General features: G+C 41.4%; 1 protein-coding gene across 1 annotated transcript; it reads right to left on the reverse strand.

The window, feature by feature from the left end:
* Window positions 1-5172: 5172 nt before the first annotated feature.
* LOC124556452 (kinesin-like protein KIF3A) lies at window positions 5173-127763 on the reverse strand. The gene is made up of 13 exons (XM_047130403.1): window positions 127667-127763; window positions 119748-119954; window positions 119328-119533; window positions 101278-101468; window positions 98462-98601; window positions 91513-91710; window positions 91013-91202; window positions 75360-75487; window positions 65870-65976; window positions 41580-41760; window positions 33222-33458; window positions 15414-15539; window positions 5173-7547 (listed from the first exon to the last, which is right to left on the reverse strand). The coding sequence occupies exons 1-13, from the start codon at window positions 127670-127672 to the stop codon at window positions 7368-7370; spliced, it is 2097 nt and encodes a 698-aa protein (XP_046986359.1). The 5' UTR covers window positions 127673-127763; the 3' UTR covers window positions 5173-7367.
* Window positions 127764-288358: the final 160595 nt, after the last annotated feature.

The raw sequence follows: 288358 nt of genomic DNA on the forward strand, positions 1-288358 counted from the left end.
AGCTGAAGGCTATGCTAACTAGCGTCTCTGCAAATGAGATCTCTGAAGCTATAACAAGTGAACCATTCCTATTAAAGTTAGCTGTAGAACTTGGCCAGTGCGCTAGCTTGTCTCGTAAGACCAGCCGAGTGGCGACGCTCGGTCTGCTAGCGTCAACAGTGGCGACTCACAGGTCCGATGTGTTCTGACGGACCGCGGCCAATTTGAAGCCTAGCAAGTGTCGTGCCTTGTGCTGACACCACAATTTCCATGTACATTAAAACTCTGCGGCTGTAGTCCAGTACCAACAAATTATTTATCTGCAGTGATATTCTCACAGGGTGCATGAAAGAACTTCTGGTTCTAGTGTTTGAAAATAGACACGAAATATCAGTAAAACTGAAGACCTGAGTCAGTACCAAAGGTGTGCTTGAATGGTCTAAGTCAGGGCCGCACAAACACGGAAAACGGCACGCGTGCAAAGCGAGGTGCAGCGAGTGCCTGCACAGTGCATCGGTTCAACTCGGCATACTTTGCATCAACTCGGCTTGCTAGGTGAGATCGACGCTGTGCGCTGCCGAATGCGCTGCCAGACGGCTTAGTCAACATTGGAATACATAAGCGCAAGACAATTACCGGAATAATGGAACCATCTGCTCTAAAAAAAGGGAAAATTGCCGAAAGTAAATTTAAACCGGAATGGGAACTCTCCTACTTTTTTGTGCGTTGTGACGATAAAGCCAAATGTCTAATCTGCGGTACACTAATTACGTGTGTCAGAAAATCATCTATTGAAAGGCACTACAGCAAATTGCATTCAGAAAAGTATAGTGATATAACTGGGGATGCCAGAGAGGAAGAATTACGGAAGTTGCAAACTCTTGCAGAAGAGAATTCTGTGTCTACAAATGATGTTTGTTGTAAGTACTTTAGCATGTATATTTTGGTTAAAAGGTCATGCGAAACGAAATAACATTTGTTTAGATTCCTTAGTTTTCGTTTTCACATAAATTATTTCTAACATATCTTTTTTTCTCTACTTTAGGGTGAAGAAGATGAGGGGTGTTGCAAAAGGACTCTCAGAGCTAGTTACAAAGTTGCTCTACGTTTAGCAAGAGCTGGGAGGCCATTTATGGATGGGCCATTAATAAAAAACATTATGTTGGACATAGTAGAGACAATGAATCCCACATTAGTTCCGCGTACAGCAGAATACCACTTTCCAGAATGACAATACATCAGAGAATCAACGACATTGCTGAGAATTTGCATGAACAACTGGCAGCCAAAATTGAAAACTTCCCAGCGTACTCCATCGCACTTGATGAGTCCACGGATATTAACGACACGGCTCAGTTAGCAATATTTTTGCGTGGCGTGGACGACGACCTACATGTAACGGAAGAGCTCCTGGATATGATTTCGTTGAAGGACACTGTTACAGGGGCGGATATTTTAGCAGTTGTTGAAATGGCAGGTGAAGGATTACGACTCCCTTGGGAAAAGCTGTTTTCCGTAACCACAGACGGGGCACCAGCAATGTGCGGTAAAGCAAAAGGGTTTATTGGCCTACTGCGGAAAAAACTTAACATGGCGAATTTACCTTCCGTTCATTGTTTTGCACACCAAGTGGCTCTTTGTGCAAAAGTTATCGGTCATCAAGATGTGATGAAGGTAGTGGTGCGTATCGTGAACTACATTCGTTCTCATGGACTCACTCATCGTAAATTCAAAGAATTTTTGATTTCCTTTGAAAAGGAGTATCCAGATATTCCCTACCACGCTGAGGTTCGCTGGCTGAGCAAAGGGAAAGTGCTTTCCTGAATTTTTCGAGCACGCCGCACTGTGGCTCAGTTTTTGGAGAGCAAAGGACGTCCGGAGCCACTTTTTCATGACCCTGAATGGGTAGCTGATTTAGGATTTTTAGCAGACATTATGGCTCTCCTAAATGATTTAAGTCTGAAACTCCAAAAAGAAAACAATGTCATCAATGATATGATCAGCAAAATAAACGCTTTCCAGTATAAACTGAAGCTCCTCAAAAACAACCTTTCAGAGAAAAATACTCAACACTTTCCTGAACTAGGTAAGCGAGATATAAATTGTACCTTTATTAAAACAGCCTGATTTTTATAACCGCTCTAATCAAAACGGTACTACGTTTTTGTTTGACAGCATCTGTGCAGGAAGGAGCGCGCTTTGAAAAATACGTCGAGGTGCTAAAATCCCTTAAAAATGCGTTTAACGACCAATTCCAGGTAATGTGCCGGTATATGACATACAGCTAAATAAAGGAGATTGCGTTACATATGCAAGTGTAACATTACATTAAAACCAATAGTACACATCACATGTTTATTAAAATCGATCGCATTTTAGTACTTCGAAACAACGGCTTACATTACTTTCATTTATTAACATTGGCTTTGTTATTGTTTCAGGAAATTACCTACCTGCAGCCAATTCTCGATTTTTTTGTGAAACCTTTTTCGATGGATATTGAAAGTGCGCCTTCAGATTTACATTTCGAACTAATTGATTTGCAAAGCGATGTTCACCGAAAGGACGTGTTTTACAATACAAAAGGTTTGCTCCAATTCTGCCAGAATTCGGCAAAGGAAGAATTTCCCAAGTTACACGGAGAAGCAGCGAAGATTATTTGTATGTTTGGTTCCACTTGTGTATGTGAAAGGTTTTTTCTGTTTTGTCTTGTACAAAAACTAGATTGCGTGCGAGTATTTCTAATTGTAATTTAAAAAATTCTCTCAGAATTGCTGTCAGCCATTCTCTTGTTCCAGATCTTAGTAGCATAATTGCAAATAAAATAAAGAGCAGATAAGAAGATACATTTGTGTTGAAACCAAATTTAAAATTTATACCATTACAGTTATTATATAAATCTCTTTTGTACCAGTACACCAAACTAAGCTCTCCACCTAGTGTACATTAGTATTTGGCAATGACGAAGACAACAGGGTAAAAGCTTTGAAACAGGTCGAGACAGGCGGCGCGAGCGACACAAGCTAAGGAAGTGAGAGGCAGCGCTGTTGCGCAAAGCCGAGGAGTGGGGGGTCTGCACCGTCGTCAACATAGCGCAGCCGTCTTCTGCACCAGTGCATGCACCTGGTCTAAGTAGTTATGGTAACTGCTCATGGAAGTAAGAGATTTGGGTTTGACTCCATCTGGCACAACTTTTAAACTGTCACAACTGATAAATTTTCTATTCTGTTTGCAAGTATGTATTTAAATAAGTGGGAATATAATTGTATAGCACGTGACTGACAATGCTCCACTAGTGACATCAAAATATAATAGTTTAGGGATGCTATCTCCATCCCTTTCTTTGTCTGACATAAATACAATAGTTCAGGGACCACAGATGGCTGTACCTTAAAGAGAGGCAAGGGATATAAGAAATCAAGAGCTTCCCACAAACTGGGAAAAGTTAATAAATAGCTGGGAACTCCTACAATTCTGAGTAGCTGAAATACATGCAAACAGACCCTGAACAAATGATTACAAGCAGTGATATTCATCACTGGATATTTATATCATCTGCCAAAGGAAAGCACTGGAATGTAAAATATCTAGTTTTTTTTTTTTACAATATATATTTTTAACAGATTACATAAAAATAACAAAACAGACGTGAAAATTTATAAAATATAAAAGGAAAAGTATATACAAAATGCTAATATTAGACAACTAGTTCCAGAAAATTTACTGCCATGTATAAATTAACTAACAAAACAATTTGATCCATATTACAAAATAGTAAACATTAAAACAATATATGTAGATTAAGAGTGACTAGTAAAGTCATATCACATACACCACCACTCCATGTAGTATGAAGCAGTGTTCTGAGTCAATAGTGTAACTTGAAATTAAAGCTACTTTAACATGCTTCTTACTCAGCACCATCTACACAATAACAACAGTAAGCCACACTAATGTAAGTATATTTGCATTTTCAATAAATTAACAAAGATCTATTTTTTACATGTTCTGGCGGTTTCTCATGTATTAAGTCCGTATATTAACAAAAAAATAAAAATTTAACATAAAACCTCAAAGCACTGACTAGCATAATATTGATTATTCACAAATTACTGTTTACAATCTACGTATTTTATAAAGCTTTGGTGGGTAATAGTACATATCAAATGTACATTTAATTTCGCTGTGCTGCTTATGTTGGATTACTTGATAAACATTTTCAAAACATTCATTTTGACAAATATTTAAACTAATGTCACAGGCCACACATTTTTGTTACAATTAAATTTTAATACATGTGAAAAAAAAGGCAAATAGAAAGTCTCACGAATACACTCATCTAATGTTACTGATACCCATTTTCAGGGAGATCTAATGCAATGTTCCATTGATGACAGGAAATGATATGAAAGAAGCCACAAATGGATACTTTAAATTACAAAGGCATTCTAGTACATCAGAGAATCTGTAACACTTTATATTGGCAAACAAGCTTAGTGCAGTTCATGAAAAACAGCGTAAGTAATATATTTAGTCAAGAATGATACCACAAAGATTATAATAATTACATACATGTAGATCATTTCAGAACTTCTGATTCATGAAAAACAAACAGTATTTAGAAAGAAAATATATTCTCCAACAAGTAATAAAGAACAAATGAGAATTCAACTTATTAACTTATTTACCTTTTATGGATTCAGAAAAATACATTTGACAATTTATATAAACATGACAAAAAATTGTATGCAATAAATGAAACACTGGTAAAATAAAGACTGAAAGGTAATAAAGGAGTCTAACACACCCTATTCTTTTTAATACTTAAATTAATGGCATTATCCCAAATTGGAAGTATTTAAAGAAGACATTTTAAACATTGTTAGTTTTTGTAAATGATGATTTTCAGACAATGCCTGGATCATAGTAATGTCATAGTGTATAATAAGATTTTGGTACAAAGTATTTGGGATGGCATGTGAGCCTTGATAGAAATCACCTACCCACACAAGAAAAAACGAAGATCACACCAGGTATGAAAGTAAAATATTTTAAAATTAAGAGCTTTAGGAAAATAAAATGTGCAGAAAAGGGATTTCTGAAAAGAATTGTTCTGCTAATAATCAAGAATAATTTATTAACTATATTTTGCTTTGGTTATCACACTGTTCTGAAACTATTTTTGTGTAAGAAATTCTTAAAGCTGAAAATCATGTGCAATATTAATTTAAATTTATCTGTATTTGGGACTTTATTTTCAGTATTCAAGGATCTTAGACCTCTTTCATTTAGTGTGATATTTATCAACATAAAACACACTGACTGCACAACTGTGAAAGAACAAATCCTGCCAATTAAGGATTAAATACCACAAAACCTGGTATCAACACATATATGAAACATTCCTAAAAGTAGTATTAGCTTATAAGCCAGGTGGTAGAAGGGAAATATAAAAAAAGTAAAGGTGAACAGATAATTTCTAAACACAGAATAAGGTTAAACCCTAATCCATTAAAATCAACAAAATAAGAAGAAATGTGGTCTAGTATACTTCAGAAGGGTTATAAGTCTGATAAATGTGCCATTACTTTTCTCCATATTCTTACTGATGAGTACCACCAGTATGCTGTGTCCATGGTCTAATACGCTGTTACTATTTCAACTATGCCTGCTTGAAATTCTTCAACAAATAGCAACTCAATATCACAATTCAATCAGTTTTTGAGTCAGGCCATGCCACAAATTCATTAGATATATTTATTACAGTTTGTAGTTAAAGAAAGGCACACAAGCATTACACTTTTATGTGAAAAACGTAAATCCCAAAAATATTACTAGTTTTTCTTAATTTATTAAATATTACAAATCAATGGAATGGGAAAAGTGAAAATCTACACATGAAGAGCAGAGAGATTATTCTTTCCTAACAGGTTCCTCTTACTCAAAAAATGCATTATAAAATTATTTCTTGGCTCAAATAATAACAACAGCTGCTTAAGACACCTTCATTTCAAAGGGCAGGACTTTATGTTGGTGTAAGTTACTGTGGCAGTTCAAGAGGAGACTTGGAGTTATTCAAGTAATATGAAAATATATTCCTCAGTGTATAAACATTGTATAAAAAATAACTGCTTGTGTATGGTTGGTCAGTCAAGCGCTGACACAGTATAATAACATTCCTGCGATGGGAGGGTCGAATATGGTGGATTCCTTTTCATCAGCTTGTTTCAAGGTGCTCTAGTCAACACATAACCTATTTATTTTCAAACATTATTGCTGTTCATACAGGATGTATCTTAGAAATACTCATAAAAGGCACAGGGATCATTTTTGTTGTGAGTCACAATAATATTGAAAGAACATTTCTTTACAAAAAGTGTATAAATAAGGAAACACCCAAACTCAACAGCAGCAAGTAATTAGAAAAGAATTGTCTATTACTAACATGGGACGCTACTAAAGTACAGACCAATGAATGTGAATGTCCTGGATTTCTCATGCTAAAGGATAATAAAAAGAATGAGGATGCTTATGTGTTAACACTGAATCCAAAGTGGTTCTCTTATACGAAGCTCAACTACAAAATATGAAAATAATGTCATTGTTCAATAAAAAAGACTACTGCAGCATGCAAATCAGTCTAAGTAAGGTGTTCACACACCAGATTTATCATGATAAAGAAGTATGGAGCAGATGATTTTAGACAAATGCCAGAGATCACTAACCTACACACTTCAGTACATCAGCAGCCACATAAACAATTCTCAGTCTTGGCGTTTTTAATTTAGATTTTTTTAAGTGTCTCATGTAATACTATCTAATTTCATACACATCTATTGCTTTATAAAGCTATTTCAACTTTTTATGTTGATGATTCAAGCATATCATTTCTCTGATTGGAAACATGATTCTAGGGAGGTGTAAGGTTACATCCTGCACCGTCCTCTGAATTCACCAAAGAAAATTCGCATAAACAGAACAGACTGATCTGTATTGGCACTGACACACACTAATAAAATCTGTCAAATTTAAAAAGTTTCCACATTTTATAAAAGCAATGCAAAAAGCTGTAGATATGGTAGTATTCTCACTATTCATATTCACAAATATAGTCAGCAACTTAGAATACTTGAAAACACAGAGCATAAACATTCTTATATTTTTATATTGCTCAGACAGACAAGTATTTCATGATCTGCAGAGTGAACAATGCATAGCTTCAGTCTCAAAATCATGAAAACATCTTCTGTTAATGCCCTACAGCATACAATAACAGCATACAATAAACAACAAATAATACTGAATAAATCAAAAGCATCAGCTATGCTGAAGCTTCAAGTACAATGAATAATAACAAATAATATCAATGGAGGAACTCATTATGAACATCAGAGCTGTGCAGGGCAATCCTGTTGCCTGTAAGATGTGGGCACTGCAGATGATGACTTTTGCTTCCTTTGTAACAAACTTTGTGCTTGTGCATGGCGTGCTGACTTTCCACGTCCGGAAGCTGCCGCAAGTTCTGATGAGTACGACAAGTATACATGTGACAGATCAGGCTGTTGATACTGAAATAAATGCAGACACAATGGCTAGGTTTTAAATCTATGATTTCACTTAACTTTTTATGTGTCCAGAAAGAACTTTTAGAAATCTAATTTTTTACATTAATGACTGGTACAACAAACAACACACTTTTAACATAAAATTCTGAGTGTTGGACAACCACATAAAAAGTAGAGATGACAACTTATTATCTGTAATTGAGCTACTCATGGTTGTACAGGGAAAAATGGAAGAAGAAAGAAAGGAACTAATTGAGATTGGTGAACAAGGAAGGATGGTGGGAAATATACTAAGATTGTGTAGTGTAATAAAACCAAAATTGAGAGGAATCAAATGGGAAACAGAAACAAGGTGAAGGTGCGTTAACATGGGGCTGGAGAAGGCACTGATGGCAGAGGGCATGAGTCACATTGCAATGGTGCCAGTTGAGTCTGTCAGTAGTTCAGGTTTCACTAGGCATGGACTGAACCTCAATAGGTATGGGAAGGGGAGGTTGGCACAGCTTATAGGTGACAGTGTAGAGGGTGGCGGTGGGATCACTCGTGGAAAAATTCCTGTTGTAGTTGGTGTTAGATCTGCACCTTTTTTAGATTGAAGTCAGATGATAGGTATACTGCTTAAAGAAAGTCCCTCTAACTAAGGAATTACCTTCAGAGGTTGTCACATTTCCAAGTAGAGAATGAATTAGCATATTTGATCAAAATATAAGAGGTATTAGAGATAAAGTTAGTGAACTGCTTACAGATGTTAACTCTGAAATTACTGGTATATCAGAGCAGCACTTAAATAATCTGACAATTCAGAGGCTTTCTTTACCGGGATACAGATTAGCTGGCTGTTTTTCAAGGAGTTCCTTGCGGAGTGGGGAAGTGGCCATGTACGTAAAAAACAGTACTCCATTTCAGTCCATCGATGTATCATGGCACTGCACTGAACAGATATTTGAATGTTGTGCAGTGGAAGTTGAATTTAGTGAAACTAAACTTCAAATTTTTGTTTTTTATAGGACCCCTAACTCTGACTTCGGAGCTTTTGTGCTCAAGTTAGAGAGGGTTCTTGATTAACTTTATAGGAAGTACCAGAAATTAGTTATATGTGGTGACTTCGATATTAATTTTGTATACAATTGTGCAAGAAAAAGGATGTTGGTAGATCTCCTAAACTCATATGATCTGATGCAGACTGCGTTTTTTTCCAGTTAGGGTGCAGAGAAACAGCAGCACAGCCACAGACAATATTTTTATTCATTCTTCATTACTAGATGAGCATTCTGTTAGTAAAAGGGTGAATAGCTTTTCAGACCATGATGCATAAAATTTAACACTAAAAGGCTTTCGTACCCAAACAAATGTAACATATAATTACAAACTATGTAGGAAAGTTAATCCAATGACAAGGTTTTTTAAACCTCGCAAGGAAGAAGAGTGGCAGGATGTTTATAGTGCCGATAACATAGATGACAAATATAACGCTTTCCTTCACACTTTTCTCATGCTCTTTGAGAGTTGCTTTCCATTAAAATGTTCTAAATGGGGTACTAACAGTAAAAGACAGCCTGGGTGGCTTATTAGTGGGATAAGGATATCATGTAGAACAAAGTGGGAACTATATCAAAATGTTAGAAGCAGTCACAATCAAGCTACAGTAGCCAATTACAAACAGTATTGTAAGGTGCTTATAAATGTTATTAGAAAGGCAAAGGGTATGTGATACACAAATAGAGTAGCTAATTCACAGGATAAAATTAAATCCCGATTGTCAACTGTGAAGGAAGTGTCTGGTCAGCAGCACACGGTCGACGATATGTCAATTCGTAGTAAAAATATTTCTGTTACTGATTAATCAGATACATGTACAGTATTTAACAATCATTTTCTGAGCATTGCTGGTAAATTAAATAAATTTAGTTTTTACTTGGCAAATGCCTTCTGAGATAGATGTCTGAAATACTCCTTTGTGATACAGGCAAGGGGGAGATTGAGTCAATAATTAAATCACTGAAGACTAAGGACTCCCATGGATGTGATGGGGTGTCTAGCAGAATATTAAAGTGCTGTGCTGCACATGTTAGCCCTGTACTTAACCATATTTGTAATTTTTCCTTTGGAATGGTCAGTTTCCTGAACAATTAAAGTACTCAGTAGTAAAGCTGCTTTATAAAACGGAAGAAAGGGATAATGTAGACAATTTTAGACCTACTTCTATGTCGTCAGTGTTTGCTAAAGTTATTGAAAAGGCTGTGTATGTAAGGATAATTGATCATTTTATATCGCACAATTTGTTATCAAATGTACAGTTCGGATTTAGAAGTCGTTTAACAACTGAAAATGTTATATTCTCTTTTCTCTGTGAGGTACTAGATGGGTTAAACAAAAGGTTTCAAATGCTAGGCATATTTTTTGAATTAACTAAGGCGTTTGATTGTGTTGATCACAATAGTTGGACCACTATGGAATATGGGGAGTAGCTCACAATTGTTTCACCTCTTACTTTAACGACAGACAGTAAAAGGCCATTATTCACAGTGCTGAGAATGTCTGTGATGTGGGGTCTGAGTAGGGTACAGTCAAATGGGGGGGGGGGGGGGGGGGGTGCCCCAGGGATCAGTGTTGGGGCCACTCCTGTTCCTTATTTATATAAATGATAGTATTATGGTTAACGATAGTATGTGTAATGATAGTATTATGGGTAACTCTAAAATGTTTCTGTTTGCTGATGACAATAGCTTGGTAGTAAAGGATGCTGTGTGCAACATTGGCTCAGTTTCAAATAGTGCAGTTCATGACATCAGTCCATGACTTGTAGAAAATAAGCTAACACTAAATCACAGTAAGACTCAATTTTTACAATTTCTAACACACAATTAAACAAAACCCGACATTTTAATTTCACAGAATGAGCATATGATTAGTGAAACTGAACAGTTCAAATTTCTAGCTGTTCAGATAGATAGTAAATTGTCGTGGAAAGCCCACATTCAGGATCTTGTTCAAAGACTTAATGCCGCCATTTTTACTATTCAAACGGTATCTGAAGTAAGTGATTATTCAACACAAAAATTAGTCTACTTTGCTTATTTTCATTCTCTTACGTTGTATGGTATTATATTTGGGTTAACTCTTCCCATTCTAAAAGCATATTTTTGGCTCAGAAATGGGCACTTCAGGCAATAAGTGCTGTAAGTTCGCGAACTTCTCGTCGACCCCTGTTCACTAGTCTGGGTATTCTGTTGTGGAGTTCCATGAAATTTAAGCTGATTCTTAGGTAATAATGTTGACTGCATCTACTTAAACTTATAGCTTGACTTTTTTGGGCTCATAAACATTTTACTTTTATCTGTTATTACTTTTATGTTGTGATTTCATGTACTGACCTGTCCCATGAACTTGGAGATTTGCTACTCAATTTGGTCCTGCGGAACTTCATGTGTAGATAAATAAATTAAAAATAGACAAAAAATTGACATTTAGAGCAAGGCATTGCTGTACTGTACGACACGCTGGATAAGAAGTTCTCACCTACGCAGGTATAAGAAGAGTACTGTGATGCTGTTGTAGCTTGTTCCATTTGCAATCTCCTCTCCCTTCCGTATTTCTTACTAGTTTAGATATCTTTCACTCTTCGTCTCTGCCTTTTTTTTTTTTTTTTTTTTTTTTTTTTTTTTAAATTCTGTCATCCTTATGCCTTTTCCATCCTTGTTCATATTTCTTTAAAAATTTTATTACTAGTTCACTTTTCACTGTTTTAACCACATCTTTTTCACTTTCAGTGACTACATATACAACTTGCCTGTTCCTGGTCCTGTTCCTGCTGTACACAATCTTTTCCCATCTTCTAGTCCCCTCCCGTCATAAATTACAACTGAAGCTCATCAAACTACATCTGTATTCTTTCTGATATGCTGCACGCAATAGGAATCAGGTTCCAAAAGCTTAAGAAAGCAGTTATTATTACTTTTATACAAATATTCTCAGTTCAGAATTTAATCTTAAATTTAAGTGGTAGTCTATCCACTCAATCACTATTAAGAAATAATCAAAATGTATCCAAATAGAAGATGTACAGACATCCACAGTATAAACATTGACTTATCAACCATCAGAATTTTTAAAATTCAGGATTTGTGTGAGCTGCATTGCCACCTCAGAATTTATATTTTACAGGGTTGTACAAATTTTGTCCTAAGGATTGAAGAGTAACAATGGATAAAAATCCTTTTATTCAAAATCAAATCTGCAAGTGTTAGTGTAGTGGTTTCATTGTTACTGTCAACCTTCCTAACAGTGCTGGTAGGCTTAACACAAGATGTCTTTTAGGACATTTGCAGTAAATACATGAGCATTTTCAATACGTTATTCTTAAAGCATTCTTTTACATCAAATTAGGTAAACTGGAGAGAGGGAGCGGAGGTATGCTTGTGCAGCATTCTGTAAATTTTCTTGGCTAGAAAAATCCCTGGCTTTGAGTTCTGATTGATATTGTGTGGCCATCACAAAGATATGGTAAATTTAAGGATGAACATGCACCAAATGCACATGCAATAATAGAATTCCCTCCAAATAAAGAGGAAGCAAGGCTTCAATGTTATTCTAGATTTACTTCTTTAGGTCTCCTGTAGTTGTGAAGATTTTCTCACATTTGTTGGGTAAAAATTTGTGCATGTTCATACTTCCCTCTACAATGCTATGCACAGCTTATTTCAGCCTGCCGTGTCAGTTCAAAAATTTAGTATAGTCACATGGGAAGAAAACCTGAATGCTGATAGTTAAGCTGGTCACTGATGCTCCATGTCCTTACCTCTTTCAATATCACATTGTGTTTATTGGATTGTCTTGATATTTCAAGAACGTAAATTTACGATTTCCTTAGTCTTGAGTAGGAGTAAAAACTAGACTGTTTTTATTGACACAAAGATTTTCCATAACAGCTTTTAGACAACCAACCATTAACACCCTGTATGCACAAACTATGCTTTCTTCTATTATGTAGATTCTTTGTATATGTCTTACATGGTATCATCCCAAACCAACTATGCAGAAGACTTGCACCCAATCTCTCTTCGCTATCAGTTTTGTCTTTCCGTTAACACATGAATGTTAGCGACCATGATAGTTATTCTGTGTTATCACTATTGTATGCACCTACAATTCTACACACATGGTATAAATGTAATCAGGATCCCATGGTTGACATGTGCAAGCACAAGACACATTCCCTAATTCAAGAACCTATTAATGACAGTGATATAGGTCTACAATTATGTGCATGTCTACCATCCGGTCTTGAAAAGGGGAATTATCTGTGCAAATTTCCAAATACTTGGTACCCTCCACTCCTCCAGTGATCTACAATAAACTTCTGCTACAAGAGGGAGCAAGTTCTATCATACAATCTGTGCAGAACCTTGCAGACATCTCATATATCCAGAGGCCTTTTCACTGTTAATTGAGAGTATAATAGAAAATCAATTCAAATCACTAATTTCAATATTTCCCATTTTGGCATTCATGCAACAACTGAAAGGTGGAACTATGCTAAGATCTTCTGCATTGAAACTTGTCCTCCTCTCCCTTATCTTCAATTTCGACGCCAGTATGTTGAATAAGTGACTGACCTTACTTACTGACTGTAGGTAGGACCAAAACTTCTTAGACTTTTTGTTCAGATCAGTTGACGAAATTTTAGTTTTGAATTCACTACATGCTTCTCGCACTTCTCTACTAGTACTCATTTTGGCTCCATTCAGCTTTCGTTTGTCAATTAGGTTTTTACTTTGATTGAATCTGCAATAAAGCTCTCTGCTTTTGTAGCAACTTTTTAACACAACTAGGGAATCACAGTCAGTCTTTCTCATCTTTCAAAACCTTGCAAGGCATGTATAGGTGTAAGGTGTATTATACACTGCTGCTTAATTCTCACCCGCCTGTGATCCACATATTCGTCTCCAGAGCCAAGGAAGAGGAACAAGATGTGGGTTCAGTAGAAACAGATGGAGAGGGGAATGTAACCCCTGCACGAACATGTATATTCAAGCCCAGGGCCCAGCATCCAGGAAGATGACAGTGTCCTTGTTGTATCAATAGCTACAATGCCACAACGTAGGTGCTCTCTGCTAGGTTGGCACTACGACACCGACACCGACGACAGCGCCCTCTAGCCGGTGCTGTGCAGCTCTACGAGCGCCACTCTCGATTCTACCCATCTGATTCCAAGTAGACGACCTAGCAACATCGTTTCTATTTCATAGTGGGCGGGCCACTACAGATTTTGCCTGTGTAACTTCTGTGAGCTTGATACATCCGGCTTCGCACCTACGTGCTCCTCAGTGTAAAGTTATGTATTCATCTTCTTGCTAAAGTAAAGGTGATTTAAATTCACACTGCAGTACTGAGTGTTCTGCCTCACCGGCTCCTCCTAGCTTCCTACCTTCGGCCTACCCTTCAGTTTTCAGGAGCACACCCACGCGCCGCTTTCCAGATGGGATAAAAATTCCTCACTCTTGCTACAGATTTGTGCTTGGTCAAATATTTGCAGCAATTCAAAGACCATGGGAATGTTGTTCTCTGCAGGTGATACAGATTGACAGTTGGTCTCACTGAGTGTTCTCGTGCAGCTGTCATCATCCATCTCCAGTAATAGGGGTCATTTGTGTATTGTGAAGATTTGTGACCAAAATGCGAACACCACATGGGAGAAGGGGCGAGGGGGAGGGAGGGGGAGGGGGGGGGGGAGAGGCTTTACGCTGCAGCAGTATACCATTACTTTTACCTTTTCAGACAATATAAGGCAACATAATGCAAAATAAAGCACCAGTGTACATTTTTATCTTTTGGCTCCCATTGGATATGGTGGAAAAAATGGACACACTGTAGTTCCAGGTTTCGTATGTCTGCAATGTGAGGCTGCAATAGAAAATTGCATTCTAGACCATTTTTAGGCTCTCATGATGAGTAATGGTTACGAGACTGTCACAGAGCTTCTCACAGAAAAGCAGTGTCAGTGAGTGAGTAGAGGTCAACATTTTTATCAGCATAGAGTCATTTTAAATTTTGCTACTTCATGTTACTGCCCTAAATCTGTCCTCAATATGCCACAAAAAAATTTTGTGGTAAGAAAGGACTCATAATCTATTTGGATATGAATTATTTACCTAGTGCAGTATTTCTGACTGTTTCTTTTAAATCTACTTGCTTCTCAGGGTGTGGCCATGGAAGTGAAAATCTTGGGATGTTTTATTCAAAATGAATAATGAAAACGGAAGTCTGTTAAAAGCAAACTAAGTAACCATAAATGGGGTCCTATAGAAAAGCCAGCTCATAAACAAGGTAACCACCCCACTGACCAGATTTCATAAAAAGAAATGACAAAATCAGGTTGTTGCACTGCAATGGCTCAGTCACAAAAAAAGTACTATGAGCAGGCTGCAACATGGGGTCAAATGACCAACTGTGCTGCAATAGGTGGCATAAATTCACACTATTAAAATTATGATACACAAAATACATAAAAGGAAAAAAAATAGCTCTGGTGTCTTTTAGACAGTGCTGAAGGTGATATCACTACTGAGCCATAAACAATCAAAAGTGCAAGCCTCTACACATGTACTAACTCATTAAACACAGGCTATGGAATGTCAGTTCTGATTAGTGTTCTGAAACTGATCCCTATATCTTTACCTTCCATGTCAGCCAGGAAAAAGGATACAATACAGGTCACAGAATTATCACTCAGTTACTCAGGGTAATAGAGAAATACAGAGAGAAAAATCTAAAAATAAAAGTACAAAGAGCTTCTTGTTTGAGAGTGTTGGGGCGCTGATAAATCACACTGAACTACAAATTAATACTACTCATATTGACTTCACATACCTCAGAACCTTGTGCTGCTGTGTTTGCTGGCAACTGTTTCCTCATGTTATTGCCTGTGTATGCAACACACTTTAACTGCCACTCACCAATGTCTTCATTCCAATGAACGTATTGATCTATCATTTCCTGAAATTGCATTAACACTCAAGTATTTAAACACCACAGAAGCTATTACGACAACAATAAATAAGTCGTGAGATTACAACTGATACACATCAAAATGGACGACACAACAGTGTTATCCATATTTTAAACAAACAGGCAAAAATAATCCTCTTAACATATGAAAATACATCATGCATACCAAAGTGTGTCACATACTTTAAAAACATTACTGAGTCATATGGCTGCAAAGAAATGTAGAACATTTTGCAGGAGGTGTGTCTGTACCATGAGCTGGTGGATAGATGCCATTGTAGGGGGAAGTGATATCACCCGCCAGCTGTTACAGCGGAGATGCAGATTCAAAAAGTGGAAATGCAATTCAGTAATATTTTCACATTTGGGGCACAACACATAAACATTAGGAAAGGATCCCAGCATACAGTCTGGTGTAATTAAATTTGATTTGAAAGCTGATTATGGGCCACTCAAATATGAGCTGAACTCAGAAATTAATCCAATTGGTCAGGAAACGATACACCGAAGCAGGATGTTTCTTAGAGCAGAAGTACGGATAAAAATAGGCAACTGGAAAAAACGACCATGACGATGGAGGGTGTAGCTAATCACTGTGACAGTAAAACAGAAAATTTTCCATATATTTCGGCGGGTAAGACGACCTTCAGATAAGACGAAGTATAAATTTCCGTCAAAGAGACATAATTTTACCGTATGCCCATCCTATAAGATGATCCCCAAACTGTCAATGACCCATAAAGTTATTTTAGAACAGTGATCATCTGGATAATAATATACGCACTGATTCAGGTAATGATCTTGAGTATTTATAACAGTGTCGTGCATTATTGTGGCCAAGATAGATACGAAGCCCACACCTACTACAGTAGTACAAGTTTATATGCCAACTGGCTCTGCAGATGACGAAGAAATTGAAGAAATGTATGATGAAATAAAAGAAATTATTCAGATTATGAAGGGAGACAAAAATCTAATAGTCATGGGTGACTGGAATTCGAGTGTAGGAAAAGGGAGAGAGGGAAACATAGTAGGTGAATATGGATTGGGGCTAAGAAATGAAAGAGGAAGCCGCCTGGTAGAATTTTGCACAGATCACAACATAATCATAACTAACACATGGTTTAAGAATCATGAAAGAAGGTTGTATACATGGAAGAAGCCTGGAGATACTAAAAGGTATCAGATAGATTATACAATGGTAAGACAGAGATTTAGGAACCAGGTTTTAAATTGTAAGACATTTCCAGGGGCAGATGTGGACTCTGACCACAATCTATTGGTTTTGACCTGTAGATTAAAACTGAAGAAACTGCAAAAACGTGGGAATTTAAGGAGATGAGACCTGGATAAACTGAAAGAACCAGAGGTTGTACAGAGTTTTAGGGAGAGCATAAGGGAACAATTGACAGGAATGGGGGAAAGAAATACAGTAGAAGAAGAATGGGTAGCTTTGAGGGATGCAATAGTGAAGGCAGCAGAGGATCACATAGGTAAAAAGATGAGGGCTAATAGAAATCCTTAGGTAACAGAAGAAATATTGAATTTAATTGATGAAAGGAGAAAATATAAAAATGCAGTAAATGAAGCGGGCAAAAAGGAATACAAACGTCTCAAAAATGAGATCGACAGGAAGTGCAAAATGGCTAAGCAGGGATGGCTAGAGGATAAATGTAAGGATGTAGAGGCCTATCTCACTAGGGGTAAGATAGATACTGCCTACAGGAAAATTAAAGAGACCTTTGGAGAAAAGAGAACCACTTGTATGAATATCAAGAGCTCAGATGGAAACCCAGTTCTAAGCAAAGAAGGGAAAGCAGAAAGGTGGAAGGAGTATATAGAGGGTCTATACAAGGGCGATGTACTTGAGGACAATATTATGGAAATGGAAGAGGATGTAGATGAAGATGAAATGGGAGATATGATACTGCGTGAAGAGTTTGACAGAGCACTGAAAGACCTGAGTCGAAACAAGGCCCCAGGAGTAGACAACATTCCATTGGAACTACTGACGGCCTTGGGAGAGCCAGTCCTGACAAAACTCTACCATCTGGTGAGCAAGATGTATGAAACAGGCGAAATACCCTCAGACTTCAAGAAGAATATAATAATTCCAATCCCAAAGAAAGCAGGTGTTGACAGATGTGAAAATTACCGAACTATCAGTTTAATAAGTCACAGCTGAAAAATACTAACACGAATTCTCTACAGACGAATGGGAAAACTAGTAGAAGCCAACCTCGGGGAAGACCAGTTTGGATTCCGTAGGAACACTGGAACACGTGAGGCAATACTGACCTTACGACTTATCTTAGAAGAAAGATTAAGGAAAGGCAAACCTACGTTTCTAGCATTTGTAGACTTAGAGAAAGCTTTTGGCAATGTTGACTGGAATACTCTCTTTCAAATTCTAAAGGTGGCAGGGGTAAAATACAGGGAGCGAAAGGGTATTTACAATTTGTACAGAAACCAGATGGCAGTTATAAGAGTCGAGGGACATGAAAGGGAAGCAGTGGTTGGGAAGGGAGTAAGACAGGGTTGTAGCCTCTCCCCGATGTTGTTCAATCTCTATATTGAGCAAGCAGTAAAGGAAACAAAAGAAAAATTCGGAGTACGTATTAAAATTCATGGAGAAGAAATAAAAACTTTGAGGTTCGCCGATGACATTGTAATTCTGTTAGAGACAGCAAAGGACTTGGAAGAACAGTTGAATGGAATGGTCAGTGTCTTGAATGGAGGATATGAGATGAACATCAACAAAAGCAAAACAAGGATAATGGAATGAAGTCTAATTAAGTCGGGTGATGCTGAGGGAATTAGATTAGGAAATGAGGCACTTAAAGTAGTAAAGGAGTTTTGCTATTTGGGGAGCAAAATAACTGATGATGGTCGAAGTAGAGAGGATATAAAATGTAGGCTGGCAATGGCAAGGAAAGCGTTTCTGAAGAAGAGAAATTTGTTAACATCCAGTATTGATTTAAGTGTCAGGAAGTCATTTCTGAAAGTATTCGTATGGAGTGTAGCCATGTATGGAAGTGAAACATGGACGATAAATAGTTTGGACAAGAAGAGAATAGAAGCTTTCGAAATGTGGTGCTACAGAAGAATGCTGAAGATTAGATGGGTAGATCACATAACTAATGAGGAAGTATTGAATAGGATTGGGGAGAAGAGAAGTTTGTGGCACAACTTGACCAGAAGAAGGGATCGGTTGGTAGGACATGTTCTGAGGCATCAAGGGATCACCAATTTAGTATTGGAGGGCAGCGTGGAGGGTAAAAATCGTAGAGGGAGACCAAGAGATGAATACACTAAGCAGATTCAGAAGGATGTAGGTTGCAGTAGGTACTGGGAGATGAAAAAGCTTGCGCAGGATAGAATAGCATGGAGAGCTGCATCAAACCAGTCTCAGGACTGAAGACCACAACAACAACAACAACAACATTAGCTATTCAGTTTTGCAGACATAATTGCTCTTCTACTACACAGCTGGTATGGTTGCACATGTAATAAAGCAAAAGCCTCCTTCAGCACTGTTACAGTTTTGCCTGTAGAAGCATGTGCCGAATAACAAACTCATATGTACAGCTAACAAGTATTGTTGTAAGCTGTGTTGCATGTTCAAACAGTTTGTACTGCATGTGTAATTGGCAGAAAATTTGTGAAGTGTGTGCCTAATGATGGAACCAACAAAAAGGAGGAAGTACAACACAAGAATCAAGTTAAAGCTCATAAAACAGGCTAAAGAATCAAACAACTATACTGCAGCAAGGGTTTTCGATATAACAGAGAAGATGCTGTTAAAAAAGTGCCAATGAAAATTTGTTCTATGAGGAGAGGAATAGCTTGCTGGCCAGATTTAAAAAATAGCATTGCAAAATGGATACAAGAACAGAAGCAGAATTGTTATATTGTCACAAGAAATTACTGAAAGATCTTGACAATAAAGTTACGAGTTTTTTTAAGTTTGTTAATTCTATGAGGCAAAAATACAACTTTTCACTATCTCATATTGTAAATATGGATGAAACCTCAACAAACTTTGATATGATAAACAAAAGAACTGTGGAAACGAAAGGCATAAACACTGTTAAAGTCAAAAGTACAGGCCATGAAAAGACCAGGCTTACAGTAGTACTAACATGCATCGCAGATGGAACAAAGTTAAAAGTTATGGTCATTTTCAAGCGGAAAACTGTTCCTAAAATAAAATTTCCACTAGACATTTTTGTACATTTTCATAAAAAGGGATGAATGGATGAGAATGGTGTAAAATTGTGGATGGAAAACGTGTGGTAGAGGTGATCAGGTGCTCTACAAAATCGACGAAGTTTGTTGGTGTGGGATATGTTTCACAATCACATAACTAAGAATACAAAAAATCACACAGCATGAAGCAATAGTAAGATTGCTGTTATACCGGGTGGTTTGACTTTGATACTACAACCTTTAGATGTCTCTCTGAATAAAACAGTCAAAGAACACATGTATGAACAAAGGAACAATCAGATGAGTGGTAAAAAGTCGTTTACGAAAGGTGGAGCTATGCAGCTGCATCAATTGATGTTTTGTGTGATCATGGGAAAAAGTGATAGTGGAATCAGTGATCAAACTTTCATAAAGTGTGGGATTTCCAACACTCTGGATGGCACTGAGGACGATTTGCTATTGGATACTGATGACAAAGCAGAAATCAATTCACAAGGTGCAGAATACGATGAGCGTCTCAACAATGAAAGTGTGGATGTAACTGAGGAGCTGCTTTCCTTAGATGATGATTGTAAGGATTTTACAGTGTCCTAATTATTAGACGACCCTGATATTTGGTGCCCTTTTTTCATGCTTCATGCTTCTTATCTGCCAAAGTATATGGTACATACACAATGTGATGATACCAGATTTTTTGTGGAGGAAAAATTTGATTAATGTAGATGTAAATAAACAGTCCCAGGAAGCACAATTGCAATGTATTAATACTGAACAATACGTGTAAGAATTTTATAGTAAAACATTATTTTATGCAATCTTAAGAAGCACGTGTACCTTGTTGAATTTTTGATAGATTTCATAATGTGTTAGTTGTATATTGGTTAAATGGAGAAAAAGTCATGTTTTGGTGGTAATATGTACAGATGGGAAGTAAAGATGAAGTTTGTGAATCAATTTCTAGACAGAATACATGCACTTTTTGAATTTTGAGCTAAAGGGAAGTATCAATCCATACCGAGAGACTTTAGCAAAGGAAGAAGAAACACACATCAATGCTACTTACCGGCAATGGCTCAATAAAACTATACAATTTGAAGAAAACATGACCCCCAATATAAATCTCTGCAAGACTTATCTGTCGTTTGCATTTCTCTCCCATCCTGTTCTTCATTCCACATACCAGCTTCTCAAACTCCCCCCCCCCCCCCCCTCCCCCAATTCTAGCTCTCTCTTTGGAACATTCCCCCATATGTTTATGTTTCTCTTCCTCCTATTTGGTACTCTTTAGATCTTTGTTTTTATTTTCTCTCTCTCTTCGCCCCTTCTTGCATCTGTACTGATAATTAGTACAAAAAAATCTGACTTGGAAAGGGAGACTGGGATTTAGATGTTAGATGAACTAGTATACAGATCAGTGACTTAACATTAGCGATTCTGCTGCTTTACATTTCCTGTTCTTTATGAGTGCAGATCTCAAGCTGTAAGACTGATAGTACAGGGAACTGGGTCAATGACTTGTATGCACAAGGTCAACGATCACCACGATTGGAAAGAAAGTCCGAGTTTTCCTTCGCATTTCATTGTCAGCCGGCAACTAAAGCCATTACACAACAGCAGATAACTTAGATTGTGTAGCAATAGCATGTAAGAGGAATGAATTAATTATAAGATTTATATTTTCCTGTATAGTGAAGCACAAGTTAGGGAACTAAGAATCTGAACATATCTAAAGTTTTTCCATTTATTTCAAACAATGGAAAATCTAGGATGGAATATTGCAATATTATGAAAAGAATAGATTGCTGCTCAACATATAGTGGAGATGCTGAGTCACAGACAGGAACAACAAAAAGACTGCTAAATAAGTAAGCTTTCAGCCAAAAGTCCTTCTTCTGAATCAGACAACATACACCACTGTCTCTGACTGCTGAAGCCAGACTGGACACTGGTCATCATGTGTGTGCAAGTTGTGTCTACGTGAATGAATGAGTGTGTGTGTGTGTGTGTGTGTGTGTGTGTGTGTGTGTGTTGTCTAATTCAGAAGGAAGCCCTTTGGCTGAAAGCTACTTGTTTAGCTGTCTTTATGTTGTGTCTGTCTGTGACTCAACATCGCTTATATATGGCGAGTAACTATTTTTTCATTTATATGTTTTTTCAGTTTATATTGGGTGTTTCAAGAAGCTATAACTTTTATAGAACTGGATTTTGCACTGTTCTGTTTTTCATATTTCAGTGTATAAGTGGGAAGGGAGTGAATAAACAGTATCATCTAGACACAAATCTTTGTCTTTCACTGCCTTCAAAATCTCATAGCATACAGCATCATAGAATCGATAACTTTACATTAATATGGAATAACAGTAACCTCTTTATACTTTTGGTGCACAAAAGTCGTGCGTAGAGTGCAATACAATAGGGAGAGCCGAGGTGCACACATGGTCAGCAAATGTTTGGATAAAAGGAGTGATTAAACAGTTTAATTTTTTATTTGTGTTCCTAACAAGTGAAACATGGAAAATTTGTATAAAAAAGTAAAAGCTAATTATGTGTTTGCTTTTTCATTATAATATCAAATGCTGACTATGAAAGTGCAGTGCGGGTGACATGAAAACTACTTTAAATGATCAGAATAAATTATTACTGGACATGAAACAACATTACAGCCCACATGGAGCTTTAAAATAAAGTAAATCATAACTAAATCAGAACACTATGTGTGTGTGTGTGTGTGTGTGTGTGTGTGTGTGTACAGGGAAGAGAAAGAAGGGGGAGGGAATTGCACATTCATGTGATTATACTTCAGAGACAGTATTTGCTATGAGTTTTGAAAAGTAAAAGAAAAATAGTGATGTATGCCAGTCTTCTAGCGTAATTATTTCTAAGATATATTTCATTTAGGAGTGTGTCTAGCAATTGCATACCTGCCAACTTTTGAAAAGGCCTATCAGTAAAACTCGTGTGCAACAAAAAATCTAATGGTTTTCGATAGACCCCCAGCTTGATGAAAATAATAATACTTCTGGGCTACAAAATACAATAATTCGTGCTTTAAACAGGATATTTCCATGAAATCACATCTACTTACATCATAGGCCAATTATTTGTAGATGAACATAGCAATCAAGAAGAAATCCATGTTAAACAGCAGCAGGAGTGGCGAATATTGGTTTGAAGCATACATAACAGGACTTCCTCGATAAATTAAGCAAGATATGTGATAATTGAAAAATTTTTTACACAATAAAACTTGTTTAACATAACACAGGCAAGAAATAATACATGGTGTATCAAAAAGAATCATCCAGTCTTCAAAAATTGTAACTATTATGTTATTTGTGTGTGAACAACAAACTGTTGGAAAAAGCAAACTCTCGAGCTTTACACGGTCCCTGCCAGGTTGCAGCACTGTCCACCCACTTCAGTTCTAGTACATATGGTGTTGAGACAACAGAAAGCATTTTGTGCTCTATGTTTTGCACAGTGCACGTCAGCAATAACGGTTTAGCGTGACTTTCGTACTAGGTATGGTGCGCATCCTCCTACAGCACAGAGCATCAGACGATGGCATGAACAATTCCAAGAAACAGGTTGTTTGTGTAAAGGCCCATTGCTGGGCCATCCCCCAAGTGTATGACACAGGCGTCTAACGCATCTGCCATAGTTTCACAAGAAGTCTGCAGAAATCCATTCGCCACGCAGCTCGACAGCTCAACATGCCCCTGATGTCCATCTGGTGTGTGCTGCATTGATGTTTACACATGAAACCATACAAAATTCAGCTACTGCAAGCTCTCTCGGAAGGTGACAAACAACAATGTGTGGAGTTCTGTAATTTCATTGTAGGCAAATTGGAGGATGACAGTTTTCTTCCACACTTAGTGTTTAGTGACGAGCACATATCTCAATGTGCTTGAGAACCTTCTTTTCCACAGTTGGAGACTGATTTGAATGACTTTATTTAACAACAGGATGGGGCACTGCCGCACTGGCATCTGGAACTGTGAGAATTTTAAAATTAAAGGATTACTGAATGATCGATCGGTCGCACTGTATCAAATGATTCAGCATCACATTACTGGCCTTCAAGGTCACCAGACATGACCGTATATGATTATTTCTGGTGGGGGTTTATAAAAGACTCTGTTTATGTGGCTCCATTACCAGTGACAATGACTGAACTGAGACATTGTATAACAGCAGGTGTGGAAGCTGTAACTCAAGACATACTCGCTGCAGTGTGAGAACAATTTGAATACTGCATTGACATATAGACGTGCCGAATCGGATGATTCTTTTTGCTACACCCTGTATAATACACACTGGAAGTCATACGCTAGTTCTACTTTAAAGTCATAGTGACGGCTTTTTTAGCTGCCTGCAAAAAGTATTGAGAAAAAGTTTTGTCGTAACAGGGATCAGAACTCCTGGTCTTCAAAACAGAAAGACTGCAGAGATTCATTGGACAGGATGATCTGAACTCTCTTCTATTTTTCTTTACAATGTTGAGAACACGTTCACATTCAGCATTGCTATGGTCATAGAATAGAGAGAATTACTCTAGAAATTTGGTTATACTTAAGAAGTTCATCAGTTCTACAAATTCTTGATATTTGTGCCCAACTGGAATCACTTGCAGCATTTTGATTTGCAGCCAGTGTCATCTACCTGAAGAGCTGTGAACTGCCTCTGAATCTTATTCACCACTTCATCTCTAGTTTCATTCTCTTCCTCGCATAACATGACAGGAAACATTTCCTAAAAAAAACGAATGGAAGAAAACTGTGCATCTTCAAGTGTCTAACCTTCAGCATGCCTTAACACATCACTCTTGAGTGGAAACTTGTTGATGATGCAGTCACAGGCAGTATGAAAGTAGTTTCTCACGGATGCAAAGAAAAGGGATTTATCGGTATCCTGGAGATAGTTAATTATGAAGTCTGAGTGCCAGTAACTAACCCATCATCACTTCTTTGATTTTGAGCCAAGTTGTACTCAACTTCAAGCAATGTGGAGCTTTTGACAATTTTGAAATTAACAAACTTGGTGAACATCTTCTTTAGCAAATCCATTAGGAGTTCTAATAAAAAGTAAACTTGTGGGGAAGAAGTCTGAAGGGCAATATTCAATTTGTCAAATACAGGAATTGTCACATGAAGAAAAGTGCAAAATGCCTTGTTCAAGTCTGAGGATAGGAACACAAACAATTTTTCCTCACGTGTTGTAGCAGAAGTCTTACTTTTTAGGGTGGGTTTGTCACATTTGGAAGAATATGCTATTCTTTTAGGGGCATGTGTAGTAGAAGAATCAAGAATTCTCTTCTTCTGATACTCTTTGGATCCACTTTGTTCAACTATAGGTATTCTGAAAGACGTCAAGATTGTGGAAATGTTTTGGGTACATAATATTACTTCCTCCTCGAAGACAAGAGCAGATACCACATCTGCCTAAAGATAACCACCTAGTACATACATGCTTCAGAATTTTCTTTGGCTCTTTACCATATATTTTCTCAAATTTCTGAAGGCATTCTTTTCTTTTGACACTCTTCTGTAAGAAATAAAATATACTGTTGCAGAAGAAGGTGAGTAGCGCCGTAGTGTAGTGGTTATGATACTAAACTGTTGCATGGAGGGTCATGATTTCAGAACTCACCTGGACCGTACAATTTTAATTTCTTCATTAAGTGAAGTTAGTGTTCGTCATTCATCTAATTACACCTTCTTCTACGTGACATTATTCTGGTGGAGATGCTGGGTATTGGAACTTGTGATAGCAACTGTGTGCCATGCCACGAGACATCCCTCCGGGTTCTCTGGTGACAATGGCCACAATCCAAGCAAGTGGCTGAAGGTATATGAGCGTATAGCCAAATTTAACAAATGGGATGACACCGTGTGTTTGGCCAACGTATTTTTCTACTTGGAGGGCACTGGCAAGCAATGGTATGAGAACAACGAGGAGAAGTTCACAAGCTGGGAAGTATTCTAGGCAGAACTGCGCAAATATTTCAGTGACACACAATGACAGAAGTGCAAGGCTGAAGATAAATTAAAGTACAGGGCACAGAGTCCAGGAGAAACTAAAGCATCCTACATTCAAGATGTCTTGGAGCTGTGTAAAATAGTGGATCCCAGAATGAAGGAGGAAGATAAGGTTGCACATCTCATGAAGGGTCTTGCTGAGGACATGTATCAAGCCCTAATCCTGAAGGAGGTTTCGATAGCAGACGACTTCATAAAATGGTGCAAGTATATCGAGACAATGGTTTTTTTTTTTTTTTTTTTTAAAAAAAAAAAGAAGAAGAATTAAATTCAAGTAGTTTGAACGGCTTCCAAACATTGTATCAATGTCTGTCATGGAGGAAGCAACTCATTTCACAAGTGTTCTTCATCACATAGTGACAGGAAGTTCAGAAGGCACTTGGATTGCACAGTGAGCAAAAAACTGAGATGCTTCAAGAGGTCATATCGGAGGAAATGGAACAGACATTGAACCCAATCTCTCATCCTTCATTTCCCTTTAAAACGGTGAAAAAGTTGAGACCCAGGCGGAGTTACGTTCCTACAATGCTGCATGAGGAACTAGTTTTATGTTTCCACTGTGGATGACTGGGACATGTGGTGGGCTACTCTCGAGAAAGGCGTCGGATATTTGACAATACCCGCGCCAGAAGACAGTAGATCGATCTTAGCCAATGGCAACTCCGGGACGACGAAGATGAACAAGAAGATGTGGGTGCAGGATGACGTAGGTCATCATCACCGCAAGCTAGCCGCTGGAGAGGACGCTCCCCAACACGCTGATCGAGGTCTCCATTGCCGTTTAGAAGCTCCAGCCGATCACCTAGATGCCGCAATCTGTAAAACTAAAGGAGGTGAGGCCGCAGAAGAGCAAAATCCTTCGCCATCCATCACTACAAAAATGATAGGAAACTACGTCGACATCGTCATGGATGGCCGGCCAGCCCAAGCTCTTGTGGACTCTGGAGCATCATAATCAGTCGTTTCAGAGAAGTACCATCGCCAGTTGCAGAAAATCGCATTCATTGACAACAAGACATCTCTGCTGAAGGTGGCTAATGGGAAATATGTAAAACCTACAGGAAGATGTGTCATTCTTGTGGGTATAAGTGGCCATACACAGCCCTTAGAATTCATAGTCTTACAAGAGTGTAGTCATGACATCATTCTCGGATGGGACTTTTTGAAAGCTTCTCAGGCAATTATAGATAGTGGTCACTCGAAGATTATGCTAGACGAGATGAGATACTGTGGACAGGAAGACGAACATCTGAGTGTCTGGAGACTGTGTGTGCTGGATGAAGTGATCATTCCTGCGGTCAGTGCTAGAAAGGTAACTGTCATGAGTCATGCCATGTATCAACCCATGGATCTTGTAGTGGAATGTAAGAGAAGCATACCACTGAAGAATAACTTGGTCATCCCAGCCTCTGCCGTCCCGTTTAAGAGTGGATACAGTGAATTGTGGATAGTTAACTGCCGCCAAGAACGGCAGATCCTTCGAAGACACATGTGCGTAGCAAACACTGAGCCATTAACTGAAGAACAGCTGAGGGTCATAGAAACCTCCCATGCCGAGTCTGTGGGCGAAATTAGCGCTACCACTACGAGACAAGATCTTCTAGCTTGACTATCACCAGATCTCACTAAGGAACAACAGAGGAAGCTACTTGTCATTCTACAAGAGTACTCTGAATGCTTCAACCCACAGATGAAGACGAAATTAGACAAATCGACAGTCAAGCCCCGGATTAGCATTGGAGACCATCAACCAATAAGACAGAGAGCATACCGTGTGTCAGCAACGGAATGTAGTGTAATTCACGACAAGGTAGAGAAAATGATGAAGAATGACATAATTCAGCCTTTGCAGAGCCCACGGTTATTACCAGTGGTTCTCGTCAGGAAGAAGGATGGCACTTGGCGCTTTTATGTTGATTACAAGAAGCTTAAAAAGATAACTAAATAGGACATTTATCCTCTTCCACGAATTGACGATACTCTAGATTGTCTAAAGGTGGCTAAGTTTTTCTCAACCGTGGACATGTACTCGGCATACTGGCAAATTGAAGCAGATGAGGCTGATCGTGAGAAAACTGCATTCGTCACCCCTGAGGGCCTGTATGAGTTTAAGGTAATGCCGTTTGGTTTGTGTAATGCATCAGCAAGTTTTGAATAGATGATGGATAATCTTCTAAGTCACCTCAAGTGGACGATGTGTCTTTGTTATGTAGATGACGTTATAGTGTTCTAAGAGACATTTGATGAACATATAAAAAGACTGAGGGCCTTTCTTATGTGTCTCCAACAAGGCTTACTGAAATTTAATCCAAGAAAGTGTCTCTTTGGATCAAAAGAAATATAAATACTTGGACGCCATGTGTCAAACAAAGCTGTTTGGCCAGACCCAGAAAAGGTGAGATCTATAACAGAATTTCCTATTCTAAAAGTATTAGAGATGTGAGAAGCTTCCTCAGATTATGTTCTTATTACCGTCGTTTTATCAAAGACTTTTGTATCAAAGCCAGACCACTCTAAGAGTTGTTAAAAGCTGATGCTACATTTGTCTGGGGTGGTGCTCAACAAGATTCTTTCGATGTGCTGCCAAAAGCTCTGATGACTGACCCTGTACTTGGTCTGTATGATGAGAGAGCACCTACAGAACTACACACAGATGTCAGTGGGTATGGGATCAGTGCTGTTCTGGTGCAAATTTCGGATGGAAAAGAGAAGGTTATAGCCTATGCTTCTAGGACACTTACAAAAGCTGAGAGATACTACTCAACTACTTCTTGTTGTGATCTGAGCCATATGCAAATTTTGACAGTATCTCTATGGAAGGCTATTCACAGTTGTTACAGACCATCATTCACTTTGATGGTTGGCAGGTCTTAAGGATCCAACAGGAAGACTCGCCAGGTGGGCACTACATCTTCAAGAGTATGACATTAGCATAGTGTACAAAAATGGAAGAAAACACCTAGATGCCGACTGTCTCTCAAGAATCCCTGTGCAAGACCATCGAGATTTTGATGAAGATAGTGACTGTCTCGCTGCACTCCAGGATCTCTCTGCTGAGCAGAAGAAGGACGCCACGATATCTCAAATTACGCTTGCCTTAAATCGGTCAGAGGGTGTGAAAGAACAATTTAAGGCAGTTAATGGATTACTTTGCAAGAAAAACTTTGATCCATTTGGAAAGAGGTGGCTATCAGTGATTCCTAAACACATGCGCTTAGATGTTCTACAGAAATTCCATGACACACCTGAGGCCGAACATACAATAGAATCTGCAAGAGATTTTTGTGGCCAGGTTTATTTAGGAGTGTCCGTCACTGTGTGTCGCACTGTGGAGAGTGGCAGAGGAGAAAGGCAGTTCCTCAGAAACCACCTGGCCGACCACCAGCCGAAACACCTTTCCGGCGTGTTGGGATGGACCTCCCTGAACCATTTCGAATGTCTACTAGTGGCAATAGATGGATTATTGTTTGCACTGATTATCTGACACGCTATGCCATTACAAAAGCCATGAAAACAACCGAAGCATCTGAGGTAGCCAAATTCACTGTGAAAGACATTGTATTAAAACACGGTGCCCCAAGGTCGGTAATTACTGATAGAAGGAAAGTTTTTCAATCGAATCTTGTGACAGAGGTGAACCGTAGGTGCAACATTACTCATCACATGACGACTGCCTACCATTTGCAAATTAACGGGCTTACTGAACACCTTAATAACACCTTGGTCAACATGCTATCAATGTTCGTCAATGTTGAGCAGAGCAACTGGGATGAGGTGCTACCTTTAGTGACGTTTGCCTACAACACTGATAAACAAGACAACACAGGATTTACGCCATTTGTCCTCGTGCATGGGAGTGAGCCGACTGCGACGATGGACACTGTGTTCCCGTTACATCCTGATGATGTGGACGACGACTGTATCGGCCAGATGTTAACCAGAGCTGAGGAAGCTCGGCAGTTAGCTCGACTCCGCACGCTGCACGCTCAAGAAAACAATCGCCGAAGGTATGACGTGAGCCACTGCCCTGTTGCCTACCAGCCTGGTGACCTCAGGCACTACTTTGGACCTTATAAGGTTGTAAGACAGTTGTCTGATGTTAGTTATGAAGTTGAAGATTTCGATCCCGACACAAGACAACGAATGATCAGCGATACGGTCCACGTCCTTCGAATGAAGCCCTATAAGGATCCTGCAACTCAGGGTAAATTCAAAGCTCCAGTAAAAGGCAACAAGTGGAAAGGTGATGAAGAGTGTGGCAGCAAAAGAAGTTCTAAGAGAATCACTGCCAGTGCAAGAATCAGTCATCAGGAGTTGAGTATGCAGGACTGATGACTTGTGCCCAGACTAGGAGGACATAACACTGAGACGCTGTTCTCTTAAGGAGGGAGCAATGACACAGACGAAGCTGAGTAGCGCCGTAGTGTAGTGGTTATGATACTAAACTGTTGCATGGAGGGTCGTGACTTCAAAACTCACCTGGACTGTACAATTTTAATTTCTATATTCGGTTCGAGTACATTCTAGAAGTATCCACAAATGTCAAGAATTAATATACTGGAATGTTCTTTAGCCGTACATATACTGTATGTGTTCTGGCCGGAGGCAGTTTGCTCCGCACTCTTGTACGTGCAAGTGCTGAATAAACTTTCGTTAAGTGAAGCCAGCGTTCGTCATTCATCTAATTACACCTTCTTCTACGTGACAATATCAACAAGGATCTCATCCATATTAAGTGGTAATCTTCCAGCACCTTTTTCAGCTGCTGAATTAATCAGGTGGCAAATGCAACCTATGATGGCAATACCTGGTTGAACTTCCTTCAGAATCACTGAAACCCCATTTTTGTGTCCTATCGAAAGCCACACAGTTTTCAATTGGTATGTTATGAGAATTCAGCTGTGATAACATCACGTTACCTATGTTTCACCCTGTTGAGTCCCCAACTAATGCTGGTATGGATAGCACAGTGCTCACTACTTTTTCCCGTGGAATATCATAGACTGTAAAAACAACAGGGCACAACTTGGCATTCGCATCACTGCTTCCATTCATTGCTAAATAACATGGTTCGCTCTGAAGCCACTTAACAACTTCAGATGATGCATTTTTTGCTATCTTATTTACAATGCATGTAGTTTTTGTGTGACCACAGCTATATTTCTCTGCAAATTCTGATGTGGGAAACATCTTTTTAAATAAAGCACCAGCATGATCAGCCACACTTAAGGGCACATTGTGTTCCAACCAGAGGGGAACTAAACAGACCTTGGCCCTAATGAAGTCACTGTAAATGTTTCCAGACTTGGCAAAAAAGGTGTTGATTTCTTGTTATCTTCCTTTGATTTAACATAACTTACGTGTTTACCGCTCTTCACATGATTACTTAAATCATATCTTCCACCATGTGCAAGATTAATATCACATCCACATACTGTGAAAAAGGCATATTTTTCTTCCTTTCTTGATTTTAGTATGCACGGAAAATCAACAGAATATGATTATTTAAATGTCTAGAAGTATTGTTTCTTGTTTATTGTTTCTGCAATAGGAATAGAGCATCTGAAAATGTCTGATAAGGGAACCTCCCCATCGCACCCCCCTCAGATTTAGTTATAAGTTGGCACAGTGGATAGGCCTTGAAAAACTGAATCAAGATCAATCAAGAAAACAGGAAGAAGTTGTGTGGAACTATGAAAAAATAAGCAAAATATACAAACTGAGTAGTCAATGTGCAACATAGGCAACATCAAGGACAACCTGAGCTCTAGAGCGCCGTGGTCCCGTGGTTAGCGTGAGCGGCTGCGGAACGAGAGGTCCTTGGTTCACGCCGTCCATCGACTGAAAAGTTTAATTTTTTATTTTCAGACACTTATTATCTGTCTGTCCGTCCGATGCGAGGTAACTGCGCCGTAGTATGGGGACGCTACACCTAAACAAACATCGAAACACACACTGTCAGTCAACTACAGCGCACGGAAGAGAGAGTATTCCTGCTAACGAGGCTACCTGACTGGCAGTTGACTGTTCACTACTTTGGACGAGAGTGCATTAAATACGTGAGATGTATTCCGTGGGCAATATGAATCCAGCAAATACAGCCCACGACTTCAATAACAATCGCACGGTTTTGCGGGGCGGTCGCAAAACACAGGCGCTAAACTTATTACAGTGAACAGAGACGTCAGTGAACGAACGGACAGATCATAACTTTGCGAAAATAAAGAAGGTAAAATTTTCACTCGAGGGAAGACTTGAACCACGGTCCTCTAGTTCCACAGCAGCTCACGCTAACCACGGGACCACTGCGCTCCATAGCTCACATTGGCCTTGATGTTGGCTATCTTACACATGGACTACTCAGTTTGTATGTTTGGCTTACTTTTTTCATAGTTCCACACAACTTCTTCTTGTTTTCTCGATTGATCTGTGTTCAGTTTTTCAAGGCCATCCTGCGCCAACTTATAACTAAATCTGAGGGGGGTGCGATGGGGAGGTTCCCTTGTGAGAATGAATATCTCGATATGTACTGAAACATCAAAAGGAACTGGATCACTGAACGTCACATAAAATTTTGACACAAACACTCAAGACAGTCAACACTTCATTGGAAACATGCACAAAAAGTCTTAAACCATTAAATGAAAATGGTACCAACCTTGTGAACAAAGAATATGCACATGGTAAAAAAACACACACATATGGAACGAATGTCATTAGTTCACACATGGTCCAAGAATAAGGGTTAAATCACAACAAGTGAATGGAGCGGAACAAAGAATTTGTGGAGCAGACTCTGTTGACATGTAAGATTCGCATAAAAGAACTGTTATTCTGGCTTTAAATCCAATGATGACACAAACATCACACGATTAACAGTATCAATCATATCAAAGAATGAGTTATTGCCTATTGTAGACTTGCTTTTAACACATGCAAACAACTGATTATGCAGATGTGGGGTGATTACTGAATGTTAACATTTCAAATTTTTATCCGCGAAGTCATAAAATGACACCGCACACCCATAAAACCATAAAATTCTACAATTTCCATAAATTTCAGGTAAATCACAAAAGTTGGCAGGTTTGCTATTGAGATATGAAATAATGGGAATTTCAAAATTTACTGAAAAGGACTGCAACTATTATTAGCTTGATATTTCACTAAACAAAATAAATTCAACAGTGATCCAAGTGCTGTTATATTTTTATTTTGAAGCTAAAAATTCTATTTTCTTTTTACATTTCAGTTTGTAATATTGTTTCCAGATAAATTAAAGCTGTAAAGCCATTTGTACAGTATATTAAAAAGTATACCTATGAAGGTAAAGGGAAACCACCTGTGCCATAATTTACACTACTTAAGCTATAAACTAAATAAAAAATAATAATGATCTGTTTACATTCATTCAACTAACCTGATACTGCTTTGGGATGAAAGCATCGATAATAGTTTCTTGAAGCTTCAGCTCCCTGGTCAGGCTAAATACACTGTCCAGAAGTCCTTCCATTTCTCGCTGTTGTTCGTGCCGCAAGTCATTTAGCTCTGCTTTTGCAGCCATCAACATGGCAAACACTTTCTTCAACTTTTTAGTTTTTCCAGCAGCTTCCTCTTGTAAACTCGAATAACGTTCTTCCATGTCAATTAATTCTGCCTGTCGGAAGAAATTTTTGTCACTAACAATATGAATGAACACTCCTAGTGGTTTCACTAAAATAAGTGGAATGTTGTCCTACCAACTAACTGGCAGAAACTTCTACATGGTTTTCAAAGTGTGCATACACACTGAAATTATATCACAATTTTAACAAACAAATAAAAATAATCATGTTTTTATTAGAAGTCAAAGCGAGATTTATTAAACACCCAGAAATTAATAAAAGTATTTGAATTAAGAAATAATGGAACTTGGGAGAAAAGTAAAATTTATCATATGAATTACTCTCAATAATGAGTGAAATGACCATGCAGAGCTACACATACTTATGCACAGATCACTAGATAGCCTCTTTGTGGCAAGAACTACCAAACTGCTTTTCTGGCAATGGGGACCAGGCTCCAGGTAACCAACTTCCACACCAGTTCAGTTGGCAACATTACGGCTGAATGTCGAGGCCAAGGAACATTTGGTATCCCATGTTCCTTGCCTACATCTTAGACAATATAGCATACATAGGGCTGGGTTTATATCATGTCATTCCAGTACCATATAATACCAAATATCCTTAGGGACCCTCAGCAGTTGTAGTTTAACAAGCTAAAATGGACTTTGCAATAAAAGAATCAGATGCCACACAATCAAACCTGTTGTACTTGTGATGGATGGTTGAGTGAATGGGGAAGACTAAGTAGACAACAACAGAAGAGAGAAATGTAAAAAGGAAATAGGTGACAAAAACTAAATACATACTGTAGATAAAGTTCCCTTTTGTGCAGTTCGAATTTTCTATTGTTTGAAGACAAAAACAGCCTACATGGTGAATCACACACCATGGGTCCCCAATATTATGCTGAAACGCATTTTGCAACCAAGTGCTGTGTGTTAACTGTGCAATCTTAACTGAGAGTGCAGTAGTTGCATTACATTTGATATATCCCAGGAGTAATCACAGTAATTTTCATATCAAGACAAAGGCCTCACCAGTGATAGGAAATGCGTATGGTAAATTTGACATTTTCCATTGGAGAGTAAAACGAAAAATTAATTATTTCATTCCTAAGATTAGGAGCTATCCAAAGTTATAATTTCTAGGGCCTACCACCAAGTGAGATTTGTACATTTCAATATGCATCATACATAATTTTTTTTATGATTTAAAATTTCGTTTGAGGGACACACTACCAGACAGAAATCTAAGTTCAGGGAACCACAGAAAACCTAAATCAGAACAAATGGACCAGGATTTTAACTTCATGGTTCAGAGCCCACTATATCAGATGGTATAGTAAGCAACTACCAAAATGTCATCCATTTCTTTTTCCAATTCCAACGCTCAATTACAATTTATAAATTTTATGAAAAATTTGCCATGCCAAAAGCACAGCTCTTTCATCTGGTGCAGACAATTAATCATTAGTGCAATTGAATGCTTTAATAAGCAACTACAAGAATGTAACTCTTCAGGCTCTTCCGGCGAGATCTTGACATGTGGAATAATCGGGTCTACTGCCGGATGTTTGTGTCGCTCTGGCACAATATTTTGGCCACATAACTCGTTGCCTTGCCTTGCCTTGCAACGAGTTACGTGGCCAAAATATTGTGCCATAGTGACACAAACATCTGGCAGTAGACCCGATTATTCCACACGTCAACTACAAGAATCATTAAAGATAAGATTTAGACAAGATTTTATATTACAACCCGGTGTACCAGAATGAAAAATAATTATTTCAGAAAATAACAATACACAGTTGTACTGCTCATGAGAGACAAGATAAAACAGCTGAATTTGCTTGTTCTGAATCAAATCATTATCAAAAATTTACTTGTGTGGCATGCCATTCTGCACCTACATTATGTAGATGTAGTCTACATCTACATGTGCAATTCAAGCTTAACTGCCTGGTGGAGGGTTCATCAAATCACCTTCACAATATTTCCCTACGGTGCTACTTTCGAACAAAAAGTGGGAAAAATGATAACATATATCTTTTCAGGTGATCTCTGAGTTCTCTTATTTTACAATGATGATCATTTTTCCTTTTGTAGATGGATGGATGCCAACAAAATATTTCTGCATGCAGAAGAGAAATTTGCTGACTGAAATTTCATAAAATGATCTCACTATAATGAAAAATGCCTTTGTTTTAATGATTGCCACCCAAACTCTCAGCCGGCCGAAGTGGCCGTGAGGTCAAAGGCGCTGCAGTCTGGAACCGCAAGACCGCTACGGTCGCAGGTTCGAATCCTGCCTCGGGCATGGATGTTTGTGATGTCCTTAGGTTAGTTAGGTTTAACTAGTTCTAAGTTCTAGGGGACTAATGACCTCAGAAGTTGAGTCCCATAGTGCTCAGAACCATTTGAACCAAACTCTCATATCATATCAATGACACACACTATTTTGTGTTGTTGCCTCTTCTAAGTGTTCTGCCAATAAAACATAGTCTTTTGGTTTGTCTTCCCCACACAATTATCTGTCTGATTATTCCAGTTTAAGTTACTTGTAATTGTTATCACTAGGTATTTAGTTGAACTGACAGCCTTTAAATTTGTGTAGTTTATGGTGTAATTGGAATTTAATGGATTTCTTTTAGTACTTTCTTTTAGCACTCATGTGCATGACCTTACACTTTTCATTATTCAGGGTCAACAGCCACTTTTTGCACCATACAGGTACCGTGTCTAAATCAGTTTGCAATTGGTTTTGATCTTCTGATGACTTTACAAGATGGTATATGACAGTGTCATCTGCAAACAAACCAATATGGTTGCTCAGATTGTCTCCTAAATTGTTTATATACATTAAGAACAGCAGAGGATCTGAACCCTTACTTGGAGAATGCCAGCTATCACTTCTGTTTTACTCAATGACTTTCCATTAATTACTACCAACTGTAGCCTTGCTGACGGAAATCAGGAATTTAGTTGCACAAACGAGATGACAGTCCATAGACAAGCAACTTGATTACAAGCTGCTTGTCTGGAATGATGTCAAAAGCGGTGTTTCACAAGAACGATATTTTCTGAATCCACACTATGTGTCAATAGAGCCTTTTTTTTTTTTTTTAAACTGATAGCACACAGACGTTCTGTGATATGAGTCTGTAATCCAGCAGATTACTCCTCTTTCCTTTTTTGAGTATTGGTATGACTTTTGCAACTTTCCAGTTTTTAGGTACGGATCTTTTGTTGAGCGAGCAGTTGTACATGACTGCTAAGTATGGAGTTATTATATTAGTGTGCTCTGAAAGGAATGTAATTGGTATACAATCTGAACCAGAAGACTAGTCCTTATTAAGTGATTTGAGTTGTTTCCCACACCAAGGATATCTACTTCTAAGTTACTCATGTTGGCAGCTGTTCTCACTTTAAATTCTGGAACATGTACTTCATCTTCTTCAGTGAAGGAATTTCGGAAAACCATATTTAGTAACTCTTCTACAGTGTCATCAGTAACATTACAATCGCTATCTCACACTGAAGCTACAGATTGTCTTTTGTTACTGGTGTACTTTACATGCAACCAGAATATTTCTTTGTATTTTCTGCCAGATTTCAAGACACGAGTTTCGTTTTGGAAACTATCTCACATTGAAGTCCACATCAAAATTCAAGCTTCTGTAAATTGCTAATCTTGTGCATTTTATGTTCTTTTATACTTGGCATGCTTTCATCATCACTTCTGTAAAAATGTTCTGGCCTGTTTTATATACCATGGAGGATCAGTTCTGTCTGTTACTAATTTATTTGACATAAATCTCTCAACTCTGTCAATATCATTTCCTAGAATTTAAGCTGCATCTGGTCTACACGTACATAGTTCAGGAGTGGAGACTGTTAGGAATGCATGAAACAAATTTTAATGTGCTTTTTTAAACAGACACATTTTATATATTTTGTGTTTATTTTTTATGTATCTGGAGGTAACTTTATATAGTCTTGCTGCAAACTGCACTAGATAACTTATTTTTCACAATCATTTACACTTTAAGTGGGCTTGTGAACTAATTGCTCAATATAATTTTAGGAGAATGTATTTATCACCAACATATCAAGGGCAGATTGAAGTCACAACCAACTATAACTGTATGAGAGGGGTACCTAACCAATCTGAGATGATCCTCATTGTTCCTTTGAACTTTTCAGCAACTGTATCATCCGAGTCATGGGGTCAGTAAAATGAACCAATTATTAATTTATCCTGGTTTTCATGTATAACCTCTGCTCATACTAACTCCTAAGAACTATCTACATCATTGATTTTGTTACAAGATAAACTACTTCTAACAGCAATAAACATGCCATGAACAACTGTATTTAATTTACCCTTTCTGAACATCGATCCTCTGTAAAAATGTCAACTGAGCTCATCTTTGACATTAGCCAGCTTTCAATACCCATTACAATTTGAGCTTTAGTGCTTTCTATTAGCGCTTAGTACTTTGGTTGTTTTCCAAGACAGCCACAACAATTTACGACTATAATACCTACAGTTCCTTGGTCTACTGTCGTCCTGCATCTGACCTGCAACTTCTAAGACTGAAGCCCTTTTTATTCTTTTCTGAGGACCTCTAACCTAAAAAACTGCCCACTCCACTTCACACAGCCCCAACTACCCATGCAGCTGCCTCCATTGTGTAATGGACACCTGACCCATTAAGCAGAATTCAATACACCACCACCCTATGGCGCAAGTCAAGAAATCTGCAAGCTACACAGTTGCAGAACCCCTGATTCAGACCCTCCACTCAGCTTTGTACCAAAGATCCGCCATCAGTCCTACTGATGATGTTACAGATGATGAGCTCTGCTTCATCTCACAAGTAAGACTGGCAGTCTTTACCTATTCAGGTATATGCCAGAAACCAGACATCTTCTCTTCAGATCCAAAGCGACACACACCACCGACATGGGCCACCACCGACATGGGCCACGACATCTAAATCTACATACATACACCACAACCTACCATATGCTGTGTGGCAGACAGTATCCTGTACCACTATTAATCATTCCCTTTTCTGTTCCACACAGAAATAGAGCAAGGGAAAAACAACTGTCTATAAGACTCTGTACTAGCCCTAATCTCTCTAATCTTATCTTTACGGTCCTTGTGCAAAATATACATTGGCAGCAGTAGAATTGTTCTGCAGTCAGCCTCAAATTCTGGTTCTCTAAATTTTCTCAATAGTGTTCCTAGAAAACACCACCACCTTCCCTCCAGTGATACCCATTTGAGCTCCCAAAACATCTTCGTAATACTTGTGGGTTGTTCGAATCTACCAATAACTGCTTCGATATCTTCCTTTAATCCAGCCTGGTGCCGATCCCAAACACTAGCAGCACTCAAAAATGTGTGGCGCTAGTGTCTTATATGATATTTCCTTCGTAAATGAACTATTCTTTCCTAAAATTATTCCAATAAACCGAAGTCGCACGTTTGCCTTCCCTACTACAATCCTTACATGCCCATTCCTTTTCATACTGCTTTGCGAAATTATGCCTAGATATTCAACTGGCGCAACTGTGTCAAGCAGCACACTACTAATGCTGTATCTAACGTTATAGGTTAGTTTTTCCTACTCATCTGCATTAACTAACAATTTTCTACCTTTATAACTAGCTGTCATTCATCACACCAACTAGAAATTTTGTCTAAGTCATCTTGTATCTGCAGTATTGGCGCCATCCAGTCAGCTGCACTTTCAAATATGAGTGGCGCCAGTTATGCCACCGCATTTCCTACAGCCAACACCGTGGCACGAGAATGCTGCCATGAACGATTATGCTGCTGCCAATGAAATGCATACATGCATCCCCTCGCTGGAGCTTCAGCTGCGGGTGTACTTAAGTTTGACCATTCATGCACTGGCCCCTTTCTCTGTGTTTGCCAGATGAATAACATTTACAGACTTTCATAGTAGCCAGGGCTTGACATATTCTGAATAGATATTGTATTTAAGAGTGACAGATTTATAAATCTTTTGCATCAGTATATATTTCTACATTGCAATCTACTGTTACTAACTGACGCTGCAAATACAGCAACAAAGTAATGTATTATTTTTACTATTTGACATTAGATGTCAAATAAATTAGTATCTGAATTCTCTGTTCATGAACATCATCTGTTCCTCGTTCCTGTATGAACTAAAGAAGCACATGCCATTTATATATTTAATCGTATGGCAAGGGCCGCCCATCGGGAAGGCCGTTTGCCAGGTGCCGGTCTTTCAATTTTACACCACTTCGGCGACCTGCAGTCGATGAGGATGATAGGATGATGATGAGGACAGCACAACACCCAGTCCCTGGGCAGGGAAAATTCCCCGACCCTGCCAGGAATCGAACCCAGGCCAGAGGATTAACAATCTGTCACGCTGACCATTCAGCTACCATGGGCGGACAACACAAACCATGCAAGGAAGACATAACAGTATCTTCCTACAGTCACTCAATGACAATACCTTCCTATACAGCACAGCATCATATGCAAGCAGCTGCAGACTACAGCTTACCCTGTCTGCCAGATAATTTATGTATATCAACAATAACAGATGCCCCTTTCACACTGCCCTGGGGCACTCCTGATGATACCCTTGTCTCTGATGAACACTTGCCATTGAGGACAACATACTGGGTTCTGTTACTTAAGAAGTCTTCGAGCTGCTCACAAACCTGGAAATTTATTCCTTAAGCTTGTACCTTTGTTAACAGTTGGCATTGTGGCACTGCGTCAAATGCTTTTGGGAAATCTAAGAATACCGAATCTGCCTGTTACCCTTCATCCATGGTTCACCGGATCTCATGTGAGAAAAGGCAAGCTGAGTTTCGCACGAGTGACAATTTCTAAAATCGTAATGATTTGTGGACAGAAGTTTTGATCTTGCAAGGAAATTTATTATATTAAAACTGAAAATAAGTTCAAGGATTCTGCAGCAAACTGATGTTAAAGGTATTGGTCTGTAAATTTGTGGGTCCGTTCTTTTAGCCTTCCTATGTACAGGAGTCACGTGCACTTTTTACAGTCGCTTAGTACTTTGTGCTGGGAAAGAGATTTGCAATAAATGGTATCTAAGTAAGGGACTAATGCTGTCGAGTACTCTTCATAAAACTGAATTGGGATTCCATCAGGACTTGTGCCTTATTTGCTTTCAACTCTTTCAGTTCTCTCTCTCTCTCTACACCAGGGATGCTTATTACTGTGTCCTCCACATGGGAGTCTGTGTGATCGTCAAATGATAGTATGCTTATATGATTCTCCTGTGTGAACAATTTCTTAACTGCAAGATTTAAAACTTCGGTTTTACTTTTGCTGTCTCTACTGCCATACCAGACTGGTCAATGAGTGACTTTATAGATGCCTTAGACCCACTTAGCAATTTTATGCAGGCTCAGAATTTTCTCGGATCTCAGCAAGATCTACTGCTAAAGTGTGACAGGGGTAGTTACGTAAGCTTCGCACATCAATCTTTTTACGGACACATGAATTTCTATTAACTTCACCTGTGGAACTACTCAGGTCCCCCCTCCCCCCCCCCCCCTCCCAGTATGCACGCATCGTGCACACTGGACTTCTTCCCCTCCTTGGCAGTCATATCTCTAAGAAGCTCCATTACGTGCCTAACACTGGAGGTCCCAACTACCAATAATCCCACCCTCTGTGACTGCCTGTAACTTGCAGGCCGAGACACTTCCTCCAGAACAGGACACACTGCACCTGGTTCAGACAAACTGGCTAGGCCTTTTCTCAGGAGTTTTTCACTGTCTTCCACACCTCAGAATGACCTCCAACTCGACCACCGGTGATGGGGTGGGCCAATCAGTGGGTACATGGGATGTGCTGGATGTCCCTTGGATCACTACAACTCACGCTCCATAGTGATGCCCATTGGCAACATCCTCAAGCTGTGTGACCGAAACTAGCAACACCTGGAGTTGTGAGCAAAGGGTCACCAACACAGCCTGCACCCGAACATAGCAATCACAGTACCTATACATACTAAAGACAGCCGTACTCTGCACTACACAGTTATTAAAACACACGACTATGATTGATAAATATACAAACACGCAAGAAATTTATGAATTAAATTACTAAGCACGCATACTAACTTCTTTCTGTTGTAATTGCTGTTTCAGATGTTCCTCTTTACGGCGCCTTTCTTCAAGTTCACGTGCTGAAGCTTCTAAAAGTTGCTGCTGAAGTTCAGCCTTTTCCAAGAGATTTTCACCTCCAACAAGTATTTTCTTTTCTAGTTTATACAATTTATCACGTAGGGCTTCATGTTCCTTCCTAATTAAGAACAGAGTAAAAAATTAAACAAAAATACCACAACAATTAAAACAGTGTCCTAATTAAGAATGGAATTAAAAATTAAACAAAAATACTACAACAACTAAAACTGTGTCTCGAAAATTTCCTTCACTTAAATTTTGTCTATGTCTGTTATCTTCATTATCATGAGTAATCTTCGTTACATGAGTAATGCGTAAATAAGTTTTTGGTCTTGGGTAATAGAAGTGACATCAGGCTTAGTTACCAAGAGGGTAAATTACAATACACTGGCCCACTCATGACAAATTCAGTAGATCATGCAAATGTGACCTGTAGCCAGCTACAATTCCCTTGCGTACACTTAAAATAATGGCTGAGCCAGGCAATAGGACATCAACTAACAGAATTCATCAAGAAATATATAAATTTGTGTCTAATGTAATGGTTTGTTGCTGCAAAAAGGAAAGCTGAGAAGCTTATTTAAAAACTCTTCTGTTTTATAATTATAAGATACCGCAGCATTTAAAAAACAAGTTAATTAATTTCAGAATAGGAGTACGGCCAAATGTGGCTGATCGTGAATACAGTTACAGGAAGTAGCTCACTGTGTGTTAGCCAGGTGCAAAATGGCTGAGGATGTGGATCATACATCACCTTCTAAATCTAACAGCAATGTATAATTGTTGCTGTGAGCAGAAAGTGCTATTAAAATTAATTTACTTCAATGAACAAGGTTAAATTTGGTAAAATACATGGATAATCAACAAGATGAATTAAGATATATGGGTGATTCACTTTTAGGCTCTTTCTTGGCACATTCATTGGATGAGCATCCCAAAATGTGCCTTTCAAAATCCCACATGAATGAAAATATGATAGTATATGGGCTGTGACAATAAACTTGTTACATAAGTAGTGTAAGGGTCACAGGCTTGGACGCAGCCACCACGCGAGGGTGCGACTGTGAGCTGATGTTATCATTGAATGCTGGTGAACTGCGGTGTCAGCATACGCTGGCTGCAGAGTACCCCACATGCACAGTAGTCATGTTGTGTTGCTGGTTGCCTGCACGGGCAGAACAGTTTCCAACACATGTGGTTCCGACGTAGAATTATGTCTTTTCCGATTCACAATGGAGTATTGACAAATTCGTATTTGTTCGTGATAGGATGTCAGACACAGTTATGACAGGTCAGTGTAGTGAGCACTTTATTATAAATGTCTTCATAGAAATAAAATGGTGATGGCTAATAACTCATAGTTCACGTATTTCTGTACCTCATGGACCCAATGCCCACAATAATCCTGACAAATACCAAGGGAGACACTCAGCCAAAGATACAAACCTCATACACGCCTTATAGAAGTGGTTTCAGAAGTGGGATCAATTATGGAAATCCTACAGTCCTGATGAGGTGCAGCAATATGTGAACTTCTTCCGGGAATGCCCGAGTTCCTGGCATATATCCATGGCGAATCAACAGCAGCAACATGGACGTCATCCAACAACATGGGGTTATCCAACACTAGAATTCACGTTAGTCTAGTCAAATTTGGCTACAATACAAAAGGCAGTGATGGATTTATAAAACTTTTGCTGTAACAGAGTGATTTTGCTGGTGTATGGCAGAATCTAATTCTGGTGACACGGCCAATCCCCAAAACATTATAAATAATTTGTGAAAAGAGATTGAATGGTTAAAAGCAGACAGAAATGAGTGCAGCCTTTCACATGACTTGTCAAATGATAGCTCTTGCAGTGCTGGCCCAATAAAGAATTTCTCATTATTGCCATGAGTACTAGTGTTTAGCGGTAAACCTGAGGAAGACATAAAAGTATTCTTCCATAAACTTGAAGGAGCTGCCTTGTTGGGTTTGTGAACTGATTCAGATACATTAGCAGTTGCTAAATTAAGAATTCAGGGAGCCGCAGCACAAGATTTCATCAGCGCAGAGCCCACTTGTGTGAAATCAGAAGTTAAAATGAATTCAGAGTGACAGTTGTTCAGATATTCAAATGCAAAAATGCTATCAGATTCTGCAGAGAGCAACTCCATAGTCTGCAGATGCGACGGGATGAATCTACTGAGAAGTTTGCTGACAGAATTTGAAACACTAATGCTCAAACATATGAGCTGCTCAAAGATGAGAATAAGAGGAGGAGGAGGAGATTAGTGTTTAACGTCCCGTCGACAACGAGGTCATTAGAGACGGAGCGCAAGCTCGGGTGAGGGAAGGATGGGGAAGGAAATCGGCCGTGTCCTTTCAAAGGAACCATCCCGGCATTTGCCTGAAGCGATTTAGGGAAATCACGGAAAACCTAAATCAGGATGGCCGGAGATGGGATTGAACCGTCGTCCTCCCGAATGCTAGACCAGTGTGCGATGAGAATAAGAATTGCATTCAGCTGTTCAAAGCCGATCAGAGAGCTTTAGACACATTCATACACGGGTTGTTGGTTGGTTTGTGGGGGTTGAACGGACCAGACTAAAAAGGTCATCAGTCCCTCACAGGTTGTATGGCAACGAAGTAAGCAAAGCAGTCAGATTGGTGCAACGTAAGACCTCTCAGGAAGCAGTAAAAGCAGCTGTTAGCTTCATGGAAGCATTTAAAAGACGGCCGAATGATATATGAAAAGAAGAGCATCGCATATTCAACAGACATGCAGAATGTTGCAGATGTAACAAGTCTGGTCATAAATGTACAGATTGTAAGGAAAAATGACTTTGCTACAACTGTGGGATACAGGGCCACGTATCAAAAGAGTGCCACAATAACAGAAATAGTAATGCGAGGAACAGACAACTTGGCAGATCATTAAATAAGGATGGGGACATATGAGCCACCACATCATCTGCCCCCTGTCTGAGACAGGGCAGACTTTATTCTTGTTAGCTCAACTGAAAATCATATCGACAATGACTTTGTGATAGGTGCCGTATATCGTGGATGACAGATCAAGCTACTTATTGGCACAGGAGCACAGACCTCACTGAGGTGGAGTTACATTGACAAAACGAATAAGTTAAGACTGCCACAGCTAAAGGTCCACATGTTAAATTGCGATAATTTACATAACCAACGAGAGGTTAACATAAAATTATGTTTAAGCTAATAAAAATACGTGGCAAGGGTGCAAGTAGTTACAAATAATGAAACGCACTACGACGGTGTACTTGGATTTGATTTCTTGGCTGCTAACGAGGCAGAAACATTTGTCGCAGATAGAAGAATCAGACAAGGCCGTAGAAACTACAACCTAGGAAATCAGTCTTCAGATTATACTCAAAGAAGCAGCAACACTGACATTGTGGAACTGATCAATCCAATCGACACATCAGTTCAAACCCTCCAAGTCGATGTACAGATTGATCAGCCTCCGCAAATTCAGCAGAGTCAGATAAATGTGAGTTACTGGACAAAATGCATTGTTATGTTGCCAGAAGCGTTGGAGTAGCCACAATGGTGAGACAGAATGTAGCTAGAGTCCCAATAACAGTAACGAACATGAGCAATGAAGATATTGTATTGCCACAAAGAACAAAAGTTGCTGAAGTGTCGAGCATAAGTAAAAGTGATGTTGTACAGATTCCAAATGAAGTTTCAAAAGTTGCAGTTACAAAGACAGATTTTTTCTAGTAGTACTGAAAAATTGCTGTCAGGAGTCGAAATTAATAATGAAATAAAGAGCAAGATTTGGCAAAAGATAGAACATTTGACAGTTGAAGACCACAAGATTTTAGCACCTATTTTATTGGAGTAAGCAGATCTTTTCCGAGAACGTTGATATTTACCTGTCACTCATCTGGTTCAGTATCGTATATATACTAGAAATGCAGCACCGATCACTCAGAGACCTTACAGCATACCATTTAGTCAGAGAGAACTGGTAGAAGAAATAGTTAAAGAACAATTGGAAACCGGAATTATAGGACCAAGAGATCCTGCATATCAACCATGGTGTTCACCAGATGTCACTGTTAAGAAGAAATCTGTTTCTGGAGAACCACATTTCTGTTTTTGTGTGGATTATCTTGCTCTGAATGTAATAACCACCCCTTACCAAATCTGGTAGAAACCCTAGATTACCTGGGCAGATGTCAAATTTTTTTGGTTTGTGATCTAACAAGTGGATACCATCAGCTGACAGTGCATCCAGATGACCCAGTGAGAACTTTTTTGTTTGTTACAACTACAGGAGAGCATAAATACTTGCATATGCCATTTGAGCTTCGCAATGAGCCAGCCACCTTTCAACGTCTGATAGATTCCATTTTACGAGGGCTCACACCAACACAAGCTCTTGCACACTTCAACAAAATAATAATTTTCGGTGAAAACATGAAGCAGCATACTGAGAAACTTCAAGCAGTTTTCAAGGGAATAAGAAGCGCAAATATGTCCTTGTCAATAGATAAATGTCACTTTGCACAAAATCAAGTGAACTACCTTGGACATGTTATAACTAGTGAAGGTGTCTGTCCTGATCCAAAATTAACTGAAGTTGTCACGAATTTTCCAGAACAACTGAACTTAAAGGAATTGCAATCATTCTTGGGATTAGCAAATTTCTATAGGTGTTTCATAGCTGGTTATGCAAATATAGCACATCCAATAACACAGCTACTAAAGAAGGGAATCACATTCAATTAGTCAACACAAAGGCAATGGAAGAACTTAAAACTGCCCTAACCACAGCTCCAGTGTTAGCCTATCCAGGTTACAGCAGGCCCTTCACTCTTTCAACAGATGCTTCAAATTTCACTGCCGATGCTCTTTTGTCTCAAGAAATTGATGGCCATGAACATCCAATGTCATTTGCTTTCCAACAATTAAACAAAGCAGAATGTAATTACACTACAATAGAAAAGGAGCTTTGCGCTTTGGTTTTTGGTATAACACATATGTTTTTTGACAGGCAGAGAATTCACAGTTATTACAGACCATGCCGTGCTTAAATGGCTATTGAGCTTAGGACTAACAAGGTGGGCTTTGAGACAGAGGGAGTTTCAGTTTAAAGTTATTCATTGACCTGGTAAACTACACGTAAATTCTGATGCAACAAGCCAAAAGGTACGTGCCTGTTTCGCAATAAGTCGCAAGGAAGAGTTAAAAGTGGCTCACGAGAAGGACTCACAATGCAAAATATGGAAAAAAGATCAATGTTTTGTTGAAATAGATGCATTGCTGTACAAGATCACTATTAAAGGAAAACACATAGTTATTCCAGAAAGCATGAGAGAGCAAATCATGACAGAACAACATGACTCTTTATTATCTGGACATTATGGTAAGAAAGCAACAAACATTAAAATAGCTGAGATATATTGGTGGTCAACACATACAACTGATGTTTCTGAGTTTGTTTGAAAATGTGATTCCTTCAACAGACGGAATAACTCAGGAAAAATTAAGGCACCATTACAAGAACTGCCACAGATTAGTGAACCATTCAAAAGAGTTGGATTTGATGTTGTTGGACCTTTGCCTAACACTAAAGTTGGGAATAAATACATATTGATCATGTTAGATTACTTCTCCAGACATCTTCTCATGATACCAATACGTGATCAGAGTGCTGAAACTGTGGCTAAGGTTTTTGTAAAATAGGGCATTCTGAAGTTTGGATCACCTTTAAGTATAATCAGTGACCAAGGATCAAATCTCATGGGGAATTGCTTAAACAGACTTGTAATATAATGCAAAAACACAACTAAGAACTACACTAGCACACCCAGAAAAAAATGGATGCGTTGAGTGAGTTCACAGAACAATCATTAAGATGGCTAGCCACTACATAAGTAGCAAGCATGACAATTGGGATGTAAGTCTTCTGTACATCATGAGCGCATACAATGCAAAAATGCACTGGCCTAAGTCCATATGGAATTGTATATGGAAGAAAGATGCATTCCCCCTTGGACTTCGCACAATTGGCCACTAGAATCGGCAATGAATATGAGAAGGAATTAGCACGCAAACTAAAGGAGGCATGGAAGGGAGTGAAACCGTGAAATCATCAATCTTTTCTGCAGCAAGAGAAACAACACGCCCGCCAAGCAGTTGCACCACAGTCGGAGATTCTGTCTACCCGAGCAATGTGGTGTTAAAGAAGACCAGGTCAAAAAGTTTAAGATGTTTTGGAAATGACCATATCTGATCTTGGAGGTGTTGCCACCAGTCACTCTTAAGCTCCAACTGCCTTTTTGTTCGACTGTCATTCATATCAATCGTGTAATGCTATTTCTGGGTATACTTCCTGTAGCATCATGAGACGACGACGAGGACTGGCCTATGGGCCGACCAGCTGTTCCTAAATCAATGACACAAGCAGTGCGAGGTTGCAGTCCAGACTTCGATTCTGAGGTGTCGCTATACATTGAGTGATCCAGTCCCAGACACCACTACAATCTGCGTAGACATGTGCAGTGGGAGTGAGTGTAAAACGTGTTTATTTCTCAGCCATGTGCATATATGAATGTGTTGTGCAAATACAGATTGCAACTATTACCTGAAGTGTGCAAGTGTAACTAAATCTTATTCCACAGGTTACCACAAGAGACACATTTGTATTATATTCACTGTTTAATTCTAGTGTTCAGAAATAATTAACCATGTTTACTATAATTCGAATTTTTACTATGACAATGTGTTTCATTAATGCTACAGTAGTAGTACCACAGACAACAGGTGTTTTGTTTGAACCACAATCAGATATGGTAGTTTCAACAAATTATGCTATGCTTGTATATAAATACAATTTGAGTGAGATTCGACGACAATTCAATTCTGTTAAGAAGCAAATTGATTTGATTCATTCAGTCAAAGATAATGACATAGTTTTGGAAATGGGAACATCTTGGTATAACAATTAGATTGCCGCCAAAATGCAGGCAGAGTCTACATTTGCTAATTATGAAAAAGACACTGATTGTTTCTTAAACCTTTTGTCACACAATATCTTGATTAGGCACAAAGATGCCTGGTTTGATCTTAAACAGTGTTCTGAAGGTATAATTTACTCTTTCAATTCAACTCTCAATATCACATTTAGATGTACAACTTCTGGTGCACTGGATAAACCTTTCACACTCAAATTACACGGTAGTGGATTAATTTTAAATGCCACTCATTGTGATTTATCATGTGACCTGTTTGATATGCCTCCTGTATTGCCAACTACTTTTCATAGAGCTGGAAAGCTTCCAGTAATGAGAATGTTACCAGTTTAACGTATCATACATACTAGCACATGCAAATCATTCCCTGTTCAGTTTTCCCAAGGATAATGATTTAATTATGGATATCCAAGAAGATATGATGACTACTAACAATGAGTTGAATTTCATTCAAGCAGCAAATCGGATTAAGTCTTCTGAATCTTCAAATAATGTTAATCCATACTTAATTGTCAGTATCGTGTTCTTCTTACTTTTATTAATGTGTCTTGTGTCTACAGCGAATATCATGTACCAACTGGTGACGCTGAAAGCCCGCTAGTCAGTACCAATTGTTACTGGGTCTGGAAACGAGATAAACATTGCAATGCTTCTGCTGCAACAACTGGCGATTAAGATTCATGACGCCCAGGTGGTGGTCTTGAGCCACATTCAAAAAACGTGTGTGAAATCTTATGGGACTTAACTGCTAAGGTCATCAGTCCCTAAGCTTACACATTACTTATACTAAATTACCCTAAGGACAAACACACACACACACACCCATGCCCAAGAGAGGACTCGAACCTCTGCCGGGACCAGCCGCACAGTCCATGACTGCAGTGCCTTAGACCGCTCAGCTAATCCCACGCGGCGAGCCACATTCGGTAGCTCATCTTCTTTGGGGGGGGGGGAGTGTAAGGGTCAGAGACTTGGATGCAGCATGCGGGCACAAGTGTGAGCTGGCGTTATCGTGGAATGCTGAAGAACTGCGGTGTCAGTATACACTGACCGCAGAGCACCTCACACACACAGTAGTCACAACACGACGCTGGTCACCTGCATGGGCCGAACAGTTTCCAATGCGTGTGGTTATGATGTGGAACTATGTCCTTTATTGGCTCTCAATGGAGTACTCACAAATCCGTATTTGTTTGTGGTAGGACGTCAGACATGGTTATGGCGGGTCGGCGTAGTGAGCATGTTATTATACATGTCTTCATAGAAATAAATTGGTAGTGGCTAATAACTTTTACTTTGCGTATTTCTGTACCCCACGGACCCAATGCCCACAATAATCCTGACAAATGGCAACGGAGACACTCATCCGAGGATACAAACCTCAGAAATGCCTTATAGAAGCTCAAAACCTCATTACTGCTAACATCTCTGCTGCTGAAAAGGATATAGGCACCTTAGAGCTGGGTGCAACCAATATTATAGAACTGTTGGGCCCTTTTGAGCAGTACATGCCATAACAAGTAAATGTAAACACGTAATATAATTGGATGAACAAAAAACCTAATCATTAAGTGGCAGCAGGAGAAAAAACATACAAAAGTTATGGAAATGTGCAAGCTTTTGGAGCCAATGGATCATTTTTCTGGCTGAAGGGTTGAAGGGAAGGGAAGGGAAGAGGACTGGAGGAAGAGGACTGGTGGGGTTTAGAAAATGGGAAGGTATGGAAAAGTTACCCAGAACCCCAGGTCAGGGGAGACTTGTTGTATGGGTTGAGAAGGAAAGATTGATTATTGGGGACTACACTGAAAGAGTTTGAAAACCTGAGAGCTTAACGGTGGAAGATAGGGTAATAAGCAATACAGAGATTACTGAGAAAACATCATGCAAGAGTGGAAAGCTAAAATACATTATACCTGGTACCCAGGTCGCGCAGGGGGTGGGTCGTCAGAAAGCAAATGATACAGAGAGGTAAAAGTGAGTGAAGAAAAGGAATAGTTACTGAAAAGAAGTACTGAGACGAAAGACATTAACAAAAATTAAGGCCAGGTGGGTGGCAAGAACCAAGCACATGTTGCAATGCCAATTCCAACCCGCAGAGTTCTGAGAAACTGCTGTTAGTGGAAGGACCCAGATGGTATGTGTACTGAAATAGATACTGAAGTCACAACTCTCATGATGTAGAACATGCTCTGGAACAGGATATTGTGTTACTGACAACAATGCCAACATAAATATGGTATGTAACTAATTCAATTTCTCACGGGTGCACAGCCCCACCTTGAACAATTATGTCCACCAACTATTGTGTTTTAAGTGCTTATCATTTCACAAGTTTGTAGTTAGTGGTCCTCTGTGATCAATGGAGCTACTTTTTCAGTATGGAAAACTAACAAAGCACCATATTTACCCGAGTATAAGATGATTCTGAATGTAAGATGACACCCCCCCCCTTTTTTTTAAAGAGGCTCCTTGAGATAAATTTATTTTGTTACATATTATTACTAACCAAAATTACAAACTTTTATTGAGATAAGGTATATGTCTCAAAAGTCACCATTACACCAATTCTAAACTTATGCCATTTATTGGTTTTCTACATTTTGATAATACAAGGAGCACTAAAATAAACAAAAAGAAATTGATGACATTAATTTTTATCTTCACTGTGTCTTTTGTTTAGCCTGTCATCTGTACTACCACTATTTTTCATCTTAATCATCATCATCTTAACAAGGCTGCTGTGGAACTTATATCTTCATTGTTACAAGCATCTGATTGTTTCTCTGAAATATATTGTGTCTTTTTTTTCCCCTTCTCTCTCTCTCTTTTTTTTTTTAAAAAAAAAGGACACAGCGAATTTCGCTTCTACGAGGGTTGACTGAAAAGTAATGCCTCCACCTTCGTAACTCTTCAACAGTTGGCAGCATTGGTATGCGACATGTACTGGCTTGTTCCGTAGCCTTTTCTCTACAGCTCCAGTTGGTGAGAAGCCCTAGCATTTAACGTTTGTGTTGTTACAGTGTATGGAACCCTGCACAGATGGTCGGTCAATGCGATTTAAGGAACATGCAGTCATTGAATTCTTGACAGCAGATGGTGTCACCCCAAAGGAGATTCATCAGAGAATGAAAGCAGTTTATGGTGATTGTGTTGATGTGACTACTGTGCATCGTTGGGCATGTAAGTTTAACGATGTTGAGATGGGAACATCTGACCTCCATGACAAACAAAGAGTGGGATGGTCTGTGACAGCAACCACCGAGTTTTACAAGCAAAACGTTGACAGATTGATTCAGGACAATTGTATTATCACTCGGAGAGAAATTGCAAGCACAATTGGCATTTCACAAGAATGTGTGGGTCACATTATTGCTTTGCTTGGCTATCAGAAGATCTGTGCACGATGGGTACCCTGGATGCTGACTCCTGAAATGAAAGTGCACAGACTTAAAATTTGCCAGGAACTCCTCTCGTGTTATCAGAATGAAGGTGATGCCTTTCTCCATTCAATTGTGACAGCAGACAAAACGTGGGTTCACCATTACGACTCGGAGATGAAATGTCAGTCTATGGAATATTGACACAAAGACCTGCCCCAGAAAAAGAAATTCAAGACGCAGCCTTCAGATGGAAAAATCATGGCCACAGTGTTCTGAGATGCAGATGGTGTTATCCATGTTGATTTCCTTGATCCTGGAACAACAATAATTCCTGCAGCATGACTATGCCAAACCACACACTTCACATGCCACCACGCAGAACTTCAGAGACTGAATCTCACCACCAACGGAATCCTGACTTCCATCTGTTCCCGATAATGAAAGACAATCTGCAGGGACATCCTTATGCTTCTGATGAAGACGTTGAGAGAACTGTGAGACTGGAGACTGTGGTTACGGAAACAGGGTGTCGACTTATTTTCCTGACGGCTCCAGAAAACTTGTTCATCATTGGCAGAAACATACCCAATTGGCTGGTGATTATGTGGAAAAATGAATATTGGTAATTAAAGATCACATTCTAAGGATTATTTATGCATTTCATTTATTAAAATATTCCCATCCAAACCCAATTAATGAAGGTGGAGGCATTACTTTTCATTCAACTCTCGTATAATGATGTGAGAATGTTACAATGTCTTTTGCTACAAAAACATTTCGTCTGCCAACCACTCTCTTGTTGGCTGTGTAGAATCAGCAGCTGACACACACCCTACTGTTTAGGTAATACCTCATGGTGAGTGTAGACATCACTGCTGCATGACACATGTAACTACACCACTGGCCACAGTCTAGACTTCTAGCATCTCCTGCAGAAATGTATTGTTGCGTATTTGGCCAGTTTTAAAGTCAATTCCACTCTAAGTACAAATGGGTTCAGACAAACTACAGTTTATACATTGTAGATGTCTATAAAAAGCCAAAGTACGCAGCACACATTCCCATGGTTGGCAGCAAAATGAAATTTGCTGCCCACTCACCACTCCCCTGCCCCCCCCACACTCTCAGTATAGTTGTCAGCTAGGTCTGTGTCACATTTCCCTCTCCAAGCCTTCCGTAGTGGTGTTCTTAAGCAACAGTGAAACATGGACAGCTATATCTTGTAGGGTGTAGGTCCTATGTAAGAACAGTAACTAATACATGAATGAAAGATCGCAATCATGATTCAGTCCAACTCTCGAACTGTCACTCATCCTGCGAACTAATATCAACTGTTGGTACTATCCCTACAATGGTTCTTTTCACTCTAATTTATTCTTGTGATAACAACTGCAATCAGTTTAATGCAATTTGTTTATTTGTTAGACATTTAATTATAGATTAATTTTCTTTCTCGTTTCATCTGAATGTCACAATCTTCTTCTAAAGCTGATTAAAAGCTGGTATCATTTTTCCCAGTATTATAATACATGATCAGCTACCAAATTTTCATTTGCAATCCACTTCACAATTCATTAGTTTTCATAACCAAATAAAATACTGAATTGGGTTCAGAAACGTGTATTGGTGTTTGAAGGACAAGATCTTTGCCTTTGAATGTTAACTTCACTTAAAAAGCAGCATAAATGTAGGCATACAGTACCCATACACATATGGGAACTTCTATAGCTAACTATTCAAATACAACAAAAGTTAATGGGTTGATAGAATTTAATGCTATTTCCTCCTGTGTTTCACAAAACTGTCAATTTTTTAAGCAGATGATTAGATTGTTGTTGTGCCTAGTTCACAGTTTCTCACATATCCATCTGTTGAACTAGCATCACGAGTTAAATGTCACATGATTGATCGAACAGGATCGATCCTGTATCAAGCACTTTTGCGCATTGGGAAACCTTGAGCCTATTCGAATGAAGATAGTATTTGCTAAGCTCTACACATACGAATTCTTAAAAATAATTTTGTATGGAACCTTAATAGGGAAAGCTTCATCTGTAAATGTAAGACGACCCATACATTAATCTATTAAACAGTGTACAAATGTTTATCTGAGCAGCAATAGTTTACTCTGTGAATATAAGATGACCAAATATTTTTCAAATGACAAGTTTGGGAGAAAATCTCATCTTATAATTGAGTAAATACAGTATTTTCATGTGCAGGCACTGAATTCTACTAAGGCACTTTTCTGTTTCTCTCTGTGAATGTTGTGGATTAATTAGAGTAAACCTGTTTGGTAAAAGAAGCCCTCAGAGCAGAGCAGGGAAACATTGCCATCGGACTTGGCTAGTATTAACTGATACCAATAAATTTCATTTATTTCCATGAAAATTTGAGCTGACTTTGAAATGTGTTCCCATTTTGTTATCATAATTCCTCTTCTTTCTTGTGTTCTTGTGTCTTTGTCCCACATCATCATAGGGTTGGCATTGTTATTAAGGGACTGGGCACGATTAATTTAAAGGATGGCCAGCTTCCTGTGATCACCCTACTACTGCCCCCCCCCCCCCCCTCGCGGGATGGAACATGTGCACCTCCCGACTGTCTGTGTGTAATGTTATTAATGCAGAGTGAGTGGAAGTTTTACAGATGTCTATGAATTGTGTAACTGAGTAAGGACTTGTGTACCAGCTTGGTATTCAGCTAGTGGAATGTAGGAAACTGCCAAAAAACCACATCCAGGCTGGCTGGCACACCAACCCTCATCTTTAATCTGCTGACAACTCCCCATCCTGGAAGCAGCAATTTAACAGACACAGCTATCTGGACCAGTTGTTGTTATGGTAATTATCAACAGTAATTGCAAATAATTAGTTGAATAGGGTTTACAGAACAATTAACGACAAACACATTCCAGTCCAACGGTCAGTTCTCAGAACATTTCCTGAGAGTAGTTCGGTAGCTACAGGGCTCTTAATTATTGACCTTTGAGTTGCAAAATTTAATCCTGTCTTGTGGATCAAAGCAAGGCTGCTGACCCTTGTTTGTACCTCAAGGCTGGTGGCCCTTGTTTGTACCGATTCTGTAGAACACTAGTGCAGACAATTAATAAGAGTTCGCAAATATACATTTCCAATTAAATCCACAGAGCAGTATGTCATTTAATTGAGGGCCGTTTTACAAAACTATACAACTATAAATTTGGCAAAATGCGTTACATAAGTATTCAGGTACTTCTAAATGAGATGAATCCATTGCAATACATGGATTTTATAAAATTTACTATTTGCCTGTCTAATCTTGCAGACAAAACTGTGAAACTTTTCTAAACTCAAGATCTACAAAAAATTAGTTTTGCCGAATGCAAACATCTACTGCTCCTGGTAGACATTTATTGTTAGTTTTCGACAAAAAAGCTCAATACTTCCCGATCTGGGATCACAGTTACATGCCCCCTGATGGGGTATTTGGTACCATTGGAAAGGAACTGAGAAAACTTGAAACCATAACCTTACCATTACACTATCACAAGATTCTCAGCCACAATGGCACCTGTATGGTTCTGGTCAAGGACTGAAATGTGTACAGTTTCAAGACCACTGCTCACAGATTACCAAAAACGAAGCTACCATTTCAAATGTCTGAAGCCAGAGTTCTTAAAAAAAACATCTGCAAACTTGAAACAACACACTTTTCCTCTCCAATCATTGCTGAAGGGAAGAAAACTAAAGTAGATAGTTTCAAGTACATTGATCTATCAGCTGTAATAAAACCTAGAAACCTTGTGTCAACCATCATACAACGGAAAGATTTGGACACATTATCAGAAGTTACCCAAGAGTTCTATGTGAAGGCTCATCAGAAGTTACCCAAGAGTTCTACGAGCAGGCTCTATAGTGTTTCCATGAACATGACAACGGAAATAATCAAATACAGTACCTTGATGAATCAGTTTATCAAATTATTATTTGTTCACTAGTTTAAATTAAAGTAGAACACTACTGCTATAAAATAATCTGTAAACATTCAGTTTTGGAAAAAATTCAATACCTTGATGAACCAATTTATCAAATTATTATTTGTTCAATAGCCTAAATTAAACTAGAACACTAATGCTACAAAATAATTTGTGGACACTGAGTTTTGGAAAAAAATTCATAATTTTTACATTTTTTTAAATTTTCGACTGAAAGCTGATAGAAATCCCCCTCCCCCCCCCCCCCCCCCCCCACCACCACCACCACTATTGTATTGTGTATCTAGCGTTTATTTGTGAAATACAATACAGTAAGACATCATCACCAATATGTACTATTCAAGTAATTCAGAAAAATGTGTTTCTTGTTTGTTGATTTCTGTGAAAATGGTCCTCAGCTGACCTTGTATGTCTCACATTGCCAAGTGTATGTGGATTCAGTATTTGGCCACAAGTGTGAACTTGCGCAATGCCACAGTATCTCTGGACAGACGAAAGGAGCGTTTCAAGTTGTACATGAAAATATTGAGAAGGAAACTAAATATTTCAGTGCACAATGCATTTACTGTTTTTCATGACACCGATAAGACATGAAAGAACACACATATTTCGGACCGTGTCTCTTAAAAAAAACAGCTGAAAACTCATGTGAAGAGACTGGGGATTAAGGATTTTGTTTCAAAGTATTCCGCATTGAAAGTTATTTTTAAGTGCCTGAGTGTATTTAAACATAATAAAGGTCTATTGTTAACAATGCTGAAAATGCCATCAATTTTCAACACATAATTCCTTTACTACAGCAGTTTAAATAAGATGCTGCTTTCCTGTACAAGTTCGCGGTGTAAACTGCCACCAGTAAGCTACACACAGGCATGGAAACAACTGACTTTAAAGATCAAGTTTTACACCATACTTCTGTTTAAGCTTGTGTACATGAGGCAGCCATGTTCATTCAGCATCATACACTAGTTCAACAAAACAGTATATCTTTTCACCTAAAGTAACTCCTTATGTAAACTACAGTCCAGGTGTTGGTGGGCTGGTGGATAGTGGCAGAAGTGAATTAAACATATTTTGGAAGTAGTGAACTAGAAGTCTTGGGTTTTTCTTATGGTGCATTCTGCTAACTCAAGTTCAAAGGCATGTGTTAGAATAAAAAACATCAACATATAAGGTAGATAAGACTGTAGGTTCTGAGGTCTCTATCAGCCTGTGAAATGAAATTAGGGAATGGGTTACATTCAAAACAGAACCTTGTGGGATTCCATTTTCATTTGTATGGGAGAGACTGTGAGAAGCACCTACCTGAAAATGGAAGAAATGACGAGATAATATCTTCTGGATAAATACTGAGAGGGTACCTCTACAGCCCCATCCATGTAGAGCAGTACATATATGACAACGTTATATAGCGTCACAGGTTTTTCATGAGAAAAGAAAACAACAATTCGATGTAGTGGCGGGTGACGGACATTCACTCCAAGTGAACTATGTGGTTGATGTCTGCCCCGATAGCTGAGTGGTCAGTGTGACGGATTGCCGTCCTACGGGCTCAGGTTCGATTCCCGACTGGGTCGGGGATTTTCTCCGCACTCAGGGACTGGGTGTTGTGTTGTCTTCATCATCATTTCATCCCCATCTGGTGCACAGGTCGCCCAATGTGGCGTCGAATGTAATGAGACATGCACCAAGGCGGCCGAACCTGCCCCATAAGGGGCCTCCCGGCCAATGACGCCAAACCCTCATTTCCATTTTCCCATGTGGTTGATGGTAGAGTGGCCCTTCAAAAATCCACACAGAAATTTGGAATGGAGTCCCTTCACCTCTAGAGTCCGAATCAGTCATATGTTCACCATTACTTGCACAAAATATTTGTATGCAAAATGGGGTACTAGCAGGCTACTTGGTGAGATCTGTATCAGTATTATAAACTGTGATGATTATGCTTTTAGTCTGCTACAGCCCACATCATATAGAACGGCACTTCCACGCTTAGAAGCAGAGCAGAAAGGAAGTGTGGGGGGATGAGAAATGTGGACGCATGGCAGCAGAGAACGGACAAACAAAGTCCATGTTGCTGAACTGCATTGCTGCGGCCAACAGTGAGGCTTGTTTGCCTACGATACATCTTATTATACGTTCAAATCTATGAGGGGAATAGCAAATATTAAAACCAATTTCAATCAATCATCATGAGAGAAATATTAATTCATATCTTGATGACAATGTGTCCACTGCTCCACAGATTTACTCTGCATGGCATCGGGAGTTGAGAACAGTTGACACAGCTTTGTGAATACGTGAAGTATAATTTTTCTCCAAATGACAATTGTCTAATGACAAGATCATTGAAACTGTTTGCAATAATTATCATTTATTGTGATTTGAACTGTATTATAAGTAAAAATTTAATTCACAACAAAATTAACTTCAATCAGAAATCAAAATCATTAAATTTGCTTGACAACTGCTCCTACTCAATAAAATTTTTAAAAATGTGTAAGGTTTGTGTGTGTGTGTGTGTGTGTGTGTGTGTGTGTGAGAGAGAGAGAGAGAGAGAGAGAGAGAGAGAGAGAGAGAGAGAGAGACTCTATAGTTAAGTGTAATCACTGCGTGTAAAAAAGAATTAGTGATAGAAAAGACTAATGCAAAAGACTATTGTAAAAATTGTCAGTAAGTTGTCACATTTCTCGCTGTTAATGGGCATTATGAATGTAAACTAACTCGTTCAACTTTACAGTGAGAGACCGTATTTATAATCCATTGAACAAGCAAATAATTAACCATCATCTGTGAATAACTAAAGGGAATGCTGACCGATGACATCAAAAACCACCGATATCTCGGCAAGTAACAGTTACTGCCATTTTAGTGCCTTATCCAATTAATGCCTTGAAAATGACAGGGATTTACATGTGGAAATATCGGACTTCTGAAGAATTTATCCAGCTGCATTCTAGCATGTTATTAGAGCACACAACACGGTGGGAGAAGCTTAACTTCTACTTGGGCAATATGTTGAACATTGTAGTCTGCATAATTCAAAGGATACAAAGTTATCATTATTACGCACAAACACATTTTTTAAAGTACAATTCATTAAAACTAAGAAATATTATTACTTTGTCCCAAAGTCTACATCATAATACCATTGTCACTTCTATCTGAGTCTGTTTCTGAAGAATCTGATTGTAAATTTACGATGATAAGTTCAAGGCTTATATCCACCATCACTTCAGTGTCAAATTCTTCTTTCTGAACCTGCACAGACCGTGTCCACGCTAGATGTGGGATGTTGTCTATTGCCTCATGCACAATCGATTCAGTGTAGATTATCTTTATTGTTTAATTCTTTTCTCCCACATAGCCTTAACACTTTGCCCAAATTAATTCCATGGGGCTACACTGACAGTGACATGTGGATAAACGCAAAGCTGTGTGACCACATTCATGTGCAAGGAAGCCAAGTTTGTATGTTCTGTCACACGACATGTACAAATTAATGAGCTGCAGGAGATCAGCATGAGCCTGGTTTATACTGTGCTTTATATTTTTATTCTGAAGCCAGGGAAAAATTCCATTTTTCTGGTGTTTGTACTTGGTGTTTTCTCTGTAACAGTTGAATTATAACTGGCAGTGACCGACTTCAAAGCAAGGTATGACAAGAATTGTGAATCACATCATGAAACGGACAGCGTTCATTTCTGAATGAAAGTCACTGCCATTTTTCTTACACGTAAATACAAGTTTATTCTCAGAAACAAAACCAGAAGAAGAGTCAGCGTGGAGAGTGATTATTCGAGAACAAATTCCTATGAGAACTTTAAAACTGCCAGTACCATCACTCATTTTCCAGCAGATCTTCCTGGAATGATTCTATCTGACCCATGTTTCACTAAAGTAATACACTATTGAACTACCTCCTTCTCTTGTATCATGAATCTTTATATGGGATGTAGTTTGTGCTGCACCTATGTCACTTCTTTGAACTAAAAACTCTCTTCTTAATGTATCTGGAACCAACGCCTTTTAAAATTCTTTACATTGACGAAATGCTTACCATTGAAGACAATTTTCTCCTGCATAACTGTAACACGTTTCTGTGATGTCGGGCATTCATCATTCACATGGAGCAGTTTAAAACATCATTGTTGAAACCATCCATTTCTGTTACAGGTTCCTCGCGATTTCAATGCTTTCCAGGTGACACGAAACCAACTTTTTCTACAGTTCCTACAGCTCTGACACTTTCATTTACAATTCTCTGCTGCAAGGGTGGGGGTGGGGTGGGGGTGGGGGGGGGGAGGGAGAGAAGGGACAGTTGAATGAATAATTCAGTTGTTGCAAAGGACAGCAACAGTGCAGCATGCAGGAGTGAGATTTTTGCTCTCTAGCTATAAACAGGAAGAAAGTGAAATAAGGAGTTAAACAATATAGCAGATGGGTGTGGCTGGCTGATTGCAAGAATAAAAAAAGGAGGAGCCAGCCACTCTATAATACACTAAAACCTCCAACCCAAAAGCTTAGTACAGTTTCCAGACACGTCAAAAAACTTTAAAACCTTAGTCACATTCATCTTATCATCAGCTAAAATAGAGGGCAGATCCCCATCAATATCTGCTTCTGCCTCTGCACCATAGTATAAAATAGACTCTGCTAAAATATGGCATACTGAGATTTGCACACCACACGCATCACAAAACAGGGCATCCTATCGCTGTGGTAAAAAGCCATGTGTAAGAGGGCAGTGTCCAATTCAAAGACACGTGAGGGGACACTTCATACAGCCTGAGCAACTCGCAAGAGGAATGCCATAGCTGGATAGCTGACTTCACCAACTGCAGTTTATTATCTATTAATACCAGCCATCCCTCATCCCACTACTACATGAACTTCCTGTGTAGTGCAGTAACAACAGTCTACACGGGAACATGACATTGTGCCACATCCTGTCCTCTCAACACCTCCTTGGCAGCCCCATTGGTTTGTTCATTGCCCTGTATCCCTACATGACCTGGCACCCAGCAGAATAACACCTGCTTTCCCTCCCACTGGAGCAAGTATAGTTGGTCAGTTATCAGCTGGGCCAACTCCTCAGCTGGGTACATATTCTGAAACAATTGTAAGGTACTAAGAGAATCTGAGCAGATGAGAAACCGTTTGCCCTGAATATGTCACATCTGCTCCAGTGCCTTTAGGGTCGTATGGAGCTCCACTGAGAAAACAGTATACTCAGCACGAAGGCTAATCCAGGTGACTTGGTCAGGGAACAAGACAGGCGGGAATTCCCTTGTTTGGAGCTGCTACCGTGAAACTGTGATGTGTATCTAAAATGTTAAAACACAGACACTGAAATGTAAAATATGGTGTACTACCTTTCTTAAAATTGGTCAAGTCTAAAATAAGTCTGGACATCCGGAGGAGACAGGGTGGAAATCTTCTCCAACCATGATGTAAAACATTATGTCCAGCCACACCCATCTCTGAAAGGCAATCCTGTGTGTGAATAACATAGGGCCTCATTGTCCATTGCAAAAAAGCCTTACCGTTGGAGGTCGAGCAACACTATGGTATGTGGGTGTGTACAGTACGGACAGTGTTTTATATACCTGGCGTACTGCAAGTAGCCATCACCTGATAGGAAGTGGCGGTTCACCAGCCTCTACACAGAGGCTTGGTATAGGCTTTGTTCTGAATGCCCCAGTGGCCAACCAAATCCCTTCATGGTGCACCATATCCAACATCTTTAAATAAGAGGGTCTTGCAGACTCATACACTGTGCACCCATAATCTAGCCAAGAGCACACAAATGCTGTGAGTCCTGTCTGCTCCCCATGTACTGTGGCTAAGGCATTTTAAAATACTTAGAGACTTATGGGACAAGTTCTTTCAGGTCCTTAAGATGTGGCAAATATGTAAGTTTACAGTCAAATATGAGGCCCAGAAACCTCACTGAATCTTTAAAATTAAGAACAGTGTTCCTCCCATTCATCCAAACCTCGAAGAGTTATTTGCAACTGACACGTTTGTCATTGCAAGGCTTTAAGAAGAGCAAACAAAACACAGAGAAGTCATCCACAAACAAAGAACACTGGACAGGAGTTTTCACTACTGACGTAATGTTATTAACAGCTATGTCAAAATCAGTCACATTTAAAACACTACCTTGAGGAACACAGTTCTCCTGCTCAAAGTGATGAGACAGGATATCACCGACTCGTATCAAAAATACCGTGGCGACAGAAAGGACCAGCAACCACAATATGGCACTGGAAACCTAGATCCTAACTAGTGGTTGAAGTAACTGTGGCAAAACAGGCGACCATCATCTGGGTAATGTCTCACAGGTAGGTCTGGAGAGTGCTGTGCCGTTCCCTACTACAACAGCCATGGGGCACCTCCCTCCTCTCCCAGAAATTTTCCTGATGGTCTCCCACACAACAGAACTCTTCGTGGAACAATTAATGGTGTTCAGGAACTATTGTTGTGACCTCTTCTTGCTCTCTTGAATAATCTGGTGACACTTTGCTCTCACCACCCAAAAGGCTGCAGGATTCCCTACAGTTGGCTGGCGTTTGAACCTATGAAGAGCCACATTCCTAGTTCTGATTGCCGAGTGGCATTCATCACTCCAACAAGGGACGAGCTGCCTCTTCAACTGTCCTGAGGACTGTGGAATGGACGCTGTAGCAGTGCGGTGGATCATTTTGGTAACATGATCCACCCATTCCTCAGCATTGACATGATGTTCAAACTGGGTTGGCCACCTGTAAAGTGTCCAGTCTGCTCTACTGAGCACCCAACACAGTGGTTTCCTTTTGGGTTATACTCTATCTGGCAGGTGAACCCAGATCGGGAAGTGATCACTTCCATGCAAGTCATTGATCACTCCCATTGAGCCGTGGGTGATCGACGGCTGGAGAGCAAAGTACGAGATCGATCGCAGAGAATGGTCCCCAGTTGCAGTGCAGAAGTGCATGCTCTGTTCCGTATTTAGCAAATATGCACACGATGACACGAGGAGCCTCTCAATTGCTATACCCTGAGACAGGTAGTTGCAGAGCTACAAAGCACACTGTGTGCACTAAAATCATCACAGAAGATGAACAGGTGGGGAGCTGAGTAAGAAGGTCAATTATAGCCTCTTCATCGAGCGCATCACGTGGCAGCAGGTAAAGGGAACATATTGTCAACGGATGACGTACGTGCATTGATATGGCAACTGTTTGTAAATTCATTGTCAGGGGGAGAGGCGAGAAGTGGTAGTCGGTACTGATGAAAATACGTACTCCTCCTCCAGCTCTCTCTCCACTCAGGTTGTCCCTTTTGTGAAGTACATAACATTGAAGCTCAGGGGCATACGACTGGTGGAAATTAGTGTCCTGGAGACACAGACACATGGGTCTATCCTGAGACAGTAGAAAAAGTCCTCTACATGCTTCCTGAACCCCTGCAAGTTGTTCCACTGAAATATGGGAGCCAACTATCACCGGGGTAGCACCTCATCCAGTCTCACTGCAGTGGGTGGGGATTCAGTCGTGGGGGAGATGATTGCCCCACACATATCTGACATTCCATCAGTTCTGGGAAAGAGTCAGACGAAGCATCAGATAGAATCACATCGACATGATTGGATGGTTTACCATTTGATTTTACCTGCTGTTGCTGCTTTACAGTAGTTCTTTGTTGCAGCAGTGGAAAAGGAGAGAAGTAAAAGGACTGGAGAATGTTGGTGGAACAGAAGGCTGTGTATTGCTGGAATTGGAACAGGGAAGGGGACAGGTGGTGAAGAACAATGGCTAATGAAGGTTGAGGCCAGGAAGGTTGCGGGACTGTAGGATATGTAGCGAGGAGAGTTCCCACCTGTGCAATTCAGAATGAGTAGTGTTGGCAGGAAGGGCCCAGATGGCACAGGTTGTTGTTCATTTTAATGACTGCTTCACAACCTGGGCCATCTGGATTCTAACTACCAACACCAGCTTTTCTGAATTGTGCCTATTGGGCGCTATCCCTGAAGTATATCATACATTCCTGTAACCCTCCTGGCTTCAATCTTTGTTAGTCGTCGTCCATCAGCCCCCCTGTTCCTACTCCAGCATGACACAGCCCTGTATTCCACCAATGTACCCACAGTCTTTTTACTTATCTCCTTTTATGCTGCCCCCCCCCCCCCTCCCCCAATCGTCTGCACCTATCCTCTCTCAACCTCATCACTGTATGCTCGCTCAAGCACACTTTACTGTCCCCACTGCCTACCCTGCTATCCCTTCCCCTCCCTGCCCCCACCTCCTCCTTGCCCTCACCATCCAGACTGCTTCTCCCATCACATGCAGCTGCTCATAGTCTGGCCTCGGCAGCCAGACAGTGGTAATGTGTGTGTGAATTGCGTTTGCTTGAGTGTGTGTTTGTGTGTTCTGTAATTTGCAAGAAGGCCTCTAAAGTGCATATCTGTGACTCAACATCTCTGCTATTTGGTTAGTAGCCATCTATCCTTTTTATAATACTGTCAAAATTTAAAAAAGAAGAAATACTTGTTCCAGTAGACTGCCTCACTGAGAAATTTTGAAGCTACCCCACAAAGGGTTTTGGACATCAAAATCCTCCAAGATGATGAAGGGGGTAGAGGTAGTCAACACATCAAATCAGTGATCACACGGTGTGTGACATATTCCTCTGGAGGTATAAAAGTATTATAAAGTGTAAAATCAGAGTGTCAGTATATATATGGTAATGCTTCCAGGGGAGTGTAGAGAGGTATCTCTTCAGTAAAATTGGTCTCCTGAACCAGCATACAAACCCTACGCTATTCCATCCCCGAGTAAGCTCAAATTTTGTAGTAGCTTTGGTAATGCCAGAGACTACGAGAGTAGTCAGCTGTAACTCAAGTTTCCTACAGGTCTATACCAACAACTGGCCGGTGTGTTATTAGGCATTAAGTTCAACGAGATGACAAAACTAGCCAATGCAGTTCTTTTGGATAACTTTTGGATAATTGTTGCTTCTGTTTTCAAGAGGGGAATGAAAGCAGATGGGTACTCGACAATATCCACCCCCCCCCCCTACACAAAATGGGGTGTTCACATATATAAATAAGGTGGAATTGCACATCTACTGTGACATGTGCCATATAGGGCGAGAGCAGAATCCTTTGCACTTCCTATGAAATAAATCACTGTAACATCCATTTTGCACTGAACATCTCTTCAGAAGTCATTAGTGGCTTTTAATTTTTTATTTTGTTTTCATGACATGGTGGTGGAATCAATCTAAACAGCGTCCATTCATGAAATATCTCATGAACATCCAGTGCCAACTGAATACCTCATTTGGGTTCTCATTAAAAGTAAAATTATATTTATAATGCTATTTTATTTCCCAAACCAATAGAGGGACCTCTAATTAATATGGGGTCACTTACAGTTCAAGGATATTTATCCAAAGTAACCTCAAAATGTGTGTTTTGCTATACCTGTCAATAGAATACCCTTTAATTGTATACTGTATCAGAATAATTTGAGGCCACTATATCAAGCGGGCACATAGATTTACATAAGTAAAACAAGAGAAAGGCACAAGCATATTTGCTCATAAGTGTCTCTTTTACTTGGTGAATAGTGATTTATTTATTGCACGTAACTGAATCCCATCCTGAATGTTCCATTGATTTCCATCAAACAACGTTGTGTATTAATGAGGTCACAAACATTTTTCATTGCAGCTGGTGTGCATAAAGTACCACTTGTATCAAGTGCCTTCACTTATGAAGATAAAAAATAAACTGCTCAAGACTGTCATTAAGTATTGTAACCAATTTCCCACTGTAACCTAGAGTGAGAGGGAAATGATATGATAAACACATTTTGTTTACTTACTGGGCTTTCTTCAACTCCAGTTCATGTTTTTCTTCCTCCTCGGCCAACTTGTCTCTATCAACATTTCCCACCTCCTCTGGTACATTAACTTCTGTCTCAACACTTGTCTGTAATGATAAAGTACATATGATTCAGAAATGTAATTCAGCATTTACCATTTACTATATATTCAATTATGTTTACAAATAAATTCACATACTGCACCTCAGATACAAGAAAACTTTTTTTGCACTTTTAAAATGCACAAATTGTTCATCACTCACACTCAAACTCACGTGATACCACAGATAGACTATCGCTCGAACGTTTCTGGACATTAGAGATTTTGAGGAAAAAATGCAAACTGGAACCAGAAATGTTAGAAATACTCATAAATCAGATTTGGAATAATCTTTTATTGAAAGTAAATACAGAGCAACACAGAAAAACGGGAACATTTACACAATCCAATAAAACTATAAGTGATGAAGGAAAGAAATTACATTCATAGTAATTGAAATCTTACAACTTTGCCATTTACGAAACACTGATGGCATTTATCATTTTTTAAGAATTACATCCTTTAGATGGCGTCCTCTTGTATGAATACTTTCCTGAAAGCTGCTGTTGAGATTCCTCATTGACCGCTGCAACATCTCAGCTGGGATACTGTGAATTGCATCCTGAATTCTCTGTTTTAACTCATCCAGGGTTCTTGGTTCAGTCATGTAGACTTTGTTTTGAGGTAGCCCCACAAGAAAAAAATCACAAACGGATAAATCTGGTAATCTAGGGGGCCAGGGTATGTAGTAGTAGTAGTAGCTTTATTCATCTGTGGATCTCTTTTTACAGGGATATAGGACATGTCAAAGTATTTACAAGTTTAGACCAATTTAAAATAAGCTAATTCGTGTACACATACATTTACAGACTTTTAGTTAGAGACAATCATTACATTTACTCCTGGTATACAATACTTTTTTTACAAATAACTTATTAAATAATGTAATGCCACACTGTTCACTCATATCTCACTATCAGTCACTGCACACACTATACACACATTATTTCATAACACTTCACTCACCACACACACACACACACACACACACACACACACACACACACACACACACACACACAAAAAGTGGTGATCTCTGGGTCATTTTCTGTACCACGACTACCCATTTGCTATCCTGAAAAACCGAGTCAGCATCCCTCTATAATGAGTGAGATGTTGAGCTCAGAAAGAGGAAGATGTGTTAGTACTGTGCAATGCTTAGCTTGGGGGTAAGTTTTTCTATAAAAGGAAAAAATAAGGAAAAAACACAGTGTGAAGGTGTTATGTGGAATGTTTGATGTTTTATAATCATTATTATTAATTATTTGTATAACTTTTTTTTTACCAAACCCCTACTCTGTTTTATCTAAGCAATCCTTCAAAATATAAAATGTATTGCATAACAAGTACTTTTAGCTGCCTTTTTACATAAGTGTATTTTTGAAATTTCTTTTATCTCTTTTGGTAATTTATTGTACAGTTTTATTCCTTGGTAGACAATGCTGTTTTGAGTTTTATGTTTATTTTTTCTTGGAAAATGTAAGTTGAGTCTAGCTCTTGTTCCATGGTCATGGACATAACTGTTTGTGCAGTAATTATCAATGTTATTTTTGATGCGTACAACTGATTGGTAAATGTATTCACATGGAGCAGTTAAAATCCCCAGTGTTTTAAACAGATCTTTACAATGAGCTTGACTACCATTTTTGGTTATGGCTCTTTTCTGGAGTTTGAAAATTGTGTTCATATTTTGTGCATTTGTTCCCCAAAAAAGAATGCCATAGCTAAGAGCTGAGTGTACATATGAATGGTATGTAACTACAAGACACTGCATGTTACAAACTGATGATAGGATTTGAAAGGCATAACATGCTGATGACATTTTGTTTGCAAGAACTTGTGTGTGTTCACACCACTTCAACTGAGAATCAATATTCATTCCAAGAAATTCTGCATTTGTAACACAGTCTATAGAGGTGCCATCTACATTTAATTTAACATTGTCATTTTCCCTCTTCAAACTGGCATTTATGGCATAAGTTTTCTTTATGTTCAATGTCACTTTATTGCTTATTGACGAATTGTAAACTTCCTTGCGAGCTTCATTTGCTTTCTCTGCAAGGAGTTCTCATGTTTGCTCAGTGACTATAATATTGCTGTCATCAGCGAAGAGAATTTTTTCACCATGAGTAACACTACTGGGAAAGTCATTGATGTATATCAGGAATAGTATTCATCATAATATGCTATGTTGCAGAACCCCTTTGGTTCTAAGTGTTTTACTAAATGTTTAGATCTATTTGCAGTATGTGTTATCTCTATTCTTTGTGCCCTATCTGCTAAGTATGATCGAAGCCAGTCATTAGCTACCCCTCTTATTCCTAATGCTTCTAATTTATTTAATAGAATCTTGTGTTCAACTTATCAAAGGCCTTAGAAAGATCCAAAAATGTGCCTGTGACACACTCATCTTTGTCAAGAGCATCAAGTACAAACTATGTGAATTATACTATGGCTGACCTGTATTTTTGCCACTTCAGAAACCAAACTGTGATTCACTTAAAAGATTGTAATTCATTAATTTGTCTTTCATAATTGCTTCTATTATTTTTGAGAATGGTGACAGCAGGGAAATGGGCTGATAATTTTCTGTGTCTTCTGCATTACCTTTCTCAAGCAAAGGTACAACTCTTGCCTGTTTTAACTGTTCTGGAAATGTCTCTGATGTGAAGGATTCATTTATTACATTTGTTAAGGGGCCTTGTTTAAACACTATTCACTGTTTCAGTACACACATTGGTACTTCATCTAAGCCTACTGACTTCTTATTTTTTAGTCTTTGAACAGTTTTATTGACTTCATTCTCTGTGATTGGAAGTAACATCATTGTATTTAGTGCAACATTATTTACAGGTGTTATATTTCTTTTGGGGAATTTTTGCTGTAACTTCTCTGCAATACTTGAAAAATGCTCGTTTACATTGTTTGCTACGTGTTGTGGATCATTTATTACCTTATCCCCCTCCCTTAGCAGTATGTTATTCTGTGTGCGCCAGATAACAGGAGCCACCGCACTTTGGCAGCCGCTATGACGCAGGAAGCCCGTATGTTTGTACGTGTAAAACATTAAAAGCTCTTACATTATATCACAAAAGAAAAAAGAGGATACTCCAAGGGCACCGGAATTTCGTGAACCATACTAAAATGCATAATTCAGCTTAAAGTGCACATTCGTATGTCCTGATTCCCAATGAAGTAGGCCTTGACCTGATATTGAGCTTTTCAGTTTGGTCTTCGGGATGTAAATTTTCTTGGAGCACCAGTACTGTATTATATCATGTTTGGTTCTTTATTATGGCATAATGCCATATGTGCTAGAAGTTTAAAACGTGCACTTGAAATGCAGTGGGCAGTTGAAATTAGCCAACAGTGTGGAACTAAACACTTTGTTTCAAACACGTTGACTGCCTCAGCATAAAAGATTAATAAAAGCCAAATTTCTTTAGCAAACCGACAAAAAAACTTCATTGTTCTACAAGGCGATTAATGGACAGCTGTCAGAAAAGTTCCTACAAACCATTTTCCGCACTACTTCCAGAATAGAACTTAAGCGGCTGCTAGATGGGGACTGTACAACTGGCCCTTACTAGTGTAGCGATCTGGCCAAAAATTTCATTTTCCTGGATACACCGAGATGATAATACGTAATCTTTCTTACCTGTTATTCCTGTTAGTCATTTATTTCCAGTCTGGTAGTCTGAATCTATGGATTTCCCTAGTAATTATAACAACGCTGATCATTCGCAAACCCAATCAACCACATAAATTGACAGCATTTGGCGTTCACTCGTTCGGCTTTACTCCGCTCAGCTTGTATGGTCCGGTCCCCTTTTGCCTGCAGGAAAGTTTATTTCTAGATGTGACGAGGATTCCCCTGACAGAGACATCATGTACACTATGCACGCATTCAAAAATCAAATTATGATTTTTTTTTTTTTTTTTTTTTATACCGTGGGACCAAACTGCTGATGTCATCGGTCCCTAGGCTTATGCACTACTTAATCTAACTTGCGCTAAGTATAACACATACGCCCATGCCCAAGGGAGGATTCGAACCTCCGACGGGGCGAGCCGCGCAAACCGTGACAAGTCGCCTGAGACCGCACGGCTACCCCGCACAGGTTATGATTCATTCAGAAATCAATTTACAGAGTGTGTTCAAAAACCAACACGGATGCGCATTAAAATCATATGAGTAATCGATAGAACAACGTGCGCTGGATGCTAGGCACTTTGTGAAACTACGTTTTTACTCCTCAAGAATATGAATTTGGCACCCGAGCCACTGCGCATGCTTGAATCTGGCAGCTTGGGCGTGGCAGTAAAATTTTTTCCGGTTGCATCTAGATGGCTACAGAAATGTGACTGCTTACACAGCAGCAGTCACATTTCTGTAGCCAGAAACGGGAGAAGGTACTACCTACACGCCACTCAACTGCGCATGCGCATGAGACCACTCGTAACTGCTAAAATGAATCTAATGTAAACAGTTGTGACGTCACGCTCATCGGAGGCAATTTGTTGTTATGTAGCATTGCATGGTATCCTAAAGCCTTTGACACATTTTGCTAGTTGGCAAATGCTTGTATGAGCACTGTGTTTTGTTGTTGTATATGGCACATTTCCTTTGCAATTTATGTTTTATTTTTGTTTTTTTCCTCGTTCACATTTTATTGTTGCAGTATTATTCTGCAGTAGTGCGATACAGTAATATCCTTTGTTAGAGTATTGATTCTTACTAGTCAAAATTACAAAAATTTAACTGAAAACTAAACAAAAAAATTCCTGCAATTCTAAAAAATTCCCGGGTTTTTCCCGGTTTTCTCCGGATGAAAAAAATCCCGTTTTTTTTCTGGATCTCCCGGCTGTCCCGGGTCGTATACACCCTGTTACAAAACATTTTTATGGCTAACGCATGCTGTTGTCCATTCCACTGGGCCATGATTACTGAAATGGCGGACTGTTTACTCGCTAATTGTCATGAACCCGCAGCGCTGCCACCTGCCCATGGCAGCCAATACCCATTTCAAACATTCCCACCATTCTGTGTCACCCTGTATATGCATCAAATTTTAATCTCCTCAAAGCAGCCTCCTTTGGTTTTAATCACTGCTCTGCTTACGTAAGGCATTCTTGCTGTCAGCTCCATCAGGGTTTCCTCAGTGATATGCTGCCATTCCTCTTTTACTCGGATCCAGAGGTGGTGAACGTTGGTAATAGGCCTTGATTTAACTGCTCTATCCAAGTGATTCCAAAGCAGTCCAATAGCATTAGAGCTGGGGGATTGGGGTGGCCATATCATATTTTTCAGTTCCTCCTTTTTTTCTAAATTTGCCAAATATGCTTTACCCAACTTTGAAGAGTCTTTAGGGTTGTTATATTGCTGTAGAATGAATCCCTTGCCAATCACGTGTCTTCTACAAGGCTTTGCATGATACTTAGAATGAGATGGTAATCCTCTTTCTTCACTGTTCCATTTATTTGTACAAGATCACCAGTCTTACCACCTCCAAAGCATACCAAATCATGAGGGAGATCCGTCCATGCTTAAATGTTGGAGATACACATTGGTGTAACATTCGTTCACTTGGCAAGCGGTGAATAAACTTGTGTCACTTTGTGCAAAAGACCTCAGATTTGGATTCATCAGTGTAGAGTACCTTTTTCACTGATTTACTGCCCAACTTTCATGTTGTCTTGCCCAGTGTAGTCTCTTTTGCCTATTAACAGCTGGCAGTAATGGTGTCTTAGACGCCACATGCCCGTTAAGGTTCACTGCCTGAAGACGTCTTTTCACAGTACTTACACTCACCGGCTTTTCCCTATTATGGTTTAGTTCTGCTGCTAAAACTGGCAGTTTTGAAGCAACCATGTTTACTTGTGACTACTGTATATTTATCATCACTTTTTGATGTGACTTTTGGCCTACCCTTTCGAGGGCGGTCTATATTCTGGCCCGTATTCACACACCTCTGCAAGGTATAATGGACACATCCCCAGGAAACATGTTTTTGATTTGCTATTTGTCACATAGTAAGACCGGCTGGATGTGAAGACACAACTGCAGAATGTTTTCTGTTGAAAGCTCCTTTCTTCATCCCATTATCGACGTTTACACTGAGCACTCACTGAAGTTCACTCCTTGATATCTCGTGCATAACTATATGCCCCTTTATTACCTGTAAACGTGTTTACAGAGTTATTGAGGTTCTATGAATGCCATCTAGTGAGGAAAGATTATATTATGCAAGCATAATACAAAATCAGTGGCATGCAATGCTTGGAACATGAACAGCATAACAACGAAAAGTTATGCTTTGAACGATTTCATTTTTAAAAACTTGGAACACTAGTTTTCAACGTTATACTAAGCATGACACTGGGAAAACAATATGGCTAATTTGTATTTGTATCTGATAACTAGCCTTTTTTTATCTTACTTCCAGGGCGTTCAAAAACTTTTGAGCAATAGTGTAGGTACTCATGTTACATATTCAATCATCAATTTTTGTTTGAGAAACAACATATAACAATGAGGCATTACTAATGAAAGCAAATTCACAGAGTTTTCTGAAACCGCAACACCACTTAAATGATTGCTACTTGTATTCAGTGAGGGAGTGCTAATGGTGGCAAGACAAAAAAACCATAGCAAGGAAACAAGTATGAATATTCCAATCTCAAAGCTATATAAACAACACTTAACATACCTAATATCTTACTATGTGGAATTATGATGCCACTACAGTAATACAGCTACTCTCAGAGATGCAGCAACAAGCAAGCAGAAGCTTGCTGAGATCTGTGAGGCTAATGTGTTCTGGAATGTTCAAGAAATGTGACCACATGTTTGTCATCTGAACATGTCAGTCCTGAGAAGTAACTGCTATCAGTGAAGGGTGACAAATGGTGCAAGATACAAGAGTTGTTTCACAGATTCTGAAAGGATTTGGGTGGTCACTAACAGCACCAAGGGGTAGTCGTGAGAGAAAAGTGTGCAGCTCATGCATAGATGGATAAGTATTGATGACTGTGGAGAACAGAGTACACGCGGAGCACTTTGGAATATAGCATCACTACTGGTTATCAAGGAAGCTAAACGTGTAATCATTTACAACAGACATTACTTAGCTCAACCAGTAATGTGGATCAAGATATTAAAAACCGCTCACATTGGCAAATGCACAATTATTACCATTATAACTATTTTTACATGAGAAACACTACGCAAATTGCATAAGAAATATGTACTGCTGTCTTATGATTGACTTGGCCTAAAATGAGGAATTATTCATTAGCAGCATGTCTGCACTGTTTTCGTCACAATAATATACAATGGAGTGATGAAACTCATTGAATAGCAATATGCATATATACAGATGGTGGTCGTATTGTGTACATGAGGTACAAAAGGGCAGTGCTTGATGGACCTGTCATTTGTACTCAGGTGACGTGTGTGAAAAGGTTTCCACTATGATTATGGCCACACGATGGTTATTAATAGACTTTCAACACACAATGGTTGTTAGAGCTAGACACATGGGACATTCCATTTTGGAAATCATTAGGGAATTCAATATTCTATGATCCAAAGTATCAAGAGCATGCTCAGAATACCACATTTCACAAATTACCTCTCACCACAGACAACACACTAGCCAAGAGACTTCACTTACTGACCGAGGGCAGTGGCGTTTATGTAGTTTTTGGTGCTAACAGACAAGCAACACCATATGAAATAATCACAGAAACCAATGTGGGACACAACAAACGTATCCATTAGGACACTGCGCAAAATTTGTCTTTAATTGGCTACGGCAGCAGATAACCAACACTGGTTGTCTTTGCTAATAGTACATCACCTCAGTGCCTCTCCTGGGTTTGTGACCATATCAGTTGGACCCTAGACTACTGGAAAACTGTGGCCTGGTCAGGTAACTCCCAATTTTAGTTGGTAAGAGCTGATGGTAGGGTTCAAGTGTGGTGCAATCCCCACAAAGCCACGGACCCAGGTGATCAACAAGGCACTGTGGAAGTTGGTGGTGGCTCCATAATGGTGTGGGTTGTGTTTACATGGAATGAACTGGGTTCTCTGGATGTTAGGCTACTTTGAGACCACTTGCAGCCATTCATGGAGATCATGTTCCAAGACTACAATGGCATTTTATGGATGACAGTGCACCATGTCACTGGGCCACATTTGTTTGCGAACAGTTTGAAGAACATCCTAGACAATTCAAGTGAATTGTTTGGCCTCCCATATTGACTGACATGAATCCCATCAAACATTTATGGGGCATAATTGAGAGGCCAGTTCGTGCACAAAATCCTGCACCACAACACTTTAACAATTATGGATGACTATACAGGCAGCATGGTTCAATATTTATGCAGGGAAGTTCCAGCGACTTTCTGAGTCCATGCCATGTCGAGTTGCTGCGCCATGCCACGCAAAAGGAGGTCCAGTGGAAGAGTCATTAATAGCATCATTACACAACAGGAGAAAAAAATATGACAATTTTCTCTCCAAAACTCCACACAGCCAAAGAATCATTTCGGGTGGCATGGAGTTCCACACACATGTTGACCACTGCAATATTGGGGCATCTGAAGTGCAAATATGGAGTTGTACCACATTCACTGCCTCATCAGACATGCACACATCCTTGTCATGTTTAACATCAAAATTCAACGCAACAAAGAACATGACACTCCATGCAGTACACACCCATCCACGTTGTTCCTCTGACCAATGTCTTTGGCATTATGTGGTTGCAATCTTTGTTAAGTCTAACACACTGAGCCTAAGTGTATTAAAGCTAACTTCATGGAGATGGATGCAGAAAATTTGGTTTAATATCCTGCTTTCTGCATCTACTCACAAGGCTGAATTCAGCTGAGTTGTGTTTTGATGCTTATTCTGTCAGTATGTACACAAGAGTTAATTCCTTCAAGTCTTTGAACACCTCATACCACTTCAAAACATTTCTGATATAACACAATGATACACTCTAATAGAAGTTGTTATCTCATATTATTAAAAACTAGCTTCTGTCTTAGAAATGGCTCACCATTCCACAGATTGTTAACTCACATACATACAGACAATACACTATCTTCATGGGTACTGAAATGAATACTGTCACTGAATATTAAAGACCGTGGCATTTGCAAATTAATGAATTTCCTTTATATCAGTGACATGTCCCTTTTATTAGTAGTATATCTGGCTGATGTGTTTAGGTGAGGGGAATTGCCACTTTTCTCTTCCTCTAATAATAATAATAATAATAATAATAATATCTGGTACTCTAAACTGGCCCTGATGCAAAATTCCTAGGACTCATCAGGATACCTTTACTGAGCCTTCTTACAGGACAAACTACTTACGATTTTATCAGCAGCAGGCTCTGTGACTGATATTTGACTTGGTTTCCTTTTGCTGGATCGAGATCTCTTCATCTGTTTCTTCTCACTCTCTTTCTCATTCACTGCACCTGTATTGCCATCTACGTCTCCTGTGGAATTTACAGAATCATTGAAAGTCTGACACTAGAATACCTATGGAGAGAAAAATAAATTTGTAGTGTCCCAAAAAACTCTGCACTATGGGGGGAAAATCTAATACTATCATGATTATCCACTTTATCATAACAACATACGATAACAAAAACAAAGTTACATGCTTTAATTCAACATTGCTTTTACGAGTCTACAAAAAAACAGTATATGTTTTAACAACCTTCTTGTGGATACATACTCCACAGAATGCATTTCCACATTCAGGCTAATTAAATAACTTGTACAGAAGTGTACATTCCCACCATCTGATCATCATAACCACCACACAGCTGAATATCTGTGATGTGTGTTATCTATTTTAGTGAAAATAGCTAACATTTCCATTGCAATAATGGTACATATCTTTTCTAGACCATTAAGTAAGTTTTAGGTTAAGACAATTAATGTATTAATTCTATTTCATAAATAATTACTAAAAAAGAAAAATTCTAAAAAATAAAATTATAGATCATACCAAACAGACAGCAAGAACAGAATAACATGAAAAGTTGGAGGTATTTCTCCACAAAGTTTATCAGAAGGGTCTATATCAGGAGACACAAATGTAGAAAGGGGGGGAGGATGGGGGGGGGGGGGGGAGGAGGACCTGCATACAATATTTTCATAAACACTGGAAGGAAAATATGTACATCAAATGATCAGTGTGGTTAATGGTTTTTGAATTCCTTATTACATGCTCCCACAAGACTTGAGAATCCCTAAAACCATTCAATCACTACACAGATAGTTGTACCACACTGCGTTCCCATAATTACTAACTTACAAATGTGTATCAGCAAAACTGATGAGATAGAAAATGAATCTCCTCACCTTTTGTGAACTGTTGTAAGTTTCTTTAGGACACCCTTACAAATAATAATTACACTGGAGAAGTTACCTCAGAACCAACAAGCTGGGAAACCAAGCATTTGCTAGCATGTACCAGGTGTACCAGTATGAAATGAGCGTTAAGATACAAATGTGTCGATAGGGAACACTTTCTGTGAACGAGCCTTAATTTTTTTTTTTTTTTTTGGTTGGTATGACATCTGTCAAAGATGTTTAGTATACATCAAGTCAAGGAACAAACAACATCATATGTTTTCATCATGTTAACAATGTCGAATTTTGTACCGGAAAGTGATGATTTGCGGAAAGCATTAATTTTTTGTTTTCATTTGAAAAAAAGTGCTGCAGACTCGCATCGAATGCTTGTCGAGGCATATGGTGATCGTGCTCTATCAGAAGCAACACACAAAAGATGGTTTCAATGGTTCAGAAATAATGATTTTGATGCAAGAAATAAGGAACATGGAAGACCACCAAAAAGTTCGGAGACGCCGAATTGCAAGCAATATTGGATGAAGATGATACTTTGAGTCAGAAGCAAATGGCAGCAATGCTAAATGTTGCACAACAAACAATGTCTGACCATTTGAAAGCTATGGGAAAGATCCAAAAGTGTGGAAAATGGGTGTCACATGAATTGAACGAAATACAGATGGAAAACCGAAAAACCATTTGTCAAATTTTGCTTCAAAGACATGAAAGAAAATCAATTTTGCATCGAATTCTTACTGGAGATGAAAAATGGCTCTCTTTTAAGAATCCTAAATGGGAAAAATCATGGGTTAATCCGGGACAACCATCAACATTGACTGCAAAACCAGATCGATTCGGCAAGAAGACAATGCTCTGTGTCTGGTGGGATCAGAAAGGTGTGGTGTATCATGAGCTTCTAAAACCTGGTGAAACTGTGAATACTAATCGCTACAGACAACAAATGATCAATTTGGACTATGCATTGATCGAAAAAAGACCAGAATGGGCCAGAAGACATGGCAAAGTATTTTTTTTTTTAACGGCAATGCACCTGCACACAAAGCAAAACTGGTTCAGGATACAATCAAAACACTTGGCTGGGAGCTGCTACCCCACCCACTGTATTCACCAGACTTGGCCCCTTCCGACTACCATTTGTTTTCATCAATGGGACACGCATTGGCTGAGGAACACTTTGATTCCTAAGAAGAAGTTGAAAATTGTGTGTCTGATTGGCTTGCTTCAAAAGACGAACATTTCTATTGGTGTGGTGTCCACAAATTGCAAGAAAGGTGGTCAAAACGTATAGAAAGCAATGGTCAGTACTTTAAATAAAATGTTTTTACTTTTCAATTCAAAATTAGTGTTTCATTTTCACAAAAAAACGCTCATTTCATACCGGTACACCTGGTAGAAAAGCAATAATACACTTCTGGCCATTAAATTTGCAACACCAGGAAGGGCAGTGAAACAGGAATTTTACTTATGGTGCTCACACTTCCATGGTACATTTCCCTTATCCTCCAAATAATCTGTTTTGCTACTACTCTGTTCTCCAGGGCTTTCAACACTTTGCTTCTATGTACACTATCATACACTTTTTCAATATCCACAAAGGTCATTAGTAGATCTATTCCATATTCATAGTGCTGTTCCTGCAGTTATCTCACAGCAAAACTTAGATCCACTGTGGACCTTCCTGTTTTGAAGCCATGTTGCTCTTCTCTCATTCTTCCTTCTAATTTTGCCCGAATTCGTGCTTCCAAAATTTTCTCAAAAATCTTTGCACAATGACTCATCAATGTTATCCCCCGATAGTTCTTGCACTCTTTTCTGTTTCCCTTCTTAAAGATCAGGACAATTATTCCCTTCTTCCAGTCTTCTGGGATCATCTTCTGTCTCCACACAATTTTTATTACTCGATATAGCCATTGTATCCCCACTTCTCCTGCTGCTATCACCATCTCCGCACTTAGCTCATCCAGACCTGGTGACTTCCCTCCCTTCATCTTGCCCAATGTCTCTTCCACTTCTCCCCATGTAAGGTCTTTTTCTATTTGCTGCTCCTCCTCTTTTTTTTTTCTCTCCTCGGCTTGTTCCTCCTCATCCAGTTCTCCATTTGGGATCAGGAGTCCTTCAAAATACTCCTTCCACATATTCTTGAGTTCCTCCTTATTCTTTACATATTGTCCACTTTTGCTCACCATTCGAGCATAATCTGTCATACCGTTCTTCCCCTTACTTTTAATCATCCCATATAACACCTTTTCACCTTTTTTAACCTTCACTATCCTCCTTCATCATCCTGGTCCACTGTTCCATCCACTTTCTTCTTTCCTCCATCACCACTCTTTTTGCTTCTTTCTTTCTCACCTGATACTCTTCTCTTGTCTCTACTGTTCTCTTCTGGAACCATACCCTAAAGGCTCTATTCGTCTTCTGTACTATATCCTTCGCTTTATCATTCCACCAGGGTGTTTCTTTCCATATCTTTTTATTGCTTGTCCTCCCACATATTGCTTCCACCGCACTTACTAACATTCCCTTGAATCTACCACCATTCCTCTTCTACCGTTTTTGGTTCATCCTTTGGGATACTTTCCTTTACTACTTGTAGGTACTGTAGCCTGCTTTCTTCCTCCTTCAACTTCCATGCCCTTATACGTCTTTCCTGGTTTTCTGTCCCTTTATTATCCTTCGTCCCTCTCATTACCAGCAAACGGTGGTCACTATCCAAGGCCTCTGATGTCAATGATGTTCCTATTCATCTCACTATCATTCAGGAAGTAGTCAACTATTGACTTTCTCTTTAAGTCTTGACTGTACCAGGTAATGTTGTGGCTCTCTCTTTTCCTGAACCAAGAAGGAAGCAAGCTATTTCTTTGACAAAACTCCAACAGTCTTTCACCTTCCTTATTTAGGGAGCTCTGGTTCAAGCACACTTTTGCAGCCTTGTCTTTCTCTTCCAATGTGTGCGTTCAAATCCCCCATTACTATCATATTCTTCCTTCCCATCTGTTTCTGCATTTCCTCTTCAAAATCTTGCTTCTCCTCAGAAGTGCAACCCACCTGCGGTGCTTACACTCGTATCATCTCTATGGTCATCCCCTTGAGTGATGTTTTGGTCATCATCATCCTATCACTTATTCTCTTCACCTCCTCTTTTAATCCATCTCAGAGAGTTAATGAAGGTGAAACCATTACAAGAGGAGATAGAGAAATCAAATCTGAGATGGTATGGACACGTTAAGAGAATGGAGGAGAAGAGGATACTCAGGAGGATACACGAGATGAAACTGAAAGGAATGCGACCAAGAGGAAGACCGAGAGACAGATGGCTGAAAGGAGTAGAGGAATGCGTCCAAAAGAAGGGAGAAGAGTGGACCAAGGTGAAGACGGGGAGTTGGTGGCAAGACAGAAGACAATGGAGAAGCCTGTGTTCCATACAGACCCAGCCAGAGGCTGAAAACTGTCCAAGATGATGATGATGATGATGATGACGATATAGATATTTATCTGGAAGCAAACAAACGCTCCCCCCCCCCCCCCCCCCTCTCTCTCTCTCTCTCTCTCTCTCTCTCTCTCTCTCTCTCTCTCTCTCTCAAAGTATGTGATGTGGCTGTATGATAACCGATCTTCTTGCAAATAGCAACGTTTAATACAAGCATATACACAGAATGTAGATAGTATTGCAGCTGTAGTCATTAGTTATACTTCCAGTTTCCTAACAGACATTTCAATTTTTACATAAGGGATAAAGTCACACTCCATGCTTTTTACATATAGCAAACAAAAATATTTCAAGCACAAGTTGTTAGCAAGGCACTGTTGTTACAAACTTTCTGTTCTGCTCTTCATTTGATGTATAAGGTTTTCTTTAAGTTCAGCAAGATATGACTAACACAGTTTTGGATTTCTACTGACAAAGGATTTTTCACTTGAAGATTTTTTAATTATGACACACTAATCAGAAATTCCACACTCAGAATGATGATTTTGTGACTTAAAACACTTTTGGTGTCTGTACAAGCATTAGTGTTTGTAAAACAAAGAGAACATGATGGCCAAACAGAGTAATATTAGAATTTTCACACTCTGCAGTATCAAATTACAATAATTTTGTAAAGGAATACTCAGCGACAAAATTACCAGCATCCTAATAAAATACCTAGAGATGCGTGTTATTATAAAATCTAAAATTTTTTTGATAGCTATGTAATATCCTTGTTCAAAATGTCACTTGCTGCCCAACACTCACAAACACCTACACACTGAAAACCTGTTACAAAAATTCTAAGGTCATTAATACAATGTTAATAAACAGTATATTACTGAAATAACAGGAAAGGTAATGGAAATATCCTAAACAATTACCATAAGAGTTTAAGGTTGACTGGCTACTAAAAAAATGACAATGAAATGAATGGATGAGCCAATTACACTGACAATCTATTAAAATCTCCAGACAGACTATTCAGTCAGAGATGAAACATCAGTTCATCTGCAAAAAGGATGAAGAAACTCGTCATTGCCTTAATGCAGGGATTGTGAAAGAATTCAGCTAATCTGTCCTAGCAAACCACAGAAAACCTAATAAGCATGACTGAATGATGATTTGAGCTCCACTCCTCCTGAAGACAAGTCATTGCCTTAACTTCTGTGCAACTGCAGTGGACAGGAAGGTCAGGTGAACACAAAGCTAAACCACACCGAGATGAAACTGCCTGACAGATCAAAACTGTGTGTCAGGCAGGGATTCAAACCTGGAACCTTTTCTTTTGTGGGCAATATTCTTACCAACTGAGTTATACAGGCAAGACTCATTACCCACCATCACAGCTTTACTTACTTCTGCCAGACCTATCCTCCGTTTTCCAAATTTCACAGATGTTCTCCTGGATACCTTGCGGGCTGGCAGTCTTAGAATAAAGGAAATCATTTAGGATAGAACTTCGGGAACTGTTTTCAGAATGACTCTACCACTCTGCAGTGGAATGTACACTACTGTGAAACTTCCTGGAAGAATAAAACTATTTTTGATCCGTCACAAAGTTTCACAACAGCACACATCCTGCTGCAGACTGGAAGATTCATTCTACACTGAAATGTTTAAGCAAACTGTCAACAGTGTAGAAAGGCTGCTCATCACATCAGCTCTATGCTTTGCTGATGATTTAGTGAATTTGAAGATGGAAGAGAAGGTGTCAGATCTGCTCAAGATGGAGACAGCTTTGTGTCAATGTATTTCTAAAAGCTGAAAAAGTTGTGTGGTAACTGACACATCATTTTCTATTTAGCAGTGTTCCATAAAGGACAATGGCAATAAGTACAATGACAGACTGAACATCTGGAGCTAATGCCGGACTCAATTTTACAATTGTAATTAAAAAGTACAAAGCCACATCAAAAAATGTAGCTGCTGATACATGATGAGCTGCGAAACAGACCTGTAGCAGTAAATATCTGGGTAGTGTCAATCAATGAGAACACATGATTAAAAGGGGAGTTGTCACCATGCTAGTAAGTTGGACTTTCACTCAACAGAAACATCTTAAGGAGAGACAGAATTCTTTTACAGCTTCTATTTTTCTGAGCTCGTGAAAAGAGCACTTAAGTTGCAGTTTAAAGTACTGGCAATGCAACTTTCTACTTTAAATAGATTTTCCACTCAAGGAATTAAAATGTGAAGCTAATTACCAAGTTGAAAAATGAAGAAACCAGCTTAGTATTTGCCAAGTTTACATGACAGTAAATACCATTACGGATTTACTGACAACATTCACTTTTAATTACTCTAATGCACCAAGTTGATAAGAATAAATAGCAGTTTAAGGGAGTTAAAGGAGGGGGAAGGAGGGAAGACTTCAATTTGGAAACAGCTCCAGGCTGCCACCTTCCCCCTCCCGTCAAGGTCTCCCAACAAGGTCTGATACCTGTGGTAACATGTACATCCTCTGTATCCATCCCAAATAAACATCAATACAGGATATACACAAAGAGCCATCTAAATGGAATAAACATTTATTCTGTCTCAACTGTGGTGAGAAACTTAATGAATGTAGGAGAAATTACATGGGTTATTAACTTAAAAAGTTAAAAATTATATTGGGAAGGTCAGTACTGGGGTGGACCACAGCTGCAGGCCCCTCAGGATATGTTTTCTGGCAAGAAGAGCCCCCTCCATATCCACCCCTAAATCTGCCAAATTGCATACGACAATAAATTTTACTTTCATTCACGAAACTTACAACTTCCTTGGCTGTTCTCTGTCATCTGAGTATCAGGAGGTTGGGAAATGCACAGGATTCATTCTCGCTTCAGTTAAGTGGAAGAGTCACACTCATTGAGAATAGGCGTTACTGTCAGTACCACTCCACTTTTTGCCATAACATGATGTCATGGGTAAGTATGATCTGGCTTATCTATTGGGATACTATGGTGCGTGCATATGTGTATGTGTGTGTGTGTGGTTTTTTTGATAGAAGTCTGCCATGCCGTAGATGACCCCTTGGTTATCTTCAGTTTGTTGGATGTTGTGATAGCTTCCAATTCCATATCCCAAGCTTTCAAATTACTTGGTACGTCAGTTGTGATAATAAGTCACTGTATGGTACTGCAAGTGCAAGTATTACCCCTGTAGTTGCTTCCTTAGCACATATATCAGAAAGATCATTTCACAAACTGCTTAAGGGGTTCAGTGTCCTAGTGAATCTGATGGTTGATCATGAATTGTGGGGGCTGAATAAAAACACTTTGTTGTTAGAGACCAAAATATTCAGGGGAATAACATTGATCTATCACTTGCAGGCAGGACGTGTAGTTGCTGTACACAGGAATTTTTTAGTTGCTGGAGTTCCAAAGTATTGCAATGGTGTAGATCAGGTTGTACCCATGAAGTCCTACTGCACCACATTCTGTTACAAGTGCCAGTCATTTGTCCATCCCTGCCTGCTGGTACTTTGGTGGCATACAGTCACATAGGCTACAGCCCACATCCTTGACTGAACACATCTTTTTGCTTAACCTTGCACATCCCAGCCTGTGGGTGTCTAGCTGCCTTCTAGCTGGGCAAGCTGGAACAACTTGCTGTACATATATAGTCATCAACTCTACATGCTGCAGACATTAGGTTGAAGTTGCTGTTTATAGCATCCAAAAGCTTAACCAACATGGACTTGATGAGCAGCAAATGCCAATAAACGGAAGGGGGGGGGGGGGGGGTGCCTTGACTATGAATCATCTGACTTGGTGCATTTGTGGAGAACTGAACAAACTAGGTGCCAGGAAAGAGTGAAGTCAGAGTTTTCCTTAGAGCCACAGAACAGGTTAGGTTAAATACCAAGGCTGGCTTCCAGTGGCAACTGGACTGGTCTACATGGTCTAGAGAAATTCACATAAAAAGTCTGAACTGTTGGTTGTGGAACAGAATGTAATAACCAAAGCAGTCTGGCATCAGATGAATTCTGAAAACACAGTTGCTGGTCTCTCTCTCTAATAAGCCTAGCACTGATTGTATCACTGATCCATAAGAAGTGAATCCATAGTACAGGTAGGCTAAAATCTATTATAAACTCAGCTCTCAGATGCTCTCTACGAGGTGTTGCTAAGGAATTGGAGGATAATACCGTAATGAATTTTTTCCAATTTTTTTTATTAATAAGAAGCATCCTATAGTGAATGGCATTACATATGCACATATAAAGACAGCTTTTAAAGCTCAAAACAATTAGTTACAAAACTTTGAAGATCACCAGTAACAAAATCTCGAGTATACTTGCGCACTGGACTTTGACTAAAATATCCTGAAACCTGACATCATTTGTTAGTTTCTTTTTCACTGTGAAGTCAAAGCATGCATTTCACAAGTTTCCTGTTACCATAATTCTTGGAGGAGCTGGCTGGAGCACAGTGGGTGTATTTTTCTCACACCACTGCCGAGCACTTGTCACTCAACTGAAGAAATGTCATCACTTTCAGTCTCTGATGAAGTAACATCACATTCTTCTTAACTTTCTGAGCTGCTAAATTCAATGCCAAACTCAGGATCACTGTAGCCATTTTTTTGAAAGCACTGCCTAAATTACAATACAGAAGAGAGTCTGAAAGTGCACATTTTTTGACAAGTATCCAAAGCTGCACACAGTAAAGATGACATCTACTGGCAACCACCTCAACTAAAACACAACCGCCAGACTACGAATTGTCAAATAAAAAAGCCTAAAAAATCAGAATTGTTCAACTACTACAGGTAATTAATTACTTAAATTTAACTATTTGGATACACAGACCTGAGTCTGCTAAAATGCACAAGTTTTCATACGAGAAAATTGATACCCACGGTTCAGGCGTAGTTTTGTACCTTCCACATAACTCCTTGGAGTTGGTGTTTGATGCTACACAAAATGGTGTGGAACTGTAACATAGGCAAAAGGTGTCAAAAAAATACTGATGAAGGGATTGTGAATTCCACAGTGGTCACAATATCATTAATTATGACTGCAAAAAGGTTGTCACTCATAAAACAATCCCTGAGATACTCTGTTCTTCTATATGAGTTCAGTGATGGGAGTCTTACCATTCCAGACCAAAAGTGTTCTGGCGTAAACACAAGCACTGGAATGAAGAAGAAGAATTGAAGACCAGAGAAGGCAGTGAAACGACGTTGGCCAATGGTGCACGGAATAGGACCGCACTACGAAAGGAGTGCCCTTATGACGAAGTGAATATAAGCGCCGCTCCTGGCAGCCTCGGCCGCTCAGATCGGGTTCATATACAGACATCAATGGACAGTTGGAGACCAGCACTCGCATAACAGATTGTAGTGACCCGTATCAAGTGCTTACTTCGACTTTGTCTATAGAGAATATCATTTACTGTTTGCATGTCACCCATCGTTTGCGACACTTGTTCTAAATCCAAAGTTAAGTATTGTAAATTTGATTTATAGAAATAAAACTACTAATGTTATTTGCTTGAATTGTTTTATAGCATTCTGAGAACACAGCATCCTTTAGGCACCCTATAAACAACGAGTGGGCATGATCCAACAACTGGTGACGAGATGTTACAAACAAACTACATGCTGACAGCCACAAAAATTTGTGTGTTTTTTTGTGCTGGCACCTTAATTCTCTCTTGTCTTTACCTTGTAGGGGTGCACATTGCTTTAACAGTTTCTTGTAGTTTTTGCTAATTTGTGTTTTCAGGTGGGCACTGCAGAAAATTTATTTGTACATATTTTTGTCTTTTTGTTGCATTTGTGTCTTCTGACATGCCCACCAATCCTGTCCCACTCCCTGCTCTGGCACCACAGGCGCAAGCGTTAGATGTCACACAGTTAATGTAGATGTTTTAGTTTCAGACACAGCAGATTTCTGCATTACTCAACACGATGCAGCAGCTACTGGCCAACGCACCACGCCTGACAGAAGAAGCACCGCCTACAACAGCTGCTACACCACCTTTTCGACAGTTTAGTGAACGAGACGAGGAATGGCTCGGGTGGTTGTCTCAGTTTGACACCCCCACGTCATCGCCCACAATGTGCCAGGTACTATGAAACTTCGCTACCTATTATCAAAGGCAGGAAGTACAGTGTTCACATTAATTCAAAAACTTTTTCTTAACACCATTCCGAGTGAACTGTCATACGACCAAGTAGTACAGTCCCTAACTAACTATTATGACCAACAATTGACTGTGGTAGCAGCTAGGTATCAATTCTTTAATTGAAAAACCACCAGAACAAACTTATTGCGAATGGATAACAGATTTGCAGGGTATGACAAGGAAATGTAAATTCAAATGCGCTTGCAGTGCTTTATATTCAGACGTTATGTTGCATGATGTGATCATGAACAATGTACCTGTTGTCAAAATCAGAGAACAGGTTTTGGAACAATCCGATCCATCATTTCAGCAGATAGTGCAAGTATTAGATCAGTAGCATTCTGGTGCCTTGTCGGCTCATAAATTTGAGCAGATAGCTATTTGTCGGGTTCAGTCCCTTAGTAACGATCACCCCATTCTGCACCAGCTGTGTACACTAGCCACACTGACAAGGGAACCTCCCCATCGCACCCCCCTCAGATTTAGTTATAAGTTGGCACAGTGGATAGGCCTTGAAAAACTGAACACAGATCAATCGATAAAACAGGAAGAAGTTGTGTGGAACTATGAAAAAAATAAGCAAAATATACAAACTGAGTAGTCCATGTGCAAGATAGGCAACATAAAGGAGAATGTAAGCTCAGGAGTGCCGTGGTCCCGTGGTTAGCGTGAGCTGCTACGGAAAGAGAGATCCTTGGTTCAAGTCTTCCCTCGAGTGGAAAGTTTAATTTTTTATTTTCAGGCAATTATTTTGCGAAGTTGCACACGTACACAGAGCAGTACTGTTCACGTGATCGTGTGTCAATTATCAAAGTTCAGGTGCCCACACATAATCAACTTCACTCTCCAAAATCCCAGGACATGTTCAGATTTGCTTGGACATATGCAGGATTTGACGGTCTACACATGGAAAAATTTGAAAACGCTAAAAACATGTTTTGACAGAGCACAGGGAAAACTGCGACTGTGAAACTGTTGCATTCATTTGTTGCAGTTTATGTTTTCATCTCTTTTTTTGGGAGTGATTATCACATCCACAAGCAAACCTAAATCGGGCAAGGTAGAAGAATCTTTTTACCCATTCGCCAAGTGTACAAGTTAGATGGGTCGACAACATATTCCTGTCATGCGACGCACATGCCGTCACCAGTGTCGTACAGAATATATCAGACGTGTTTTCCTGTGGAGGAATCGGTTGAGCTATGACCTTGCGATCAAATGTTTTAGGTTCCCATTGGAGAGGTACGTCCTTTCGTCTACTAATCACACGGTTTTGCGGTGCGGTCGCAAAACACAGACACTAAACTTATTATAGTGAACAGAGACATCAATGAACGAATGAACAGACCACAACTTTGCGAAAATAAAAAAAGTAAAATTTTCACTCGAGGGAAGACTTGAACCAAGGACCTCGCGCTCTGCAGCTGCTCACGCTAACCACGAGACCGTGGCGCTCCTGATTTCAGAGTAACCTTGATGTTGCCTGTCTTGCGCATGGACTACTCAGTTTGTATATTTTGCTTATTTTTTTCATAGTTCCACACAACTTCTCCCTGTTTTCTCGATTGATCTGTGTTCAGTTTTTCAAGGCCTATCCACTGTGCCAACTTATAACTAAATCTGACTGGGGTGCGGTGGGGAGGTTCCCATGTGAGTAAACAACTTTCCATGCCACGTAAGCAGTTTGGTAAACAGGTGGCTACACAGGCGAACAGAATTAAGTCTTGCCCTGGGTGTTATTCATGGCACAAACGCCAAGACTGCTCCTCCCAACAAGCTCAGTGTTATGCTTGTGGTAGGAAAGGACATGTACAATCCATATGTTTGCAACGGAACAAACATCAGAATTCGGCCCACTCCAAAAATCTCATCAAAAGTCCCATGTCATTAATGCAGTATATTCAAGGCCTGTAACTAGCAAGCAAGCAGTTTCGTAAGTGATACGTCAGTCAAACAAACTTTTTGTACATTTACTTATTTGAGGGGAATGTGTGAAATTTCAGTTGGACACAGGAGCCTCTGTCACACTGCTGAATCGTACCACATATAAACTGTTGGGCTCCCCATGCATGTCTAAAACTAGCGCACAACCGGCAGCTTATAATGGACAAGACATTCCCATTCTCGGAACATTTACTCTGCCTGCTACATATCGCTCACATCCGTGGACAGTGACTTTTACAGCGCTACAATCATGCGAGTGTAAGAACATATTTGGTCTTGATTCTTTTGAAGTGTTTGGCTTGAACATTCAGGACAATGTGTTGTCAGCGTCTGCATTCAATGCAAAAAAACAGTGTAGCTAGCTTGCTAAAAGAATTCCCAGAACTCTTTTCTGAAGGTTTAGGAAAAGGATAACAAGTTATTTGCACATATTACGCTGAAAGACAATGCTGTACCGAAATTTTGCTGGGCCAGAACTGTTCCCATTGCATTACATGTCCAAGTCGCTGCTGAACTTAAAGAAATGCAAGATAACGTAGTTATTGTGCCCATATCAGTTAGTCAATGTGAAAGTCCACTGGGTTTGCTCCCCAAACCTTCAGGTCACATTCGCCTCTGTGTTGATCCACAGTCAACCCACAAACTGTCACTGATACTTATCCATTGCCACGCCCAGAAGATCTCATCCAAATCAGGCACTGGGCACTACTTTTTCAAAAATTGATTTGCATGATGAAGAATCTAAAAAAGTGTGTGTAGTCAATACTCATTTGGGCTTGTTTAAATATTTGCATTTGCCTTTTGGCAGTGCTTCCGCACCTGCCATTTTTCCACGGTATTTGGAACAGCTGACTGCATAAGTGTCAAACTGTTCAAACTATTTGGACAATATTGTAGTAGCAGGTAACACACCTGAAGAACATACTGCCAATTTATGTTCTTTTTTTTCGTGCGTTATCTGATGCAGGACTAAACTGTACATGGTGCAAGTGTGATTTTTTTAAACCTGGGTTGCAGGGTCTTGGTCATGTCATAAAAAGTCAAGGTGTACATCCTCTTCAGTCACATTTGTTAGCCGTACGAGATTTGCCTGTTCCTCGAAACGTCACAGAATTGCAGTTAGTTTTAGGCAAAATGAACTATTATATTCGGTTCACACTGAATGCTCCACAAATTCAGCTCCTTTGCATCCCTTGCATTGCAAGAATGTTCCCTCTGTCTGGACAGATGAGTGCCAAGTAGCTTTTAAAACTTAAAGATGCATTGCTCAGTGATCGATGCCTAGTTCACTTTGATCCTGACAACCCAGTGGTATTGCAAGTTGACGCTTTCTCTTACGGAATCGGTGCAGTGTTTTCACACAGAATTGGTGGTAAAGACAGACCTATTGCTTTTGCATCAAAAGTGTTGTCCAAAGCTCAGCATAACTACTCACAAATTGAAAAAGAGGCATTGGCTATGTGTATGGTGACACCAAATTCCATCACTATTTGTACAGCAGAAAATTCTACTTAGTAACGGATCACAAGCCTTTGCAATCCTTGTTTCATCCGACAAGAACTGCCCAAAAATTGCAAAAAATGGGCTTTGCTGTTGTCTCAATATCAGTACGAGATTGTGTATCATCCGACAGTTCAACACGGTAATGCAGATGCACTTACACGTCTTCTGATTGGCCCTGATACAGACTTTGATGCTTCTGCTGCATCTTGTTGTCACATTGATGCTCAGGGTTCTGAAGTGCTTCAGTCTTTTCTACTGAACTACAAGAAAATTGCACAGGCCACAGAAGCTGATTCTGATTTGAACATTTGGTCCAGTATATTCACACATCTTGGCCTCACTCAACGAATAGCATAAAGAAGTCTGTAGTGCGCCGATACTTTGCACATCGGCATAGTCTTGTCGTACAGAAAGGTGTAATTCATGTTCAAACAGACAGTGGACAGTACAGTGTATTGATCCCTAAAGCTTTGCACAAAGAAGTGTTGCAGTTAATTCACCAAGGACACTGGGGGATTGTTTGTACGAAACAGTTTGTGCATTGACACTGTACTTGGCAGGGTATGGACACCCAAATAGAACAGATGACGTCACAGTGTCACGTATGTGTGGAAAATCAGGCCAAGCAGAGAATTTTTATGACTAAAGTCTGCAGCCTCACTCCTTTGCTGCATGTGAAGTTGTGCTCAACTCCATGCTCTCATGCACTCCCCCTCCCCCTGTTACATTGCAAGTCCATACGCAATAGCATTTATTGCACTACTTTGCCGTATGACTCGTAGCTTTGGTGCTGTTGGGGGTGACAGAAACAGCCACTTGGATTTTAGTGCGACTCATTCGCACCTGTCACTACGCTAGCTGTGGGAAGCGGAATCTGAGTCACTTTGAGCAACTGTATATTCAAACCCCTAAGAATTTGAATAAACTATATTAAATATTATTCAATTTAGTTAAAGTCAATATACTGCCCTTAGTTATTAATAAGAAGATTGTGTAAAAACCTCAGCTTTCTAGCTGACATACTTTCAGATTTAGAGAAAATTACCAAAAACACCCCAAACTGACACTTGTAACATTAAAGTCAGCTAGGATTCATAACAGTTTGTCTGTTAGTATAATTTGGAATCATCACTGAAGTTTACAGAATTTTGTCATTTTTCTAAAGAATTGGAGCAATCGCCCTCCACCCGAAAATTTTGTTATAAGATATTACAGGATAGCTTGCCACCAGAGTTGAAGCAGACTTTGCAAACGTAAGTATTGATGGTGTTTTTCTTCAACGCTGCCTTTAACATGGTCTGAATAGAAACGGGCTGGTGATCTGATGCCGTACTGATGTAGGTGGAACTTTTTTAGTGAACAGTACGTCAAGAGACAGTGAACAAACAAGGACGACGCATTTTCTAACCCACCCTGCCGCCTCCCCCCCACCTCTGCCCCCCCTCCACACCCAGAGGGAGAGAGAGAGAGAGAGAGAGAGAGAGAGAGAGAGAGAGAGAGAGAGACCAAATACATAACACTATCCAATACCCTAAAACATGTAATATATGCAGTACATTGCAACACAGGTAAAAAAGTACAATAAATATGTTAAGTGCACAGACCTGGAATCCCACTGGTTTCTTCAAGCTGCCTACGCAGCTCTTCAATTTCTAGCTGGAACTGTCTTAGAAGAGCATCTTTTGGATCCTCATTGACTCTAGCTCTGTTCTCTATGTTTTTGGCTCTGTTAGCATACCGCAGAGTACTTATTGTTTCATCATAGTTGTAGTCTGCAGGTCCAATATTGGCACACTGAAGCAAACACAAATAAAAATTAAAAAACTGATGTACAGAAAGAGTGCGAGTTGTAATTTTGTGCCCATAAAATAAATCTATCGTATATTGTATAGTTATTTTCTCAGGTACTGTGGTCACATTTTTGAAGTTGTACTGACTTATGAGCTACTGCAATTCAGTGTTTTCTCTACAAATCTCTAGGCCTAAATTTTATTAAGAGTTGAAAAGAAATTAGTGTGAACAATAGAAGGCAGTACTTCCAGAATCAATTTATTTCAATTAGCCTTTTTCATTGACAATAAACACCCTTAAGTTGAAATCATACCATAACAGTCTTTGAATTTCCACCAAGTGAATCTTGAAGCAGTCTTGTAAGTTTTGAGTTGCGGTAGGGAATGTGTGTGCATTTACCATCTACAAGGGCAGATATTACATTTCCAAGTGTTGATAATGAAAGATTTATTTTAGTTGCCTCCTTGAAACGTATGCCAGTTGCTCCAGTTTTACTCTGTCTCTCAGAGCCCTAGAAAGAACAACAAATATTGTACATCTGTCTGCATAGAACAATACAAAATTATCACATATTTACTAGAACAAAAATTACAAATTATTTGTTTACAATTATTTTAACAAAGGTTTCCACAGTTCTAATCATGAGTCAATTTTTGTACCTTATCCCCTCCACAAACAAGTTTGGAAAAATAAGCAGACCTGTCCATTTCAAATTCAAATGAAAAAGAATAAGAAAAACAGGCATTTCAGGACACTAGTATCCAAACCAAATTAAATATTATGACACAATTGTCCTTGAAAGACACGAGGCCTACAGCCTCATTTTATTGGATGGTAGTTCCAGAGGAGAATATGGTCAGCACCCTACTCCCAGCCACTAACATCAGCTCTTGATATGAGACTGAGTGGGCTCTACTCCAGTCCTTGCACCAAGGGCAGTATTGGAGATTTAACCTAGGTCTAATGTGTTGCAGTCAGAAATGCTGCCTACTCAGTTATAAAGACAGGTGCCTTATGGTATCCTCTAATGCACTTTGTGTAAATGACAGTACAATTTCTTCAACAAAGGTATGGTTGATTCTCTTCTCTATCTGTGCCCCACTAACAATAACATTAAAATGTAGCCTTCCTTTCAATGTTGCCAGAAAATTAGAAGTGTTTTGTCTTCAAGCATGAAACAAACATATGGTCTGATCAAAATTAATTACTACTTTCAACATCAACAGGCTGACCTTGCCACTTTGTCATGACGAAGCATCAGTTCACTTGCTGCATTCGAACAGTGTACAGCATCTGACACACTTGGAACAAATCTCATTTAACAACTGGAAAGTTAAGCACTGTCCAGGGTTTGTATAAGTATCTGAAGTTGCAGCAGGCAATAGAATACTCTACCTGTGCAGGCCATCTACTACCTATTTTATTGACCTTACCTGAGAAGCATATGAATGACAGCCATAGTAATAACATTATAATGACAGATGTCAACTTACAAATAACGTTAATGAGACTGTAGTTATGCATCTGTAAAGAAAGCAATTCAATGAAAGGCTTCATCACAAGGGGTCCAAGTAGTCTCTCATGTACATCCACCACTCTTTGCACAACTGCATATGAGGTCTGTTCAAAAAATTCCGGGACATTCGTAATTTTGTTCCAATGGTGTGTTAGAGCATCCCTCTGCATGTCTCTGTTTAATGTGCAACTGTTGGAAGTTTCATTGTTGTATGTCTGTTAGTTATTGTTCAGTGCTGTAATCAGTAGCACATTGTGTTGCATAGTTCACGAATTTCAAGATGGCAGAGTTAGAGGAGCAAGCATCTACATTAAATTTTGCATGAAACTAAAGAAAACGAGATGATGAAGGAAGCCTATGGTAATGAGTGCTTACCCAAACTCAGTGTTATGAGAGGTTCACACGGTTTAAAAATGGCTGGATGGAAGTTAAAGATGTCCCTCATTTAGCACGCCCTTCGAGGTCTACTGACGACGCTCATGTAAGGAATGTCAAAGAAATTGTGTGTGCCAATTGAAGATTGACTGTCCAAGAGATTGCAGAAGAATGTAACATTTCAGCTGGATCATGTCATGAAATCCTGACACAGCATTTTGGAATGCATCATGTTGCCATCAAGTTCATCCCATGGTTCACGAGTCAAGACCAGAAAGACCTTTGCCTCACAATCTGCGAAGAGCTTTTGGATCGCACAAATGAGAATATGATGTTCCTTAAGATAATTATAACTGTAGATGAGACATCGGTTTATAGTTATGGTGTTGAGGCCAAGGTTCAGTCTTCTCAATGGGTCAGAAAATCTTCCTCAAGACCAAAAAAAGCTCGTCAGGTCAGATCAAATGTCAAAGTCATGCTGATAGTTTTCTTAAACTTTGAAGGATTAGTTCATTATGAACTGGTGCCATAGGGACAAATCGATGGTACTATTGGGACATGTTGCGATGCCTACAAGGAAACGGCCTGAAATGTGGCGAAATAATCCATGGCTCTTGGATCATGATAACGCACCTGCACATTCATCCCTGTTGGTGTGTGACAATTGTACAAAAAACTAAATCACTGTGGTGCCTCATCCTCCATACTCTCCAGACCTGGCCTCTGCGGACTTTTTTTACTTTCAAAGTTGAAAACCCCGTTGAAATGATGAAGATTCTCAAGGATAGATGAGAGAAAAGAAAATCTGCAAACAGAATTTCATGTGATCAAGCAAGAGGCACACCAAGACAGCTTCTGCAAGTGGAAACAGTATTGGGAACAGCTTATCAATTGTGAAGGAGAGTATTTCAGACAAGACCACACACAATAAGTAAATGGTAAATGTAGAAAAATTTTGTGGACAAAGTTCCGGAATTTTTTGAACAGACCTCGCACAAGAATATTTCAGGCTGGGTATACGTGGTTGACACTGGGACAGAGCATTCCACACACATGTAATGGGTGGCTGGGTTAACTCCCAGACACAGGCACATTAACATCTCATGGATGCAGTTAGCTTTACAGGTGTAAGCAGTATCGAGATAAAACAAAGTTTCAACATACAGGGTTGTGGAGATTTGTGAATATACTGATATAGTCCAACTGTAAACTGAAGAGTGAGCACCACTTGTGGGAAGAGGGGGACTAAACCTTTCCTAGGATAATGCTGTAAGTGTCATACAGGAATAATAAGAATGACACTGTAGTCACATAAATTCTGTTCGTGTGTGTTTCTTGTGTTAGTTAAATCAGTTACGAATTTTTGTATTCCAATACTGTTAATGCATTTATGAAAAATACACACTCTCCAGGCACTCTGCATTCCCACTGATTTAAAACGCGTACCACAGAAGGGCCAGTATAACTTTTTGAAACAGCCTGTAGGTGTTGTTTGTGACATAGCTGGGTAGAGAGAGTGAGGACTCACCTTCTTGCTCTTCTGTTTGCTAACAGACTCTGCACAATAAAAATAACTTCAATAAATACAAGAATGATGGCAGAAACAACTGTAAGTCTGTTTGGAGGGACAGTATGTTCATCAGTGAGCCAGAATCAGTTGAACCTTGACATTTTTCAGGGAGAAAGCTGGAATCAGAGACTTAAATGTACTACTGTCTTTATGTCCAAAAGCCAACTTCTTTTTCCAAATTGTGTTGTTGTATCAGGTACTAGCCTATAGCCCGTACTCGCTGAAACTGTAACTGATCATTTTTGGTTGGTTGGTTGACTGATTTATTTGAGGGAGGGGACCACACACTGAGGTCATCAGTCCCATCAGTCGGGGAAGGATGTGGAAGAAAGTCAGCCATGCCCTTTTGATGGAACCATCCTGGCATTTGCCTGAAGCAATTTAGAGAAATCACAGAAAACCTAAATCAGGATGGGCGGACACGGGGCCGAACCGTCGTCTCCCCGAATGCTAACCACTGCACAACCTTGCTCGGTTGATGGTTTTGCTGAAACATCACACTGCAGTGGGCAAGCTACATACTTCCTTTGCATCCAGCATTATCTGCTAGTGAACACTGGTAGATAAGATGATTTTCATTGTTTGCAGCTTCTAAGGTGTAGTGTGCATACTGTAAGACCTTCAGTACACACACCATTAGATTATTCGACTTGTCGCTCTAACGAAGTAGGCGAGTGTCAGCACTATGTCTCGTGGTCTTATTGTGGCGTGTTTATCTTCTGCTGTTAGGTCAGACGATAGAAATACCAATTGCACGCTTAGAGTAGCAGATTGACGGTGACCAACTTTAAACAGAACTTGATTAATTTTCACACACATTTATTAAAATAACAACAAGCATAAAAATTACTTAACTTGGTTCTGGATGCTATTGACAATTGACAATCTAAAGTTCCCTTGGTATTGGTATGTTAATCTTATTCTCACACATCTCTGATACTTGACGAAAGTGTCTATACATTTATCTTCATGGCTATGTACAGGAATATGGTAATCTTGTTAGGCGCAGATGGAAACTTGACTACAGACTGGTACAGACAAATGTAGAACTCGTGCAGACTGGTACAGACAAATGCAGACTAATGCAGACTGGTGTAGACAAATGCAGACTGACTAATCGGAGGTCTGTACACTTGTTATAATACCTCGCGCATTCATGTATCACTGCGCGAGTGTGATCCGTGAGGAGAAAAGGTTCTACATTAGCAGCAATCTCATTGGTTGCGTTACATATTAATACGCGGATTGGCGGAAGCAGAATTTGGTCCATCTCTATGGCAGCACCATCTCGTAGTGCGAAGATGGACGAGCGCTGTGCCTGCGCCTGCGCTGTTGTGCTTAGCAGGGCGCACTCTAGTGGGAAAGTTGTGTACGTGCTGACTACGCGGAACTATGTACACAACATAAGGGATAAAACATCACACACCGTTTTAAATCTTATTATATTGGACTGTGCATGGGCAATAAGCGTAGCTATGCAAAACTTCGAACTGCATGTATGTCAGGCCATTTACATGGATCTATAAAGTTACAAGCACTCTCATATGATACTGATAGTTTTATCTTCTTATTTAATAGTATTCTGGTTTGAAGATAGTTCTTTGTGTCTTGTGTATGAATGACAAATAACATTTTACATAAATGACAGTGGTGATTGACTGGGTAGGTAGTATGACAAATTCTGTATGTACTGGGAAAGAGGGAGATGGAATACCCTGCACAAGACAGCAACACATATTTTTAAGTAAAACAGTAATTTGGATAACTAGGCCTATTAGTTTACAGATTCCGCACAAGATCAGCACTGGTCTGAATACAATTTAACAAGCTACTAGTGTAAATAGCTGGGCAATAATATAGTGTAATATGCTGACCTTCACCCAAAAGGAATTTGTACCAACATCCTGTTACTGACAACCTCTTCTCATAATTTGAGACCTCCACCATTTGATCATTAAGGCTCTTAACACATATGTAATGTATTAATTGCAAGTAACAATCTTTTCAGTATTTCTATAAAAATTCTGCCACAACATGGCGTGAGATTGCTGAACACTTTCTTCACCTATTATCCACCAGTATCACAACTGACGACATCTCTCTACAAGTTTAACTAACTTTCCATCAAGTGTTATAAAGGGGTATGGCAAGGAAAGATCTGTTAGAATTTGGGTTATTTTCAACAGCTGTTTCAGCTATAACGTATTGTTTTACACGCGGGTTAAAGGAGCAGGATAGCAGAATATTATGCAAACTTCTTTGAAAAATCATCTTGAGACATCCTGAAACTGGACGACACATCACTGACAAACACTACAGAGTTGATGTGGAATATTACAATCTGATGATACTCACAATCCTACATGGAATTCATATACATATGTTGCGTATAGCAACCTGTCGGCAGCACATGTACATGAAGTAACGCTATGGATTAACATGAAAATAATAAGAGTTCAAACAACATTTCTGGGGGAGAAAACTGTTTTTTGATTTCTTAGCAGTGCAGTACAGATGAAATATTTTCCTTAATTGTGTATTGCTTGTGTAATGAGGCAGAACAGAAACATTAAAAATTGAAGTGCAGTACGTTTTTGTATAAATGGAATTGTCTTATGGTCTGACATTTTGAAACCCTCATCAAGTGCATTAAATAAACTGTGAGGATAAAAGGCTGATCAGAAACCTAGACTAAATAAGAAAAGATTTTTCCTACCCAAAGATACACAAGTGATTATACAATTCACTTATAACAGTAGACAGAGATGTAAGGGGCCACAAACACGTTGTGTGATTATTGAGTGTGACTTCACGCAACCCTGAAACAATAATGATGAAAATATGATTGTTTCAAATACCTCTGCACGCCTATTAGCAGCAGACTCCAGGGTGACTCAAATCCGCTAAAGACTTCTTTATAACTCTTGACTTGCAATGAATTATATCCATTTACATTTTTGAGGGTAATGGGTTGCGAGAGCACTATTTTATTCACAATATAATCTCCTTTTATTTGCATTCTTTTTGCCCTGAACCCACGTGAAACTACATTCACGGACACAACTTTCACTCAACAGTCACCTACTTACATCAATTACATGTAATTTCCTACAAAGGAAGGTTACAAGAAAACCATATGAACTGCATTATTCTCTCACTCAGGACTGTAACATACTATCCATGCATTGTTCCAAAACTGTAAGATGTCACAACAGGAATTAACTTCACTAACACTACTTTTAATAGCTAGCAAACTTACGTGACTACACTGCAAAGTTACTACATCACTTTTTCATACAAGTACCACATTAATATTCTAATTTTAGCTTTCAAATAAATTATAAAATCAATGAGTAATGGAAGAAATAACAACTCACCATACAGATCTCAAGCATTAAGGAGTTGATAAGCACATAAAGAAGACATACAATGTTCTGCTAAACTTTTCAGATCTCACTAGTACATGGCTACAATGTCTCAGCCACCAAGCTCGCGCGCATGCCGCGCCCCCCCCCGCCTCTCTCTCTCTCTCTCTCTCTCACACACACACACACACACACACACACACACACACACACACACACCCGAGAGAGAGAGAGAGAGAGAGAGAGAGAGAGAGAGAGAGAGAGAGAGAGAGAGAAAGAGAGAGAGAGAGAGAGAGCTACATTTTCCAAAAGTCTCGCCTCGCGTAAAAAATGAATTGTTACCTTTACCATTTACATGAAAGATAACGTAAATATTCTTTCATTTATAACACAGTATAATTAACTTAATCTACAACTAATTATTAATGGAACTTACAGCAAGATCTACAAGATGGAGCTTTCCCATTTTTATATGTTGCCTTCCATCTTCCCCCAGATCACCATTCTCTATAGTAATTGTGAAAATAGCATGAGAACGGGAGCTCGCAGAGTTCATCGCTGTCGAACCGATGACGCCTGAAGGTTGAAACCATGACAACAATTTAACAACTTTCAAGCTTGCAACATTGCCTGACAATACCACATAAATATAATAAACAAAATTTTAATATTACAGACATGTTTATCATTATAAATAATCCATCGCAATTTAAGAAGAACAGTGATGTCCATACCTACAACATCAGAGGAAAAAGTGAAATTCATTGCCCAATATTAAAGATGTCAGTGGTTTAGAAAGGAGCTCAATATGCAGTAAAAATTTTTTTTTGATCATTTATCCAATAACATTAAATGTCTGAAGGGTAGCAAAGCAAGTTTTAAATCTAAATCATTTCTTCTGGACAACTCCTTCTATTCCATGGATGAATTTCTATTTAACAACTAACAGCTTTTAAAAACAAACTTGTTTTTAAATGAAGTTGGAGTACGACTAAAAAATAATGTGTTCATTAATGTTAACACTAGTAATATTTACATACCTTCTAAACAGACTTTTTCTACATCATTTCAATAAAAGAATCTTTCAAATTATCTATGGAACATGTAACTAACTATATGTTTCTTTCAAGAAGTCCTCATTACAGCTATATTAATTACACAGATATCAGTATCAACTTCATGTTTTCAAATGATATATACATATGAGATTTGGTGAACAGGGTGGGTGGCAACCTGTGGCTGTTTGCTGACCATTCTGTGGTACACAGGGCAGCTGGCTCTAAACACAGAAAAATTTAAGTTAATGCTCGAGACAGTCATGTTGTTTAAATATCTGGGCATAATAATGCAAAGCAATACGAAATGGAACGAGCATCTGAGGATTGCTGTATGGAAGATGAATGGTGACTTTGGTCGATTGGGAGAATTTTGGGAAAGTGTGGTTCATCTGTAAAGGAGACTGCACATAAAAAACTAGTGTGACTTATTCTTGAGTACTGCTTGAGTGTTTGGGATTCACACCAGCTCAGATTAAAGGAAGACAGCAAAGCAATTCAGAAGATGGATTCAGAAGATGGTTTCAGAACTCTAAGAATCTCTGGAGGGAAGGCGACATTTTTTTGAGGAATACTATTGAGAAAAGTTAGAGAACTGGTATTTGAAGCTGATTCCAGAATGATCCTACTGCCACCAACATATATTTCACGTAAGAACGACAAAGATAACATTTGAGAAATTAGGGCTAATACGGAGGCATATAGGCAGTCGTTTTTGCCCTCAATCTATCTGCGAGTGGAACAGGAAACAACTAGTCTGTGGTGCCCCCTGCCACGCACCACACAGTGGCTTGTGGGGTACAGATTGAGATGAAGAATACCTACTACAAGTATTATAGATCTCAATGAGACAAATACAACCACATTTCACACTCTGAAAACCGATAAGAAGTTTTGAAGTACGTACACTATTTTGAACTTTTGGATTTATCAGTCTTGAACATCAAACCTATAGCTATCTTTAGTATCTGGTAGTGCTATTACTACATACCTGTCAGAGATAGTTACGTTGGTGGCGGTGATTGGGGGGGGGGGGGGGGATGCACCACTCCAGCACTGTTGACTACATCTATTCTGTTTGCCTTTGCTAGCTACCAGACAGGTTCAATGATGAAGAATCTTGCAATGGTACTTTGTTTTTCCTCATGGAATTTGGTTAGTTTACTGGAGCTCATTATGCGGACACCTCTTGGCTACTACACATATCTGGAATTCCTAAAGCTGCGACAATGAGAAATGGACATCCAAGAACACAAAATAAAATGACCGTGACACCTGCAAAAATGATATATGGATGAACGGTGGCTACAGACAGCGACAACTTCGGCAGCAACTAAAGCAGATATGGAATTTCATTATGCAGCACAAAGCATCCTGGACCATATACTTTCTAAGTTCTTCATTCTTAACCATATATAAAAGGATACAAAATCCATAAACATACAAAAATCAAGAATTGGAATTATTTGGCATACACAGGGAGCAGCCACAGGTCAGCCATTTCATCCAGAAAAGCTGCAGTTAACGTGTGACAACAACTATACATGGCTAGTAGGAAGAAAGAAACTATGAAAAAGTGATATTATGGTGATACATAACAAGTGAATACTGTTAAACAGCCTTAGTTTCTGTTATGCTAGATGATCAATAATTAATGCCTTCTGTGAATACATATAAATCATTAACTCAGTATGATATAATGAAGGGAACAGGCCTGTTGCCCTTTTGTTCATTCGTATCTGCAAAATAGGCAGGAATACTAGACTCTGATAATGTGTCACAACTAGTCTTGAAAATCAGGTTTATGTCTAAACATGCAGGTGACAAAACAAACTGTACATAATGCTTTCATATCAACATCCTCTGGAAAATGTAGCCGATTATCTGTCTCAAACTGGAAATGTGTTACAGTAAAATAATTTATCGTACTTCAAGAATGCAAAATTCACACTTTGTTAAACAAGGGAAAGCATTTCTTTCACATGCAACCAACTATCTCAGTCTTTTCTTTATTTATATGCTGGGAAAATGGAAGTCACACAATCAAATTTTCCATTACAACTCACTTTATGAAGATGCAACCTTTGAAAAAACAACTGCAGTGTTCTTTCTGTAGTTACATTAAAAATGATGAGCACTACTCATTAGTTGCACACTAATAAGCCCTTTAAAAAGCGAAAAGTATCAATCAACTTACGATTCTTGTTTCCAAGTTTCATTACACGCTCCATATCATCAGCATTATTCACCACATATCCAGATAAATCTTTGACATATACACCTATATCAGGGCGTTCTTTCACTTCTAAACGTGCTGCCTGGTCCTTTCCCAAAAGGTCACGTATTTCTTCATTGTATATTTCAATATATGAAACTCTTACTAAAAACCTGAAAAAAGAAATAATTGTTCAAGTTCTCATTCATGTCCATGTCTGAATTTCTTTCATAGTGCCAGACCATTTTCGCATAGCTTTTCTTGTGACTTAGTTCTTTCATTGTGGTCTTTGGTTTTCTGAACAGGGCTTATCCAAGTGTTTCTGACAGTAGAACATTACTCTCAGGTTTGCAAAATGGTATACACAAATACTGACGATTTGTGATTTGAAGAACTCTTTGATAGCAGCAGTAGAAATCTCCAGTGACTTGTTGGATTATTCACTAGTTGAAAGGCCATAAAATATTAAGGTATATACACGAGTGTACTAAATGTCGTCATTTTGAATAATGATGTGCGATCTGTTCATTACTAACATTATTACAGTATTTTGACACTTGTCAGCTTCTTTTGTCTATTTATTGCTCACTTTAATGCAGTATATATGGAAAGGAAAGCCCATGAAATTGGCCTTGAAGAGGAAGTGGATTGCCCAATAAAAAATATAAGGCACTGTTAAAAAAAAAATATTTAGGTGGTGAAGATAAATGGTACACCCTGTACATGAATTGAATTAAATGCAAAGAGTATGAAATGATGGACTGTTTGGGGAGAAATAATGAAAATGCAATGATATGAATAACATCTGTGAAAACCATTGAAACATGCTCAATATGTAGCATATATTTGTGCAGAGCTGGAACTCAAATCCAGGTTCCTGCTTTCAGGTATCATTTCATGCAATAGTAGTTCCATTGATTGCATCCCCATTGATTCATTCACTTCATTTTATTGTGTTTAATTAATTTCAAATAATATTTTGTTGAAGCTCTTATGAGGCACAAAATATACTGTCAGTCTAGAGCAATCCATCAGTCCCACACACAGTGTTAATTTACAAAGCTCGTTTAGGCCAGTTGTTAACAAGCTGGGATTTAAAATCCTGACACGAATGTGCAGCTACTCGTTTGTGAGATTTCTGCCCGTCAACAAGAAATAGTTCAAAGAAAAAGCAGCACCAATTCAATGAACACAAGGCTGTGTAACACTTACTGTTGACATTGTTCCACATCGCTTCTTGTTGATAGTCATGGCCTACACCTTCCCATTTTCTCGGCCATTATTAAACTTCATAAAATGAAATAAATTCTCATGCATTTGGTGGTATTATTATTATTATTATTATTATTACTTTGGCATTTCTGAGTTATTTTAGTGACCGATTCTGTAATCATATTTCAATGAAACAAAGGTCTTAAAACATTAAAAATGATAAAAATTAAATGTTCTACATGCAGTCTTTGAATAACTTGTGCTTATGTCCACACTCTTTAATGACTGTCATTTCTAGTTGCATATGCCCTTCCTATTTATGTATACTCCCCTTACAGTAATCACTAAATGGACAAAAGAAGCTGAGAACTGTTAAAATACCCTAATTATGTCAGTTACAGGGACATGTAATGAATACACATCATTATTTAAAATGTTCACATTTAGTACACTCATGCATAATATTTTATGGCCTCTCAACAAGAAAATAATGCAACAAGTTAATGGAGATTTCCACTGCTGATATCAAGGGTACTTCTAATCATCAAGTTTGTGTATCCTTTCTTGTAAACTTTTTTACAGATCTGAGAGAAGTGTTCTGTCAGGAGGTCTTGGTTAACTCCTGTTCAGAAAGACACAGGCCACAATGGAAGAAAAGAATCACAAGGAAAGTTGTGTGTAAATGTTCAAGCAGACACTGTTAAAATCAGTTTTCTTTTTGTTTTGCTTCTGAACAAAAATTATATGAGGTTGTCAAGATAAATGGGACACCCTGTACATCCCTTGTGGCATGGTAAGCAATGGACTTCCTCAGACTCCATTCCTCTGCTGATGCTAATCCCGCATAAACCCATGAGTAAACTTCTGGTAATGAAAATATCTGGTAGTACTGTTTGGAAACATCTGGAACAATGGCAGTTTTAGTCAAGGCTCGGAGAGCTTGATATCTAAAGTGACTGCAGGAAATGTGGATTAAAGTCACAGTCTTATACAAATTTTCTATTGACACTACATATTCCATATACATTTCCAAATTACACCAAGGAATTCACGGCAATGGCCAGTATTGCTTTTGAAACACTTTAAACACTTTTAAAAAAACCACAATTTTGTGCATTTCATTATATTTGTGAGGTTGTGCTATCACGAAGTAACAGAGGAATCAGTCAGCACTAATGGTATACATAATTTTTTTAAAAAAAAGAAAAGATTTATTTCATGTGAACCAATAACACTTCAAGTTGGATTGCAAAAGACAGGTACCTACAAACTTTCAACTGACACTTCTTTATCGAGTGGTATGCAAATTACCTGAGATATGAAGTTGCCACACACTGAAGAAATTTATCGTTACTTAAAACAAGCAGACTTCATAAAGCCACTCTGCAACACAATTCTTATTGTCTTATCATACAAGGAAAGCAGTAATACATGGAGGCTGAAACGCATGCATCATGTTCGGGTAGGTACTATGTACTACAATAATATTAAGGTGAGGAATCAACTGGCCAGTATGAAAATTGAAATGTGGATATGTGTAACAGTAATTTAAACTTGTTGCTGCTAAATTTAGTGATTAATTTTAATTAATTTTGCAGAGGAGAATTACAAGTTAAACACCTACACCTTTCACAACTATCTGAAACACTGATACTATGTTAGTTATCCGCCTGTCAGCAGTGACTAATGTCAGAACAAGCTTGTTTTCACTTTCTTTTTTGAGTTTATGCACATGCGTCACAGAATTCTTCCAGATACTTGGGAAACATCTTGGAGAGGGCAGCCCAACAGCTGCAGTGTGTCAGTTAACTTAAAAATGATGTCTTCCTTTACCATTTTGGCATTGTTAACAGCCCTGAGAAACTGAATGGGGCTGAATCTACATTACAAGTTTGTGGTTACACTTGTTTCAATAGATCTAGCTTCGAAAATTTGTTGCAAGACATGGCATTTGATGGAATCTCAAAGTTATTGGTTTGCAACTATCTAATTATAGAGCCCTCCCTGAATTCCATAGATGGATTTCATGATAATGGAGTTATAGTTGTGCAATGTGGAGCTTGATCTATTACAAAACCAGATGTGTTGAATAATTTATCAATAATGTTCTTGAAACACTTTGTAGTGTTTCATATTCTTTAATGACTCACAATATCAACCAACTTTTTGCTTAATAAAAGTAACATTTTGAACAAACCAGTATCCATATCTGATGTGGTGTATTATAACCCTCTTTTCAGAATCAAAAATTATTTGAAGTCTATTCTTCTCTCCACTTCATTCTTGCACTCTAATCTGTGAGAACTGTGTCCATTCGTTGATGCCTCAGGGCATTCGTTTTTTCTTTTCTTTTCCTTTTTTTATAAAAAGTTTATAAACCAAACTTTTTGGCAAGCACTAAAGCAAAGCGGTTTGGTAAACAGTCCAATATTTCACAAGTAGCTTATTTTTCCATAAGAATTAATCCTTTTTTCAGTATACTCCACTTTTCATAACATTTTGTATATGAAGCTCAATTTGCACGTAACACATCAAAGGCTTGTTCACTAATATTGGGAACATCTTCCAGTTACATTTCCCGATTTTTCAATCTGACTACTACTGTTGGATACTGCATTTCCACATACACAAGTTTTTTTGTCTTAGGACTAAGTGGAAGAATTTGACTAATAAAAATTTCTGTAACTTTTCATAACACTTCTTCTGATGATTCAACCCTCATTGTTCCACAATATATTCTTGAAATTTATTTAACCACATTTCTCACTAATCTGTAAATCATACACTGTCTCACATACACAATCCAAAAACTATATCACAGTGAATGTCGTAATTACTCAATAATGAATTGTAGCACATTTGTTACACGCAATGAGAAATCCATCTCGCCGCCTACAGAATTCAAGGTAATGAGCGGCAGCCTTTTCTCCTTTCCGCCATAGGCGTCCAGACGTACCATGTGACAGTGAAATTATTTCCCTGACGCAACGTAGCAACTCTGTCCTATGAAGAAATTTTGTCTGCATTAGATGCATATTTCAAGGAATCAGTCAATGTCGTTGCAAAACAGTATACGTTCTTTCGTACAAAACGTCCGGCCGGTCAAACTAATCGGGAGTGGGTTGCAACTTTGCAAGGCCTTACCAGGGATTGTGCTTTTGAGTGTGAATGTGGACTCCCTTATTCAGATACTATGGTGTTTGATGCAATTGCACAGAACGTTTCTGATGTTCGTATATGGGAGCAAATTTTGAAGCTAGTCAATCCCTCCCTTTACCAAGTGATAGACATATTGGATAGGCAAGACACACTTGACTTTGCTCAGGAATCATTTGCAACTTCGCCAGCTGTGTGTCACATTAACCGGCCCACCGGGCGAGCTGCACGGAACTGTAAACAGCCCTCGCGCACGTCCGCGCAGCCACGTGTCCCGCGCCAGCATGCAAATGCAGTACTAAAGTCATGCCTGCGGTGTGCTACTAGACATTCGCGTGAGAATTGCCCGTCACGCCAAGCTATTTGCTTTTTCTGTAATAAAAAAGGACATGTTCAAAGTGTTTGCCAGAAAAAGCTCAGATCGGACACTAAAAACCATTCCAGGCCCTTTGCTTCGCGCCGGAATCGAACCAAGAATACTCAGGCTCGTGAACCTTCGCCCATGGACATCCATGTAGTTCATTCCACTCCGCCCAGTGCCACTCTCTCTAACGGTGACTGTGTTCGTCCCGCAAAAAATGTGCGTCGACATCGACGGAAATCACGTCAAGTCGCATGTGATTCTGTACCAGTGTCTGTTCACGTTGCACAAAACAGTCGCTCTTGTCGTCGGCAGGACAATAAACTTTTTGTAGACTTGGACATTAATGGCAACGTGATCCCATTCCAGCTCGATACCGGAGCTGCAGTTTCATTGATTGATCAATAAAGACACGTACAAACAACTGGGCAACCCTCCGTTGCGTGCCGCAAATGTTAAGCTCACTAGTTATTCAGGACAGCATCTCCCTGTGTTAGGACAGTGCAGTCTTCTTGCAACATACAAGAGACAAACAAAACTTGTGTCATTTTACGTCCTTCGTTCTTCTTCTGCAGTGAACTTGTTTGGTTTAGATTTATTTCAGCTGTTTAACTTGTCTATAGTCAATCAGGTCCTATCAGTGAACCAGACTGTGCCTTCAGCCAGTGTTTCTCGTCTATGTTAAGAATTTGCAGACATTTTTGCACCGGGCCTTGGTTGCGCTAAGGACTATGAAGCACATTTGGAACTGAAAGTCAACGCGCAACCAATATTTTTCCGAGCGCGCAATGTTCCCCACGCATTGCGTGATGAGGTCGCAAGAACATTACACGATTTAGAATCACAAGGTGTAATTGAACGTGTGCAGGCTTCTCTCTGGGACTCACCCTTAGTAATTTTGCCAAAACCTTCCGGAAAATTGAGACTTTGTGTGGACTTCAAGGCAACAGTGAATCCACAACTAGTGATTGCCACTTTTCCTTTACCCCGCCCGGAAGATCTTTTTGACAAACTGTGCCCGGGTAAATATTTTTCTAAGTTGGACCTCGCAGATGCGTACTTGCACATACCGGTGGACGAAGAATCCCAGCGCGTATTGGTGGTTAACACGCATCTTGGTTTGTATCGATTCAAAAGACTGCCATTCGGGTGTGCATCCGCCCCTGCATTGTTTCAGCAGTATCTGCAAACTGTTTGTGTGTCGGTCCCTACTGCAGCAAACTATCTGGACGATATTGTGATCTCCGGAAAAACAGAAGAAGAACATTCAGCAAACCTCCGAACATTATTTCAGGTCTTGCGACAACATGGTCTTCGCTTGCGGAAGGACAAATGTGTGTTTTTTGCTCGTGGCTTACCATATTTGGGACATGTAATCAATGCCCAAGGCATACATCCGAGTCCAGGGCACCTCCGTGCCATACAAGACTTGCCTTCGCCGCAGAATTTGAAGCAGCTACAGAGTGTGCTGGGAAAACTTCATTATTATACTATGTGCCGCAAGCCTCTTCCATTTCAGCTCCGCTTCATCGCTTACGCCGTAAATGTGTCCCGTTTGTCTGGACGACGGAATGCGAACGCGCCTTTCGCCAGTTGAAATCGGAGTTGCTTTCAAATCCTTGCCTTACGCCATTCGATCCCCAGAAAACCCTTTTGTTGATGGTAGATGCATCGGATATCGGGATCGGTGCTGTGCTTGCGCACAAAGATGGATCGCATGGTCGCCCTATTTCCTTTGCGTCAAAATTGCTCTCGTCTGCGCAAAGAAATTATTCACAGATCGAGAAGGAAGCTTTGGCTCTCGTATTTGGTGTTACAAAGTTTCATGATTTCTTGTATGGTCGTCACTTTACCATCATCACAGACCACAAGCCTTTGACATCGCATTTTCATCCGTCCAAGCCTGTACCTCCGCGTACAGCGCAGAAATTCATTCGCTGGTCTATTTTCCTCTTGCAGTACCGCTACGATATCTTGTATCGGTCCACTGCTAAGCACGGAAACGCCGATGCGTTGTCCCGTTTGCCTGTTGCTGAGGATAGAGCATTCGATTCTTCCGAACTTGCTTGCATGTTCATTGATGCGGAAACCGATGACGTGGTCGAATCGTTTCCGATTGATTTTCGTCGTGTAGCTACAGCCACAGCTGCTGACCTTGTCCTTGCTACAGTTTTGCGTTTTGTTGCTACGCAATGGCCCTTGTCAAAGTCACGGATCGAGGATCTGTTGGTTCGCAGATTTTTTGCTCACAAGGAGAGACTTTTGGTTCGACGTGGTGTTTTGCTGTTGCATTCTGATAATGATCAGTCCCGAGTCGTGGTCCCACGTTCGTTACAGTCCTCTGTCTTAAGGCTTCTCCACCAAGGACATTGGGGTATAGTGCGCACGAAACAACTTGCTCGTCAGCACTGTACTTGGTTCGGAATCGATGCTGCGATTACGAATATGTGCTCTTCTTGCATGGCGTGTGCCGAACAACAATCCGCACCACCGCGGAAATTCTTTGCATGGCCAAAAGCCACTTCCCCTTGGCAACGTTTGCACATCGATTTTGCTGGTCCATTCTGGAATGCTCGATGGTTGGTTGTTGTCGATTCCTTTAGTAATTTTCCTTTTGTTGTCAGGATGTCTTCCACGACGTTATCTGCCACCATCCAAGCGTTATCCGCTATCTTTTGCATTGAAGGTCTTCCACAGACTATAGTTTCCGACAATGGCCCACAATTTATGTCCGCAGAATTTCAGTCGTTCTGCAAGGCCAATGGTATTCAACATCTGACATCCGCGCCGTTTCGCCTCAGTCAAACGGTGCCGCTGAACGATTGGTCCAGACTTTCACGTCACAGATGTTGCAGTTAGAGTCGCATTCTCGGGAGGATGCGTTATTGCTCTTTTTGTCTTCGTATCGCTCTCAGCCCCGAGATTGTCGCTCGCCGGCTGAGTTGCTCCACGGTCATCCTCATCGAACCTTGATGTCTTTGCTGCATCCACCGCATCAGGTTCCTGTGCAGCGGCAGCCACCTGCTTTTGCTCCAGGCGACGTTGTATACTGTCGCAACTATCGAGGTTCATGGCGTTGGCTCGCGGGGCGCATTCTTCGCTGCCTCGGCCGCGCTACGTATTTGGTTTTGGGGGCCTCTGGTGAAGTGCGTCGGCATCTCAATCAGCTGTGCCTCTGTCGTCGCACGGGTTCTGCCGCTCCCCGTCTGCTTTCAGCGACGGTGCCGTCCGGTCAGCGCCCTGGGGACCCATCTACTGGCTCGCCTCATCCCCAGGTGTTACCGACGCTGCCTTCCATTTTGCCCCATGGCGACGCGCCGCCACCTGTTCTCCCGCCGGCGCCGTCCGCAGTGGACGCTTCGCTGCAGCCGCCAAGCACCTCCCTGGGTCACGCGCCGCCGATCGCTTCCCGTGACCAGCTGTCCTCCGACATGGAACTCTTGCCCGCTCCGGACCATCTGTCGTCTTCGCCAGTCGGGTGCTCCGACTCGATGGAGGTCGACCTGTCGGCCCCTCCTGACTATCTACGGGCGCATACACCGGATGTTGGCGTGCACCCTGGACTAGGTTTTCAGGCGTTTCCTAGCTCCCCTCGGACCGAATGGCCGGGTGCGGGTGGCACAGCCTCGCCTGTTGTTAGGCTCCCCACCTTGTCGCACACGCCAACATGGGGTCCTCCCCACGGCAGGCGGAAGCCTTATAACACCACCGTTCGCCGATTTGCGGGGGAGGAATGTGGTGTCACCGCCAGACACCACACTTGCTAGGTGGTAGCTTTTAAATCGGCTGTGGTCCATTAGTATACGTCGGACCCACGTGTCGCCACTATCAGTGATTGCAGACCGAGCGCCACCACACGGCAGGTCTAGAGAGACTTACTAGCACTCGCCCCAGTTGTACGGACGACTTAGCTAGCGATGCAACACTGACGAAGCCTCGTTTATTTGCAGAGAAGATAGTTAGAATAGCCTTCAGCTAAGTCAATGGCTACGACCTAGCAAGGCGCCATAGCAATTGATACTTATCGTATGAAGCATGTCTCATCAAGAACGATGTATACAAATGATGGATTAAAGTTAAGTATTCCAGCAGCTACGTATTTTTCTTTATAGCATTCATTACGTATCCTGTTTCAGACCTCACGCCATCCTGCGTGAGCTTATAGCGTGCATTTCGGCCTCCTCAAACAACACGGTGTTGGCACTTCTGCCGACATTTCACTCAACTGCAAATTCAATTTAGAATATGATAGGTATTCCATCGGGCCCTGGAGTTTTGTACAATTTTAATGATTTCAGTTGCTTCTCAACACCAATGACACTCATACTGATTTCAGTTATCATTCCAGTGGTACAAAGATTAAATTGGGGCAATTCCCCTGGGTCTTCCTTTCTAAAGGAACATTTGAAAACAGAGTTCAGGATTTCAACTTTGGCTTTGCTATCCTCAATTTTAGTTCCTGTCTCATTCGCTAGGGACTGGACACTAACTTAGGGGCCACTAGCAGCCTTTACATACAACCACAATTCCTCTGGGCTTTGTGAAAGATCCTTTGACGATATTATGCTACAGTAGTCACTGAAACCTGACTGTATACCAGTGAGGGTCCCTCCCATTATGAACTGTTCTACTGAGTACATATTATCCAGGGCATGGTCAGTTATTCTTTGAGCCAGAGTTCCTCTACATGCTCCTACCCTGCGCTAAAGTTTCAAGTTCCCCTATGAGATATGACACTATTGATTTTTTTTTTTTCTGTTAACCTATTCATGATAATGTACATCTACAGAAGAGTAACTATACAGGGCTAAGATGGCACAGCAAGGCCAACTTACCAATCAGTCTTAAGTTGATAAAAATTGAAAATGAAGATCTCAATTACCATTTACTTACTTGTTGTTTATGTACTAACAATGAATAGAGTTACAAAAGGACCAGTTTAATTTCAAAACAATTTAAAAAAATGTCTGGACCTGGATGCTATGGCTCATTAACGAGTTATAGTGTCAGGTTGAATTCCTGTCAGTTGTATCCTGATATCATGCTTGCAAATTCTGAAGCAATTTCTGTAGTTATTCTTCATGTAAATCAGTGTATAATATACTTTTTCGTACATGAAATGGTGACAAATTGTGTCACAACTTCAAATATTACCTCGGATAAATCATATAGTTAAAAAATAAATAAGCTCAAAAATTTTCAGTATTTTGCTCTTCAAAACATTAATTTCAGAGCTATGATTGTGGGTTATTCTAAAAAAGTCTCCTCAGACAGTCAATTCTTAAACTCTGTTAATGTTGACAGAAAAAGGATGTATCACAGTTTCCTCTTCAAATACTGCAACTCCATTTCATTGTAAGTACAGGTTCCATGTATACAAATATGAGACTAGTAATATCATACAGTTTTCAGATCCTTACGTAAGAACTCTCTTATATCATATCTCAGGGGAAAAATAAGATGGCACTTGGAAAGATAGAGTTTAAAATCTCATTGACGACAAGGTCATCAGAGACGAGGCACAAATTGGATTTGGCAATAATGAGGAATGAATTCTCTCCTGATTTTTTTACAGTAACTGTCTTGGAATTTCTTTGAACCCTCTGACTGTGATAAGCTGCCACAGGAGTCAAATTGTGATTATATGTTTGTTATAATTTATGTAGTACCACTGGTGGACTCTTGTGACAGTTTATCCTTTGCTCTAACACCTACAGACAGTGTTTGCAATGTGCAGTACATGGCATTCTTGTCAGTTTGATGCCAGCACTTTTGATGGATTCCTTAAAGGATGTAGATAACAAAAACCCCATTTGACTTACACTTTGGTTTTGCTTCTTAGTCTGTAGCCTTTACAAAATAGAATTATTCTTATTTTTCTTGTGCCATTGTCCCACATCAGCACAGTTATTAACTGATTTGACATGGCTAATTTAAGGGGTGGCCAGAAAGGTATATAAGCATTCATTGGAGGTCAAGGTGGACTTGTGAAATTGGATTCAGCAAAGCTTGTAGGTGGAGGTGACAAAGTTGGTAGAAACTCACTCAATGTGGACGTTATGACAATTGTAAATCCTACGTCTACAAGGAGGATGGCTAGTTGAGACCTATTTCAATGCTGAAGATGATAGCTTTATCAACCACAATGAGGTTGGCGTCATAAAAAAGGGATCTAGGTGAATAAGATGAAGCACAGCTAGGGGTGAGGAATTTATGATTCGTCATTGAAGGATAGTTTCTACCATAAAGACAGTAATTACACCTATCAAGATAGTTCTACAGAGATACATTAATATAGCAGAGGCAATCCCAAACTATCTCTGCTTGCTCTGCACGACACTCCTACACTGTGATATCACATTTTTCCAAGACCTAGCACATTGAAGCCATTATTCTTGAACAACTCGCACATTGCCACATTAAAATACTATTGAACTTTTCATTTTCAGGGAAAGAATATGTTTCAGTCTATAGTCCAATTTATTAATTTTTGTCTACTGGCTACCAGCTTTATATTTGTGCCACAAAAACCCACTCCCCAACAAGACGATAGAAATCTTCCGAGAAAATCCTCCCAAGTCAAACCATCATTGCTCTCACACTGGACACGAACTATCTGTTTCGTATGTCACACTCTCAGAAAGACCATCACTACAACTTGCAGAATAAAACCCAAAGCAGAACCTAAATCCTGCAGAAGTAACAGTTGTTGTAAAACTTGTCACATTTAGGCTTCCAACAATAAAAATTAAAACAGGCTTGACTGATCAGAGAACAGTTTCCCTTAACCAAGTTCCTATGCCAAAAATACTTCTTTATCATTAAGCCTACATGTCCACACAGACGATAGGGACGTTGATAGGGAAGGAGGGAGGGTTATGTTAAAAGATGAAGTCATCAATTGCTATGAAATTTTATACTGGAATAATGAATCTGAATGAGATTATGTTATTGTTTATCACAGGAACGTGCATCTTCTTTGAAACACTGTTCCAGATATGTTTACAATTCATGTTCTTATTCAGATCATAAATTTTAAATGTAAACAGAAAATAAAATGCCACAGCTAAGTATTAATCTTTTTTTAATAAACTTTACCATGTTTTCTTTTTCTGTAAAAAAAAAAAAAAAAAAAAAAAAAAAAAGTAATCATTAATGTACATAACAATGAAACAAGTATAAAGTTTAATGCTTACGGCAAGCAAACATGTGACACCAAATACATGTACTTAGTATTTTACCTTAGTTTTTTCCCAGTAGCGCATTTGCATGTTCTCCACACACCAACTTTCTGCACATTATATTATTTATTATGCCTGTTACAGCTTATCTAATCGAGGAATGTCCTTTCTTTAATTTATTTATTACAGTGGTCTCCAAAACTTAATCATGTCAAAAATTTGATGAAGCTGGAACTCATGTTCTCACTTTATTACATATTTTTAATACAGAGGTTTTCATTTTTATGAAACTTTCGAGGCAAGCACCTCAAACAATGCCAACGGTCTATAGCTATCAGGTGATAAAACAAACAAAAAGGAAGTCTTATGTTCACGTTATATTCTAAAACTGGTTATTTTAATAACACTGTAATATATTAGTGTTCACGTACTACAATAGTATTCACCCTCCTGTCTTTGAAGAACCTAGCTGCTATGCATAAAACTGCTTCAAACATCTGATTACTTTACAAAAGTGTTAAATATTTGCGTTTAAGCATGTAAGTGAAAAAAAAGTTTACAGAATGTTTGAAATTGTGCTTAAAGTTTGTCGGGCATTGTTAAGTGTTCTCATTACGAAACATCAGATGAATATAAACTGGGTAATTAGCACCCCATTTCTGGAAAACTAGTTTTCACACAACTCAATGTTCACGATGTCGTATCTCCTATACTATGTGTTGTACAATGACATAATTTTTCTGGTACATTCAGTGATATAATGTTACAGTCCATCATCTTTTGGGAGTGCACGTGGGATATCCTTAACTGGCGTATCCATTTTTTCGGCTTATAACCTTTCAGCCATTTCTGAGATGGGTCTCTTGCAGAACTTTTAACACAAATGACTCACACTGAGAATGGTTGAAAGGCTGTCAGTCAATATAATGATACTCTAGTTAATAATATCCTACATGCGCTCCTGAAAAAGAGGAAGTATTTGATTTCCCATGAAAACTTCAAGAAACAATAGGTAGATATTGTCTGCAAATAGTGTTCGCACTAAAGAAGTACTAAGTTAAAATGTCATGCCTGCTTTTTTTTTTTTTTTTTTTTTTTTTTTTTTTAATGAATCTAAATGTTTAGACTTCATATCTCCTGAACTGCATGTTGTACAATGACATAATTTTGCATGAAAGTTAAATGGTATATATGGATACTGTCTGTAAACTGTGTTGTGAACAGAGTTAGTAGTAAAGAAATAATAAATCAAAACATCATGTCTGATGCTGAAGTTTTATTTCAAAAACAGCAAAAATACTGCATACGATAAACTTCTTTTCTTCCATCATTTTTGTGGTTGCTACCAGCGAGAAAAAGTTTCGTAAGTGTTTGAAATTACATGTAATCTTTGTCGGAAGTCAACAAGCACTTTCATTCTCAAATACTGGATGAATTTAGTCTGTATATTTGTGCTGTCAGTTACGTTGACTCGAGAGAAATACACAGTTTCTAGCTGTAATACATGTCTTATTGTGTTATCTTTTAATGTAAGAGCATACTTCTAACTGAGCAGAGTATAACAGCATTTTAAATTTTGTCATTAAATACGTGGAGTATTAAAAATCAAACTTTTGTTACCGCTACACCGCAATCAGTAATGGGTTCCAGGATAGCATTTTAGTAATATAGATTGGCCAGTTTGAGGTATATGTTTGTTTGTGTATGAACATTGCAATCTACATAACGTGTTTGTATCAGTAGTTTTTGTATGTACTGACAAGGAGACTACAAGGAAATCAGATTTTTTATAATACTTATATTTATGGTACATGAAGCTCAGAACTCAAATATTAACTCCCCAAAGCATATCCTGCAACTCTGAAAAGCTCTCAAGAAAATTGAGTTTGGAGCTTTTCAAGCGTCTTTAATACCTTACGTACGGGATCAGTTTATTCGACACCCCATGCGGCTCTGTGCAGAATGAACGTCTGCCACACAGGTGAGCACAGTTTGATTCCTAACTGGCGCAAATTTTTAAACGAAGGTGCATATTCCACAAGAATTTTTGTGATACATAAAGTACATAAAGATGAAAAAATTGTACATGTTTAATGTTAACAATCCTTATTACCAAAGTTTTATAAAAAGTAATTAAGAATTTATATTTGCAATGAAACTGTATTTTTGCATGCAATATGTAACTAGAAATAAGATATTCACTTTTCATAAAAATTATAATGACGTATGTGTTAAGTATGCACATAGTTGATGAATTTATATTTAAATGATGTAGATATTCGAAGTGAATGGAAAAAAAAAAGAAAAACGACAATGAACGAAATTAGACTCAAACCAGCTACTACCAATCTTGAGCAGTACCGATTTCTTCCCCATTTTTAAGCATTTTACACATCGAGGAAATACTTGTAGAACACGCACCTTTGTTTAAAAATTTGCATCGGCCAGTAATTGAACCCGTGCTGCCCAAATAACAGGCATGCATTTTACCACAGAACCATGCAACCTGTCAAAAAGTCGACCTGACTTCGGAGTACTTGAGATGCTCGGAAAACTTCAGAGTCATTTTTCTCAAGAATTTTTGGGAGTTGCATGGAACTGCTTTGGCTAACTGATATTTGAGTTCTAAACTTCAAGTACTGTAAGCATAAAAAATGCAAAAATCCAACTGATGTGTGGTCTCTTTGTTAGTTTATACACCTTTATATTTTTAATCCAAATTGATCTTGTATTTACACAAGGGATATGCAAAATAATGTGAACAGTGGTAATAATGGGATGCTTGTGTTTGACAGTCAACAACACAAGTAAGACACGCGTCGTGCATGTTCATTACAGACTAGGCATCAGTGCAGGTTGTTTACAAGTAGTGCACACTTCTTATTTGCACACAGAGGCCAAGGTTTCAAGAGCAACTGTTTCAACAGTCATGACAGCCTACACAAAATATGAAAGACATCATCATGTAAACATAACAGTGGGTGTAAATCAAATCTAAATGGCAGAGATCGTCCTACACTAACATGAATTGTGTCAAAACAACACAAAACTACAGCAGTTTAAGTGACTGCCGAGCTCAATAGCCATCTTCTAGGCCCTGTATCTATCGACACTGTCTGCCGAGAGCTCCATAAAGCTAATATTCATGGACGAGCTGCTATACCGAAACCATTAGTGACAACAACCAACGCAAAGCAGCATAAAACATGGTGTCAGGGGCATAAATCCTGGACAGCTGATCAGTGGAAACATGTCATATGGGCAATGAGTCAACATCAGGCCAGGTTTGCATCTGGAGAATGCAAAAAGAAGCTTACAATCCTGATTGGCTGATTCCAATGGTTAAGCATGGAGGTGGAAGTGTGATGGTGTGGGCAGCTACATCATAGTGTTCTGCTGGTCTCATCATTACTCTCAAAGGCCGTGTTACAGCCAACTATTATGTGAACATTTCAGGTGATCAGGTGCACCCCACAATTCAAATGCTGCCCCCAGCAATGATGTCACATTTCAGGACGATCATGGACCCATTCACACAGCCAGGACAGTATAATCGTGAAATGAGGAGCATGTAACTGAACTGCAGCGTCTTCTGTGGCCAGCACAATGCCCAGACTTGAACATTATCAAACCGTTGTGGGCGGTATTGGAGTGCAGACTCCAAAGCAGATTTCCACCTCCCTCGTCCTACAGGAGTTAGAAGTAGTTCTGATCGAAGAGTGGCACAACATTCCTCTGGAGACTATACATTATTATATGCCGGTATTCCAAGAAGAATCACAGCTGTATTATGGGCAAATGGGGTCCAACCCCTTATTAATAAATCATTCAAAATTAAGTACAAGTGTTCATGTTATTTTGCCTATCCCCTGTGAGTATTCACATATAGAAAGATATCATGTCAATATCTCAATATTTTGTGATGACAACGGCAGTAGTACACCACGACATGGAAGTATCAGTACAGTATCAGAGATAGGAAAATATTCATGCATATGGTCTCTATTCATGCATATGGTCTCTCGCTAAGTCATAAACTCAAATTCTTATTTTCGTATATCAACATCAATAAACAGTGAAAACTGTACATTGAAAAACCTACAAATAAGTAATGTACTTTTGGAGCTTAGCTGCAGTTCCATACAGGCCACCATGAAATGAGAAGCAGCTCCATTGCAAATTCAGTGTATTTTTGCGCACAAATGCAGAGCCATATGGATTACAGCACTGCAGCCATTTTCTTAGATGTACTCTGCCTATTAACCAATGCAAATTATGAAAATGGCACCTTTGATACTGGAGTTCTAGGAACATTGTATAGCTAAATTGTGGATTATCCACTGTTTCACTTGTTTCTCCAATACATTTTCATTTCAACCTAGACCTTCCATTGTTACATTTTCACTTCATAAAGATTTAATATCACTAAACATTAAACAAAGTCCATAACTCATCCGACAAACAATGAGGTCTTTAAAATAATGTCCTCATTTATGTCTCAAACTGTGTACATAGGACAAGCAGATCTCACTGCCACACATCTGTGCATTTGTCATTATAAAATATCAGCCATTATCATTCAATGAAGCCTGCAGGAAAATTGTTCAAATGGTTAGGCTCATAATTCTGAAGTTAAGCAGATCAATGCTAAAGGACATAAAAGAAAATATAAAGAAACCATGTTCTTAATAAGGTCATAACCAGTAGGTGAAACAGAAACAACAGTTGTCTATAAGCTGCACACGCAAAAAAAGTTATTTGATTTAGAAATTAAAATTTGCAAATCTTCCCATAATGTTTACAAAGTCTTTAATACTATTGTTTCCATTATGCTATTTGCCATATTTCTGTGGCCACTGAGAATCAAATCACAGTAGGTTATATTGAAACCAACATTTGACAAGCTGACTAATAATCAAATCTCAGCATCATGCTGTTCAACTAGCCTTTTAAATTTTTTTGTTTTGTTTCAAAACTAAGAATGTATTTCAAATATTTCCTACCAACTGTAACACCATTTTCATTAACACGCCACACAAGTACATTAAGAATCTAAGTGGGTCCATAATAATAGCTTCACTCATCTGTGAACTGATAATAGTTGTCAGAGTTCAGTACCACACTGATGTGTACTTCATGCACTTGTCAAAAAGGAATATCAGAACTGGCAACAGACACACAATATTTTGTAATAGTGAGATCTGACCAATAGTTTAAAACTCAGATCATCAATGTTCAGAACAATTAAAAACAAAATTTATACATATGGTCTGTAACACCAGGAAATGAAAGCACATCTCACACAAAGGAAACAGCATTGCAAATGTCTTATGACATTGGATGCTTGTACTTGTCCTAACACACAATTCTGATAGATACGGCATTATTGAATTTACTGATCTTACAGCATATGATACAAATACCATCATTATTTATTCACAAAAAAATACATTTACAGATGACATAATGGTGAAAATTTTATCATTTCATATTTTGGAATTATGTTACCAAGTACCAGATAGACTAACATTACATCCCTCCCAGCGACAACTGTTTTAACTTTTCTTTTGGTTGCACTGGAGATTGGAGTGTGGTGGACCTTTCAAATTTACATCACTGATTGGTAATCACAGATATTTGAGGGTTTTTTAAACAACAGAAAATCCAGTTTGGAATATCCACAAGATAAGGAAAAGACATATTGTCACTTACTGTAAAAGTAACACATGAAGTTGCAGACCGGCACAATGCAATGAAAAGACACCTACACACCAGCCTTTGAGCACTAGATGCAGAAATGGAAACACACACACACACACACACACACACACACACACACACAAAATCACCACCTCCAGCAACTTGGACTGGAATGCAATGACATTCTGGCCTGAACTGCAGGGATGGTAGTCATGTGAATATTGCATTACCCCTGATCGAAACAGTCCACTCTTTCAATATAGTGTTCTTGTCAGTAATGCGCTAAACACAAAATGTAAATAACTCCCTTGTTTTGCATAATTTCTAAACATACAGTTTAAATAAGAAACACAAATTAGGATCCATTCCTTGAGTATATACAAAAAAGTAGAAAGCTTAAAGTTTCTCTCATTGGAACTTACTTCCTGTCTCCATTTGCTTTCGCAATGTAACCAAATATATGTGCAAAAGAATTTGGAATTATGCCTTTTAGTTCAGGAGCAGAGGAGTTTCCTTCCATTGTATATGTTTTTCCGGTTCCAGTCTGCCCATATGCAAAAATTGTTCCATTATAACCCAACACTACTTTGTCTACTATTGGCCTAGCAGTTTCATTGTAAACATCAAGCTGAAAGACAACCACAACAGGTTTACATAATTTTTACAAAAATATTATTAAATCCTTTAAACAACTATTACTACACTGATAATATTATGACAGTTTGCAAAAAATTAATTGACAAATGTATCAAAGCAACATCCAGGAAATGTAATGCTACACAAAAACAAAAAGCTTTCATTAACTCTCTGCAATAATTAATAACAAAAATATTAATAATTACCTGTGTTGCATCGGTATCAAATACAACATCAAAAGTAAAAATTTTTGGTGGTTCTAGCTCATCCGCTTGAGGATTTACAACAGAAATTGTTGCATTAACAGAATCTACAGTAGTAATTTGTCGATAACCAGAACTTTTCTCTTTCTCATTCATTGGTCGGACTCGCACAACAACTCTAACGTTCTCAACAACTCCATCTTCAGCTTTCTGAAATGAAAACATTTCAATATTGAACATTCATAATTACAGTGTGTTTTTTTTTTTTTATATATATATAATTGCAAAATGTAACCATCAGTGACTGACCACATTCAAAATGGCACTAGCAGTTATTGCACCTCTCTTGCTAACCTTTAAAGTAGGAGCTGCATCAGCCGATAATTGCAATACTACCCATCGGATTTGACATGTGACATAACTGCGTTGTGTGACATCACCGAAGCATGGCATCAATGAAATGGATTGTGTTTGGAGAAAGCAAGTTGGAGGAAGTGATGGCGCACTCTAGTATACAATACTTGTGTACCTAATTTATTTGCAAGTGATGTCAGTGTGTCACTGGACTTTTCGATGTGTAGTACTTGGTGTTTTCAGAGGTGGTGGTGGAGGTATAGGTGGTGGTTGTTGTTGCTATTACTGGCCTGTTAGTGAGGTATGTTAATCCCGGTAGTTACTGGCTACCGATTTATTATCGGATGTGGAGCTGTTGGTTTGTCATCTCAAATTGGTTTGTTCTTTGAATTTAATTTTGTGTGTTTGTCATTTATTATCTCCCATAAGTCCAACCCCTCGTCCAAGTCGTGGGAGATGGGCAACGGCACAAAGTAGGGGATTGCCTTTAGGGGCGATGTACAGCGGGGACTTCGTGTGCCCCAGGACCGCTACGGTAACTGAGAAGGCCCTATGGGAACCCTGAAACGTGACGGCTAACGGGGCTCTGGTGAAGCTGCGATAGGCCTAGCAAGCCAGTAGTGGATAAATCAACTGCTTTCAAAAAGGGAACATGCCTCGGATCACGGAACGGATTTACAGGAAACGGACCAAGCAATGGAAAAGGATTACGAGATGGTTTACGGCTGGGCACCTTAAACGTAAGGACTCTAACTGGGAAGTTAGAAGAAATTGTAGAAATGATGGAAAGGAGGAAATTGGACATCTTGGGACTTGCTGAGACTAGGTGGAGAGGAGTTGGTGAAAAACCACTAAGTAAAGGATGTAAACTGTACTGGATAGGGAATGAGAGGGGAAGAAATGGAGTGGCAATAGTGGTCAGAGAGGGTCTGCAGGAGGAGGTGGAAGGTATCAATGATCGAATGATAAAAGCCAGAGTACGGGTGAAAGGAAAAAGCATTGAAATCATCCAAGCATATGCCCCACAGGTGGGGTGTACAAAAAAGGAGAAGGAGGAATTTGAAGATGACATGCAAAAGCAGCTAAATGGAGGAAATCAGATTATAATAGGGGACCTCAATGCACATGTTGGCACAGACAGGAAAGGATTCGAGGAGATAATGGGACCAGAGGGCTGGGGGAACCGAAATAGAGAAGGAAAATTGTTGCTGGAATTCTGCAAGAGGAATGGGCTGGCGATCGCAAATTCGTGGTACAAGAAGAGGAGTAGTCACAAAATAACTTGGTACAGTGGGGACTGGTCCCAAACTTCAGTAGTAGACTATGTACTAGTGGATAGGCAGATGATGAGCAGCCTCACAGATGTTAAGGTCATACCATCTGAGGCCTTAGACAGCGACCATCGGCTGTTGGTAGCCACCCTAAGAGAGAAAAAAGATAGGAGGGCAACAGATATACAGGAGAAAAGGTTGAAGACATGGATGCTGAAAGAGGATGAACGGAGGACCCAGTACCAGACACTGATCAGGAAGAAGCTGCCAAAGGAAGATCAGAGAACAGTGGAAGAAGAATGGGGCGATTTTAAGAGGGCTCTAGTTGAGGCAGCTGAGACTGTGTGCGGAAGAACTAGCACGAAGAGGAGAAGTAGGGAAACCCCATGGTGGAACAACATATGTAAAGAGGCAGTACTTCGAAAGAACAAAGCCTTCAGAGAATGGTTCCAGACCCGAACAGAGGAAGCTAGGGTAAAATATAAGGAAAGCAAGAAAGCGGCACAGACCATAGTAAGGGCGGAGAAGAAGAAGTGGATGGAAAAATGGACAAGAATGTTAGAAGAGGACAGTGAAGGGAACAAAAAAGTACTTTACACCATGGTAAGAAATAAGAGGAATGATAGAAGCGAGTGCCTGAGGATCATGGATAATAATGGAAGAGTTGTGGAGGAAATGCATGAGCTCAAAAAGATTTGGAAGGAGTACTTTGAAGATCTGTTGAATGCTGCCAAGCAGGTAACTAACAGCGATGGAGAGCCTAAGGCAGCAGACGATTATAATAGTGGGGAAATTGATGATCTAACTTGGAATGAAGTGGAAGAAGCCATAAAGAGGATGAAAGGGGGCAAGGCACCAGGTTGGGACGAAGTAACAGTGGATATGATACGAGCAGCAGGAGAAGTAGGAACCCAGTGGCTATACAGAGTGCTGAGGGTGGTGTGTAAGGAGAACAGAATTCCTGAGGATTGGAAGAAAGGAATTATAGTCCCGATCTTCAAGAAAGGGGATAAAAGGAGATGTGAGAACTACAGAGGAATCACCCTGCTATGCCACTGTGGAAAAATCTATGAAAAGATGCTGGAGAAGAGAATAAGAAGCAGTATTGAAAGTAGACTGCAAGAGGAGCAGTACGGTTTCAGACCGGGAAGATCAACAACGGACCTCATATTTGCGGTAAGGCAACTGCAGGAAAGGCACTATGAGTACGGGAAGGACTTAATCATGGCCTTTTTGGATATTGAGAAGGCGTATGATAGTATCTGTAGGGACAAGCTCTGGGATGTGCTGAACGCAAAAGGGATAGATGAAGAGATTACACGAAAAGTCAGAAAAATGTATGAGGGAAGTGAGAGTTGTGTGAAAGTGGGGAGGGAACGTACTGCATGGTTCAAGCTGGAAAATGGGCTGCGACAGGGAAGTGCACTTTCGCCTTTATTGTTTATTATTGTTATGGATGAAATCCTACAGCAAGTATCAGATGCAATTGGAGATCATAAAATGAAAGCAGTGCTTTTTGCCGATGACCTGATGTTATGGGGAAATTGCGTGAAGGAGGTGCAAGAGCAGTTAGATGCATGGGAGGCAACGGCAGCACAATATGGAATGCATTTCTCTGCAAAGAAAAGTGAAATAATTGTCACAACAAGGAAGAAGAATAGGCTAAATGTGGATATAACTTGTGGAGGGGAAAAACTACAAGTGGTAGAGAACTTCAAGTACCTGGGAAGCGTGATTGAAAGTAAGGGGGGAAACGCAATGGAAATAAATGAAAGATGCAGAAAAGCAGGGCAGTTCTACAAATGCATTAGGGGGCTTATTTGGAGCAAGGAGGTGCCACAGAAATCCAAGGGAATTATATACCGAACCTACTTTGTCCCCATATTGACATACGGAAGTGAGACATGGGTAATGCACAAAAGCAGAATACAGGCTAGTGAAATGAAGTTCCAGAGGAGCAGGTTGGGTGTAACAAGACGAGACAGATTGCGAAATTTGTATGTGAGGGAAAGACTAAAGGAGGAACCAGTACAGGACAGGATAGAAAAATCAAGACTGCAGTGGTATGGACACATGAAGAGAATGGATGAGGGACGAATTCCAAAGAGGATGTTTGATCTGCAACTGGAGGGGAAGAGGCCCAGAGGAAGACCAAGAGATAGATGGGTGAAGGGAGTGAAGGAATGTGTGATGAGAAGAGGAGAGAACTGGACGAAGGTGGAAGAGGGGGAATGGTGGAAAGACAGAACACGGTGGAGAGGCTTGTGTTCCCGACAGACCCAGCCAGTGGCTGGAAACTGTCCAAGATGATGATGATGATGTTTGTCATTTATTGCTAGGTATGGATCTAATGATTAAATTTAACAGTTGTTCATTAGTGTCTGTGATGATCGAGGATATGGTTGCTACTACAAAATTTCTACAGCTACATGGCCTAATCACAAAGTGTGCGAGGTGTCTTCAGTGTGGTGAACTGATGAAGCTGACGAAATTTTCTGCTTCTCGAACCAGGAATCAGTACACATGGTGGTGCCATTGTCATAATATTTGGAGGTCCATTAGGAGGGGTACCTGGTATGAGTAATCTAGGTTGGCCATTCAAGACGTTGCTTTGCTATTGCATCATTGGTGTCATCCTGTGTCAAATTCTTTTGTGCATATGATGCATTTGTAAATGATGGGTGTATTTTTCACACATGTTCTTTTTGCCATGAGATGTGCATGGAGTTAGTACATGGTGTCTTCTGGAAAGGGGAGGTGGGGGTTGTACTTGTACAAATTGATGAGTAGCAATTGGGAAGGCAAGGCATGGAAGGCATGATTGACCTGTGGTTGGGTGTGTGTGTGTGTGTGTGTGTGTGTGGAAGGGTATTATGATTTGGTTTCTATGGTAGAAGGGGCACTAAAGGGGTTTTGTTCATGTCAAAAGAGTAGTGTCTAGCAGGGTGTCCCCTATAGTTTCCAGTTATTTTTCTTCATATAGGAATTTGGGTTCCAGGCCTTTTCATCATTTAATGGTAAATCATAGTGTACAGATTAAAGATAATCAATGGTGGTTTGTAAAACTACAGAGGGTCATTGGGCGGTGATGAATTCTTTTAAGGGAGGGGGAAGAGCATCTCTTCTATTCTACAATCTCATCTTGATGAGTGACTGTAAGGTGTAAGTTCGTTTTTATGTTGTTTCTGGTCACAACTGTAATACTTGCCAGAGATCTGTCTAGTATACAGATTTTCTGCGTATTTTCTTGTAACAAAAAATGTGCTACATATGGAGTGAATATAGCCCTCAAGATCTGGAACACATCAATTTATCAAAATCTTTATTCCTTATTCATATTCACTGGATTCCAACTTGCAATCAACTTGTCAGGTTACATTACACCTGATCAATGGAGAGACGTCTACAGACGTTAAAGTAACCTCTGGCGTGCCACAGGGGAGTGTTATGGGACCATTGCTTTTCACAATATATATAAATGACCTAGTAGATAGTGTCGGAAGTCCCATGCGGCTTTTCGCAGATGATGCTGTAGTATACAGAGAAGTTGCAGCATTAGAAAATTGTAGCGAAATGCAGGAAGATCTGCAGCGGATAGGCACTTGGTGCAGGGAGTGGCAACTGACCCTTAACATAGACAAATGTAATGTATTGCGAATACATAGAAAGAAGGATCCTTTATTGTATGATTATATGATAGCGGAACAAACACTGGTAGCAGTTACTTCTGTAAAATATCTGGGAGTATGCGTGCGGAACGATGTGAAGTGGAATGATCATATAAAATTAATTGTTGGTAAGGCGGGTACCAGGTTGAGATTCATTGGGAGAGTCCTTAGAAAATGTAGTCCATCAACAAAGGAGGTGGCTTACAAAACACTCGTTCGACCTATACTTGAGTATTGCTCATCAGTGTGGGATCCGTACCAGATCGGGTTGACGGAGGAGATAGAGAAGATCCAAAGAGTGGCGAGTTTCGTCACAGGGTTATTTGGTAACCGTGATAGCGTTACGGAGATGTTTAACAAACTCAAGTGGCAGACTCTGCAAGAGAGGCGCTCTGCATCGCGGTGTAGCTTGCTCGCCAGGTTTCGAGAGGGTGCGTTTCTGGATGAGGTATCGAATATATTGCTTCCCCCTACTTATACCTCCCGAGGAGATCACGAATGTAAAATTAGAGAGATTAGAGCACGCACGGAGGCTTTCAGACAGTCGTTCTTCCCGCGAACCATACGCGACTGGAACAGGAAGGGAGGTAATGACAGTGGCACGGAAAGTGCCCTCCGCCACACACCGTTGGGTGGCTTGCGGAGTATAAATGTAGATGTAGATCTCGGGCTATGCTACAGATCTGTCTGCCAATGTTACCAAGATTTCAACAGAAGGATGATATCACACTCAGACCATCATTTTGAAATATATGGGCAGTGAAAACTGTCAGCTGAATGCCTTCCTACCAAATGCAACATGCTAAAACATTCAACAGCTAAGATCACATAAATATTTCTTTATTTAAATCAACTGGTTTTTACAGACTTTGCTGTCATCTTCACATATTAAAAAACTTTTTGTTATGAAATATGTTCACTGGACAAAAATCAGCACATTATAAAAGGTTTCCGCTGAGTTTTATCCACATGACTACTCCACACAAGAGCCAATGTGAAATGAACATGCTTCATCGCAAAAAGATTTTTTAAGGTCTGAAGATAATAGCAAAGTCTGCTGAAACTGATTGTTTTAAATAAAGAAATATTTAAGCAACCTTAACCCAACATTTAAAATTAAAATAATGTCACTGTTAGTATGTCAGGTAATAGTTGAATGGTATAGCAGCTACATATATCAACTTTGAAGTACGGTCAAAAACATAGCATTTAATGGCATGAGAAATGAAAACAAGAAAGTAAATAAGATAGAACCTGTATGCCACATGGTATATACATTGTGTACCAAAATATGCATGCCATAAGCAACATGTGAATCTTCTCACTGAAGTAAAAAACCATGTTTTAGAAGTCACTGCTCTAAGGGTGATAGGTCGAGGCCAGTTTCTTCTGTTTCAATGATTGAAATGAGGAAATCTTTTGACCGAAAGCTCTGTTCATCAACTGCAAGATATTATGTCATGGATGTCGGCACACTATAAGTTGCTACAGTCACTATAAGAGGATATCCATTTCACTGGGTTACTATATTCCCAAATATGCAGTAGACACACACAACCTTCTCTGGCTTTATGCTAACAGGTAGTGCTGTATCATCTGGACCATGCCCTATATGTTCAGGCAACTTCAGGATCTTTACACTGTATACTGTGGATACACTCACAAAGCAAACACAGATTTTTGTTTTGGTCTACAGTTTCGAGAGACGAATCCAAACAATTTGAAATTGTGGCGCTGACAAAAACCACTGGACAACGAGGAAACTGACCATAGACAGAATCATCTAGGTGACAATGCGTGGGAAGACATCTGCAACTGGCCATAAACAGAGCTAGACGGTCAGTTTACAGAACGTTTAAGTCTGCAAGTACCTACACAACGGCCAATAAAATGGATCTCTTAGATACACCAACACGGCACTATCATAGCAGAGAAATGTCAATATACAGAACTCATAAGCTCAATTGTATACACACAATGACGGGAACTACTTACACAAAACCGCTAACCACTGTTAACAACTACGACTTGACACTAAAAACAAATTTCAAATTTTTACACTGAACTCGTGGTATAATCCCGGTCAAAATGGTGAATAAGAAATATGCAAATACTAGACAAAATAATGATCAAGGCGGCATTTAAATACTATCACAAATATAGCCTTTAGCAGTGGATGAAACAAATACATTTTCTCCGGCATCTACTAGAGACCCATAGTAACATTAAAACTTACTGCTAATTCTGAGTTAAACTGCTGTAACAGTATAATAAAAGTAGAAGTATCTTACAGTCGAAAGGGCTTTCGAAATACAATTAAAGTGAAACATGGAAATGCAAAATGCATTAAATCACCTTAAATTTTGAAATGGGTAGCTACATACATTGCTCATTAGTTAGAGCCTGTATTATAATAAGTAAAACAGAGCAGAGAATTTGTCAGTTTTATAAGGATTGCAGTCTTTGTAAGGTTCCTCAAAGAAAACATAACGGCTCAATAAACCGTCGTCACAATTCCATGTTTCACAACAGCTATACAGACACTTTACATAATAAAAATGTTCGGTTATTTGTGAAAAATACAATAATGTCTGTAATAAAGCAGCAATAAACAATAACGATAGCTTACCATCATGACGATAGTCCCTAATACCAAAACACAATGTTCCAACAGTTGACAAGTGATCACTTACTACTTCTAAACAAACGTGTTGCCAACATTTGACAATAAACACAACACAGATTACTTTTGAGAACTCCAGAGATGTTGTTGTACAGATACGTTGTCAGCGAGCCCAATCATCGCCCGCGAAGTATCCTCCCTAGTCCCTACTAGACGGCGATGGCTCAGTATTACACTACTACTGATTTGTCGCTGCTCGCATCCTGGCCCTAGGCAGAATGTTGTTTAAAGGAAGTAACAATTTGAGACGTAAAATTCTTAATATCTCCGCTATTGCCAGAAACAGGTATTAAATTAAAACCAAATCTGGGCAGTCATCAAATAAGTTATGGTTGCTTGATGTGTTTCGGCAGAAAGGTATGGTGATATATATCCCTAATTTTCTCACAAAGGTGTAGGGCGTTATTTGCAACGTATGCCCAGTCAGTTTTGCAAGGTCACAATTGCCTTCAATATTTCCATTTAACTACACAATGTTGTAGTGGCGTATGTTGTGCTAAATGTGTGGGAGCCCAAGATACTTTACAGTGCTCCCATAGCGGAGTGCTCAGATATTTGTGTTGCAATGGAAATCACGCTGCTACTGACTGTTGTTGCCCAATTTACCAGGAGTACATGGGAGGCCAGGCACAACGAAGCCTATGGTGTTACTCACACGATTTGATACTCTTTCACAGTGTCCATCATTTGCACAAGTTACTGCTGATATTCTTCCATCTCGAGTGCTCTCCCCTAGTGACTGGCCTAAAGTATGTGAGCAACCAGAGGATATAAAAATGACAAAAAACCGACTCCACATGGGACCTAAGCACACAGTTATCGGTTCCAGCTCTCAGATCGTACAAAACCGAGACTTTCATTCGCACTTTGCACACGTATGCTTATTTTGATGTGTTTTACAACTGTCAAGGTCCTCAGGGCTGAATACGAAGCACTCCATACCTGCCTGCTCCTCTGGTCACCTTTTAATATTGCAGATCTTTATTTCCCAATGGAATGGACATGGTAACGACACAGGTCCTTACACTGAATGATGGTGGAAACTTCTGCAAATCTGACAATGGTTTTCAAAAAGGTCTCCAGTGTACTGCACAATTTGCTATTTCGAACAGTGAAAGACTTTATAGAGAACTTAGGCAGCAATCATACATCGGTAACTCGTATTTGTGAACCTTGGTTTAAGCCATCCCAGCAAATGTACTTCAAAAGCTATGCAGTTCTTCAACACGACAGAAAGGATGGAAATGGAGGTGTTACCATTTTAATTAGGGATACGATTCACTTTACAAAACTTGATATCATTCTTAGGACGATGGACTGCCATGTAGTGGCTGTTGTAATTTACTCTCCTAATGTAGCATTTACCATTGTCACCACATACAAACCTCAGCAGTGTTAATTAAGAAACCTTGTCCGCCAACTTAGCTGGGTGGTAACGTGGTCACCTCCCATGCAAGTGAGCCCGGGTTCAATTCCTGGCCGGGTTGGAGACCTTCTCCGCTTGGGGACTGGGTGTTGTGTTGTCGTCATCATCATTTCATCATCATCACCTGCGAGCAAGTCGCCCAATGTGGCGTCGATTGAAATAAGAGTTAACCTAATGGGGCCTCCTGGCCAAAGATGCCATACGCTTATTTCATTTTTTTTTTTTTTACGAAATCTTGCTCTGGATCAGATTCTTGGCCGGATTTAAACGCCATTTCTGCTTTGTGCAGTCTTCAACACACACCACTCTCTATGTGGCTGTGAAATAGATGACATAGATGGCAGAGATTTGCTTACACTTCTTAGCAATCTCAGTTTCGTACTTCTCAACAATGACTCACCTGTCATGCTACATGACCCACACAGACAACAGTCAGCGAGTAAGTTGACATTGTGCTATGCTAACTTTCACTGTGTAACAGAGTGGACAGACAAAAAAAAGAGTCTCTTGGCTTGCATCAATTCACTATGGATATTGCGATACGTTCCCCCATAAATACAGTTAATCTTGTATATCCAACCAGCAGCTGTCATATTAAGAAAGCAGACTGGTCATTGTACACTGCTAAAGTCCAGGGGAAGTTTTACAACATTAGGTCCAAAAAATGTGCACCAGCAGTTCCTTTCAGGTACTGAAGAAGCTGCAACAATGTCCATTCCAAGAAAGAAAAGAAATCATCGTTTTGAAGCAATGACGCCTCTTTGGTGGAAACCAGAGTTCTCTAAGGCTGTAGCACAGCTATAACTTGTGCACAGAACCTTTCGGGAAAAACAGACATTAGAAAACTTCCTAGCATACCAGAAAATAGCTTCGAGAGTTCTACAACAGTTGAAAGACATTAAAAAGAACAGCTGGAAAACTTGTTGTGACTCTCTTACTAAGAATGTCAGTTTTGCTGATGTATAGAAAAAATTAAGTTTTTTAAACATAAGAATTCGACTAACTGTCAGCCATTAATGGATGTCTGGCTAGAAGAATTTGTGAACTTAATAGTGCCAGCTTCTGCAGTCAAGCAGCTGTTTCATCTCCCAGAACACAGGGATCACAGTCATCCTCTTGTGGTCCCATTTTCGTAAGAAGAACTAATGAGGAGTATTAAGAGGCCAGTAAATTCCTTACATAGCAAGGACAGTACCTACTAACAAATGACAGAAAATCTCCCTGACATAGCACTCCAAAAACTGTTACAGGTATTTAACCAACCTTGGGAGAACGATGCACTAATAGAAGATTGGATAACTCAAGTAGTGATACCTATACTGAAACCACATAAAGATGATGAGTGGGTGATGTCATATAGATCTATTCCTCTTTCTTCATCCATCAGCAAAACTTTAGAGCATGTGGATGAAAATAACTTGGAATGGTGGTTAGAATCAAATCAAATCCTCCCGTCAAGTCAGTATGGGTTTTGAAAACCAAGAGGACAACTGATAATTTAAATATTTTAAACTCTGACATGTATGAAACAGCTAGACAGAAAGGGAATGCCACAGCTGTCTTTCTTGATGATGTCAGTGCAGATGACAATGTATGCATACCTGTGTTGCTATGGAAGATGGAAGTAGTGGGGCAGAGGGAATGTCAACACGTTTTGTTAGTGCTGGTTGCATACATTCATGGGCAAACTTGACTGATTTATGACCCCTTCTACTCCCCTTAATCAACTGTTCTGCTAAGTGGTTTATGATCCCCTGGGGATTGCTTTATGACCCTCTGTGGATAATCTGTCCTTCTGAGAAACACCCCCAGCTGATCCATACGACACGCAGACTGGAACTCGCACTAATCCCTGAACAAAGCGTTATATGGCGGTAACTCTTTGGGGGTAGTGGCAACAAAACGACTATTCACGTTGGTGTGTAGAATATATGAGTCTGGCGACATACCATCTGACTTTGGGAAAAGCATCATCCACACAATTCCGAAGACGGCAAGAGCTGACAAGTGCGAGAATTATCGCACAATCAGCGTCACAGCTCATGCATCGAAGCTGCTTACAAGAATAATATACAGAAGAATGGAAAAGAAAATTGAGAATGCGCTAGGTGACGATCAGTTTGGCTTTAGGAAAAGCAAAGGGACGAGAGACGCAATTTTGACGTTACGGCTAATTATGGTAGCAAGGCTAAAGAAAAATCAAGACACTTTCATAGGATTTGTCGACCTGGAAAAAGCGTTCGACAATATAAAATGGTGCAAGCTGTTCGAGATTCTGAAAAAAGTAGGGGTGAGCTATAGAGAGAGACGGGTCATATACAATATGTACAACAACCAAGAGGGAATAATAAGAGTGGACGATCAAGAACGAAGTGCTCGTATTAAGAAGGGTGTAAGACAAGGCTGTAGCCTTTCGCCCCTACTCTTCAATCTGTACATCGAGGAAGCAATTATGGAAATAAAAAGAAGGTTCAGGAATAGAACAGTCTAATGAGTACACAGTATGGTTTGAGAGTAAATCGGAGAAAGACGAAGGTAATGAGAAGTAGTAGAAATGAGAACAGAGAGAAACTTAACATCAGGATTGATGGTCACGAAGTCAATGAAGTTAAGGAATTCTGATACCTAGGCAGTAAAATAACCAATGACGGACGGAGCAAGGAGGACATCAAAAGCAGACTCGCTATGGCAAAAAAGGCATTTCTGGCCAAGAGAAGTCTACTAATATCAAATACCGGCCTTAATTTGAGGAAGAAATTTCTGAGGATGTACGTCTGGAGTACAGCATTGTATGGTAGTGAACCGTGGACTGTGGGAAAACTGGAACAGAAGAGAATCGAAGCATTTGAGATGTGGTGCTATAGACGAATGTTGAAAATTAGGTGGACTGATAAGGTAAGGAATGAGGAGGTTCTACGCAGAATCGGAGAGGAAAGGAATATGTGGAAAACACTGATAAGGAGAAGGGACAGGATGACAGGACATCTGCTAAGACATGAGGGAATGACTTCCATGGTACTAGAGGGAGCTATAGAGGGCAGAAACTGTAGAGGAAGACAGAGATTGGAATACGTCAAGCAAATAATTGAGGACGTAGGTTGCAAGTGCTACTCTGAGATGAAGAGGTTAGCACAGGAAAGGAATTCGTGGCGGGCCGCATCAAACCAGTCAGTAGACTGATGAAAAAAAAAAAAAAAAAAAAAAAAAAAAAAAAAAAAAAAAAAAAAAAACTCTTTGATATTGATACCTGAGAAATTTTTGTGAAAATATATGGACTCTCTCTCTCTCTCTATTTCTCTCTCTCAAGTGACCTCAAGTGACCATGTCTTGTTGCTTGTTACTGCTGGATCTGCATGCACCATCGGTCATGTCTGGACCAAATAAAGTAATATTTACCTGGGAAACATCCAAGCCTTCCCTTGTGGAGTACCAGTGCATGCAAGAATCCCTTCCAAGGCAAATGGCTGACAGTGAATCGATCCAGAAATACTGCTGAGGTCAACAATTTGATTGACTAATTAATTTCCACTCACGTGATTTTGATGTAAGGGATATAAGGCAGATGTAGTAGCTCACGGATCTCAGCTGCACTCAGTCTCTGGTAGCAGAAGAAACATGAAGTGTCAACAACAGTAAAGATCCGCATCTCCCTTTCCATTGCAGAAGAAGCGTAAAAGTAAGTACTCATTACATGTCACTGCTACTATTACCACATCTAGCGGTGCATCCTCCTCTTCTGTGTCATGTTCTCTTTCTTTCTTCAACTCCACGTCATTTTCTGTGGATTCTTACTGTTTCTTCTGCTTCTTTGTTCAGCGGCCTCTGGTGGGTCTGGACTGGCAGCAACATCCACATCCAGCATGTCTAGACCAGCAGCAGGTACCATCAGTTTGTTGGGACCTGCAGTAGTTTGTCAGGACCAGCAGTGGTAGCAGCACTGTGGGGTCATTTATCTCACCTGACCACTATGTTGGAGGAGGACAATTAGTTGCTATTATCTTAGCAAGCTCTCAGAAGGACTGTGCTGGGAGCCCTGCATCACATGGTGCAAATCACTACTGTTGATCCATAACATATGCACCATCCCAGAAAATTCTGGTGTTACTGGAAGGACAGAGTGTTGATGTGGTGGATGAGTAGCTACTGATTCCTCCCAGTGCTCAAATGAGTTTCACTTCAACTTATAATTTAACAGCTAGTGGTTCAAAGCGCTTAAACATTGGTATGGAAGCAGTAGTTGACAGTGACTCACATGTTGTGTTAGAGATGGAAAATGCATTGAGAAGTGTTAAAGCGCAGCTTGCAGAATTGGAATGAAATGAACTGTGCTGTGCAGAGCACTACATCAACCAACAGATGACCCACAGTTATTCTCCATCTCCAGACATTTACTGTGCTGGCCTGGCGCTATCTAAAAACATTACTGTACGATGACATGACACTCATGGCGAGATCTGGAGGTTGATCCATTTATCTGCAACACTCCACCATCATAAACCTGTCCAACCTACGGATGGTGCTATCCCTTGTGCTGGAAAGACTGAACCGTGGGCTCTTATGTGTTCAAACTGTGTCTAAAGACATTGTGAACTATCTCTGTACATGTAGATGACTTAGAACAGTGTATTAATACGACATCAAATTAAGAAGCTAAAGTTTGAGTATAATACATGTGGATGTTCCATAAAAACACGGGGGAACTGCCGGATATCAGTAACGCCTGCCACGATATTTCGGCGCAGAGTCTTCTGGCCATCTTCAGATGAGTACCACTGTAGTAGTACTGTCGAGTATGCGCTGAGCTCTGCTGTTTAAAGCCATACTGAGGTGACATTACGCATGCGGTGCTCAGCGTGCGCGTTCATAACAACTCTGTGCGCTGCGCGTCGCGCCCTCCGCAGTAAAAGCTCGGCGTATCGATATCAGTTCGATTTTCATCTTTATGCAGATAACTACGTCGACTACGAAGTTTCTCTATAACAGGATTCCAAGCAGAGTTTAGCCGATAACCGCTATCTCGACTGATAAGAGTCTCGTTGTCAGACAATGTTAGTTCCACAGATTCGTTGATAATTAAGCTCCAAAAGTTTGAATGCATGGGCCAAAATTTTTGTGTCGTTGTAATTCATGGAATGGTCTGTGGAAATACAATGTTCGGCGATTACGGACTTGGTGCGTTGGAGAAGGCGAGTATGCCGTTGGTGTCCCACAATGCGTTCCTGCACAGTTCGTGTTGTTTGCCCTATATATGATTTGCCGCATTCACACGGAATTTTGGAAACACCTGATTTACGCAGGCCCAGGTCGTCTTTAACGGATCCCACCAGTGATGAAATTTTGGAGGGAGGGAAAAAGATGACTCTCACTTGATACTTTTCTGAATATTCTGCTTATCTACCATTTATTGGGAATATTTCTGAAGATGGCCAGAAGACTGCGCCAAAATATCGTGGCAGGAAGTTACTGATATCCGGCAGTTCTCCCGTGCATTTATAGAACAATGGGTACGCCGAGAAAGCTTTAAACATCACAACAATACATGTGGAATTTAGTGCACACAAGAAAAATTTATTTGGAAAATATTGTAAAAAAAGAGATAAGTGGTCTTTGTTGTTGATATAATGCAGTCTATGTACCACATATATGTACACACACATAAAAAAAGTTTTGCATCACTTCGGTTCCAAGGAACCTGTACGGAAAATTGGAATAGAGATCAACATAAACATCATTTCTGCCCTTTTTATTGCTCATGAATACCACACATTGCATGTTGTACCACCATACAGGGAGACCTTCAGAGGTGGTGGTCCAGATTGCTGTACACACCGGTACCTCTAATACCCAGTAGCACGTCTTCTTTGACCGATGCATGTCTCTGTTCGTCGTGGCACACTATCCACAAGTTCATCAAGGCACTGTTGGTACAGATTGTTCCACTCCTCAATGGCGATTTGGTGTAGATCCCTCAGAGTGGTTTGTGGGTCGCGTCGTCCATAAACAGCCCTTTTCAATCTATCCCAGGCATGTTCGATAGACGTTCATGTCTGGAGAACATGCTGGCCACTCTAGTCGAGCGATGTTGCTATCCTGAAGCAAGTCATACACAAGATGTGCAAGATGGGGGCCCGAATTGTCATCCATGAAGACGAATACCTCGCCAATATGCTGTCAATATGGTTGCAATATCAGTCGGAGAATGGCATTCACATATTGTACAGCCACTATGGCGCCTTCGATGACCAAAAGCGGCATACGTCGGCCCCACATAATGCCACCCAAAAAAAAAAAGCAGGGTACCTCCACCTTGCTGCATTCTCTGGACAGTATGTCTAAGGCGTTCAGCCTGACTGGGTTGCCTCCAAACACGTCTCTGACTATTGTCTGGTTGAAGGCATATGCAACACTCATTGGTGAAGATGTGATGCCAATCCTGAGCGGTCTATTCGGCATGTTGTTGGGCCCATCTGTACCGCGCTGCATGGTGTCGTGATTGCAAAGATGGACCTCACCATGGACGTCGGGAGTGAATTTGAGCATCATGCAGCCTATTGCTCATAGTTTTAGTCGTAACACGACCCCCTGAGGCTGTGCAAGGTGAGTTCCATAAGTAATGCGACCAAATTCATAAAAAAAATAATTTTTGAATATATTCGTACATATAATCAGATATTTTCAAAGTAACACCTTCTTGTATCCATACACTTCTGTATACTTCTGGAGGTAGTGTTTCCATACAGGGTGAGTCACCTAACATTACCGCTGGATGTATTTCGACGGGCGCTGATAACCTCGCTGTTGTGCGCCCTAAAACACTAATCATCATCATCATCTGGATATATTTCGTAAACCACATCAAATACTGACGAATCGATTCCACAGACCGAACGTGAAGAGAGGGGCTAGTGTAACTGGTTAATACAAACCATAAAAAAATGCACGGAAGTATGTTTTTTAACACAAACCTACGTTTTTTTAAATGGAACCCCGTTAGTTTTGTTAGCACATCTGAACATATAAACAAATACGTAATCAGTGCCGTTTGTTGCATTGTAAAATGTTAATTACATCCGGAGATATTGTAACCTAAAGTTGACGCTTGAGTACCACTCCTCCGCTGTTCGAACGTGTGTATCGGAGAGCACCGAATTACGTAGGGATCCAAAGGGAACGGTGATGGACCTTAGGTACAGAAGAGACTGGAACAGCACATTACGTCCACATACTAACACCTTTTTATTGGTCTTTTTCACTGACGCACATGTACATTTCCATGAGGGGTGAGGTACACGTACACACGTGGTTTCCGTTTTCAATTACGGAGTGGAATAGAGTGTGTCCCGACATGTCAGGCCAATAGATGTTCAATGTGGTGGCCATCATTTGCTGCACACAATTGCAATCTCTGGCGTAATGAATGTCGTACACGCCGCAGTACATCTGGTGTAATGTCGCCGCAGGCTTCCACAATACGTTGTTTCATATCCTCTGGGGTTTTAGGCACATCACGGTACACATTCTCCTTTAACGTACCCCACAGAAAGAAGTCCAGAGGTGTAAGATCAGGAGAACGGTCGTCATCGTAAACATGTCCCTGCAGATGCTGCTCGCCGACCGTGGCCCGTGTTTGTTACAACACGCAACTGAACGTCGGAGGTTTCAAGCGTCAACTTTAGGTTACAATATCTCCGGATGTAATCAATATTTTACAATGCAACAAACGGCACTGATTACCTATTTGTTTATATGTTCAGATGTGCTAACAAAACTAACGTGGTTCCATTTTAAAAAACGTAGGTTTGTGTTAAAAAACATACTTCCGTTCATTTTTGTATGGTTTGTATTAAACAATTACACTAGCCCCTCTCCTCACGTTCGGTCTGTGGAATCGGTTCGTCAGTGTTTGATGTGGTTTACGAAATACATCCAGCGGTAACGTTAGGTGACTCACCCTGTATATATATATATAACTGCAAATCTTCCTTGTTTTTCTTATTTAATTACCCTGTCATTATGTAATGTAATATGTAGTCATTGTAGTGCAGTCAATAAGATGATTGCGCTACAGTGGCTACTTATATTATAGCGTTCATTTTTCTATAAAAGCCCATTGCACACCAAAACCTGATGTAGTTGGTATCATGGCCAGGTGGGTGAAGCATCATGACCTTTTTTGTAAATGACTAGTACTATGAAGGTGCGTAACAAGACTGGAAGAAGAAGAAGAAGAAGAAGAAGAAGAAGAAGAAGCTGTCTGGGGTCCTGCTACCCAGTAACATAAGAGTGATAATTGTTGGTCCACCCAGCTGTGGCAAGACAAATTATAACGCCACTGGCGGCGCGTGCGTCCTGTTTCCCAACAACCGAACTTCTAGTCCTGTTCCAGGAAAGCCAAGTATAATGCTACTGCGGAATGTATAATGCCAAATACGACCTTAAAATGCAGTAAGCGCTAGCCTCTGGGAGGAATTTTGTTGTTTGACCATGCTTTAACCTAACGGACAGAGGGAATCGAACCTAAATTTCGCAATTGTGACAATTAGCAGAAAGCCTATAATTTAGAAAATAATGAAAGTTGCGACAATTTACGTAAATGAAACAAAAAACTGTCGCCAGCCTTATTAGGCATAATAATGTGCAAACATTATTCTCAATGGATTTATATATACTCTTGAAAAAGGAACTTCCATTAATTCTTTCTTAGTAAAGTGCTATGAGCACCTGTAATGACCAGACGAACTACACATTGGCTAGCAGTAGTTATCAGCAGCATAGATTAGCAATCACAGAAATGTAAAAGAAACCCTAACCCTGTTAACTACAATCACGTCTTCAACTTTTGACTAATTCGGCACAAAAAATTGTTCCCAACACGAGGCTAAGTAGTACCTGACAAGAGTTCAAGTTTAACGAACATAAAAATACACATCACAGATGTAATAATATGACAGTGAAATAACACATTTCATATTCATACCACAGTAGCAATGTTTCATATTCATTTGCAAAACCCAGATTCAAATCGACTTTCCCCTGCTAGTAAAGATTGAAGTGGGGCCTTTAAACTGTCCCTTTCTTTATAAGTAAATATGCTCACCCTTCAGAAACACTTTGCATCACATAAATGCTGAACTGCAACACCACTTAAGATTATATAGCACTCAAATCTTTAAAACAATTTACACTAGCAATATTCTTATTAAGCTTTGAAAATAAATTCAGTTCAAGTTAAGTTTTAAATAATACCAAATTTAAGTGCCTCATAACACCACTAGAGAAGCAAATTATTTCAAGTAACCACATTTATGTTCATTAGTACTAAAACTTGGACACTTTCAAATTAAAGCAGTTCACAGCAAATAAAACTTTTCATCAGTTAAATATTACGTGCCTCTCTTTTTATCTGTGAAACAAATGATTAACTAGCAACTTTTATATGCTTTAAAACTGAACATAGGCACATTTAAATGGAAACAAATTAACATATCTTCATAATTAGGATACTCGATTTTTAGCACTATTAGGATAGGACCCTACTTGGTAACATGAAGAGGGCAGTACAAAGTTTAAACACATATTTTGCAACACTGATTATTATTGCAAAAGCACACACAAGCACACTGGTTCATACTGACATACATATCTGTTCTCTAAAGTTGTTGAAGCAGTTGCGCAATATTGGTGGCAAGCACATGGTGGCTATCAGGTCTCTTTCTGGCGGTTTTAAGCTCTATTTAATTCTTCTTGGCGGTGTAGTCATCATCTTTAGAGCTTTTACAAATACGAGAGCACCCTTTTTACAGCCAGAACCACATGTGAGGCCATTCCATTTCAGATTTGGTTACAAAACGCCTCACTTTGCACCTACGGTGTTGACTATGCGACTGCTGGCCACTGACTGCCTATCATGCTCTCTTTGTTGCTGCCCAGACAGACCGCCACTTCCACTTTTTCTTGCGTGCCAAGCACCTTCCGTAATGGAGAGGGTTCCCTACGCCTTTTAAGTTACATCATATAATTTCCCTAAGTATGAACCACTTTTTTACATACAAATTTGTTTTACAAACATACATAATTTATAAAATTCTATTCTCTAAGTACACTCAGTTAAACAAACTATACACCATCAAGTTCCGTTTCCCTTCAACAATTCAAAGATCTTAACTTCTGCAGAATAAATACTTCATAGTAACATTTAACATTTGCCAAATTTATTAAAGATGATGGCGATGACCGCATCCAAGATGGCGGCCTGTAGACATGGCAACTGTGCATGACATCATCCAAGATGGCGGATTTTGGAAGGAAGTTTGAACTTTGGCAGGAAGATAGGTCAATTGGGCTACCTCCAATAACCTAACCCTCCAGAAAAAAATTGGCGGGAAATTCAAATTTCAGCAGGATAATGCATCACACCACGAAAATGGCAGAAAAATATACCAATTGGGCTATGTCCACAAACCTAACACCAACCCCCTACAAAATGGCGGCAAATTCAAATTCCAACTGGATAATGCACCACACCGCTCTTATCTCTACTAAGCAAGGAAAATCGCATGAGAATAGCTCACTTGGCCTACCTCCACTAAGCTAAGTCACCTGGCCACCACCTCTTCCTAGGAACTAGCACCAAGTTTTAATTTTTGCCGTAAACAAAATTCAGTTCCCATGTCTACTAAGCTAACAAAATGGCCCGAAAGTCACTTTACTAACCTCAGTCGGCAGACTGCCAACACCTTCTAAGGATTCGTGGGAAAAGAACTTAGATATAATACACTCCTGGAAATTGAAATAAGAACACCGTGAATTCCTTGTCCCAGGAAGGGGAAACTTTATTGACACATTCCTGGGGTCAGATACATCACATGATCACACTGACAGAACCACAGGCACATAGACACAGGCAACAGAGCATGCACAATGTCGGCACTAGTACAGTGTATATCCACCTTTCGCAGCAATGCAGGCTGCTATTCTCCCATGGAGACGATCGTAGAGATGCTGGATGTAGTCCTGTGGAACGGCTTGCCATGCCATTTCCACCTGGCGCCTCAGTTGGACCAGCGTTCGTGCTGGACGTGCAGACTGCGTGAGACGACGCTTCATCCAGTCCCAAACATGCTCAATGGGGGACAGATCCGGAGATCTTGCTGGCCAGGGTAGTTGACTTACACCTTCTAGAGCACGTTGGGTGGCACGGGATACATGCGGACGTGCATTGTCCTGTTGGAACAGCAAGTTCCCTTGCCGGTCTAGGAATGGTAGAACGATGGGTTCGATGACGGTTTGGATGTACCGTGCACTATTCAGTGTCCCCTCGACAATCACCAGTGGTGTACGGCCAGTGTAGGAGATCGCTCCCCACACCATGATGCCGGGTGTTGGCCCTGTGTGCCTCGGTCGTATGCAGTCCTGATTGTGGCGCTCACCTGCACGGCGCCAAACACGCATACGACCATCATTGGCACCAAGGCAGAAGCGACTCTCATCGCTGAAGACGACACGTCTCCATTCGTCCCTCCATTCACGCCTGTCGCGACACCACTGGAGGCGGGCTGCACGATGTTGGGGCGTGAGCGGAAGACGGCCTAACGGTGTGCGGGACCGTAGCCCAGCTTCATGGAGACGGTTGCGAATGGTCCTCGCCGATACCCCAGGAGCAACAGTGTCCCTAATTTGCTGGGAAGTGGCGGTGCGGTCCCCTACGGCACTGCGTAGGATCCTACGGTCTTGGCGTGCATCCGTGCGTCGCTGCGGTCCGGTCCCAGGTCGACGGGCACGTGCACCTTCCGCCGACCACTGGCGACAACATCGATGTACTGTGGAGACCTCACGCCCCACGTGTTGAGCAATTCGGCGGTACGTCCACCCGGCCTCCCGCATGCCCACTATACGCCCTCGCTCAAAGTCCGTCAACTGCACATACGGTTCACGTCCACGCTGTCGCGGCATGTTACCAGTGTTAAAGACTGCGATGGAGCTCCGTATGCCACGGCAAACTGGCTGACACTGACGGCGGCGGTGCACAAATGCTGCGCAGCTAGCGCCATTCGACGGCCAACACCGCGGTTCCTGGTGTGTCTGCTGTGCCGTGCGTGTGATCATTGCTTGTACAGCCCTCTCGCAGTGTCCGGAGCAAGTATGGTGGGTCTGACACACCGGTGTCAATGTGTTCTTTTTTCCATTTCCAGGAGTGTACATTATTTAAGCAGTTCCATGCATGTGTGATCACCACAAGGTCAGGACTTCAACTGACTTAATGTACATCGCCACCACCAGAGGACGCTCTCATCGGTGACGTAACCCAAGATGGCGACACCCAGTGTATTCACCGCGAGATCTGGACTCCAACTGACTTAGTACATATCGTCGCCACCAGAGAGCGCCACCATGACGTCATCCAAGATGGCGACCATAACGTCAATCAAGATAGCTGCACCCAGTGTTTCCACCACGTGGTGTAAGAAGCTTCGTATGAGCAGTTGCCAGCGGGCTCGTGGGCATGCGCAGAGCCGAATTCGTGTATGAGCAGTGCCTTCCTCCCGCTTCTGGCTACTTGGAGCGTGGCTGTTTGGTGTATGAGCAGTAGCAGCAAGTAGCCAGAAGCTACCCGGAAAAATTTTCCTGGCGCGCACAAGCTGCCAGATTACCGCATGCGCAGAGCAAGCTGAGTTATAGTGGGGGGTCCTTCCCCACGTGACCCATAGCCGTGTATGTGTTTCGTCTCTTCGTTTACAGCTCCCACGTCAAATGAAAACAAAACAGATTTCTGTGGCCGGTAGCCATCAAGTGAATTAATATACATTGTCATAACCATGAAAGACCAAAATAAGTTAGTAGTTTCAATTTTCTGATTTTATGTTATTTCCACATTATTAGCAATCAACCATTAATGTCTTAATGAAGCTATTTCTGTCTGTTTTATAGAGAAATTTGCTTCAGTTAATTTTTTTTCCGCTGAGGCAGTTAGTTTATTTGAAACGAAATGTTTCATTCCGCGCTATTGGCTACTTTCAACCTCGTTCAGTTTAAAGTGCAAATTTCTGGGACGAATGACGTTATACCATAATAAAGAACCAAACATGAGACTACAGTACGGGACCTCGAAGAAAATTGGTATCACGAGAACCACATGAAAAGCTGAATATCAGGTACTTCAGAGTCCATCTGGACATAGAAATGTGCAATTAGAGCGGAATGAAGCATTTTAGAATGGTTAATGAAATTCCGATGCTGCTGGAGTAGTCTCTGATGTCCTGTTCCTTTTATGACACTGTAAGATCTCTTAATGCTATATACGTACGAACATACGTAAACATTGACTTGAAGCTAAGTAGGCAAATTTGGTCAGTAGTTTTGAACTAAATATTTTGTTTCAAATATAATGACAGCTGTAGCAGAATTTTATACAGTAGATCTGCCTTCTGTGAAAGTGTTTTTCGATCACAAGGCACTTGTCTAGTACTTCTTCTGGGCCTGAAGTTATTTCTTAATTTGTGTTTACGTCTTACATTTATAGAATGCCATTCTATGCTTAATTTTAGACTGGCAGCATACCATGTTTTATCGTTCTAACTCCCCACATGGCTTCATACTTATTCCTAGGGTAGAATATAAACTGTCAGTTGTACAGTTTTTTTGCCTCGCAGACAACGATGTTAATTTTTTCACATTTTGAAATAGTCATGAAATTTATTGTCCTTTATTCCGGTATAAGCTACACAAGAAACTGTCTCTTTTTTTTGTTGCAAGTAACTTGTATTCCATACCAGTAGCTTTTTGCAGTGCTGTGTAGATGTAAACCTGTTGGAAATGCTGCATAACAATATTGGAGAGTACGAATTAAAAAAAAAAAAAATATCTGTCTGTCACCCCTTAGCAAAATTTTATGGTACTTCGAGCTGTGGAGTCTAATTTTGAAATGATATTTTGCCAAGAACTGCTTCCTTATTTGCATCCTTTATCTGTGTGGGATATGATAAAACAATTGCTCTAAGTACAACTCAGTTGTCCTCTCAACAACATGCCACACGGGCGGCACGGCGACACATGGTCACGTGATGCCCCACCAGAAATACGACGAAAAGCGTATGAGCAGAGCAAGCACCAAGCACGGGCTGCCTACGTCATCGTAGCTGCGCATGCACAGTACAGCCTGTTGTCTGGCGCTTTCTGGTAACTGCTCAAACGAACCTAGAGTGTACACTTGGCCTACCTCCACTAACCTAACCCTCTCCCCAAGAAAAATGGCGGGAAGTTCAAATTCCAGCACGATAATGGCGGGAAAATCGGACTTGTCTTTATTATTATTTAAACAATATCATGCAGATGTGTTCACCAAGAGGTCCGAAGCCCAACTAGTTTAGTACGCATAGCCACCAGCAGTGGACGTCATTCAAGATGTCGGATTTTGGCGCGAAGTTTGAATTTTGGTGGGAAGATAGGCCAATTGGAGTATGTCCACTAACCTAACTCTCCATAAAAAAAAATTGGTCAAAAGTTCGAATTCCAACACGATAATCGGTCACACCTACGAAAAAATGGTCTGAAATAGGGCAATTGGGTCACATCCACTAACCTAGGTCCACTTCATCCAACGAATTCTCGCCAAGTTTGAATTTTGGCGGTCATTTATGCTTTCGCTGCTAAGCTATGAAAATTGTATCAAATAAAGTACACTTGTACTAATCTAAGTCACCTCCTGTCGATTAGCGGGGAAAGGACTGAAGTCTTTATTTCAAGCAGTACGGTCATCACTTATGCTCCAACAGATTTAGTATATCTCTAAGAAGAGATGGTGACACCCAATGTGCTCGCCACTAGGTCCAGACTCCAACTGGCTTAGTTCAAATCGTCGCCAGCAGAGGAGGCCACCGGTCAGTGTAGCCTGTGCATACTCCACTGGTCCAGCAGCCGCTCAAGTCACAGCCATTGGTAGGACAGCGCAAAAGTTGTTTGCTGGAGAGTGGAATCTGCCCTGACGTCACACAACCGCCGGTCCACCATGTGGCTTGCTCGACGAACGCCTTCGCTAAGTTAACTGACTCAAGATCGTCTGTTCTCTCTTGCGCGCGCGTTATAATCGGACACGCGCCGCACCGCTGCTCCCCTGGCGTCCGACTACTTACGTCACACACCCTCGGTCACCACTTCCATACACGTGCTGGACATAGTCTTCTGCAAATATGCTACTACCCATAATGCGCATCTAACCTATCAATTACCTAAGTACTTAATTCCATTTCAATTTTAATCATATTAAATAATTCAATTTTCAATTGCATATAGTTATGAAAAGGTGTTCAACTATCTACTTTCAACTACTTTTCAAGGTCCAGACTGCCACCTCTTCGTAGGAACCGTCGTCGAGTTTGAATTCTGGCAGTAAAGAAAGGTCACTTGCGATTTCGCTACCAGCGTAAGAAAATTGCTGCAAACGGAGCTCACCACCACCACCACCACCAAACGTAAGTCGCCAGACTGCCACCTCTTCCTAGGCGCCGGTGGTCATAGGACTCAGCCCACACTAGGCTGATGGATGCTGGAAGGAGTGTACTTTATTTATTTGCGAGCAATTTATTTAGGGATGGAGTATATGTATCACAGAACACACGCTCTGAAATGCCCCACAGCATACAGACCTGCAAACCACTCCTACATAACTCATGTATAAAGTTGTACACACATTCTTGCTAATCGTAAACCGTCAAAAATAACACATTCCACAGCGTACAGACATGCGAACCATTCATAAACAACGCACAGCATTTGCGTCCATATTGTCAAACAACTCCTAAATTGTCAGAATAATAATCCACATAAAAGACTCTGCTTGCTAATTGTCAACTGTCGAAATCATACACCAGCCTTTATTTAAACAATTACAGACAACACCTCCACCAAGTGTATTCGCCACTGAGTCCATAGCCCAACTGACTTAGTTCATATCGATGCCACTAGAGGACACTGTAGTGAAGCAAGTACCGTAATCTAAGGTGGCGCCACCTAGTGTGTTCACCACGAGCTCCAGACCCCAACTGTCTTAGTACATTTCCTCGCCATCAGAGGACACCGCAGTGACAACAGATGATGACGGAAGTACAGTTATCCATGATGGCGGTAAACAGTATGTTCTCCACGAGGTCTACGACACTGTCGTCAAGATCGTGAGGGAAAACGACTCAGCCTGCTCTAGGCTGCTGGAGGAAGGAGGGGGGGGGGGGGTAAAGATGGAGATCACTCTATTTAGTTTCAATCAGGGAGGCTGTCAATTTTTTTTTTCCTATTGAGGCTGCATTATGCTGTGTTTCTATTGAGGTACCAGTGATTCCGGATGCATCAGTCACGTGAAATAGCCTGCGTTCTACTTGTATACAGCTACGTGTTTGGTATGTGTTTTAAAGTGCTGTCTACTTGCGGTCGTTAACGGTAAACCTGTCGGTCATCAGAGGACTTCCATCTCATGAGTGAGGAAACTTGACACTCTCCGCTAAAGGAGCTTTCATTTACGTGATCACCCCTGTCGCATCTTGTGTGTAAAATCGGGACTTCAGTGTCATAACTAACTTAGCGTTAAAAGCTTGTGATGCTGTGCAATCCCTGTGCACACATTTGTCCGGCTGATGCGCTGTTTACAGAGTTAGTGACGGAATGACTTTTAATTTTCACATGTCGGACACTGCTGCTTTGCGTTTATATGTTTCCTTGTTGTATGTACCCGCCACTAGTAACTATCATTCTATGTAGGCCTTATGCAGGCATAGTATAATTTCTGAACCGTGATCGGATGTGAACAGTGGATACTATACGTTTCCGCAAAGCTATATTGCGCTCGTATCATGCAAAGTAAATGTTTTACCATTCGATAAGATAGTTCAGTGTAGAGAAACTGTGAATAAGGATTTATGTCTGATAGGGGGGAAAGGTTTTCTATCTAACATTATAGCCACTTTTTAAGTGCAGAACGTTGTAGTCTTAGGAGAGTGTGTGTTTATTCTCTATCTTACCAATACCTTTCAAGTACCGATCCTAGGCTCTAGAACAATAATTTAGAGTTAATAGCGTCGTTGATTTAGGTAAAAATGTGTCCAACTCAATTCGTCTCGAACTCCATCATGTATAAAAATAAGTCTTTTCTTGTTCTTCTTAACTGTATGCTATTATATTATGGAACTTTGAAATCTGTTACTATACATCGATAAGGAGTGCTAAGCTTCTCGACATGGTAACATCTCGAGAAATCTCGTGCACTTGGATGGGTTGGGACTTGGAGAGCTATATTCATTCACGAGATGTGGAGTGTAGCGCTCTTCTTCTGATCGCTTGGAGATTAATTCTCTAACGGTGCTGCAGGGTGTGTTGGTCAATGACAGTGTGATGTTGGTCTTTTACCCTAAGATGGGGAGAATGCTCTGTGACTCCCATACGCTGAGAGATAGCTCGTAAATTAAACACTATGCTCGAAGTGTTATAAATACGTAGAGCATTGTCTGATGTTTTTTGATCATGTATGTGTTCGAGAATTAACAATGAATGCACATACTGCACAATAATCTACCCACATTCGCAATCATACTCGCAAAGTGATGTAAAAGGAGCGGTTTAGGTGTGATACTGAAATTGGGGGCCATGCTGTCACATCAATGGCCGGTGCTGAACTTAGTGTAAAATTCTTCGCACTATCAAGTCTGTTGCTTAATATTACAGTACATCGAAGGTGTCTTTTCCATCACATCCACACATCGGTTACCACATAATGATTGAGTGACATAGCTTGTTTGACTTGGGGGGGGGGGGGGCGAAGTTTTGTGGGTGGGGGACAACTTCTGGGGTTTGCTAGCAGGTAAACAGCGATCGCGTACATGAGTGCAAAATTACAAATAACTCGAAATGGAACGCAGAGCCATCATCTGCATATGAACTTAAATGTAGAGATAATGAAAGACTTTCGCACAGTAGTTTGGAAACTCTCCACAATGGTGCCAAACTATTCTAGTTTCCTTATATTGTAAGTGTGTTTTATTTAAAAATAATTCAGTGTTACGCTATCGGCGATAAGAATATGATTTACATAGTGTGATGTCTAGTTTTCTGTGAGAGGTCGTGGATCAGAGCGTCTTAATGCCAGTTTAGAATCTGACATACAGGTCGAAGTCGTGGCAGAAAAAGAAATGTTTGGCAGTGTACAAAGCGCGTTAGAAAACAATGTTTCAAACAACTAAACAGGGCCACAGTGGGCGTTTCTCGCGATTTACAGTATAGTACGTGAGGTACGATCATTCTCCTAGAGTAGAGGTGATGAAACTTTAAACTACCCTCTGTAGTGTAACAATAAGTGTGTATTTAATAGGTTTGTTCGACACAGGGAGCAGTAGCAGCAGCAGTTTGAGGGGTAAATTCAGTGAGGGGCGAAGTATGCTGTTAGGAATGCCTGGAGGGCTGCACGCTGTGCTATTCTGGGAAGCATTGCGAAATCTCTCTCTCTCTCTCTCTCTCTCTCTCTCTCTCTCTCTCTCTCTCTGTCTCCGCGCTGGAGCCCCAACGCAGCTTTGCGTCATCGCGCGAGTAATGACGTCTATGCGAGTTCTATATCGGATGAAGTTATTTGAGCTTCTATAGTTGTTAATTTTTGTCTGCTGGGAGGGGAGGGGTAGAGAATAACGATGATAGGATATTGGGCTTATAGATTTGAATGGACGTGGATCTGTAGTACTTGTATGTAGTTTGGGAACGCACCACAATGCGCTCATTTCCGCCGAATGGTCAAAACACGGTCCTGTTGCCGTAACTCAGTTCGCTCTGTTTCTAGACGGACTGCAGAAGGTGGTGGATATGGCTTTGTCCGACTTCTGATCAGTTCCGACTTAAAATGGCATAATCACATTCGCAAAGCTGTAGAAATGGAAGCAGTTGCAAGATGTGTAGGGACTGACTAAGACCATGTTGGACTTTTACTGTAACAGATAGGTTCGAGAAAGGTGACTCGTTTCGAGATATGAGAGTGCATGAATTATGATTGACATGTGGGTGTGAGGCTATGCAAGTATGTGCTTGAATGGAGAGACCTCATTCCAGATGATGAATATTATTTCTAACATCTAGAGATCTGAGAAGATAGTGTACATTTGCCCCCCTTAGTACCTCATCGACACATCATCTACTGCTACTGTTTGTGCTCCTTGTCAATCAGTCATCGTCTATAACATAGTATATATATCGTGGAACGTCTGATATGGTACAGAGACAGAATGCGATGGAAATAGTATAGAATTATACGTTTGAGGGAGCGAAAATACCTCTTACATACTACGTTCCTTAGCGGAATCACTTCCAAAGTTCATTGATTTTATGACGAGGCTGAAACGTTGGGTGATAATCCGTATTCGTACGATCACGCTATTTGCACGGAAAACACCACCTCATTCAGAGGTAATGTCGTACCTCGATTTGTGAAGCGGGTATAGCATTTAACATGGATACTTGTGTGCATCTGTAGAACGAAGACCGCTTGTGATAGTAACGTGCAGTAGCTGTTGGGATAGAGTTTTTTGCTTTAACATCCGGTCGATTACGTCTACGACGTGGTGGTAAGACTCGCAAGAAGAACGTAAGACAGATGCACACGAATAGTTGATTTTGGGTCTGTATTATTTCGTATGGTAGGCAAACACTTATTCAGGAAATATATAATTTTTTCGGGTGCTATATAGGTATAAAAGATAAGTGCACTGTTTCTGTAAAATGTGTATGTTGTGACTTAGCAAGACAGCCAAGTCTCTATGAGGTGAAGCCGAAAGGCACGCGCTTAAGCTCACGCAGGCTGGCTCGAGGCCTGGAACAGTTAAAGGATTTGAGTCTAGCAAATAAAGTACGTAGCTGTTGGAATACTTAACTTTAATCCATAATTGGAGAACATCGCTCTTGATGATACATAATTTATAATCTCAATATAAACTGGTAATGGCGCCTTGCTCGGTCGTAGCAAATGACGTAGCTGAAGGCTATGCTAACTATCGTCTCGGCAAATGAGAGCGTATTTGTCAGTGTAGCATCGCTAGCAAAGTCTGCTGTACAACTGGGGCGAGTGCTAGGAAGTCTCTCTAGACCTGCCGTGTGGCGGCGCTCGGTCTGCAATCACTGACAGTGGCGACACGCGGGTCCGACGTATACTACCGCGGCCGATTTAAAGGCTACCACCTAGCAAGTGTGGTGTCTGGCGGTGACACCACAGTGTATATATTGTATTGCAAAGTTAGTCTGGTATACATTGTTTATGATATCTATATATTGCATTGTAAAATTAATATGGTTTATGCTATGGCCTGACTAGAGAGGATGACTGTGTGTAATATCGTGAAGGATGCATAGATTGAGCACATTGATAAAGACTAAGGTATGAGAGAGAGTTTTTAGGTGGAAAATTATAAGCGCTATAGATAATGAAGCACAGTCGTCAACAGGAGACATTATGTGTACAATGTTCGGTGTCAGACTGTAGCAGAAATGGTGATATTTAATTGTAGTTACATTGCTAAATATATTTCGGGCTTCGAATATTCTTGTCGGTCTGGTATGTATTTGATAAGCTGGAGACAATTTTGCTAGTTTAACTGTCAATGCAATTTTGTGATCTGTGTAAAATAACCGCTGGAAGTCCGAGAAAGAACAGGTGGATGATGCTTCGATACCTGCAGCATAAATAATTCGGCGTGTAAACTCGGTAAGAGCGAATCGGAATGCTCAATTCATTGACATCGTTTGTGCTGTGATATAGGAGTCTCTACATAGCGGTGAGAACATTTGCGTATGTTTAGATCAGGAAGGCTATCACTTTATGTCCAGGAGGAAGACTGGATTCGGCGATATTTTAGTAAGCCGGTTCTGTTAGGGTAAGAATTTTCGTGCATACAAGCTGAGGTATGAAGAAAGCATGCGTTAACCATTTCTGGGACACTATACAGTTCCCGAGAGGTCGACTTGGCTCTTATTTTTTGCAGAGCGATGTGACGTAAGAATGAGATTGGGAAGTTGTTAGATGAGTTTGTAATTATGTGCATGCACTTGGCGGTGTTTGCGTCAGTCACGCTGGGGAGCGGGTACCTGTGGTTGAGCGAGAGTGTCAACACGCACTGTGCCATTTTACCTTCAATGGCAGAAACAATCGGCACCTGGAGATGCCTCGAATATGAGACTGGTGTGAGCGCTGCTTGGAATGCAACTTTCATCGGTGTTCGTTGGCGGCGGCTGGCAGGTGCGACGGAGCGTGCGGGGCCCAAGCTGTGGCTGCCTCACTTCGCGGGTGTTGTGGCATGTTTCTCTGCCTCGTGATGACTGGGTGTTGTGTGATGTCCTTAGGTTAGTTAGGTTTAAGTAGTTCTAAGTTCTAGGGGACTGATGCCCATAGATGTTAAGTCGCATAGTGCTCAGAGCCATTTGAACCATTTTTTTGTTGTAGCACTGTGGTGAAGCATCAGTCAATCATTACTTATGGTCCATCAGAATCGCTAAGGTTGGAAAGCAAGTTCTGCTATTGTGGAATGGAATTGTGAAGCGTCTTCGCCGAACTGCAGTTAGAGTGAGGGAAGCGAGGAACGCCGAAAGTGCGTGGCTCTGCTCGGAGTGCACGCTGTGTAAATAAACGCCCGGTCACTAACAGTACCTACATACAACTTTGGTCTCTGTTCGGCTGCAGCTCACGGTTGTGCTCCCGCCCGATCACGTCAGCACGTGTGAGTAGCTGAAATCGTATCTGGGTAGGAATTTTCTCAGGTGTTACGTATGAATGGGGGTGCCACCACCTCATGCTTGCAGAAGCCGAGCAGGGGCTGTGCGTGGTTTGACATCTGCGGGATGCATGACTTATCGCTACCTCCTGTGGACAGGATGTGGTGGAGGGTGCTTGCGCATATTGAATGCATTATTTCAGGAGTGGGTCTGTAGGACGTGATATGAGCTATTTGGACAGTTTACAAGTACCTAGTATATCTACACATCAATGTGCTGTATTATTGAGGAGCATTTTACATGTCTGCACTGAGATTATTTCTGAAAAATTAGGAGTCGTTTGCATGTTTGCAGACTGTGTATTGTGACCCCAGACATAACATGGCGAGTGTTTTACGCAAGCGTGATAAATATATTTAATCGATAAAGAAAATGTTTGAAACTAAATAGAATGAACTGCTTCCTTACACCCCCCCCCCCCCCCCCCCCCCCCCCCCAGCAGCCCAGAGCAGGCTGAGTCGTTTTCCCTCACGATCTTGATTTACGTCACGAAACGGACGACAGTGTCGTAGACCTTGAGGAGAACATACTGTTTACCGCCATCATAGATAACTGTACTCCTGTCATCATCTGTTGTCACTGCGGCGTCCTCTGATGGTGAGGAAATGTACGAAGACAGTTGGGGTCTGGAGCTCGTGGTGAACACACTAGGTGGCGCCATCTTAGATTACGGTACTTGCGTCACTACAGTGTCCTCTAGTGGCATCGATATGAACTAAGTCAGTTGGGCTATGGACTCAGTGGCGAATACACTTGGTGGAGGTGTTGTCTGTAATTGTTTAAATAAAGGCTGGTGTATGATTTCGACAGTTGACAATTAGCAAGCAGAGTCTTTTATGTGGATTATTATTTTGACAATTTAGGAGTTGTTTGACTATATGGACGCAAATGCTGTGCGTTGTTTACGAATGGTTCGCATGTCTGTACGCTGTGGAATGTGTTATTTTTGACGGTTTACGATTAGCAAGAATGTGCGTACAACTTTATACATGAGTTATGTAGGACTGGTTTGCAGGTCTGTATGCTGTGGGGCATTTCAGAGCGTGTGTTCTGTGATACATATACTCCATCCCTAAATAAATTGCTCGCAAATAAATAAAGTACACTCCTTCCAGCATCCATCAGCCTAGTGTGGGCTGAGTCCTATGACCACCGGCGCCTAGGAAGAGGTGGCAGTCTGGCGACTGACGTTTGGTGGTGGTGGTGGTGGTGAGCTCCGTTTGCAGCAATTTTCTTACGCTGGTAGCGAAAACGCAAGTGACCTTTCTTTACTGCCAGAATTCAAACTCGGCGACGGTTCCTACGAAGAGGTGGCAGTCTGGACCTTGAAAAGTAGTTGAAAGTAGATAGTTGAACACCTTTTCATAACTATATGCAATTGAAAATTGAATTATTTAATATGATTAAAATTGAAATGGAATTAAGTACTTAGGTAATTGATAGGTTAGATGCGCATTATGGGTAGTAGCATATTTGCAGAAGACTATGTCCAGCACGTGTATGGAAGTGGTGACCGAGGGTGTGTGACGTAAGTAGTCGGACTCCAGGGGAGCAGCGGTGCGGCGCGTGTCCGATTATAACGCGCGCGCAAGAGAGAACAGACGATCTTGAGTCAGTTAACTTAGCGAAGGCGTTCGTCGAGCAAGCCACATGGTGGACCGGCGGTTGTGTGACGTCAGGGCAGATTCCACTCTCCAGCAAACAACTTTTGCGCTGTCCTACCAATGGCTGTGACTTGAGCGGCTGCTGGACCAGTGGAGTATGCACAGGTTACCACTGACCGGTGGCCCCAGGGGTAGCCTCCTGTGCTGGCGACGATTTGAACTAAGTCAGTTGGAGTCTGGACCTAGTGGCGAGCGAATTGGGTGTCACCATCTCTAAGATGTATACTAAATCTGTTGGGGCATAAGTGATGACCGTACTGCTTGAAATAAAGACTTCAGTCCTTTTCCCACTAATCGACAGGAGGTGACTTAGATTAGTACAAGTGTACTTTATTTGATACGATTTTCATAGCTTAGCAGCGAAAGCATAAATAGTCCAATTGGCATATCTTCCGGCTAAAATTCAAACTTCGCGCCAAATTCCGACATCTTGAATGGCGTCCTCTGCTGGTGGCTATGTGGACTAAGCCGGTTGGACTTCGGACCTCGTGGTGAACACATCTGCATGATATTGTTTAAATAATAATAAAGACAAGTCCGGCTTTCCCGCCATTATCGTGCTGGAATTTGAGCTTCCTGCCATTTTTCTTGGGTAGGGGGTTAGGTTAGTGGAGGTAGGCCAAGTGTACACTCTTACACGACATGGTGGAAACACTGGGTGCAGCTATCTTGATTGACGTTATGGTCGCCATCTTGGATGACGTCATGGTGGCGCTCTCTGGTGGCGATGATATGTACTAAGTCAGTTGGAGTCCAGACCTCGTGGTGCATACACTGGGTGTTGCCATCTTGGGTTACGTCACAGATGAGAAGGTCCTCTGGTGGTGGCGATGTGTATAAGTTAGCTGGAGTCCTGACTTTGTAGTGAACACACATGCATGGAATTGTTTAAATAAAGTATTATGTCCAAGCCCTTTTCCCACGATTCCTTAGCAGGTGGTGGCAGTCTGACGACTGAGGCTAGTAAAGTGTCTTTTCTTTTGTGCCATTTTGTTAGCTTAGTAGACGTATGGGAGTTGAATTTTGTTTATGGCCAAGTAAGCTACTTTTGTGCGATTTTCTTTGCTTAGTAGAGAGTGGTGTGGTGCATTACCCTGTTGGAATTTGAACTTGCCGCCATTTTCTAGGGGGTTGGGGTTAGGTTAGTGGACATAGCCCAGTTGGTCTATTTTTCTGCCATTATCGTGGTGTGACGCATTATCCTGCTGGAATTTGAATTTTCCGCCAATTTTTTCTGGAGGGTTAGGCTAATGCTGGTAGCCCAATTGACCTATCTTCCCGCCAAAATTCAAACTTCCCGCCAAAATCTGCCATCTTGGATTATGTCATGCGCTGTTGCCAAGTCTACAGGCCGCCATCTTGGATGACGTCATCGTCGCCATCTTGAATAAATTTGGTAACAATGGAATGTGGGGCCGTACATACTCGACTGTAGTACGCAATCGCGATCAATTTCTGTGTCGCATTGTCAGTGTGAGGGTGCGAAAATAATAGAAAACGGGCAATGGTACATCGGTTACAAGCTACTAGAGCCCTGAGGGCGGTATTAGTCTCCTGCAGGTACGTCGGCAGCGAGTGTGTAGTATGCAATTGCGAAGCAATTTCAGTGTCGCATCGTCACTGTGAGAGTGAGAGAGTAATAGTAACATGGCAGTGGTTCATTTGGTTACAAGCTACTGGGGTCCTGAAGACGTTATTTGTCGTTTGGCGATATGGTGGCAGCAAGCCTGTAGTAGGCAATAGCGAAACAATTTCTGTGTCGGATCATCAGGGTCATGATGCGAGATTAACAATACAGGGACAGCAGTTCATCGGTTACAAGCTACTAGCGGAATTCGGGCGGTATTTGTCTCCTGCAGATACGTCGGTTGTGTGCCAATCACGAAGCAATTTCTGTGTCGCATCTTCAGTATGAGGGTGCGAGAATAACAGTAAAAGGGCAGTGGTTCATCGGTTACAAGCTAGTAGAGTCCAGAGGGCGCTACTTGTCTCTTGGAGATACGGCGGCAGCGAGCCTGTAGTTTGCAATCGCGAAAGAATTTCTGTGTCGCATCGTCAGTAGAGGGTGGGAGAATAACAGCAAAGTGGCAGTGGTTCATCGGTTACCATACTACTAGAGTCCTTGGGGCGGTATTAGTCTCTTGGCAAAACGTCGGCAGCGAGCTTGTAATAAGAAATGGCGAATTAATATCAGTGTGACATTGTTACTGTGTGGGTGTGAGAATAACAGTAAAGGGGCAGTGGTGCGCTGGTTACAAGCTTCTAGAGTCTTGAGGGCGGTACTAATCTCTTGAAGATACGTCCGCAGCGAGACTTTAGTTGTTGTTGTTGTTGTGCTCTTCAGTCCTGAGACTGGTTTGATGCAGCTCTCCATGCTACTCTATCCTGTGTAAGCTTCTTCATCTCCCCGTACTTACTGCTACCTACATCCTTCTGAATCTGCTTAATGTATTCATCTCTTGGTCTCCCTATACGATTTTTACCCTCCACGCTGCCCCCCAATGCTAATTTGTGATCCCTTGATGTCTCAGAACATGTCCTACCAACCGATGCCTTCTTCCAGTCAAGTTGTGCCACAAACTCCTCTTCTCCCCTATTCTATTCAATACCTCCTCATTAGTTACGTGATCTACCCACCTTATCTTCAGCATTCTTCTGTAGCACCACATTTCGAAAGCTTCTATTCTCTTCTTGTCCAAACTGGTTATCGTCCATGTTTCACTTCCATACATGGCTACACTCCATACAAATACTTTCAGAAATGACTTCCTGACACTTAAATCTATACTCGATGGTAACAAATTTCTCTTCTTCAGAAACGATTTCCTTGCCATTGCCAGTCTACATTTTATATCCTCTCTACTTCGACTATCATCAGTTATTTTACTCCTTAAATAGCAAAACTCCTTTACTACTTTAAGTGTCTCATTTCCTAGTCTAATCCCCTCAGCATCACCCGATTTAATTTGACTACATTCCATTATCCTCGTTTTGCTTTTGTTGATGTTCATCTTATATCCTCCTTTCAAGACACTGTCCATTCCGTTCAACTGCTCTTCCAAGTCCTTTGCTGTCTCTGACAGAATTACAATGTCATCGGCGAACCTCAAAGTTTTTACTTCTTCTCCATGAATTTTAATACCTACTCCAAATTTTTCTTTTGTTTCCTTTACTGCTTGCTCAATATACAGATTGAATAACATCGGGGAGAGGCTACAACCCTGTCTCACTCCTTTCCCAACCACTGCTTCTCTTTCATGCCCCTCGACTCTTATAAGTGCCATCTGGTTTCTGTACAAATTGTAAATAGCCTTTCGCTCCCTGTATTTTACCCCTGCCACCTTCAGAATTTGAAAGAGAGTACTCCAGTCAACATTGTCAAAAGCTTTCTCTAAGTCTACAAATGCTAGGAACGTAGGTTTGCCTTTCCTTAATCTTTCTTCTAAGATAAGGCGTAAGGTCAGTATTGCCTTACGTGTCCCAGCATTTCTACGGAATGCAAACTGATCTTTCCCGAGGTCGACTTCTACCGGTTTTTCCATTCGTCTATAAAGAATTCATGTAAGTATTTAGCAGCCGTGACTTATTAAATTGATAGTTCGGTAATTTTCGCATCTGTCAACACCTGCTTTCATTGGGATTGGCATTATTATATTCTTCTTGAAATCTGAGGGTATTTCGCCTGTCTCATACATCTTGCTCACCAGATGGTACAGTTTTGTCATGAGTGGCTCTCCCAAGGCCGTCAGTAGTTCTAATGGAATGTTGTCTACTAAAAATGGTTCAAATGGCTCTGAGCACTATGGAACTTAACATCTATGGTCATCAGTCCCCTAGAACTTAGAAATACTTAAACCTAACTAACCTAAGGACATCACACAATACCCAGTCAGCGCGAGGCAGAGAAAATCCCTGACCCCGTCGGGAATCGAACCCGGGAACCCGGGCGTGGGAAGCGCGAACGCTACCCCACGACCGCGAGCTGCGGACTGTGTTGTCTACTGCCGGGGCCTTTTTTCAACTCAGGTTTATTAGCGCTCTGTCAAACTCTTCACGCAGTATCGTATCTCCCATTTCATCTTCATCTACATCCTCTTCCATAATATTGTCCTCAAGTACATCGCCCTTGTATAGACCCTGTATATACTCCTTCCACCTTTCTGCCTTCCCCTCTTTGCTTAGAACTGGGTTTCCATCTGAGCTCTTGATATTCATACAAGTGGTTCTCTTTTCTCCAGAGGTCTCTTTAATTTTCCTGTAGGCAGTATCTATCTGACCCCTAGTGAGATAAGCCTCTACATCCTTACATTTGTCCTCTAGCCATCCCTGCTTAGCAGTTTTGCACTTCCTGTCGATCTCATTTTTGAGACGTTTGTATTCCTTTTGGCCTGCTTCATTTACTGCATTTTTATATTTTCTCCTTTCATCAATCAAATTCAATATTTCTTCTGTTACCCAAGGATTTCTACCAGCCCACGTCTTTTTACCGACTTGATCGTCTGCTGCCTTCACCACTTCATCCCTCAGAGCTATTCATTCTTCTTCTACTGTATTTCTTTCCCCCATTCCTGTCAATAGTTCCCTTATGCTCTCCCTGAAACTCTCTACAACCTCTGGTTTAGTCAGTTTATCCAGGTCCCATCTCCTCAATTTCCCACCTTTTTGCAGTTTCTTCAGTTTTAATCTATAGTTCGTAACCAATAGATTATGGTCAGAGTCCACATCTGCCCCTGGAAATGTCTTACAATTTAAAACCTGGTTCCTAAATCTCTGTCTTACCATTATATAACCTATCTGATACCTTTTAGTATCTCCAGGGTTCTTCAATGTATACAACCTTCTTTCATGATTCTTGAACCAAGTGTTGGCTATGATTAATTTATGCCCTGTGCAAAATTCTACAAGGCGGCTTCCTCTTTCATTTCTTCCCCCCAATCCATATTCATCTACTATGTTTCCTCCTCTCACTTTTCCTACTCTCTAATTCCAGTCACCCATGACTATTAAATTTTCGTCTCCCTTCACTACCTGATTAATTTCTTTTATCTCATCATATATTTCATTAATTTCTTCATCATCTGCAGAGCTAGTTGGCATATAAACTTGTACTACTGTAGTAGGCGTGGGCTTCGTGTCTATCTTGGCTACAATAATACGTTCACTATGCTGTTTCTAGTAGCTTACCCGCACTCCTATTTTTTTTATTCATTGTTAAACCTACTCCTGCATTGCCCCTATTTGATTTTGTATTTATAACCCTGTATTCACCTGACCAAAAATCTTGTTCCTCCTGCCACCGAACTTCACTAATTCCCACTATATCTAACTATAACCTATCCATTTCCCTTTTTAAATTTTCTAACCTACCTGCCCGATTAAGGGATCTGACATTCCACGCTCCAATCCATAGAATGCCAGTTTTCTTTCTCCTGATAACGACGTCCTCCTGAGTAGTCCCCGCCCGGAGATCCGAATGGGGGACAATTTTACCTCCGGAATATTTTACCCAAGAGGACGCCATCATCATTTAACCATACAGTAAAGCTGCATGCCCTCGGGAAAAATTACGGCTGTAGTTTCTCTTTGCTTTCAGCCGTTCGCAGTACCAGCACAGCAAGGCCGTTTTGGTTAGTGTTACAAGGCCAGATCAGTCAATCATCCAGACTGTTGCCCCTGCAACTACTGAAAAGGCTGCTGCCCCTCTTCAGGAACCACACGTTTGTCTGGCCTCTCAACAGATACCCCTCCGTTGTGGTTGCACCTACGGTACGGCCATCTGTATCGCTGAGGCACGCAAGCTTCCCCACCAACGGCCAGGTCCGTGGTTCAGGGGGGGGGGGGGGGGGGGCATTTAGTATGCAGTGCAAAGCAATTTCTCTGTCGCATCGTGAAAGTGAGAGTGCGAGAATAACAGTAAAGCGGCAGTGGTTCATCGGTTACAAGGCAGTAGAATCCTGAGGGCGGCATTAGTTCAAAAAAATGTTCAAATGTGTATGAAATCTTATGGGACCTAACTGCTAAGGTCATCAGTCGCTAAGCTTTCCCATTACTTAACCTAAATTGTCCTAAAGACAAACACACACACCCATGCCCGAGGGAGAACTCGAACCTCCGCCGGGATCAGCCGCACAGTCCATGACTGCAGCGCCTAGGACCGCCCGGCTAAACACGCGCGGCGGCGGCATTAGTCTCATGGAGATACGTCTTCAGCGTGCCTGTAGTATGCAGTTGCGAAGCAATTTCTGTGTCGCAGCGTGAATGTGAGGGTGCGAAAATAACAGTAAAGGGGCAGTGGTTCTCGGTTTAAAGCTAGTGGAGTCCTGGGGGCGGTATTAGTCTTTTGGAATTTCGCCGACAGCGAGTCAGTTGTATGCAATAGCGTTGCAATTCTGTGTCGGGTCGTCAGTGTGAGGATGCGAGAATAACTGTAAAGACGCAGCAGTTCATCGGTTACAAGGTACTGCATTTCTGAGGGTGGTATTTGTCTCTTGGATATACGAGGTGCGGCTAGAAAAAAACCGGACTGATGCTGGAAAAAGCATTTATTTACGATTATTTACAATTTCATGTTTTCTCCTCCAATGTACTCTCCTCCTCGGTCTCTACACCGCTCCATACGAATTTTCCACTGTTCATAGCAATGCTGCAGATCATTTTCGGTAAGTCCATACATTACTTCTGTCGCTTTTTGTTTTACTGCTTCAACAGTCTCAAATCTAGTTCCTTTCAAAGCTGACTTGACTTTAGGGAAAAGAAAAAAGTCACAGTGAGCCAAATCAGGTGAGTAGGGTGGATGATCTAAGATGGGAATGTTGTGTTTTGCCAAAAACGTCTTCGCTGACAACGCACTGTGAGCTGGGGCATTGTCTTCGTGAAGGATCCATGACTTTTTTCTCCACAAATCGTTCCGTTTTCTCCTAACTCGCTCACGTAGGGTAGCCAGGACGCTAATGTAGTAATGCTGATTCACTGTTTGTCCCTCTGGTACCCAATCAATGTGCACAATCCCTTTGATGTCAAAAAAAAAAATCATCATTGCCTTGAATTTCGATTTTGACATTCGTGCTTTTTTTTTTGTCGTGGAGAACCAGGAGTTTTCCAATGCATCGATTGGCGTTTAGTTTCGGGATCGTAAGTAAAAAACAACGATTCATCGCAAGTAATAACATTTTGTAAGAAGGTGGGATCACTTTCAATGTTTTCCAGGATGTCAGAACAAATCATTCTTCGGCGTTCCTTCTGTTCAATTGTGAGACACTTTGGAACCATTTTTGAGCACACTTTGTTCATGTTGAAACTTTCATGAAGAATCTGCCTAACACTTTCCTTGTCAACTCCTGTTAACTCAGACACTGCTCTGATTGTTAAACGGCGATCTTGTCGAACAAGTTTACCGATTTTTTCAATGTTTGCATCAGTTTTTGCTGACAATGGTCTGCCAGTGCGAGTGTCATCACTGGTGTCTTCGCGGCCATCTTTAAATCGTTTAAACCACTCAAACACTTGTGTTCGCGATAAACAATCATCGCCGTACACTTGTTGTAACATTACAAAAGTTTCACGTGCAGATTTTCCTAGTTTGAAACAAAATTTGATGTTAACACGCTGTTCTTTCTGTACACTCAACATTTTCCGACGCACAGACAAAACGTCAACTACTTAAAACAGACGCCACGGGCAGACTGAGTGCAGGAGGCAGATGAAACTCGAGCAGTAGGCGGAGCGAGAGTCACGTGACAGGCCACGCGACTTTCAGCCTTATTGCATTCGTTTTATTGTTTCACCAGTACTAGTCCGGTTTTTTTCTAGCCACACCTCGTACGTTGACAGCGAGCCTGTGGTGAGCAATCGCGAAGCAATTTCAGTGTCGCACCATTAGACTGAGGGCTCGAGAATAACAGTAAAGGGGCAGTGTTTGGCTAAATGGTTCAAATGGCTCTGAGCACTATGGGACTCAACATCTTAGGTCATAAATCCCCTAGAACTTAGAACTACTTAAACCTAACTAACCTAAGGACATCACACACACCCACGCCTGAGGCAGGATTCGAACCTGCGACCGTAGCAGTCCTGCGGTTCCGGACTGCAGCGCCAGAACCGCTAGGGGCAGTGTTTCATCGGTTTCAAGCTACTAGTGCCTTGAGGCCGGAAGTAGTATCTTAGAGAAACGTCGGCAGCGAGCCTGAATTATGCAATCTCGTTACAATGTTTGTGTGTCCCACTGTCAGTGTAATTGTACGAGGATCTCCGTAAAGCGGCTTGGATACAAGCTACTAGAGTACTGACGGGCGATTAGTCTCTTCGAGATAAGTCTGCAGCGATCCTGTAGTACACAACCGCGAAGGAACTTCTGTGTCACATCGTCAGTGCGAGGGTGCGAGAATAACAATAAAGAGGCAGTATTACACCGGTTACAAGCTACTAGCGGCCTGTGGGCGGTATTAGTCTGTGGGAGATATGTCGGCAGCGAGCCTGTAGTATGTAATCTGTGTTTATTGTCAGTGTGAGGGTACGACAGTAACAGTAATGGGGCAGCGGTTCATCGGTTACAAGCTACTAGAGTCCTGAGGGCGATATTTTTCTCTAGGAGACACGTACGAAGGGTGCCTGTAGTACGCAATCGCGAAGAAATTTCTGTGTCGTCCTTTCAGTGTGAAGGTGCCAGGATCACCATAAAGTGGCAGTGGTTCATCGGTTAAAAGCTACTAGAGTCCTGAGGGTGGTATTATTCTCTTGGAGATACGTGGTCAGCGGGACTGTAGGTTGCAATCGCAAAGTATTACCTCTGTCGCTTCATCATTGTTAGGGTGCGAGAGTATTATTATAGGGGAAGTGGTTCATCGGTTACAAGGTACTACAGTTCTGAGGGCGGTATTAGTCTCTTGAAGATACGTCGTATGCGTGCCTATAATGTGCAATCGCAAAGTAAAACCTCTGTCGCTTCATCAGAGTTAGGGTGCAAGAATAACAGTTACGGGGCAGTGGTTCATGGTTACAAGCTACTAGAGTGCGGAGGAAGGTATGAGTCTCTTTTTGATACGATGGCAGCTAACCTGTAGTGGGCAATCGCGAAGGAATTTCAGTGTCACATAGTCAGTGTGAGGGTGAAAATATAACAGCAAAGGAGTAGTGGTCATCGATTATGAGCTACTAGAGCCCAGAGAGCGGTATTAGTGTCTTGGAGAAACAGTATGCGATCGCGAAGTAATTTCGCTGTCGCATTGTAAGTGTGAGGGTGCCAGAATAACAATAAAGGGGCAGTGGTACATTGATTACAAGTTACTAGAGGCCTGAGGGCGGTATTAGTCTCTTGGGAATACGTCGGCAGCGAGAATGTAGTAGGCAATCGCGAAGGAATTTCTGTGTCGCACTGTCAGTGTGTGGGTAAGAGGATCTCCGTAAAGTGGCAGTGGTTCATCGGTGACAAGCTACTAGAGAACACAAGGCGGTATTAGTATCTTGGAGATACATCAGCATAGAGCCAGTAGCATGCAATCGCGAAGCAATTTCTGTCTGGCATCATCAGTCTCAGGGTGCGAGGATAACAGTAATGGGGGCAGTGGTTCATCGGTTACAACAAGCTACTAGAGACCAGAGGGCGGTATTAGTCTCTTGGAGACACGTCGGCAGCGAGTTTTTAGTATTCAGCCGCGAAGCAATTTCTGTGTCGCATAGTCAGTGTGAGGGTAACAGAATAAGCTACAAGCTGCTAGGGCCCTGACGGCGTTATTAGTCTCTTTTTGATACGCCGGCAGCGAGCCTGGAGTATGCTACCGCGAAGCAACTTACGTGTCGCATCGTCAGTGCGAAAGTCCCAGAATAACAATAAAGAGGCAGTAATTCATCGGTTAGAAGCTACTGTAGGCCTGAGGGTCGCATTTTTCAGTTGTAGATACGTTGGCAGCGAGCATGTAGTACGCAATCGCGAAGCAATTTCTGCGTTGCATCGTCAGTGTGAGGGTGCGAGAATAACAGTAATGGAGCAGCGGTTCAACGGTTAAAAGCTACAAGTTTCCCAAGGGCGGTTACTGTCTCTTGGAGATATGCCGGCAGCGAGCCTGTAGTATGAAATCGCGAAGCAAAGTCTGTGTCGCATCATCAGTGTGAGGGTGCGAGAATAACAGTATAAGAGCAGTGGTTCAACGGTTACAAACTACTAGAGTCCTGAGGCGGGTATTACTCTCTTGGAGAAATATCGGCAACGAGCCTGTAGTGTGCGATCGCGAAGCAATTTCGTTGTCGCATTGTCAGTGTGAGGGTGCGAGAATAACAACAAAGGGGCAGTGGTACACGGTTACAAGCAAATAGAGGCCTGAGGGCGGTATTAGTCTCTTGGAGTTACGTCGGCAGCGAGCCTGTAGTATGCAACCGCGAAGCAACTTCTTTGTCGCATCGTCAGTGCGAGGGTGCGAGAATAATAGTAAAGGGGCAGTGGTTCATCTAGGAAGCTAATCCAGAAAGTAAGGTCTCCTATTTTGTTATAAGTACATAGACCTGTTTGTTTCTACAATGGTTTACATCAGTTTACAGCTTGAACATTTAGCTATTTTTTGACATAATCACCATTTCAGTCGATGCACTTTTGTAGACGCTGTGGCAGTTTTTGTATGGCCATGTCATAGCAGCTCGCCTCCATGCTGTTCAGAAAGCTACGAACCTCTTCTTTCACCTCGTCGTCGGAGCTGAATCGCTTTCCGGCCAAATGTTCCTTTAACCTAAGGAACAGGTGATAGTCACTGGGCGCCAAGTCAGGACTATAGGGTGGGTGGGTGGGTGATTATGTTCCACTGAAACTGTTGCAGGAGAACAACGGTTTGCCGAAGGATGTGTGGGCCATCGTTGTCATGGAGAATGTTTACGCCTTTGCTCAACAATCCTCTTCTCCGGTTCTGAGTTGCCCATTTGAGTTTTTTCAGAGTCTCACAGTACCTGTCAGCGGTAATCGTGGTCCCAGTGGGCATAAAGTCGACCAACAATACCCTTTTCCGATCCCAAAAAGCGGTTGTCATGACTTTACCGGCAGAATGTGTTTGTTTGAATTTCCGCGGCTTTGGCGAAGAAGGATGCCGCCACTGGCGTTATTGTTGCTTGGTCTCAGGTGTAAAGTGGTATGCCCAGGTTTTGTCACCCGCAGTGCTTAATTTGTAAACTTTTAGGTGCCGGAACGCGCCCCCATCTACCACTTGCCGAACCCCCCCCCCCCCCCCCCCCCCCTTCCCCGCCGACCCCACAGACAGAGAGAGAGAGACGTGGTAAGACTTACAATGAGAAATCATTTTTTTAGAAAATACTGTTCTAAAATTCAGATATTTAAACCATAATATCTTATAATCAAAAACATAACACCGCAAGGTTCAAATATAAACAACAGCTGCCGCCGCCTGCCGCCGTATCAGTGTCACTTTGCTCCATAGTTCTGCTTCATACGTATTGATGTTTTCAAATGCTGGCCGCCGCAACGTTCGAACAGTTGCTTTGTAGCTGCTTTATGAACGTGTGTTCAGTATTAATCAACAAGGCTACTAGCGGTTAATGACGATGAAGATATTCCTGCTCCATCTGGGTCTCGTACAATTCCGATTTCCCATGTCTTCACGAAACGTTAATTTCTATGACATAAATTACGATACGGAGTAAAATGATTTCGTGAAAGCACATTATACAGACGTTCACATTCAAACACGGCTTACGTCATTTATTTCTCATTGGCACACACAACATGAGACGTCGCCTTGCTACTACATCGCTGAGGTTGTTGGCAGTCGTAAACAAAAGGCGATATGTAGCCATCACAACTCTGGAATGATACTCAACTTATCTTGGGTATACTGCACGTGCGTACACACACACGAAAACACACACATACACACACACAGTACCTCCTGCCAGTCGCATTACGTTGGCGACCCATTGTCACGTTCACTTGTACTGGCGCAGCGGCAAATTATAGTCACGTTGTGATTTAATACACGTGTACTACACGACTGGCCATTAAAACTGCTACACCACGAAGATGACGTGCTACAGACGCGAAATTTAACCGACAGGAAGCAGATGCTGTGATATGCAAATGATTAGCTTTTCAGAGCATTCACACAAGGTTGGCGCCGGTGGCGGCACCTACAACGTGCTGACATGAAAGTTTCCAACCGATTTCTCTTACACAAACAGCAGTTGACCGGCGTTGCCTGGTGAAACGTTGTTGTGATGCCTCGTGTAAGGAGGAGAAATGCGTACCATCACGTTTCCGACTTTGATAAAGGTCGGATTGTAGCCTATCGAGATTGCGGTTTATCGTATCGCGACATTGCTGCTCGAGTTGGTCAGGATCCAATGATAGTTAGCAGAATATGAAATCGGTGGGTTCACGAGGGCAATACGGAACGCCGTGCTGGATCCCAAAGGCCTCGTATCACTAGCAGTCGAGAAGACAGTCATCTTATCCGCATGGCTGTAACGTATCCTGCAGCCACGTTTCGATCTCTGAGTCAACAGATGGGGACGTTTGCAAGACAACAACCATCTGCACGAACAGTTCGACGACGTTTGCAGTAGCATTGACTATCAGCTCGGAGACCATGGCTGTGGTTGTCCTTGACGTTGCAACACAGACAGGCGCGCCTGCGATGGTGTACTCAACGACGAACCTGGGTGCACGAATGGCAAAACGTCATTTTTTCGGATGAATCCAGTTTCTGTTTACAGCATCATGATGGATGCATCCGTGTTTGGCGACATCGCGTGAACGCACATTGGAAGCGTGTATTCGTCATCGCCATACTGGCGTATCACCCGGCGTGATGGTATGGGGTTCCATTGGTTACACGTCTCGGTCACCTCTTCTTCGCACTGACGGCACTTTGAACAGTGGACGTTACATTTCAGATGTGTTACGACCCGTGGCGCTACCCTTCATTCGATCCCTGCGAAACGCTACATTTCAGCAGGATAATGCACGACCGCATGTTGCAGGTCCTGTACGGGCCTTTCTGGGTACAGAAAATGTTCTGCCCTGGCCAGCACATTCTCCAGATCTCTCACCAACTGAAAACGTCTGGTCAATGATGGCCGAGCAACTGGCTCGTCACAATACGCCAGTCACTACTCTTGATGAACTGTGGTATCGTGCTGAAGCTGCATGGGCAGCTGTACGTGTACATACCATCCAAGCTCTGTTTGACTTAATGCCCAGGTGTATCAAGGCCGTTATTACGGCCAGAGGTGGTTGTTCTGGGTACTGATTTCTCAGGAACTATGCACCCAAACTGCGTGAAAATGTAATCACATCTCAGTTCTAGTATAATATATTTGTCCAATGAATACCCGTTTATCATCTGCATTTCTTCTTGGTGTAGAAATTAATCCCTGGTCACCCGTGACAATTGAGTCCAGGAAGTTGTCCTGTTCTGCTGCAAGGCGGTGAAGAAATGCGGGGGAAGAATCAACTCGTTGCCGCATGTGGTCCTCAGTCAGCATGCGTGGCACCCATCTTTTGCACACCTTCCGGTAGTTCAATGTTTCCGACGAAATTCTGTGAGCGGTGCTTCAGGAAACCTCAGGAACCAACGTGCAGAGACCATCCAAGGTGATCCGCCGATCTTCAGGCATGCTTTGCTCAACTGTAAGGGTGCCGTGTCTCCTCAGAAATTGGCGGTCTCCCTCTCCTTTGTTCGTCGTGAATTTCAGTCTGACCAGCTGCAAAGTCTCTACACCACTTAAGAAAATTTTTGACATCCATGCACGGCTCACCATACACGTCCGTCAATTAGCGATGGACTTCAATCGGCGCAGTGCCCTTTGCGTTGAAAAACTGAATAACTGGACGCAATTCGCACTTGGCGGTAACATCCAACGGGAGCTCCATTCTCAACGGCTGCCAAGCGTGTGCATATTAACACCGCGTGAAGCACTGTTCATAAAAGTGTGACCAACTGCCACACAAACTGAGTTCTGTACTTATACAAAATAGAAGACCTTACTTTTGGGATTTCCCTCGTTTTTAAAGCTACTAGGATCCTGAGATTGGTATTAGTCTCTTGGAGATACGTCGGAGCGAGCCTGTAATACACAATCACTAAGCAATTTCTGTGTCGCATCGTAAGTGTGATGGTGGGAAAATAACAGGAAACGAACAGTGGTTCATTAGTTACAAGCTACTAGAGTCCGGAGGCGGTATTTGTGTCTTGGAGATACGTTGGCATTGAGCTTGTTGCATGCAATCGCCAAGTAATTGCTGTGTCGCATGTTCAGTGTGAGAATCGAGAATAACAGTAAAGGGGCAGCAGATCATCGGTTACAAGCTACTAGAAGCCTGAGATCGGCATTAGGCTCTTGGAAAGTCATCGGCTGCGAGTCTGTATGTCTGTAGTATGCAATCACGAAGCAATTTCTATGTCGCATCGTCAAAGTGAGGGTGCGGGAATAGCAGTGAAGATGCAGTGGTTCATCGGTTACAATCTACTAGAGTCCTGAGTTCGGTATTTGTCTTTTGGAGACACGTCGGCAGCAAGCCTGTTGTTTGCAATCGCGAAACAATTTGAGTCACGCATCCCCAACGTGAGAATCGTGAATAACAGTAAAGGGGCAACAGTTCATTGGTTACAAGCTGCTAGAGGCGTGAGGGCGGGATCTATCTCTTAGAGATACGTCGGCAGCGAGTCCTTAGTATGCATTCGCGAAGAAATTTCTGTGTCGCATCGTCAGCATGAGTGTGCGAGAGTAGCAGTTAAGTGGAGGTGGTTCTTCGGTTAGAAACTGGTGGAGTCGTGAGAGCATTATTAGTCTCTTCTAGATACATCGACAGCGGACATGTAATATGCAATCGCGAAGCAATTTCTGTGTCGCAACGTCAGTGTGAGGGTGCGAGATTATCAAGAAAGGGGCAGTGGTTCAAGAGTAACAAGCTGCTAGAGTCCTGATGTAGTATTATTCCCTTGGAGATAGGTCGACAGCGAGCCTGTAGTATGCAATCGCGAAGCAATTTCTGTGTCGCATCGTCAGATTGAGGGTGCGAGATTAACACTTAAGGGTCAATTGTATCTGTCTCTTGGAGATGCGTTGGCAGCGAGTCTGTAGTATGTAATCGGGAAGAAATTTCTGTGTCGCATCGTCAGTGTGAGGGTGCGAGAATAATCATAAATGGGCAGTGGTTCATCGTTTAGAAGCTAGTAGTGTGTGGAGGGCGGTATTTGTCTCTCGGAGATAAGTTGGCAGCGAGCCTGTTGTATGTAATCGCCAAGTAATTTCTGTGTCGCATCCTCAGTGTGAGAATCGGGAGTAACACTAAACGGGCAGCAGATTATCGGTTACAAGCTAATAGAATCCTCAGTTCGGCGTTAGGCTCTTGGTGTAAAGTTGAGCCTGATAGTAGGGGATGCTACATTTTGTTTATTTTAAATGGATTATTTCATTCTCTTGTTATGGTCAAGCATCGGCTGGTAGCTTCAGCTGCCTGTAATTTTATCGTCCCATGGTCTGGCAGCAGCAAGTCAGCACCGAGGTGGGCAATCCCGATCACGCACCATCTTCGTGTGCTGACGATGTAACGCCGCTTAGGTGAGGCTGACCAAGCCACACTTTGGAAGTTTCCATGCCGCCCCCACGGTTTTCTCCTCTCCTGGTGAGTCAGGGTGGAAGTAATCGCGTGGTCGTGCTGGAGGTACCCTGCCGCCCATCGGCTGAAACCGCTCTCTATGCCGCACGCCCTGTGGCTGCGAACATCATTTCTTTTGCCGGAGCTGCATCGCCGAGGACTTTGTTTCTGTAGCTGCTACGCCATTCGGACTTGTCCGAATGGTAGCCACCAATTTTGTTTAACTTCGCCCAAGTTTGCTGTGAACTATGTTTCGCCCACCACTATGTCTTGGTTCACCCTCGCCTCCCCAGGCCTGACTCATTTGCCCATTTGAATTTGCATCTGTTGGTTTCTCTGCAATAAGTGGCCTCATTTCAAGAAAAGTTGTCAGAACAATTTCTTTCTTTACATTCGCCGACCGCCGTAGCCGCTCCTACCAGAGCTGTTCCTGCACAAACTGGTGTCGGAATCGGGATCCGTTCCCACAGCGACTTTGTCGCTAATTTAAGTTCTTTTGGCGAGGGTATCTTTTACGTGTATAGAATGCGCCAGCCGGCCGCCACATTTGCACCGCAAGGTACGTGGCTGAGCCAGTAGAAACGCGAGACAGACGTCGTCCCGCCGTCCACCGCCGCGTGAGGGGCATGCAGCCGAGTGCCGGGCGAGCTACCGGCACACCCGCCGCCGCCCGAGGCTCCAGTAGCAGCCAGCCTGCATCTATGACAGCCGCCGAGGATCCTGTTGACCACCACTTCACCACGCTGTCGCCGCCGCCAGCACATCGCGCTGACTCAACTCCAACGTAAGTCGCAGCGTCGCTTCAAACTTTAACGGATCGTACAAACATACCGCCGTTTGAGTCTCGTACAGATTCCCGTATGGAGGACATAGTGATAAACATCCCTGGGGTTGTGAAGCAGCTGAATGGGTTGAAAATAAATAAATCACCAGGTCCTGATGGGATTCCAATTCGGTTTTACAGAGAGTACTCTACTGCATTGGCTCCTTACTTAGCTTGCATTTATCGCGAATCTCTTGCCCAACGTAAAGTTCCGAGCGACTGGAAAAAAGCGCAGGTGACGCCTGTATATAAGAAGGGTAGAAGGACGGATCCCCGAAATTACAGACCAATATCCTTAACATCGGTTTGTTGCAGGATTCTCGAACATATTCTCAGTTCGAATATAATGAATTTCCTTGAGACAGAGAAGTTGCTGCCCATGCATAAGCACGGCTTTAGAAAGCATCGCTCCTGCGAAACGCAACTCGCCCTTTCTTCACATGATATCTTGCGAACCATGGATGAAGGGTATTAGACGGATGCCGTATTCCTTGACCGGAAAGTGTTTGACTCGGTGCGCCACTGCAGACTCCTAACTAGGGTACGAGCTTATGGGATTGGTTCCCAAGTATGTGAGTGGCTAGAAGACTTCTTAAGTAATAGAACCCAGCACGTTGTCCTCGATGGTGAGTGTTCATCAGAGGTGAGGGTATCATCTAGAGTGTCCCAGGGAAGTGTGGTAGGTCCGCTGTTGTTTTCTATCTACATAAATGATCTTTTGGATAGGGTGGATAGCAATGTGCGGCTGTTTGCTGATGATGCTGTGGTGTACGGGAAGGTGTCATCGTTGAGTGACTGTAGGAGGATACGAGATGACTTGGACAGATTTGTGATTGGTGTAAAGAATGGCAGCTAACTCTAAATATAGATAAATGTAAATTAATGTAGATGAATAGGAAAAAGAATCCTGTAATGTTTGAATACTCCATTAGTAGTGTAGCGCTTGACACAGTCACGTCGATTAAATATTTGGGCGTAACATTCCAGAGCGATATGAAGTGGGACAAACATGTAACGGCAGTTGTGGGGAAGGCGGTTAGTCGTCTTCGGTTCATTGGTAGAATTTTGGGAAGATGTGGTTCATCTGTAAAGGAGACCGCTTATAAAACACTAATATGACCTATTCTTGAGTACTGCTCGAGCGTTTGGGATCCCCATCAAGTCGGACTGAGGGAGGACATAGAAGCAATTCAGAGGCGGGCTGCTAGATTTGTTACTGGAAGGTTTGATCATCACGCGAGTGTTACGGAAATGCTTCAGGAACTCGGGTGGGAGTCTCTACAGGAAAGGAGGCGTTCTTTTCGTGAATCGCTACTGAGGAAATTTAGAGAACCAGTATTTGAGGCTAACTGCAGTACAATTTTACTGCCGCCAACTTACATTTCGCGGAAAGACCACAAAGATAAGGGGTGGAACAGGGAGAGAAGATGCTAGTTGTGGTACGAGGTACCCTCCGCCACGCACCGTATGGTGGATTGCGGAGTTTGTATGTAGATGTAGATGTAGAACATCACGGTCCGTCCACCTCTGGATTAGGTTATTTTGTGGCCCCTCTTTTTTTTGTAGCATTCATTGCATGGTCACTAGAGCCCCCTGATTTTGTAAACATGCCGATGGGAACTTGAGCAGCGGAACGGGGTATCCCCGGAGAGGCAGCTGCCTTGCAAGACCCGCTCGAGGCTATCAAAGCTAGAATGAACCAATTATTCATACGAAAAGAAAAGTTAACTGAACAGAACCGCGTCTTGAAACAGATGCTGGCAGCCAGCGTGCGAACTTCTGTACCTGTGGCTAGCTCCACACCCGTAACAACTGTGCAACCTGTGACAGCTAATAATAATTTTGTCACTAATACAACTAACACAATCTCATCTAACATGGCAAGTGTAAGCAATTTTCCTGCGGCTTCTTTCATTTCCACCTTTTCTGGAAAGTCCCATGAAAATGTGGTTATGTTCATACAGAAAATTCGTGATGTGGGTCGTACTTGTGCCTGTCTGGATGATCTATTGGTCAACGTAGCCAGATTGAAGTTGACAGGGGAAGCAGTAAAGTTCGTAGAGACAGTGGACGAACTGCGTGATATGCATGATTTTGAAGTTTTGGCCCGCGGATTAATTACGCGTTCTTCTGACACCAGAGGTATCAGATATTACCGAAATCGGTTATCAACTTTTAGACAGAAGCCTAGTGAGGATTTTGATGCTTTTGCAGATCGCATACGAACTGTATCTTGTCGTACGTACAAGCTCGGCGAAAACGCCACTGAGAATAGGATTTTGCACTCGGAAGCAGAAGCTCATGCTATTGATCTGTTTATTTGTGGCATTGACCAGCGGATTGGTGGAGAAGTTAAAGCGGCCTCTCCCGCCTCTCTGTTTGATGCTGTTCGTTTGGCAGTAGTACAAGAAGATGTATTGCGCTTCTGTGCCATTACCAGTATTAGCAAGGGAAGTAATTTGTCCGCGTTGTGGGAGACCTAACCACATGGCAATGTACTGTCGCGCACCTCTCTGTACTATTTCCCAGACTGTAGGCCATCTCAATAATGTTTGCCCAACAAAGTCGCTATTTTCTAATCAGATACGCTATCACCGCAGCAACGCAAAGTCAAATCTGGCAAACGAGTGTGCATAGGCTCTGCCACCCACCCTCGCCCCCGACTAGAATAATACACCCGGTGAGGACTGGAGAGAGTAAACAGGTGGATCATATTAGTGTAAGTGGCACGCTCGGGAACAAATTAGTCAAGATTCTAACTGATACTGGTGCACAAGTTAGTGTGTTATTTGTAGAAAAAAATGATCGAAGGATGCTGCAGCCACCCTGATTTCATATTAGTGGTCTTGGAGAAGAAACAATTGTCCCCGCAGGTACGTGTGTGGTGAACCTGCAAATAGATAAGAAAAGGGGGATTTCAGTATATTTTCGTCATCGTAGATTTGTTTTCTAAATACGTGAAATTTTATCATTTAAAGAAAGAAACTAGTAGGAAAATAGCTTCTACATTTGTAAAGGACTTCTTCATTAAAGTGGGTATACCTAAGGCCATTTTATCTGACGATGGGAGCCAATTTACTTCAAAATTTCGGTAGGAATTTGTAGATGAACATAACATCAGACATATCTTAATGTCATCCAATTCACCTAAATGCAATACAACTTCAAGAAGAATATAATAATTCCAATCCCAAAGAAAGCAGGTGTCGACAGATGCGAAAATTACCGAACTGTCAGTTTAATAAGTCACGGCTGCAAAATACTAACGCGAATTCTTTACAGACGAATGGAAAAACTGGTAGAAGCCGGCCTCGGGGAAGATCAGTTTGGATTCCGTAGAAATATTGGAACACGTGAGGCAATACTGACCCTACCACTTATCTTAGAAGCTAGATTAAGCAAAGGCAAACCTACGTTTCTAGCATTTGTAGACTTCGAGAAAGCTTTTGACAATGTTGACTGGAGTACTCTCTTTCAAATTCTGAAGGTGGCAGGGGTAAAATACAGGAAGCGAAACGCTATTTACAATTTGTACAGAAACCAGATGGCAGTTATAAGAGTCGAGGGACACGAAAGGGAAGCAGTGGTTGGGAAGGGAGTTATTCAGTCTGTATATTGAGCAAGCAGTGAAGGAAACAAAAGAAAAAATTCGGAGTAGGTGTTAAAATCCATGGAGAAGAAATAAAAACTTTGAGGTTCGCCAATGACATTGTAATTCTGTCAGAGACAGCAAAGGACTTGGAAGAGCAGTTGAACGGAATGGATAATGTCGTGAAAGGAGGATATAAGATGGACATCAACAAAAGCAAAACGATAGTAATGGAATGTAGTCGAATTAAGTCGGGTGATGCTGAGGGAATTAGATTAGGAAATGAGACACTTAAAGTAGTAAATGAGTATTGCTATTTGGGGAGCAAAATAACTGATGATGGTCGAAATAGAGATGATAAAAAATGTAGACCGGCAATGGCAAGGAAAGTGTTTCTGAAGAAGACAAATTTGTTAACATCGAGTATAGATTTAAGTGTCAGGAAGTCGTTTCTGAAAGTATTTGTATGGAGTGTAGCCATGTATGGAATTGAAACATGGACGATAAATAGTTTAGACAAGAAGAGAATAGAAGCTTTCGAAATGTGGTGCTACAGAAGAATGCTGAAGATTAAATGGGTAGATCACATAACTAATGAGGAGGTATTGAATAGGATTGGGGAGAAGAGAAGTTTGTGGCACAACTTGACTGGAAGAAGGCATCGGTTGGTAGGACATGTTCTGAGACATCAAGGGATCACCAATTTAGTGTTGGAGGGCAGCGTGGAGGGTAAAACTCGTAGAGGGAGACCAAGAGATAAATACACTAAACAGATTCAGAAGGATGTAGGTTGCAGTAGGTACTGGGAGATGATGAACCTTGCACAGGATAGAGTAGCATGGAGAGCTGCATCAAACCAGTCTCAGGACTGAAGACAACAACAACAACAATGAATAGCCTACAACATATTACCACAGGATACTCTCCTTATTAGATCACGTTTGACCAAAAACCTCCTTACGTAATCAAAGAACTTATAGAGTTCCCAGCTTGTAAAAGAATAACAGCAGCTGAAAGAGTGGAGATAGTTAGAAGAACTATGAGAGATTATTATGAAAAAAGAGAGAAATGGCATGACAAACAGATAAAAAACACGGAATTCAAAGTTGGGGACCTAGTTTTGATGAAACGTTACACCAAATCTAAAGCACTAAATATGGAGACAAAGAAATTTTTTGAAATTTATATAGGACTATTTGAAATTGTTGAAAACCCACGCCCAAATGCTTATAGACTTGTATATCCTAAGTCCAAAAGATTATTTGGACTCAAGAATGTTACGCAGCAGAAATTATACAAACAGCCTTCATCACTCATATAACATCATAAGAATTGTCTTTCCTCAGGAGGTTGCAAGCTCTTTTTGCAATTTGGGGGTGGCGAACGCAAGGCTCTGAGCTTGTGTGACTCCTTCTTTTTCAAGTCACATCCTCTTTTACTTTTCTGTACAAACTCACCCTCTTCCTCTTCCTGATTCGGACAAATAGTTAGAGATTGGATGCCAAAAGGAACTGGTTCATTTATTTTATACTAAGCAAGCTGCCTTTTTCTGGTTATATGGATACAAGTACAAACTTTGGGCAGATTTAATAATGTGTGGTTTAATAATGCAACATATGTATGAATTTTGAGGAGAGTTGGTGTAATACTTACTTATGTCTGTACAGTTATTCTCACTATGCTGATAAAGTTACAATCTCACTGTGCTGATAACTTTGTGAAAAGCTGAGAAAATGTTTAGAGTTGGTGTGAAGATTACATACGATATCCGTGCTGTTATAGAGACAATTTATTACTTTACAACTAAGATGTCATTAAAATTAGGCTAGACTCTTTGTAGCTTATATTTATTTTCTCATTTGGTTGGCCCTGTTACTATACCTATTATGCCAAAGTCACTGGATAGACGTTCATTTACTATCAAGTATGATAATACTTGGTCATGATCCTGTCCTTAACGTGTATTAGATCTAATATGTAACTGGAAAAGGAACATTTGTCAGAAATAAATTTATTATGTTTGTATTACTTCTGTAATTCATCTATGGCATAAAGAAAATGGAATTTTATGTTGGGGATAGTTATTGGGACAGAAGTGTTCTGATTCCCAGGATTTAAGATTCACACAGTTTTATTTTCATGTAATTTCTACCGCTTCAATGAACATACCATTGGTAGTCTTAATTAATTATTCTTTTGCCATCTTAATACTATAAGATATGGATGATATTTGCAACATGTCTGGTATCTGTACAAGTCATGCTTTCTCCTCAGTATAGACATGAGTTGTTCTTTGTCACAATGTCTACACAAATCTGAACTGTTCAATGCTGCTGTATGCTACAGCAAGTCAATGCTTTTCAATACATACAAATGTTAGCTTACTGTCTGATTCTTAATGAAAACTGGTTAAATTTCTCCAATGTCTTATTGAAATACTCTTATAACCACTAATGTGTCAAGTGTAATGAGTAGCAGAGCAAAAAAACTAAAGATGCAAGATTTGTATTCATGGTATAGTTATGGTTCTTACAGACATCTACTTTAAATTGAAGTCTAGTTGATTCATTAATACGTATCTGATGAGGGAATATATATTTATCATACCTTCAGAGTGGTTGAACTAACCATCTTACTCCTAATATTAACCCATTCATATTTAACCACTAGTACTTCACCCTTTGCCTTAACCTATGTTGGAATTTACTTTATCTGTGCCCAATTTTAATTACTGCCTGATCTGATGTTGCTACATCATATGTAATGTGGTGATCATCAAGGAGAAATCTATTAACTAGTTGTTGAGCAGTATGTATTCTGGAAGTAACCTGCTGGTACTTAATTTACTAATGTAAATCTGATTCTACAGTGGAAAGTGGCCATTGTGGCTCTCAGTCTCTACAAGAAGAGGCTGAAAAATTTGAGATTGCGACTTTCAAGCTACGAGAACAAGGTGCCTTTGACAGTTATTGTTGGCAAATCCCTTTATCCGTCCTTGTGGTTTCCTGACCTGAAATTTTCACGTGGGTTCAGTTGTTCTAAAGTCTGAGTTTGACTTGTAAAGAAATGAGGACGTTTGATCCTACAAGTGGTACAGTCATTATGTCTATGTGCATTTCAACAGTTGAAAACTGACATAATTTTTCCATGAAAATAGATGTCTGAGAGGGTAACAATTACTGTTTCTTGTAAATTGCGTGGCAACTACCTCTACATGATACGATGCATACTATAATCATCTGTTTAATCTGGTCTGTCTAGACTTAATACAATGATATACTGTTACATGCAATATATTCCTTTATAATCACCTACTGTCAATGTAATTTCAAACTTATGAGTGTTTATTCATACGCGCTGCTGCTTGTAATATTTTCTGCCTATAGTTAAAACAATGAAGTACTGTTACATGCAACATGGTTCTCAGTAATCACTTATTGTTAATGCTCTATTCCTTCAAAAGAAATGCACTTACTATAATTAATCTACAACTTACAGGCACAAAATTAGAACTACTGATGTACTGACATATACTATAATGGTCTGCCACATGCAAACTAAGTCTCTGTAATTATTCATTGTATTTTTGGTAAACGGCTTTCTTGTGGCATGCAGCCTACCCCAGTTATTATTAACAGCAGCATCATGACTATAACTGATCCTATCACTCTTCTAACGACTGTTTATTTATAAGTACGGCCACTCGAAACACACACACACACACATACACACACACACACACACACACACACACACACACACACACACACACACACATAGATATATATATATATATTCTATGCCTTATATAAAATTTTGTAACATTTTAAACTCATGAAATATGTCCTTAAACTTAATGTAAGACTTATATATGCCATGCCATTTGGAAAAGGAACTTCTATATCACTTGGCTGAGATTCCAGTAACGTTTAATTTTATATCTCAGACCTGCCTCTTGTTTAATTTTGAAAATGTATCAAAAAATTTCTTTTGTCATTGCACACTTGACTCTGTGATGTTTAGCAAATATATTGATGCATATGAAAGTATTTCACATAATGTGAACACTGTAACACTTGGATGATATGCCCAATGAGGCAGTTGACTTTGTTTATTTTTTGATATGAGATATGGTGTATTTGCTGCATTTGGCTACCTTATTTCTATTTTTCCATATTTATATAATAATTTATGTATGAGCAGCAACAGATGTCAGAGGAACACAGTAATTCTGTACCTCACTTTAGTAATTTTCATGTATATGTCTCAGATATGTCACAGGTTTCAATATTTTATGTTTATGTAATTGTTTATGTTTGATCAAACCTAGATACTAGGATGCGTGTTTAAAAAAAATGGGACACTGGTTCATCGGTTGCAAGCTACTTTAGTACTGATAGCATTATTAGTCTCTTGGAGATACGTCGGCTGCAAGTCTGTAGTATGGATTGGCGAAGCAAATTCTGTTTCGCATCGTCAAAGTGAGTGTGCGTATTTAAAAAGAAAGTGGCTGTGACTCATCAGATCCAGGCTACTAGAGTCCTTAAAGCCGTTTAGTCTCTTGGAAATACGTCGATAGCGAGCATGTAGTACGCAAAGGCGAAGCAATTTCTGTGTGGCATAGTCAAAATGTGGGTGTGTGTTTAAAAATAAAGGGGCAGTGGTTCATCGGATACAAGCTAATAGAGTCCTGAGAGCGATATTAGTCTCCTGGTGATACGTCGACAGCGAGCCGTGTAGTATGCAATGGCGAAGCAATTTCTGTGTCACATCGTCAAACTGAAGGTGCATGTTTGAAAGAAAGGAGCAGTGGTTCGTCGAATAGAAGCTACTAGAGTTCTGAGAGCGGTATCAGTCTCTTGGAGATACGTCGACAGCGAGCCTGTAGTATGCAATGGCAAAGTAATTTCTGTGATGCATTGTAAAGTGAGGGTGCGTGTTTATAAAGAAAGGGAAAGTGGTTCATCAGTTACAAGGTAACAGAGTCCTGTGAGCGGTATTAGTCTCTTGGAGGCACGTCGACAGCGATCCTGTAGTTGGCAATTGCGAAGCAGTTTCTGTGTCGCATCGTCAAAGTGAGGATGCATGTGTAAAAAGAAAGGGGCAGTGGTTTATCGGATACAAGGTACTACAGTCCTGAGAGTGGTATTATTCGCTTGGATAGACGTTGGCAGCGACTCTGTAGTACGCATGGCGAAGCAGTTACTGTGTCGCATCGTCAAAGTGAAGGTGCGTTTTTAAAAAGAATGGGGTAGTGGTTCATCGGATACAGGCTACGAGGGTTGTACCAAAAGTAAGGTTCCCAATGAGCTACAGCCACGAGGGAAGGTGGTAGGCTAAATCCGACAACAGATCCCTGCGCAGTGGATCCCCCACTCTCGAGCCCGTCCGTCTGTTTTTCTCTACGTCGCCCAGTGCTGGCTAAGCAGCTGTTAGAGATGGAAGTGTTGATCGCCACTTCCCCCAAGTGCGGGGTTCGATCAGTAATCCCGTTTCTCCATGCAAGGAAGTTACCACCCGTGGGGATTCTCTAGCAACTGACTGAAGTTTATGGTGAAGAGTGCATGTCCGTCCAGGACGTCCGGAAATGGTGCAGGGGAATTGCTGAGTGTCGCAGGGAAGTTCACGATGCTGAACGAACTGGGAGACCGCCGGTTTCGGATGCGATTGTCCAGAAGATCAACAGTGACCTGCTCATAGATCGGAGGGTCACCATCTGTGAACTTGTTGAAAGCATTCCTGAAGCTTTCCACCGCAAAATTGAAAGAACTTTAACAGAGACGCTGGGTTATCGCAAGGTGTGTGCTGACTGATGGACACAAGACACAAAACAATAATCTCGTCAGTGGCGTCACTCAGGTTCACCGCCACCAAAGAACTTCATACAAATACAGTTGGGAAGAAAGGTTATGGAAACTGTGTTCTGGGATTGGAAGGGGGTACTCCTCATCGATTTCATGCAACGTAGGACGACAATAAACTCAAACAGATATTGTGGAACATTGGCCAAACTCTAACCAGCAATCCAAAATCGCCGGAGAGGACAACTGAAGGAGGGGTAGTGCCTCTTCACGACAACGCTCGATCCCACGTCGATCGTCAAACACAGGAGGTTTTGAAAAAAATTAGGTGGACTGTTATGGCCCATCCCCCGTACAGCCTGGACATGGCCCCAGCAACTATCACCTCTTCCCCAAGCTAAAGGAACACTTAGGAGGCAAACGCTTCAAAAGCATTGATGAAGTCCGAGCTGAGGTCACACCCTTCCTGAATGAATTGGCAGGAGGCTTCTTCGACTTAGGAATACAAAAGCTGGAGCATCATCTTCAAACGTGTGTCGACAAAAATGGAGACTATGTTAAAAATAGACAAAAGTGTAAGCTTTTCAACGATGTATAAACTAATACCTATAAACAATGTTTTCTATTTGTAAAAAATATGGGAACCTTACTTTTGGTACAACTCTCGTACTAGAGCCCCGAGAGCGGTGTTAGTATCTTCGAGATACGTCGACAGCGAGCCTGTTTATGCAATGGCAAAGCAATAAATATGTCGCATCGTCAAAGATAGGATGCGTGTTTAAAAGGAAAGGGCAGTGGTTCATTAGATACGAGCTACTAGAGCCCTGAGAGCGGTATTAGTCTCTAGGATATACGTCGACAGCGAGCCTGTAGTAGTAATGGCGAAGCAATTTCTGTGTCGCATCGTCAAAGTAAGGGTCCGTGTTTAAAAAGAAAGGGGCAGAGGTTCATCGGATACAAGCTACTATAGTCCAGAGAACGGTAATAGACTTTTGGAGATACGTCGAAAGCGAGCCTGTGCTATGCAATAGCGAAGCAATTTCTGTGTCGCATCGTAAAGTAAAGGTGCTTATTTAAAGAGAAAGGGGCAGTGGTCCATTGGATACAAGACACCAGGGACATTAGAGCGATAGAGCGATATTAGTATCTTGGACATACGACGCCAATGAGTCTATAGTATGCAATGGCGAAGCAATTTCTGTGTCGCATCGTCAAAGTGAGGGTGCGTGTTTAAAAAGAAAGGGGCAGTGGTTCATCAGATACAAGCTACTACAATCCTGAGAGCAGTATTACTGTCTGGGAGATACGTCGACAGCGAGCTTGTAGTATGCAATGGCTAAGAAAATTCTGTGTCGCATCATCAAAGTGAAGGTGCTTGTATAAGAAGAATGGGGCAGTGGATTATCGGTTCCAAGATACTAGAGTCCTGAGAGCGATATTAATCTCTGGGAGATACATCGACAGCAAGCCTGTAGTTGATAATGGCGAAGCAATTTCTGTGTCACATTGTCAAAGTGAGGGTGCGTGTTTAAAAAGAAAAGGGCAGTGGTTCATCGATTCCAAGCTACTAGGGTCTTGAGAGCAGTACTAGTCTCTTGGAGATACGTCATAAGCGTGCCTGTATTATGCAACGGGGTAGCAATTTCGTGTCGCATCGTCAAAGAAAAGATGCATGTTTAAAAGGAAATTTCAGTGGCTCATGGGACACAAACTACTAGGGTTCTGAGAGCAGTATTAGTCTCTCGCAGATACGTCGATAGCGAGCCTGAAGTATGCAATGGCGAAGCAATTGCTGTTTCGCATCGTTAAAGTAAGGATGAGGGTTTAAAGAAAAATGGCAGTGGTTCTTCAGATACAAGGTGCAGGAGTCCTGAGAGCGGTTATAGTCTGTTGGAGATACTTTGTTAGGGAGCTTGTAGTATGCAATGGCGAAGCAATTACTGTGTTGCATCGTCGACGTGAGGGTGAGTGTTCAAAAAAAAAAAAAAAAAAAAAAAAAAAAAAAAAAAAAAAAAAAAAAAAAAAAAAAAAAAAAAAAAAAAGCGGTAGTATTTTCTGGGAGATACGTCGACAGCGAGCCTGTAGTATTGAAAAGCGAAGCAATTTCTTTGTCGCTTCGTCAAAGTGAGGGTGCATGTTTAAAATGAAAGGGGCAATGTTTCATGGGATACAGGCTACTAGAGCCCTGAGACTGGTATTGGTCTGTTGTAGATACGCTGACAGTGAGCCTGTAGTATTCAATGGCAAAGCAAATTCTTTAACAAAAATGTGTGTGAAATCTTATGGGACTTCAATGCTAAGGTCATCAGTCCCTAAGCTTACACACTACTTAACCTAAATTATTCTAAGGACAAACACATACACCCATGCCCGATGGAGAACTCGAACCTCCGCCGGGACCAGCCGCAAATTCTTTGTTGCATTGTCAAAGTGAGGGTGCGTGTTTAAAAAAAAGGGGCAGTTGTTCATTGGGTACAAACTACTAGAGTTCTGAGAGCGGTATTATTCTGTTGGAGATACGTCGACAGCGAGACTGTGGTATACGATGGCGAAACAATTTCTGCGTTGCATCTTCAGAGTGAGTGTGCATGTTCAAAAAGAAAGCCTAAATACTAGAGACCTGAGAGTATAATTAGTCTCTTTTACATACGTCGACTGCGAGCCTGTAGCATGCAATGGCGAAACAATTTCTATGTCGGATTGTCGAAGTGAGGGTGCGTGTTTTAAAAGAAAGAGGCAATGGTCCATCGGTTCCAAACTATTAGAGTTTTGAGAGCAGTAGCATTTTATTGCAGATACGTCACCAGTGTGCCTGTATTATGCAATGACGTACCAATTTCGTGTCGCATCGTTAAATAAAAGATGCGTGTTTAAAAGGAAAGGGCGGTGGTTCATGGGATACCAATTTCTAGAGTTCTGAGAGCGGTATTAGTCTCTTGCAGATACGTCGACAGCGAGCCTGTAATATGCAATGTCGTAGCAATTTCTGTGTCGCATCATCAAAGTGAATTTGTGTGTTTAAAAAGAAATGGGCAGTGGTTAATCGGAAACAAGTTACTAGAGTCCTGAGAGCGGTATTAGTCTTTTGAAGATACGTCGAAAGCGAGTCTGCACTATGCAATAGTGAAGCAATTTCTGTGTCGTATCGTCAAAGTGAGGGTTCGTTTTTAAAAAGAAAGCGGCAGTGGTTCATAGGATACAAGATACCAGAAAACTGAGAGCGGTATTAGTCTGTAGGAGGTACGTTGTCAGCGAGCCTGTTTTAAGCAACTGCGAAGGAATTACTGTGTTGCATCGTCAAAGTAAGGGTGTGTGTTTAAAAAGAAAGGGGAATTGGTTCATCTGATACAAGCTACTAGAGACCTGAGAGCGGTATTACTTTGTGAGATACGTCGAAAGTGAGCCTGTAGCATGGAATGGTGAAGAAATTTGAGTGTCTTATTTATGTGAGGGTGGCTGTTAAATACGAATGGGACGAGAGTTTATCGGATCAAAGGTAAAAGAGTACTGAAAGTTGTATAAGTCTCCTGGAGATTCGTCAGAGACGAGCCTGTATTATATAATGGCGAGGCAATTTCCGTCTCGTATCGTCAAAGATGTGATGCGTGTTTAAAAATAAAGTGCAGTTGTTCATTGGATATAAGCTATCAGAGTTCTGAGAGCGGTATATGTCTTTTGGAAATACGTCGACGGCGCGGCTGCAGTATGCAACGGCGAAGCAAATTCTGTGTTGCATTGTCAATGTGAGGGTACATGATTAAAGAGAAATGGGCTGTGGTTCATCGGATACAAGTTACTAGAGTCCTGAGAGCGGTATCACTCTTTTGGAGGTACGTCGACAGCGAGCCTGTAATATTGTCAAAGTCAGGGTGCATGTTTTTTTTTAAAAAAAGGGGCAGTGGTCCATCGTATACAAGCTACAAGAGTCCTGAGAGCGGTATTAGTCTGTTGGAGATACGTGGAGAGCGAGCGTGTAGTACGCAATGGCGCAGCAATTTTGTTTCTTCCTCAAAATGAGGGTGCGTGTTTAAAATGAAAGGGGCTGTGGTTCGTCGGATACAAGCTACTAGAATCCTGAGAGGGGTTTTATTCCCTTGGAGATATGTCGACAGCCAGTCTTTAGTATGCAATGGTGAAGCAATATCTGTGTCGCATTGTCAAAGTCAGGGTGCGTGTTTAAGAGAAAGGGGCAGTGGTTCATCGAATACAAGGTACTAGATTCCGGAGATCGGTGTTAGCCTCTTGGAGATACGTCGGTAGGGAGCCTGTAGCAAGCAGTTGCGAAGCAACTCTTGTGTCTGTTCGTCAGTGTGAAGGTGTGAGACAAACAGTAAAGGGGCTGTCGTTTATCGGTTACAAGCTACTACAGTCCTGAGGGAGGTGTTAGTCTTTTGGAGATACGTCGTCGTGGAGCATGTAGTACGATATTTCGAAAAAATTTCCATGTCGCATTGTCAGTGTGAGGGTGAGAGGATACACCGTAAAAGGCAGTGTTTCATTGGTGACAAGCGGTTAGAGTAGTGAGGGGGATATATGTCTCTTGGAGCTACGTCGGCAGCGGGCCTGTAGTATGGAATCACGATGCAATTTGAGGTATCGCCAGTGTGAGAGTGAGAGAATAACATTAAAGGTGCAGTGGTTCATTAGTTACAGGTTATTAGAGTATTTAGGGTGGTATTAGACTCTTGGAGGTACGTCTTTAGCGATCCTGTGGTAAGCAATCGCGAAGCATTACCTGTGTCTCGTTGTCAATGGGAGGTGGTGAGAATAACAGCAATACTCCAGTGGTTCATCGGTTAAAAGTATCTAATGTCATGAGGGTGGTATTAGTCTCATTGAGATATGTCACCAGTGATCCTGCAGCACGCAATCGCGAAGCAAGTTCTGTGTCGCATCGTCAGTGTGAAGGCGCGATACAAAGAGTAAAGGGGCAGTGGTTCATCGGTTACAAGCTACTAACGTCCTGATGTCGGTATTTGTGTCTTGGTGATACGATTGTAGGAAGTCTGTAGTGTGCATTCGCGAAGCAAATTCTGTGTCGCATCATCAAAGTGAGAGTGCGTGTTTAAATGAAGGGGGCAGTGGTTCATCGGATACAAGCTACTAGAGTCGTGAAAGCGGTATACGTCTCTTGGAGATATGTCGGTAGAGAGCCTGTAACAAGCAGTAGCGAAGCAATTCTTGTGTCGCTTCGTCAGTGTGAGGGTGAGAAAATTACAGTAAAGGAGCAGTGGTCCATCTGTTCCAAGCTACTGGAGTCCTTACAGCGGTATTAGTCTCTTGGACATACGTCGACAGGTGAGCTTGTAGTATGCAATCGCGAAGCAATCTCTGTGTCGAATCGCTACTAGCATATTTCGGGAGGGATTTGTGTCTTGGAGATACCTCGGCAGCAAGCCTGTAGTGTGCAATGGCGAAGCAATTTCTGGGTCTTACCGTCGGTGTTAAGGGGAAATGGTTCGTTAGTTACAAGATACTACAGTCCTGAGGGCGGTATTAGCCTCTTTTAGGTACGTCGGCAGCGAGCCTGTAGCGTGCAATGGCGAAGCAATTTCTATTTCGCATCGCCAGTGTGAGTGTACGAGACAAACAGTGAAAGAGTAGTGGTTTATCGGTTAAAAATTACTAGAGTCCTGGGGGAGGTGTTATTCTCTTGGAGATACGTCGGCGTGGAGCCTGTAGTACGAGATTGCGAAACAATTTCCATGTCTCATTGTCAGTGTGAGGGTGAGAGGATACACAGTAAAGCGGCAGTTGTTCATTGGTGACAAGCGATTGGAGTAGTGAGGGGGATATATGTCTCTTGGAGCTCCGTCGGCAGCGGGCCTGTAGTATGGAATCACGAAGCAGTTTCTGAGGCATCGCCAGTGTGAGAATAACATTAAAGTGGCAGTGGTTCATTGATTACAAGGTAATAGAGACATGAGGACGTTATTAGTTTCTTGGAGATACGTCTGCAGCGAACTTGCAGTAACCAATCGCCACCGAATTTTTGTGTCACATCGTCAGTGTGACGGTGCGATAATAACAGTAAATGGGCAGCTGTTCATCGGTTACAGGGTACTACAGTCGTGAGGGCAGTATTTGTTTCTTGGAGACACTCCGGCATCCAGTCAGTAGTATACAATCTCGAAGCAATTCCTGTTTTGCATCGTCAGTGTGAGGGTGCGAGAATAACAGCAATGAGGCAGTGGTTCATCGGTTACAAGCTACTAGAGTCCTGAGGGAGATATTTGCCTCTTGGAACTACGTCGGCAGCGACCCTATAGTATGGAATCGTGAAGCAATATCTGTGTTCCATCGTCAGTGTGAGGGAGCAAGAATAATAGAAAAGATGCAGTGGTTCGTCGCTTACAAGCTACTAGAGAGCTGAGGAGGGTATTGGTCGGCAGTGACCCTGTAGAAAGCAGTCACGAAGCTACATCTGTGTCGCATCGTCAGTGTGAGGGTGCAAGTATCATCATAAAGTGGCGGTGGGTCATCGGTTACAAGCTATTAGAATCCTGAGGGCGAATAAGACTCTTGGTGATACGTCGGCAGCGAGCTTGTAATAAGAAATCGCGAATCAATTTCAGTGCTCCATCGTCAGAGTGAGGGTGCGAGAATAAGAGTAAAGGGGCAGTGGTTCATCGGTTACAAGCTACTACAGTCCTCTGAGAGAAATTTCTCTCTTGGAGATACGTCGGTAGCAGACCTGTAGTATTCAGTCGCGAAACAATTTCTGTGTTGCATCTTCAGTATGAGGGTACCAGGATCTCCGAAAGTGGCAGTGGTTCATCGGTTACCTGAGGGCGGTATTTCTGTCTTGGAGATACGTTGGCAGTGTGCTTGAAGTATGCAATCGTGAAGCAATTTCCTTGTCGTATCGTCAGTATGAGGGCGGGAGAATAACAGTAAAGTAGCAGCATTGGTGAATCTGTTACAAGCTAGTAGCGACCTGAGGGCTGTATTAGTCTCTAGGACATACGTTGGCAGCGAACCCTTAGTGTGCACTCATGAAGCAAATTCTGTGTCGCACTGTCAGTGTGAGGGTGCGAGGATAGTGTTGGGAGAACCTATGTTCTACCCCAAAGTACCGTTACCCAAATGGCGGAGATGACGTCATCCAAGATGGTGCCGTGACATCATCCAAGATGGCCGATTTTGGAGGGGAAGTTTGATGTTTGGCGGGTAGATAGATAGGAGAATTGGCTACCTCCACTAACACAACCCCCCCCCCCCCAATAAAAATGTCAGGAAGTTCAAATTCCAACAGGATAATGCATCACACCTCTACTAACCTAAGAAGAATTGCTGTAAGATACGTCAGTTGGGCTACCTCTACTAACCAAAGTCATCTGATCGCCACCTCTTCCTAGGACATGGCGCCAAGTTTAATTTTTTTGGTAAAGATAGGTCAATTGGTCTATCTCTACTAACCTAAGAAAATGGCGGGAAAGAAAGGGCATTTGTACTAACCTAAGTCAACCGACCGCCACGTCCTCCTGGGGATTGGTGGCAAAGGACTCAACCAGTGCTGGACATAAGTCTTTATTGTTTTGCATGTACCAGTGTTTATTTAAACAGTTTCATGCAGTACAGCCATCCAGTGTGTTCGCCACGAGGGCTGGACTCCATCTGACCTAGTACACAGTACCACCACTAGAGGGCACTGTCCTCCATTCCATGACATAATCAGAGATGGCAGGCATGACATCAGCTGATGACACAAGTACCGTTATCCAAGATGGTGGCAAACAGTGTGTTCATTATGAGGTCTGGACCTAGTACATAGTACCACCATCAGAGAGTGCTCTCCTCTGTTTCGTCACGTAATCCAAGATGGTGGGGGAAATGGTGGGAAAACGTCTCTGCCTGTGCTGCACATAATGTTTTATTTTGCATGCAGTGTCTCCACCGTGAGATCTAGACTCCAACTGACCTAGTACACAATACTGCCACCAGAGGGTACTATCATCCCTCCTGAGATGTAATCCAAGGTTGTGGTCTGTCAGGGAAAATGGTGTGAAAATGACTCAGCCTGCGCTGGGCTGCTGGAGAGAGTAAGGAAGGAGTGTACTTCATTTATTTTGGAACAATTTATTTAGGGATGGAGTATATTTATCACACTGATACAAAACACATGCTTGGGGGCATGCCACACTGCCCACATATTTGTAAACTACCGCTAAAAAACGCACTGCATAAATTCAAACAGCTCCTAACTTACCCAAATAATTTCAGTACAGACATGCAGACTCCTCCTAAAAAAAGCAGTACACTGATGTGTAGACACACTCAGTACTCTAAACTGTCCAAACAGCGCATAGCACAGGCTACAGAACTGCTCGCAAAATAATGCATCAGACATGCAAACAACATATGCAGACACCGTCCGCCACCCACCCTCCAGTAGATCGCACACAAGGCTTCCTGCAGCCCTGCAAAGTGACGTGGCCTGTCAGCTGTCAAACCAAGCACAGATACCCTCATGCATGAGGTGGGAAAGGGGCAACTTCCCTTTCATACTTGATACCTGAGAAATTACTCTCGAAATACGTGTTCACCTAGGCACTGCTGCTGACGCGACACGGTGGGAGAACATACGCTCCAGTCTGACACCGATCGATGTATAGCTAATGTCGCCTCTTGATGACTGTGCTTCTGGAACAAATCTCATATCTATAGCGCACATAATTCTCCACATAAAAATTCTCTCCCATGGCCTTGCAGTTATCAATGTGCTGAATCTATATGTCCCTCACAATAGGACATACAGTTATCCTCTCTAGTCATGCCACAACATAAATCACAGTAACTTTACAATGCAATATATACACAATTTACACAATGTAATCCACAGTAAACGTCCAATACGCTATATGCACATTTTACACAAACAGTGCAGTTACCTTTTATATCTGTACAGCAGATGAAAAAATTATGGTATGCCTACACTCACACCATCTCTATGTCACAATGCTCCTCAGTCCTCGGGAAGCACCGTCTGCCTTTTATTTCTTTCTGCAGATTTCATTCAGTGGCAATAAACTATTTTACACTGATCGCCATATTGCACCGACAGCTAAACCTTGCAAAGTGCCGTACATATCATCAAATACGGAAAGACTCTTACTCAGTTACACTACTCTCCCACTGAGGACAGGAGCTTGAATATTAGAGTGTGAAACCGATCTCCAACCACTCTCAGAACTGTTGTGCAAAGACTGGTTCGTCCCCTCCCCCCACCCCCCCCCACCACGGTACGAACGAGTTACTGTTTCTGGTCCAGACCTGCCTGCTTGTTTGCGTTTCTACACCCATCTCCAGACGCTGGGATTACAAGAACATAGCTAACTTTGCACGGTTCGCACACAGCAGTGTCCTACTAATCACTTATTCCACATAATTCTGAAGATGTATACTGGGAATTATTTCTATACAAACCCAAAACTTTAGCTAGATGGAGCATGCTCTAGACCACTGAGTAATTAGAAACAAACAGACGAAAAATGATATTTCCACAGACGAATACCGATTTCGGTGATGTAACAGATTCGGAAATATCCCTATAATTTACATGGTCAACTAAGGTGTTTCTCATGTCTAGAGAACTGGCAAACGTGTCTTCCACATGCTAGATGCACACCCAACAATCAATCTTCTCTCAACTAAAGAAAGGCTCGAACTGTGCAGAAGCAGTCAACTGAACAAATTACATCAAAGGGAATAATGGTCCAGAGCAAACGCACCTCCATATTCAATCTCAAATTTCCACATGATCACGAAAGCTATCCAACACATACTAACTATTATTTCGTTATTCGGTAGTCTAGAGGACAACACCTTAATTAATTTACATTCCTACACTCCAAGAGGCCTCTCCTTTCTGACAGCTCCTACCGTTAAAGGGAAACGTGAATCACCCCTGCACAGGTCATCAGCGTTGCAGGCCGATCATGCACAGGTATAATCAATCATCCTAAGAAATCGGTCGCATATATATTTCATCCTTGTACTTACAACTAATTGGTACAATCGCGGTCTCAGTTGAACAACATTCGACAGTGAGCAAAGTATCGGAAATACACCCTCTTGATGGCTATGGCTCTGGAAATAGATATATCAGTACCATTCTTACGACTTGACATACTCTTCCCTTTGCTATCACAGTACTAGATGTCAAATCCATACCCTCCTTATTACTGGGCATAGTCATTTCCTTTGCATATGTCAGAACACAAACCCATACTTTATAAGCCTGATGCTCAAGGTTAACCTATCATGTACCCCCTACTACTAAGTATAATACTTCGTTACACTTACGATACAAAATAATACTGAGAGAAAATCAGCGATGGGTGGACATGTCTCATAAGTTTTTCTTGTGAGTTATACCACTGTGTCTAAGAAAGAGAGCTGTAATCGTCTCATATGTTAAAAAACTTAATCACACCAAGCACTGTAATTTACTGTCACAAGTGGTCTTGGTCCTACAGGTGCACACAAGTATCCATGTTAAAATTTATACTTGCTTTATAAATCCACATATGGCGTTACCTAAGAATCACGTGGGTTTTCCAGACAAATACCGAAACGATAATCGTCTTACAAACTGCCAGATGTAAAAAAAACCGACCCCAACAACTACTGTATGTTACTGTCACAAGCAGTCTTTGTTCTACAGATGCATAGAAGTATCAATGTTAAAAGCTGTACCCACTTTACAAATCGAGGTACGGCATTACCAATGAATGAGGCGGTTTTTTGCCCAGACAAATACCGTGACGGCGATTACAGGAGTATATAGCATCAGACCAACACGTCGGCGATGGTGCAACCTCGTAATAAAATTACTCTATTTAGAAAGTGATTCAGCTAAAGAATGTGGTATGAAACCGGTGTTTGCGAACCTCTCACGCCACCGCAGCTAGATATTTCTACTGTATTTGTAGCGCATTCTGTGTCGATCCTTTGTCAGAGGTTCAGTGATATATCCACTGAGCTATAGGCGATGCCTTGATTGAGAAGGATCACAAACAGTAGTAGATGGAGTGCTGACTGACGTCATAAGAAAATATACACTGATTTCTCAGATCTCTAGTGTTACCCTATCCGCTAGAAATGATGTCCATGATCTACAATCAGGTCTTACCATTCAGGCACATACCTGCGTTGGATCCTATTGACAGTTCCTTTAATGATTGCAGCCACTACTCAATCTTATTTCTGGCACTCCCATATCTCGAAACGAGTCACCTTTCTCCAACGTAGCTGCTACAGTAAAATTCCAATGTGGTTTTAGTCGCCCCCTACACATCTTGCAACTGCTCACATTTCTACAGCTTTCAGCATGTGATCGTTCCAATTTAAGTCGGAACTGAGGAGAAGTCGGAGAAAGACATATCCACCACTTTCTGCAACCCATGTAGAAACAGAACGACCTGAGTTAGTGCAACAGGACCGTCTTTTGACCATTTGGTGGAAACGCGCGCAATGTGGTACGTCTGCAAACTAGATACAGATACTACAGTCTGAAGCAGATCCGAATCCATTCAAATCAATCAGCCCAACATGCTAACATCGTTATTCTCTATCCCCCAACAGAGAAAAATTACGAACTATAAAAAGGTCCACTAACTTCATCCGATATAGAAGTCACCTAGGCAGTGATGCTGGCGCAATGACGCATAGCTGTGGTGCGGTCCAGCACGGAGAAAGAGATTTTGCAGTGCTCCCAAGGATAGCATTCCTAATGGGTCACCCCATCTATCATCGAATTTACCTGTCAAACTGCTGCTGCAGCCTATGCGGGACGATCCTATTAAATATACAGCTTTTGATCAATTGCAGAGGACAGTTTAAGGTTTCATCACCCGTACTGTAGGATGACGACCGTATCCCACAGACTATAATGTAAGTCGCAAGAGACACTCCCTGTGACCCTGTGTCGTAGTTTGAAACATTGTTTGCAAATAAGCTTTGTACACTGCCATACATTTTGCTTTTCTGCCACGACTTAGAGGTCTGTGTCAGGTCCTACACTGACATTAAGGCGCTCTGATCCACGGCCTCTCGCAGAAAACTAGACATCGCATGGTGTAAATCATTTTGTTACTGCGGCTACCATAACACGCGACACATGGTGGATGATTTTAGATAAAAGACAGTTACAACATAAGGAAACTAGAAGAGTTTGGCTGCGTTGTGAGAGTTTCCAAATCGATATCTGGAAGTGATTGACTACCTCTACATTTAAACTCATCTGTCACAGTGCGGGAATAGATGATAGCTCTGCGTTCCCTTTTGACTGATTTCGCATATTGCATTCATGTACGCGATCACCGTTTCGCTGCTAGCAACCCCCAGAAGGTGTCACCCATCCACAAAACTCATCCCCCAACTCAAACAGGCGCTGTCAGTCAATCATTATGTGGTAACCAACATCGCGCCAATCCATGGATGGGATGGAAAAGACACCGCCGATGTACTGTAATAATATGCATCACAGTTGATAGCACGAACAATTTTAGCAATTTTGCGGTAACTTCAACACCGGTCAATGATGTGACAGCATGTATCCCCAATCCCAGTATCACAACTAAACCGCCCCTTCCCTACTTTGCGAGTATCATTGCGAATGTAGGTACATGACTGCTCAGTATGTCAATTCAGTGTTAATTTTCGAACACATAAATCAAAGTATACCGTGCAGCACCGTTACCGAATTAATCTGCAATCGATCAGAAGACGACTGCTACTGTCCACCTCTCGTGAATGAGTGGAGCTTCCCGAGTCCTCACCCATCCAAGTGCATGAGATTTCTTGAGATGCGCCCATGTCGAGGATCTTAGCACTCCTTAGCACTCCTGCTTGTCTGTCACGATTTAGAGGTCTGTGTCAGGTCCTACACCGACATTAAGGCCCTCTGATCCACGGCCTGTCGCAGAAAACTAGACATCGCATGGAGTAAGAGATTTCAAAATGTCGTGATGTAATAGCAGACGGTAAGAAGAACAGGAAACTAACGATTTTTATGCGCGATGGAGCTCCAGACGGATGGAGTTCGACGAATTTTTACGTAAATCAACCAAGCTATCAACTCTAAAGTACTACTCTAGAGTCTAGGATCGGTACCTGGAGAGAACATAAACACACGCACTCATAAGGCTACAACGTTCTGCACTTAAAACGGGCTATAATGGTAGATCGCTTGCGTTTCCAACCTATCAGTCGTATGGAACGTAGCGCTTTTAATATTCTAATGTAAGAAACATATTTCAAGTGCAGGACATACATCCTTCTTCCCATTTTCTCTACGATAAACTATGTTATCGATCCGTAAAACGAAGAAACTACTTCCTTAAAACATTGAGTCTGTGTGATACGAGTACAATATAGCTTTGCGGAGATGCATAGCGCGCACTGTTCACATCCAATCACGGTTCGGAAATGATAATATGCCTGCATCAGCCCTATATAAAATGATCGTTAGTAACGACAAATACCTCTTACAAGGAAACAGATAAACGCATAGCAGCTGCGTCCGACATGTGAAAATTACAAGTCATTCCGTCACTAACTCTGTAAACAGCACACCTGTCAGGCAAATGTGTACATGGGATTGGAGTGCCTCACAAGCACCTATCGCTAACTTAGTTATGACGCTGAAGTCTCGATTTTACACCCAAGGTGCGACAGGAGGGATGGAGTACATCGCATAAATCAAAGTTAGTCTAGAATGTATCATCAGTCAACCATTAAATCGTATCTCGTTGGAGATCCATCTCAATCGATCACCCCTTCCACTCTATGTTATCCATTAACGCAGATGCAAGTACGTTTAGAGGCGGATGGTTCTCTGTCTTCCTGAAAACCAGTAGTCACCTTGCGTGTATCACTGGTACCTCAATAGACGTACAGTATAACACTGCCTCGATGGAAAGAAATTGACTGCCTTCCTCACTCCCTTCGTTCCGATATCGAGGTTCCTCGGATTCCTCATGTTGCCGCATATTTGTTCCCACGTACAAAATGTTCGGCGCGAACCAGAAGATATGGAAGTACTTCCTCAATTTCCCCGCATTTCGATGTATATTCGGTCAATTTATACCTATTCTCTCGTCAGTTTTCGCAATTCTATCGATTTTATGTCAGATCTATCCATGTGATCGTAACATAACCTCCCGTTCTGTGTTCTAAAATTGCTTGTAACTGTAGCACAGCTGACAGCACCTAGCCCAAAGGCACTGAATGGGAGGCGTAATTGTGATCCTTCTCAATCAAACATCGCATATAGCTCAGTCGATATATCACTGAACCCCTGACAAGGGATCGACACAGATTGTGCTACAAATACTTTTTAAACTGAGTAATTTTATTACGAGGTTGCACCGTCGGCGACGTGTTGGTCTATATACCGCTGCGATCGCCGTCACGGTACCTGCCTGGGCAGAAAACCGCCTCATTCAGAGGTAATGTCGTACCTCGATTTGTAAAGCGGGTATAGATTTTAACATTGATACTTCTATGCATCTGTAGAAACAAGACCGCTTGTGACAGTAGCATACAGTAGTTGTTGGGATTGGGTTTTTTAACATCTGGCGGTTTGTAAGACGATCACTGTCTCGGTATTTGTCTGGAAAACCCATGTGATTCGTAGGTAACGCCATACGTGGATTTATAAAGCAAGTATAGCTTTTAACATAGATACCTGTGTGCACCTGTAGAACAAAGACCGCTTGTGACAGTAACATACAGTAATTGTTGTGATCGGTTTTTTTAACATATAAGACGACAGTGATATAACTCACAAGAAAAACTTGTGAGACATGTCCACCCATCGCTGATTTTCTCTCAGTATTATTTTGTATCTTAGTAAACAGTTATTGACGAAGTATTATACTTAGTAGTAGGGGGTGCGTGATAGGTTCGCCTTGAGCATCAGGCTTATAAAGTATGTGTTTGTGTTCCGACATATGCAGAGGAAATGACTATGTCCATTCATAAGGAGGGCATAGATTTGATGTCTAGTATTGTGATAGCAAAGGGGAGAGCATATCAAGTAGTAAGAATGGTACTGATATTTCCATTTCCAGAGCCATAGCCATCAACAGTGTGTATTTCCGATACGGTCGCAGGTGCGAATCCTACCTCGGTCATGGGTATTTGTGATGTCCTTAGGTTAGTTAGCTTTAAGTAGTTCTAAGTTCTAGGGGACTGATGACCTCAGATGTTAAGTACCATAGTGCTCAGAGCCATTTGAACCATTTTTGATTGATTCTACTTGTGTGTGCTTGGCCTACAGTGCCGGTGACCTAAGCAGGGGTGTTTCACGTTTTCCTTTAACTGTAGGAGCTGTCAGAATGGAGAGGCCTGTTGGAGTGTAGGAATGTAAATGAATTAAGGTGTTGTCCTCTAGACTACCGAATAGCGAACTAATACTTAGTATGTGTTGGATAGCTTTCGTGATCACGTGGAAATTTGAGATTGAATATGGAGATGCGTTTGTGTACGACCATTATTCCCCCCCATGTAAACTGTTCGGTTGACTGCTTCTGAACATTTCGCGCCTTTCTTTAGTTGAGAGAAGATCGATAGCGGGCTGTGCATCTAGCATGTGCAAGACAGGTTTAATGGTTCTCTAGACATGAGAAACACCTTAGTTGACCATGTAAATAATAGGGATGATTTCGAATCTGTTACATCACCAAGATCGATATTCGCGGGTGGAAATATTTTTTGTCTGTTTGTTTCTAGTTACTCAGTGGTCTAGAGCACGATCCACCTAGTTATAGTTTTGGGTTTGTATAGAAATAATTCCCAGTCTATATCTCCAGAATAATGTTGATTAAGCGATCGGTAGGATACTGCTGTGTGTGTGTGTGTGTGTGTGTGTGTGTGTGAACCATGCGAAATTAGATATGTCCTTGTAATCCCAGAGTCTGGAGATGGGTGTAGAAACGATAGTAAGCAGGCATGTCCAGACCAGAAACAGTAATGCGTTTGTACAGAAAGGGGGGGGGGGGAATGAGCCAGTCTTTGCACAACAGTTCTGAGAGTGGCTTCGATCCACTGACGGCTTTCTGATGTAAAAGGGATGATTTTGTATTTCAGAGGATATGAACTGTATGTTTCCTACATCGACACGGTACGCGATGATATATTGCTGGGTTGGAGATCAATTTCACACTCAAATATTCAAGCTCCTGTCCATAAGAGCTTTACGTATTTCACGATATGTATGGCACTTTGCGAGGTTTAGTCGTCAGTGCAATACGGCGATCTGTGTAAAATAGTTTATTACTGCTGAATGTCATGTCTGTAGAAAGAAATAAAATGTGGTCGGTGCTTCCCTTGGCCTGAGGAGCATTGTGACATATAGATGATGTGCATGTAGGCATACCATAATTTTTTCAGGTGCTGTACAGTTATAAAAGGTAACTGTACTGTTTGTGTAAAATGTGTATATATTGTATTGTAAATTTACTGTGGCTTACATAGTGTAAAATGTGTATATATTGCATTGTAAAGTTACTGTGATTTATGTTGTGGCATGACAAGAGAGGATGACTTTATGTCCTATTGTGAGGGACATATAGATTCAGCACATTGATAACTGCAAGGGCATGGGAGAGATTTTTTACGCGGAAAATTATGTGCACTATAGATATTGAGATTCATTCCAGTCATCAAGAGGAGACATTACCTGTACAGCGATCGGTGTCAGACTGTAGCGGTAATCGTGATATTTAACTGTAGTTACACTGGTAAATATGTTCCTGGCTTCCAATATTCTTGTGACTCTCGTATGGATTTGATGATCTGTAGAAAACTTTGTAGGTTTAACTGTCAATCCAATTTAACGACCTGTGCAAAATAATTTTACCGCTGAAAGTCCTATCTGCAGAAAGAAAGAAAGGTGGATGGTGCTTTGATACCAGCGGCATCACTAATACAGCCGGTAAATTCGATAAGAACCAATCATAATGCTCGAGTCATTCACATACTTTGTGCTGGGATACAGGAGCCCCTACATAGCGATGGGAACGTTTGTGTGTGTTGAAAGCATGAAGGGTGACATGTGATGGACTGGGATATCATGTTAGGATGGGAAGAGAGCATTCGATGTTATTCTTCGCTATTTCCGTAAATAGGTTCTGTTAGGGCAATAATTTCCGTGCATACAAGCTGAGACATTAAGAAAGCGAGCCTTAACAATTTCTGGAACACTATACAATTTCTGTGAGGTCGACTTGGTTATTATTTTAGATAGTCATGTGGCTTCAGTATAAGATTGAGTACGCTGCTGGATGCGCTTGTTGCCATGGTATGTAGCTACGCGCGGCGTTGTGTCAGTTACTCTGGGCAGTTAAGTACCGTTAGAGGCATCTCTCATGTCATGCTAGGAACAATGCGCCCTGTTCTAGTCTGTCATCTACGGTAAAGACAAGTGCTGCCTGTAGGTATCTCGCATTTGGGAGCTGTGTGAGTGTGCCTTGGAGTTCTGTGTCGGCAGTATAACACCGACTGTATACCCGATAATAGAGGCAACTTTCACCAGCGTCCGGCGGTGGCTCGCGCCTGTGATGGCACGTGGGCCCCTGGTGTGTCTGCACTCCTACCTGGACGAGTCAGCAACGGTACCTATGTGAACACTCATTTCAAGAGTAGTTTCTCAGGTATCAGGTATGAAAGGGATGTTGCCGCCTCATGCGTGCCGGCATCTGTGCTTGGTTTGACAGCTGACAGGCCATGTCACTTCACAGGGAAGCAGGTAGCCTACCGTGCAGTCTACTGGACAGTGGGTGGCGGATGGTGTCTGCATACATTGTTTGCGTGTCTGTTGAATTATTTTGCGAGCAGTTTTGTAGGCTATGCTATGCACTATTTAGACAGTTTACAAGTACTGAGCGTGTCTACACATCAGTGTACTGCATTATTTAGGAGGAGTCTGATTGTCTGTACTGAAATTATTTGGGTAGGTTATGAGTTGTTTCCATGTCTGCAGAGCGTTATTTAGGGATAGTTTACAGATCTATGGGCTGTGTGGCGTGACCCCAAGCATGTGTTTTGTATCAGTGTGATAAATATACTCCATCCCTAAATAAATTGTTCAAAAAAAAATTAAGTACACTCCTTCCTTACTCTCTCCAGCAGCCCAGTGCAGGCTGAGCCATTTTCACACCATTTTCCCCTTCCAGACCACCATCTTGAATTACATCACAGTAGGGATGACAGCATCCTCTGGTGGCAGTATTGTGTACTAGGTCGGTTGGAGTCTATATCTCGTGGTGGAGACACTGCATGCAAAATAAAAACTTATGTCCAGCGCAGGCAGAGTCGTTTTCCTGCCATTTCCCCCATCATCTTGGATTACGTGACGAAGTGGACGAGAGTACTCTCTCGTGGTGGTACTGTTTACTAGGTCCAGACCTTGTCGTGAACACACTGTTTGCCACCATCTTGGATAACAGTACTTGCGTCATCAACTGACGTTATGGCTGCCGTCTTGGCTTATGTCACGGAATGGACGACAGCTTCCTCTAGTGGTGGTACTGTGTACTAGGTCAGTTGGAGTCCAGGCCTCGTGGTGAACACACTGGTTGGCTGTACTGCATGAAATTGTTAAATAAAGACTGGCACATGCAAAATAATAAAGCACTGGTCAAGTCCATTTCCCACCAATCCCTAGAAGGAGGTTGCGGTCGGGTAACTTAGATTAGTCCAAATGCCCTTTCTTTCCCGCCATTTAGTTAGGTTAGACAAGATATCCCAATTGACCTATCCTTGCCACCAAAATTCAGACTTGGCGACAGGTCCTAGGAAGAGGTGGTGGTTGGAAAACTTAGGTTAGTGGGGGTAGTGCAATTGACGTATCTTATCGCGATTTTTCTTATGTAAGTAGAGGGTTGATGCATTTTCCTGTTGGAATTCGAACTTCCAGTCACTTATCTGGGGGAAGGGAGGGGTTGGTTCGGTTAGTAGAGGTAGCCCAATTGTCCTATCTTTCTGCCTAAATTAAAATTTCCCGCCAAATTCGCCATCTTGGAAGACGTCATCGCCGCCATCTCGGATGGCGTCATCGCCGCCATCTTGGATAGCGGTACTTTGGGGTAGAAGACAGGTTGTCCCAGTACTGAAGATTATCATAAAGTGGCAGCAGTTAATCGGTTACAAGCTAGTAATGTCCTGAGTGCGGTATTACTCTCTTCGAGATGCGTCGGCAGCGAGCCGTAAGTATGCAGTCACGATGCAATTTGTGAGTCAAAAAATAGCTCTGAGCACTATGGGACTTAACATCTGTGGTCATCAGTCCCCTAGAACTTAGAACTACTTAAACCTAACTAACCTAAGGACATCACACACATCCATGCCCAAGGCAGGATTCGAACCTACGACCGTAGCGGTCGCGCGGTTCCAGACTGTAACGCCTAGAACCGCTCGGCCACCCCGGCCGGCCATTTCTGTGTCGCACTGTCAGTGAGAGGGTACGAGAATCTCCGTAAAGTGGCAGTGGTTCATCGTTTACAAGCTAGTACAGACCTCAGGGCGGAAATAGTCTCTTCGAGATACGTCGCAGCGAGCCTGGAGTGAGCAATCGCAAAGCAGCTTCTGTGTCGCATCGTCAGTGAGGCGGTGCGAGAATAACATTAAAGGGGCAGTGGTTCATTGGTTGCAAGCTGCTAGAGTCCTGAGAGGGGTATTTCCCTCTTTGAGCTACGGCTGTAGCGAGCCAGTAATAAGCAATCACGAAGAAATATCTGTGTTGCATCGTCAGTGTGAGGGTGCGAGAATAATAGAAAAGGGGCAGTGGTCCATCGGTTACAAGCTACTGGAGCCCTACGGTGGAGGTTTTTCTCTAGGAGAGACGCCCGAAGGAAGACTGTAGTATGCAATCGCGAAGCAATGTCTGTGTCGCATCGTCAGTGTGAGGATGCGAGTGTAACAGTAAAGGGGCAGCAGTTCTTCGGTTAGAAGGGCGGTGTTTGTCTCTTGGAGATACGTCGGCAGCGAGCCTGTAGTGAGCAATCGCGAACCAATTTCCGAGTCGCATCGTTAGTGTGAGGGTGCGAGAATAACTGTAAAGGTTTAGAGTCTCATCGGTTACAAGCAACTAGAGACTTGAGGGTGGTATTAGTCTCTTGGAGATACGTCGGCAGCGAGCTTGTAGTATGCAATAGCGAAACTATTTTTGCGTCTCATTGTAGCATTACTTGAGTATGTGCAATATAGTCGTATCTACACTCCTGGAAATTGAAATAAGAACACCGTGAATTCATTGTCCCAGGAAGGGGAAACTTTATTGACACATTCCTGGCGTCAGATACATCACATGATCACACTGACAGAACCACAGGCACCAGAGCATGCACAATGTCGGCACTAGTACAGTGTATATCTACCTTTCGCAGCAATGCAGGCTGCTATTCTCCCATGGAGACGATCGTAGAGATGCTGGATGTAGTCCTGTGGAACGGCTTGCCATGCCATTTCCACCTGGCGCCTCAGTTGGGCCAGCGTTCGTGCTGGACGTGCAGACCGCGTGAGACGACGCTTCATCCAGTCCCAAACATGCTCAATGGGGGACAGATCCGGAGATCTTGCTGGCCAGGGTAGTTGACTTACACCTTCTAGAGCACGTTGGGTGGCACGGGATACATGCGGACGTGCATTGTCCTGTTGGAACAGCAAGTTCCCTTGCCGGTCTAGGAATGGTAGAACGATGGGTTCGATGACGGTTTGGATGTACCGTGCACTATTCAGTGTCCCCTCGACGATCACCAGTGGTGTACGGCCAGTGTAGGAGATCGCTCCCCACACCATGATGCTGGGTGTTGGCCCTGTGTGCCTCGGTCGTATGCAGTCCTGATTGTGGCGCTCACCTGCACGGCGCCAAACACGCATACGACCATCATTGGCACCAAGGCAGAAGCGACTCTCATCGCTGAAGACGACACGTCTCCATTCGTCCCTCCATTCACGCCTGTCGCGACACCACTGGAGGCGGGCTGCACGATGTTGGGGTGTGAGCGGAAGACGGCCTAACGGTGTGCGGGACCGTAGCCCAGCTTCATGGAGACGGTTGCGAATGGTCCTCTCCGATACCCCAGGAGCAACAGTGTCCCTAATTTGCTGGGAAGTGGCGGTGCGGTCCCCTACGGCACTGCGTAGGATCCTACGGTCTTGGCGTGCATCCGTGCGTCGCTGCGGTCCGGTCCCAGGTCGACGGGCACGTGCACCTTCCGCCGACCACTGGCGACAACATCGATGTACTGTGGAGACCTCACGCCCCACGTGTTGAGCAATTCGGCGGTACGTCCACCCGGCCTCCCGCATGCCCACTATACGCCCTCGCTCAAAGTCCGTCAACTGCACATACGGTTCACGTCCACGCTGTCGCGGCATGCTACCAGTGTTAAAGACTGCGATGGAGCTCCGTATGCAACGGCAAACTGGCTGACACTGACGGCGGCGGTGCACAAATGCTGCGCAGCTAGCGCCATTCGACGGCCAACACCGCGGTTCCTGGTGTGTCCGCTGTGCCGTGCGTGTGATCATTGCTTGTACAGCCCTCTCGCAGTGTCCGGAGCAAGTATGGTGGGTCTGACACACCGGTGTCAATGTGTTCTTTTTTCCATTTCCAGGAGTGTACTTTGCGTCACTTGAGTGTAGGGGAGTCGAAACAGGTAATGTCCCATGAAGTCATATCAACTTGAGAATTTTTTTTATACATGTAATTCATTTCTAAATTTTATTGGTTATTTGCAGAGTAAAAGATTTAATTGTGTACAGCATTTAATATACTCGACACAGGAAATCACCTTGTTGCATTATGCATGATATGTTTTCTGTTTGTAAGAACAAAAACTTGAGTGTTCCTCTAGTGCGCGATCCAGTAGTCGTCAGTGCCGATCTTCTGTATCTTTCATGACTGGGCATAGAATTGTTAACTGACAACTCGGAGTTGATTTAAAAATTATTCTACGGAACCACGGCCCGACTTTGGTGCAAACAAATCGCGCGCGATTTACTGAAACGATGTTTTAAGTATCAGTGACCACTAAACACACATCAGAAACTAATTACTCTCACTGAGAGTGACTTCTTGATTAGATGAGTTTCTTTATTTCAGCTAATTGGTATTAATGAACTTCTTTCGAGGTTGGAACTTCTTGAATGTTGTCGCGCTCATTCAGTTTAGTAGAACGATAGACAGTACTATCTACGCTACTATTTATAATTTCAAAAGAAAAGAGATCACATACCTGATTTTCTTTTGAGAAATGTTCGTACTTCGGCCAACAGTCTTCTCAAACCAGAGGCACGGGTGACGCTCCCTCGCAGCATTATGATATCGTGAACCACCACACACATGTGCACCCTTCTCACTACATTTCTGCATTTGAAAACCCTGAGATATAGCCGGTACGAAGAAGGAAGAAAGAAGAGGTAAGATTAGCGAAAGAAACGGACCAAAGAGAGAAGGGGAGGTCACATTTGGGGCCCAACGTGTCGGCCTGAGTACGTTGCAGCGCAAGGAGACACCTTGCCGCAACGTCTGACTTCGCACGGACCGACTGAATAAGTACTCGCTATTGAAATGCGAGACTCGCAGGTATGAGTAGAGTAGTGAATTAAAACTTGTTATTGTATTCTTTTGTGTGTGTCGTAACGACGTCAGTAGCAGTAGTACGTTGGGAGATTTAATTTGTGAAAATGCATACTCGATGAAAAAGAGATTTTAATAAGAGTACGAAAAATATGGACGCAGGGAGTAGTGAGAAGGAAACAGAACCTGAGCCTCAGGGTGAGGCGTTTCAGGAATTAAATGTGGGACAGACATTGCATGGACTAAGGGAGGAAAGCCATGAAATGCCACATATGAAAGAGTTAGAGTCACAAACACCAGGTTTGGGTGAAAGTGATGTGCATGATACTGAAACAGATGGGGAGATAGGTGCCACAGCCGGTGGCCCAAGTGAAGTAGAGATGCCCACTAGCGTGATAACAAACAGCGACGCCAAGATATTTGATTTGTTGGTGGCATTAAACACAAACGTGCGTTCACTGAACACAGATATGAGTTCACTGAAAACAGACATACATTCACTGAACACAGACATGGGTTCATTGAAAACGGAAATGGGTTCCCTAAACGAGAAAATTGAGAAATTACAACTTAACTGGGAAGAACAATTAAATGCTAAGTTTGAAGAATTTGAAACAAAAGTATCTAAGGATATTAATGATTTACATTCTGAACTTAAAGGAAAAATAAATGAAGTAGACAGTAAATGTGATATTATTTCACAAGGGCATATCGATTTATCAAACAGAGGCAGCAGGTGCGAAAGTAATTGTCTGAAGACCGGTGTGCAGGTCGAAGATCTGTCCGCAAAATGACAGATTTCGAAAAGGATACCTGTAACGGTACTAAGTATTTAAAGGAACAAACTTCCAAATTGGAGGAAGATCTTAACGAATGGATTTAGGTTAAGAATAAGGAGGTTCAGGAGAAATTTAATAACGCTCTCGAAGCGAAACGATCCGAACTTTTCGAAAGGAAACAGTTGGAACACGACGAACTTGTCAGATTGTTCACTGATGAATTTCAAGCAATTAAAGAAAGGATAATTGAAGAAGTGCCGAAGGGGCAAAGGGACACGAATTTTAAAATGTCTGATTTAGGTCGAAAGTCATTACAAAATGGCTTGACTGACGATAATCATTCAATGGACAAATTGAAAAACAGTAGACGCTATAGTGAGAGTAAATGTAACTACGGTACCTGATAAATCCTATGAACGTTACGAGAATGAACATGATCCGTTTGTACAGAGAGGGTATCTATCGTCTCTAAAAGTTGAAACTAGCATATTTAAAAGCAGGCAGATTCCGACATTTTCGTCAGAGAAGGACAACATCCATCCCAAAATTTTCATAAACAACTTCAAGCGTATTTTTCCACGTAGTTGGTCGGAAGAAGATAAGCTTCAGTTCATCGTACCCAAAATTACAGGTGAAGCAGCACTGTGGGCTGCAGAAGCAAGCGAGAACTGTAGTACTTGTGCGGAATTTGAGCAGCTTTTTCTGTCAAAATACTGGTATAAGAGCAAACAGGAACGGTTGTGTAAGGAAGTATGCCAACCCGAATATTATAACAGTAAGCCATGTTCACTGCGACAGTATTTAGAAAAATACATTAACAAAACGAGATACTGGAGCGCGCCCATTTCGCATCGGGAAGTAATAAGCATTCTAAAGGGAAGAGTGCTAATTCATATTTTCGAAAAACTGATAAATGTACCTGATTGTAACGTGGAACAGTTTTTGTCTGTAATTGATTCTATTGATCTGATTATGGAAGATGCCAGAATTTGGAATGATAATCAATGGTCTATTACACAGCGTAATGATGTGGGTATTAATAATCGTGATGGTGGTTGTAATGACAACAGAGATAGGAATGTTAAAAGCAAACGACGCACTATGACTGTTATAAAACTAACAATGAAAGGGATCAATATAAACAAAAAAAAAATGGTTCAAATGGCTCTGAGCACTATGAGACTTAACATCTGTGGTCATCAGTCCCCTAGAACTTAGAACTACTTAAACCTAACTAACCTAAGGACATCACACAAATCCATGCCCGAGGCAGGATTCGAACCTACGACCGTAGCGGTCGCGCGGTTCCAGACTGTAGCGCCTAGAACCGCTCGGCCACCCCGGTCGGCAGATCAATATAAACGCGATGCTTATTATACCTATGGGAATATTGGTAATCGCGTAAATTATGTCAACACGGGAAAGCCTAATTGTAAACGCAGACATGGTAGACATCCGGAAGAAGACCCTGATAGGATACAACCGTGGGTAGACTATCCGCAAGGTAGTGCCCCAGCATCACAACAGCAAGGACCGACATCACCGAGTGACAAACCAATACCGAACTCCGAACACAATATTCGTATGGTGGAAGTTCATGAACCACTGATGAAGACATCCACCGAAATGTTAAACTAGAAATGGTCTCCAAAAGCCTTCCTAGGATGACAGGGGATGGAAAGGAGGGTAGGCGTGATTTTTCAGTAGATGTATTGAGATATAATAATGATTTAGACTTAAGGGAAGAGCTGAGTGAAGAAGTGCCGAGTATTTCCAATCAGCGTGGACGAATTTTACAAGCTGTCGAGCAAGCAATGGTAAATGGTACCGATATTGAGATCTTAGTCGACACAGGAGCAAACATTAGCGTAATGACGTAAGATTGTTATAAACAGATCAGCAGAGGAGGGAGAGTATTAACGTTTCCTGTTACTGGATGCACTGTATCCGGCACATTTGGTGCGAAAGCACAGAGTATCTCAAAACAGGCACGAGTCGACATTATAATGCTGGGGAATACTATAGACACTACCTTCCTGATTGTTTCGAAAATGGCCTTACCCTGTGTTTGGGGTCTTGATTTTTTGTGAAGAGCCGGAGCAGTAATTAATTTGAAAGAAGGGATGTGTACTTTGAACTCCGGAAGCGAAGTTGTGACAATGCCTATGATCAAGGGCCAAGTAGTCCCAGAGCAATGTTGTATAAAGCTAATGGTTAGCTATTTTGGTGTTAAGTGCGATTCAGCAAATGAAATTTATTTTATCGAATCTTCTGAAGAAGAGATAGATCAAGACACAATACAAGACAAAGTCTTTGAACCCGAATATCTGACGTCAGATCAGAGAGAAGACTTACAATGTTTGTTAACTAATTATGCACCAGTATTTAGTAAACGTCCAGGAATCATCAAAGAGTTCGAGTTTAATATTCAAACCTATCCTCATAAAGCCCTTTGTCGCACTTCATACTCTATTCCGTGGTCTAAGAGAGAGACACTGAAAAAAGAAATCACTAAGATGTCAGAGTGGGGAATAATACAACCCTCTAATTCTCAGTATTCAAGCCCTTTCTTGGCTGTCATAAAATCTAATGGTGATGTAAGACTAGTTCTTGACGCTAGCGAAATTAACAAAATTATTATTCCAGTACAAACGAGACCCGAGAATTTAGAAGAACTTATTCAGAAGTTTAATGGTGCCCGCTTGTTGACATCCCTGGATATGAGGAGTTCCTATTGGCAGATGAGAATATCACCTGAATCACGGAAGTAAACTGCTTATATCTTTCTTGGGAAAAGCTTTCAATTCATGGTTATGCCATTCGGCTTAAACATCAGCCGAGGAGTGTTTATTTCCGCATTAGATGCCGTACTAGGACGAGATCTCCTTGACAAAGTTACTTTGTATGTACGCGACCTTTTGATAGCGACTACGGCGTGGGAGGAGCATCTCGGTTTGTTAGAGAAAGTATTAATGAAATTCTCAGAGTACGGTGTGACAGTGACTCTGACGAAGTCAAAATTCGCCAAAAATCAAATAAAGCTTCTCGGACACATAATTACGCAGAACGGAATTATGCCCGATCCGAAGAAGATGAATGTTATCAAAAAGTGCGCGTATCCTCGGAGTAAAAAAAGAATTAAAGTATTTTTTAGGGTTTGCTTGATTCTTCCGTCGATTTCTACCTGGTCAAATAATTAGCCAAGACTGTTTACTACAACTATTGCGAAAGATCTTTACTTGGAAATGGACCCAGGAATGCAGCCAAGCATTTGATAAAATCCGGCATGCTTTGATTAATGCACAACTTCTGCACCATCCGAATCTTGAACAAGACTCTTGTATTGCGACGGATGCTTCAAAAACAGGTTTAGGTGCCACATTGTTTCAAGTAGATGATCCGCGTGACCTGAACAGCATCAAAATTGTAGAGTTTGCAAGCAGGACATTGTGTAAATGCGACAGATCATATTGTACCACTGAATTAGAGGTCTTAGCTGTCATTTGGGCACTCTAGAAGTTCAGATATTTTGTTATGGCAAGATGACTACGATACACTGTGAACATAAGGCTTTATCATATATCTTGACAGGTCGAATGTTTCATTCACGGTTAACCCGATGGGCCTTGTTGTTACAAGAGTACAACTTTTCGGTGCAATACATAAGGGGAAAAGAAACGTAATTTCTGATGGTTTATCTCGACTACCAAAAGCGACAACGCATGAAGAGGATGATGAACTATCTATAAATTTTAAAGTAATGGACATATCAGTAAATTATTATGAAGAACAAGTTTCAGAGTTGTGTCAAAAGCTGCCACAATTGCAAGAAAGAGACCTACGTTCGAAGTCCATTATCGACAAGATTAAGCACAAAAATCCTGCTAATACTACATATCAATATACTGAACAATCTGAGGTATTATTTAGGAAAGAATCTACCAATACCAACTGGAAAGTTTGTGTCCCACAGTATTATATAGAGCCATTACTTTGGTATAGTCATTTGAAGTGGGGACATTTTGGGCCTTCTAAATGTAAAGCCAAGTTGGGCGAATATTGCTATTATACCAACCTAGAACGACTAGCGAATAATATTGTGAAGAAATGCAAAATATGCCAACAGACCAAATCAATAAATTATTGTCGAAGAATCGAACTACATCCTATAATTACTCACCAACCTTTAACACTAATAGCTTGCGATGTGTGTGGTCCGTGTCCGACTGCACGGGGAAGATTTAAGTATATACTGGCTTGTTACAACGTTTTTTTCAAAATATGTCAAATTATATCCGTTACAGAGTCTACATGTCCGACCAGTGTTAAGGAGATTTATCATCAGTTGCATTACTGATTATGGGAAACCGAAAATGATTCTGACTGACAATGCAGCATATTTTACTAGTGGATTGTGGAAAAGAACTATGAAGGAACGTAACATCAAACATATATACATATCTTTATCCTTGTGGTAATCAGATAGGGAGGCTATTTCGGGAATTAAACCTATTTCTACGGGCACATAGACTACACTGACAATACCAGTGGATTGACTGGTTACCAGAATTCGAGAGGATCTACAATGACCTACCACATCGTTCTACTGGACATTCACCGAATCAGATAATGCGTGGAAGAAACGAATTTCAAGACTGGTTAGGGAATTGGTCCAGAATTCAAGAAGATGATCGTACACAAGGGGAGATTCTGCAAAAAGTTTATGAGACCTACAACATCAGGCTCAACTACGGAAAGCAAAGTTTGACAAAAGTGTAAAGGAAGTAATCACACATACAGTTGGTGAGAAAACCATCTAGCAAGAAGAAACTTAACAAAAAGTGGCAGTATTTGTATACTGGGCCTTGCAAGATAATTCAAATACCACATGAAGGAACTTACGAGTACATATTAGCTGATTGTGACTCAGATACCATAAAGGGACTGTTTCACCATACAGAAATTAAGAAATACTTTCAATAAGAAGAGAAGGACTATAATATAGAAATAAACTGCAAGAAAGAAAAAGAAAGAAGGAATTTGATACTGAGACACCATTAATGCAATAAATCCTTGTGAATAATACAAAAGCATATTATGAATCCCATTGTGTGTTGGTAATATACAGTTAAGAAGAGTATTTTTTGTTATGAAAATAGTATATGTACAGAGTGGAAAGGATTGATATATATGTGTTAAGAAGGGGATGGAATGAAGAAAGTCATAAGAAGGAAAAAGAGGTATCCGAATTGGAAAAATAATTGGATAACAGATTTTCCGTTAAAGAGAGAGGGAATGCTAACGCATTCCGAAAGTGTTATTCAGGAGAATGAAGAATTGAGTTAAGATTTGTAAATCTTATCCTTACATTTTTGTACGTTATGAAGAATATGTTGTTAATAATAGTATTAAGATGAAAAATAATTTCATGTGTGTGTGTAGTGGGTATGAGAAAGAAAAAGGACAGGACTTGATAAGAAGGAACATGTATGTGGGAAAGGAAAAGGAGATCATCAACGAGCAGATGACCTGCAACAGATCACATCGGAGAATTCATTGTCAACGAGAGTGAATGTGAACACGAGATATATTAAAATAATTTTATGACTATTATCGCAAAATAATAATCAGTAAGGTACGAAATGGGACAACGAGCATCGTGTGAACACGAAAACGATGGAAACACTGGAATGGTTCACCGAAGTAATTTAGAAACAACGGAAGAGAATTATGACAAAATGTAAAAGTGACTTTCAAGCAAAAACACAATAAATAGGCCGGCCAGTGTAGCCGAGCGGTTCTAGGCGCTTCAGTCTGGAACCGCTCGACCGCTACGGTCGCAGGTTCGAATCCTGCCTCGATCATGGAAGTATGTGATGTCCTTAGGTTAGTCAGGTTTAAGTAGTTCTAAGTTCTAGGGGACTGACGACCTCAGATGTTAAGTCCCATGTGCTCAGATCCATTTGAACTACAATTAATATACTCACTGTATCTATGAAGGATAAACCAATTCAACATTGAGGATAACTCGCAACAGATTCGTAGAATGTATCACACGATAGTCAAGTCTATTCAGCAATGAACAAATGGAGTATAGTAAACGCACACCAGTGCTAAGATGTATTAATTATGATAATATCTCTTATTAAATTAAAGTTGGAAATCATTCGCTGTACCGGTATAATTGTAGATGAAAGCTGGAACAGATTACGTTACCACATGGAACGACATGTTGATAGTCAAGAAATGTCAAGGATACAATGCTGACACCAAAGAAAATCGAAAGACGCACTGCTGAGAAACAGAGATGACCCTATGAGCTGAACTATTAAGGGGAGGTTTACAATCTTTTGGTACAAAAAATCGATTTTTTAAAATTGCGTTTTTGGATCCATAAAAGTGTTTAGATCCACCCCTGAAACGGTTTTCCGAATACGGGACGGAAATTTTTGTTATTCGCGGTCGAACAAAAAAATGCACCTGCCTGAAATCGGCCTTTTTCACGCACCAGTTTTTTTTTTCTTTCCGAGGATGAGTTATTGTACCGGTGCTTGGGAGGAAACACACAAAATTCAAATGAAAGTTCGAACGCGTGTGTTTGGAAGTTGGCCCCCAAACATTTGCATTCTGGTGCGAAGACTGCGGAGATTGCGATTTCCTGGCAGTGAGCAGCTTCAACGAAGGCTATTCAGCAATTCTGAAGAGCATGACAACGATGCACATCACCCTGGGACTCTATTCGACGCAGTTCGCCAAGCAATCGGACGACCACCGGGATTCAAGCGGCCGAAAACCGCTTGTCACCGGCGGTACGAGCGGCTCTGGAGCAGCGCAAGATGGCCCAGATCGAGCAGAACGCCCTCTGTGAGGAAGAGGAAGGACTAGTTTATAGACCCGGAATAGCAGGTTGAACGTAAGTTGCATAATATTACATTAATATGTAGTCAAAACTTCAAACGCGTTTTTCTCGAAATGACGTTCTTTTTTTCGCGCGGTATGGTAACTTCAAATCTACTGAACACATTGGCATGATTCTTTGTTTCCGACGAATCTCACTAAATTGTCTTGTAGTTGTACCACTTACATTCCGATCCATCAACTATAAATACTTTTACTTGGCCGACGAAGTCGAAAAATCGATGAAAAAACCCTATTTTTTTCAAATGGTCACCATTTTGTTTCCTATGGTCCAAATAACTTAAGCGAGGTACAACTCCTAAAGAATCTTATATACTTCGCTAACGCCAATTCAGTTCTGACTTCAGACGAGCCAGCTGACCTGTGACATACCGCGCGTGGAGGTCTACATCGAAATTTTGTTTCGTTCCGACTGCACTTCCGCCTTTGCTTTTCGACATTTCCGGTCGAAAAAATTCCAGTTCTTAGAGGAAATATCAATAAAAATTTTGACCAAATTTGACATTGATATCTATAAAACATCACGAGAAAAAATTCTCAAAAACATGCTTTTTTCGGGCCAAAGATAGTAAACCTCCCCTTAAATAACCTGGCAGTATGAGCGGCCTGTTTGAAATCTGGAATCGCCGATCGACGAGCAGCAGTACCGGGAACGTCGAACGACGAAGAGCCGAAGAAGATGGCCGAGCTGTCTTTAGCAGCCTGAATAGCTCGGTGGCAGCCGCTACCTGGTCATTTTTTCCATCGGAACTGGCTGCAATCCCTGCTTTGTGCAGTCAGTTAAAGAAGGTCTACTCAACTAATAGTGTTGTGAAGTTAGTGCAGTGAAGTGAAAGTGTAATATTTGTGTGAAAAAGTGCTTAAAAAGTTTGGACAAATATTATGACATATATGGTTTATTTAACGGGCAAATTCTGTTAGGCCCCACATTTAATCAATGCTGTAAAGATCGATGTACGATGTTCATAACTAGTAGTATGAGTCCGGAAATGACTGGTTCAAAAACAACAGTACACAACACCATATTGCCAACGTTCAGAGAAACCTCCAATATCTATGACCTTTCAAAGATATTAAAGTCTGGGGGGTGATGTAGCACTACATGAGTATGTCCAATACAGTCGGATCTACTTTGCGTCACATGAGTGTAGGGGAGTCGAAACAAGTAGTGACCCATGACGTCATATCATCTTGAGATTTTTTTATACATGTAATTCAGTTCTATATTTTATTGATTATTTGTAGAGTAAAGAATTTAATTATGTACAGCATTTAATAGGTAATGAGTTTTAATGAGACATATATATATATATATATACCAGGTGATCAAAAAGTCAGTATAAATTTGAAAACTGAATAAATCACGGAATAATGTAGATAGAGAGGTACAAATTGACACACATGCTTGGAATGACATGGAGTTTTATTGGAAAAAAAAATACAAAAGTTCAAAAAATGTCCGAGAGATGGCGCTTCATCTGATCGGAATAGCAATAATTAGCATAACAAAGTAAGACAAAGCAAAGATGATGTTCTTTACAAGAAATGCTCAATATGTCCACCATCATTCCTCAACAATAGCTGTAGTCGAGGACTTACGTTGTGAACAGCACTGTAAAGCATGTTCGGAGTTATGGTGAGGCATTGGCGTCGGATGTTGTCTTTCAGCATCCCTAGAGATGTCACTCGATCACGATACGCTTGCGACTTCAGGTAACCTCAAAGCCAATAATCGCACGGACTGAGGTCTGGGGACCTGGGAGGCCAAGCATGACGAAAGTGGCGGCTGAGCACACGATCATCACCAAACGACGCGCGCAAGAGATCTTTCACGCGTCTAGCAATCTACATCTACATCTACATCTATACTCCGCGAGCCACCTTACGGTGTGTGGCGGAGGGTACTTATTGTACCACTATCTGATCCCCCCTTCCCTGTTCCATTCACGAATTGTGCGTGGGAAGAACGACTGCTTGTAAGTCTCCGTATTTGCTCTAATTTCTCGGATCTTTTCGTTGTGATCATTACGCGAGATATATGTGGGCGGTAGTAATATGTTGCCCATCTCTTCCCGGAATGTGCTCTCTCGTAATTTCGATAATAAACCTCTCCGTATTGCGTAACGCCTTTCTTGAAGTGTCCGCCACTGGAGCTTGTTCAGCATCTCCGTAACGCTCTCGCGCTGACTAAATGTCCCCATGACGAATCGCGCTGCTTTTCGCTGGATCATGTCTATCTCTTCTATTAATCCAACCTGGTAAGGGTCCCATACTGATGAGCAATACTCAAGAATCGGACGAACAAGCGTTTTGTAAGCTACTTCTTTCGTCGATGAGTCACATTTTCTTAGAATTCTTCCTATGAATCTCAACCTGGCGCCTGCTTTTCCCACTATTTGTTTTATGTGATCATTCCACTTCAGATCGCTCCGGATAGTAACTCCTAAGTATTTTACGGTCGTTACCGCTTCCAATGATTTACCACCTATGGCATAATCGTACTGGAATGGATTTCTGCCCCTATGTATGCGCATTATATTACATTTATCTACGTTTAGGGAAAGCTGCCAGCTGTCGCACCATGCATTAATCCTCTGCAGGTCCTCCTGGAGTACGTAAGAGTCTTCTGATGTTGCTACTTTCTTGTAGACAACCGTGTCATCTGCAAATAGCCTCACGGAGCTACCGATGTTGTCAACTAAGTCATTTATGTATATTGTAAACAATAAAGGTCCTATCACGCTTCCCTGCGGTACTCCCGAAATTACCTCTACATCTGCAGATTTTGAACCGTTAAGAATGACATGTTGTGTTCTTTCTTCTAGGAAATCCTGAATCCAATCACAAACCTGGTCCGATATTCCGTAAGCTCGTATTTTTTTCACTAAACGTAAGTGCGGAACCGTATCAAATGCCTTCCTGAAGTCCAGGAATACGGCATCAATCTGCTCGCCAGTGTCTACGGCACTGTGAATTTCTTGGGGTAATAGGGCGAGCTGAGTTTCACATGATCTCTGTTTGCGGAATCCATGTTGGTTATGATGAAGGAGATTTGTATTATCTAAGAACGTCATAATACGAGAACACAAAACATGTTCCATTATTCTACAACAGATTGACGTAAGCGAAATAGGCCTATAATTATTCGCATCTGATTTATGACCCTTCTTGAAAATGGGAACGACCTGCGCTTTCTTCCAGTCGCTAGGTACTTTACGTTCTTCCAGCGATCTACGATAAATTGCTGATAGAAAGGGGGCAAGTTCTTTAGCATAATCACTGTAGAATCTTAAGGGTATCTCGTCTGGTCCGGATGCTTTTCCGCTACTAAGTGATAGCAGTTGTTTTTCAATTCCGATATCGTTTATTTCAATATTTTCCATTTTGGCGTCCGTGCGACGGCTGAAGTCAGGGACCCTGTTACGATTTTCCGCAGTGAAACAGTTTCGGAACAGTGAATTCAGTATTTCTGCCTTTCTTCGGTCGTCCTCTGTTTCGGTGCCATCGTGGTCAACGAGTGACTGAATAGGGGATTTAGATCCGCTTACCGATTTTACATATGACCAAAACTTTTTAGGGTTCTTGTTTAGATTGTTTGCCAATGTTTTATGTTCGAATTCGTTGAATGCTTCTCTCATTGCTCTCTTTACGCTCTTTTTCGCTTCGTTCAGCTTTTCCTTATCAGCTATGATTCGACTACTCTTAAACCTATGATAAAGCTTTCCTTGTTTCCGTAGTACCTTTCGTACATGATTGTTATACCACGGTGGATCTTTCCCCTCGCTTTGGACCTTAGTCGATACGAACTTATCTAAGGCGTACTGGACGATGTTTCTGAATTTTTTCCATTTTTGTTCCACATCCTCTTCCTCAGAAATGAACGTTTGATGGTGGTCACTCAGATATTCTGCGATTTGTGCCCTATCACTCTTGTTAAGCAAATATATTTTCCTTCCTTTCTTGGCATTTCTTATTACACTTGTAGTCATTGATGCAACCACTGACTTATGATCACTGATACCCTCTTCTACATTCACGGAGTCGAAAAGTTCCGGTCTATTTGTTGCTATGAGGTCTAAAACGTTAGCTTCACGAGTTGGTTCTCTAACTATCTGCTCGAAGTAAATATGGGGTGGAGCGCCTTCCTGCATTAACATCGTACGTTCCAGCAGTTGTTTATCAGCCAGGCTGGGGATGATGTGATTCTGTAACATATCGGCGCACCTCTCACCCGTCACGGTAGCAGTTACAAAACCAGAATTACGGATTTCCTCGAAGAAAAAAGGCCTGATAACGGTAGATGTGGTAAATCAAACCCATACCGTGACTTTCTCGTCGTGCAATTGAGTTTACACAACAGTTATAGGATTTTCGGTAGCCCAAATTCTGCAGCTGTGGGCGTTGACAGACCCTCGGAGCGTGAAATGAGCTTCGTCGGTCCACAACACGTTACTCAACCAATCGTCATCTTCCGCCATCTTTTGAAACGCCCACACCGCAAATGCCCTCCGCTTCTCTAAATCGCCAGGCAACAGTTCATGATGCCGATGGATTTTGTACGGATAGCATCGGAGGGTACGCCTAAGTGCTAACCAAACAGTAGTGTATGGAATGCCGGTGCGACGTGCGACTGCACGAGCGCTGACTTCCCCGTCCATAGACGAACCCGCTACAGTTTCCGTTTCTTCCTGAACTGTCTCAGCAGCATTACGCCTTGTGCTCGGTCGGCCACTACGGGGTCTATCGTCTAAACAACCCGTGGCTTCGAACTTCGAAATCATTCTTGCCACAGCTGCATTTGTCAACGGACCTTTACCCGTTCGAATCCCCTTCTTATGGCGATAGGATCGTAATGCTGAACTAGCACATTCCCGATTCTGATAATACAGCTTCACTAAAAGCGCCTTTTCAGGTAACGTCAACATGCTGCGACTGCTGGCGCATCTGATTCTCTCTCTCATTACAGCTCCCTTTATACGCGATTGTCATGCGCAGTCACTGACGTTTTGCTGTCCAGCGCCATCTGTCAGACATTTTGTGAGCTTTGTTTTTGTTTTGTTCTAATAAAACCCCATGTCATTCCAAGAATGTGTGTCAATTTTTACCTCTCTATCTACATTATTCCGTGGTTTATTAAGTTTTCAAATTTATACTGACTTTTTGATCACCCGGTATATGTTTTGACACCGCAAATCACCTTGTTGCATCATGCATGATACGTTTTCTCTTTGTAAGAACAAAAACTTCCGTGTTGCTCGAGTGCGCGATCAAGTAGTCGTCGAGTCCATGAATGGGCATAGAATTGTTAATTGACAACCCGGAGTTGATTTAAAAATTATTCTAGAGAACCACGGCCCAACTTTGGTGCAAACAAATCGCACGCGAATTCTCAAATATCGGCGCGGAGTTTAAGATACGCGGCTGGATATCGGGCGTTATCGTCGCGTGTAAGATTAAGTAAAATTAACCGCAACTTACGGACATTAGCTTAATAATAACTATCAAAGACTTATAAGAGCGGCATAGTAATCGTCTTGATGCTTAAAGCAAGCGAGACGCGGTTTACTGTCGGGATACGACAAATATTAATCATTGTATAGTCAGCCTGTTGATACGTCTCTTAGCAACTCATGAACGGACAGTGATATAATTACTGAAACGATCTTTTAAGTATCAATGACCACTACACACACATCAGAAACTAATTTCTCCAACTGTGAGTGACTTCTGGATTGGATGAGTTCTTTTCTTTATTTCAGCCAGTTAGTATTAATGAACTTCTTTCGAGGTTTAAACTTCATCAATGGTGTCGCGTTCATTCAGTTTAGTAGAACGATAGATAGTACTAGCTACGCTACTATTTATAGTTTTAAAAGAAAGGAGAACGCATACCTGCTTCTCTTTTGAGACATGTTCGTACTTCAGTCATCAGTCCTTCAAACCAGAAGGCGCTTCAGTCTGGAAACGCGCGACCGCTACGGTCGCAGATTCGAATCCTGCCTTGGGCATGGATGTGTGTGATGTCCTTAGGTTAGTTAGGTTTAAGTAGTTCTAAGTTCTACGGGATTGATGACTTCGGATGTTAAGTCCCATAATGCTTAGAGCCATTTTTTTCAGACCAGAGGTACGAGTGACACGCTCTCAGAGCACTACAACATCGTGAACCACCACACACATGTGACACCTTCTCAATACATACCTGAGATATAGCCGTGGTACGAAGAAGGAAGAAAGAAGAGGAAAGATCAGCGAAACAAGTGGAGCAAAGAGAGAAAGGGAGGTCACAGCATCGTCAGTGTGAGGGTGCGAGAATAACAGTAAAGGGGCAGTGGTGCATCGGTTACGAGCTTGTGGAGTCCTGAGGATCACATTAGTCCCTTGGAGATACGTCGGCAGCGAGCCTGTATTATGCAATCGCGAAGCAATTTCTGTGTCGCATCGTCAGTGTGATGGCACGAGAGTAACAGTAAAGGGGGAGTAGTCCGTCGGTAACTAGCTAGTATAGTCTTGAGGGCGTTATTAGTCTCTTCGAGCTACGTCGACAGCGAGCCTGTAGTATGGAATCGCGAAGCAACTTCTGTGTCGGATCGTCAGTGTGAAGATGCGGTAATAACAGTAAAGGGGCAGCATTTCATCGGTTACAAGCTACTAGCGTCCTGAGGGCGGTATCACTCTCTTGGAGATACGTCGGCCGCGTGCTTGTAGTATGCAATCGCGAAAAAATTTATTTGTCGCATCGCCGTTACAAGGGGGCGAGAATTACAGTAAAGGAGCCGTGGTTCACGGTTACAAGCTACTTAAAATCCTGCGGGTGGTATTAGATTCTTGGAGATACGCCGGCAGCGAGGCTGTAGTATGGAATCACAAAGCAATTTTGTGTAGCATTATCGTAGTAAGAGTGCGAGAATAACAGTTCAGGAGCAGCAGTTCATCGGTTACAACCTCCTAGAGTCATGAGGGCTTTATTTTAATCTTGGTGATACGTCGGAAGCGAGCCTGTAGTATGCATTCCCAAAGTAATTTCAGTATCTCATCGTCAGTGTGAGTGTGCGGGAATAATAGTAAAGGGGCAGTGGTTTTTCGATTTCAAGACCTGGGGCCGGTATTAGTTTCTTGAGGATACGTCGGCAGCGAGCCTGTACTATGAAATCGCGAAGAAATTTCTTTGACGCATCGCCAGTGTGAGGGTGCTTGAATAACAGTAAAGTTTCAATTGTTCATAGGTTACAAGCTACTAGCGTCCACAGGGCAGTATTTTCCTTTTGGAGAGACTCATGAAGGGAGCCTGTAGTGCGCAATCGCGATTCAATTACTGTGTCGCACTGTCAGGTTGGGGTTGCGAGTATCACCGTAAAGGGGCAGTAGGTAATCGGTTGCAAGCTACTATAGTCCTGAAGGCGTTATTACCATGTTGGAGACACGTTTTCATCGAGCCTGTAGTATCCAATGTGAGTCGAATTGTGTGTCCCATCATCTGTGTGAGGGTGCGAGAATAAAACTAAAATGGCAGCAGTTCATCGCTTACAAGCTACTAGAGGCCTGATGGCGGCATTTTCAGCTTGTAGATTCGTCGGCAGTGAGTCTGCAGTAAACATTTGCGAAACAAATCTCGTGTCGCATCGTCAGTGTGATGGTGCATGGTTTACAGAAATGGGGCAGTGGTTCTCGGATACAGGTACTAGAGTCCTGAGTGTGGTACTTGTCTCTTGAAGATACGTCGGAAGCGAGTATGTAGAATGCAATCGCGAAGCAATATCTGTGTCGCATTGTCAGTGTGAGCTGCAAGAAGTGCAGTAAAGGGGCTGTGGATCATCGCTTACAAGTTACTAGAGTCTTGATTGCAGGATTTGTCTTTTGGAGATACGTCGGCAGCAAGCCTGTAGTATGCAATCATGTAGCAATCTCTCTGTCGGATCGACAGTGTGAGGATGTGGTTTCAAGTACAAGGGGTTTGTTTGTTTTGTTACCCAGATGATAATTATACGAAATATTTTCCATTCTTTGAAAGCGTTGGGTCGCTGAAGTATGGCAGTACGCGAACACCGACAAGTAAGTTTAAACAGTTTTATTAACAAAGGTGGATTGTATGACACACACTATGCGAACCATCTTCACCGTATCTGACATCCTAATTACGGTCACATCGAAAGGCTCAATGGTGAGCTAATAATAGAGGCATATTCGCGCCCGAGGCCACACTAGTCAATATGGCGCACTGGGGATGGTGGCCAATCGGTTACTCCCTGCATTGCACTGTGGCCGGACGCACCTCCACTGACCAAGCAAATTCTCAGTATTCCAGACTGGTCGGCTGGCGAGAGCGTGTTACGTACCATACTGCTGCGTGCAGCCCGTAGACTCTTACATCACTCTCCCCAGAGAAAAAGAGCAACCATATGTGGCTCAAACGACCTCCTGGGCGCTATGGATCTATTTCGCCATTTGTGGTATCAGAAGGCATTGCAACCTGTATTTCATTTGCAGACACAGTAACGTTCGGTACAGAGAAGCATGCCTTCAGCATGACAATTTCATAAATGACAAATGCTGTGGACAAAAGACAAATTAATAAAAGCAATAAAAACACAATACTGACAATATGCATTAACATTACTAGATGAATCTAAGGACTTAATTCTTTTTGCTGCTTTAATGAAGTTTAATTCATTATTGGAAGAAATCAAATTTTCATGGATATCATTAAGTATATTATTGTCTCCGAGAAAACTTGATAAGGGATGCTTTCCGTATGTTAATATGTATGAATCATCGTAATAAACAGATAACATTCTTGTTAATGGCAACTGACTAGTTGCATGAAATGAAGTTGGCAAAAGCTTTAAAAAACATTAAATCTCTTGTTCATAATTAGCAAATGTAGACTCTGTTGTGGACTGGCAAGACAGCCAATCCACAAGGACGGGTAGCCGAAAGGCACGCGTTTAAGCTCACGCAGGCTGGCGTGAGGTCTGGAACAGGACAAGGTAATTAATATAGCCAATAACGTACGTAGCTGCTGGAATACTTAACTTTAATCCACAATTGGTGAACATCGGTCCGACGGTACATGCATCACAAGATAAATAGCAATTGATAATGGCGCCTTGCTAGGTCGTAGCAAATGACGTAGCTGAAGGCTATGCTAACTATCGTCTCGGCGAATGAGAGCGTAATTTGTCAGTGAACCATCGCTAGCAAAGTCGGCTGTACAACTCGGCGAGTGCTAGGAAGTCTCTCTAGACCTGCCGTGTGGCCGCGCTCGGTCTGCCATCACTGATAGTGGCGACACGCGGGTCCGGCGTACACTAACGGACCGCGGCCGATTTAAAGGTTACCACCTAGCAAGTGTGGTGTCTGGCGGTGACACCACAGACTCTACCTGCATTTTGGCTTTGATCCAGTTATTATACCAAGATGTACCCCTTTCCAAAATTGTATCATTACCCTTAACAGAACGAATTAGATCAATTTGCTTCTTTACAGAATTGAACTGTTGCTGGATTTCCCTCAGATTGTACTTGAGTACAAGTTTTGTATTAGCTGTTGAATCTAACATGTCTGATCGTGGTTCAAACAAAACACCTGTACTCTGTGGTACTATTACTACAGCATTAGTAGAGTACCCAGTCATAGCAAAAATTAGAATAAAATTGTATGTGGTTAGTTAGTTCTAAATATTACAGTTAACAATGAATATAAAATAAATGAGTTTCTGTGATAACCTGCGGAATAAAAGGTTTAGTTTCACTCGTGTAATAACTTCAATACTAAATTTTCACAACACATTCACACAAGCACATGGCTGAAAGAAACACACGTATGGCACTCCCACACATTACACACGTTTACGCAGATTGTATGGGTGTCTGGAACAGGATCGCTCTTAATGTGGCGATGGTTTGGCCTCGAAGTCTGGACTGCGACCTCGCGATTCTCGCTTCCTGGGTTTGAGAACAGCAAGTCTGCCTCTCGGTCAGTCCTCGTCGTCTTGCGATACTACAGGAAATCTACCCGACATGGCTTTACACGATTGACATGAACGGCAATCGAACGAAAGGGCAGTTGGAGCTTAAGACTGACTGGCGACAACACCTCCAAGATTGGATATGGTCCTTTCCCAAACTTCTTAAACTTTCAGACTTGACTCTTCTTTAACACCACGTTGCTTAGATGTACAAGAACTCCAACTCGATACAGTGGCACTGCCGCTTGGCCGTTGTGTCGTCTTGCTTGCTGAAGAAAGGATTGATGGTTTCGCTGCTTCACTCCTGTCCATGCTTCCTTTAGCTTGCGTGCTAGATCCCTTACGTGTTCATTGCTGATTCTGGCAGTCGATCGTGCAAGGTCGAAGGGTGAATGCATTCTTCTTCCGTAGACGATCTCATGTGGACTTAGGCCAGTTGAGCTGTGCATTTTGGCATTGTAACAACTTACCAAGTACGGTAAACAGACATCCCAATTGTCGTGTTTGCTGTTCACACAATGACTAATCATTTTAATAATTGTTCTGTGGACTCGCTCGACCCTTCCATTTCTTTCAGGGTGTTCTGGTGTAGTCCTTAACTGAGTTATTAACATGAGCTTACAAGTCTGTTTAAGTAATTCACTCATAAAATTCGTTCCTTGATCATTAATTATACTTAATGGTGATCCAAACTTAAGAAACCATTCTTTTACAAAAACTTTAGTTATAGTCTCAGCACTCTGATGAGGTATTGGTATCATGAGAAATGATCTAACACTGTCAATATGTATTTGTTTCCATCTTTAGTCTTAGGCAATGTTCCTACGACATCTGCTCCTACTCGTTCAAATGGTTCACTTGTCTCTGGCAGTTCTTGCAATGGTGATCTACTTTTTCCTACATTATTCCGTCTGTTACAGGAATCACATTGTGAAACAAACTCTAAAACGTCAACTTTACGGCTCGGCCACCAACGCGTTGAAGCTATTTTAATGTTTGTAACTTTTTTCCCCCAATGTCCTGATAATAAAGAATCGAGTTGTTCTCTCATGATTTACTCTTTCATGCTTTCTGGAATAACTAGGCGGTTTCCTTTACTAGTGATTTTGTACAATAATCCATCTATTTCGACAAAACGTTGATCATTTTTTCATAATTTGGATTGTAGAGCTCCTTCTTGAGCTGCCTTTAACTCTTCTTCTCAACTTATTGTAATATTGACTTTTCGACTCTCTGCACCAGCATTCACATGTTGTTTACCAGGTAGGTGAATAATCTTAAATTGGTACTCACTCAGTCTTAATGTCCATCTTGTTAATCTGGAGCTTGGATCCTTTAAGCTCAATAAACATGAAAGTGCGGCATGATCTGCAATAACTGTAAATTCTCTTACTGTTAAGAAACATCAAATGGTTCAAATGGCTCTGAGCACTATGGGACTCAACTGCTGAGGTCATTAGTCCCCTAGAACTTAGAACTAGTTAAACCTAACTAACCTAAGGACATCACAAACATCCATGCCCGAGGCAGGATTCGAACCTGCGACCGTAGCGGTCTTGCGGTTCCAGACTGCAGCGCCTTTAACCGCACGGCCACTTCGGCCGGCAAGAAACATCTGTTATGTGTTGTACCAAAAACCAAAGCACAAAGCTCGTTCTCAGTAGTAGTACAATTACATTCTGCTTTGTTTAATTCTCTGGAAGCAAATGAGGTTGGATGTTCATGACCAGCAACTTCTTGAGAGAAACTTGCACCGATGGCAAAATTGGATGCATCTGTTGAAAGAATAAAAGGTTTACCGAAATCCGGGTAGGCTAGCACTGGGGCTGTGGTTAGAGCAGTTTTAAGTTCTTCCATTGCCTTTTTGCACTCTGTTGACCAATTAAATGTGGTTCCTTTCTTCAGTAGCTGTGTCATTGGACGTGCTGTATTCGCATAACCGGATATAAATCGTCTGTAGAAATTTGACAAGCCCAAGAATGATTGTAGTTCTTTCAAATTCTGTGGTTCAGGGAAACTCTTTACATCATCAATTAATTTTGGATCAGGTCGAACACCTTCACTGGTCATAACATGACCAAGATAGTTAACTTTACTTGGTGCAAAATGACATTTATCTATTGATAAGGACAGGTTTGCGCTTCATATACGCTCAAAAACAAGCTTGTAGTATCTCAGTATGCTGCTTCATGTTTTCATCAAAAAGCATTACATAATCAAGGTAAACAAGTGCTTGTGTTGGAGTGAGTCCTCATAAAACTGAATCCATCAGGCGTTGAAATGTAGCTGGAGCATTACGAAGTCCAAACGGCATACGAAGATACGTGTATACTCCTGTTGCTGTTACAAATGAAGTTTTTGCTTGATTATCTGGACGCACTGTTAACTGGTGATAACCACTTGTTAAATCGCATACTGAAAAAAGTCGACATCTGCCCAAGTAATCAAAGGTTTCCACTAAATTTGGTAAGGGGTAAATGTAGGGTGTGGTCACAGTTCGGTAATCAACACAAAAACGAAACTGTGGTTCTCCAGAAATTGATTTCTTCTTTACAATTACAACAGGCGAACACTACGGTGGGTCTGAAGGATCTTTTGGTTTTATAATTCCGGCTTATGATTGTTCTTGAACCATGTCTTCTACCAACTCTCTTTGATTGAATGGTATTCGGTAGGTTTTCTGTGTGATTGGGGCTGCATTCCCTGTATGAATACGGTGCTGAACTAAAGGAGTGACAGGTAAATTTGCACGTTCTCGGAATAAATCTGCATACTCCAACAAAACAGGCGCTAATATCTTCTGTTCATCAGCTGTCAAACGTTCTATCTTCAGTTCATTAGTAACTTCGCGGTACTGTTGCAAATATCTGTGTTTATAACTGCAGCGTTTGTTACCTCGTCTGGAATCTGTATTACATCACTTTTACTTACGCTCAGCACTTCAGCAACTTTCGTTCATCGTGGCAAAACAACATCCTCATTGCTCATATTCGTTATTGTAACCGGGACTTTTGCGACATTCTGTCTCACCATTGTAGCGACACCTACACTTCTAGCAACATAACAACGCATTGCATCCAGTAACTCACTTTTCTCGGATCGCTCAATTAATAACAAAGTTCTTTCCTTACATCGGGGTGACTTAATTTCAACGTAGATTGTCTTTCCTGCTCCCTTGGGAATTTGTTGAGTCTGATCAATTTGAACATCGACTCGGACGGTTTGAACCATTTCCTAGGTTGTAGTTGCTACGGCCTAGTCTGATCTTTCTTTCTGCGAAAAATATCTCTGCCTCGTTAGCGGACAAGAAATCAAATCCAAGTACACCGTCGTAACGCGTTTCGTTATTTGAAATTACTTGCACACTTGCTGTGTATTTTATCTTTATTTTCACCTTCATCTTGGCCTTGGACAAGAATTAATTCTGCGTCAACTTCTCCATAGTTACGTAGTTTTCCTCCATTTAATCCTCGCACTTTTAATAGCGGCGGTTTCAATTTATCCCGTTTATCTACGCCACACCACATTAATGAGGTCTGTGCTCCTGTGTCACTAAGCAGTTTGATGTTTCTCCCACGATATACAGCACCTATCACGAAGTCATTTTCGTTCTGATTTTCACTGGAACTAACAAATTGCGGACGGAGTGGTGGCCTGTACGTCCCCTTACTCGTTTAAAAATCTGGCAGATTGTCTGTTGTTCGCATTACCTTTCTTCTTGTTGCGACAATCTCTCGAAACATGACCCTACGACCCGCAACGATAGCAGATTCGATTCTCTTTACATTCCTTACGCTTGTGACCCAGCTTATTGCATCTGTAGCATCGTACTGTTGTGTTGAAAACTCTGCGTTCTTGTTTCTGCATCTCATTCGGTCGTCTTAGTGCTTCAACGAAACAAACAGCTGATTCTACAGCTTCCTGAAACGTTTTACATTGTGCCAATCGAACAGTTGCTTACTTCCTCTCCGTGCAACCCATGAATGAATGTGTCCAAAGCTATATGGACGGCTTCGAACGACTGAATGCCATTTTCATTTTCATCTTCTACTAACTCGTACGTTTGAGCGTTTCGAATTCTGTTGGCAAACTGCTCGATAGATTCGTCTCGTCTCATTCGCAAACTGTAAAGCTGCTCTCCGTAAAATCTGATCGCGTTTTTACGTATGAATCTCTGAACAACAATCGTTCTAAACTAATCGCAATCTTCTGTTTTCACGCAATTAGGCTCCGCGCTAATGAAATCTTGTGCTGCTCCCTGAATTCTTTATTTGGCAACCACTAGCTTATCGGAATCTGCCCATGATGCACCTTCAAGTTTACGAAAAAACACTTTCACATCATCTTCAGGTATCCCGCTAAACACTGGTACTGACGGCAATAATGAAAAATTTTTGCTGTAGTTGTACCTGTACCGCATGAACTATCATTTGACACGCCTTTCGGAATGTTACACTCGCTTCTTTCTGCTTTTAATTGCCGAATCTCTTCTTGCAGTTAATTGATATCAGTTATTAGATCGGCAACTTTACTCTGACTGGATAGCGACATTTCGTCTAATTTAACGCCAATGAGTCACTCAAATGTAAAATAAAAATCATTCACTGCCTTTTGTATTCTAGTACACCAACCTGGATTCCAGCGTTGGATTCCCCCCGTAGTCGGAAGATGTTCATGCTGCTGCTGCTGCTCGAAGTTCACGTTGTGCTGCACCTCTTCAGGACTGTAGATTTTCCATAATTATCCCACTCCTGACACCACTTCTGTACGGGGTTTGTTTGTGTTGTTGCCTCGGATGATAATTACACGACATATTTGTCAGTATTGGTAAGCGGTAGGTCGTTGAGGTACGGCAATACGCGAACAACGAGAAGTAAGTTTAAACAGTATTAAAAAGGCGGATTATAAAACACACACGCTACGTGCACCCATCATCACTGTGTCCGACATAAAAACTACGGTCCTATCGAAAGGCTCCATGGTGAGCTAAGAAAAGATACACATTCGCGCATGAGGCCACACCAGTTAATACGGCGCACTGGGAACGGCGGCCTGTCTCTTATTCCCTGCGTCGCACTGCGGCCGGACGCACGGGTACTGACCAAGTAAACTATCAGCATTCCAGATAGGTCGGCTGGAGGGCGCGTGTTACATACCGTACGGCTACGTACAACCTGTAGTCCCTTACACAACCTGAGGGCGGTATTTGTCTCTTACAAGGAGACAGCACGACCGTGGGGTCGGGGATTTGCCCGAAATTTTGTGTGGTGAAAGAGAACCCCTAACACCTCACGTGGTTAAAATACTAGGACGCACTACCCGGAAAATCCCGGGAAAAATCGATCCAAAGAGTCTTAGGTGAGTTATGAGTATAAATTGTTAGTCCATTACCGAGCAGCCGTCAGGCCTAGATGGTTAGCGGTTGCGTTTCTTACGCCACAGATCTCGGGCACTTTTTATTCTTCTGTTTCATTTTCTTTTGTTATTCCACCAGTTATTCAGAAAGTTTCCCAAACCTACATTATCTTTAAAAAATTAGTTACATTATTGAAGAAAAATTATTTTCTTTTTATCCGACAACACAATTCATGGCGGTGGGTTTTCCATTTTTCATCGTAAAGTATATGAGAAGAAACATTGAGTTTTTAATCAGAATAACAAAGTCGATTGGGAAACATTCAATTTTCATACATATAATCATTATAAACAAGAACCGCGGTGGTAATTATCGTAAAAACAAACAAAGTAATAATTTTTGCATCTTGTGCAACATAAAAAAGCGGATTTTTTACAGTAACAGGGCGTTTGCAATAAATCTGTACAAAAACATGCCCCATTAACATCTACGAAAATGTTTTGAGTTTCTGATAATTTTGAGGCAAACCAGGCATACTGAATCATGTCTCGGAATATTGGTGACGATAATTGATGGTGAATCATAGAATAAATTTTTATACAGTCTTCCAGCGAATTAATTTCACGATTCTTCTGTAACAATGCGCTGCAATTTTGCAAGCGCTTTATGAAATTTTTAACTTGCTTGTAAAAGTAAACATCACAAGTTTACAACAATGAAGTGCATTTTGGAGGTATGACTTTTACAGACGAAGTTGGCGTATTTTCGTCATCTTGAAAAATTGCATCAAATCTCTCCGGATTCGTTTGACCTCCCCAAGAGTCAATGAGAAGTAAATATTTACTCTCCCCAGTGTATTATTATAAATTTCTCCCGCCAATAACATAGCATCGCGAGAGATTTCTTCCGAAGATGTCGATGCAATTAAATTATTTTCCGTCAACAGCTTTTCATAATACACCACTGCGTCCTTGAATCGTAATTTTGATAGATCACTGTGAATGGATTCTTCAGGAATTTCTTCTCCTATTCCAGATGAGCCAGCAACTTCTTCCGTCGACATGTTTAACCTCGGATCGGAATAACACGTTGAAATTTGAAACAGGCACGTCTGTTCACGACGAAATCGAAAAACAAACTGCCGTTTACTTCTCACGGCTCGCGCACAGTCCTATGCGCAGATGACCGATATAATCCCAAGAGCACTCTTACAAGTCCTTTTAAACCTTGGAACCCCATAAAACGAAGTAGAACAACGAGCACGAATATTTTTCAGTGAATGAAAAACTTTACGTTCTTGAGCTAAAATAATGTTTTTAAAAAAATGTAGGTTTGAGAAACTTTTTGAATAACTGGTGGAGTAACAAAAGAAAATGAAACAGAAGAAAAACAAAGTGCCAGAGGAGGAATCGAAGCCGACTCCTGTGGCGTAAATGTGCGAGCCTTAACCATCTACGCTAGATAGCGGCTCGGCAATGGACTAACAATTTATACTCATAACGCACCTACGAAACTTTGGATCGATTTTTCTCGGGATTTTCCGGGTAGTGCGTCCTAATATTTTAGCCACGTGAGGTGTTAGGGGTCCTCTTCCACCACACAAAATTTCAGACAAATCCCCGACCCCACGGTCGTGCCGTCTCCTTGTTAGAGAAGCTTCGGCAGCGAGCCTGTTGTAAACAATCAGGAAGCAATTTCTGAGGGTGCGAGGATAACAGTAAGGTGGCAGCGGTTCATCAGTTACAAGCTACTAGAGTCCAGAGGGCTGTATTAGTCTCTAGGAGATACGTCGGCAGAGAGCCTGAAGAAAGTTATCGTAAACAATTTCCGTGTCGCATCGTCTGTGTGGCCGGCCGGTTCTATGCGCTTCAGTCTGGAACCACGCTGCTGCTACGGTCGCAGGTTCGAATCCTGCCTCGATCATGGATGTATGTGATGTCCTTAGGTTAGTTAGGTTTAAATAGTTCTAAGTCTAGGGGACTGATGACCTCAGATGTTAAGTCCCATAGTGCTTAGAGCCATTTGAACCATTTGGTTTGTGTGAGGGTGCGTGAATAACAGTGAAGGGGCAGTGGTCCATCGGGTACAAGACACGAGAATCCAGAGTACGGTATTGTCTCTTGGAGTAACGTTGGTAGCGACCTTGTAGTTACAATCGCGAAGCATTTTCTGTATCGCATCATCAGTGTGAGGGTGAGAGAATGATAGGAAAGAGGTACCGGTTCTTACGTTACAAGCTACTTGAGTCCTGATGGCGGTATTAGTCTCTTGGAGATACGTCGGGAGCGTTCCCATACAATGCAATCGCGAAACAATTTCTGTGTCTCACCGTCAGTGGGAGTTTGCGAGAATAACAGTAAAGAGGCTGTGGATCATCGGTGATAAGCTACTACTGTCCTAAGTGCGGTACTAGTCTCTTGGTCATACGCGGCAGCGAGCCTGTAGCATGCAATGGTGAAACAATTTCTGTGTCATGTGTTCAAAGTGAGGGTGTGTGTTTAAAGAAGAAAAGGCAGTAGTTCATCGTATACAAGCTAATACAGCTCTGAGCGATGTATTAGTCTCTTGGAGATAAGTCGACAGGAAGCCTGTGCTATGCAATGGCGAAGCATTTTCGGTGTCGCATCATCCAAGTGTTTCGTGTTTTAAAAAAGTGTCTCGTGTTTAAAAAGAGATTGGCAGTAGTTCACCGGTTACAAGCTACTAGAACCCTGAGAGAGGTATTAGTCTCTTGGAGATACATCGACAGGGAGCCTCTAATATGCAGTGGCGAAGCAATTTCTGTGTCGCATTGTCAAAGTGAGGTTGCGTGTTTGAAAGGAAAGGGGCAGTGGTTCAATGGTTCCAAGCTACTAGAGGCCAGACAGCGGTATCAGTTTCTTGAAGACACGTTGACAGCGTGCCTGTAGTATGCAATGGCGAAGCTATTTCTGTGAGGCATCATCAGAGTGAGGGTGCGTGTTTAAAATGAAACAGGCAGTGGTTCGTCAGATACAAGCTACTAGTGTCCTGAGAGCGGTATTAGTCTCTTGGAAATACCTCAACAGCAAGCCTACACCGGTGTGGCCGTGCGGTTCTAGGCGCTACAGTCTGGAACCGAGCGACCGCTACGGTCGCAGGTTCGAATCCTGCCTCGGGCATGGATGTGTGTGATGTCCTTAGGTTAGTTAGGTTTAATTAGTTCTAAGTTCTAGGCGACTGATGACCTCAGAAGTTAAGTCGCATAGTGCTCAGAGCCATTTGAACCAAGCAAACCTACAGGATGCAATGGCAAATTCAATTTCTGTGTCGCATTCTCATAGAGAGCGTGCTTGTTTAAATAGGAAGGGGAAGTGGTTCTTTGGATGCAAGGCACTAGAGCACTGAGAGCCGTATAAGTATCTTGGAGATATGTCGACGGCTAGCCTCTAGTATGCAATGGCTTAGCAATTTCTGTGTCGCATCGTCAAAGAGAGTGTGCGTGTTTAAAAAGAAAGGGGCAGTGGTTCATCGGTTACAAGCTCCTAGAATCCTGAGAACGGTATTAGTCACATGGAGATATCTTGGCGGCAAGCCTGAAGTATGAAATGGCGAATCAATTTCTATGTCGCATCGTTCAAGTTATGGTGCGTCTTTAAAAAGAAACTAGCAGTAGTTCACCGGAGACAAGCTACTTATGTTCTGAGAGCGGTATTAGTCTCTTGGAGATACGTCGACAGCGAACCTGTAGTATGCAATGGCGGATCAATTGCTGTGTAGCATCGTGGATGTGAGCGTGCCTGTTTAAAAAGAAAGGTGCAGCAGCTCATCGGATGCAAGCTACTAGAGTCAAGTGAGCGGTGTTAATCACTTGGACATACGTGGACACCGAGTCTGTTGTACGCAATGGCGAAGCAATTTCTGTGTTGCAAGGTCTAAGTGATGGTGCATGGCCGGCCGGAGTGGCCGTGCGGTTCTAGGCGTTGCAGTCTGGAGCCGAGCGACCGCTACGGTCGCAGGTTCGAATCCTGCCTCGGGCATGGATGTGTGTGGTGTCCTTAGGTTAGTTAGGTTTAAGTAGTTCTAAGTTCTAGGCGACTGATGACCGCAGAAATTAAGTCGCATAGTGCTCAGAGCCATTTGAACCATTTTTGATGGAGCATGTTTAGAAAGAAAGGGGTTGTGGCTCATCGGAAACAAGCTGTTATAGTCCTGAGAGAGGGGTAATAGTCTCTTGGAGATACGTCGACAGCGAGCCTGTAGTATGCAATGACGAAGCAATTTCTGAGTCGCATCGTCAAACTGAGGGTGGGTGTTTAAAAAAAAAGGCGTGGTAGTTTATCTGTCCAATCCACTAGAGTCCTGAGAGCAGTATTTGTCTCTTTGAGATATATCGACAGCGAGCCTGCTGTATGCAATGGTGAAGCAATTTCTGTGTTGCATCATCAAAGTGAGGGTGCGTGTTTAAAGAAGAAATGGCAGTGGTTCATCGTATACAAGCTAATACAGCTCTGAGCGATGTATTAGTCTCTTGGAGGTACGTCGACAGGGAGCCTATACTATACAATAGCGAAGCAATTTCTGTGTTTTAGTGTTAATGTGAGGATCTTTTTTTTTAAAAGAAACGGGCCGTCGTTCATCAGATATATGGTACTAGATTCCTGTGAGTGGTATTAGTCTCTTGGAGATACATCGACAGCGGGCATGTAGTATGCGAGGGCGAAGCAATATTTGTGTCTTATTGTCAAAGTGAGGGTGATTGTTTAAAAAGAAAGTAGCTGTGGTTCTTTGGATATATGGTACAAGATTCCTAAGAGCGGTGTTAGTCTCTTGGAGATACGTCGACAGCGAGTCGTGTAATATGCAATTGCGAAGCAATTTCTGTGTCGCATCGTGAAAGCGAGGACGCGTGTTTAAAACGAAAGGTGCAGTGATTCACTGGAGACAAGCTACTAGTGTCCCGAGAGCGGTGTTAGTCTCTTGGAGATACGGAGATACATCGACAGTGAGCGTATAGTATGCAATGGCGAAGCAGTTTCTGTGACGCTTCGTGAAAGTGAGGGCGCGTGTTTAAAACGAAAGGTGCAGTGATTCACTGGAGACAAGCTACTAGTGTTCTGAGAGCGGTATTAGTCTTTTGCAGACACGTCAACAGCATGCCTGTAGTATGCAATGGCGAAGCAATTTCTGTGTTGCTTCGGCAGTGTTATTGTGCGTGTTTAAAAAGAGGCAAAACAATTTCTGTATCATAATGTCAAAGGGAGGATGCATGTTTAAAAATAAAGTGGCAGAGGTTCATCGGATATAAGCTACTAGAGTCCTGAGTGCGGTATTTGTCTCTTGGAGATACGTCGACAGCGAGCCTGTAATATGAAATCGAGCGAATGAGAGCGAAAACGCCAAAAACTGTTGACCCAGAAGTCCCTACTCCGGGGAGCTCGAGGGGTGGGGCTAAATGACGTATAACAATAATGTTGCAAGCCATATTTGGCAGAGCAGTTACGTTTAGCTTTCAGCTGAACAATGTTGATACCAAATACGGACTTAGTGCAACTGCGCCTTAGGTGCAGTAGAGGGGCCCTAACTAACCCGTGATTGGCAGGTGCCTGCAAGAGCCTGCAACCTGCGGGATTGGCTGGGTGGCTTTAAGTGGGAAAAACAGTGCTCCTACGCGACTATTTAAAACCCCTAGATTCCGCATTTTGGCGGAGTTCTCAGTCAGACGAACTGGACGCCGAATCCGCGTCCGTTTACTCCAGCCTCGGTCCAGCTCCGCGTAAGTCTGCTCTCTCACTTGGAGTGCCTCAGTGAACAGTGTCACATTCAGTATGTTTTGTTTTGCAACTAAGTTGTTGCCTTAAGATGCTGCTAGCGTTTGCTACTGTGGTTAGCATCCATTCGTGGGACTTCTGCATTGGTTTCTGTTGTAACAGTGTTATTCATGCTTTTTCTAACACTAGAACTAGCCTCCAGAGTATTAGTTAGTACTGTCTGGAATAAACAACTATTTCAAAACCCTGTTTGTCCAAGAGTCTCCACAACGAGTTCCCTACCAAGTCTCACCACCTGCATTTCTAGTAAATGCCTGTACCAGTGTTGGCACAGATAGAAGAAAACAATCAAATGAATTCACTGTGAATTCTCCTTCTGCCTTCTGCTCTGTACCACTCGGGAGCGCAGACTGACCAGTTACCCTTTTTCTTCCTCTCCCACCTATGTCAGGACACGACATAGGAACAATATTTTGGTGTCAGATGTGGGGTTGTTTTCGGTGGAACTGATTTTTGAGATAGGTAGACACTTCGTTCCTGCTCAGACCGAGATCTTGACTGGACTGACGGCTTTGAGACTATGTTGGACGTAGCATTGGCAATCCAGTGAGAGCAGACGGAGCGATAAGAACTGAAAAAAGAAGAGGCCGAACTTCGTAGCCGGACGCCGGAAGACGGGGCCAGGGCAACCTGTCTTCACGACTACCGACACCGCAGACGTCGCGGGAGTGGCGGAACGCCAACGAGACGGGGCAGTGTCGCGGTCCTGGGAGGACCACCAGGGCAACGCAGCCACGACACCGCGCCAGGGTAGCACAGAGGTACGTCCTTCAAGCGTCGGCAGGCGCCTCCAGCAGCGGCAGCGGCTTCAGCGGCTGCAGGCTACACGGCACCACGCCCGGCCCAAGAGAACGCAGTGCCAGACAGGCGACAGCAACTCGGCTCCAAGAACAGCACGTCGGCACGTATCTGCGCGTACCAGAACAGCGCAGCGCCTCTACTCAGCACGTCGAATCACAAACACCATCAGTCATGACGATCCCTAACTCTGCCGTTACTGAGAGCGGACTGGCTACGGTTAGTATTTCAATAAGAGACGAGTTAAAGTTGATCCTTCAGGCCTTTGATGGCACTAAGTCAACATTAAATGAATTTATAAATAATGTAGGCATAGCCTTTGAACTAGTACGTGAAGCAGATCGTCCTGTCATTTTAAAATTTGTCAAAACAAGGATCCAGGGTCCTGCACAAAGCAAATTGCTCGTACGCGAACTACCTTCCACATGGGCGGAAGTAAGAGCCATTTTGTTAGACAATTGCGCATCCACGAGCACGTTAGATTTTTATGCCTGTAGCACGTTTCCGAGTAGGCAGTCAAAGGGAGAATCAATTGCATATTGGGCTAGTAATGTAGATTCGCTTCAACATCAATTTCGTGAAGCTGTACAGGTGCCATGCCAGCGTCAGAACTGGCGGGGTCTGTGGCGTTAGTAGGAAAATTAAGCAGAGCAGTATTCTTTCAGGGGATCTATGATGAGCTTATACAGGCAATTGTGCGTGCAAGGGGCGAAAACATTACTCTGACTGAAGCTGCCGAGTGCGCTTTGACGGAAGAGTAAGCATTTATGTCCACCAAGGAAAAAGGATTTAATGACAGCAGTCAGCAGGGCAAAATGGGGAAAGCTACTCTCAAGTGTTTTACCTGTGGTCGTGTAGGGCATACCTCAAAGGCTTGCAGGCGTAATATCAGGTGCAAGACTTGTGGGAAATTAGACCATTTAACGCGAGACTGCCGACTTGAGAAACGGATTCGCAAAGTCGAATCGGCGCAAGTGTGTCGAGAATCAGAGACGTCAAAAACAGATAGATGTTGAAGTTGCAATTTATTAGGACATCGAGGTCCCTGCAAGAAAGCGAAATCAGTTGCGTGTTTTGCGTGTAATAGACACATGGCTAGAGAATGTACAGAGAACTCAGGGTCACCTGTGAAAAGTGAGAAGCAGAGAAACAACCGGAAAGCATAATATTACAGTCGCCTTATGCTGAACTTGGGAAGGTATTTAATGTCGACTGTGAGAGTAAAAATGAGTTTGTACAAAAGTGCCCCTAGAGTACAGAAAGTCTGTTAAAATTGCTTCTAGGTAATGGAGCTCAGATTAGTTTATTTAAAATGAAGTATCTGCAAGACCAGGTCGGGTATAGACCGCATACACACGTGTGGGACAGCAGTCTTATATCTTGAAATAGATCACGAGTTAAGAGTAAAACATAAGTGTCATCTGGTAGGAGATGAATTGGATATTCTCTACGCTGGTTTAATTGGAAGAGACTTCTTTACGAGGTATGGCGTACTGATTGACTACGCAAGAGGAACATTGTGGATTAAGGACAGATCCACTACACTGTGTGTGGGGGAGGAGACACCTAGCCCACGTACACAAGAGCTGGGGCTTAAGGGGCCGCCGATGGAATATGAAACTGCAGAGAGAGAATGCAGTACACAGGATACCGGTAGACAGACGTGTCGCCGACAAGAAAAAGTCGCTACCGAGCCTAGGACAGGCCAGGTGGGAAAAATTAGAGTTAGATCCTCACGAGGAGAGGATTTTGAGGATAGATGTTGCAGATACTAGCCTAGTGGAAGGCATTGTGGAAAAGCAAGAATTGCAAGAAGGAGTGTACCTCCCAGAAGCGTTGGTGAGAATAAGAACAGGCTCTTGTTTAATTAATATGTTAAATACACGAGACGAGGCGATTTCTCTTGAGATGCCTCGGTTTAAAGTGGAGGGAGTTCCACAGTTCAGCGCTAGTCCGCAGCGGACCGTGCGTAACATAGAAGTCTCGAGCAAGAAAAAGTCGAGAACCAGTTTACTGAAGGAGAATTTACGATTGGATCATTTAAATGATGTAGAAAAACAGTCGATAATAGACTTGCGTTCTGCGTATAATGATATTTTCCATCTGCCTTTAGACAAGTTGACATATACAGAGACGCTTCGACATAGGATACAATTGATTCCTGAGGCACAGAGGCGAATTATTTGTTCCTACCCGTACCGAATCCTGGAAGCGCAGAAAGAAGCATTGCAATAAGAGATAAATCAAATGTTAGAGGACGATATAATCGTTCCTTCCACCAGCCCTTTCAACTTTCCTTTAATTATGATTCAAAAAAAAAATTGGATGCATCAGGTAAAAAAAAAATGGCGAGTAGTCACGGACTTCCGGAAGCTAAATGAAATTACTGTCAACACAGTCTTCCCACTTCCGTGTATACATGAAATTCTGGATGGCTTAGGCAAAGCAAAATATTTTTCAACTCTTGGTTTGGCAAAAGGATATTATCAGGTGTTATTAGAAGAAAAAGATAGAGAACTTACAGCTTTTAGTATACCATATGCTCATTATATATATAAAAGGATGCCCATGGGTCTTCGTTCAGCACCTTCCACCTTCCAAAAATTGATGAATGCCGTATTAACGGGGTTTCAGGGTGTCAAGATGTTTATTTATGTAGATGACATAGTAGTTTTTGGTCCATCTCTGGCAGAGCACAATACCCGATTGGGTGAAGCCTTCGAGAGACTAAGGCAACATAAATTGAAGTTGCAGGTTGATAAATGTGAATTTTTAAGGAAGGAAGTCACATATTTGGGGCATGTTTTGACTGCAGATGGATTAAAACCGGATCCAAACAAGTTGTAAGCAGTGGCGAGGTTTCCGCAGCCACAAACAACAAAAGAATTGAAATCTTTTATTGGATTAATAGGGTATTATCGGCGTTTCTTGAGTGACTTCAGCAAAGTGGCAAAACCACTCCATGAATTATTAAAAAAGGGTGTTAAGTATGAATGGGGCGCAGAGAAAGAAAATGCATTCCAAATGCTAAAAGGGAAGCTACTTAACCCCCCGATATTACAATATCCAGATTTTTCAAAAAAGTTTATCATTACAACTGATGCGAGTTCATTTGCGACAGCATCTGTTCTATCACAAGGAGAAATAGGCAAAGACCTCCCCGTGGCCTTTGCATCCAGAAGCCTAAACAATGCAGAGCGAAATTATAGTACAACTGAACGGGAATTATTGGCAGTGGTTTGGGCTGTCAAACATTTCAGATCGTATGTGTTTGGTCGCAAGTTCACCATCTGTACTGATCACAAGCCATTACAGTGGATCGGAAATACACTCCTGGAAATGGAAAAAAGAACACATTGACACCGGTGTGTCAGACCCACCATACTTGCTCCGGACACTGCGAGAGGGCTGTACAAGCAATGATCACATGCACGGCACAGTGGACACGCCAGGAACCGCGGTGTTGGCCGTCGAATGGCGCTAGCTGCGCAGCATTTGTGCACCGCCGCCGTCAGTGTCAGCCAGTTTGCCATGGCATACGGAGCTCCATCGCAGTCTTTAACACTGGTAGCATGCCACGACAGTGTGGACGTGAACCGTATGTGCAGTTGACGGACTTTGAGCGAGGGCGTATAGTGGGCATGCGGGAGGCCGGGTGGAGGTACCGCCGAATTGCTCAACACGTGGGGCGTGAGGTCTCCACAGTACATCGATGTTGTCGCCTGTGGTCGGCGGAAGGTGCACGTGCCCGTCGACCTGGGACCGGACCGCAGCGACGCACGGATGCACGCCAAGACCGTAGGATCCTACGCAGTGCCTTAGGGGACCGCACCGCCACTTCCCAGCAAATTAGGGACACTGTTGTTCCTGGGGTATCGGCGAGGACCATTCGCAACCGTCTCCATGAAGCTGGGCTACGGTCCCGCACACCGTTAGGCCGTCTTCCGCTCACGCCCCAACATCGTGCAGCCCGCCTCCAGTGGTGTCGCGACAGGCGTGAATGGAGGGACGAATGGAGACGTGTCGTCTTCAGCGATGAGAGTCGCTTCTGCCTTGGTGCCAATGATGGTCGTATGCGTGTTTGGCGCCGTGCAGGTGAGCGCCACAATCAGGACTGCATACGACCGAGGCACACAGGGCCAACACCCGGCATCATGGTGTGGGGAGCGATCTCCTACACTGGCCGTACACCACTGGTGATCGTCGAGGGGACACTGAATAGTGCACGGTACATCCAAACCGTCATCGAACCCATCGTTCTACCATTCCTAGACCGGCAAGGGAACTTGCTGTTCCAACAGGACAATGCACGTCCGCATGTATCCCGTGCCACCCAACGTGCTCTTGAAGGTGTAAGTCAACTACCCTGGCCAGCAAGATCTCCGGATCTGTCCCCCATTGAGCATGTTTGGGACTGGATGAAGCGGCGTCTCGCGCGGTCTGCACGTCCAGCACGAACGCTGGTCCAACTGAGGCGCCAGGTGGAAATGGCATGGCAAGCCGTTCCACAGGAGTACATCCAGCATCTCTACGATCGTCTCCATAGGAGAATAGCAGCCTGCATTGCTGCGAAAGGTGGATATACACTGTACTAGTGCCGACATTGTGCATGCTCTGTTGCCTGTGTCTATGTGCCTGTGGTTCTGTCAGTGTGATCATGTGATGTATCTGACCCCAAGAATGTGTCAATAAAGTTTCCCCTTCCTGGGACAATGAATTCACGGTGTTCTTATTTCAATTTCCAGGAGTGTATTAACTATCCGTCCTCACGTTTAATGAAGATGAGACTGAAATTAGAAGAATACGATTACGAAATTGTGTATAAAAAGGGGAAAAATAGTCAAGTTGCTGAGGCACTCTCGAGAGAGAGAGAGTTCAGGGCGTCTGATAACCGCCCGGACAGCGACAGTAGCCTAGGTCAGTGCATGACCGGAGAGGCAGCCATAGAGCAGGCCTCGGACTCACAAGGAGACCGTGCATCAGCGGAGACAATTACGGCGGAAGGTATAAACAAAAGTGAGGAAACACCGGTAGGTCAGGTAGACGAACAACAGGAAATAATTGATGCAGAAAAAGCGAAAATTTTGCGAGAATTCCATGAAGCACCCATAGGTGGTCATCAAGGGACCGTGAGAACCCACGATCGTATACGAAAATACCGAACGTTGCCCGGTATGAAGAAGGACATTGAGGACTATATTAGAAAATGCCCCAGTTGCCAGAAAAACAAAATAACGCAGAATAAGAGAAAAATGCCTTTGGTTATAACACCAACGCCGCAAGGCGTATTTGAACGGTGTGATATTGACATTGTCGGCCCATTAACGGTAACCGAGAGAAACAAAACGTATATACTGACATTTCAAGAGGCGCTAACGAAGTTCATTGTGGCCGAACCCATAGAAAAACAGGACGCAGACACTGTGGCTCGCGTCCTCGTGGAAAAAATAATTTTGAAATTTGGAATGCCTTCGGTAATATTCAGTGATAACTGCAACAACTTCTTGAGTGACACGCTAAAGAGAGTGTGCAAAATGTTAAGGATTGACAGAGTACAAACTTCTTGTTACCATCCGCAGTCGAACGGCGCTTTGGAAAGGTCGCACCGCACTATAACAGAATTCCTAAGACATTATATCAACAGAAATCAAACAGACTGGGACGACTGGCATCAATTCGCTGTCTTCGTGTTCAATATCACACACCATTGTGCAACCAATTATACCCCCCATGAGTTGTTTTTCGGTAGAGAATGCAACATACCTGGAACCTTGCGAAGAGATCCCACAGGTGTTACGATGATTATGAGTTGGGTTGTTTGTGGGAAGAGACCAAACTGCGAGGTCATCGGTCTCATCGGATTAGGGAAGGACGGGGAAGGAAGTCGGCCGTGCCCTTACACAGGAACCATCCCGGCATTTGCCTGGAGCGATTTAGAGAAATCACGGAAAACATAAAGCAGGATGGCCGGTCGCGGGATTGAACCGTCGTCCTCCCGAATGCGAGTCCAGTGTGCTGACCACAGCGCCACCTCCGCTCGGTGGTGATTATGTTCTTGAATTAAAAGAGAAAATGAGGCAAATGCACCAGTGCGCAAGGTATCATAAAAAACGGCGCAAACAGGAAAATAAGGAATACTATGATAGAACGAAGAACCCAAAAGACTTCAAAACAGGTGATCAGCTTCTGTTGTGCGATGGAAGCGTCAGAAGAGGTAGAAGTAAGTTAGACACCCAGTGGCATGGTCACCTTCACGGCAGTAGGGACAAAAGGACGAATGTAGTTAGCCGTTTAAAAAGAAACAAAATTTTAACAGTACATGCCAACAGATTAAAGGAATTCTACTAAAACCAGATTTTGTCGACATTACAGATGAGGAAACTGTACCTGCTGAACTGTAGCGCCGCCGTGTACATCCTCGGACACTATCAAGATTTTAGCGTGGAAAAGTTTCATTCGTCCCCAGGCTTGTATTATGACAGCAATGGCAAGGTACAGATCTACAGTGTGACGTGGAAAATCGTGAGTTATATTCATTTAGGAGAACTCCAAGCTAAAGCTGGTGAAATAGAGAGATTTGCACATTTATCTATAAATTATTGTAAACAGAAATTTACCAGTCTGGGAATTGGTGATCGGGAATGTATAGCCTTTGAACAGGCTTTAGAATGGCATGTCCGAAAGATACGAACTGCACAAGGTCTAATTGGGCAATTAACTAGGCATGAGACACGTAGAAAAAGAGGTGTCTTAAATTTTGTGAGATAAATCAGTAAAATTCTGTTTGGAACCTAAGAGGAACAGAATGCCTCATTTTTCTAATCAAAGATTGATTTAATTGAAAGCGAACAGAGACAGTTGCTTAAGCTGACAAAAGTTACCGTACTGAAAGCCACTTTGACAAGTTTCAATCACACAGTATATAGACTTGCACGTAACGAAGAAATTTCTGTCAAGAACATGGAGAAACTTCATAGATACATGAACGAATATGCTAATAGCACAGACCAAAAAATACAACACTTAACTGTTCTTACTACTGTTAATGAATAACTGATACAGTTGGTATCAATATTTATGGAATTAGAACGGGAATACGAGATGTTAATTTCTGCAATCGTAAACGCACAAAAAGGAATACTGGAACCTGATATAATTAATCCAGTTCAAATAATTACATTTAATTCGGGATGACATAAAGATAAGAAGTTCCCAATTGCGCTCGCAGAATAGAGTGGGTGCCAGCTGCTACGCATAACTGATGTTGATGCTTTCTTGTCAGGCAATATACTATGTACTAAATGTTCCATTAGTGGAAAATGAGTTGTTCAATTTATACAAAGTGTTACCTTTACCTTCAGAAGTAGATGGAAATAAGCTAAGCAGCATTCCTCCCCCCCCCCCCCCCCCCCTTCATGACCCATGGACCCTGCCGCTGGTGGGGAGGCTTGCATGCCTCAACGATACAGATAGCCGTACCGTAGGTGCAACCACAACGGAGGGGTATCTGTTGAGCGGCCAGACAAACGTGTGGTTCCTGAAGAGGGGCAGCAGCCTTTTCAGTAGTTGCAGGGGCAACAGACTGGATGATTGACTGATCTGGCCGGGGGCTCTCATCCGAGATGTGGAGGAGGCCCTGCCGGCGGCGATAGAGAGCACGGGGTGCACCCGACTGCAGATTGTTGCTCATGTCGGCACCAATGACTCCTGCCGTCTGGGTTCAGAGGTCATCCTCAGTTCGTACAGGCGGTTGGCGGAATTGGTGAAGGCGGAAAGCCTCGCTCGCGGGGTGGAATCTGAGCTAACTATTTGTAGTATCGTTCCCAGAACCGATCGCGGTCCTCTGGTTTGGAGATGAGTGGAAGGCTTAAACCAGAGGCTCAGACGATTCTGCGGAGATCTGGGGTGGAAATTTCTCGACCTCCACTATCGGGTGGAGAAATGTAGGGTCCCCCTGAATAGGTCCGGCGTGCACTACACGCCGGAAGCGGCTACAAGGATAGCGGAGTACGTGTGGAGTGCACATGGGGGTTTTTTAGGTTAGAGAATTCACTCCCTAGGCCCGACAAGGCGCTTCCTGAGACGCGGCAAGGTAGAAGTTGGCAAAATGCAACAGGGAATAACAATATTAATGTGCTAATAGTAAACTGCAGGTGCGTCTATAGAAAGGTCCCAGAACTTCTCTCATTAATAAACGGTCACAACGCCCATATAGTACTAGGGACAGAAAGTTGGCTGAAACCAGACGTAAATAGAAATGAAATCCTAAACTCAGATTGGAATGTATACCGCAGAGACTGGCTGGACAGTGAAGGAGGAGGAGTGTTCATAGCGATAAGAAGTGCAATAGTATCGAAGGAAATTGACGGAGATCCGAAATGTGAAATGATTTGGGTGAAGGTCACGGTTAAAGCAGGCCCAGACATGGTAATTGGATGTCTCTATAGGCCCCTTGGCTCAGCAGTTGTTGTGGCTGAGCACCTGAAGGATAATTTGGAAAGTATTTCGAGTAGATTTCCCCACCACGTTATAGTTCTGGGTGGAGATTTTGATTTGCCGGATATAGACTGGGAGACTCAAACGTTCATAACGGGTGGCAGGGACAAAGAATCCAGTGAAATTTTTTAAAGTGCTTCATCTGAAAACTACCTTGAGCAGTTAAACAGAGAACCGACTCGAGGCGATAACATATTAGACCTTCTGGTGACAAACAGACCAGAACTATTTGAAACAGTTAACGCAGAACAGGGAAACAGCGATCATAAAGCGGTTACTGCATCGATGATTTCAGCCGTAAATAGAAATATTAAAAAAGGTAGGAAGATTTTTCTGTTTAGCAAAAGTGACAAAAAGCAGATTACAGAGTACCTGGCGGCTCAACACAAAAGTTTTGTCTCAAGTACAGATAGTGTTGAGGATCAGTGGACAAAGTTCAAAACCATCGTACAATATGCGCTAGATGAGAATGCGCCAAGCAAGATCGTAAGAGATGGAAAAGAGCCACCGTGGTACAACAACCGAGTTAGAAAACTGCTGCGGAAGCAAAGGGAACTTCACAGCAAACATAAACATAGCCAAAGCCTTGCAGACAAACAAAAATTACGAGAAGCGAAATGTAGTGTGAGGAGGGCTATGCGAGAGGCGTTCAATGAATTCGAAAGTAAAGTTCTATGTACTGACTTGGCAGAAAATCCTAAGAAATTTTGGTTTTATGTCAAAGCGGTAGGTGGATCAAAAACAAAATGTCCAGACACTCTGTGACCAAAATGGTACTGAAACAGACGATGACAGACTAAAGGCCGAAATACAAAATGTCTTTTTCCAAAGCTGTTTCACAGAGGAAGACTGCACTGTAGTTCCTTCTCTAGATTGTCGTACAGATGACAAAATGGTAGATATCGAAATAGACGACAGAGGGATAGAGAAACAATTAAAATCACTCAAAAGAGGAAAGGCCGCTGGACCTGATGGGATACCAGTTCGATTTTACACAGAGTACGCGAAGGAACTTGCCCCCCTTCTTGCAGCGGTGTACCGTAGGTCTCTAGAATAGCGTAGCGTTCCAAATGATTGGAAAAGGGCACAGGTCATCCCCATTTTCAAGAAGGGACATCGAACAGATGTGCAGAACTATAGACCTATATCTCTAACGTCGATCAGTTGTGAAATTTTGGAACACGTATTATGTTCGAGTTTAATGACGCAACATTGCTACTTCAATTTTTGAATCACTCAAACTGTCCACCAAAGGGTGTAGTAACCTCATTTCAACCATTCTTTCATCCAAGAAATTTAGTTAAGTTTGCACTCAATATAATTTGTTATTCATTGCGCCACAGATATATGCGAGGGTGTGGTGAAGTGGCTTTGGGGGGGGAGTGGCCCACAAATCCCCTAATTTAGAAAAGTTAACTCGTATTGACTGGCAGAGATAATTGAATACCACAACGCTCATGGTTATTGTCTGTGACAATGCTGTATTCAAATTATGAATCCAGTTAAAAAGTGCTTTAAAACAAAAAAGTGGTAATTTTAATAAGATAATATGAAAAGGGAGTGTCTCTTGTTCATGATTAATAAGACAGCTTTATAAAATATAGGTATTAAGCTGGGCATCTATGATGCCCATTTGCCTATGATAGTTAAAAGTCTCTTTTATGTTAAAATTATCCACAAATAATAAGATTTAGTGCAAAATCGGCATGCAGTGTCGGAAGTTGATTAAAAAGCCATTGAAACAACATTTACTTATCCCTGTGTGATTCTTGTGTGTTGAGGAAAAGTGACGTTGACTTCAAATGGCTCTGAGCACTATGGGAGTTAACATCTATGGTCATCAGTCCCCTAGAACTTAGAACCATTTAAACCTAACTAACCCAAGGACAGCACACAACACCCAGACATCACGAGGCAGAGAGAATCCCTGACCCCGCCGGGAATCGAACCCGGGTACCCGGGCGTGGGAAAAGGGACGTCGGTTTGAGAAATGATGTAAATGAATAGAAACGGGTAGCTTTCTGAGTAGAGGCGGAACAGGATCAAATAGACAAAAAGATGAGGCGTAGTGGAAGTCCTTAGATATCTTCAGAGGTACTCTGCTTCAAGTAGATGATCCCATGGTGTATTCACTGCTCTTCCCCTGAAAAGGTATTACGTAATGTCACATTTTATTATGGTTAAAACTGTATCAGATACTTTGGTTACTGTGCCGTACATAGGAACCAAAGACATGGCTCCTTGCGTAAGAAAAGCGACCATTATAACTGAATTATCTCTGACGGTTTTATTCTCACTGTTGTTGAATGTAATGTTAACGAATCCGATTTTTTGAATGGAAAGTTAATCAACCCAATTTTGACTGTAATGTTAATGAGCCCAATTTTGTTTATCCTATGATCAAGATGAAGGAAACTTTCTCACACGAAGAAAATGTATGGCCTTCACCACACTTCCCTCATGTTATACATTGGAAAATTTTTGTACATATGCATAACTGAGTGAGATAGGCCATGAACCCTTAACTTCATCCATGATTCATAATGAAGATGATCCACATGTTTGAAAAACAAGACTCTAATCATCCTGAAGGACGTTAGCATTGATTGGCTACCTCTCAGTCCTGCTTTGGACACCTCGATTCCCATTTGTATTATGAAGCGTATCATCTCTCTGCTAATGCACTCTGTCTTCAGGCCACGAGTGGCCTTCCTGGACCATCCTCAGTGGAGGATGCGGATAGGAGGGGCGTGGGTTCAGCACAGCGCTCTCCCGGTCGTTATGATGGTATTCTTGACCGAAGCCGCTACTATTCGGTCGAGTAGCTCCTCATTTGGCATCACGACGCTGAGTGCATCCCGAAAAATGGCAACAGCGCATGGCGCCTGCATGGTCACCCATCCAAGAGCTGACAACGCCCGACAGCGCTTAACTTCGATGATCTCACGGGAACTCTCTGGTAATGGGGCCAACATAATATTAATATACAGCGTGCATTGCAATCTGCAGGAGCAAGGTTATTATCTGACCTAAAACAAGTCTTGTTATATTTACATCAAAATCGAGGTCCATCATCCTATTTGTAGAATCAAAATGTGACGCAGACTATCCAGGTCTATCTACATAACACCAATGAGCCCAGATAACTTACCACAACCTCATGTTTTTTGGATTTTTCTGAAATATATGTAATTAATAGGCGACATTGTGTTGCGAAGATTTGTACAATCTACATAGAAATTTGCCCTCAGTTGTTTCCTTATCGTATTTACATACTGAGATGTTTATGGTAGCATTAACTGCAGGGCTCTTGTAAACAGCGTTGATCAAATTATCTGAATACACTGGAAGATCAGGCATAACAACGTTGTGGTACCTGTTTGTGTGTGCCAACAGGTCAACTGATGCAGCAGAATAATATATGAACAGAATATATTTGGCAATGCTAAGGTGTCAAATAGGAACAGGATGCATCTCTTTTATGCTAATGGGTAAGATATGTATTTCAAATTGTGTAGAGTTAAGACAAAAGACTTTCCTAGATTTGATAATCACTTGTAATCAATCTTAATTTAGTCTGGAAGTTAATCCTTACTTGATATTCATACTATTCAGGTTTTCAGAAAGACAAAAGAAAGATTTTATTGCCATAATTAAACCTTTACAGAGACGCAGCAATCTGTCATCACTAACTAGCGTAGTTTCAACGTATCCAAGAGTCTCTTTTATAGTATTCTTCTGAGTTGCAAGACTGTTCGTATCTGTGTTGTGGATTTGGAATCATTTATCTTTTCAAGGTGGAGTTCAATACACCAGAGATATCATTAATGACTTGAATAGTGATTCGTGTAGAACTAACTCCAAGGTCTGAAAGTGTTAATCATGAAAATGGGAATGATACCATACATTCTTCCTCGCTTATCCAGTTACACGAAAGCGTACTTAGGTGATGTAGTGTACAATTGTTAGGTCACTCTTTTGCTGTTAACAAAGGCTATGGTAGAGGAACTCTTCTATTTTTCAAACTGTTATGTAGCACAATGCCTCTGTCAGTGAAATAGCTCCACTGCAGCTTTAACGGATATGGTGTGCTGAAGAAATCCAACATGTTCTCTGTGTCATCTGCTTGATAAAGAAAATGTTTTATTTGTATGTTTTTCTCCATCCATACCATATGTGACAGGTACAGCATATGTTACAGATTCTTAGACAGCCTTGATGATGCCCTGAAGCAAACTACTAGTTATGACAGTATAGTAATTGTGACAAACCAGTTGCTCATACAACACTTGAATCATGACAAACTAAACGTTGGAATGTGGACCGACAACTGTGTCCTTCAACGAAAATTGTAGGACATCTTCGAGGTTACCAGATCTGCCGTTAAATTCCTTAATGCATTTGTGAAGAGTTTCCCTGCATGGCAAAGGTATTGGTCGCTTTTACAACTAAGCATATAATTTTGGGTAGTGCTCTTGACTGCAATGTGTGGGCAGTGTCTTCTGAATTCTATGTTAGCCTCTGTTTCTGCATACCAGATGTCACATAAGTGTTGACAATGTTGGGTCAAAGTGTTTTCTACCAGCACAAATATGACAGGTAGTTTTAACTTCCAGATTGGTTAACCCATTTGTCCCACCACCCATGAACCATTGACATTGCCACTACTGGTGGGGAGGCTTGCGTGCCTCAGTGATACAGATATCCGTACAGTAGGTGCAACCACAACAGAGGGGTATCTGTTGAGAGGCCAGACAGACTGGTGGTTCCTGAAGAGGGCAACAGCCTTTTCAGTAGTTACAGGGGCAACAGTCTGGATGATAGACTAATCTGGCCTTGTGACATTAACCAAAACAGCCTTGCCGTGCTGGTACTCTGAATGGCTGAAAGCAAGGGGAAACTAAAGCCATAATTTTTCCTGAGGGTTTGCAGCTTTACTATATGGTTAAACGATGATGGCTTCCTCTTGGGTAAAATATTCCAGAGGTAAAATTGTCCCCCATTTGGATCTCCGGGTGGGGTCTACCCAGGAGGACGTCGTTAACGTCATTATCAGAAGGAAGAAAACTGGCGTTCTATGGATCAGAGCGTGGAATGTCTGCTCCCTTAATCGGGTAGGTAGGTTAGAAAATTTAAAAAGGGAAATGGGTAGGTCAAAGTTAGATATAGTTGGAATTAGTGAAGTTCGGTGGCAGGAGGAACAAGAGCCGGCCGAAGTGGCCGTGCGGTTAAAGGCGCTGCAGTCTGGAACCGCAAGACCGCTACGGTCACAGGTTCGAATCCTGCCTCGGGCATGGATGTTTGTGATGTCCTTAGGTTAGTTAGGTTTAACTAGTTCTAAGTTCTAGGGGACTAATGACCTCAGCAGTTGAGTCCCATAGTGCTCAGAGCCATTTGAACCATTTTTGAGGAACAAGACTTCTGGTCAGGAACTGCAGAAGTAGGTTTAGTAACATCATCATCATCATCATCATCATTTAAGACTGATTATGACTTTCAGCGTTCAGGAGCATAGCGTTCAAGAGCATAGCCCCCTTATAAAATTCCTCCACAATCCCCTATTCAGTGCTAACATTGGTGCCTCTTCTGATGTTAATCCTATTACTTCAAAATCATTCTTAACCAAATCCAGGTACCTTCTCCTTGGTCTGCCCTGACTCCTCCTACCCTCTACTGCTGAACCCATGAGTCTCTTGGGTAACCTTGCTACTCCCATGCGTGTAACATGACCCCACCATCTAAGCCTGTTCGCCCTGACTGCTACATCTATAGAGTTCATTCCCAGTTTTTCTTTGATTTCCTCATTGTGGACACCCTTCTGCCATTCTTCCCATCTACTAGTACCTACAATCATCCTAGCTACTTTCATATCCGTAACCTCAACCTTGTTGATAAGGTAACCTGAATCCACCCAGCTTTTGCTCCCATACAACAAAGTTGGTCGAAAGATTGAACGCTGCACAGATAACTTAGCCTTGGTACTGACTTCCTTCTTGCAGAAGAGAGTAGATCGTAGCTGAGCGCTCACTGCATTAGCTTTGCTACACCTCGCTTCCAGTTCTTTCACTATGTAGCCATCCTGTGAGAATATGCATCCTAAGTACTTGAAACCGTCCACCTGTTTTAACTTTGTTCCTCCTATTTGGCACTCAATCCGTTTATATTTCTTTCCCACTGATATTACTTTCGTTTTGGAGATGCTAATCTTCATACCATAGTCCTTACATTTCTGATCTAGCTCTGAAATATTACTTTGAAAACTTTCAATCTAATCTGCCATCACAACTAAGTCATCCGCATATGCAAGACTGCTTATTTTGTGTTCAGATATCTTAATCTCACCCAGCCAGTTTATTGTTTTCAACATATGATCCATAAATAATATGAACAACAGTGGAGACAGGTTGCAGCCTCGTCTTACCCCTGAAACTACTCTGAACCATGAACTCAATTTACCGTCAACTCTAACTGCTGCATGACTATCCATGTAAAGACCTTTAATTGCTTGTAAAAGTTTGCCTCCTATTCCATAATCTCGTAGAACAGACAATAACTTCCTCCTAGGAACCCGGTCATATGCCTTTTCTAGATCTATAAAGCATAGATACAATTCCCTGTTCCACTCATAACACTTCTCCATTATTTGCCGTAAGCTAAAGATTTGGTCCTGACAACCTCTAAGAGGCCTAAACCCACGCTGATTTTCATCCAATTGGTCCTCAACTAATACTCGCAATTTCCTTTCAACAATACCTGAGAAGATTTTACCCACAACGCTGATTAAAGAGATACCTCTGTAGTTGTTACAATCTCTTCTGTTTCCATGTTTAAAGATTGGTGTGATTACTGCTTTTGCCCAGTCTGATGGAACCTGTCCTGACTCCCAGGCCATTTCAATTTTCCTGTGTAGCCATTTAAGACCTGACATTCCACTGTATTTGATGAGTTCCGACTTAATTTCATCCACCCTAGCTGCTTTATTGCACTGAAATCTATTGACCATTTTCTGCTCTTCCTCAGATGTGATCCTAGTTCCATCATCATTCCTATCCCATTCTATCTCGAAATCTGAAACATTACTGATCGTATTTTCACCTACATTGAGCAACTCTTCAAAATATTCCCTCCATCTGCCCAAGGCATCCACAGGATTCACCAGCAGTTTTCCTGACCTGTCCAAAATACTTGTCATTTCCTTCTTACCTCCCTTTCGAAGACTACTAATTACACTCCAGAATGGTTTTCCAGCAGCTTGATCCATAGTCTCCAACCTGTTTCCAAAGTCTTCCCAGGATTTCTTCTTGGATGCTGCAATTATCTGTTTGGCTTTGTTTCTTTCTTCAACATAACTTTCTCTGTCTACCTGAGTTCTAGTATGTAGCCATTTTTGATACGCCTTCTTTTTCCTTTTACAGGCTGCCTTGACTGTGTCATTCCACCAAGCTGTTTGCGTCATCCTACTTTTACACACTACCGTTCCAAGACATTCTTTAGCCACTTCTAGTACTGTGTCCCTGTACCTTGTCCATTCCTTTTCCAATGACTGTAATTGACTACATTCAACTAACTGGTACCTTTCTGAGATCGCTGTTATGTACTTGTGCCTGATTTCCTTATCCTGAAGTTTCTCCACTCTTATCGTCCTACATATGGACCTGACCTCCGGCACTTTCGGCCTCACAATACCAATTCCACTGCAGATTAAATAGTGATCAGTGCCACCAAAGAATCCCCTGAATACACGTGTGTCCCTCACAGCCATCCTGAATTCCTGATCTGTTATTATATAGTCAATGACATATCTGGTTCCCCTGCCTTCCCAAGTATACTGGTGAATGTTCTTATGTTTAAAAAAGGAGTTTGTGATTACTAAGCCCATACTGGCACAGAAATCCAAGAGTTGTTTCCCGTTCCTGTTGGCCTCCATATCCTCTCCAAATTTACCCATAACCTTTTCATACCCTTCTGTTCGATTTCCAATCTTGGCATTAAAATCACCCATGAGCAGAACACTGTGCTTGTCCTTTACTCTAACAACTACATCACTGAGTGCCTCATAAAAACTATCCATCTTATCTTGATTTGTCCCTTCACAATGCGAGTATACTGACACAATCCTAATTTTCTTGCTACACACTGTCAAATCTATGCACATCAGTCGTTCGTTTACATACCTTATTGCAACTACGCTGGGTTCCATTTCTTTCCTGATGTAAAGCCCTACACCCCATTGTGCTATTCCTGCTTTGACTCCTGACAGGTAGACCTTGTATTTTCCCACTTCCTCTTCTTTCTCACCCCTTACCCGAATATCACTAACAGCTAAAACATCCAGCCCCATCTTACTTGCAGCCTCTGCCAGCTCTACCTTCTTCCCAGAATAGCCCCCATTGATATTAATAGCTCCCCATCTCATTACCATTTGTTTGCCAAGTCGTATCTTAGGAGTCCCTGGTTTGTCAGTTAGAGGTGGGACTCCGTCACCTCCAAAGGTCCGAGGCATTTTGCTCTGATTGTTGCCAGCATCATATTTAAAGTACCAGGGAAGCAGGTTGCTAGCCTTACTTGCCCCGAGTCCTGTTGGGTATTACCCCTAACGGTTGAGGGACTAACCGGTGGATTTGGTAGTCTTTGCCATATGAGCACAAAGGTGACCACGACTCAGAATATGTCCGAGATGCCCAGCCTTATTCCAAAGTAACTGGTATCCCGACTGTCGGGACCACTTACTTGGCCACTCATACGTTGCCCATGGTTCATGAACTAGGACATGACTACAGGAACCCACACCATTTAGTAACGAATAAAAAAATAGGAGTGCTGGTAAACTACTACAAACAGCATAGTGAACTCATTATTGTAGCAAAGATAGACACAAGGCCCAGTCCTGCCACAGTAGTACAAGTTTATTTGCAAACTAGCTGTGTAGACAATTCAGAGATTGAAGAAATGTATGATGAGATAAAAGAAATTATTCAGATAGTGAAGGGAGACGGAAATTTAATAGTCTTGGGGGACTGGAATTCGATAGTAGGAAAAGCAAGAGAAAGAAAAGTTGTAGGTGAAAATGGAATGGGGGTAAGGAATGAAAGAGGAAGCTACCAGGTAAAGTTTTGCATAGAGCATAACTTAATCATAGCTAACACTTGGTTTAGGAACCATGGAAAAAGATTGTATACATGGAAGAGGCCTGGAGACACTGGAAGGTTTCAGATAGATTATATAATGGTAAGACAGAGATGTAGGAAGAAGGTTTTAAATTGGAAATTTAAGTAGATGGGATCTGGATAAACTGAAAGAACAAGAGGTTGTAGAGAGTTTCAGAGAGAGATTTAGGGAACGATTGACAAGTACAGGGGAGAGAAGTACAGTAGAGGAAGAATGGGTAGCTTTGAGAGATGAACTAGTAAAGGCAGTGGGGGATCAAGTAGGTGAAAAGACGAGGTCTAGTAGAAATCCTTGGATAATTCAACTTAGTTGATGAAACGAGAAAATATAAAAATGCAATAAATGAAGTATGTAAAAAGGAATATAAACGTCTAAAAAATGAGATCGACAGGAAGTGTAAAAAGGCTAAGCAGGGATGGCTAGAGGACTCCCTACATGAAAGTTAAAGAGACCTTTGGTGAAAAGAGAACCACCCGTATGACTATCAAGAGCTCAGATGGGAAACCAGTTATAAGCAAAGAGAGGAAAGCAGAAAGGTGGAAGCCGTATATAGAGGGTCTATACAAGGGCGATGTACTTGAGGGCGATATTGTGGAAATGAAAGAGGACGTATATGAAGATTAAATTGGGAAATATGATACTGCATGAAGTATTTGGCAGAGCACTGAAAGACCTAAGTCGAAACAAGGCCCCTGGTGTAGACAACATTCCATTAGGACTGCTGATAGCCCTGGGAGAGCCAGTCCTGACAAAACTTTACCATCTGGTGAGCAAGATGTATCAGAGAGGCGAAATACCCTCAGACTTCAAGAAGAATATAATAATTCCAATTCCAAAGAAAGCAGGTGATGACAGGTGTGAAAATTACCAGACTATCATTTTAATTTGTCACGGTTGCAAAATACTACCACAAGTTATTTACAAACGAATGGAAAAATTGGTAGAAGCTGACCTCGGGGAGGATCAGTTTGGAACACGTGAGGCAATACTGACCCTCCAACTTATCTTAGAAGATAGATTAAGGAAAGGCAAACCTACGTTTCTAGCATTTATAGACTTAGAGAAGGCTTTTGACAATGTTGGCTGGTATACTCTGTTTCAAATTCTGAAGGTGGCAATGATCAAATACAGGAAGGAAAAGGCTATTTACAATTTGTACAGAAACCAGATGGCAGTTATAAGAGTCGAGGGGCATGAAAGGGAAGCAGTGTTTGGGCAGGGAGTGAGACAGGGTTGTAGCCTATCCCTGATGTTATTCAGTCTGTATGTTGATCAAGCAGAAAACGAAACAAAAGAAAAATTTGTAGTAGGAATTAAAATCCATGGAGAAGAAATAAAAACTTTGTGGTTTGCCGATGACATTGTAATTGTGTCAGACACAGCAAAGGACCTGGAAGAGCTGTAAGTTGAATGGAATGGGTAGTGTCTTGAAAGGAAGATACGACATGAACATCAACAAAAGAAAAACAAGGATAATGGAATGTAGTCGAATTACATTCGGCGATGCTAAGGGAATTAGAATAGGAAATGAGACACTTAAAGTAGTAGATGAGTTTTGCTATTTGTGGGGCAAAATAACTGATGATGGTCAAAGTAGAGAGGATACAAAATGTACACTGGCAATGGCAAGGAAAGCGTTACTGAAGAGAGAAATTTGTTAACTTCGAGTATAAATTTTAGTGTCAGAAACTCATATCTGAAAGTAAGTCAAGTATGGAAGTGAAACATGGAAAATAACTAGTTTAGACATGAAGAGAATAGAAGCTTTGGAAATGTGGTGGCACAGAATAATGCTGAAGATTAGATGTGTAGATCACGTAACTAATGAGATGCTGAATAGAATTGCGGAGAAGAGGAATTGGTGACACAACCTGACTAAAAGAAGGCATCGGTTGGTAGGACATGTTCTGACGCATCAAGAGATCACCAATTTAGTACTGGAGGGAAGCGTGGAGGGTAGAAATTGGAGAGGGAGACCAAGAGATGAATACACTAAGCAGATTCAGAAGGATGTATGTTGCAGTAGTTCCTCGGAGATGAAGAGCCTTTCACAGGATAGAGTAGCGTGGAGAGCTGCTTCAAACCAGTCTCTGGACTGAAGACCACAGCAACAACAACAGTATCAGTACTGTGATGTTCGAGACAATCTACATCCATGTGATTAATCTGTAGTTCAGAATAGTGGGTGGCAGAGAGTTCATCGACCCACCTTCGAGCTATGTATTCCGTTCCACTTAGGAAAAGCGCGCGGGAAAAACGAACACTTCTGTTTTACCATGCGAGCTCTGATTTATTTTGATGATGATCTCTATATACATGGAGGCCAACAAAATACAGGGTGTTAAGTAAATAGCTATGCCATTCATAACTCGCCGTATTAAAGTCGTGGAAGTTATAAGAGATGCTGGAAGTGATCCCCTTGAACTTGAAGACACAGTTGCACACTTTTCTGTATGTTTTTGAAGACCTTGTGTAGAACATTGGGCTAGATGTTCAGAATGTGACGTATCAGTGCTGCTTGGAGTTCTTGTATGGTGTGTGGATAGCCATCATAGGCCTTTCCCTTCAACACACCCCATAGAAAGTAATCCAGTGGAGCCAAGTCAGGTGAATGCAGATTCCAGAGTCCTTGAGAGATGATGCAGCCACTGAAGGTGTCCCTTTAAAAGTTCCTGGCCTTGTGGGTGCCCCATCCTGTTGGAACCAGGCATTCTCAATTTCGTCCTCATTCAGTTAGTCTAGGAAGGGCTCCAGAATACAGGTGCAATACCATTCTGCATGTATGATGTCCTGAAAGAAGATCAGCCCAAAAATGCGTTTACGAGTCATGGCGCACCAAACGCCAACCGTTTGAACATGCAGTGAGGACACCTTAAATTTATGTGGATTCTCCGTAGTCCACACACGATTTTCTGGCTATTCACGTAACCGGAGAGGTGAAACAATGCTTCATCTGTGAAAAAAATTGTCAAGAATCCCCTCACCATTGACCTGCAGGAAGGACAGAAACAAGTTGTATAAAGTTCACACAAGCCAGGCGATCAGTGTCTCTCAGTTCATGCACAACCAACATTTTGTACGGATACATGGACAGTGACTGTCGGAGACTATTTTGATTAGAACCCATGGACAAGTGGGCTTGCTGTGCTACTCGTCTAACTGATTTCTTTGGACTTTTCAGCATCATGTCTTGCACATCCCTCACCTTCTCTTCGTATATGGATGTGGATGGCCTCCCTGACTTTGGCATTATGAACGTTTCCAGTCTTTCGAAACTTGGTGATGATGTTCTGTACAGCATCATAATTAAGCCTTTTCACTCATGAGAACTTTTCTCCAAATCTAGCTTCTACTGCTGTGGTAAACGTGTCTCCATTGCAGAACACATGCTCCACAAGAAAAACTCTTTGTTCAATCTTCAGCATGATGACCTTGATCACAATTATCACACAAGACGTTGGGCTTCAATCAAACCCGACCTGCGAACAAATAAAAAACCTGGCCAAATATGATTCGAATACGTTAAAGAATGGAAAATGTTGTGTTAGTAATTGTCAATCGTATCAGTCGTTACTTAGTTACTTTCTGAACTTCTGGTATTTTCACACTCTAGGAGAAAGTTGGTGATTGAAATGTCATCAGAAGATCTCACTGCAATGAAAAAGACCTGTGTTGTAATGATCACCACCCCAGTTCGTGTATCATATCTTTCACACTGTCTCCCCTATTTCACGATAATATGAAACGAGCTAGTCTTCTTTGAACTTCTTGTTGTCCTCTGTCAATCCAATGTGACGCAGATCCCACACTACACAGTAATACTCCAGAAAAGGGCAGACAAGCTTAATGTAAACAGTCCATTTAATAGACCTGTTGCACTCTCCAAGTGTTCTGCCAGTAAATCGCAGTCGTCGTTTTGCTTTCCTCACAACATTATGTATATGATCGTTCCAGTTTAATTCGTCTGTAATTGTAATTTCTAGGTATTAAGCTGAACTGACAGCTTTTAGATCGATATATCGTGAAATCGAGATTTAGCACACCGGTACCGCACTCATGTGGATGATCCCACTTCTCCTTACTGAGGGGCAATAGCCACTCTTTGCACCATACAGATATCTTTTTAATTGAATCAACTGTGGGTTCTTGGTGAAACATTGTAAATTAACTAAACAAACACTGTTTTCAGCCTTCTTTCACAATTTATTATCAATGTTACTGCACAACCTAGGTTTCGGGTTATAAGGCCATTTTCAAGTACATTACTGATTCCCAAAGATGATAATGCACAGATAAACATGATGACAAGGCAAAGATAACCATCTCAACTTCTTAAGGTATCCATCCATAGCTTAATATACAATTACGTCAGTGATCAATTTTTAACAAATTACAAATGTTATTACACATTTACCAATTAACTACAATGACTGGACTAAAGTTATGCATCAGCCAAGAGGTTTTTAAGTATGATTGACTGATACCCAAGGGTTTGTTTCTATACTCGGTTTGTGATCTCATCTAAAACGTGAATAATTGATTGGGTTTGCTAGTTTAATAATAGGTGTGGGGATATACACATCTGTTTTTTAATTTCCAAAACTTCTAATTGGTTGAGTTTGGCTCCCTTTTTCTCTGTGTGTAGGACTTGGGCTAAAAACAGTGTTCGTTTGGTTAATTTAGTTTATACAGATATCTTGTCTAAATCACTGTGCAATTCGTTTTGATCATGTGACGTCCTAACACGACGGTAGATGATGGCATCATCAGACTAACAATTTAAGAGGACTGCTCAAATTGTCTTCTAAATCGTCTGTCTAGATCAGGAACAGCAGAGGGCCTATAACACCTCCTTGGGGAACGCCAGATATTACTTCTGTTTCACTCGATAACTTCCGCCAGTTACTACAATCTGACAGGAAATCATAATTCCAGCGCACAACCGAGACGATAATACACAGCCATAGAATTTTATTAGTATACGCGTCTGAGGACAGTGTCAAAAGCCTTCAGGAAATCTAAAAATGTGAAATCAGTTTGAGATCCCACTCTCGATAGCACTCATTACTTCGTGAAACTGAAGCACTGGTTGTGTAGGATTGTGTTGTGTTTCACGAGAAAGATATTTTCTGAATCCGTGCTCACTGGGTGTTAACAGATGTTTTCCTCGAGGTAATTCATGATGTACATACACAGTTTGTTCAAAAATCTTGCTGCTAATCTGTGTTAGTGATATGGCTCTGTAAGTGAGCGGATTACTCATGTTTCCTTTATTTGGTATTGGTGTGACTTGCACAACTTTCCAGCCTTTAGGTGTGGATCTTTCGAAGAGCGAACGGTTCTATATGATTGCTAAATATGGAGTTATTGTATCAGTATACTCTGAAACGAACCTTACTGATATACAATCTGGCCCGGAGGGCTTCTTATTATTTCTTATTATTAAGTGATTTAAGTTGCTTGTCAACACAGAGGACATCCACTTCTAAGTTAGTCATGTTGGCGGTAGTTCTTGACTTCAATTCTGGAATGTTTGCATAGTTTTCTTTGCTGAAAAAATATCACAAAACCATGTTTGGTCACTCAGCTTCAGTGGAACTTCATCAGTAACATAATCATTGTTATCGCGTAGTGAAGATATTGATTGTCTTGCTGCTGTTGCACTTTACATACGACCAGAATATCTTCGGTTGCTGCCAGATTTCGGGACAATTTCATTGTATAAACTCTCAAAACCATCCCAAATCGAACTTCGCATTAAATATCCAACTTTTGCAAAACTTTTTTTTGCCAACTTGGGATTTTATGTTCCAAATTTGGCATGGTCTTCTTCGTTGCTTCTGTAAAAGAAGCAACGAAGAGGAGCAACAGTGTTCTGAACTGTTTTGCGTACCATGCAGGATCAGTATTATCCCATTTTAATTTATTTGGTCTATATCTCTCAACTGCTGACGGCCTTGGCAAAACGGTAACACTGTTTCCCGTCAGATCAGCGAAGTTAAGTGCCGTCGGGATTGACTAGCACTTGGATGGGTCTGAGTCTGTCGAGCGCTGTTGGCAAGTGGGAAGTACTCAGCTCTTTTCAGGCCAGTTGCGGAGCTACTTGACAAAAGTAGCGACAGTTGACAATGGGCGAGAGAGCAGTGTGCTGACCACATGCTCATCCACATCCAGTGACGCCTGTTGGCTGAGGATGACACGGCGGCCGGTTGATACCGTTGAACCTTCAAGACCTGTTCGGATGGAGTTTAGTTTTTATGTCTCTCAATTGCCGTATTTATTTGAATCTTGGTCTAGGCTTACATATTCAGACTGGAAGGAGCTGAGGCTGCTTCTTAGAAAGGCGTTAAGTGACATCCTATTCACTTTTTTAATATACATATTTTTCGTTTATTTTGGGCGGGTTTGGATCTTAGGATATTTAGACTCACTACAATAACTGTGTTGACGCTAACCCTAGTATCCGTCATGATGCTCCCTATTTGCTTGGGATTATTTGTTGCTAAGAGGTCAGCTATATTTTTGCAACAATTTACACTTAAAGTGGGCACCTGAACTAATAATTATTGTTCAAAATACTTCCCTAAGAAAGCTTTTGGTACGATTTTGGATGACGTTTTATGCCTATAACCGACTTGAAATACATATTTTCACCAACATACAGATGGTGGATTGAAGTCATCACCAACTGTAATATTCTGATTGGGGTATCTATTTGAACGAATCAGCTTGTCTTCGAGCTATTTGACAACTGATTCAGGTGGTCGATAAAATGAAGCTATTATTAATTTGTTCTTGTTCTCAGATATAACCTATCCATACTAACTCACAGGTTCTATCTACTTAAATTTCACTACATGGTAAATTACTACCGACAGCAATAAACATTCCACCACCTACTGTACTTACTCTATCTTTATGAACACGCTTCACTCCTCCATAAAAATTTGGGCTGAGTTTATTTGTGGTTTTAGCCAGCTTCCCATACCTATAACGACTTGAGGTTCAGTGCTTTGTATTAGCGATTGGAGCTTTGAATTGTTGTAGCTGTACTGGGAAAGAACTGCAGTTTCATTACCAATTGTTGTTAGATGTACCTTCGTCCTGTTTTCACTGTGCACCCTTTTAGACTGATGCCCTTCCTGTAGCTTATGGAGACCCTCTAACCTAAGAAGTCGGCCAGTCCCCCCCCCCTCCCTCCCCCCACACACAGCCCCTGCTACCTGTGCAGTCACATCCTGTGTGTAGTGGACCCCTGACATATTAAGCATATCCCAGGAATCCCACCACCCTATGGCGCAAGTCAAAGAATCTGCAGACTACACAGGTGCAGAACTGTCTTAGCCCCTGATACAGAGCTGAGTTGAGGGTTGAATCAATAACCATGGGGTCAGTTCTGTCATGATGCTACAGATGGTAAGCTCCGCCTTCAAATAGCAAGACTGGTAGTCTTTACCAGTTCAGCTAGTGTACCAAAACTGGAGAGACACTCTTCTCACCCAAAGCTACAGACAGCATTAGTATCGACATAATCCACCACCTTCAGTTCAATGCAGCCTGTACTCTTTGTGGCATCCAGAACCACCTGTTCCACATCTAGAATGACTCCTGGTATGCATCCATTGTGCCCAATGGATTTCTTCCCCTCCTTGGCAGCCATATACCTAATGGGCCCCATTACACCCCTAATGTCGGAGCTCCCAGCTGCCAGTAATCCCCACCCTTAGTGAATGCCCAGACCTTGGCAGGTCGAGAGGCTTCCTCTGGAGCAATGTGAGTGACAGCAACTAACTCATGATCTTTGTAAGCCACAGATAGCGCCCAAAACTTGTTCATTGGATGAACTGGGGCAGCCCTCCATTCGGTCCCTCGGAAGCACTTTTTCTGCTTGCCACATCTCAGAACCTCTGCCCATCAAATGGTTCAAATGGCTCTGAGCACTATGGGACTCAACTGCTGAGGTCATTAGTCCCCTAGAACTTAGAACTAGCTAAACCTAACTAACCTAAGGACATCACAAACATCCATGCCCGAGGCAGGATTCGAACCTGCGACCGTAGCGGTCTTGCGGTTCCAGACTGCAGCGCCTTTAACCGCACAGCCACTACGGCTGCCCTCTGCCCATTAGACAACGAGTGGAAGTCCCATGGATCTCCACGTCCATCCCCCATCAGTGATACGCATTGACAACAGCGTCGAGATGTGTGATTGAAGCCAACACCCCCTAGAACTGTGAGGGAATGGTCACAAACTCAGCTCACATTTGAACATAGCAATCACAGTTCTTATTCATATTAAAGAAGGTGGAAATATACTCTAGACAGTCAATAAAAGAAAGACCTTTGCATGATAAATATCCTCACACATACAAGATGCTGATGATTAAGCTAAAGAACATAGAGGAAATTTAGAATAAATAGCTTCCAACGAGATGCTGAACCGTGCAGTGAATGAAACGGTGTCCTTCGGTGCTCTGCTGTAGTAATGAAAGCTGCCACATGACACTCGTTGATTGATTATCTAGGCATAATATTGCAAAGTGATATGAAATGAACCGAACACTTAAGGTAAATGTTGGTGGTCATGGAATATGGACAGGGAAAAAGAATAGTAGAAACAATATTCAATGAAATGCTCTCTCAGACACAAAAATCGCAAATATAGTGACATTTATCGCAACCAGAACTCTCTGCATGGGTTCACATTTCGCACTATGTACATTGTACCCAGGAAAATTATGCCCCACAAAACATGCATTCTGTATCTCCACTTCCTTGTTTGAATGCATTCCGGCCAACTCGTCATTGGAAACTTACGGCTCCACTGTATCTGAAACACTGGAGTCAGTAGTTCGGTGCTCTTTCCCCCATTCAATCTCCTTTGAGGTTTTCTTTGCCCTGATCGTTTCTGTTAGAGATTGATGCGATTCGACATCTTCTTGTTTTGCATTATAGGCGATATGTCATAGGGACTCCCATTAACTGGGACAGCAGACCACCCTGGCAGAAATAAAATATTTTGTGTTTATTTATGAAGTGCAGCTTGTTTTGAACATTGTAGAACAGCAAATCACAGCTTCGTTTTAGTAGACAATTAATAAAGTCTACTAACCAGCTTTAGTTCTACGCTGATCTAGCTACTCCTGATTTCCCTGCTCAACAGGATGTTGGGTAGGTCTATTCCAGTCTTTGATTGCTTTCAGCAATGAAGTCACGACCTGCAAACATTTCTGTTGGGCGGGAAAATGACCGTGACTCTGAACACACTGACCACAATTTCAGCTGTCTGAACTTTCATATAGGCTCGACCAAAAAGTTCTGTAACATCAGTTGGAAGTAGGGTTCTGTCGTGTGCTCGAAGCCATTGTCGGATCTCTTTGCTATAGTATGTCTTCAGCGGTCCAGTAAACATTTTATCCAATGGCTGGGTCTTACAGGTGCAGTGTGAATGGAGGATACCTAGATGAACATGATGAACCCTAGCCAATTCAGCTACCTGAGTGTTTTTTGTATGACTGTAATGGCCATCTAATATGAGAAGCACATGAGACTCTAAACTCCGATAGGTTTTGAAAATAAAACGTTCAAAAAACTGCTTCAGTGGGTTGCTCTATATCCAAAAAGAGGGATGACACGTGGAAATAGACCCACATGGTGCTCCTCTCATTACCTGCTACTTCATGTTGTTTTCAGGAAGCTAATCATTGGAGGAACGAAGAAACCACCAACGCTGAAGCACAGAATGACGGTAATGAGTGAGCCTCTATGTGTCACAGTGAGAGCTCATATCTGGCTTACCCCATTGCGACTTACACTTTGAATGAGCAACAAACATCTTCTCGGTCAGTCCTTTCCTGCAATCCCAGTGCTACCAAGTGGATTGTTGATATCGTTCCTAATAGCCACTTGATAAGCCATGTGGCTAATATCACTTTTTGTTCACGCACAGAAAAGAGACTCCACGCTTAGGACTGTGCTACCAGCGAATCTCCAAGAGGCGCTAAATGCCTCCTGCCTAAGTGCTAATTTCGTTGTAGCTGCATCAGGCTCAACCAGCAGAAATGTGTCGTCCAAGGGACTTCAGACACTGTGGCAGCCTTCAAATATCTCATCTTCTTTTCCCTCACTAATTTAACACCTTTTGCCATTAGCTCAGAATCCAGTGTCTTCCATTGCTGTTGGTCTGGCGGTACAAGTTTCTTGTGACTGGGTATTACTGAGCTATCGAAAAACATGGCGATTGTATTAGCAGACTATATTTAGCAGTAATTGTTTAAAATACATCAAACAGCTTTGAAAACCGGAATTATGATTTACACAGTTGTGTAAACATGGAAGGGGTTTTTTAATACTGGCAGCTTTCAAATCCCCTCAGGGGACATGTCGCTCTACGCCGAGTTTGTCTTTGGCTACCACTGGGGTCAGCCTTTGCAGCCTTCTGCGCTTCATGTCTATCCTCTTGCTATTCTTTCTCCCCTACCTTGTGGAACATACACTCCTGGAAATTGAAATAAGAACACCGTGAATTCATTGTCCCAGGAAGGGGAAACTTTATTGACACATTCCTGGGGTCAGATACATCACATGATCACACTGACAGAACCACAGGCACATAGACACAGGCAACAGAGCATGCACAATGTCGGCACTAGTACAGTGTATATCCACCTTTCGCAGCAATGCAGGCTGCTATTCTCCCATGGAGACGATCGTAGAGATGCTGGATGTAGTCCTGTGGAACGGCTTGCCATGCCATTTCCACCTGGCGCCTCAGTTGGACCAGCGTTCGTGCTGGACGTGCAGACCGCGTGAGACGACGCTTCATCCAGTCCCAAACATGCTCAATGGGGGACGGATCCGGAGATCTTGCTGGCCAGGGTAGTTGACTTACACCTTCTAGAGCACGTTGGGTGGCACGGGATACATGCGGACGTGCATTGTCCTGTTGGAACAGCAAGTTCCCTTGCCGGTCTAGGAATGGTAGAACGATGGATTCGATGACGGTTTGGATGTACCGTGCACTATTCAGTGTCCCCTCGACGATCACCAGTGGTGTACGGCCAGTGTAGGAGATCGCTCCCCACACCATGATGCCGGGTGTTGGCCCTGTGTGCCTCGGTCGTATGCAGTCCTGATTGTGGCGCTCACCTGCACGGCGCCAAACACGCATACGACCATCATTGGCACCAAGACAGAAGCGACTCTCATCGCTGAAGACGACACGTCTCCATTCGTCCCTCCATTCACGCCTGTCGCGACACCACTGGAGGCGGGCTGCACGGTGTTGGGGCGTGAGCGGAAGACGGCCTAACGGTGTGCGGGACCGTAGCCCAGCTTCATGGAGACGGTTGCGAATGGTCCTCGCCGATACCCCAGGAGCAACAGTGTCCCTAATTTGCTGGGAAGTGGCGGTGCGGTCCCCTACGGCACTGCGTAGGATCCTACGGTCTTGGCGTGCATCCGTGCGTCGCTGCGGTCCGGTCCCAGGTCGACGGGCACGTGCACCTTCCGCCGACCACTGGCGACAACATCGATGTACTGTGGAGACCTCACGCCCCACGTGTTGAGCAATTCGGCGGTACGTCCACTTGGCCTCCCGCATGCCCACTATACGCCCTCGCTCAAAGTCCGTCAACTGCACATACGGTTCACGTCCACGCTGTCGCGGCATGCTACCAGTGTTAAAGACTGCGATGGAGCTCCGTATGCCACGGCAAACTGGCTGACACTGACGGCGGCGGTGCACAAATGCTGCGCAGCTAGCGCCATTCGACGGCCAACACCGCGGTTCCTGGTGTGTCCGCTGTGCCGTGCATGTGATCATTGCTTGTACAGCCCTCTCGCAGTGTCCGGAGCAAGTATGGTGGGTCTGACACACCGGTGTCAATGTGTTCTTTTTTCCATTTCCAGGAGTGTATCTGGGATGTTGTTGGAGATGTGTTCTGCACATTCAGACACCGATATCAGAACAGTCTCTCCATTGTTTTTTGTTCCTTTTTTCCTTCCTTCCTTTCTTCCTTCACCTTATCCTATCCATATTCCACTTTGATGTTTGAGGTTCCTATTTTTCTTCTTCCGCCCTGTGCCCTCCTGAAGGCCAGCCCATGTGTCTGGGTAACGTGTAATTCCCAGTCCCACGTCGACAGGTATGATTCACATGTACCCTCTGGCACAGATCAGGCCCAGGGAGGGGCTACCTTCCAAAATTGCTGATTGGTCCCTCTGTCTGGTGTTCAGTAGGTGTGACCTGAGGTGTGAACCATCACATAAGGCAGGTGAGCCCCCCTCTGGAAGTACCACATTATCTGAGACACTGGCTATCATGGGGGATTTTTTCCCAATAAGCCTATCACCATCTTTCCAGTCCATGTCTACCAAACATAAATGGAATTAAGCTCCCAATACAAAGACCCTCCCAGGTGCATCACGATTCCTTGTGGTTCCATGTACAGAAGATGGTTAGTCCTTTGCAATGGTAAAACCCTTTCTTATTCAGAAAAGTGTTGCTGCAGTTGCCAGCCCTGTTAAATCCAGCTCATGTTTTCGCAGTGGCACCTTGTTTTTCGAGACTAATTCTGATTCTCAAGCACAACAACATCTTGCCACTTCACTTCTCCATGGCTATCCTGTTCATGTCGAGGCCCACTGAAATTTAAATTCTTCCCATGGTGTTAGTTATTTACACTAGGCTGCTCGATGGTCTGACCAAGGTATAAATCCAAAAGTACCTCTCTGATCAGGGTGTCACTGCCGTCCATCAGGTGATGAAAAAGGTGGATGCATCCTTAATGCCCACACACACTCTTTTATTACATCTCAATAGAGTGGTGCTTCCATCCAAAATCAAAGCTGTCTATGAAGTTATCACAGTCAGACTGTACATTCTAAACCTGATGCGCTGATACTAGTGCCATCAATTCAACCACACTTAAATGTCTTGTCGACACCCAGCCAAATGTGTAACCTGCGGTAGGGATGGTTATGAGGGCAGTTGTCTGCATCCTACTCCCAGCTATATCAACTGCAATGGTGACCATGCTGCCTATTCACGAGATTGTTCCACGTGTCTTGATGAGTGGGCTGTCCAGGAGATGTGGGTGAAGGAAAAAGTGCCTTACCCGGTCACTCACAAATTACTGGCCACTCACAAAACCTGAGTTCTGCCATCTGACACTTGAAATTCTGTTCTTGCTCTATAAAGGATATGGCCATGCAGACATGCTACCTTAAATTTAGCACTGCGGTTATGAAATCGCCCAGTGTCATGATTGCATTGCTGTCTCGTCATTCAGATGTCCAACAAGCCAGCAAACATTTGCCTCCTGGGGCGATGTCACCTGCTACACACCTGGCAGGACAGAAAGGACAGAAGGAATACTTCTGCAAAGACTTCCTATGTCCCTCCATCCATCAAACATCTTAGTCTTCCTCTGCCAACCGGAAAGGCTCCAAGAAGTCAAACAAAGGCTGCTCTTAGAATCAGAGCATCCGCTTGTACTCTGTCTCCAGGAAACAAAATTATGTCCTACCCATCGAATTGAGCTCTTTCATTTCTTCCTGGTCCCTTTTATCTCCCCCCCCCTACCTCCCACCCCAAGGACGGCATTCCATCTCCTGGGGGAGTCATGCTGCCCATCCACCTGACTAACGGCCTTCAAGGTGTTGCAGATCGCCTTTTCCTTCCTCACTTGACCTTTGCCCTTGTAACATTGAATTACGGAAGAAAGTAATTGGTACAAAGGGAAAACTTTGTCCAGCTTATTAGGCAGCTACATCACGCCTTTCTCATGCTGGGTGACTTTAATGTGCACTATTCCCTTTGGGGTTCTTCCAGAACCTGTCCAAGACGCGCCCTCTTGGTTGGCCTTCTCAGTCAACTTAACCTCTTCTGCCTTAATGTAGGAGCAGCCATGCCCCTTTCAGACTCCACGCACAATTATTCCCATTTGTACTTATCCTTCTGCACCTCCCAGCTTGCTCATCATCTCAAGTGGTCCCTTCTCTTTGACACATACTCGATCAATCACTCCCCGTGTTTACTGACTCCTATCCCACCTGCGTGCCCACCCAACTAGCAGCTTGCTAAAGCTGACTGGAGGCTTTATTCCCTCCTGGCGACCTTCGAACAACAACATTTCCGCCGTTGTGATAACCAAGTAGAATATTTTACAAACTTTATCCTTACTGCCACAGAATGTTCCTCGCATTGGCTCTTTAGCACGCCTTGTCCTGGTCCCTTGGTTGGAGGACTGAGGTGTGCCACTACGCAATTCGCACTTGGAGACGTGGTCTCCGCATTTTTAACCATCATCCTACGATGGCAAACTGCATTCATTATAAACATATATGCGCCCAGTGTTGTCGCATTCTTTGGGATACCAAAAAAGCTAGCTGGATTACATTTACTAGTTCTTTTCATAGTTCCACTCTCTTTTCCGACATGTGGGCCAACCTCTGACGGATCTCTGGGACCGAGATCCATTACCCAGTTTCTGGGCTGACAGTAGCAGACGATATCATAGTAGACCCTACTTCTATCTCCAAAACACTGGGCCGCCATTTTGCGGAGATATCGAGCTCCTCCCGCTATCATCATGCCTTCCTACATTGGAAACGAGTGGAGGCGGCTCGGGCGATATCCTTCTCTTCACAGAATCGTAAGTGCTACAATGCCGCCTTTACTATGAGAGAGCTACATCATGCTCTCCCTTCATCCCGATCCTCTGCATCAGGGCCAGATGATGTTCACATTCACATGCTGCAGCGCCGTTCTCTTACAGGCAAGCAGTTGCTGCTTAATATGGACAACCGCACCTGGGCAGAGGGCATATTTACCAGACACTGACGTGAAGCCACTGTCATACCCATGTGTAAGCCCAATAAGGACGAGCACCTTCCTTCTAGCTACTACGCCACTTCTCTCACCAGCTGTGTTTGCAAGGTGCTGGAACGTTTGATTCATGCCCAGTTGATAATGTAGCTTGAGTCTCCCAATTTATTAACCAGTGAAAATTGTAGATTTTGAGAGCGCCGTTCAGCAGTTGACCATCTCGTCACTTTGTCCACCCATGTAATGAATGACTTTCTACCGTAATACAAGACTGTGGCCACGTTTTTCGATTTGAAGAAAGCCTACGACACCTGCTGGAGCACTGGTATCTTCAGTACGCTCCACACATGGGGCTTCTGTGGCCAACTGTCACGTTGGTTCAGGAATTTTTAAAAGATCGACTTTTCGAGGTATGTGCGGGTTCTCCCTTCTCAGACATTTCTATCCAGGTAAATGGTGAGCTTCAGGGTTCTTCCTGAACGTCATCCTCTTTGTTATCGCCATTAACCCTATAACGGCTTGTCTCCTGCCAGGCATCTCTAGCTCCCTTTGCGTTGGTGATTTCACCATTTATTGCAGTTCCCCACGGACTTTTCTCAATGAGCGGCGTCTTCAGCCATGTCTTGATCGTCTTTACTCATAGAAGATCGAAAATGGCTTTCCTTCTTTCACTGATAAAACCGTTTGTATGAATTTCTGGTGGCGCCATTGGTTTCTCCCACCATCTTTACATCTTGGTCCTGTTGCTCTTCCATTCGTTGAAACTACGAAATTCCTGGGGCTCATGCTATCGATGGAAAGCACTGTTGGTCCTCCTACGTGTCTTATCTGGCAGCCCACTGTACAAAGTCCCTCTATGTCCTACGTGTCCTCAGTGGTGCTTCCTGGGGAGCAGATTGAACCACCCTCCTCCATTTTTACTGGTCGCTTGTCCGTTCGAAACTAGACTATGGGAGTTCCGTTTATGCATCTGCATGCCCATCCCTCTGACGCTGTCTCAATGCTATCCACCATTGTGGTATTCATTTTGTCACTGGCGCCTTTTACACTAGCCCTGTTAAGACTCTGTATGCAGAAGCAGCCCAACTACTGTTGTGCTACTGCCATGACTTCCTCCTTGGCAGATATGCATGCCATTTGTCTGCCACGTGTGGCTACCCCTCCTATGCCTCATTCTTTGATGACTCCTTTATATCGCCGGAAAAGGGTATGTCCCCCTTCTGTTACCTCCTGGAGTTCACATTCGGCCCTTGGTGCAGCAGCTTAACTTCACGCTACCTGCAAGTTTCCTGGTGGGTGTAAACCCTTCACCACCTTGGTTTCATGCAGCGCCCACTGTTCACCTTGGCCTTCACTCGCTTTCTACAGACACTACACCAGCCTTGCTCTATCGCCTTTAGGCTCATGACCTTCACACAGAAGTTTGTGATAGTATGTGTGCACTGATGGCTCTCGGGCTGACCATGGTGTCAGGTGTGTCTTCGTCACTGGCACCGAAGGTTTCAGTATTGGCTGCTGTAACACTGCTCAGTATTTACACCAGAGCTCTTTGCCCTGTATCAGGCCACCCAGTACTTCCAGCGACACAGGCTTTCCAATTGCGCCATCTGCTCCGACTCTCTCAGCACCCTTCAAAGCCTCTGTGCACTGTACACCACCCATCCGTTAGTGTAATGTGTCCAGGAAAGCTGTCACTTGCTCACTCTTGCTGGAGCCACTGTGATGTTTATGTGGGTTCTTGGTCATGTCGGTGTGACAGGAAACGAGGCCGCTGACGCTGCTGCTAAGGCTGGAGTCCTCGTACCTCAGCCTGCTATTTATCACACTCCCTCAGATGATCTCTGTGGTGCCGTATGTCAGCAGGTCGTGTCACTTTGGCATCACCACTGGTCCTCCCTTCATGAGTACAAGCTCCGAACTATTATGCCTCTTCCAGTGGCTTGGACGACATCGTCTTGGTCCTCTTGCTGCAAGGAAATCATTTTAACTAGGTTGCGTATTGGGCTCTGTCTCTTTAGCCATTGTCATTTGTTCAGTTGTGCTCCCCCGCCGCTTTGTGCACATTGCGCCCTAGTTTTAACTGTCCACCATTTCCTGATGGAATGCTATTTTTTTCCGCTTACGTTCCCGTTTGTGTGTTTCATCTGAATCATAGGCCATTTTAGTGGACGACACGCAGGCTGTCGACCGCGTTTTGATTTTTATCCGTTGTAGCAATATGGCAATGGACATTTAATTTTTAGCTCTGGACGTCCGTTTCTCTATGGTGTATTTTATAGACCTTTATGCATGTCCCTGTGTTTATCTGTCTTCTATTACTCTGATTGGGATTGACGTGTAGTCGTTTTTACATCCTCTCTGTGTTCATGTTCTATAGTTTTGATATGGGCGTGTATGACCCTAGGTGTTTCTGGACACTAAAACAAAACAATCCAATTCACTGCTAACCAAAAATACACTGGTCAAAATTGAAGACTAAGGAGCAACAACATTGTCGGTTTGCTAGACCTGCTATTCTTGCCCTGTGGCATCTTGATGCTTCCTACCTACACCAGGTTTTCCAAATTGCAAGGGTGGGAACTGTCCTTGCAACATACCCCATGTTCTCATAACCCCTTTGACCTCACTGTTAGTCACTGTCCTTCACCCACCCACCCCTTCCCTGTTCCCACTCCAGCACTACACAGCCTTCTGTACTATCAACTCACCTGCCACATCGCTCATCGCCTGACTGCACTTAGCTGCCGCCATACTATCTCCCGACCATGCTCCTGTATGCTCCCATAAGCAGCACTTCACTGTCCCCCACCCTTACTCTACTATCTCTCCCCCTCCATGAAACAGCCTCCTCCTTCCCATCACCAACCAGAAAGCTTCTCCCATTGTGCACCATGCTAGCAGTATGTCCTTGGCAGCCGGAGAGAGTGATTGTGTGTGTTGGTTGTGTTTTTAGGTGATGCCTTCAAAGGTGAAGAAATTGTGGGTCATGGGACAACCAGGAAGGAGGTTCTAGATCCAGAATCCATCATGTATTGCCTACTTAACAAGAAGTCCTTTTGGCCAAAAGATTGCTTGGTCAACAGTCTTTTTCATGTGCTGGTCTGCAATTCAGCTATATGGCGAGTAGTGATCTATCTTTTCATAACCTTGCCATTTTTCCATGCTGGATTTTCAGTTGTTTCATTACACGCCAATAATTCTCATACGAATATTCTCATAACCAAGAGGGAGAAACAAAAGTAAGATGATGACAGCTGTGACATAGGGAGCCATTCAGTTCATTTCCGGTGCTTTTCATTTATGGTGTTTTGGTTGAATTTTACACGTATCCTTCCACTAGTCTCATTTCAGGCTTCTGTCAATTAGGCAGTTTTTACGCTGGGTCTTTGAAATGTAAATTGCACTGCTGGATTCCTAGGCCACTGAAGAAACACAGCAGTTGTGGAAATGTGTTCCTTTTAGCTGCAAGGGTGGGTGGGACCTGGCAATGTAGTAGAATATGTGTGGCAACTTTGTGACAGTAAATTCTCTTGAGTTTCCAACAGACTGATACTATTAGCAGACTAATTAGGAAAAAGCTGAGATCAGTAAACATAGTTTTCCTTTTGTGTTGCTTGGCTTTGCCATGAGCAGATAGTTCAGCACAGTAGCTCTAGTGAAAGGCAGCAGTTTCAGCATAAACTTACACATCCTACAGTGTCAGCTGTTTCTGTAGCTGGCCATTATGACATTTTATTTAAGTGATTACAAAATCAAGTTAAATTTACACATTAGGTAGCTACAGCAGTTGGGTAGTTGTGATTTGGTCAAACAAGGAAACGAATGTATTGAACAGGCTGTAGTCCACTCCAAGGATTCTGGGAGTCAGAATTCTCATCCAGTGTTGCATAAATGTGTTAGGAAAACATCATTACTAGAGCAATTGTGGTATTTGGTAGTCTGGTGTGTTGATGGTAGATTTGTATACATAGTGTGTGGGTTCAACTCCCTCTTAAGACAATGGTTATTAATATTCACAAACAGACAATGTTCTGCTCTTGTACCACAAAGTGACTAACATAAAACTTCACTGTGGTTCCAAATTTACATCAAACATGAAGCCCTTTCGCTACTGGCCAGAGATTACTTTGTGACACTTTTGCTTGTATTGTAGCCCAATGTGCAGACTCCGTCACAGGTAACATTACTTACACTTGTAACTTCATTTTTGTTAATGAACCAAGTGCCATGCAATGTCACAGAACGCTTATACCATCTTTTGAGCTTGAGATGTTGAGAGTATTGGATCTGGACTGGGATTTGAACTTTGATCTTACCTGTTGCAAGATTTTATTCCACAGTGACAAAACAGTTCCACAAATTCGTTGCCTGCTCAAGAATCCAAACACCTCAATGTCTTCGCATGATGTGCATGTCTGCGTTAGAACCCTGGACCAGCACAAAAATTTTCATTGTGTCTTTTCAAGCTCTAACATGACCACATGGATTTGCTCATGGAAAATTATTTTGATTTTAAGTGTACAGGGTGTTCCAAAAATGACCAGTATATTTGAAACGGCAATAAAAACTAAACGAGCAGCGATAGAAATACACCGTTTGTTGCAATATGCTTGGGACAACAGTACATTTTCAGGCGGACAAACTTTCGAAATTACAGTAGTTACAATTTTCAACAACAGATGGCGCTGCAAGTGATGTGAAAGATATAGAAGACAATGCAGTCTGTGGGTGCGCCATTCTGTACGTCGTCTTTCTGCTGTAAGCGAGTGCTGTTCACAACGTGCAAGTGTGCTGTGGACAACATGGTTTATTCCTTAGAACAGAGGATTTTTTTGGTGTTGGAATTCCACCGCCTAGAACACAGTGTTGTTGCAACAAGACGAAGTTTTCAACGGAGGTTTAATGTAACCAAAGGACCGAAAAGCGATACAATAAAGGATCTGTTTGAAAAATTTCAACGGACTGGGAACGTGACGGATGAACGTGCTGGAAAGGTAGGGCGACCGCGTACGGCAACCACAGAGGGCAACGCGCAGCTAGTGCAGCAGGTGATCCAACAGCGGCCTTGGGTTTCAGTTCGCCGTGTTGCAGCTGCAGTCCAAATGACGCCAACGTCCACGTATCGTCTCATGCGCCAGAGTTTACACCTCTATCCATACAAAATTCAAACGCGGCAACCCCTCAGCGCCGCTACCATTGCTGCACGAGAGACATTCGCTGACGATATAGTGCACAGGATTGATGATGGTGATATGCATGTGGGCAGCATTTGGTTTACTGACGAAGCTTATTTTTACCTGGACGGCTTCATCAATAAACAGATCTGGCGCATATGGGGAACCGAAAAGCCCCATGTTGCAGTCCCATCGTCCCTGCATCCTCAAAAAGTACTGGTCTGGGCCGCCATTTCTTCCAAAGGAATCATTGGCCCATTTTTCAGATCCGAAACGATTACTGCATCACGCTATCTGGACATTCTTCATGAATTTGTGGCGGTACAAACTGCCTTAGATGACACTGCGAACACCTCGTGGTTTATGCAAGATGGTGCCCGGCCACATCGCACGGCCGACGTCTTTAATTTCCTGAATGAATATTTCGATGATCGTGTGATTGCTTTGGGCTATCTGAAACATACAGGAGGCGGCGTGGATTGGCCTCCCTATTCACCAGACATGAACCCCTGTGACTTTTTTCTGTGGGGACACTTGAAAGACCAGGTGTAACGCCAGAATCCAGAAACAATTGAACAGCTGAAGCAGTACATCTCATCTGCATGTGAAGCCATTCCGCCAGACACGTTGTCAAAGGTTTCGGGTAATTTCATTCAGAGACTATGCCATTTTATTGCTATGCATGGTGGATATGTGGAAAATATCGTACTATAGAGGTTCCCAGACCGCAGCGCCATCTGTTGTTGACAATTGTAACTACTGTAATTTCGAAAGTTTGTCTGCCTGAAAATGTACTGCTGTCCCAAGCATATTGCAACAAACGGTGTATTTCTATCGCTGCTCGTTTAGTTTTTATTACTGTTTCAAATATACTGGTCATTTTTGAAACACCCTGTACAAAATCTGTTCAAAAAATTCTGGAACATTTATAATTTTGCACCAATGGTGTATTGGAGCAAAATGTGGGTCACAGCCCTGCACACACCCCTGTTTAATGTGTAACTGCCAGAAGTTTCATGGTTGTGCATTAGTTAGTTATTGTTCAGTGCTATATTGAGTAGAACATTTTGTCACACAGTCTGCGAATTTCGAGGTAGTGGAGTTACAGCAGTAATGCACCTGCATTAAATTTTGCATGAAACGTGAGGAAACCTTTACACAGACACACCACATGATGCAGAAAGCCTAGGTGATGAGGGCTTATGCCGTACTTGGTGTTATGAATGGTTCACACAGTTCAAAAATGGCCAGACGAATGTTAAATATGACCCTTGCTCAGGATGCACTTTGACATCTACAAGTGACGCTCATGTCAAAAACATCAACAGAATTTTTCATGCCAATCAGACTGACTCACTGAAAGGTTTCAAAAGAATGTGACATTTCCATTGGATCAAGTAATGAAATTATAACACAGCATCTTGGAATGCATCATGTTGCCACCAAGTTTGTCCCACAGCTGATGACTCAAGACGAGAAAGACCTTCACCATGCAATCTGTGAAGAGCTTTTATGTCACACAACTGAAGAAGAGATGTTCGTTAAGAGTGTCATAACTGTTGATGCAGCTATGATGTTGAAATCATGGTTCAGTCTTCACAAAGGGCCAGGAAAGATTCTCCAAGTCCAAAAAAAGCTCATCAGGTCAGGTCAAACGTTAAAGCCATGCTGATAGTTTTCTTTGATTTTGAAGGATTAGTTCATAAGGAATTTGTGTCACAGGGACAAACTGTTAATCAATGGTACTATCAGAATATGTTGCGATGCCTGCGAGAAAATGTGAGAGTGGCTTGAAATGTAGAGAGAAAATTCATGGATCATGCATCATGAAAATGCACCTGCATATTCATCCCAGTTGGTGTGTGACTACTGCACAGAAACAAAATCACTGAGCTGCCTCATCCTCCAAACTCTCCAGACCTGGACCCTGTAGACCTTTTTTTTATTTCCAATGTTGAAAATCCCATTGAAAGAATGAAAATTTGCAACAATAGATGAGATGCAAGAAATTCATGCGATCCAGTAAGTCATACCAAGAATGTTTCTGGAAGTGGAAACAGCATTGGTAGCTGTGTATTGATTTTGGAAGTGAGTATTTCGAAGGAGACCTTACACAATAAGTAAAAGGTATGTGCAGAAAAATTTTGTAGTAATAGTTTTGGAATTTTTTGAGCAGACCTCATGTATTCATTCTTTGCCTTTTGAACCACACGTTAACTCATGTGCCATCATGAATAGAGTGAAATTACTAGTGATCTGTTTTTGATGGCAAGCACTTGAAACTCTTAAATGCTGTTTTCCAACTGGTCAGTTGATTAACCAGTTTATGCAAACAATTTTTAATAGGTAGTTGGAAATCCTGTTAGGGAGCAACAGTACTCCGAACAATCACTGAACTTTGGGAATAAGAGATTTTGAAGAGTATCTGGACACTCACTTTTTGGAAAGGATTACAGAATGATCTATATGTCTGAGTTAAGGGCATTAGTTGTCTGAAATTAACAAGGGTGGTAAAATTTTAGAAATGTTGCATATCATAATAAACTGGAGATAAGGAGTGCCGCAATTATAATTTTCCCTGACATTTGCAGTGTCATGGTATTTTAGGAATAAATAGACTTGTGTCTTTTATATAAAATTTGGTTTGTTGAACATAAAACAATTTGAAATGATGCTCCTAAGACAGGTCCTGATTTCAGCTGGTAAGAGCTGATGGTACGGTTCTAGTTTGATGCAGTCCCTGTGAAGCCATGAACCCAATCTGTCAACAAGACACTTTCAAAGCTGGTGGTGCCTCCACAATGGTGTAGCTGTCTTTACATGGAACTGGCTAGGTCCTCTGGCCCAACTGAACTGATTATTGACTGGAGATGCTTCTCTTCATATACTTGGAGACCATTTGCAACCATTCATTGACTTGACTTTCCCAAACATGTCACTCAGCCACAGTTGTTCACAAATGGTTTGAAGAACATTCAGGGGCAATTCAAGCAAATTATATGGCCACCCAGATTGCCTGACATGAATTCATCAAATGCTTATGGGACATAATTGAGAAGTCAGTGTGTGCATAAAATACTGCATCAGCAACTCTTTCACAATTATGGATGCCTATAGAGGCTGCATGTTTGAATACTTCTGAAGGGGATTTCTAATGACTTGTTGAGTCCATAGCACACTGACTAGATGCATTATGCCATGCAAAAGGAGGTCTGACATGATATTAAGAGGTACCCCACAACTTGTCACCTCAGTGTGTATATATGCAGGCTTAAGTGACAAATGAATTTCTGTAAGACAGTTTTTTACACTTAAACTCCATGACTTCTTACCTGTTCACAAAGTTCATTTTCAAGTCCAGCAACATTATGATGCACCACAGTAAGTTTATTTGAGTAAGTTTCTCTTGTATGTGATGGTCCATTTATCTGAACAAGGATTCTCCCTTTAAGAAGGTAACAGGCTATTTCCAAACTTTAGCTCTCTTTGCTCTCTCCTTTCTTGGGACCTCTGCCTACTTCCTACATTCTCTTTTTTCTCTTCAAATGCTCTAATTGAGTTTCTTTTTTCCATCAGACAGGTTAAAGGGCCAAATCTTTGCCTCTTGTCCCATGATCTTCATGTCTTTTTGAAACACAACTTACATAGCCCTGGGAGTGTGTCACAAAATCCCTTCTCCTGCTCCACTACAGTAGTCCAACTGAAACTCCAAAACATAGTCACCATACACACACCTCTCCACCTCTGTCACATAATATTACAAATAATTGCACGTCATATGTGTTTCTACATAATGGGCCTGTTACAGTTGCGAATATGCGTAAAGAAAGTAGACCTATTAATCAAGACTTCAAACAACCAATAACAATGAAACCTGCATTAACTCCTACAGAAAAATACAAAGTGAGGTGATATGTAGCACTTTAAATGAAACAGAAGGAAAAGAAATAGAAGGAGACAAACTTTATCACTTGTTCACTGTGAACATTTTACTTTTTGTATAACTTGGCAAAATTAAATTGTCATAATATGAACTGGAAATGGCACTAATACAAGTTTTTACTACATTATATTATTAATATGTTTTTTACCATTACTTTTGTCCATATAATTTTATAGCAGCAGCAAATGAATGTCATATCTGTAACAAAGTATACATTCCATAGAGGCTGTGACTTACCAAACGAGAAAGCACTGATAGATAGACACAATAAAAAAACATACAAACGCACACACAAATTTCAAGCTTTCACAACCCACGGTTGCTTCATGAGAAAAAGAGGTAAGGAGAGGGAAAGACGAAAGGATGTGGGTTCGAAGTGAGAGGGTAAGGAGTCATTCCAATCTCTCTCTCTCTCTCTCTCTCTCTCTCTCTCTCTCTCTCTCTCTCTCTCTCTCTCTCTTCACACACACACACACACACACACACACACACACACACACACACACATATCCATCCGCACATATACAGACACAGGCAGACATCAGACATATGTAAAGGCAAAGAGGTTGGGCAGAGATGTCAGTACAGGATGGCAATTATTGAACTATATGAAATAAAATTGTCATAACTTCTGAATGGTTTGTGTAACGACATTCAAACTGCATGATTGGCCATGGGGCATGACGGGAATTAGTATGTACATTCACGATTCGGTTTAGCGATGAAGCACACTTTCATTTCGACGGGTTCATCAATAAGCAAAATTCATGTATTTGGTGGACTGAGAATCCACGTTTCATGATCAGAAAGTCTCTTCACCCTCAATGTGTGACTGTGTGCTATGCAATGTCCAGTCACAGAATAATTGGTGCGATATTCCTCAATGGCATGGTGACTACAGAACGGTATGTGAAAGTTTTGCAAGAGGATTCTATCCCCATTATCCAAAGTGACCCGAATTTTGATAAGACAGAGCTTGTCCCCATCAAAGCAGGAGAGTGTTTGATGTCCTGGAGGAGCACTTTGGGTACTGCATTCTGGCTCGGGCACATAGAGGCCACTGGCACGAGCCTCGGATGGCCGCCATATTCTACAGGTCTGAACACGCGCTACTCCTTTTTGTGGGGCTATAGTAAAGATAAGGTGTACACAAATAACCCTAAAACCATTGCTGAGCTGAAAACTGCCATTCAGGAGCTCATCAACAGCATCGATGTTCCGACACTTCAACAGGTCATGCAGAAGTTTGCTATTTGTCTGTGCCACATCATCACCAATGGTGGCAGGCATATCAGTCATTTCAGAACCTAAATCTGAATAACTGTTGTGACATTTAAATGTTGAACAAAGTGTGTGAATGCCCTAGTTTGTAACTAATTTATGTTTCTTTTCCATATAGTTTTATAATTATTACCCTTTATAAATTACTATATGTAATGTCAGAAGAGGGAAACTACTGTGACTCAACTTTTAAAAAATGTTAACAGTAGGAGACAGGTAGCTGATACTTCCAAAATCTCTTGTCTTAGAGAATTTATTTTCAATAAACAAAAAATTACTCTAACTCTCGATAAAAGTGGGAAAAGAGCAATGAAACATGAGGAAAATTCTTCTTATCAAGCTATTAAAATGATCAGATTAGGGAGAATATAATTTATGACGAGAAATGTACAGAAACATAATATTAAAAATGAAGTTTTGGAAAATCAACTGCACAAACATAAATGAAAGGATCCATAGGTTCATTAAATTTAATTATGAGGGCAAAGGTGATAATTAAGATAAGATGCATGACAAGTTTCATAATTCAGCATAAAAATTAATAACATAAAAATATTTGTCAATCACATCATCAGCAGTTCTCATTTAACCATTTTTTGATGTGTAACAGTATACGAATGACATGGTAAGAGTAATCTTTCATTATAAGAGAATAATAATAATATTTGGGGCAGTACTAATCATTTGTTGTATTGTAGTCATAAATGAGTTTGGATGTCACTACTAGTTTTAGGTAGTTACAATATCGACAACTGGTGCATGAGGAAGTGAAACTTAATATCAACTGGGACCCTGAGAAGCTGGATACGCTGCTTTTAGGCTAAGGTAGAAAGACTACATGGTGAGAGACAGAAAATGTGGGACAGGAAGATTGATCTCTGCATGCCTTGTTTGTGGACTACATAAGCAGCACAACTGATGCTGGGTTAAGTCCGATGACAGCTGTGTTACTCTGCCTACTGGATGGAATTTAAGTTTCTTGTGGCACTTTGCTGCACAGGGCAGATCCAGGACTGTTCAACTTAGAATAAAAAACTGCTATAGAATTCCGTAAGGCAATAACACACAGACTACCTACTTATTTATACGGTCTCAGTTTTTTTTCAGAGCTTTTTAATACTTTTTCACTAAGTTCCCTGACTGAAAATATTCCAGCTTGTAGCTTCAGGCACCTGGACTGCAAGTTAGACAAGACCACTACACAACTGGAATTTAGCATCAGTCAGCTCTAATACCCATCTGTTCACAGCATTCTATTGGTGCGATAAAGTGTTAACAATAGAACATACGAATATGTATTTATCTTACAGCTTATTACATATCTCCCAATTAAAAAAAAAATGAACTTTCCCTTCAATGAGTGGTCTCCTTTACTCCTAAATTATTTCTATTAAGCCAGAATCAGAAATATCAGAAGATGTGTGATACACTTTCCCAGAAACTTATAATTCCTTCAAGGTAAGATGTATAACCTTAGAAATACCTATTATTGTCATCTGACATTTGGCTGAGTTTGCATAATGATCCACTGACAACTCTAACCAGTTTCCGCCTGATACTTGATTTTATTTCTCTAATTTTGTATATCCTCCCACTTCCAATGCATTGAAGTAGCACAAAATATAAAAGAAAAAATTATACATGTTCACATATATTGCAGACAAAGTACATTCAGTAAAAGAATATGATGAAAGAAAAGTTAGGCATAAAATTCTTCAGAAACATAGCAGTTACACAACTAAAAACTCTTAAGAGGCCAAAATATGTTGTGGTTGACATCACATAAAATGTAGATGCTTGCTTAGCCCTTACATATGTATGAACTGTAAAGTGATCATTAAATAAAAGTTGGTTGTTTTATATTTTTATGTAGTCTTGTTTGAAAATAGTGCAGAGGTAAGGTTAAAGGAGAGATGCTGAGAAATGTTGCCTGTCAGGTGTCTCCAGCCAAGAAGCCTCCTGAGCAGCAGATAAGACTGCACAGAGCTGTAGCTGGTCACAGAGAAGAGACGACAGCCAATGATTACGGTATGATAATTGTTACGAGTGGCTGTAAGGCTGTTTGTTGATCATTTTAATGGTCCACACAAAATTTTCTCTGTGGTTCTAATAGACAGTGCTATTTTGGCCACAGTATACAAAGATTGTCTGCCTCAGGTGTCTCAACACTAGCAGTTAGGCAGGCTCGAATCTATGAGGTCGGGCAAGTCGACGTGACAGACTGATTAGACTGTAACTCAATTACTCCTAGAGACCTGTGCTGACATCTTAAGGAATTAGCAAAACTGAATCGTTGACAGTGGATACTGTGGTTCAGTCAAACTTTCAAGAGTTGAATGGAGTTTGATATCTTTGTCAATACAACATAGTATTCAGTGGGCTGAAATGAGTTGTCAAATCCTGGAGGGATTATACTTTGATTGCTGTACATTAACAAATCTGTTGTTTGTGGTTATTTGATTTCATGACTATTTGGAATCTCATTGGCCCCAATTTTTTTCCAGTCTAGTGTACTAGTTGACCTGTTCAGAACACTCTTGCAAGGAAGAGTAGCTTCTTGTCATATATGGGATCAGTTGGTGAATGGTATTGACCTCGTGAGGCAGATTCAAGCCCATTGTATTATATTAGAAGACACTTGTTAATTGATTATGGAATTTGAGGTTTGTAATACACTGCTGTCACCCAGAAAGTTGTTCAAAAATCTTTTCAATTTGAGAAGAGTTCATTGTATCTGAAGGGTCCATTATTTTGAAATGTGTTCCATATCATTAACTTTTAAATAAAACAAATGAGTGATCACAAAAAGCTGTAACATACTGAGGGGGAGAGCAGTTGTTAGCCACCGTCACCTGAGGAGGAATAGCTTTGTTTGCATATATTAATGTTCAGGTTGTTGTTGTGGTCTTCAGTCCTGAGACTGGTTTGAAGCAGCTCTCCATGATACTCTATCCTGTGCAAGCTGCTTCATCTCCCAGTATGTACTGCAGCCTACATCCTTCAGAATCTGCTTAGTGTATTCACCTCTTGATCTCCTTCTACGATTTTTACCCTCCACACTGCCCTCCAATACTAAATTGGTTATCCCTTGATGTCTCAGAACATGTCCTACCAACCGATCCCTTCTTCTAGTTAAGTTGTGCCACAAACTCCTCTTCTCCCCAATTCTATCAATAGCTCCTCATTAGTTATGTGATCTACCCATCTAATCTTCAGCATTCTTCCGTAGCACCACATTTCGAAAGCTTCTATTCTCTTCTTGTCTGAACTATTTATTGTCCATGTTTCACTTCCATAGATGGCTACACTCCATACAAATACTCTCAGAAATGACTTCCTGACACTTAAATCTATACTCAATGTTAACAAATTTTTCTTCTTCAGAAACACTTTCCTTGCCATTGCCAGGTTCAGGTAAGAGGTCAGAATTATTGGCTAGTTTGGAGTTACACTGGCACTTGCTCACAGCAACTGTGGTGTGTAAAGAAGAAAATACTTCATGAATAAAATCTCACTGTGTTACAGTCAAAATTAAGCTCCTGACTTCATTTCATAAGGTTATTTAATCCCAATGGTTTATGATTAGTATTAAAGGAAAGATCATAATAACACTGAAGGAAAAGTAGTACATGGCAAATAAAGAAATGAAGATTACTGTTATAGTATTATGTGATCATTTTAATGATAAAAGGACACCAGTAATCTCAACAGATAGTAGCTTTAGCGTACATAATTTTACAGTTAGAATTTAACATAGCCATTGAGTTTGCTTACACTGATAGAGTTGTGATTCTGAAGGTACTTAAAGAAAGAACAACACTGAATGACGCAAAACATTCCCTATAAAAGAAATATTCATAAAATACAAGTAAGCAAAAGAAAGAAGGGAATATAAAACAAGAATATACTTACAATTATTAATATCACTAGACACAGCACAGCCGAAAACAAGAATAAGCAATAACATTGCACACCATTCGGGTTCGGTCATGACATCCCTTGCTTGCTACTTCAGATATTCAATACTCAATTTCATGATTACTTTATTGGTTGTATATCAGAAACTGTGTGTTATGACAGCAGGCCACTTCAAGACAATGGTGTGCATTGGAGATTACCACAAACGTCACTCATGGTAAATTTTGTTATAATTGTCAGGTAATGACAAAATTGACAAAAAGTTGTTGGAGACCCTAAGATAAACAGTACTGCACATAGTTTTATGTGATGGGCATGGTGCTGTGGTTTGAGACATGCGGTTATGGTGCCAGAAGAAACAGGTTTGCATCCTGCAACATGCTAATATTTTTTCCATGTCTAGAACGTAGAACTACTTAAACCTAACTAACCTAAGGACATCAAACACATCCATGCCCGAGGCAGGATTCAAACCTACGACTGTAGAGGTCGCACGGTTCCAGACTCAAGCAACTAGAATCGCTCAGCCACAACGGCCGTCCATGTTTTGCATTTGCAACTTATTCTAGTTATATCTTACCCACATAATACAAGCACATTCTGTTACTTACATATAAGAATGAGCTCTCTCAGGAATGAATTTCGTCTATTTTGTGACTACCATCTGATTAAAAATTGAAACATGAAACACCCACAAGAGAGACAAAAAACAAAAATATTTGTATTGTAACTCATTAAGAATACTCTGCTGTATATCCCAAATACATTGCAATTCCCAAAGGTGTGGACAGGCAGGAAACTAAGATAACAGGTTTAATTGCTGGGAGTGAAATGAGCAGAAATGAAATTTATATTCTTGCTTGTCACAAATATTTAGCTGCAGTTCAATGTTTAACAACACTTTCATAAATTTAGCAGTCAAGACAAACATCACACCACACAGTGAGTTACAATGAACTTTATGTAAGGTGGAGAATGGACACTGACACTATGGTGTTCAACTGTGAATTGTACCATAATTTCCATATTTCACATTTTACATCTCATTGACTTATCATTTAATGACAAAATATACTCTTGAATGAAGCAAGCAACTCTGTCTGTTAAGACAGCTGTCATTACACTGACTGATAAAAGTCAAAATAAAGTTTTGGTGAATCTTTAGAATATGTGAATGTTCCTGAAACATAAGCCAGCAACCCAAGCACTCTGGTATTCAGAATATGGATGGATGGATGGGTTTAGAGGGACCAAACTATGAGGCCATCAGTCCCTTACTCCTTCATGTGTTAAACCAGGAATAGCCCCTAGAGAGGAGCATCCAACCAATGCTTCCACACTCTCCATTACCACAAGAAAACTAGCCACATAGACAAGCTAAAAATCTCAGGAAAGAATGATGATGACGAATCTGTCATCCGATGACAGATATAAAAGAATAAGAAACAGGGTAGGGGCCAGGTCGGGCCATCAGGAAAGGACCGTGGGCCCCTCAGGTTGGAGCAGGTAACAGGTTACCTCTCCTGTCCTTCAAGGGGCTGGTAACGCTAATGTGCCCCACATCACAGACATGAGTAAAAACCACCTTCACAGGTAATAAGCAAAACCAAATCAGCCACATTGGTGTTGACTGCTAGCATCAGAGATAGCATGTCAGCAAGTTTTTGTGGAGTCACTGCCAATTAAGAATGACTCACCAGTGCAACAATAAGGGTAGATAATGCCTTGAGCAATGGCCACAAATTCTGAAGTGAATACACTCCACCTGTGCAGCAGGGAGTGTAGTTCACTGCATCTTGTATGTGTGCAGCCAACACCACCAACTGTAGAACCATCACTGTGTACCACATTATGCCAGGAAATGCCCCAAGGCTGTCCAGTAACAGGCAGAAAAAACAAGAAAGTGTATTTGGCTTATCAGTCCGAGAGGAGAGGTTCTGGTAGATCAGAGGTTGGAGTGCACACCATGTGGTGCATGTGATTTCTCCCTGACAAAAGGTGACAGTGGTAAAAGAGTGAGTTCAGAGCAGAGATTCCGTATGTGAATGGAGATCATGGCTCCAGACCTCGGCTTCTGTTGTGGGAGGTAGATCTCCCTATCAAGAAAAAGAACACGGTAATTTTGATGCTAAGGAGAGAAGCAACTGTGTTGTTGAGCAACAGCTGTTGGTGCCTGATCTATAGGGGATAGATTCCAGCTTCTGTGAGTAGGTTGTTCAGAGGGCTGATCCAATAAGTACACCTGTTAAAAGTTGCACCCCACAATGGTGTATTGGGGCTGGCATCTGCAATGTGGGAGTGGAGCTTCATAGAGCTGCAAAAATGTAGAATGGTATGCAACCCAGCTAGTGTTAATGAGACAGTGAGGAGCATTAAAATGTGACCAGAATGTTTGCTTAAGTTGGAGGAGACAGGGAAGCTACTGCAACTGGACATCATCGACCAATACCAAAAAACGGTGAGACTCCACCACACTGAGCATTTGGTTCTTGATGTAGAATTTTGTTTGGTTATGGACTGTATGTGGTGACAGAACTGCATGGCAAACATCATGGCAGTGATAAACCGGAAGCAATGGATAAGAGCCTAGGCCTGTGACTTTCATACGGCACCCTGAAGTTGTGCGTTCAGCATTTCCCACAACTGAGAAGCAATAGTAGATGCAAAAATCATCTGCATAAGGGAGTGTTACACTGCAGACCCCACAACTGGAGCTCGACCATTGACAGCCACTAAAAATGGGGCAACTCAATGCAAAGCCCTGTAGGTCAGTAGCAAAGGAGGGTAGCAAGAAAAACAGTGTTGCTGCTAAGTAGTTACCACAGCAGAGGAATAGGCTACATGATAGAGAATAAATTTAGTGCAGGGTACCAGGTAAGAAGTATTTGTCACCTAGCTGAGGCTTGCTCATGGCTTCAAGAGGAAACAGAAAATTTTCAGAAAGCTTTCAACAAAGAGGATCAGGCTGTCATAGTAAATGGAGCTGGGAGCAGCCTGCTGGCTAAGGCTACTATACTGAATAGAGGCAATGATCCAATAAGAATGCCCTTAGGATTTTACAAAAGAGTAAGAATGATGATACGTCTTTTACTTTATACGGATGACTATTGTAAATTTGTATAGCGCTGTTTACTGTGAAGTTTTATAGGTTGATTGCCTTATTGACTGGACATGAAACTTTTCCTTTTGTCTTGTATCATGCTCATGGATATCAAAAGTCTCATTTACATCTTTTAAATTCCTACTAATATATTTACAGATTTCTAGTGCATACATATAGGGAAGAGGGAGAATTGATGACTTTTGAAAGACAGGTTTGCAAGAATCTGTTTGTCGAGCATGTTGCATTGCTCTTGCAGCTCTTTTTTGAGTTAAGAGGATGACTGAACTAGATGGTCTTACCCCAGAATATAATTCCGTACAGTAGGATGCTGTGGAATTGGGCAAAGTAGGCAGTTCGGACAGTGCTATAACTTGATTTGACAGAGAGTACACGCAGACTGTAACATATTTTATTTAGAGTTCCATTAATTTTGTTTACGTGTGTGTGCCATTTAAAGTTATTTTGAAGCCATATGCCTAAGAACTTTGTTTCCAGAGAAGATGAAATTTTGTTGTACTTTATTGTCACACTGGTGGAGCATACATCACCTTTTAAACAGAAATTTAGGAATGTTGTTTTTTTGTGTTTACCATAAGTTTATTCCCCTCATACCATCTATTTAGGTGTTCTGTAGTCTTATTAACAGCTGTTTGAAGCTGAATTGGGGTATTTCCTGTAATTAGGATGCTTGTGTCATCTGCAGAAAAAGCATTTGTTTGTGACTCAGTGTTCTGGTCTAGATCATTTATATACAGGAGAAAGAGGATTGGCCTGAGAATGGATCCTTGAGGGACTCCTTTAATCCTCAGAAACTCTTAGATATCTCAACTCCATAAAAAATAATCTAACCCAGAAATTCTGCAATTCTACAAAAAGTACAGGAAAATATACAGAAAGGTGCTGCTAGCTGCAAAAAAACTTTCAAACAACAAAATATTAATTCAAGCTGAAAACAAAGAGCAAAGCAGCCTGGAACACTGTCAAACAGGAAACATCTAACTCTGCTAAAAAGGATCTCAATTCATATATTAAAAACAAAGATGTACCAGTAGATAACCCTAAAAAATTAGCTGATTTTGTAAACTCATATTTCAGTAGTATTGCAAAAAAAATTACAGCAGAAATTTCCAGATACATATGATTTACCTACTCAGAACCAGCCATCAAACTCAATGGTGCTCTTGCCAACTACAGAAAGGGAAGTGGCACTAGTAGTACACCAACTAAAAAATAAAACTTCAGTAAGACTTGATGAAATCCCAGTCTGCATAATTAAAGAGTGTATGGACTCCATAAAGGGCCCATTAACAGACATAATTAATGAATCTTTCGAATCTGGATACTTTCTGGAGTACCTAAAACAAGCAAAAGTTATACCTTTCCTTAAAAACGGAGATGTGGAAAATGTAGAGAACTACAGGCCAATTTCCATACTGTCTATCATTTCTAAAATAATAGAAATACTAGCCAAAAAGAGACTGCTAAATTACCTGAATAAATATAACCTTCTTTCCAATGACCAATTTGGTTTTAGGCCTGGAAAAGGCACACAATCTGCTACAGCACAGTTCACTAAAGTAATTTTAGAAGCACTTGACAATGGTGAAAATGTAAGTGGTATCTTTTTAGACTTGTCAACGGCCTTTGATACAGTTGAACAAAAAATCTTACTTCATAAATTAGGGCAAATAGGAATAAGAGGTGTGACAACGAAGTGGTTCAAATCATACTTGGAAAACAGAGTTCAACAAGTTGAGATATCACAAGTTTCAAACAATTCCCTTGTAAAATGCCTGTCTGACCCAGAACATGTGAATATAGGCGTCCCACAGGGAAGTGTATTAGGCCCAATATTGTTTCTTATATACATTAACGACTTCCCCAAAGTATCAGGCATGGAGAAAAAATACTTTTTGCTGATGACAGCAACATAGTAATAACAGGTGAAAATCCAACACAACTGTCAGAAAGAGCAAATGAGGCTCTCAATGATGTCCACAACTAGTCATTAAAAATAAAGTAACCCTAAATGTAAAGAAAACTAACTATATTAACTTCCAATTGAACAAAAAACACAATGCCACTAGAATAAAAGTTAATAATAATGAATTAGATTGTGTAACAAGTACCAAATTCTTAGGGATGAATGTAGACAGCCAACTGAAATGGACAAACCATATCAACATTTTGGCAAAGAAATTATCCACAGCATGCTATGCTCTTAGAATCCTTGCACCGGTATGCAATAATACCTGTCTTAAAATAACATATTACGGATATCTACACTCAGTCTATAACACTACCATCTACTACTGCTATACCATAACCTTGAAGCTGGAGGCAGGTTGTGAAATAAAACTATCTTATTAAAGCAATTATGGTATAACACAACAGAACAGTGTTACCCCCGGAGAGGAATTTTGCTAGGTTGACTGTGTTGTACCTAACGGAAATGGCTTATCGGAAATGAAAGTCAGAATTATGTAAATATTCGAACAGTAACAAACAATATTTTTGCCTAGCTATACCGTTTAATGGATAAAGAAAACGGTCGCCAGTCTAATTAGGCAAGAGAATGAATAACGTTCTCGTTTAAGAAAGTAGGTGTGAGTAACTTTAATGGATAAACACAACCTATACTTGGCCACACGTGAGTACAATGAACTCTGACACATACATATGTTTACGGTAAGATTGAAGCTAGCAGCTAGAGCAGCACAAACTATTTGCAAAAGTATAACAGATAGCGAAACACACTATTACTTTCAGGGCTTGTTCAAACTGAATGGTCTTTATAACATTACTATTAACATTCACTGCAGGATCATAAATTGGACCTAGGTTAAGTCTCTCTCAGTTAAATACTTTACTATTTAAAATGAGAGTTAATTGGAATCCGCTAACAGGTTGCTTCTCACTATCTTTTGAATAAAGAAATTATGGTTTTCCTGTTGCTTGTTATCCAGCATTAGCACAACAGACAAACTGTGGATCCTGTTATACTATTAATATGCACTTCCAATACACAAGAGAGACAAACACTTAGCAACCATGAACACATAATTTTGTACTATTGCAGTTTTCCACTTTTACTACAGTGAAACACAATGTTGACAAATTTGCAAGAACTGACTCACCTTTTAAAATTTACTACAGGTAGCACTATGATCATTAACTAAGCAAAACTTTATAAGCCTCAATTTTAAGAACTTTAATTTATAAAAGGAACAGCAAATTTTACTTTCAAGTAAATGATTAAATAGGTGACTTTGAAACTTCACAAAACTACATTTACTGCCTCCCACAATTTCACTAAATCCACAGTAAATCTGAATATGCCTTTCTCATCAAAGATCAAATAACATTATGTACTTAACTGTCTAACTTTGAGGCTTTCATTTTTTCCACAAAATAGGGCACTCGGTAATCATAATTCAAATGGAGAGGAACCCGAGAGGTGTTGTGATAGGAAAAAATCGAGATAGGTACATAAATTCAGTTACAAGTTACCTTATATTTGTGCACACTAAATCGCCCAATAACCTGATCCTTCACTGTACATTTTTATAGTACTCCTTTACAGTGATTGTGCAATGTGGTGGCAATTGCATGTTGGTAGGCGGATTTGCAGACAGAATTGCTGGACTTTGGCCCTTCTTGGTGATGAGGATGAATACCAATTCCAGAATCGTTCCAGCTATTTATCCATCCATCCGAGGCATTGGAAAGTAGCAGAAAAAGCCCCTCTTGGAACCAGGACAATATGCCACTTTTACATGGGAGTGCACAGTTTGGTAGCTTGTCCCAGACTGACTCTTGGTTCCACCTTTTCTACCTAGGCCAACCACAATTTGCGCACGCTACACAGTTCCGTTCCCGAGGGGAACCACTACACCTTTTACATACAAACTAACTAAGAACCTTAAGTGAGGATCAGCAGTTTACATAACAGCAACCAAATGCATTAAATAAAACAGAACATTTGCACATATTGACATTTCTACAAAAAATTATTCACGCAGAAACTACACTTATATATAGTAAGTTTTGTTCCCTCCAAATGGGACAAAGAATTTAAATAACAGATATACTACATTGTACTGAATCAAACCATGACATCAAAGTTTTAACAAAGAAAGGAGTATACAATTTTGTGTTATCTATTCAATCAAACAACATTTACAGAAACTCAACGTTATAACATTAAACCAAAACAAAAGGCAAAATAAATCAGTAGAGTATTAGAGAAATGGTGTTACAAGTCCTCAGCTATGGGATCATGTTTTGGGAAAGAAGTGCCAGTAACATACAAACTGTGTTCAAAGTACAAAAAAGAGCCATAAGAATAATGACAAACAGTAACAACAGGGCCCACTGTCTAGAATTATTTAGAAAGCTAGGCATTCTGACTGTTTCTTGTGAGTATATCTTTCAGAATATAATGTTCATTAAGAAAAATCTCAACATGTATAACAAAAACAGCCTAATATATGACCATGAAACAAGATCTTGTCACCACCTCCATCTAGATAGAAAGAACAAGGCAAAGACGCAAAAAAGTAAATTTTATAATGGGATACAACTGTATAACAAATTTCCACAGGAAATTAACCTTCCGTCGGGTGCGGCTGTTCAAATTGATACACCTGGAAGTTTACTGTAAATTATTTGTCAACGAGTGGCAGCACTGACGCCTACTCACTAGTAGCTAGCCTTTTCCAAACGCTTGTCATTGTTGTGTCCTTCAGTGTTGATACGACTGCTCTGTTGTTGATATATGTGCTGATTGATCAGTTTGATACACTGCGCCCGTTCATGTTGCATTTCAACAATTCATTTCTTTGGTTATCAACATAACTTAGTAAGTAGTACAATGTTAATATACATTGTGTTTTGCACTTATTTTCTTTTTGGACCGTTTAATCGTCAGTTAAGAATGTTTGAGTATCAGATATCAGATTGATACACTGCACCTGATTGCGTTATTTTATAGGAATTTTATCATTTTAGGTGTGAGACACTTGATCATGGCAGGCTACAGTAAGATGTACAACCTCCTTGACCCAGCTCATGTTGCAGAAATACAAAAAATGTTGTTCGAAGAGGATAATGATGAAGTTCAAGAGGGTTTTGAAGATGAAGTAGACACAGATTGTGATGACGCAGTTGAAGTTCGGCCGGAAGATTCAGAAACAGAGGAAAACGACAGTGAAAATGACGAGGAAGTTCTTGAAGAAAGCCAGCATTATTCTACTGGAAGGGTCAAAGAGACAAAATAGAATAAAGTTCCACCATCGCATAGAGTATGTTTTAGGGCCCACAATACTATTCAAAAGTTACCTGGTCATATAGGTGCGGCGAAAGCATTGAGAACGCCTTTGGAATGTTGGAATTGCCTCATAGATGATGACATTTTGTCGATTATAGTTCTGTATACCAATCAGTAGATTGAGAGCATCAAAGCTTCTTTTGAGTGAGAGAGAGATGTAAAACCTATAGATATTATTGAATTAAAAGCTTTCATTGGTCTTCTGTTTTTGGCTGGTGTTAACAAAAGTAACAGACAAAGCTTAGAAGATCTGTGGGGAAGTGATGGGGATGGAATTGAAAAATTTCGTCTCGTTATGAACATATAACATTTCAAATTCATCATGCGGTGCCTTAGATTTGACAATCATGTGACTCGCGATGAAAGGAGAAAATCAGACAAGATAACAGCGATTCGGGAAATATTTTCTCTGTTTGTACAGAATTTCCAGAAATCCTACACCATCGGAGAAAACATTACAGTAGATGAGAAACTCGAAGGGTTCCGTGGAAGGTGCAGTTTTCGCCAATACATACCTAGCAAACCAAACAAATGTGGAATTAAGATATATGCTCTTGTGGATTCCCAAGTATTTTATCTCTATAATCTGGAAATATACACTGGGCTGCAGCCAGAAGGATTGTACCACGTTAGCAATAAACCTTCAGATGTTGTTCTGTGACTATGTGAACCAATTTATCAGTCAGGTCGAAATGTGACAGCAGACAATTGGTTTACTAGTATTGGTTTGATAGAAGAGCTAAGAAGAAAAAATCTTTCTTTTGTTGGGACGATGAAGAAAAACAAGCATGAGATTCCTCTGGAGTTTGCTACCAGTAAAGGCAGGGCTGTCCATAGTTCACTTTTTGGCTTCAAGAAAGGCTGTACTCTAGTTTCCTACATTCCTAAAAAGGGGAAGTGTGTTATCTTGGCATCAAGTTTGCATGAAGATAATTCAGTAGATGCTGACACTGGAGATAAACAGAGGCCATCTATTGTAACATTTTACAATAGCACCAAAGGTGGAGTCGACACTACAAATAAGTTGACCGCTTCATACAGTGTAGCAAGAAATGTGTGCCGTTGGCTCATGGTCATATTTTTTGCAATGATCAATGTGAGTGGAATCAATTTACAAGTAATTTACTATGGCAAAAACGAGAATTTTATGCAAAGAAAAGGATTCCTGAAGCAACTCTCACATGCGTTAGTTCTACCTCACTTGGTTCGTAGATGCTTGGACACCTCAGGAATTCACAGAGATCTTCAATTGCGGCTACAACAATATAGAAGAAGCAGAAGACACAAGCAGAAACGAAGAACAAGGGACTGGGATCTAGAGGAAAAGGTGTAATACCTACACAGAAAAAAAAAATGACTGACAAAATATTGTTGAAAAATGTGTCAGAAGCCTATATGTTTGATACACATTGAACCTTTTTGCTCTGAATGCGGAAAAATTCCGCATTTATTACCACAGTCAAAAAGTGACGATGAAACAAATGAATGAGTTGTAATATCATTGTTGTTCTGCTCCCGTGTCATAATAGCCTTTCTGTAAAGATAATTGTCATTTGTAATGTGTTTTATTAGTGAAATATAATACAGAAGCAAATTAAAAAGCGACGTTTTTATAATTTGTTACTAAAGCCCAACATTGACGATAAGAAATCTGAATGATGAATATTTCTGCTGGAGGTGTGCTCGTATGTCATCTTTGTCTTTCTTTAAATATATTTGGCACTTATAATATGTTTCGTGAACAGAATTTAATAAATGATCACGCGAATAAACGGTGTGATCAATTTGATACACCGCGCCCGACATAAGGTTAAAGAAATAAATTAGCCCCTCACTTTCAGACAAAAGCTTAAAACCTTCTTAGTAAGTAAAAGTTGTTATCTGTAAAAGAATATTTAACATAGATGTAGATTATTAGCAACATATGACATTATCACCAAAATATGATGTAATTATAAATGTGTATATGACTAGTTATAAAAACTACACAAAATATGAGAAATCTGTTTCATTGTAAATGTAATTGTGTGCTCATGTATTATAAACTGACAACATCCATACAATATATATTGTTCCATGGATGAATAAATTAATAAATAAATAAAATAAATAAAAACTTCTGCATCTGAGAAGCATGTCCTATTGTTTTCCTTTAGTTCATATTTTATTTGTATTTTTTGTTTCCTGTTCATCAAGTATGAAGTGAACCATTTTAGAGCAGTGCCTCTAATGCCATATACTTGGAGCTTCTCCAACAGTATGTTTAGGTCCAGTATGTCAAAGGCTTTCCTTAAGTCCAAAAAAATGCCAGTGGCTCTTTGGTTTTTGTCTATCGCCTGCAGGGAATTTTCTATAAAATCATAGATTGCTCTGGTTGTTGACTTATTTATCCTGAATCCATGCTGAGAATCAGTGAGAATTTTGTTTTTCTCTAAGAATTTCATCAAACTATTATACATTACTTTTTTCTAAGATTTTACTAAAGCCTGATAATAATGAAACTGTTCTATAGCTTTCTATATTT

Source organism: Schistocerca americana, chromosome X (assembly GCF_021461395.2).
Source record: "Schistocerca americana isolate TAMUIC-IGC-003095 chromosome X, iqSchAmer2.1, whole genome shotgun sequence".
NCBI classification, from domain to species: domain Eukaryota; kingdom Metazoa; phylum Arthropoda; class Insecta; order Orthoptera; family Acrididae; genus Schistocerca; species Schistocerca americana.

Bases quoted from the DNA above. Each gene is read 5' to 3' on its own strand.
- LOC124556452 (XM_047130403.1), bottom strand. The intron at 98,602-101,277 runs GTAAGTTGATTG...TTCAACCTTCAG, and splicing joins GAAACTTGGAAACAAGAATC to GCGTCATCGGTTCGACAGCG. The intron at 41,761-65,869 runs GTAAGTAAACAA...GTTCTTAATTAG, and splicing joins CTGGAGTTGAAGAAAGCCCA to GAAGGAACATGAAGCCCTAC.